The 261727-nt window shown below is 43.0% G+C and overlaps 6 protein-coding genes and 1 long non-coding RNA gene across 16 annotated transcripts; 4 read left to right on the top strand and 3 right to left on the bottom strand.

Moving 5' to 3' along the window:
• Positions 1 to 43314: 43314 nt before the first annotated feature.
• LOC148219652 (uncharacterized) lies at positions 43315 to 51230 on the top strand. Its single transcript, XM_088157382.1, has 8 exons — positions 43315 to 43837; positions 44523 to 44831; positions 45757 to 46311; positions 47107 to 47294; positions 48236 to 48356; positions 48995 to 49601; positions 49951 to 50065; positions 50443 to 51230. Exons 1-6 carry the CDS (start codon positions 43324 to 43326, stop codon positions 49063 to 49065), a joined length of 1758 nt encoding a protein of 585 aa, XP_088013508.1. The 5' UTR covers positions 43315 to 43323; the 3' UTR covers positions 49066 to 49601; positions 49951 to 50065; positions 50443 to 51230.
• A 2640-nt stretch (positions 51231 to 53870) lies between these two features.
• RNF20 (ring finger protein 20) lies at positions 53871 to 73741 on the bottom strand. Of its 2 annotated transcripts, none has more exons than XM_088157378.1 (21): positions 73641 to 73741; positions 70899 to 70950; positions 70213 to 70383; positions 69914 to 70081; positions 69647 to 69794; positions 69299 to 69481; positions 67195 to 67313; positions 66232 to 66378; positions 65971 to 66048; positions 65535 to 65654; positions 64148 to 64327; positions 63822 to 63957; positions 63046 to 63167; positions 62338 to 62741; positions 61632 to 61749; positions 60195 to 60344; positions 59082 to 59294; positions 57138 to 57263; positions 55416 to 55556; positions 55000 to 55101; positions 53871 to 54775 (listed from the first exon to the last, which is right to left on the bottom strand). In XM_088157378.1, the coding sequence occupies exons 3-21, from the start codon at positions 70339 to 70341 to the stop codon at positions 54599 to 54601; spliced, it is 2961 nt and encodes a 986-aa protein (XP_088013504.1). In that variant the 5' UTR covers positions 70342 to 70383; positions 70899 to 70950; positions 73641 to 73741; the 3' UTR covers positions 53871 to 54598. The 2 variants fall into 2 exon arrangements, with proteins under 2 accessions (XP_088013504.1, XP_014749308.2); XM_014893822.2 differs by lacking the exon at positions 73641 to 73741 and adding an exon at positions 73526 to 73624.
• Positions 73742 to 76255: 2514 nt separating this feature from the next.
• Positions 76256 to 110353, bottom strand: LOC148219651 (uncharacterized). Of its 3 annotated transcripts, XR_015799696.1 has the most exons (6): positions 110130 to 110353; positions 100549 to 100739; positions 93639 to 93785; positions 79100 to 79180; positions 78237 to 78378; positions 76256 to 76819 (listed from the first exon to the last, which is right to left on the bottom strand). It is a non-coding gene; the product is annotated as an uncharacterized LOC148219651 (long non-coding RNA). The 3 variants fall into 3 exon arrangements; XR_015799697.1 differs by lacking the exon at positions 79100 to 79180; XR_015799695.1 differs by lacking the exons at positions 78237 to 78378; positions 79100 to 79180.
• LOC106857650 (GPI-N-acetylgalactosamine transferase PGAP4-like) lies at positions 82450 to 96293 on the top strand. 3 transcript variants are annotated; one of them, XM_088157379.1, is made up of 2 exons: positions 82450 to 82565; positions 91471 to 96293. In XM_088157379.1, exon 2 carries the CDS (start codon positions 91601 to 91603, stop codon positions 92786 to 92788), a length of 1188 nt encoding a protein of 395 aa, XP_088013505.1. In that variant the 5' UTR covers positions 82450 to 82565; positions 91471 to 91600; the 3' UTR covers positions 92789 to 96293. The 3 variants fall into 3 exon arrangements, with proteins under 3 accessions (XP_088013505.1, XP_088013506.1, XP_088013507.1); XM_088157380.1 differs by lacking the exon at positions 82450 to 82565 and adding an exon at positions 88002 to 88472; XM_088157381.1 differs by lacking the exon at positions 82450 to 82565 and adding an exon at positions 90396 to 91027.
• On the top strand, positions 101635 to 111607 carry LOC106857637 (fructose-bisphosphate aldolase B). Its single transcript, XM_014883863.2, has 9 exons — positions 101635 to 101691; positions 108064 to 108185; positions 108468 to 108679; positions 109203 to 109257; positions 109407 to 109567; positions 109791 to 109874; positions 110349 to 110523; positions 110664 to 110863; positions 111096 to 111607. Exons 2-9 carry the CDS (start codon positions 108074 to 108076, stop codon positions 111189 to 111191), a joined length of 1095 nt encoding a protein of 364 aa, XP_014739349.1. The 5' UTR covers positions 101635 to 101691; positions 108064 to 108073; the 3' UTR covers positions 111192 to 111607.
• Positions 111608 to 113717: 2110 nt separating this feature from the next.
• LOC106857653 (large ribosomal subunit protein mL50-like) lies at positions 113718 to 116730 on the top strand. Of its 2 annotated transcripts, none has more exons than XM_014883886.2 (2): positions 113718 to 113831; positions 114212 to 116730. In XM_014883886.2, the coding sequence occupies exons 1-2, from the start codon at positions 113743 to 113745 to the stop codon at positions 114603 to 114605; spliced, it is 483 nt and encodes a 160-aa protein (XP_014739372.2). In that variant the 5' UTR covers positions 113718 to 113742; the 3' UTR covers positions 114606 to 116730. The 2 variants fall into 2 exon arrangements, with proteins under 2 accessions (XP_014739372.2, XP_088013503.1); XM_088157377.1 differs by having other exon boundaries at positions 113719 to 113831; positions 114215 to 116730.
• On the bottom strand, positions 116346 to 239042 carry PLPPR1 (phospholipid phosphatase related 1). 4 transcript variants are annotated; one of them, XM_088157374.1, is made up of 8 exons: positions 238951 to 239042; positions 181541 to 181648; positions 147333 to 147521; positions 136037 to 136169; positions 127106 to 127356; positions 121357 to 121533; positions 119319 to 119450; positions 116346 to 118032 (listed from the first exon to the last, which is right to left on the bottom strand). In XM_088157374.1, exons 2-8 carry the CDS (start codon positions 181601 to 181603, stop codon positions 118000 to 118002), a joined length of 978 nt encoding a protein of 325 aa, XP_088013500.1. In that variant the 5' UTR covers positions 181604 to 181648; positions 238951 to 239042; the 3' UTR covers positions 116346 to 117999. The 4 variants fall into 4 exon arrangements, with proteins under 4 accessions (XP_088013500.1, XP_014739371.1, XP_088013501.1 ...); XM_014883885.2 differs by lacking the exon at positions 238951 to 239042 and adding an exon at positions 238778 to 238820; XM_088157375.1 differs by lacking the exon at positions 238951 to 239042 and adding an exon at positions 238185 to 238204.
• Between the last annotated feature and the right edge of the window lie 22685 nt (positions 239043 to 261727).

Raw genomic sequence — 261727 nt, 5'->3', positions numbered from 1 at the left:
TTCTTCAAATGGAATGAAGAAAAAAGCACTCCTTAACAGAAGGTGCTGTATCATGAACTCAGAAGGGTCACAAATCTTCTTCTATTAAAATTAAGCATTTTTTCCATCAATCAAATGCAACTCTCCCATTCCTTTCCACAGAAGATAATCCATTGCTTGCACACAGAGGATAAAAATAATAATAATTTCCAGTTTGCTGGAATCCATAGGGAGTATAAGAGAGGCCAGTGTACCAGCCACCATCTATGCTCAAACACAGGGACAATTCACCCATTTGTTATTTCTCAAGGAAAGTGAATGAATACCTTGTTTGTATCAGGTTAGGGTAAATTAGTGAAAGACTCTGCTATTTATCAGTAATCAGAGGGAAGAGATTTGTACACAGGCTGTATTATATTATACTCTGCTGTATTATAGCAGAGTTAGTACTAAGATGGTGTCACCAGACATATCAAGAGGAGTTTGAAAACAAAAGACGAAAAAAACTGCACAAGAGCTCAAGTTAATGAAAGCAAGAGTAGTTTAGTTTAGTAGAGGGGGTTTCTTGTGAGGTTTTTTTCCCCGCTCCTTTGTCATTATTGTTTTACTGTCATTTGGTGTTTTTGTGGTAGACTTTCACAGTACAAATGTAAAACACTGCATTTATCAAACTAAGTAGTTCTCATGATTCATTGACAGGGCTATACTGTCTTTCACAACACAGTAAATATGAGAACAACCAAAGAGGAAATTTTAATCGGTCTTCTACTACAGGACAAGAATTAATTTTGTTTCTGAGTCAGATTGCTGTTTGTCTGCAATCTGATATTTTTTCTATGGCAAGTTAAGAAATAAAAATAAAAATACAGAATACTGTCAGAGGCTCCAATTCCAAACTACATTGTGGGACCATGGTCCCTCCTCCTTTTGAGAAATAGTGAAGCATTTGTACATTTAATTTTAAGAAAGAGGGTAAGCCCTTTATAACCCATGGATCTCTTTCAAAAGTATTTTACTATTATGTTACATTATGGTTTATGCTTTCCTGCAAAATGCATGGAAATCTGCAAAACCTCTATGGTGTAAAAACTTTTTGATTTATCCATCACTTTAATGCTAATTTCTTTCTCAACAGTAATGTGTGCTGGAATAGAATTATGGGCAGCTAATGCTTCATTATCTAATCGAGATTTAATTGTCTTATTATCTAATGACCTAATCATTGCATGCACAATTGCAATAATCAGTAAGCAGTTCCAAAAAATTCATTACCATCTGCAGAATCTCATCCAAGTGCCTACATTTCAGAAGTCTTCTTAGTGCAAATTACCAAAGAATAAGCCCAAGAATCCTACATGAGTTTGCTTGTTATACTTTTTTTGTAGGTGACCATGACACTAGAAGACACTGATTTGGTCGTGCCCAAGGAAATTAATTTTACAAGTCTCATGAGGATTTAAAGAAATAGCATCACTTAGCTACGTACTTTAAAAGTGCTGCAAACAACTAAATTTGGGGTTGATGGGAATGGTTACTGTTATGGCCTATGATCGTGGGTTGCAATTCAGATCTCTTTCTTAAAAATTGGTGATGAGGTTACCAATAGCATTTTTGGCTTCTTGTCTAAACTCCTCAGGTGTATTCAGGACAGAAATAAATAATATATAATGAAGTAAGGCTCAGAAAGAATATGTCAGCTTTTTTATTTTTTCAGACCCCAAACTGTAGGAATAGGAAACAAAAGCATACAGCAATTGTTATGGAAAGTGGACATTGTTTATAAAATGTGTTGGTCTTGTTAGACAGGTTCTCTGAATCAGGCCTTAACTTGACAGTCTAACACAAAATCATCAGCAGAAGTTCCTGTGGAAGTAGCACTTTAGCCTAGGAATTCAGAAGCTGCTAAACAGTCTGAGATTTATCACAGATAAAAAAAACTTCTGCATTCTGCAGTGCTGCAGCCCGGTTCAACAACTTAGAGTCCCTCTTTCCTTTATTTCCCTGCTCCTTGCTCAGCACTGTTTGCTTGTCCTCAGAGAAGGCTCATCTGTACTTGGTCCCCGCAGGTCTCTGCTTTCCTAAATAAAAAGCAGCCTTGTCCCTTCATGCTCAGTTATGCTTGGCTGTAGAGATCATGAAATTTGGTAAGAAAATAATATTGGAATTTCTAGATCACTGAGTTCTTATGCTCGAAATGTCATGGGATTTGAAATCATGACAATTGCAGTGATGAACCACAAATGCTCTCACCAAGCTGAAGGAAATAAAGAGGATTGGTGTGTATTAATCAATAGATAAAAGAGTTCAGAGTTAAATTTTGGTCTGTTTAAGCATGCTAAATCAGCTATGTTAGGGAATAATGTATGGATTTCACTCCTCTTAATTAAAGGAATTCATCAGACTGCAAAGTCTGGATTCCTCTCAATCAGGCAGCTGTGTTGTCTTCTGGGCAACAATCTCCAGAATTTTGCTTAGATAAAGAGCAAGGTCATGACAACAAGACATCCATAATAATTATGGAAAACTGAACTTGTAAAAATTAATGCAGTGCATAATGGGATTTTTTCAGGTTATGTGGTGCAATAAAATAAAATGTTGAAAAGATGCAAACAGAGATTTGACTAGAATTGAAAATGTACCCATACAAACCTTACTGGCATCAAAGAGATTTTCTCTAAAAAATTTCATATGTCAAAAAAAATGCCTCAAGAACAGGTTGATGACTAGTTTTTAGCTACTTATTTAATCCTTGCTTAAAAATTGTATCATGCCTACAAAAAAAAAAATCTGATTTCTGGCTGCAGATAGTAAACTATTTTTTAAACTGGAACTGAGTTGTGCCTAAATTTCTATGAATAAAATTTTTTGCTATTTTATTACCATCAGTGAATTTCTGAGCACTGTGGATGAAAGCCCTTTAAATCTTCAGGTAATTTAAGACATTTTTTCTATCTTCATTTTCTGTCCTGTACACTGCATTAGATCTCCTACAGTGGTTGATTGACCTTAGCAAATTGTGTAAACACAACTGAATTACTGCCTAATTAGCAGAGGAACTGTTAAAACTGTTGGCTTTGGAGTAATTGTAGGGGGTTTTGGTTTTTTGCTTTGTTAATGAAGGGTAAAGTGTTTGTAAAGCCGAGTTTAAACCAAGAAATAATGAACAGCTCATTTTAGGGAAGTTTAAAGTGAAGTACTCTGAAGGATTTCTTTTAAATTCTTTTTAAATTAAACCAAATGTCAGCTCCAGCTTTTCAGCTATTCAAATTATTTTCACTTAAAAATGTTCAATTGGAAATTTATTTTCATTTAGCTAATGTTTCCATGAGAAATTCAATGAAATTATGACTCATGTTTGCCATCAATATGAAGCTGCACTGAAGGCCCTGGCTAATACAGGTAATTTCAGTCAGCCAATGGCTGGTGAAATATCAGTGAAAGCAGGAGCATCAACATCAGCTATGAAGTCCCTTCTCCCTCATTCAGAGCATGTTAGAAAAAGGGTTTCACTGAAAGACAAGTGTCATCAACTGAAAATTAAAAACATCCCTTTGAAAAACATATTGTTAGGCCACAGAACTTTTTTTGATTTAGATTGTTAGGTTGACAAAGGTTGAATCATTTATATTTAGGTTTCTGGAAATTCGACATTTGTTGCAACTCTCTGGGAGATCAGGAAAAAAAAAATTTGAAAACTTGACTCTGTTATGGATAATATCACATATCAGAAGTCCTGATGAGGTCTAGGCAAAGTGAATAATCATGACTTCCTGTAACATAGCCCAGACATAAATTCTGATCAGATTGGCTGGAAAACAATTTATGGTTACACACATGGATACACAAATGCATTTCACCTGGTTCAAGGTGAAAAAAAAAATCCACTCTTCATTTCCTAATAATGTCTGAAGCTCTCATATCTCATTTAGTATTGTCTGCTCTGCTACATTTCCACTCAGCTCTGAGGATATGCCATATGTTTCACCCACTGTTCTCATTGCACTTGAAAAGCTCAGAAGTCCTTTTTCTGAAAAGTGCATAGGCTTTTTTGCTCTTTTTTTTTCCTTTGTTTTTCCCCCCCTTTAGGCAACAGAGAACAGCCACTCTCAGAAAACACAAAACTATTGGCAATATGGCTACAAGAGCCGGTGCAGCACTTGGAAAAAAATCTCTTGAATAGAAGAAGAACCCAGATTCTGTAAATATTTTAAAATACTTTTTATCTTGTTTCTTTTCTTCTCTCTCTTCTTCTCTCTCTCTTACTTTTTCTCTTTCCTTTCATGAGTCCTGCAGATGGCAACTATGATTGCCAAGGTGAGGCTAAATACATGAAATTACAGTTCTTCTCCAAAAGAAGGGGACATCAAACATTTTACTGAAACTGAACCCTTTTGTTGGAAAGGCAAGCCTCAGATTTATGTCCCAATGGCAGTTCTGCCAACACTTCCTAGAGCACATCAGCCTCCAGATGAAGGGCCTGGAGGGGGCCTCTATTGCCTGGGCAGCTCTGACTGGGCTACTGATCCCTTGGCAGCAGTTGCAGCGCTGGGCTGTGAGAGGAGAAAGGGTTTCCCTGCTCTTGAGCACCTCTAGAGCTTTTCTGAACACAGACCTGAGGGTTTTGTTTGTTTCATTACTGAAAATGCTGTCTTCATCTGGGCTGTGAGCTGAAAGGGAAGACTGAGTATGGTATATGCAAAATCATTTTTCCTTATGTCTCTTTCCCTAGCATTAGTGTTAAAACACATTTCCTCCTCTTGGATGTGCAGCCTTATGTTTTCTTGTCTCAGAGCTGTTATACACTGACAGCAAGAAATACGTATTTACTAAACTTGATTTTGAAATCTTCCACAAGTCTCTTAAATGACATGTCCCATATCACTTAAAAATATTTTGCTTCACTTTGAAAAGTTACTCCTCCCCTTTTGGAATCTTAAACTGTAGTCTGCAAAGTAAAAGACAGGTGTGCTTGTTTCGCCTGAGGAAGGACAAACTCATAGGTTTTTCTCTATGAGAAAAGCCTCCTGTGAGTCTGATGGGACCAATTGGAGGCTGGCTTGGTTATTGACAGCCTGAAAATCCAATTAAAGGAGTTAGTTCGCTCCGTGCACACGCATTTTGAAGAAGATAACCGGAGAAATAACTCTTTTATATTTCTGGTGGCTGAGCAGGTAACACCGACCCGAGCTCCCTCCCATGCTGGGGTGCCAGGAGGCCGCTGGGCCCCGTTTGCAAAGCAGGGGCCGCGATGGCCGGGGGGAGGAAAAGCTCATTGATAAATCCTTAGCCCGGCTTCCTCCCCCACGGGCCCGCGGCTCTGAGGGGGGCCCGGCTCCTGCTGCTGGCTCGGAGCAGTTTCTGAAGGGCCAGGCCTGCCCAGCCCCGCACGGCCTGGGGGAGGCAGCCGGGCCTGTCTGGGAGCAGGGGTGGCCATGGGCAGGGTGGGGCTGCAGCCCAGCCCCAAAAGGCTGAGTGACACCTCAGCCACCCTCACCCAGCACGGCCTGGGCCTGGCCCGACTCTTGGAGTTGTGTGAAACTTTAACTCTTTACTGCTCAGATAAGATTTGCAAAACCTCCGGCCTTCCTTTGAATATAAGAGAGGAAAAAAGAGATTCGTCAGTGAAGCAAGAGCTAAATTTTTGAAACGGAAGGAGAATGAGAAGATGCTGTGAAAGTTGGCTGAAGAACCCTTTTGCGAGCTTGTAGGGATGGACTGATATCACACTGAAAATTCCTATAAATCATGGAGAAAAAAAGACATGGGGGGTTGGAGATGTTCCATTTGATGGATGATTTGACCAAAGAGTACCTGTGTTGAGAATCTTTTGCCCCGAGGAAAGAAGGGGATCTTGGTTTTCTGAGGATGAAGCATGAAGAGAGAAAAAAGAGATGAAGAGAAGTTTTGCTTTGGAACAGATCAGTCTTAAAAGTAATACCCCATAAGTTTAACATGGCCCATAGTCTCAGCTTTGGGAAAGCTGTGAGGATGGGAGGAGCTTCACGACTTTGCAAGTTTTTCCCCAGGTGGATGCAAATCGTGAAAATGAAACCACAAGAGGACTGGTTTCCTCCTTCTTGTGGAGAAATCCCTATAGCCTAACAAGAGGAAACTTCTCTCTCCGAAATGAACTGAAAAAAAAGACTATTTAAGTTGGGAACTGACTGAAGTAGTTTTTTGTATGTTTTGTTATTATGAAGGTTGGGAGAGAGAAGAAAGGAGTAGTCTGAAAAATATTATTCTGAATTTGCTTTTTTTTCCTCCTTTGTGTAGTTAATAAATTTCTTTTTATACTCTTTTAAGTTTTAGGCCTGCCTTGCTTCTGCTCCTGGTTCTGTCTCACAACAGAAAATGAGTATATTTAAATTGGCAAATCAAAACCATGACATTTATTTGGTGCGTTGGCCAGGAAAAGAAAATTAAACCAAGACATTTTTGGGGGAAATTAAATTAAACCAAGACAAAAGGTTTTCATCAGCCAGAATATTCAAGGTGTTTATAGTTCTACTATAGTTTTCTTCCACAAAAACGAGGGGCTGGGACTTCTTTCCATTTCCTACATAACTCATTTCCTACATAAAGTCTGCCTGGCTGCATTACAGTCTTGGAAGAGGTTCCTTGTCCTAAATTATGTCTGTGCACCCTGCTATGTGTGCTGGGAGATCAGGCACCAGGCAGCCAAGCCTCCCACCTTACAATTTTGTAAATATTTTCCCCGATCCTCAAAGCCCCACATGCCTGACAGTGCCTGTCCTCTGCTACAGGGAAAGGCTGTCCTGATGCCCTTTCCCAGACATTCCAATGAGATTTTGAGACAGCTACAACGTGAAAATAGTGGGTTTGTTTCCCTGAACTCCAAAAAGAAAGTGGCCCAATCCCTATCTCCTATCTCTCCAGAGATGCATGGCTGTGTGGATGAGGTGACATCCCACCTGTGTCCCAAAAGCACACTCAGCATCTTAACTCATGCAGGAGCACCCACAGTTCAAGCTCTGTGTACTTAGGCCTGGATCTTTAACTGAGTTACCAGCATGATGATTTAATCACTAAATACAGCTTACCATGCCTACAGTGCTTTATAATATTCTATATTATTGCTATTGCTGACTTGCTAGAAAGACATCAAAAGGCAAGGAATCATCCCAAGTGAATCTGGTCCTTCAAAAACCTCTTTAAATGGAGATGCTCAGAGGCTTCTGCTAAGTCCAGTTAATTGTGTCTGTTTACTTCCATTTCCAACTTTTAATCTGCTCCTTTCAGCAAAATAGCCTCCAAAGTTTCATGTGTGCTGTGGTTCCCTGTTGATTTGAATGAATACCTAATTAAAGTTAAATTAATACTTTATTTAAGAGGCATGATGGCTTTGTTAATGGGATCACTCCAGGTGCACGGCTAATTTAGGAAATGAAAATTACTTTTATGCTGTTGGCTGTATCAGGGTTTTTGAATTTTCTCAAGACTGAAAAAAACACACCCCGTATTTTGTTTAGCTACGTAGACATATTTTTTGTGTATGAATATAGGCATATTGAATATATTCATATTTTAGGTGTGTATAGATATATATACACACACTCATCCACATTTATTCCCCTAAGAAAGTTTCTGCTGGATCAGGCATTGCACAACACTTTCAAGGGGAGGAGGAAGAATCTGTGTGTGCACATGTGCCAGAAATAAATGAATTTATAGTTTGGGGTTAAAAGTGTCACTTAGAGGACTTAAGAGAATGAAACACTTCAGTCTACATGAAATCTCTGGCACAGTTTGGACCTGTACCAAATGTACAGTTACAGATAGAAATTTCATATGGGGTAAAGAAAAAAAAACAAACAACCCTGAAAAGTATTTTTGCATGTGTATCATGAACAGTATGAACAATCATGAATTGGGAAAGCAATTGCTATCTCCATTTACTTAATCCACAAAAAAAATTACTATCTTTTAATGACAGTTACATTTGCTGAAATAAAATATTGCACTGCATAGTGCTTATTTGCTTTATTTTTTCATTGGGAGCCAGATTTCATAACAATAAATAAATAAATAAATAAATAAAAGGACAAGAGTATTTACCCCAGTAAATTATTTCATTTTAGTGGTTTAGCAATGACACCACCATGATAAGTTCAGTATACATTTACAGAGCACAAGTGCACCTGTGCTTTTAAATTACATTTTCCAGGAGTTCAGACAAGCTATCAGGGCAATTGTAGCATTCATAATAATCCCCTATGTTAAATAATTTCAGAAAAAAATTTTAGTCAGATATTTTTAAAACCTATTCCCAAAGTGCAGTGTGACAAGGTAGTTTCCAAAATAATTAAGATTATTACCTGCCAACATCTTTATGTAGATTTTGTAGCTGCCTAATGTTCATTTTTCCTGGTGACACATTTCCTCCAATTTTAAAGATGCTTTAAGGCTTTTGAGCCCTTTTTCATAGTCATAATCTAATCCTCTCATGAGTGTAGGAAAACAAATGAGAGATGGAACAAAGAGCACAGCAGAACAAGATATAAGGGCCTAGAACAGGAACTCATAGATACAAAAAAGTACAGAACATTCAACTAGAGAGGGTTTTAAAGCCTTGCAGTTTTGACAGGCTACCAAGAAATGCAAACAATGGGCTGATTCTGTACTAGTGAGAAAAATTCTGCTTAGAGCTATGATTGCTTAGAGCTGTAACTGCTTAGAACTGTAATAGTATATAAGGCTAAACTGTGAGAACAATAATGACTTCAATAACTTCAATAAACTACTTTTGCTCAGACTTCATAACTTCATAACTTCAGACTTCAATGCCCTATACGTCTCTGCTTGGATGCTTTGCCTTCAATAAATGACTCAGACTTCTTTTTCTCAAGCTTTAGCTGTTTACTTGAATTGCTTCTACACCAGTTCCACTATTAAAGTCCCATCTCTCCGTCCCAGCACAGGAGATTCATCTCTCATTCATTTATCTTTGCAGGAGAGTTGGACAATACCTGGGCCTAATTTTATACTTATGTGTTTCACGACACATTAAATCATTCAGATTGTTTCAAGGTAATTTTGACTAAAGCTATTCAAGATCAGAATGGCTCTAGTTTTGCCTCTCATGCCTTGATATGGAGGCAATATTAGAATCTATACTCTTTGATAATCAGGTTCTGTAACATGGACAAAATTCTGTTCAATCGAAACATCAATTTATGTTTCCATTTTATTACCTGAAAATGTATTTCTTAAGCTGTAAATGACCAAGTTGTGACTTCATTGCTTGTATAACTTCTTGTAAGTATCACAGGTTTTTGAGTATTGGGTGACTTTTAGCAATACATGACAGTGGAGTGCTGCAGCACTTGCTATATTTCTATCCATGTGTTTGTGTATTTTGCCTACACAGACGCGGGGGATAATGAATCTTCAACTGATTTTAATTTTCCTCACAGACTTTTGGTGGGAAGGGGATTGCAGAGGTGAGAATAAAGACCCAACAGACCAATTATCTTTAAAGATTTATCTTTAAAGGCATTATCTTTACACACTCTGAAGCCACAATACCTTGCATTGCTGCAAGGCTGTAAAGGAAGAGCAGTCAAAACCATTTGGTTGACTAAAGAGAAACAAGTTGGCATTTTACCATGTAAAGGGTGCTTCTTGTCCTTCTTATTCTTGCTTCTTTCTATTGAGAGATTATGTGCAGGAATAATTTCTGTTTGTGATCTAGTTTTCCAGTTTTGCAGACGCAGCACCTTTGCCAGTGCCACGTTGACTCCTTCCTCTCATTTGGAAATTGCATTACATCACACACTGGCCATTGTAGTGAGCTTTAAATGCCTCACTCTTCAGCCTCCCATGCAGTGTCTGATGGCAGAAATTCTCCACTATCAGTGCTTTCAAACACTTCACTGACAGTCTGCCAGAGCACTGCAAAGCTTTAAAGCCCAGGGTGACAATGTCTTCTTGAACTAAGAGCAAAGAAACCACTTGGTTAGAAAATCTGATCCAGGCAATATTAATCTTGCATTTCAGCTAAAGGCTTCATTCTTACTTTTCACTTTTGAGGCCACTGAGGAAACAGTACAAAAATATATACATTCAAGAAAAAGATGAGGCCAGTGAGACAAAGTAGGTGAGAAAAAATAGCAGGGAAAGGAGCAGAAGCAAATTAAAGAATCTGTTACGGCTAGCTACGTAAGGACACCAAGAAATGTATTTGCTCTGTCACTGGTACAGCACATGTTCATCTATCAGCCTCTATTTCAGGATGGTCTTGGTCTAGATGACACATTAAAATTCTGCTAGAATTATTTTTTTCCTTTATTTCTTTTTTCAATTCAGAGAAAATTTAGCTCTAATGCCTAGAGGTATTGGGCAAGACAGCACAGGAAAAATAACTGCCTGAAATAAACTTAGAGAGTCTGAATAGCTTTTTTAAGAAAACGTGTCCTATGTGAAATGCTGTCCATATCACAGAGAGAATATTGATGTATAAGTGTCAGAAGACACCCATTTTTTAAGAAGAATTGGAAAGGGTATAGATATAAGGGGAAGAGTACTGTGGACTTCACCAAGTTCACAAATTACTACAATATATTTGACAGATTTCTAACCCCTGAATTGAGTAATTCCTATCCATCTCCGAATCATGTTCATTTCAAACTGATTTGGTGCCTGAGGCTTCACACTGCTGGTTTAATGCTCAACAAAATTCACTGGAAGATCTGAGAGCTATTAGCAACTCACAGTTTAATTGCTACCTCTCATTCTGACTTGTTAAAAAACAGCTGCAGTGACTACAGTTAAAAACAAAACAAAAACAAAACAAACAAACAAACAAACAAAAAGGAGAAACGACAACAAATCAAAGGGAAAAAAAAAAGTAAACTCCAATCCAACAGTAACATGGGCTAGTAACTGCAAATATCAAATGCTGCAGTGACACCAAGAGGTGAAACACAAGTTTTCACTCTGAGAGTACATGGCTGAGTCTCATTTTTAACAATTCTCATTTCTTCCCTGTTAAAACTTTCCTTCCTCTACCACAATACCCAGTGCCAGTATCAACGTTCAAACATTTTCAGTAGAAACATTGACTAGGTTTGAAAGAACGATGTCTGCCAAGAAAGGCAGGAGCCTCTTTCTTTTGGAATGAAGGTAAACTGTTACGGCTTTTTCCCGGCCTATAACAGAGTCTTTCACCTTCCACCGGTCTAGCTCAGGTGTTGGGATGATATTCCTCTGGGCCTTAGCCACAAAGACGTAGATAAGATATCAAAAGAGGCTCTTTCCCCTGATAAAGTTACAGGTTTATTTCTCGTGGGTAGTGAGTGAAAAGGGAAGGGAAAAGAGCGGGGGAAGAGAGAAGAAAGAATGCGGGAAAGAGAGCGAGGTCAGCGGGCCCCGACCCTTTCCAGGGTCTGGAAAGGGGGGGCGGGGAGAAACTGGATCCCAGCCAGCCCCGCGCGGCCAGGAGGGGAGAGGGACCAAGACACAGGGCACAGCAGGGGCCACGGGATGCACCACCCACAATGTATCTAGGGAACGCAACATCTCCCCATTTTTTGTTTAACAAAGTTGAAAGAAGGATATTGGTATCATTCAAATTACGATTTTACCCACCACTTGTAGCTGGCGGGAGGGTTAGATTGTTTCAAGTCTTTCATTTCTATGTGATTGACTACTGAGGTAGAGGGAATGAGACTATGAATAGCCTTGAAAACCAAGTGACGTAGGATCCCAAATGCCATTATTACAAGGAAAAGAATAACAAAAATTAACACAATTGTTTTGACTATAGATGTCCACCACCCTGTGAGTCCCCAGCCTTTGAACAGTCCATTGAACCAATCTTCAGATTTTTGCTTCACTTGTCCGATTAAGTTGTTCATGTTTCGGAGGGCAGCATGGATGTTAGGAGCTTTCGAGGTCAGGTCCATACAGCCAAGTCCTTCAAATTCCTGGCACTCATGTCCGTGTAGTAGCAAGAGAAAATCTATTTTCTTGTTGGAGCGTCTGTGCCAGGGTCACCCAGACGTTCTGACGTGGCTGAGGGACGATCCATGCAGCTGCTAGACTGTTCAGTGTTAGCAGGAAGACAGCTTGGATGGGGTTCATCACGGGACTGAGAGAAGAGAAGGTTTTTTCTAGAAGGAAAGACAAACATTATAAAACCTATTAAAAGTCTCTATTTGCCGGAATGCCACCTTCTATGAGGATTTCTTTTCCCTTTTTTCTGCGGCGTCTTCTTTTTGAAGCCACTGCTACTTGTTCTTCGTTCTCCTCAGTTGGAGCAGGATGTTTGGGAACAAACGGTTTCACCCACTTTTGGGGAATCCACCGAGGGCCTGAGGGAGTGGATACACATGCATAGCCACGCCCCCAGGTAACAAGCTCATAGGGACCTTTGATTTCCCAGGTTTCTGGGTCCCTAATCAAAACTGGAGGATGCTGGGATAACTTGAATTGTTTGCTACTGTTAAAGTGACGTACCACAGGTGGACTCATGTTTTCAAATGAACAATTTAGGAAATTGATAGTAAACATGGCTTTGCAGAGCTTCTGCTGTGGAGACATCCACACAGTTGAACTGCTTTGTTTAGCCAAAACCTGCTTGAGCGTCTGATTGGCTCTCTCCACTATACCTTGGCCTGTGGGGGAGTGGGAGGTGCCAGTTTTATGTTCCACTCCCCACTGCTGGACGAATTCCAGGAACTCCTTGGACTTATATGCTGCGCCCTGATCAGTTTTGATTTCCTTAGGGATCCCCAACACTGAAAAGGCTTGCACTAGGTGTTGTTTGGCATGCATAGCCCTTTCTCCTGCATGGGCAGAGGCATAGACTGCACCTGAATATGTGTCGATGCTTACATGAACATATTTGAGGCGACCAAAACTAGGAATGTGTGTGATGTCTGTTTGCCATACCTCACAACTGCCAAGACCTCGGGGGTTTACCCCCATGCCTATTGAGGGCATGGTGTGCAGCTGACAGTTGGGACAGGTGGCCACAATGGCTCGAGCCTGACTCCGTGTTAGCTGGAACTGACGCATTAGACCTGGTGTATTCTGGTGGTACTGCTGGTGGCTCAGCTTTGCCTGTTGGAAGATGTCAGGAAGGCGTGCTGGTTCTGCTGGGGTGGCTTGTTCTGCTGGGGTTGCAAGGCAGTCTGCCTGACGGTTCCCTTCTGCAATTTCGCCTGGCAAATCTGTGTGTGATCTCACATGCATCACATAGAACGGATGTTCTCTATGAGAAATCAAATAAATTAGTTTGGAAAGCAACCTGAAAAGCTGCTCATTTTCGATGTTTCTGAGCACTGCCTGCTCTGCCCTGGACACTATCCCCGCTACATAGGCTGAGTCTGTTACCAAGTTTATTGGCTCTGAGAACTTTTCAAAGGCTCTCACGACTGCTGCCAGTTCAGCTACCTGGGGTGACCCTTCCACAAACTCAACATCAGCTTCCCAATGCTGAGTCTGAGGATCTCTCCAAGTCATCACCGACTTGTGGGATGCCCCAGATGCATCTGTGAACACTGTGAGAGCTTTGAGTGGTCTCCTACTCCTCTTCTCACGAGGAATGAGGTGGAATTCCTCATTAAACAGCTTGTGAGACGGGGCATGGACTGATATTTGTCCTCTGTAGCTGTCCAGGGCTAATTGGAGACTGGCATTGCTCTGGAGCAAATGCTCAAACATCTCTTTAGTCAATTTTTCAGGAGAGTTCTTTCCCTCCTCAGACAGTTTAACAGGGAGGTGAATACATGTGAAGTCACAGCCAGCTAATTCATGCAGTCTGATCCTTGCTTTCCGAATCAGCTGTGCTATTAACTCTTGTGGCCTTGTGATAGTTTTGGATCTCTGGTGGGAGAGGAAGACCCACTCTATGATTAAGAGTGACTCTCTCTGCTCCTTGATCCATTGGAATATTAACCCGTGTAAGTGTGGCAGTTTTCCTAGGATAATGAATTTGAAGGGCAGCTCGGGCTGGTAACGGTGAGCTTGCCTCTCTCCTAAGGTCTTTTGTACCTTTTCAATTGCAGTCTTTGCCTCTGGGGTCAGTTCCCTGGGAGAAAGCAGCTCTCTGTCCCCTTTCAATAAATTGAAGAGAGGTTCTAGGTCCTCATTAGTGAGGCCTAGCCAGGGCCTAACCCAATTCAATGACCCACACAGGGAATGGAGATCTGCTAAGGTTTTTGGATTACAATTAATTTCCAATTTCTGCGGAACAATGGTCCGTGCAGTGATTTCCAGGCCCAGGTACTTCCAAGGTGGCATCCTTTGGACTTTGTCCTCCTGCAATTCAAATCCAGCAGAGGTTAAAACTTTAACCACTAGGTCAAGTGTGTCCTGGAGTAGAGAGTTATCGGGTGCACACACTAGCACATCATCCATGTAATGAAGGATGATGGCCTCCCCTCTCTGGGCACGCACCTGGGACAGCAATGAAGCCACATGCCACTGGCAGATGGAGGGACTACATTTCATCCCCTGTGGAAGAACTCTCCAGTGGTAACGCTTCATTGGGGCCTCTCGATTGATGGTAGGAACCGAGAAGGCAAACCGTGGGGCATCCTCTGGGTGTAGGGGAATATGAAAGAAACAATCCTTGATGTCTAGAACAGCCAATTGCCAATCTCTGGGAAGCATTGTTGGAGAAGGCATTCCAGGTTGGAGAGACCCCATGTCTTCAATTACTTTGTTTATTTCCCGGAGGTCGTGGAGCAGCCTCCACTTGTCTTTCCCTGGTTTCTTTACTACAAAAATCGGGAAATTCCATGCACTTGTGGTCTCTTCTATGTGGCCTTTAGCCAATTGTTCCTCCACAAGCTCCTCAAGCGCCCTGAGCTTTTCCTTACTCATGGGCCACTGTGCTACCCACTTTGGGGTATCATCTAGCCATTTTAACTTTTGGGTAGGGCGCCCCACAGTGGCCGCTTCTAAAAATCCCGAGGAGTTTTAGGGATAATTAATTTTACCCCCCACTGTGACATGGTGTCTCTCCCCCATAGAGGGCATTTATAATCTGTAACAAATGGACGGATGCTAGCCAATTTTCCATCCGGCCCCTCAATTTGTACGATGCTTTTTGATATTTTTGCCAATTTTACTCCTCCTACACCCTGGATTCTGCCTGCCACAGGCTGAAGTTCCCAATGTGACGGCCACATCCTTTCAGGTATGATAGTCACATCAGCACCCGTGTCCAATACCCCCTCCACATGGAGGTGATCTGATCCACGGGTTAGGTTACATGCCAGAGAGGGCTTGTCCTCACCCACCACTTCTGCCCAGTAGACTTCAGGTGATTTTCCATCTACTGGGACCTCCTGTGGAACAGGAATGGCCTGGGCAAGGATTTGTCCCTCAGCCAGGTAATATGGTGGTAGAGGACATCGTGCCAGGAGAATGAGGCTAGTTATGCTTCCCTTGATGGTCATGGGAACCACCTCAATCTCTAGGGGTGTGTGTGCTGTGTCACCGACAACAAAGTACTCACTGTCCAGTTTCATGTGGTTTAACGTCACGTCCTGTGTACTGTTAGGTAAGTCCACTGTTATGACTGTCCAATCAGGTGACCTGAAATGAAAACCTCTGGTAGTCACAAGCCTAAAACGGCCTAGTGGCTTCCAAACCTTGTTAACTGAACATTTGATATTTTCATTGACATACATCCCCACACCCTCTATCCCATCCTCCCCCTTTTTGTTTATGAAGAGAGAGTCTTTTGCTAGTGTGGAGCCCGCAGTATTTATAGCCGAGCGCGCTATGGTGTTAATGGCGGGTACGCGCTGTAAAATTAGTTTTTTTGTTTGTTGGTTTTCTTCTGTTTCTGGTTGTGTGGACAGTCCCTGGCGAAGTGTCCTGGCTGCTTGCACTGGAAGCAGATGATGTGCTGCAGTTGCTCTGGTGTCACTGGTTGTTTCTTGGCTTCTGGTGTTACAGCTGCCATGGTTCTTGGGTGTGCCAGTCCTGGATTTCTTTCGTGTCCACTGAACAGTTCTGCTTTCCTGGCGCAGGCTTCAATCATCTGTGCTAAGCTAGGTGCTGGCTCCAGGGAAAGGCCAAGGATAACCCTACGGCAGGTTTCATTAGCATTCCTCTGAGCCATTTCTTTAATTAATTCAGCTTGTAATACTGGATCAGACACTTGTCTTTCTACTTGCATACGAAGGCGGTCCACAAACTGTAAGAAACTCTCAGAGGTAAACTGTTTAATGTTAATATAACTGCCTTTAGTATCTATTGTTGGTAATTGATTAAAGGCTTTTTCTGCAGCATTGCATATTTTATCTAGGACAGACTTAGATAGTACTCTAGTTTGGTTTTCAGGGCAATGCCAATCTTTTTCCCCACATAGGTGTTCATATGTGATATTATTATTATCAGCATCCTTTGCATTATCTGAGCTTTTTAAAAGCTCTTGTAAAAGCACTTTTAAAGATCTTTTCCATAGACTTTCCCATAGATCATATTCGGAAGGAGTTAACAGACACCGGAAAAGCTCTTTGATATCATATGGAACCATTTCGTTTGAATTAAAAGTGGCTCTCATTATGCCTTTAAAGATTTCACTATTCCTACCAAATTCTCTTTGCACTTTACAAATTTCTTTTTTATCTTGGTAGGACAAAGGTTGATAACTTCTTTTTCCGTTTCTCTTACCAAGATAAACTACAGGAGCAACTGATGGTACATACTCTTTCTCCTGGTGCTGACTTTCAGGTTTGGGCATCCCCCCCCCACCGGGCCCGGGAGGCTCCCCACCCCCCCCCCACTACGGGAGCACCATCTGTCCCCCAGGGGCTGTGGGCTGATCCCTCCCAACCCCCACCCTCACGGGCACTGAGACTAGCAGGGGCTACATTGCCCTCCCCCACCCCGCAGCAGCTTGGAGGGAAGGAATGTGAAACCGGAGCGGGGGAGGGGTGGTGGAATTCAGGATTGCAACACCTGTGGGCGGGGTCACCAGGTACCAGGCAGGGCAGGGTCTTGGAGGGGGGAGGGGGCGGTGGAGCCGAGGGCAGGGAGGAGTTATGGGAGGGGACAGGCTTAGGGGCTGGGACCAGAGGGTAAAGGGGGTTGGGGAATGAAGGAGGAGACACGTGGCTGTCACCATATCGGCCCTCCCCCACTCCCTGAACCGCATGTCCAATGTTATCTGGGACCCCAATCCTGACCTGTCCAGATACGGCCACGTGTCCGTGGCCAGCGGGGGAAGGGAACAAGGAAGGAGAGCTGATAATTTTAGAAAAATCGTCAGAACCGGGATACTGGGGGGGATTTGGGGTTTCAGCACAGTTACAGCCGTGTTGAGCATGCTGCATTTCCAAGGGAGACCCTGGGGTGCTTTCCAGGTTATGGTTATAGGGATTTTTGGAGAGGGAAGGTGAGCTTGAATCATTTTGCTGCTGCTGTCTGTTGTTTTCTGTCTGAATTAAAACTTTCCGAATTTGTAAGAATATCGGAAGGAATACAGAGGCAGTTTTATCTCCATTTTCTACTTTTGAAGTTAATAAATTCCCTATTTCATCCCAAAATGAAATCGAATTTACATTTTGCAATTCAAGGTCCGATATTTCAACAGACAGCCAGCTGGCAAAACGGGCTAGTTTTTTATTAGATATTAAAACATTTCCTGAACTTAGTATTTCTTTGAGTTGTTTTGTTATACTCTTTTGTAAAGCAGATTGCTGTATCCCCATAGTGTTAGCAATTTGCACTATATCTACTCCACTACCGTTAAAACACAGGAAAGGAGTTAGTTGTTAAGACGTACACCACGGTTTTCAGGCTTTACTAGATGCGGAACCGATGTTAATTTCGCCGTTTTTTGTCAGCAAAACCTACGTGTGGCGCCCGCGCCGCTGTAGGGACCGCCCCCGCGCCGCAACAACCCGTAAAAACCGCAAAAAAAACCGCAAAAAAACCTCCCTGTGCCGCATCTTTGAAACCGATCAAAGCTGCCTGCCTGCTGTGCCGCGCCTGGGGTGGCCGCGTCCAGCCCCCCCCAGCCCCCGCGCCGCACCACGTGGCCGAGGGCTTCCAAGCCGCGCGCGCTGCAAACACGCCCGTGCCGCCTGTCCTTCCGAGGACGGCTCCGGGCCGGCAAAATGCCACCGGTGAAACGTCCCCCGCGGAGCTCCGGGAACCCCCCCGCCGGAAAGGGACGCTTAACTCACCTTTTCTCTTGCAGGCAGACACGTCTGTGTACACGGTAGTGGATCTACGTCGTGAACCGACCTGTCTGGGACAGACAGGCTGCCGGTTCGTGCTGAAAAGTCTTCGAACTGCACAAAATGCAGCTTAAAGAAATTTTAGCTAGTTGATCAGCTCCTATGCTGGTCGAATCCCGAAATTAGGGATCACAGCGAAACGTGGGTGCTTTAAAGAAACACGCACGTGGGGCGCCAACTGTTACGGCTTTTTCCCGGCCTATAACAGAGTCTTTCACCTTCCACCGGTCTAGCTCAGGTGTTGGGATGATATTCCTCTGGGCCTTAGCCACAAAGACGTAGATAAGATATCAAAAGAGGCTCTTTCCCCTGATAAAGTTACAGGTTTATTTCTCGTGGGTAGTGAGTGAAAAGGGAAGGGAAAAGAGCGGGGGAAGAGAGAAGAAAGAATGCGGGAAAGAGAGCGAGGTCAGCGGGCCCCGACCCTTTCCAGGGTCTGGAAAGGGGGGGCGGGGAGAAACTGGATCCCAGCCAGCCCCGCGCGGCCAGGAGGGGAGAGGGACCAAGACACAGGGCACAGCAGGGGCCACGGGATGCACCACCCACAATGTATCTAGGGAACGCAACAGTAAACCCCCTCCCTCCAAATTATTATAATTTTGAAATTAAGGCGCTCTCAGGCAAAGATATGGGAATAGGAATAGCAGATCTTTACTAGGAAAATTAAAATAGAAATACAGTATTACAGAGAACAAACCCAAAAACACTGACAGAGTCAGAATACAACTGACACCCTGTCAGTCAGGGTGTTGGTAGCAGTCCCATTAAATGGTGGCTGCAGTCCTCCTGGAGTGACAGATGTGGTTCAGTTGAAGCAGTGCTCCTCTAGAAGGGTGCAGTTTTCCTCCAAAGGTCCAGCGATGATGTGGAGAGTTCCAGTTTTGCTCTGGAATCCAGTGGAAAAAAGCCTGCCCTGATGTTCCAAATCTCAGTTTTTCTCTAGGTAGGAAATGCCTGGCTCCTCCCCTGCCTGGAGCATCTCCCAGTAGGATGATGTGATTTTATCAGTCATTCACTGGGACTCAATGGCCTATTAACAGACGGTATCTTCCTGGAGGAAGGATGGGTTGTGAAAAGATAAAGATGACTGTCCCACCTGATTTTATCAGATGGTCCAACAGCAGAGGATATCTCCCACAGAGATAAGGATCACTGGCCCAGCTGGTTTTAACAGATGGTGATAGAATACATACTTTTGGTCACATCCTGTATTGCAACCTAGGACAAACATATAGCTTTCTCTACACAAACCATTAAGAAAAATCTACCAATCTTCAAAAAACGAAAACAAAAAACAAACAAACAAACAAAAATCAAAATTTTGAAAAGAAAAAGGAAAAAATATGTGTATTTTCTAACAGGTGCATCTGTTCCTGCTTATACCACACGTCAGAAAATGGTGAGAGAATTCATTGAAAGCAATTCTCTAAATTAAACTGCTTGACATGTTAAAAAATATGTATGTTATAGAACCATATAATATTTTTAATTGGAAGGGACCTAGTGCAACCCCCCTGCAATGAGCAGGGAATACAATTTAGAAGTGTCTCCTTCTCCTCCCTCAATTTAAAGGCATTCATCCTTTTGTGACCAAAAAGGCTGCAAGACATTTTATAATTAGCTACATTAATTTTATTAAGAGGTTTTCTTCACAGAGACATTATTTTGGGCAGACACTTGGCAATGTTTAAAAACAATACACGTGCACACAACACAGTTTCCCAGCTCTGTAATAATGCTCTAGTGCTCTTCAAATTTTCATTTACTCTAAGTTCTTCCAAAATTCAGCTCATCTCAAGGCATGTTTTTTTTGTCTCTGTATTCAATAAAATATTGTCTTTATAGCAATTATGTCATGTCTGACGTAGTCTAATGAAAAATCATTCTTATGACTAGGCTTTCCACTGGACTGATCCAGAGATGTATTGCCAAGTCAGAACAAAACTCTGCTATATACTTTATAAATCCACTGGAGGTACAGACTTGATATTACTCAGATGTTAACTCCAAAATAGAACAAGAACTCAGTAATTTGGAAATAAGCAGAATTAAACAAATACTTTATAAGTCTTGTTACTGTAAAAACAAATACAAAACCAACCCAGAATTATTATTTATAAACACAGTGACATATTAATTCACTTGAATATCTAGAAAATAATAGAAGAAATGCATGTTTTAATGCACAGGAAATGCAAGACTACTGACATTGAATTATTAGTCCAAAGGTTCTAATTAATTAAATAAAGTACTAGGAGATATTGGTATGTATGTAAATTAACTGCCATCAGAAGTTTTGATTTCTTTTCTTGATAAGGGAAATTATTCAGGACGCAAATAAAAGCTTCTGAAAGAATTGTCTTCTGGGCAATAGCCAGTCATTCCACATAGGCTGACAATAAAATATAGTGCACAGATCCTTTCATTTCCTTATATATTTATTGGGAAAACTGAGTTGTAGTTTTGTAAAGTTCCCCTTTATGGAAATGAGTTCATATAGGGCAAATGAAGAAGAACCTAAGTGATAAAAAGCCCAGTATCTTCAGCAAAACTAGGCGGCTTTCTTAATGCTATCTCTCTTTAACCTTCACTTCCCTTGCCTGGGTAGCCATCCCATATTTATTCTACAAGTTAAGAAGGAGACAGACAACATAACAAAGGTCTGGGCAGGCGCTCATGACACTGATTTAAGAGGTAGCAAAGGTCCAGAAAGAGTAATTTCATAATCCTGAATAATGGATAATTTCTATCCTGGCCCAAACATTAAAGGTGTTAGAGTACAGTCTTGGCAGTTTCAGGATGCATATTTCATCTTCTTTTTTTTTTTTTTCTTCCAGTTAAGAAGTTTATTTCTTATGTAGCAGATCTCAATTTCAGAAGCTAGAATTCAGGTGAGAAATATCCAGAGCAGATTTTTAAAGGATTCTTTAAAAAACTTATGAATATCTATATATACATATACATATACATAAAAATATTCATATACATAAAGATATACATAAAGATATACATATACACATACATATACACATATGTATATACACGTGTATATACACACACAACCTAAAGCACTGACTGTATTTCTGACTATGCAAGGGCTACAAAATATAACAGCCTGAAATCATCATGAAATTGCAGCTTCCAGTTGATTTCTTGAACTGTTTCCAAACACTGGGGAAAAAAAAATCTACTACAGTTGCAAAGCTCCTATAGGACATTTCTCAGCCAGGCAGTGTTGCGTTGTGTTATTTAATGTTAATCTTTTTCATATGTTAATGACTTGTCCCTGGTTTGTTCCCCTAAGTTATGTATATAATGACTTAGCTCTTACCCGCCTATCCCCTTGTCTTTCAGCCCTAAACCAATCCCCCCTTCCAGATTCTTCCCTGTCCCTCACCTTAATCCCTGCCCCTAGCGCTATCAATCCTCCCCGGACCCTGCCCCAAGTTCTGGAAAGTTCTCCCTACTCTGTTGGACAGTTGGTTGCTGTGCCTCAGTTGACGCCCACATATTCCCCTATTGGCTTGGTGTATTCCTTTCCCCGCCTTCGGCAACTCCCCTTATTCACCGCGATTGGCCAAAGTTATTACCCTGCCCTTGCACCTCCCCCGTATTTAAGTTTGTGCAAAGTGTGTTGAGGGGCTTTTTGTGGTTCCCTCTCCTCTGCCGTGGTCGTCGTTCCACCTCCCTAATAAAATCTCCTCATCGGAACCGTGAAAGGTCTCTCAGGGAGCCTTTTGTCTCACCCTGACAGACCGCCCCTGCTGCAGCGTGAGCGCTGCGCCTCTCCTGCGGCTCCCAGAGTGGTGCTGGGGAGAGGCCACGCCTTGACGTGGTTCCCTGGAGCAGGCAGGAGCCCAGAAGGAGTGGGCGTACTGGGAAGGAACCTCGTCACGGCAGGAGAAATGGAGCAGAACTGCACTGGAAAGCTCATGAGGTCCAAGCTCGAGATGCTCTTGCTGGACAGTGCGTGGTGATGATAATAGTGATTTATAGCAGCTCTTCCAGCCTGAAAGTTGTCCTTACCTTCTCCAACCCCCAGGAATTTGAAGAAATCATCAATTTTCTAATTGGAAAAATGATCATGTTTCAGGGCAAGTCCCTGAGTAGGTTTGTATGTTTCACTGTAGATAAAGAAGCTTTGATTAGAGTCAGAGGTTAACAAGAAGATTTAACGAGACTTAACAAAAAGAGGTTAACAAAAGGGTGTTCACTCTCCCATGTGCCCAGGCAAACTTCTATACTGCATTAAAGGAACTTCTAAAAGTTGCTTTGGGTACTGCCTTGTCGACTTTTAAACCCATTTCCTGATCTTTTCTTGGAAATGATTAAATATGTTTTATTCTGTTTCTTAAAACTCCTAATTTTTAAGTGAAAATTTGGGATTTTGTTACCTCATATGTCATCACAGAATAAGGCAAGGGATTTTGCTTTAAAATCCTTGTAGGGAAGATAAAGTCATAGAAGACATTGCAAATCTTAGTTTTTGCTACAAATGTAGGACACCTTTCAGTGAGTGTTAGTGAGATAACAGAACTGAATAAATGGGAAGACCTTACATAAAATATAGGGAAAGGGTTCCACCTTTGCATGTGTACACCTCTGTATGTTTGTATTTTAGCCTTTGCAGAGGTAGTTGCACAAGATACAGAGTTAAACTGTGAAGAAGCTCATGGCCTGTCTCTGAAATGGGTAAAACAAAAGAGAACAGCTCAGTGCATACACTGAACACAGCTTTGGAAAATCCAAGTAATAATGCAATGTGTCTCAATTTGAAAGACAGGTATTTGCTAAGGAAAGGCAAGAATCCCTTCCCTGAGATGGAGAATGCAAACCCCTCCCTTCTAATTATTATAGTTTGAAATCGGAGGCTTTCAGGCAGAAGATATGGGGATAGGAATAACAGTTATTTGCTGATATATCTAACAAGGCAAACAGCAGAAACAACACCAGCTATAAAATTGACACCAGAACAGAGCAGTGTACTCAGTTCCAGTCCCTTTTGGCCACAGGCTCCCTCTCCCTGCGCTCAGTTCCCGGTGCTGGGGGCAGGGCAGGGCCCGCGCAGTCGCAGAGGGCTGGAGTGATGGCGGCGGCCCAGGGCTGAGAGGGATGGAGGAGAGACTCCCCCCTCACGGTGTCGGTCGTGGGGCTCGGCAGAGTGCCCGGGGGTAGCAGGGTGAGGTGGGAGAGCAGCAGAGCGATGTCTGACAGCAGGTAATGTGGCTCCTGGTGTTGGGATGGCGGGGAGGACGCTGTGTAGGAACCCTGGCCGTCTTCATCCAACTCCACGAGTGAGCAAAAGACCAAGAATGAGAGCCCAGGCCCCTGTCCCACCTTTCGTTTTCCAGTATTCCCCCTGTCCCCACCCCACTGTGAGAGAAACTGTTACTAGCTAAGGTGTAGCCATAAATACTTAGCATAACAATGGGAAAAATTCCATAGAAAGAAAAAGGAACAATTCAGCCCCCAATACAATGTCATTTCAGGTCATCCACTGAAGTGAGGAGGACTAAAGGAAAAATCAGAATGAAAGACTGATTTTCCAGATAGAATAGGCAGTAATGCCTGTTTATTTGTTCCCTGGCAAACCACCACCAGTTTCCAGTCCTTTGAAATCGTCTTGTCTGGATTTTCCAGGGGTGACTGAACTCAAAACAAGACTAACTGCACTGATGGAGTTACACAGATACATCTGACAAAGATTTGTCCAAGCAGCACATCCATCACGATCTGCAAGGGGAAGGGGAAGGAATCTAATTTGTCCCTGGCAGCAAAATGAAACTTGGGTGTCTGTATTAAGCTCTCTGGGTAGGTTAGTGGTCAATCTAGTGGTAGAGAGCTCACAGCAGCCACTTTGAAAGGGCCAGATGTCCAGAGAAATTTAGGTGCAGGCAGCAGAGCACAGAAATCATAAGGTGTAAGATGTGGATGAGCCTTAAGAGTTCCCAGAAGGAAGTACAGGTCCAGTAAATGAATTTAATTTGACAGAAGAAGGACTTGGTTTATCAGTCAGTACTAAAGGTTCTTCTGCAAAGGCCTGGTCTAAGCAGGCAGATGCCGAAGGAGTAATCTAACAAAAGCCCATTCTGGTATTTATTTTTAGGCAGTGCTTAGGGGTCAAGTATGGAGCAGCTCTTGCACATCCCAAGACACATAACTGGTCTGAAGAAGACGATCTTTGCCTGTACAAATTATGATCAAGCCACCTTACTTTGGTTTGAGCAGCACATTTGGGAGAGACAGTAAAAAATAGCACTCTGTAAACAGAACTGCTGCTTGAACCAAATACACTGAGAAAGAACCTGCTAGCCTTCCCATCCCAGTGCAAGGGAAAGCATCAGACCTTTCACATGACAGAGGAGGAATTTTCACAGCTGTCTTAGGTTGCAATACAGGATGTGACCAAAAGTATGTATTCTGTCACCATCTGATAAAATCAGGTGGGACAGTCATCTTTATCTTTTCACAACCCATCCCTCCTCCAGGAAGATACCGTCTGTTAATGGGCCATTGAGTCTCACTGCATGACTGATAAAATCACATTATCCTACTGGGAGATGCTCCAGGCAGGGCAGGGGGAGGAGCCAGGCATTTCCTACCTAGAGAAAAACTGAGATTTGGAACATCAGGGCAGGCTTTTTTCCACTGGATTCCAGAGCAAAACTGGAACTCTCCACATCATCACTGGACCTTTGGAGGAAAACTGCACCCTTCTAGAGGAGCACTGCTTCAACTGAACCACATCTGTCACTCCAGGAGGACTGCAGCCACCATTTAATGGGACTGCTACCAACACCCTGACTGACAGGCTTGTATTCTGACTCTGTCAGTGTTTTTGGGTTTGTTCTTTGTAATACTGTATTTCTATTTTAATTTTCCTAGTAAAGATCTGCTATTCCTATTCCCATATCTTTGCCTGAGAGCGCCTTAATTTCAAAATTATAATAATTTGGAGGGAAGGAGTTTACATTCTCCATTTTAAAGAGAGTCTCCTGCCCTTTCTTCGCAGACACCTGTCTTCCAAATCAAGACAACAGCAGACTGGAGAAAACAGTTTATTGGAAGGTTTTCATGTTTATAAACTGAAGAGGGTTCTGCAATGCAGGTTTTAAAGCCGGCACTCCCAAGGGAGAAATTAGTCTACAGAAATGTGTGTCTTGTCAGAATGTTATGCAATAAAGGCTCTTCAAGGGGAAAAAATATGAATGTTTGAGTTCTCTTTGACAGAAAACATTAGAAAAAGGCATAGAGGCACTTTGGAATTTTCCAGAATTGTTGGGAAGGACGAGAATTTAATGGAGGATTTTTGCAGATATACAGAGTGTTCTATAGGAATGAGGTTAAGTTTTGACATATAAAAGATGCTTTTAGAGCCAGTTGTTGCTGAAACAGCTGAGAGAACAAGGTTTTAGTCGAGCTGGAATGAGTTTTATGACTAAAGTCCAAAGACTAAGTTGCCTTCGAACAAAAATGTAAGTCTTCGTCAAATGAGGCATGTTTTCTACAAAGCAAAAAAGCATAGGCAGACAGAAAGATGTTTTCTACCAAAGCTAGAGGAAATTTCCACTGCAGAACAAATCCCAAAGTTCAACATGTAACTACTAACTCAGATGATTGGCTAGTCATTAACATAATATGGTAATTTTAACAGTTTTGATAGGTTATATATAAATGTAAAAGGTATTGTGTATGATGGTGATTGGTTGTTATGTAATAAGATGCACAGCAGAAAAAGAGAAATAATGCATTGTAACATGAATAGAAATGGGCTTCAGGACACACAGCTTGCCTATAGCCAGCAGTTATAGGCTCACCCACGACCCTCAACTGCTGCTACTTCATCTATGCAATAAATAGCATTTTAAGAGCCGGCTGAAAGCCTTTGTCTCTCTGTCAGGCTCTTACACAGAATATTCTCAGATAATAACTCATGCAGCTTCAGTTTGAAAGTGGGACTATTATAGATATTCAGATTTATGAGAAATAGTCATAGCATTTGACATCATCACATAGAAACATATCGAAGCAGCTAGAAAGTATTATTGCAACCACATAGTTTGGCTGTAAAACCTCATAAAAAATATCTGAGTAGCATGAATGTACTCTCTTTTTGATGAATAATAGTTTTTATGCTGTCTCTAAGGGAAGAATATAAATGGAATCTCTAGGACCTAAATTTAGAATCAATTTTCACTAATAATACTTGTTTTGTACCATGTCTCAGTACTCTGTCCAGTATCCACTAAGAAATATCAATAAAGCTCGTTAGAGGTGCAAAGGGTTAAAATCAAGCTTTAATATAAGGAATAATGCTTAAGTCCCAAAACCAGATACTACTATAGCTGTGTAAAAATTTCTATATACCAGATTTTTTTGTTAAAAATAGAAAAATATGTATCACACAGAGCACTATATGTTAGTCCTTATGTGTCAAAGTAATAAAAACCCCATCATGTGAAAATCCAAGGTATGAGATGTCCTTGTAAGAAGAGCACAGAAGAGTGAAGGGTTCTTGTTTAATTTCAAGTGAAAGGCACTGCTGAAAATACAGATATCCTCTGTTCAGTTTTGAATTCAGCAGTGTCTTCTCTTGCCCAATATCTACAGAAATTAGAATACACACATGGACCTTTGCAAGATTTTTCATGCTTTCTTTCTAATTTTGGAAGGTGTATTGGGCAGGGGATAAATTGTTTGGTTGGGGGTTTTTTGGTTTTTTGTTTGTTTGTTTTGGGGTTTGGGGGTTTTTTTGGTTGTTTTTTATGGGATTGTTTGTTTCTTTTGTTTTGTTTCTTTGTTGTTTTGTTTTGTTTTTTAATTTTTATTGGTTTTGTTTTCAGGGCATAACCTGCAAGGAAGGGATATCAGGTGGCCTGGAATTTTGTGCAAATTTTTTCTCAACTTGGACTACAATGGATGATGTTACCAAATCTTAAAATAATTGTAGCAAGCACTCATGCCATGCATATATCCCTAAAAACAAAACAACAACAACAACAAAAACTTTAAAAAACCCCAATGAGAAACAAGAATCAGCAAAGAAATTGATAGAAAATTACTGTCAACAGAAATCAGGCTGAGCCACCTACCTCCCTGTGCAAATATCACATCTCCAAGCACCATGCCTAATGGAAATAGCAAATAAATACAAACATGGTGCTGAGAAAATAGATTTAGTAGGATAGCAGATTTAAGAAGCAGTTTCCACAGTACTGGTGCCTAAAGTAATTAAACAATCAGAGAATGACTAGATGAGGAGAACCAAAACCATTTCATACTTGTAACAGGCTGAAGTTCACAGAGATGTTTCTGCTCTGTGGAGGCAGAGAAGAAAAGATTACATACAGAAATGATGCCCCAGGAGTGCAGCTCTACTTTTTACCTCTGTCTTTGCTGAGCTGTCCTCACCACCTTGTGATGGGTTGACTTGGGAAGAAGAAACTCAGAGGGAAGTTCTTTCTAAGGGAGCTTCCTCTGTGGGGGTTGGGACAACTTCAACAACCAATGGGAGAAAGTTAGTTTGCTCTGTGAACACACATTTTGAAGGAGGTAATCTGGAACTGAGTCTTTTTGTCTTTCTGGTGGCTGAGCAGGTGACATCAGCCTGAGCTTCCCCCCCACCCATGCACGGGGGAGGCTCAGGGGGCCGCTGGGCCCCGTTTGCAAATGAGGGGCCCCGATGGCCGGGGGGAGGAAAGGCTCCTTGGTAAGACCTTCATGGCTTCCTCCTCCACGGGCCTGTGGCTCTGGGGTGGGGGCCCGGTTCCCGCTGCTGTCGGAAGGGCCAGGCCTGGCCGGCCTGGGGGAGGCAGCCGGGCCTGTCTGGGAGCAGGGGTGGCCATGGGCAGGGTGGGGCTGCAGCCCAGCCCCAAAAGGCTGAGTGACACCTCAGCCACCCTCACCCAGCACGGCCTGGGCCTGGCCCAACTCTTGTAGTTGTGTGAAACTTTAACTCTTTAGTGCTCAGATAAGATTTGCAAAACCTCCGGCCTTCCTTTGAATATGAAAGGGAATAAGAAGATTTCTGAAGTCAGTGAAACAAGAGCTAAGTTTTTTAGATGGAAAGAGAATGAGGAGATGCTGAGATGGCTGAAAATCCTTTTGTAAGATTGTAGGAATGAACTGATGTACTGAATATTCCTATAAATCATGGAGAAAAAAAGACATGGGGGGTTGGAGATGTTCCATTTGATGGATGATTTGACCAAAGAGCACCTGTGTTGAGAATTTTTTGCCCCAAGGAAAGAAGGGGATCTCGGTTTTCTGAGGATGAAGCATGAACAGAGAGAAAGGAGATGAAGAGAACCTTTGCTGTGGAACATTTCATTCTTAAATGTAATACCCCATGAGACAGACATGGCCCACATCTACAGCTCTGGGAAGGCTGTGGAGTTGGGAGGAGCGTCACGACTGCAGGTCAGGGCGGATGCAAATCGTGAAAATGAAACCACGAGAGGACTGTTTTCTTCCTTCTTGTGGAAAAAATCCTTAGAGCTTTAACAAGAGGAGGCTTCTCTCTCCGGAAGTAAACTGACAAAGACTAAATTGGGAACTGACCAAAGTATTTGTTGTATGTTTGTTTTGTTGTTATGAAGGTTAGGAGAGGGAAGGAAGGAATGGTCTGAAAAAAAAATCTTATTCTGAATTTGGTTTTTTTTTTCCCCCTCTTTGGTTGTGTAGTTAATAATTTTTTTTATACTCTCTTAAGTTTTAGGCCTGCCTTGCTCTTTTGCTTCTATCTCACAACAGAAAAATGAGTTTATTTAAATTGGCACATCAAAACAAAGACATAATTTGGTGCACTGGCCAGGAAACAAAATTAAGCCAAGACACACCTGAATCCTGAAGAAGGGGAAGGGCAGTGTGCCAGCAAGTGTGACTGCAAGTGTGACTGCAAGCTGCAGTCTGACACTTTACTGCTGACCAAGCAAAAGCCCCTTCTTATTGTTCAAGTTACAGAACTACAGGAATAAATAAAAATGTGTCCAAATCACTGCAACCAGGCCCCCAGCAGAGAGTTAGGTGTCTCTCTCCATTATTGTGGGACAGTTCATTGAAAGTGACCAAGTGAGCAACCAGTAGAAGCCTGGCTGGAGGACAAGGTTGGGTTTTTTCAAAGATTGGGATGCTGCAGTTAATGCCCAGTTTCAGCGCTGCTGCTGATACCAAAATGGGAAGTATTATTGAAGGACTAGAGAGGCCATGCAGAGAGATCCAGAGTGGAGCATTCCTAAATCAATCTATGTCAAGACCAGCTATCCCTGCTGCTCACTCTGCCTTTGGCATCTGCTGCCCTGCAGGTGTTCAGCTGCAGCAGATTTCCTGTGGGAAAAGGTGCTGCCTGCATGGCCCTGGGCCTATGGCAGTGCCCCTCAGGACATGGGTGCCAGCCATGGTGGGGCACAAGGGCAAGGGCAAAGGTGCCAGAAGGCTGAGGAAGCAGTGCTCAGGGACTGCGTGAGGGAAATAACTATTTATTTATTTATTCCTAAATCAAGGGTTGCAAGGACCCTTTAGTTCTGCCTGCAGGGGACCTCTTGCAGGTGGGGGGGAGTCCTGGGCCTAAGGGGCCCTTTTCTTTGGGGGATGCTGAAGACCAGGAGATCTGGGCCTGCTGCTCTGGGCAGATGATCCTGCCAACATCATCACCTCCTGCTCTGGCTCCTGCTGGGGTCAGTTCTGCCCTGCCGACATGGCGAGCCTTGGGGGATGGCTGTGATCCCTGGGCTGAGCAGGGTCTGCTGTGGCGGCTTCCTCCTCCTCCATGGAGACTGCAGGGCTGCTGCTGCTGGCTGCAGTCCCTATCCCTGGAGAGCTGGAAGAGCTGGAGCTCAGGTTGTTGGGGCTGGAGGAGCTGGAGCTGCTGCTGGATTCTGGGCTGTCATCCTCATCCACAGCAGCATGGGAGCGCAGCAGCCTCTGGGCCCCTGAGCTGCAGTGTCTCACAATGATGTCGATGGTGTCCTGGATCAGTGGCACTGTGTGTTCCTCCAGGACGCTCTGCAAACCCTCGATCATGATCTCCCGGTGTGGCCCATACACACGGAGCATGTACAGGACGCAGCTCTCTGCCAGCCACCACAGCTCCCCATACATTGTCTCTGTCCTTTGGCGCAGCCAAGTCCGCACAGGGTCCAGAAGTTCCCGTCGCTGACGGAAAAGCTGTGCCCAGACCTCGGGCAGGACACCGCCGACAGCTCGGGCTGGTGTCTCTTGAGGAAGAGAGGGATGGGGCGGCACAGGGTGATGGGGGCTGTTCTCATCCTGGCCGCCGGGAGCTCTCCCTGCCTGGCTCGTGGCTGCTGGCAGCTGCTCAGGGGCTGTGATGACAATCTCCAGAGACTCGTCTGCATTGTCAGACAACCTGAGAGTCTCTATTGCTCTTCTGCAGAGTGGGCACACGGGATTTATCTGTGCCCACTGCAGGATGCAGCCCTGGCAGAAAAGGTGGCCACAGGGCAGAGCAGAAACCACATCATCCCAGATGTCCTGGCAGATGGCACAGTTGCCACCCACCTCTGTGCCCATATTTGGCCTCTGCAGCACATGGGGAGAGCTAAGGATCAGGAGTCACTCTCCTTTGCTGGTGTCACACCCTGCAGGAGAGAGGAGGAAGGAATAGCCAGGCTGCTGGAGAAGGACACTCCCCAGCCCCCTGAGCCCATGGCCACCCTGGGGGGATGTTTTCCTGCACAGCTTACCCTCAGTGCTGCAAGCACCCGCAGTGCCTGGCTGCCTCAAGCAGGCAGGGCTGGGGAAACCCTGCTGGTAGCTCTGGGCCTGGCACTGGGACCTGCCAAGAACAGGCACCACTCAGCACCAGAGAAATCTGGCTCGATCCTCCATATCTCACAGTCATGCTCAGTAGGAGTTCAGGCCAGATCCACACTGGGCCCAGCTCTGCCCATGTCTGTATTTAAATAGTGAGGGGTGAGATGTCACAATCCTGCACTTGGTGATGTCACAATCTGCCTCTCGCTGATGTCACCCTCCATCAGCAGGTGACCAGTGCATGTTCCTACCAGTGCATGTTGTCAGGAGAAACAAGAAAATGCTTTTTCTTGTTTTCAATTTCTACATTTCCATGTTGCTCTCCCTTGGTCATTTCCATCATGTGTCCACAGCCCTGTGTCTCATCTCTGCCCCTGACAGCTTTCCAAGGTTTTCTGTGAGGAGAGGAGTGGTGGGACCAGTCAGCATGGACTGCTGTGGCTGGATGATGCCTCCTCCTGTCCTTTTCCTGGGCACTGCTGGGAATTGAAGAACCTGGGTGCTGGTGGCCAGCCCTGGATGGGAGTCTCCCATCTCTGTGAGTTGTTTCCCCACTTCAAGGAGAAGCAGAAAGGAATGTTTTGCTCCAGCCCCATCCACTCCCACTGGGACTTGCCCACAGTGCAAGGTCCCTCTCCACTTCCCAAGTCTCTTGTTTCCAGAAGCCATTGCCTTTGTACTGCTCCCCACAGCCTCAGGAAGGAGCTGGAGTTGCTGTCCCAGCAGAGTGGGGTACATGGGCAAGAGGAACCCTGTGACAACTCAGGAGAGCCCAGGACCCATAACAATGTGGGCCTTGCTGTGCCATCCTCCCTTCTCGCCTCTGGCTATTGTCATCCCTGAGGGTCATCTGCCCAAGCAGTTCTTTCTTCACTTGGCACTAATTTCTCCTAGCTTGAGGGTTGGCTGGTGTGAGTCAAGGACGCTGTGTGCAACCACCACGTGGCTCTGCCTCCGGGTGCAGAGATCTCTCCTCAAACCTGTGCAAATGGAGGATGTCCATTGCCAGACTTTGGTGCTTAACAACCCACATGGAAAAAGATGGAAGTTTGTTCATCAGGACTTCTTTGTGTTGTTATTGGGAGGGGTGCTTCTCCTTGCTTCAGTAAGTGCCTCTTAAAGTATGCATTTCTATTCCTTTTCATTTGGAATTGGACTTTTAAAGGTGTAAATATGCAGGCAGCAGCTGAACTTTCAGAGTGCCAAGATATTCCCTCTTTTCTGTGGAAACTAAGGCCACAGATACTCCAGGAGATGCATTTCCTGCTTTAAGAGGACTCTTCCCCAAGGTGCTGATTTCATCTTGAGTTCTTTGCACATCTGTGCCTCAGAACATCCCCCCATTAACTTGCTGCCATGATCACATTTAATTTCTTTTTCCCTCCTGTCTCATGTACACTGAAATGATGAAATGATAGAAAGGGTGGGGATGGAAGGGACCTTCAGTGATCATCTAGCCCAAGCCCCCTGCCATGGTCAGGGACACTTTCCACTAGACCACGTTCCTCAGACCCTCATCCAACCTGAACCTGAGCACTGCCAATGATGGGACATCCACAACATCCATGGGCAACCTGTTCCTGGCTTTCACTTGAGCAGAGGGGCAGAATTCACTCCCTTGACCTGCTGGACATCCCTCTTTAGACTCAGGTACAGAGGGGATTCATGGCTCCAAGTACACAGTGCCAGCTCATATCCAATGTCTCCTTTCCCAGTATCATCCAGTCCTTCTCCACAGGGCTGATCTCAATCCATTCATCACCTCTATTGTTTTGCTAGGCTCTGGAATATCCCTTTATATAGAGGAGGCATTTCACACACTGGGGAAAAAAGTTGTACATCTAAGGAAAGGAGGCTGAGCCAAGTGGTGACAGAATTAGCCTAAGAGTGAGTGGAGAGAATTTAGCCTAAGAATGAGGCATTTCTATTAATTATTTTTATTTGAGAATTGACTTTTTGTTTGACTTTGGTGTTTTTATGTTGGTTTTGTGTGCATTTTTATCTCAGTCTTTTTTTATTATTATTTTTTTATTTAGGAGATGAACTAAATGGGCCAGGAGCCCAGCTCCCTTTGAAAGGCCTTTATTAAGGAATCAGCTCTTTGTTTGTGGGTGGGGGTACTCGTGGGGTGCGCACACACCACCGCTGCTCCCAGATGATGACGCCGAGGAGGAGGTTCAGTGCAGCTTTGTCCACGAAGGGCAGAGCTGGGGCTTCCATCCTCACAGGAGTCCCCTAGGAAGACAATCTTTGGCTCAATGTCTAGGGTCCCATTTCCGAACGGGCACTGTTCTTGTCAGGGTAAGGATCCTGGGTGTCATGCATGTGCAGTTCCAGGAGACAGTTCCTGATACAGATAAACCATCTTGGCTCGTTGGAACTTCAGCTGGCTCGTTTTATAGGGGATTTATTTACCCAAATGGTACCCAAAATTCCTTAGTTCTGCACTTTGCATATAAGTCCTATGATGTCACCTCCTCTGCTCCCATGCTGGAACAGCAGCAGCAATACCCGATGGACAAAAGGGAGGTACACAATCAAGGGATTGAGGGATAGGGGAACCAACATTACAGCTGAACTGGGGCACTTCAATTAACAACATTAACTCAATTAACAATTTATCAATTAACAAACAATAACTTTTTGGTGGAACTGAGCTAACTTGTAAATTTATTTACAACAGATTCCCCCCTCTATTTCTTTGATCGGGCTGTGGCCCGCATCAACCCGCTGTTTCTGGCTCTTGGGAGTAGAATGTTCTTATTTTTTGGTATTGATTATATGCTTCTTTGGCTGTTTTGTGTTCTTTTTCTTGGCTTTCCATTATCATTAATTTAGCTTGGGTTTGGGCAGTGATTCCAGGAATGTGGGTACTAGCTTGGATGGTGGAGGATATAACTTTTATTAGACATGGGAGTAGACAAGGTAGAAACAATAAATTTGTCAAGGCTACTACTGCCATAAAGGCTACTTTCTTCCACCACTTGCTTTTTAAGGACCAGAAATCATCCCACCAGCTGGTATCTATTATGGGGGTCCACTCTTCATTACCAACATAGGCTATTTTTCTTATTTCACTGGAGATGTTTCTTATTACTTCACTTTTGTCATCAATTTCCAGGCAGCACTCCGATGAGTTGAATTTTCCAGATATGTCTCCTTCATCAGCCAATAGGTAATCTACTGCTAGCCGAATCTGATATATGACTGTTTTAGTTTGTGCCAATTGATTACTAATGTGATTGAGGGCGAGTGCTGTTTTGTTGGATACTATTTCTAGTACTGCCTGGAGTCGAATGATCCTGTTAAGCATATAAATTGGAGTGTGATACCCCCAAGACCCATCCTGTGCCCAAGTTGCAGGTCCATGAGTCTTAATTATCTCCTCTGGGGTCCAGATCTTTCCCTTCCATTTTTGGTTACCTCCTATGTCCATTATATTTCTCTTTTTCCGGTTGGTCTTCCTTAAATTATCATATACCGGGACTCCTAGGCTTGATCCTGATTCCTTTGGCAGTAAAAGAAAGCAGGTTTAATAATGCCTACTGTACAGCTCCCTGTCCAGTCCCCTGGGAGATTGGTGTAGGCTGTATTTCTGCAAATCCAGAATAGGTAATTGGGGGCCTCCCAAAATATGTCTTGAGTTTCCCAAGGGTATTCCAAATATTTTGAGATCTGTCTCACTCCCCAGAAGGGGTTTATCCCCTTTTCCACACATTTGTGTAGTTTGTACCCCTCATGGTGGATACAACCCTTTTCCTTTTTTCCAATAGACCAATAGTGATTTGGCTTTTGTGGAATCCATTTGGTGGTTAGGTCTTTAATTACTAAATACCTCTTGCAAGCCATTCTTCCCACTGGGGTGTTGTACCTCTTTCCTCTTCTCATTATACATTCCTCCCCAATCACCTTGGATTTTAAGTCCCACTGTTCTTTCCTTCTTTGTCCCATAATCTGGGGTTTCTGCTCTGATAATTCCCATCTCAGAATTTCCAATGGTCCCAGACTGGTTCCTTCCCAAGGCCAAACTTCTGTCATTTTGGTGTTTCCACAAACCCAGCAGTTGGTGAGATTTAATTCCTTGCTGATCTTTTCCACTAAATCTATGAATAAATTTTTCCCCACCAGTATTTCTGGTTCATCTCCTTCAGTGGCAGTTATCAATTGCTTTTCTTTAACTAGGTCTCCCATTCCCTCTCGATGATCATTGCACTCAAAACAGAGTCAGGCATCTCCCATGGGACATTCCCCAAGCAGGCATTGCCTATAAGAGGTGGTATTTCTGACAAGCCAATAAATTTTCCCGTCCTCCTGACAGGTGACCAACTTGGAGTGATTATAACAGCCAGGGTTCAAGTGTGTATGGACTCTTAACAAAGACCTGGGGTCCTCTCCTTCATATATTGGATAGTAACACCTAGTACAGGCATTTGTCTCACTACTGATGGTGTTACTGACCAACAGTATTAACACCAGCCCTCCTAAGAGTCCGGTATGGGCCATCCCTTTCAGATCCTGCTCACCCGGTCTTGCCTCTTAGGGAAGAGAGGTTTTTCAGGGGTCTTAATTGAGTCCTTTTCTCTGTCTGGCAAGCTCACTCCCTTTCCCTACTGTTTTAGTTGCCTTTTGAGGAATGCTCCGTGGGAGATTTGTACTGACTTCTGGGGAGGGTATCCTCTTACTTAACACAACGCAACACTTGTTAACCCTAGAACTTGTAAACAAACACAACTATTATAATAACTTATTAACTTAATATTCACCAGAAAGTTTTCAGTCCTTCTATCAGTTCATAAAGTCTTTTTAAAAGTCTGCTTTCAGTTCAATCCAACCTTTGGCTTTCTTTTCAAAGTTAGTTTTAAGTCTCCTGGTCCTTGGGTCACCATCCACCCTGATGGTTTTGTAGACGTGGTCTCCTTTGTTGACCTCGCAGATGGTTGGGGCGAATCTTGTGTACTATTTGGTGGTGATCCTGGGCCTTTGACTCGGGTGATATGAGTCCATCCCTTTCCTTGGGTCCTCATGGCAGTGTGTGTTGTGAGTAGCACCTGGAAGGGACCTTCAAATTTGGGGGTTAATGGGGTGTCACTCCATGACTTGATCAATACCCAATCTCCTGGGCTTATCCCATGTACATCAGAATCTAGAGGAGAAGTTTGGGGGAGCCAAACTGAGCCCTTCTGGGGTCTTTCCAATGGCTTCAAGATATTTTTGGGTAGCTTCTTCTCCTTCTAAATAGCTCCCCGTGCTATAGGGAGTTATTAGGAAGGGGAGTCCAAACATCATTTCATAAGAGGAGACTCCTATGTCTGATCGTGGTCTTGTCCTGATTCGTAAAAGAGCAAGGGGTAAATATCTAAGCCAATTCATTTGTGTTTCTTCAATTAATTTAGTTAACACATTCTTTAAAGTTTTGTTCATTCTTTCCACTCTTCCAGAGCTCTGGGGATGCCATGGAGTATGTAGCCTCCATTTCATCCCCAGTGCTTCAATCACTCTGTGCAAAATTTGGGAAGTAAAATGTGGACCCCTGTCTGAATCAATGTTATTAACTAGACCACACCTGGGAATAATTTGTTGTAAAATTATTTTTATGACCACATCTTGCTGTTTCTCTTACAGTTGGGAAAGCCTCTACCCAATGAGTTAGATGGTCCACAATGACTAGCAAATGTTTGTATTTTTGCACTGGGGGCATTTCAGTAACGTCTATTTGGATATTTTGGAATGGTCTTAGGGCTAGCTCCCTTCCCCCAGGTTCGGTCTTTCTCATTACTTTCTGGTTTAATTTTTGACAAATTAAACATCCTCTTGTTACTGCTTTTGCTAAGTTATATATTCCTATACAGAAGTTTTCCCTTAGAAAGTGGTCACACAGTCCTTGAATTCCCCAATGGGTCAGCTCATGTATTTCTGCTAGCATCTTGCGGGCTAAGCCTTATTTAAAAATTTGCGCCCATCAGGTGTTACCTGTCCCCCTTGCCCTCCTGGCTGCATTTTCAGTTCTTTTATTATTTTCAGTTCTTTTTCACTAAATATTGGTCTCCCTCCTTCTTCTTTTTCTGGTATTTCATTAAATTTGAGAACTTTCACTGGCTCTCCTGGATCTAATGCTGCAGCTTTGGCTACCTGGTCAGCCAATCGATTACCCTTTACCTGGATGGTGTCCCCCTTCTGATGTCCTTTAACATGTACTACTGCTATTTCTATGGGCTTAGGCAGGGACTCTAAGATTGACTTTATTAACTCTGTGTGAATCAAGCTCTTTCCTTTTGAATTTAAATATCCCCATTCTTCCCAAATCCTCCTGAAGGTATGAACAATCCCAAAGGCATACTGCGAGTCAGTGTAGATGGTTCCTTGGTCTCCTTCTAATACATCAAGTCCCCTTTTTAAGGTGTAAATCTCACAGCATTGAGCTGACCAGTTGGATGGTAATTTGCCCTTTTCTACTATTTTCATGTTCTTCCCCTCAGTGATTTCAATTATAGCATATCCATACATTCTCTTTCCTTCTACTACCCTTGATGACCCATCTGTAAACAACTCTCTTCCGTAAGGCAAAGGGATATCCTCTAGATCTTCCCTCACTTTTGTTTGTAGATTCATTAGCTCTAAACAATTATGTTCTAGTTTAGATACAGGTTCCCCAGAGAGAAACTGCGCAGGGTTTAGACATTTGGAGGTAATTAATTCCAAATTAGTTGTAGCCATAGGATAACTTCATACCTCAAAATCCTGGAATCAGTTAGCCATTGTTGAGCTTTTTGGCTTAGAACTGTTCTTAAATCATGGGGTGCATGTATTTTAATCTTCCCTTGCAGGGTTAATTTTTGGGCCTCCTCTGTTAAGACAGCTGCAGCAGCAATTGCCTGCAAACAAGTTGGCCACCCCCTTGCCACTGGGTCTAATAGTTTGGAAAGGTAGGCTACTGGCTTTTTACATCCTCCCCATTCCTGAGTTAGCACACCATACGCCACTCCTTCTTCAGAATTCACAAACAGATCAAATCCTTTCTTAAGGTTGGGCAGGCTTAGGACCGGAGCTGAAGATAGTTTATTCTTTAGATCCTGTAGCTGTTTGTCATCCTCCTTTGTCCATTCTACTGGATCCTGGTCTGCTAATTTATTGAAGAGGAATTTTACACTCTGTGTTTACTGATCTATCCACAATTTGCAGTACCCGAATAGACCAAGAAGTTTTCTCACATCGCCTCGATGGGTACAAAGCAGGTTTACCTTGTTCGGCTCCTACGCTTTCTCTAGCCATAGCTACCATAATCCTAGCCTTATTCTTTGCTTTTTCCTCTTCCCTCCTTAGGTAGACCTTCAGAGCCTCTTTCAGCAACTCATTGATTCCCTTTTCTTGCCAATCCTCGATTTTTTTCCAACTTTCTCCTTATATCCGGCCAAGATTTGGTGACAAAATTTACCTTGAGAAGTACTTGGCCTTCGGGACTATCCGGATCAATGTTAGAATATAGCTGGATATTCCTCCTTAGCCTACTAAGCCAGTTTGCCGGTGTCTCATCTTTTTCCTGGATACCATCACAGGCCAACTTTGTATTAGCTCCTCGGGGGACAGATTCTTTTATGCCTTTTACTATTAGGGACCGATAGTTCCTCATGTTCTGCCTGCCCTCCTCTTCATTGGGATCCCAGCCAGGGTCTGCCATGGGCATTTTGTGATCCCCAGGAGGCCCCGATCTGTTTTCTCTGTCCCAGATTCTCATACCTGCGGTCCTAATCATCCTGACTTCCTCGGGACTGAACAATATACTGAGTATAGAATTTAGTTCCCCCAGGTGTGATCTACCTGATTAGATATCCCTACCGGGTCTTCTACAAGGTTTCCTAGATCCTTTTTGAAGGTTCTCATCTCGGAGGCTGTCAATGGGGCATTCACAAACCCAACACCTCCCAAGATTCCACCCATGGGGACCTCTCTCAGGGGAAATAACTTCTCTGCTTTGTTAGCCCGTGACCTAGTGTTGCAGTAGGGACCTTCAGAAGGATGATTAGCTTGTAAAGCTATTTGGGGTAGAGATTTCTGTACAGGGGTAGAGAGAGAGTTGGAAGACATGTTAGAATTCGTAGGGGATAAGCTCAACTCCCAATTGGGAGGAAGCAAGGGGATCGATGCAGGTGAGGGAGAAGAAACTGAACCTGAGGCCAGGGAAACCGGGGATGGAATTGGTGATGGTGATTGAGAAGTTAGTGGTATAGTGGGATTAGAGGGAGGTGGAAGAATGTTGGTCAGGACAGGTGAGGGATTTGGGTTTGAAACTGGGATATTGGGAAGAGGTGGTGATGTGGTTACTGGTGGAAGGGAAAGGGAAGTTGGGGAAGGAACTGGGAATGCCGGTTGGGGCACAATAGAAGGGGTAGGAGGAGAAATTGAAGAAGTTACTAGGGGAGCTGGGAGAGGGGGTTGGGGTACTTCTGGATAAACTGGAGGAGGAGGTAGATAGTTCAGGGGATCCCAATCCTTTCTATCTTTCCTTACTGCTTCGCTTTCCTCACTCTTTTCTTTATCTTTTAGCTTACAGATTTTTATACTTCCCTCACCTGTAGCTCTCTCTTGCCAACAGGCAGCATATAAAAGTTGCTCAGCATCGGGACTTTCTTGGGTCTTTAGGTGATAATTTAACTGGGAACACATCCATGAATCATGTGTTCCATACCATGGCCACTCCCCTTGAAGACATAACCTTGGCCAGACTTCCATACAGTATTGGATCATTTTGATTCTATCCAAACTCTTTGTGGCCTCCCAAACGTCCCATTGATTTAACATTTGCCCTAGGGGGCTATCAGGGGGAATATTCTTTACCTTATGGTCCTGATCCTTCCCAGATCTCTTCCTTTTACTTACGCACCCTCCCATGATGGTTCCTTATCTTCCAGAGTCCCTTGTTCAATCGAGAAAGTAACTTAGTCTCAAATCTCTAACAACTCAATAAGGGGGCTCTCTCTTAACTGAAAACTTAAGGTGCCCCTACCCGAACAAAAGACTACAGACAGGCAACACAAATTCTCAAAACAACTAAGACCTCTCTTTTGTTCCTTTTCACTCACACTACCTTTCACACCTACTCTTTGGACATTCACTCACTCCTGGCCGGCCAATCACGCCACTCACACCCAGGGATCGGACTCCCTACCGACCCCCTTGGGGGTGACTTTGGCTATCACCCACCCCGTACCCCCGCGCCTCGCCCCCGGTGGGACTCCTGAGCACAGTTTTCGGCGCACGACGGAGTCCCTAGCACCAGAGGCCTCTCCCTAGACAACGGAGCCTTCCCTGACCAGCCTCCTGCCGAGCCGGACCCACTAGTCTGCACCCTGGACTGCAACCGCCCCGCTCTGGTGCCGTACCCTCACTGAATTTTTAATGTGGAGGTAGGAGGGTGAGGAGACTCCACAGGGGTTACCCGGGGATATCCCTTCCCTGCTCCTATGGACACCTAGGGATAGGTCCTTACCACAAACAAATTTCCTTAAACAGACAAAAATCTTGACACAAACTAGAGATACCTTAACCCCCAAAACAAACTAAGCCCTAACGCTAATAAGAAATAAACCCTAAAACAACAAAAGCCCCAAAGCTATTTAGAAATACAACAATACAACAATACAACAGAATATAATACCTTATAATTCTACTGAAAGAAAAAGGACCCACCCCTAGTCAGCGTCACCACTGGGATCAATCCAACGGGGCCCGACCCCTCTGCCTTCCACCAATTTCTTGATTTGGCTACCTCTCCCCTAACGAAATAGCCTCAGCAGTAGGGATGCATGTGTGTGTGTGCGTAGTGTCCGCCTTGCCCCCCTCCTCGGGGACTCCCCACCCCGGTGCTCACGGGCCGTGGGTTTACCTGCCCTTTCCCTAGGGCCGCGACTCCCAACACTACCTACGACACTTCTGGCCCGACCCTGGGAAGTTAGGGCCTTTGTGAGCGCTTGGTGTCGGCGGTACCTAGGGGGTACCCTGCCTGCGCGTGACTCACACTACGCTTGGGCCCCCATGCCCAGGGCCACCCAAGCCGTGTAGCCCAGGGAGGTGGGCCTACCCCTGGGAAGCGTCTCACTCACTCAGTATTTCTTACGCTTCCCCCTGTTCCCAGCTGGCCCCCTCGCGGGAGTCCGGAAACGCGGTACTTAGGGGTCCACACTCGCCTCGCAGGTCGAGCTGCTGGCCCCCCTCACATTCACTCTCCACTCACTCGCTTCCCACTCCCACCGCCGCAGGTACTTACCCTTTCCAGCGCTCCTCTACGTCGTCTGTTGTCTGACTCCAAGTCTTGACTCCAAGTCCTGGATAGCCAACGTCCCCCAGAGGCTGAGTAGAACAGGTGGCGCCTTCCTGTCCTGGTCCTCTTCAGGGGTGTGGCTATCCCGGACAAGCCCCCAAAATGAAGTAAATGGGCCAGGAGACCAGCTCCCTTTGAAAGGCCTTTATTAAGGAATCAGCTCTTTGTTTGTGGGTGGGGGTACTCATGGGGTGCGCACACACCACCACTGCTCCCAGATGATGACACCGAGGAGGAGGTTCAGTGCAGCTTTGTCCACGAAGGGCAGAGCTGGGACTTCCGTCCTCACAGGAGTCCCCTAGGAAGACAATCTTTGGCTCACTGTCTAGGGTCCCATTTCCGAACGGGCACTGTTCTTATCAGGGTAAGGATCCTGGGTGTCATGTGTGTGCAGTTCCAGGAGACAGTTCCTGATACAGATAAACCATCTTGGCTCGTTGGAACTTCAGCTGGCTCATTTTATAGGGGATTTATTTACCTGAATGGTACCCAAAATTCCTTAGTTCTGCACTTTGCATATAAGTCCTATGATGTCACCTCCTCTGGTGCCATGCCGGAACAGCAGCAGCAATACCCGATGGACAAAAGGGAGGTACACAACCAAGGGATTGAGGGATAGGGGAACCAACATTACAGCTGAACTGGGGCACTTCAATTAACAACATTAACTCAATTAACAATTTATCAATTAACAAACAATAACTTTTTGGTGGAACTGGGCTAACTTGTAAATTTATTTACAACAGGAGAGAGGACGAAGTGTTTGTAAGTATAATTTTGGGCAGTGAAAGAGTTTATATCTTGCCTGGGTCTGTAGATGATGACCTGATTTCTGCCAGGTGCCGGCTGAAGCTGTTTACTATGGATTATTTTTTGGCAGTTATGCTGGGGAAAAGCCAGGATTTTAGCAGTGGCCTCGTTTAAAATGGTGCTGCGTTGCTCTGACTGCATTCCGTTCCAAGGGGGGGAAGCCCGGCTCAGCCCCCCAGGCTGCAGGGATCGGGGCGGGCAGGGGGGACGGGGGTCGGCTGGGATTTTAGCAGCCGAGAGGGCCTCCCCTCTCCCTTTCTATCAAACGCCAGGGCCGCGGCATTGACAGAGCCCGCCCGGCCCTGCCCAGGCCAGCGCTCTACCTCTTAACCAGGCAGAAGGAATAAGGATCAGTTTCAGGCCTTGTTTGTTTTAAAATGCATGTCCACACAAGCGTGTCCAGTTTTCTCAGTGCTTTAATAACTTGACAATTCTCAAAATTGGACACTGATTTTTTTTTTTTTTTGTCAGACATAGAGGAAGCTGCAAAGGTCCAGAGAGAACTACTACAGAAAATTAAAACAATCCACTACAAAGTTGATTTGTGTGTGTTTGTACATTAGTAGTGTGGCTGTAGCAATCTGCAAAAAAACCCAATGTTTCAACTGAAAGAAAAGTAGATTTCTGCTATCCAAAGCAATGAGCCAGATGTAAAGGTGATGATGCTGAAGGATTTTGGCCATGAAAATCTCCAGCCATGCCCAGCACATGCCCCACGTGCACTCAGGCTGGCTGAGGAAAGTGCAGATTTGGGACGGCAGCAGAGCCACACATTTGCTAAGAACTCCCTGCAAAGCCTGCTGAGAAAACTCTGGGACTCCATTGAGCGTAGAGGAGGCCAAAGGAACGTTTTCTAATCTGCCCTCTTCATCCCTTTTCCAGCAAACACAGAGCAATGTCCTTTCCCTCTATCACCGATGGTGCCCCAGGCACGGGATGCAGCCAGGGGACAGAGCTGGCCAGCGCTCCCAGTGCCCTCGCCAGGCGCTGCCCCTGCCCTGCGGTGCCGTGCGGTGCCGTGCGGTGCCCGGCCAGCCCCGGGAGCCGCCCCGCCCGCGCTGGGCCCGCAGCCCCGGCTCTGCCGCGCTCGGCCCCGCCAAGTCCGGCCCGCGCGGGGCCGCGAGCGGGGCCGAGCGCAGCGCCCCCCTCAGGCCGCGCGCCGCCGGCGCAGCCGTGGCCGTTGAGCCGCGGCCGTTGTGGCGACACTCGGCGATCGGCGCGATGGCGGAGCGGTCGCTGCCCGCCGGCCTCAACGCCAGCACCTTCCCCGCCAAGCTCTGGCGCCTGGTGAACAACCCCCGCGTCCGCTCCGTGCGCTGGGACAGCGGGGGCCAGGGGCTGCTCATCGACCGCTCCCTCTTCGAGCGGGAGCTGCTCAGCCCGGGCAGTGCCCACGTGGATGGAGGCGACGGGGCGGGGCCGGTCCCGGAGTCCTTCAGGGCCGCGCACTTCGGCAGCTTCGTGCGCCAGCTCAACCGCTACGGCTTCCGAAAGGTGCCGGACTTCGTTGGCTCAGCTGTGCCGGGCGATTGCGGGTCATGGCTCCACTTCAGGAACCCCAACTTTCGCCGCGACCGTCCCGACCTCCTGCTCCGCATCCAGCGCCTGACCAGGGCCAACAGGCAGCGGCTGGCGGCGGGGCTGGAGGTGCGCGGCCGCCAGCCCAGCCGCTTCCAGCAGCTCCCCACGGAGCGGCCACTGCCCGCCTTCTCTGCCGGGCAGCCGCCCAGAGCCGGTGAGACGGGCTGGGAGCTGCGGGCGCGAAGGGTGCCGTGGGCTGTGGCCGTGGGCACTGCCCGGCGGGGCAGGAGCGGGCCCTGCCCGTGCTGGGGCTGCTCAGAGCAGCAGCCCCGGCCGGCACAGGGGCTGTCCTTGGGCAAGGCAGCTGTGCTGGCAGGGCCCGGAGCTGTGCTGCCTGTGCCGGGGGCTGCGGGACGGTCCCGCCGCGGCTGCGCTCACCACACGCTGGCCCGCTCGGCCTGCAGCTGGCCCAGCCCTGCGCCGTGGCTGGTGCTGCTCCTTGCCCGGCCCTGGGATGCTTGGGGAGCTCTCCGTGACTGCGGCTGAGCCGAGCGCTCGGTCTGGTCAGGCCCAGCAGGAAGGAGCCTCCCCTGGGGCAGAGGGGAAGAGACCTGGCAGTTGGGATACTGGCAGTTGCCTCCTGCCAAGGAATGGCAGCAGGACAGTGTTCGCAGACAGTTGAACGAATAGGGGAGAGCTCAGTAGACGAGGAATTGGTTGTTGAATAGCCCCACAACATGTTTTGAGGTTTTTTTCTTCTTTTTCACCCTGCTTGAGAGGATGGGAGCTTTTGTCTTCCCTGGTGGAAACACACTTGCTGCCAAGGCAAACACAAGCCAAGACCAATAGTGACCCAGACTTCCCTTTGCTTCCTTTTTTCTTCTCTCACTGCTGCACAGCTCCCTCATGCCAGAACCTTGCTGCTGCCTCACCTGAGGATTCAGAGCTGCCTCCAGGCCCTTCCAGGAGGCGTGCAGGTGCTCAGGAGTCTGAGGCTTCCCCACCACCTGCCAAGAAAGTCTGTGCCTCCTCTGGACTTTTTGGGGCTTCACCAGTGGAACCATCGTGGGAGCTCATCCGCAGATTTAATCTCCGCAAGCTCACCATTCCGCTGGTTCGCATCGACCCTGAAGCTGCCTGCAGGGCCCTTCGAGAGAGCAGCCAGTGCAAATCTTCAGAGCAGCACACCCCAGCCACATACTCATCAGGTAGGGAAAGAGTTTCTACCCTTGCTTTTCAAACAGGTCCTGCTTAGTGACCCTTTGAAATATTTTCCTGCAAGTGCTCTGTCAGGGGTAGATGTTAAGTGAGAATCAGGTAGAAAGTGTCAAGTCACCTAGGAAGAGGGACCTTGAAAACAGAAAGATTCTCTGTCTGCTTTTCCTATCCTTGCTGCAGATTTGGAGGGCGTTGTGGGCATTTTCCAGCAGCCTCTCTGTAGGGGTGCAAGGGCAAAGTGAAAAGTATTTCCTAACAAGTGGTCAGTGTTAGGTGAATTCCCCTCTTTCTTTGAATGAAGCCAAACTAGGACAGTGATAGGATATTGCAGATGTTTAAGACTGACTGCCCTGCAAATGAAGCCGTGCCATGGAATGAGTTCTCTCTGTCCCCAGAACAGCTGCACCTGCAGAGTATGGCCTCACCCACAAGGTTGCTTTTTAGAATAAACTCAGAGTTTAATTTCAACGTGTGTGCCTGATGATTTGGGCACTTCCTCGTTGAATCCACTTGCTGTGGTCTTTTGTGATGAGAAACTCATGCAGGCAAATCCAAAAGCTGATGGGGAGACAGGAATGGCTGTGATTATAAAGTTTTTGTGTCCCTTTGGAGTGGAGGAGATAAGACCTGGCAGTTGGGTTTCTGGCAGTCGCCTCCTACCAAGGAATGGCAGCAGGAGAGTTTTCCAGGATGGATGAACATGTAGGAGGGAGCTCAGTAGACAAGGAACTGGGTGTTTAATAGCCCCACAACATGTTTTGAGGTTTTTTTCTTCTTTTTCATCCTGCTTGAGAGGATGGGAGCTTTTGTCTTCCCTGGTGGAAACACACTTGCTGCCAAGGCAAACACAGGCAAAGACCAATAGTGACCCAGACTTCCCTTTGCTTCCTTTTTTCTTCTCTCACTGCTGCACAGCTCCCTCATGCCAGAACCTTGCTGCTGCCTCACCTGAGGATTCAGAGCTGCCTCCAGGCCCTTCCAGGAGGCGTGCAGGTGCTCAGGAGTCTGAGGCTTCCCCACCACCTGCCAAGAAAGTCTGTGCCTCCTCTGGACTTTTTGGGGCTTCACCAGTGGAACCATCGTGGGAGCTCATCCGCAGATTTAATCTCCGCAAGCTCACCATTCCGCTGGTTCGCATCGACCCTGAAGCTGCCTGCAGGGCCCTTCGAGAGAGCAGCCAGTGCAAATCTTCAGAGCAGCACACCCCAGCCAACAGTGCTGCCTCACCTGAGGATTCAGAGCTGCCTCCAGGCCCTTCCAGGACAAGCGCAGGTGCTCAAGAGCGTGAGGCTTCCCCAGCACCTCCCGAGAAAGTGTTGGTCACCTCTGGACTTCTTGGGGCTTCATCAGAGGAGCCAGGCACATACAAATTTCAGCTGCAGCCTGAGCGTATCATTCCATCAGTTCCTGTTCCAGAGAGCAGCAGCTGCACATCTCCAGAGCAGCACTCGCCAGCCTACTGCCCATCAGGTAGGGAAAGAGTTTCTGCCCTTGCTTTTCAGAACAATCATGAAAATTGACCGTTTGAACTATTTCCCTGCAGTGCTCTGTCATGGGTAGATCTGAAGTGAAAATCAGGTAGAAAGTGTCAAGTGTGCTAGGAAGCAGAACTGTGAAAACAAAAGCAAACTCCGTCTGCTTTTCCTATCCGTGCTGCAGATTTGGAGGGTGTTCTGGGCATTTTCCAGACAGTCTCCCTTTAGGGGTGCAAGGGCGAGGCAAATAACCTTTGTCTACAACTGGTCAGTGTCAGGTAAACTCCCATCTTTCTTGATGGAGAAAACTAGGACCCTGTTAGGATATTGCAGAGTTTGCAGCTTGTCTCTCCTTCAAGTAATGATATTAAATTTCAATGAACTCTGTGTGTCCCCAGAATAGCTGCAGCTGCAGAATAGGGCCTTACCCACAAGGTTATTTTTAGAAGAAACTCACAGTTTTAAGTTTTGCATGTGTGTCTGCAGATCTGGGCTCTTCCTGGGTGAATCTGCTTTCTATGATCTCTTGTGATGAGAAACTGTGAAGCCACCAAGTCCAAAAGCTGATGGGGAGATAGAAAAGGCAGGGATTAGCAAGTGTGTTTGTATATGTGTAGATCAATTTTAGAATCCATCCTTTAATGTACATAGACATCGTTTGGAAGAAAGACTTTGTAAGAGGAAGAACTCACTCTTCCAATTTCCTGGGATGTTTGATCCAAGGCAGCATAGAGCTCTGTGTCCCAAAGCCACATTCTGGAGCCTGACTTATGTGTTTGAATTCTTGCAGCCACTCTAGGCACTTCAGCTGCCAGTGCTCCAGCTGGCTGGGCTGGTTATGCACCATGGACAGCCCCCAGGTGGCTCTGGAATACTCCTGGGGAAGAGGAATTGCCACCGCTGGATCTGGACCTGGTGCTTGAGACACTGGAGGAGATGCTTTCATCCTCCCCGCCTAAAAGGTCTCCCTCTGCTCAGGTAACTCCACTGAACAGGGATGAAAGGGGCTGGACTGAGAGCTTTTGAATGTTGTCACTTGGCTGAGAAGCAAAAGCTTCTTGAATTCAGTTGTTTAATGGACAGGGAAGGATTTGCTTGGTAAAGTAAAGTTTCTAAAAAAAGAGGGATGAAAGTTCACCCCTTGGTGAGGATGAGAGGTGTGAGCCTGTGCTGGCCAAGTTTGGTTGCTCCCTTTCCTGGGAAGAATGCCTCCTGCAGGGGCATTTGTGGGAAAGAAGTGGAAGTTTGGAGAATGCCACTGAAAGTGTCCTGACAGGGAGGGGCATGTGAGAAGTGCCCCTGTTCCAGCAGCAGATGTGGGCTCTGCCTACTTTGTGTTGCAAGGCCAAGGCAAAGCAAAGTCTGGGCTGCAGCTGCTGCTGCTGTGTGAGCCCTGCCGTGCTCCCAGAGCTGTGTTTGGGGATGGGCTGGAGCTGCAGCTTTCTTGTGCTCTCAGTAACCTGGTGCCTGCAGTCCAGTTTCTATCTGGGAAATCCTCAGCTGAGCAAACTGGTCGGTCTTGCTCTCCATGTTCCAGAGCTCAGTCACCTTGCTGGTGGGCATCTGTGTGGGAAAAGATGCATGTTCCCATGCAGTCCCTACAAAGCTGCAGCCTGGATGAGACTGTTCTGCACAGGGCTGTGGAGGGAGGAGCACATCCCTGTGCCGGGAGCTGTCGGGACTCCTTCCTTAGCAGCCATTCCATGTGTTCAGTGTCCCCGCCACATTCAACACTCTCAGCTTTGACAGCTTTTGGACCATGTTGGAGAAGTCAAATCCTTTTTACTTTTGAAGGCTTTTGGGGCCCAGACTTCTTATTAGGAGCAAGGGATTAAATATGTGAGCCACAGAGTTGTTGGACCAGATATTTTGTGTAACTGGTGAGAAGGGTTTATTTCTTTCTGTTTTTCTCTTTCAAGGAGAATGTTAATGTGGCCCCTGAGTCCTCAGGAGGGGAGCCTGTGAACAAGGCTGCAGCAGAGGGAGCTTTGCCTGGCACCGAGAGCTGTGGGAACAGTTCCCAGGAACCCGAGGAGCTTGGTAAGGACAGAGCCCACATTGGTTTAGAGAGGTGTGAGATGGCTGCTCTGAGCCTGCCTCTGACAGGAAGGGAGATCAGAGGAAGTTGAGTTCTTGTCTGCAGGGTTGGTGCTTCCCGGTGCCTTTAGTTCAAGTCCTGCACAGACACAACCTCCCAGAGCCCTGCCCTCCACGCTTCTCCAGAGGCTCTGACACGGAGTCCTCTGCTGTGGCAAGAGAGCAGGGAATAAACCTGACCTTGTGGGAGTTGTGTCACCAAGCCGGGTGTCCCAATTTGGTTTCACAACTCAGCTCACAGCACCCTTCAGCTTCAGCCATTTCAGTGGGGACTGAGGTCTCTGTCAGCACAGAGAAAGAACAAGGCTGGGCTTCTTTGTGGGAGCTGGGACTGTCTGTGTTTCGAGCTCTCGTTGGTGCTATTTGCACTGTGAGTGCTGAGACTTTATCGCGGTATTTCAGTGCTTTACACAGTTTTGAACATTTGTAAGGATCCGTGTTCCTTAAAGAGCAGGCTTCAAATTGCCAAGTGAGAGTCTGCTTTTCAGACCATCTTTTACAGTGTTTGATAGAAGGACAGTTACTTCCAAAGGGAAAAATGCACGGAGGCCAATATTGACTCTGTTCCCTTTGCTTCCCAGATATCCATCTGATCTACCTTGCCAGGAGGGCTGCCCTGCGTGCAAAGGGAAACCCGAAGGAGAGCCTGTGACCATCGGGCAGGTTGAATCCTTCTGTTTATAGATACATTTAAAGATGTCCATAGTTCTATTTATATATGCATATAGTTACATTTATAGATTTATGGAGTTGTGTTTATACATCTATATATTGATATTTACAGATCTTTATAGTTAAATATATATATAGTTATAAATCTGATAGGATTATATTTCATTATATGCAGTTATAGATTTGCCGAGTATATTTATAGATGTGTAGAGTAATACTTATACATACATAAAATTATATTTATAAATCTGCATAGTTTGTAGTTAAGAGTTAGATGGATGTGTAGATGGAGAGATTGATGTTTGTGTAGGCCTAGGCTGCATTTTTACCTCTTCCACCCCTCGGATGCCTTTTTCATCTCTTGTTTTTCCCCTGTGCCCCCTCTGTCCCCTCTCCCTGTGCTGTGTCCGAGCTGGCGGCCGGAGCGGAGCAGCAGTTCCAGCCCCGGGTGTCCCTGGAGCGCTGGGAGCTGCCGGTGGCCCCAGGCACTGTCCCCTGAGGAGCTGCTGAGGGCCGGTGAGACTGAGGGGGCTGAGGAGGTGGTGACACTGAAGGGACGGTGACCTTGAGGTGCTGGTGGGGCTGGGGGTGTGGGGCAGCACAGGGCGATGGTGGCACTGAGGTGACAGGGAAGTGGCACAGGCTGAGGGGGGTGGCGGGGTCTAAGGGGATGGGATGGGTCAGAAGGGACAGAGGGAGGTGAGAGGACTGCGGGACTCTGAAGAAACTGAAGGGGACTCGGGGTTTGCCGAGAGCATGGCGGGGCTGAGGGGATGGAGGGAGCCAGCAGGGAGCACAGAGGGGTACGGGACTGCAGCTCTGCCAGACCTTGGAACCAATTCCTGAGCGTCCATTTTTGCCACAGCTGCAGAGAAGAACTTGAAGACAGCAGGAGAACTGACAGGAGCCAGCAGGAAGAAGCTGAAGGGCACGAGCAAGAGCAGTGAGCAGGGAGCTGCTGCTGGCAGGCGAGAGCCGGGGTGAGGCCACAGGGCCGGTGAGGCAGGCTGGGGGTGAGGGTGCCGTGGGCTGTGGCCGTGGGCACTGCCCGGCGGGGCAGGAGCGGGCCCTGCCCGTGCTGGGGCTGCTCAGCGCAGCTGCCCCGGCCGGCACAGGGGCTGTCCTTGGGCAAGGCAGCTGTGCCGGCAGGGCCCGGGAGCTGTGCCGGCTGTGCCGGGCTGCCGGGGGCTGCGGGACGGTCCCGCCGCGGCTGCGCTCACCACACCCTGGCCCGCTCGGCCGCTTTTCCTTTGCAGCCCTCCTGGGGAGGCACTGAGATTTTCTCTTCCCTGATGCAAGTGCAGGTGCTGCCAAGGGAAAGGTCCTGATCCTGACTCCGTGTTCCCTTTTTTCCCAGATGTCCCGTCTGCTGTCCCTGTCCAGGAGAGCTGCTGTGCGTGGAAGAGACCGAGGGAGAGACTTTGAAGATGGCGCTGCTGGAATCCCCCTGCTCAGCGTTCATTTGAAAGATACATGGACTTGCACAGGGAGAGGGATAATTACATCTGTGCATTGCTATTTATATAGCAGTGTTTTGATGTGTCTGTTGTTATGGATTTATGCTATGTATATATGTATGCATATAGATACATATGTTTTCAACTACATATATGTGTATATATGTATCTAAATGTACATGTATATTCGGTTTTTAGTTCTAGTTCCTATGTACGCAGTTGTGTTGGTTTCTATTTCTGTTGAGGCAGTTATACATATATGGCTCTTTAAATAGGCATATTGGTATTTGCATAGGTATATGTGTTCTAGTTTTATATGTATATTAATCTATTTCTAGATGTCATTAGATTTCCATATGTATCCAATTGTATAGCTGTCTACTTGTATTGATGCAGTTATATGGATATTTAGCTTGGCAGAGTGATACTTTTATATTTATAGATAGGTTTGTTTTATAGATGTTTATATTGTATATAATATGTAATATTTAATCGATATTAACATCTGTATATCATTATAGTTTTATATGTGTTTATGTATCTGTATGTTCTTTAGTTCTGTTTAAAAGTGTATGGAGTTGTATAGTTGTATAATTCTATGTATTTAGAGAGGAATGCATATTTTGTATTTCTGTATGTGCTGTATGTTTGTAGTAATATGTAATAAATTAAGTTGTTAAATACCTAATTTATCTTTGTGTATAGTGAATTGTTGTAGAGGTCGGCAATAAATTAAGTTTTTATTAACAGAAGTTTGTATCTGTATATATTTACATACCCTTGTTGTACTAATGGAATAAATTCCTTTTTTTAACCTTAACTGAGATTTGTGCAGTTCTGTATTGGCAGCACAGTGTAGCAATTTGTAATAAATGACATTTTCCAATTGAAATCGATTCTTGTGTATTTGTCGATCAACAGTGCAGCTGTAGCAATCTGCAAAAATTACATTTGTCAGCTGAGATGGGTGTTGTGTGATTTGTGGTATTTAAAGCAATGAGCAGATGTACAGGTGATGATGCTGGAGGATTTTGGCCATGAAAATCTCCAGCCATGCCCAGCACATGCCCCACGTGCACTCAGGCTGGCTGAGGAAAGTGCAGATTGGGGATGGCAGCAGAGCCACACATTTGCTAAGAACTCCCTGCAAAGCCTGCTGAGAAAACTCTGGGACTCCACTGAGTGTAGAATTCCAACCACGAGCCACCCAGGGAGGACAAATGCACCCCCCATCCCACTGGCAACTCTTCAGGAAGTGCTCCAAGTGTCCCTCTGAAGATCATCCAGGACACCAGGAGCCAACGGGGATCCTGAGCCAGCCCTGCTGCCTTTGGCAGCACTTTGGCAAACGAGCCAGAGCAAGGGGGAGACAACAATGACTGAAACTGCTGCAGGCTGGGGATGAAGGAAGGGCCAGTGACACAAGTGCTGAGATGTCTCAAAATCCAGGAGAACTGGGAATCACCAATGTCACAAGCACGGAAATGATGGATGCCCTTTATGTAAAGTTCCCTGGAGGAGCTTCCAGGGCAGTTGCTGCTAGGAGCAGCAGTAGCCAAAGACAGCAGGAGCTGCACATTTTCCTGGGTCTGTGTCCAGGCCCCAGGCTCTAAGAGCCCTTGCTCCCACAAAGCCCTTGCCCACGGAGGCTGCAGGGTAAAAGCAATCCCATTGCCAAGACAGGCTTTGCAGCTGAAGTCCACTGCCCTTGCGTTTAGGGAATTAATGATGCCATGTAAAGCACAGCAGCTGCGCTGCAGGGCCCTCACAGCTGAGCGTGCTGCTGGCCCACCTGATGTGCCTGTAACACACAAAAAAGGACGAAGTTATCTGATTCTAATTTTAGTACAGCTCCTCCTGGATCTGATGGCACACTTCCTGACCAGGAGGGCAAGGCCTTGGCCAGAGCCCAGGCCTGGGCTTGGAGGGTTTTCTCCTAAAATACCCTACAAAGATGCCTCTCTTCATGTCAGTTGGGAAAGCTTCCTGAAGTGATACATTTCTTCCAGGTAACTACACAAGGCTCTACAGAGCTAGCATAAGCATCTTGGTAGTCTACTTTTAGCTAAGTACTGATGGTGCTAACGACACTATCCAGGATTAATCAGGTAAATCAGCTCTGGCTCAGGCCTGCTGCTCAGGTCTCCACACATCAGATACTGAATACAGAGAAACTTTTGATAAAGGTTGTCACCCCTTTACTTCTTTAGCCCAGTACTTCTAGTCCTGGTAAATTCAAATGCTTTCCATACATTCTTGAAAAACACACCATCTAAAATTTTCCCTCTTTCTCAGTGTTTGAATTCTACTATCCACAGAGAGAAAATCAGTCACTTCCAAAATGAGCTTGAAATAAGCTATTATTTTAAAATAAAACCAAGACTTTTTTTCTCGCTGAGGGAGGAGTTTCCAAAACTCCTGTGAAACTAATGCAGATTGTTTGAAGTATCCATTTCCTGCCAACCTGAGCAGCGTGCATCCAAAGCTCAGTTTCAGTAGAAGAGTGATACAAGAGTGACCAGGGAAGGACAGAGGGGCTTTGCAGCTCTGTTGGGGCTGTTCATTCCAGACTGCTGTTCACAGCTGTAAAAGCAACTCTTGCTGCTGTAGCAAAGCTGTTTGAAGATGCAGTTTGTTCATGAGCCTGATCCTGCTTGTGATGAAGAAGAATTTGTACCCTAAAATCTACCAGCAGCATTACCAGACCATTCTTTAGCCAACTTGCTGCCAGAACCTGTAATCCCAGGGGCAACTTCCAGTGAAAGGGGAGCAGGTTCTACTTTCATTCCTTCCAACAGCTCTTACATCATGGCAGAAACTCTCAGCATCCCAGGTTCCCCTTGGAAAGGTAGGATGCCTTCCAAGCGCTCCTTCTCACTTTTCAGGATTCTTCATTCATATATTCTGAACGTTTTCACCAAGATAATAATGAATAGTGTAAGGGCCTGTGATGAACTCCTTTCTTATTATCTGGTATTTCCTGCAGGGAGGGGATGGAGGAAGGCAGGAGATTCCATGCTTCAGGGAAGGGACACCCAGGAGACAAACCTCTGACAGGGGCACCTTCCATGCAAATTAAGTTTATGGGAAAACACTACACCCTAGGAAGCAAAGTTGCAAATCAACAATTTCCCATTTTGATTTTAGGAGCAGATTTTAAAAGCAGCCTTCAAGCACAGGGAGCACTGAGACTCTAAGCCACACCACATCCCTGCCAAAATTCCCAGCAGCCATGACAAAATTACTACAGAAATAATACAGCATCCTGGCCCTCCTGTTGTATGGGAGGACAGATAGTTACCAGAGACAAGAGAACCTTGAAAATAAAGAAAAATAAACCAAACAACAGCTTTAATAAGAACTTCTGCATAACAAGATTAATCTTTGTGGAGAAGTTGCAGCAAAGGAACTGCTCGAAGTCCTTTTCTGAGAAGGACAATGACAGCAATGCCTCAGCCTAGGGGAAGGTGAGCACATCAACCAGGGCTCATCAGTGGAACGCTCTTTTCTAAGGGTCTCCAAGACCTCTCCTTTCTCCTCTTTCGGATATTTAGATGTATTTGTTTGGGGAAGGGAGGATGTTTCCTAGTGCACCAGCCCTCAGGGGCTCTTGCCCTAACTCAGGAAGATACACAAGGAGTCTACAGATTCAATTCCTTGGCCTCTATTTGGCCTGCTAATTGGAAAACTCTTCCCTCCCAGGAGCAATGCCATCCCTTGATGGGATTTAATTAGCACCCAAAGCAGAGCCCTCAGATAAAGCTCTCATTGATCTCTGCTGCAGCTCAGCTTCCATCCCAAGGCAGCACTTCAGATGCACGTTCCCACCTTGGCAGAGTGAAAGCGAGGGATGGGAAATTTCCTCTCGGGCACAAAGAGCACACAAAAACTGAGGGCAAGACCAAAGGGACAGGGCCAGGAAAGGAAGCAAGATCCAGAGCGCGTTTCTCTCAAGACCCTGAACGCACCCTCCCAGAGAACACTGCAGCTCAGGCGGCAGAAGCTGCCAGAGAGGGAGGGAGGCTGGCTCAGCACAGCAGAGGCTCTGGGAGCGCCTCAGCCGATGTAGATCCTGTGGAAGTCGTTGGCCCCGAAGGCCGCGTTGCACTTGGGGCACTTGCGCTGCCGGGTGTCGTAGCGCGTCTTCACGCACTCGAAGCAGAAGACGTGGAAGCACTTGGTGAGCACCGCGTCCTTCTTGCGCATGTTGCAGCACGGGCACGTCAGGCGGGCCTGCAACACACACACACACACACACACACACAGAGCTGTGAGGGGTCCTGCAGCCCAGCTGCTGTGCTCAGAGATGTCTCAAGATGAAGGTCCTTCCATTCCTCAGAGAGACAATGTGGTTTCTTCAGTGCCAGAGTACACACAAGAAATGTCAGATACTGAAAGTGTGCCTACACACCTTCTGACTAAAGTAAAAAAAGAAGCTAATGGACACAGATACTCACCTTGTAATCCTTGATTTCCTCCATGAGAATCTCATCACAGTTGGGAACCATGTCAGGCTTCTTTGTGGTCTCCAGCTTCCTGCGCAACCTAGAAATATCTTCCTGCATAAAAACAAGAGATCAAGGAGCAGTACATTCTCTGTCAGCTTCTTCAGGGACCAAAGAGAACATGCACCTGGCTAAGTCATGCCACCCACAGTTTCATCCCCTATAATCGAAGGGACAACATGATCATCTGATGCCAAAAGTATTGTCAGTTACCAGTGGACAAAATCTCAAAGAGCCAAGACCTGATGAAGCCAAAATCTAAGTGAAACTGGATACCAAGGGCAGTTTAGCTGAAATCCTCTGCAAGCTCGATGCACAAGAAGTACACTAAAGCATACAGATCTTGAAGGACTGCATAGGATATATACCTCAGCCCTTTTGAAGTTGAACATCTCTTTCTCTCTGGTTACTCTGTTTTCCACAATCTCTTCCTGAAAATCATGTAATTTCTTCTGAGCCAGCTCTAGCTGCGCCTTCAGATCATCTGCAAGCTGGGCTGCATCCATGGCCTGAGAAAGAAAACAAGGATATTGTCCTAGGGTGATGTTATGGTGTTTCTATCTCCAATCGTGTGTCCTGATTATGTTTGGTATTATGGCCTGTGCTTCCAGGACTGAGTCTGAGAGTGAAGCTTTGTTTTGTCTTGTTATCAGCCGGCTCACCTCCCCCATGGTCTATGTTTAGGAGAGGTTTTAGCTCGGCTTGCTTGCTTGCTTGCTTGCTTGCTTGCTTGCCTGCTTGCTCGCTTCTGCCTTTTTCTTTCCTTCGCTTTGCCCTTGCTTTCTGCTTATTAGTTAGTTCAGCTAGGCAGTCCAACTTTTTCCCTGGACTGTTTTCTCTTCCACCCCGTCCCCTCCCTCTCCTGGATACCATCTGAACGGACGGGGACCTGGGAACCCCAAGAAACACCGGGAGGCTACACTTTGTCACCTGCAGCAGTCATCCCCAGCGCCAGAGACTGATAACTGAGCGACCACTCGCCAGAGAGACTGAGTTTGTCATCCCTTCAGAACGGTGAAAGAGTTTTTTTGTCAGCTGGTGTTGTCTTTTTTCCCTGTGCTGGGGAGTGTCTTGCTTGTTAAATAAACAGGTTTTTTCTCCCACTCTTCTCCAAGGAAATTCTTCCCGAACCCGGTGGGGTGGGGGGGGAGGAGTCGTGGGGTTTGCTGTCTGGGGGCTCCTTCTGGAGGTTTTCCCCCAAATTTGCCCAAAACCAGGACAGATATAAAGACCAAACACAGAAGAACAGCTCTGGTGATTTCTAGTCCCTTGTTATTGCCTTATTATCATCACCAAGTTCATCATTTAGCTTCAAGATTCCTTTGGGCAAACCTTGGCACACTGCAAAGCGCATCACCTAGAAAAACCCTAAGGATCATCCATTTCTCTTCTTAATGCATTTTTAGCCTTTCAGCTTCCACGTTTTCTCTGTTGTTTAGAGGCAGTTCTATTGCTGAGCTAGAGAGAACTTCAAGATACCTAACAATCTTCTCTTCACCATTCTCTTCTAACTTTATAACCAAATGCCCTTAATACCACTAATTGTATTAATAACACTGATTGTACTAAGCACAGGTGACATTGCTGAATTCTCCCCAGCTCCTCTTCACAGTGGTATTCCTGCTTTCCTTTCTGCCTGTTTTAATGTAATTTCTGCATTTCTACTAAAACTTAACAACAAAGGCAGCATCAGCTATAAGACTTAGTCTTATTTTACGGTATCACACCTACTTAATTGATCTTGGGCATTTTTTAAAAGTGTTCACATTCTCCAGCTGTATTTTCCTTTTGCTTATCATCCCATCTTTCCTCCAAAAGTTTTGACCCCAATTAACTTCATCTTGCTGCTGTCTCTTCACCATACGTTTCACAGAAACCCGTATGATCTGCTTCTCCTTATCCAAGGAAAACATTAGTATCTAGTAGTTTAATCATAATTCTTTCCAGGACTCCTCAGCCTTCTGATATACTTTTCCAAAACCAGGGAATACCAGGTTCTGTAATGCCAATGAGAGCTCAGAGCCTTCTATGCCTCCCACAAGCCAGCAGCTCCACCTCACAACACAAGAGGAAACAAATGCATCACTCACCTTGCGTTTGTTCATTTCCAGGGCCTGTGTTCGCAGACCCAGCTCCTTCTCTCCTGTTCCAATACTGCTCTGCAGTAAGTGTTCCTTCTCCTCCAGCTTACGTACAACCTGCAGCTGGGCATCCACCTTAGAAAGGGAGATAGGAGGTACTGAAGGAATGAATGCATGCTCTGTGGTTCTTCAGAGCTGTCATTCAAGCTGCAGACTAAAACTATCCTGCTTCCCCATCACCAGGAAGCACATCTTCAGCTTGCCTTTTTGTCCCTGAACAGCTGTGCCTCTATCCAGAGAGCCCTACCCAGACCTCTCTGGGCAACACTTTAAAACGTAGCAGTCAAATTATTTGCAATAAAGATGTCTTAATTCTTCAACAGTGGCTTAAAGACTTGCTGCAAGGGAGTGAACAGTCCCACAGTGGTTCCAAGGATGACAGGATACAGAGTCATAGAATGGCCTGGATTGGCAGAGATCTTAAAGATCATCAAGTCCCAGCCTCCCTAACTTCCACTAGGGCACATTTGTCAAAGCCCCATCCAAGCCTGGCATTGAACACTTCAAGGCATGGAGCATCCACAACTTCTTTGGGCAACTCTAGCAGTGCCTTACCACCTTCTGAGTAAAGAATTTCTTCCTAATATCTTATCTAAGCTTGCCCTCTTTCAGTTTAAAACCACTGCCTCTTGTCCTGTCACTATATGCTCGTATAAGAAGTTCCTCTCCCTCTTTCTTCTAAGCTCCCTTCAGGTACTGGAAGGCTGCAATGACGTCTCCCCAGTAGCAGAGGTGCTCATTTCTTCTCATAATCTTTACAGGCTCCTCTGTACTTCCTCAAACGGGTCCATGTGTCTTTCCCGTGCTGAAGAACCCAGAGCTGGATGCAGCACTGCAGCTGGGGTCTCAGGAGGGCAGAGTAGAGGGGCAGAATCCCGTCCCTCAGCCTGCTGCCCATGCTGCTTTGGATGCAGCCCAGGATGCAGTTCGCTTTCTGGGCTCTCAGCATGCGCTGCTGGGTCATGTCCAGCCTCTAATCTGCCAGAATCCACAAGTCTTTCTCTGTTCCAGTGTTCTCAGTGACCTCTTCTCCCAGTCTGTGCCCATGTCTGAGACAGTTCAGACTGAACCGCGGTTTCCAACTCCTCCTGCTTGTTACTAATATATACAGGTATAGGTAGAATATACAGGTAGAAGTATCATTCCAACAGGACAAACACCCATCTGCTCTCCATAGCAGTGAACCCATAGGACATTTTAATGCTCATACAGCAGTCTCTTTCTTACAAAGATGGGCCCCTTTGAAGCCTGATGCATTCCTAGGATGGCGAGAGGAACATTCCGTCCTGGACTGATTTTGGTGAGGATAGTTAACTCTCTTCAGAGCAGCTCACATGCTGCTATGTTTTGCATTTCGGAGGAAAACAGTCAGTAGCACAGCACTGTTTCAGCTGTTGCTGAGCAGTACTTACAGAGCGCCAAGACCTTCTGTGTCTCATGCTGCCCACCAGCAAGTAGGCTGAGGGTGTGCAAGAAGCTGGGACGCCACACAGCCAGGACAGCTGATCCAGCTGGATCAGGGGGTGTTCCATACCCTACAATGCTGTGCTCAGCAATAACAGCAGGCGGAAAGGAGCAAGTGGGAAGATGTTCAGAGCTGCAGCATTTATTAAGTAACAAAAAGATATGATGAAGCCCTGCCTTCCTGGAGATGACCAAACTCCTGCCTGCCCCAGGAAATAATGAATTAATTAATTTATTGTTTCACTTGTATGGACATCTTTGCTTTAACTGTTAAACTGCCTTTATTTCATCTCACCTATTTTCTCACTTTGTCCATTCTGATTCTTTTCCCTTCCCCTCAAGCGGGGGAGCGAGCAAAGAGTTGTGTACAGCTGCCTAAGACAGATAACCCACCAGCTCTCTTGTCCTCTCTCCTTTTTCCATTATTACCTGTGTTTTCAGTGTCAAAACTTGGTCTGCCAGCTCCTCCTTTTCCTCCTTCAGCAGCTTATGGATCTGGTTAGACTTGATACGTTCTGACATCAGCTTGAAGTTGGCATCATCCTTCTCCCGCAGCTGCTGCATCAGGCGGATGTTCTGCTCTTGCATGTCTTCGAAGGCTTGGCCTGTGACATCCATTTCTGAAAGCAGGGCCTCTTCCTCCTGCAAAAGAATCACAGGCTCTGGCCAAACCGGATCCCCCACAGTGAGCCTAAACATCTTATTCAGAGACACCAAACCTAGTGAAGATGGAGGAAGATTCTTGGTGCCAGGGAACATTATTATCTGAACAACCAGAAAAACATATTCCCTACAAATCTCCACTACAGCAGAGATACTCTCAATGGGTCGCCTATCTCTTGTCTGGCAGGATCAGCTATGACACAGCCATCGCCAGAGCTGGGGCAGAAATCAGCACCCAATTCCCAGAAACTGAACAGCTGCCAGATACACCAGGCCAAAAATTCTACACGTGGACAGCTTAGCAGCTTCCAACTAACACGTTGCCAAGCTCCTTAAACTCACTTTGGCCACTTCAGCATTGACAAGGTAGAGCAGCTCTGCTAAAAAGAATCTGAATTCCAAAAAAGTACATGAAAATTCAAAGGCTTGCCTCCACCCTGCTGAGGTCCTGCTCTCTTATTAGATGGAGCCTTTTTTTAGCAGAAGGTATGTACCAGTTCTATGCAAACATATTTACTAGATGAATCGAGGAGGTAACTCCTAAAAAGAAATTGTAATCTCTTCCCCTAATGGCTGATAAAGCCATTTCTCCTCTGTGTGCTTCACCAAGGCCACATGTTTAATTGTATATTTAATGTTTAATTGTTATTAAACATTTCCCACCATGGACTGCCTGTGGTACCCCGGAGCTGAGGGTAGAGGGGGTTATTTTGTTGGTGGGTATTTTGCTTGTTTTCTTTCCTTTTGGTAAACAATAATCAAACTCCCATCTCTGGCCGATACAGATATAAATTCCTTCTCCCTCCCTGGACATAACTTGAAAGCAGTTCCTTAACAGTTGCTGCAGCCAAGAAAGAGAACTCATCAGAAACTTCTCACCTGCTTAGCCATGGCAAGTTTCTTCTGTAAATATTCAATCTGTTCCTCCACTGCTCGGATCTTGCGGAGGGCGTCCTCATCAGCCATCTTTTTACTCTCCTTTTTTTCCTTGTCTTCCAATTCTTTCACCCTCTGCCTCAGTTCTTCAAGCTACAAGAACCAACCAGAAAAGACACTAAACACAAGGATGTGCCCTGAACATTGTTAAGAGCCTGTTTACTCCAAAATTCTTTAAAACACTCAGGACTGCCCTGAAAGCATGGCAAAAAACTCCCATATAATTTTGGCAGAGTATTACAGGCAGATGTACCACTGAGATGGGCTGTAAGCCCAAGATTTTGACTTCCACACCTTTGAAAATTTCACAGCATCTTTTATCAGAATAGGAGCATCAGTCTCTTGCAATTGTACATGTATGGGTATATGGAAAAAGAGCATCTGCTCCTTTAAGGGCATCTGGTCAAGGACCTTTTTCCACACAAGGAGAAGATAATAAGAAAAGGATGAGGTAAGATAAAACATACAGAGACACAAACTTGGCGGACAAATTATAAGAGAGGAAGTGATGAGAATGAAACCTAGTCAGTCACACTAACTGATGAGAACACATGCGAGTGTGAAAATGTTTATTTTCATCAAGGTTATCTGAGTGTGGGAGGAGAAAACCCAAAACAAAATATACAGAGACACAAACCTGACAAAACAAACATACAGACAAAGAGGAAGCAAATGTCTCCAGTCATAACACCTAAGAGGCTTCCAAGAAACTATAGGAACTACTTCCAGGAAGATCAACTCGGACTTTGTAACTGATGACACTGTAAACCAGGAACGGCTCCTGAACTAGGAGAGCTCCTGAGCTGTTCAAACCCAGAAGCAATGTGCAGGGAAATGGAGATCAAGGATGAATGAATTCGAGTTGGACAGAGAAGGGTATATAAGGAGCCAGGCCCATGGAAAATATGGCCAGTCAGTACATATTTGTCTTGCTCAGCCTTGCACAAGACCATCACATCCTGTCCTGTCCTATCTTCTTGTTTCTTTTTATTACACATTTTCTTAAGCATTGGTGTGTAATCTAACTCTTTACTCCATATATACGTGTGCAGAGTAAATGCTGCCTATAGGTGAGACGTGCTTGTGAAGAAGGTAAGAGGGGCTTGGAACCACAGGGGTCTCAAAGAAAGGGACGTGCTGTAACTTAAGGGATGTGCAAAAGGGTCTGCACTAAGGAACCCAGAGATTGTTGTGTGTGTGTGTCCCTGTACTTGCAACTAGTCCCTGTTTATCTCCAGACCATTCTAATCTCTAAGTGACCAAGATGAAAAGGCTAACAATCCTCAGTTCTGAGGAAACAACACAGTTCTGCTGCAGAGTATCTGAAAAGAAGTTTAAGTAATACAGTAAAAAGAAATATAGAAGAGAAATTAGAAATACCTCAGCTTTTGCCTTCTTCTCAGCTGCCATCAGCTGCACTTTGTCCCTCTGCTCTTTGGGGGCAGAGCGGTACATGTCTAGTAACAGCTTCATCTCCTTCTGGCTCTCTTGGGCCTTCCTGGAGAAAGGAAGACAGATCACGGTGACAACATAGCAGCAAAGCCACACTGTTACACAGCCAGCACAAGAATCTGGCAATATTCTCTCAATCTCCCACATGGATATGGAGTTGGTGGCTCATTTTATTCTGGTAACATAAAACAGCAGCTGGAAAAATACAGGCTGGAAAAGAAACATGTTCAGGCATACAGGCTGAAAGGCAAGAAGAGAGGTGGAGATGAAATATGTATCCTAATAATAAGCTACAAACTATCCAGCTCTGCTTTGGGAACCATCCAGGAGTGGGAACACTGCTGTGTTCTCTATTAATAACCTGCTACTGTGAATTTTTATGCTATTGTTATGACACCAACAAATCAACAGTACTGGAACCACAAGATGAAGTATATGGTCTGGTAATTCTAGCTTTAGGCTATTGTAGCAAAAAGACTCCTACACTGACCACATCACAATCAGAAACAGAGGCTGTCAAGAAACTCTCTTGGCTCCAAACTTCAGTGATGCTGATCCCATGAAAGAAAGAACATGCGAATACCCCAGGCTTGGGCTCTGTTCCCACAGGAAAGGGAGGAACAACAACTCTTACTTGAGCTCAGCCTTCAGCTGCTTGATCACCTCAGCCTCCTTCTTTCTTCCATCTTCATGCTTCCCTTTCTCCTTCTCTTTGGACTCTCTCTCTTTCTCAGATTCCTTCTGCTTCTGCTTTTCTCGCTCTCGTTCCTTTTCCTTCTCTTTCTCTTTTTCTCGTTCTCTCTCTTTCTCCTTCTCCTTTTCCTTCTCTCGCTCCCTCTCCCTTTCCCGTCTCTCCCGCTCCCGTTCCTCTTCATCTCGCCTGGCCTTCATTTCATTAACATCTTCAGAAGCAGCCTTGGCAACAGACACTTGGGCAGAAGGATCATCAGGCTCCTGCTTGATCTCTGCAGGTTCTTCCTTTGAGTCTTCGGTGCTGGACTGGGACTGGAGGAGGGCACTGCCACTGCGAGAGCGGATCTGGCGTGGAACAGCAAAAGAGATGACCAAGAAAACAAACGTTTCACTTCTGAGACAGGAGTCTTCCTTACCCCCTTCTCCCTTGTCTTCCCAGATCCATGCTCCCATGCCCCCTTTTCACGGAGCACTACGCAGCTACAAAGGAAGAGCATTCATTCGGTCAAAGGAAGCAGCAGAGTTGCAGAGAAAATTGCACTGCATCCTGCACAGCATCTCAGAAAGGTTGATATTGCTGGCAAGGGCGACAGCATTACCCCTCCTCCTAAGCCTTTCCCCTCTTTTCTGGCACTTCCTGCTGTATTACCTTGCTCAGGTCAGACTGGGCCTCTCTCAGTTTGCGCTTGTATCTCAACACCTCTCCCTTCAGCTGGTGGTTGTGATTCTGGAGGCTGCTGATGAGGTGACGCATCTCCCGATTAATTGGGCCTGCAAAACAGAAACACCTCTGTAACAAACCACACTTGTGTCAACCTTCCTGAGGACTTTCATGGAACTAGAGAACAAGCTAAGTGACAATGACAAAGAACAAAATAAGACTGCTACCATTCTGCCACACAACAGAGCAACACGAAGCACTTGCAGAAAGAAAGTCATGCCAGTTTTACATGCAACTGTAAGTCCCTGCAAATTCAAAGTCTTAAGTTCCCACTTAACATTATTTTTATACCCTAAGGGAAATGTGTCATGTTGCAAAAGAAATCTGATTTACATGCTACTTCAGAAGTAATTTATTTCCTCTGATGAAATTTAAGACTTACTGCTTTGCTATAGAGGTTATCTTTACAGACTTGGAAATGAATCCTCCCCCCACAAATAATTTTTAATAATGAAAAATATCCTGCATAAACTAAATTGTTAGCAAAATGTATTTATTATGCAGCATCTAGAAAGAAGTTAGATAACATGGAACTGGCAGCCCAATAAAACAAGTGAAGAGCTTTGCTTTTTGAGGAGACCTGCCAGAACAAGTATTTAACAGTAACAAAGAATCAACTCAGGTGTTCTAGTGCAGTTTAGCCCCTAATGGGCATTGGTGGGTAGGTGGTGTTTATTTTTAGGCACAGCAGAACACCACCATACCTGCTTGCTCATTGGCAGCAAGTGTCTGTTCAAACTCTATCCTCAACATCTCATATTCTTTGCGGACTTGTGCCAGGGTGTCCTCCAGCTGAATCACTTCAGTGCGTAGCTTCTTGTGAAGGCTGACCTCATCCCTCTGAGAAACAAGAAGGAAACAGAACTTGATGCTTTGAACCTGGAGTATCTTTTATCAAGACAAGGTACCACAACAGCCTGAATTATTGCCAGAAATGTAAATTTTCTGAGCATTTGCAGAGGCACACAGACCCAGCAGTGATGGTCAGTGGCAAGATAAGATCCCTAGGCTGATGGAGCAGAGGTGTTACCTCAATCAGCTCCACCTGGCGCTGGTGTGTGGCGCGGGTGCCATGGAGCAGCGTGCGGGCCTCGTCAAGGTGTGCCTTCAGCTGGAGACTCTCGTTATACAAAACAGAGAACTGGGACTGCATGCAGCGATATTCCGGAGTCTCCTTCACAGCCTCTTCCACTGCTCGTCGCAGCTCAACCTAGTTAGGACATAAGACAACGCCACAAAAATTACCCCCTTACATTTGGTCTCTCAAGACAGAAGAACAGTGAATCAAGCTGCCACAAACAAAGACAAAACCAGAACTTCAATAGTATTGAAGTAGGTCCAAGTGATATGCTTCAGTACCAGTTTTAAAAACTCTGTGTTCTCTGCACGAACAAGGCTGCTTCTCTTGCACAACCACATGATGGAAGTTCTTGATTCCTGGGTCCTGAAATAGTTTCTTTCAAAGATATAAGCTTGGAAAACATAACAAAGCGTAATCATCCAGATCAATAAAGATGGACACATAGAACAGCACGAGAGAACAGAGAAAATGCATGTGCAAGTAGGCATTATGTTAGTCTTCTCCCAGTAAGACATAATGACTGATAGAAAGAGAAATGGAAAAAAAACTCCAGAGGCACAGAACTGAATTCCCAGAAAAAAGTTAGCAAATGATTGTGACTAAATGACTGCAGTGAAACAGACACATAAATACATGCATTCAGCTTAAAAGTAATTAGGGGGGAAAAAAAATATTGTAAGCTTGCAGATAAACAGAATTCAGAGGTGCCTCAAGACAGTTCCCAGTATCAGATCTCTGGATTTAGCCTATCAAGACTGACATTTCTTATAACTTGCACTGACCCCAAGATGACAATTTGATTATTCTCCCCACCATATGCTTATCTACCACAGAGTCACATCTTCTTGTGTTAGCACCTTTAAAACATCACAAATACACACGCTGTTTCCTATCTATCCATTCCCCATACTGGGAAAGACATTAAATTCATTGACTCTTTCAAGAGCTTCTCTCCCCACACAAGTTCCCTGATTGTTTCTGTTCTCTGGTTCCACATGCACAGGGCGAGGGGAAGGTGGAAGAGGGATCACTTCGTGTAAAGAGGTGAAAACGGTTCTGGCCAGACATGGTTAAAATGGACTCAAAGATCAGAAGGGGACACGGGCAGGAAACCATTACAGTTTCCAGCTACGGCCACACGGTGTCACCAACGCACTGAACTGCAAGTGGAGCCGCAGAGCGGCTGAATTGTACCTCCAGCAAAGCGCACCACAGCTGAAGAGCAGGCTCAGAACAGACACTGCTCATGAGGTTTTCTGTAGACACAGCACTGCAAAGCTGAGGGCAGCCCATCATGCAGAACACCTTCATCCTCACATAGCTACAGATGTCTCACCTTGAGCTTTTCATTCTGTGTTGTTACTTCCTCAAGATCCTGACGTAGTTCCTCCAATTCATTAAGGCGATTCCCAGCAAGCTCTTTATTCTCTTCCAGCTCTGCATTCATCTCCTCAAACTGTTGGGATAAACTGCTTGTAAATCCTACTGTTAATGTGTTTCCTGAGAGTACTAATGAACTATCTGTTCATGCAGTAACAGCAATTACAGACTGAGCAGTCAGGTAACTCGACTAAGCGAGACAGAGTCTAACTCCACCAGGCGTTTCTTAAGTACGAAACTCGTACACAGGCAAAATGGCTTGCCCGGGCCCAGAGTCACCCAGATTTGTGGCACAGGATTTAAAAAAAGTATCTAAATTCTGTTCAAATTGTGACCCTTGTTCTCCCCAACTTTATTCTTCCCCTTGCCCACAGCCAAGCTCCTGACCTTACCTTGCGGGCATTAATGGTAATTGTTCCCCCATAGAGGCTGCTACCAGCTCCATACACCTTGTAGCCTTTGGAATTTACCTGCAAAAAAATGCAAGCGATTTCCTCAAGACCCAGCGAAACACTGGCAGGAGTGATACAGCAGATCCAAGACCCACTGCAGGTTCTCAGCTCTCACAGTCCCACAGAGTCCCAGAGGATGTCCCACTCCCATCCAACACCACCCCACTTCCCAGGTGTCCTGGCCAGCAGGGCAGCCCTTACTCGCTCCAGGACGTCGGCCAGGTGCCGGTTGAGCCTCTGCTCCCTCTTGCGGATCTTGTCAATGTCCCACTGAAGGTCATCAATCATGGTCTCCAGGACAGACACCCGGGATTCTGCTGTCTCCACTCTCTCTTGCAGCTTGGAGAACTGCAATCAAAGAAGTGCTTCAGCCAGCACATTGCATAGAATCAGCTTTTCCTGAGGCTGCTCAGGAGTCATTTTTCTCTTATTCATCATGTGCTTTTTTGCTGTGATGACAGGCTATTCTATGAACTGTCCTGAATTTTACACTGGCCAAATCCCAAGACAGCAACAAAAATAAGACAAAACTAAAAATCGAGAAAGAGTGGGAAGCTGGTAATATCTGGCAGAATAGAGGCAGCCACCTCAGCTTATTCAAAGCCTTTTTTGATTTTAATATTTTCAATCCCTATGTCCATCTACAGACCACTTAAATGCTCAGAGGTCTAACACTGAGCAAGACCAGCATTAACACAATTTTTAAATGAACTGAAATCTCTCACACAAATGCTGTTAATAATGTGAATCCTTTAATAACTGGGATCATCTTGTAACTGGTATTATTCCACTGTTAAACGACACAGAGAAACCAAGGAATTCAGAATGACAGGGATGTCACCTCAACCATTCCAGGTGTCTACACAGCCACCTCAGCACCACGTGCCCCCAGCTCCTCTGCTCTTCCTTTGCTTTAGAAGTTAAATCCATTCAAATCACTAACTTGTTTATATCCTTTCCTTTAGTGATGTAACAAGCAAATCAATCTGATTTATACAGAAAATCTATGTACAGCTCTCTACAACAACAATCCTTTTTTGTAACATTCAAACCACATTTCTCTTGTGTCTCTCCAAGGAAATAAGCTGCTTTCCAACCTATGATAACCATAACTTATGCTAAGCAGGATCCCAAAGCAGATTTCTTTCTCCTTCCTTTTTGTACCTCTTGAGACATGACTCTGTGCTTCTCCTGAAGAACATCAGCCAGTTCCTGCAGCCGTCCATTCTCATGTGACAGGTAGGAGTTCAGCTCCACTACTGCTTCTTCCATCAGTGAAATATCTGAAAGGTACACAAAGAAAAGGAAATTAATGAAAATCAAGGAACACTGGTTTTAATTCCTGAACAGCAAATAGAGAAAAAAGAAAATAGAAAAGGAAATTTCTGAAATTAACTTCAGTTTACTGTACCACTCCCACAGGTGCTTCCTGAGGGCCTGACCTCCATCCACAGAGATCTTTGACTTGCACTCCATAAGCAAAAGGCTCTGCCGTTTAACAGTGCTGCACATTTCTGACCTGAGGGCCATTCCCTCACACCAGAAAGCACTTCAGCTGTGTCAGCACCAGCAAGCCAGAGCATGCCCTTGGAACCCAGGGACACCCAAATGCTGCCCAAATTAATCCAAAAACCTGCTACAACAGGTGGCCTGAGATGACACACCAGGCCAACAAACCAGGACATCCTGTGACAACCACAGCACCCGGGTGACAGGTGAAACTAGAGTACCTGAGGGCAGGCTCACATGGCACCAATGTCAAAGCTACTACAGTTTATGACTGCCAGCCAAGGACAGCAACACTTCCTGTTGGAGTCAGTAAGTCAGGAGTTTCTCTGAATCCTTCAGGGAGAGATCAGAATGCAGGGATTGAGTTGAAACCTTTAGATGGATTGAAGTATATTAGGCCTCTCACTTAAAAGGCAGAGGTGAAGACTTAGGTTGTAACATAAGAGAGAGAAAATAAGTAAGTAAATGGAATAAGTTTTAAGTGCTTTTAGTAAGCAAAAGGTCTTAAATGCCTGAGAAATAGTACATGTTCTAGTGAAGGTTGAAAAACATGCTCGTGTTTTCTTAGAGGCTCCAAGAACCTCGCTTCAGACATAACAGAGTTAAGAATATTGCTTACATTTTTCAGTTAGAACAAGACAGGCCATGAACGTAGTCTATACGTAGTCTGGCGTGCTAAGAAACCGGAATTCTAATAGGTTAAGAAGTAGTGGTCCGAGTTTGTGTCTTAGCTGGTTGGAAAGTTTCTATAAAAGAACATGCATCAGGGAGAGCTGGTGCTCTATGCCATGGCTTTATGCCATTGCATTTTGCCGTTGCATTTTGCCACTGCAGCTTTGCCATCGCTCTGCCTTGCTTTGTATTTGCTTTTGAGACTGATGTGCTTCTGCAATAAGTAACTTTACAGCAACTATTAAACAATAGAAGAACTAGCCCGACAGTGTGGGTGCACAGGAGGCACCCGGAGGTTCCCAGAAACCTCAGATTTGGTGCCCCGTGTGAGAAGTTATTACCCTCCTGGAGGTCCCCCTGAAACCTCACACTTCCCTACACCAATGCCAACTTGGTCTGAGTACACAGAAAGCACACCACGCATGACCCGATATTCCACCCAAGGTTTCATTCAAAAGATTGAAAATTCATACTTTAAGCTAATTAAGTTTTTTGAGCAGTCATCTGAGTGTGAATTGAATCTGCTACATTAATTTTTAGAAGCTGGTCTTTTGGCTTTCTCTGCAGAACTCTGCTCCATTCAAAACTGACAGCTACACGAAGCACATAACGCCATTAGATGGGTACAATTTTGCTCAGAACTCAGTGGAAACTGAGCACTTGGTTATTCCTATACCTTCTACTAAACTGCAACGGAGGAGTCCATCATCAGTTTGGAATGCTGATTTCACTTCTTTACTTGTAAGTATAAAGCCTTTTATGTGGTGGCTGAGGACAGCTGGCTGATAAGGTTCAACTGTGCTCTGACTTCTCAGGCACATGAACACAGTACTGGCAGAAACAAGTTGCTTCTTAGCCCAACATGCTGGGCAGAGCCTTCCGCATTCAAGTACAGAGGTAGCGACAATGCATTTCTGGCACATGGTCCTTTAGTGCAGGTTTTGACAACAAGAGTTTAGAAAGCCAAAAGAATTCATTTTACAAAATAAATGCAGGAGAAGGACTACACCTCAATTTTTACAATGCAGGATCAGGTTTAAGGTGGCAGCAGATAAGCACTCTTGAATACCTGCCACCTTGGCCATACCTCCACTGTTCAGCTTGTGAGACAGCACATCCACCTTCTCCTGCAGCTTGTCATACATTGTCACTATTTGGGCAACAGCACGGCGGGAGGACTCCACACGCTCCTGCAGCTGAGATTCTATCTCCTCACTGGTACTGCTGGCTAGAGTGGCCAGGAAGGAGAATGCTGGCTCCAGTCCTTCCCCTGGGAACATAAAGAGGTGAAAAAAAGTAAATGTGTTCTACAAGGTAGCATATCATTGATCTTAACAAGCACAAAAAATAGTCTCTGTCAGACTTTAGAAATGGACATCAGCATTGTCCACGGCTGAAATCCATCTTTCCCACTGTCCCCAGACTGGTGCCTCACCTCGTTCCCTCTCATCTTTGCGCTCCTGATTACTGTCAGAGTCTGGTTCAGGTTCTGGCACCACCAGTGCTTTTCTTTCAGACAAAAGGTCTCCAAGGCCTTGGTCCAGGTCAAAGCGTTTAAGGATGATGCGGATATTTTCATCAAACTGAATGATTGTACAGACAAGGCAAGACAAGATAAAGAAAGGATGTGAACAAGAGGAGTGGAGTTACTCATGAAAGACAAGACAACAGTGCATACGAAGTAACAAAAGCTGTTACCAACCTGATTCCAGTATCGATTGATGATCAGCAGAGAGGCATCGTCGGTGGCCTGCCGACGCTCCAGCTTCTCAATGTGCTCCCGCAGCTCATCTTCAATGGCCTGCCGCTGGTCAAGCATCTCTGCCAGCTTCCGGTTCTTGGTCTGCAGGGTCCGGATGTCCAGCTCCTCCTGGGCACAGGCACATAGCACATAGGGCAGGTCACAGAAGGGCTCCTACTGACCCCAGAGACATTCTTGCCTCCAGATGAAAAAAAAACAAAAAACAAAAGATGGAGTGCAGGTATGCAAGGAACACATACCGTTGAAGAAACGCCACCAAGTTTAATGGTCTCCACAGTGGTGCCTGAATCTTCAACCCCTGCCTTCTTCTCTGGAGGTGCAGAAGGGCCAGGCTCTCCAGCTGTTCGTTTATTGCCAATTCCAGACATGGTGGCCAAAGCATACAGATTCCCACCTTCTCCAAACTCTTCCTGAACATTAAAGAACACTATTAAAAAACACCAAATATACATCCACGTGCCCAATTTGATTTTGGGTTCTTAACCTGCTGACCCATCATGGTAACAAGATGCCCAAAACAGAGTAGATCATGGAACTCAAAAGATTTTGAAAAATATTTGTTGGGAGGAATGGATTAAAAGTCGAAGACTGGTAGGGAGGACTGTAAATCACTCAAGTGATTTGCAGCTGGGAATAATCCTTGATAAGCCAGTGATCCTCTGGCACAGCCTGGGTTTAAGGGTGCCCACATCTCTGTTACTGCACCTCTGCCCAGGTGCTGCTTTGGGGATCCCATAAGTAGTAAGGTAATGGAAACAAATCTACTCCTTGTGTTCTGACTGGGAATTTGTGCCAGCCTGCACTGACTCACACATTCTGGTCCAACATAAAGCTGTAAAAGACACCAGCAGGATCAGCACTGCAAGCAAAAAGTTGATGGGGAAAATAACCACTGCCTTTTAACATTAAAATGGAAGCACTGTACCTTATCACACTCTTCACAAAAAAACCTTCATCCAGGTTCACTCTCTGCTTTTCTGCATTAACAAAAATGAAGCAGGTTAGACTTTAGCAAACAACTGAGACAGTATGTGGCACCAGTTCACTGCACAACAACCAAACTATTCCTACTGAATCTACACACAAAGCCAGTTGAAGCTGAGGGCAGCAACACCCTGGAAATAAATGAGCCCTGTACTTAGAGAGCTCACAAATCCTACGGAACTGAAAAGCAACTTGGAGCAAAGGCCTGAAAAGACCCATTCCAAAAGCTTTCCTGTGTACCAGGAGAGATGCAGACATGTTTCAAGAGAACCCATTCCTAGCTCAGTGCAGTCTGAAAAGATCTGGACTAATAGAAAACCACAGACCAGCTGAGGCTGGAAGGGAGGACTGGAGGTCACCTGCCTTGTGCTCCTGCCAGAAGCATGCTCAGCCAAAACAGATTGCCAAGGGCCCTGTCCAGGCAGCCTGAGCATCTCCAGGCACAGAAAATAAGCCATGGCTCTGGGCAGCCTCTCCAGCACTTGATCACCCTCAACATTAAAACAGGCTTTTCTCACGTCTGAACAGTATTTCCTGTAGCTCCCTAAAATATTATTGAGCAAAATTACAAGTGTATCCTCCAAGGATACACAAATGGAGCAGCTGGAGATGAAAAATAGAACCAATTAAATCTTCACTAGTCGTGAGCAGCATTCTTCTGCCAGTCACTGATGCTGCGCCAGCCTCTACACTGAATGAAACCAGAAGTGAATGAAGTGTAGACCATACCAGTAAAACCTGACTTGTTCCATTTAAGCCTATAATGGCATTTATAGTCAAACTAGGGGGTACGAACTGAACTGTCCATTTCTTATCTGCTTTAATTAAGCAGTTCTACTGAAAGCAAGAAGGCCATTGCATTTTGAAGATGAAGCTTTGCCAAATCTCAGCATTTCACAAGCATCTCAGCTTGGCATTGCCCCTCATCATATGCAAAATAGTATAAAGATTATTTCTAAGTGAGTTATTGAAACAGTACATATGGGGATCCTGTAAGGTATCTTTTTCCAGGAAGCCACCACTGTCCACTGCCTTTCACACTTCTTGTCTACGGACAAAATACCCTTCCAAAATACCCCTCCCACTGCCTCCTGGCACCACTCACTTCAGCTCCAGCTGCCCTCTCACCACCTCCTCATACACTGTACACCAGACCCCAACCCGTTCGTTCTTTATGGCCACAGACCCTCTCTTTCACAGAATCATAGAACCATTTAGAACAGGAAAAACCTCTGAGATCGAGACCAACTTATGAAGCAACACCACTTTGTCAGCCACACCACAGCACTGAGTGCCACATCCAGTCAGGGACAGGGACTCCACCACCTCCCGGTGCTCTCACACAGAAGAGGTAAAGAACCCTAAGCATGAATGTACAGTTCTCTGAATGTCAGATTTATTTCCGTTTTGACACAAAACAGCTGATCTACTCTGCTAATGAACATCGTTTTACTTACTCTGTATTTGCTTAAAAAAAAAAAAAGGATTTCTGATGACAAGCTCTATAGACTGAACTTGAATTAGATTTTCTCTTCTCACTTACTACCATTTTACAACTAAATCCAAAGCCTTTATTACATCTGCCTCCACCAGATGTTCCTGCTACAGTACAGAAACTACACTACACACATACAAACCTGTATTTATGTACAGACATAGAACAACAGAAATAAAAATCCTGGGCAGGTTTAAAAGCTCTGTTTTAGTTTATACTCCCCAGCAGGAACTCCAGTCAAACTGTGCTCCATCCACAAGCCTAATGTGGATTTTTCCATGGCTTCAGGTCAAGTCTAGCAGGAATATCTTAAGCCTGGAAAGAGAAAGGGGAAAACTGGCAACCCTCTGCTCTGCCTGGCCCTAGCGTGGCATGGCTGGGGTGCTGTGTCCAGTACTGGACTCCTCAGCAAAAAGACAAGGTGCTGCTGGAGAGGGTCCAGCGACATCCACTAATATGATGATGGCCCTGGAACACCTCTTTTATAAGGAGAGACTGTGACATCTGGGCCTGTTTAGTCTGGAGAAGACTGAGAGATCTCATTAATACATACAAATATCTCTAAGGTGAGTGCCAAGAGGGTGGTCCAGACTCTCTTCAGTGCTACTCAGCAACAGGATGAGAAGCAGCAGCCATAAACCAAAACGCAAGAAGTTCCACCTCAACATGAAGGAGAACTCCTTTCAACTGAGAATGGCAGAGCACTGGAACAGCTGCTCACGGATGTCGCCGAGTCTCTCCTTCTGAAAACATCCCAAACCCACCTGGATGTGTTCCTCTGTCACCTGCTCCAGCTGACTCTGCTTTGGCAGGGGGGTTGCGCTGGGGGATCTCAACCCGAAGGATTCTGTGATTCAGTTTCCCACACACACCAGCCGCTCCCACACCTCCTCCACTCTCCCACATCCCGGGGGGTCCTGGCCCTGTCCCCGGCATCTTCCACAGCGCCACCCAGACACGCCGCGAGCCCGTCCCTCCCTCCGCGACTGTACACTGCCTCCAGCCCCCAGCGACCCCCCCTTCCCCGCACGGCCACCTCCCGGCTCTCCCCGGCCCCGGCCGGCCCCACAAACCCGCCGCGTCCGCCTCGTCGCCGCCGCCGTTGCCTCCTCCTCCGCCGCGCCCCGACCCGTCCGGCTAACAATGGCCGCCGCCGACCGCCCCTTCCGGCCGCCATTTCGCCCTCACCCGTCATGGAGGCGCCGCTTTGCCCTGGCCCGACATGGCGGCGCTGCCGCGGCACTAGACGCCGGGGCCGCACCCACACCAAAGATGGCGGCGCGGACGGGGCCGTCCCCGCCCACACGCGTCCCCGGCGGAGCGGCCGCCTCCCTGCCCGCCCCTGGGGCCGTGTCCCGGCCGGGCGGGGCGGGAAGGGAAGGGAAGGGCGGCGGAGCTGCTGAATGTGGGTAAAAGGTGCTGAGTCCCCCCCCATGGTGTGGCAGGAGGTGTGGGCGGAGATGCTTCCCCTGCATTTGCCACTGGGCAGGCCACACACTTGGTCCCCTCCAGTAGCGAGAATGTTCTGCTTTCCTCAGTGTTGTTTGTAGATTAACTGAATTGTTGTGCGGAGACGACACAGCAGATGAGGGAAAAAATACAAGAAAAAAAATCTGAGCGGTAAGGAGAGAAAGAGGGGTATTAATAGTACTTGTATTAATACTTGAGATACTTCGGTGAAAAAGAGAGCCTAGCAATCCCATGCCAGTGCAGAGGAACTGCAGAGAAAGACCTGCAGCAATTTGCAATTAGAGTCTACTAGCAGTGTGACAAGTAGGGCTGCTTTTTCCTGAACTTCACAAGTTCAACCAGTCATTCACTTGCAATTGCTACAGGAGGGAGTTGGGCACGTTACAAAAGTACAGTTGGTTAAGAAACTGAGTGACTGAAGCAGAGTGTTTCTTGGAAAGGATGTGCGTTTGTTTTTAGCATAAGCAGAGGGGAGACTGATATGAAGCAAACTACCAAAGACCTAGAGATGAGCTGAATAAAAAACGTTATGTAAGGAACAGACTAGAGGGGAGACAATTTTGAGCTTGCAGTGTTGGTGTGTCTTGGGCTGTGGCCACAAAAGGACTCTTGGATGGACTGAATCTCCTTCTGTAAACAAGAAATGCACAGCCTTGTGACCAGGATCGTGCTGAGTATCACCCATTACCTGTTCCAAACCTCCATTCCAAATCAAAAGGGCGTACAAAACCTCAATATTGTCTCTCCCTCAAGCTTTAAGAGTTGTAGCATCCATCAATTTGCTATGAAAGCTGAACATACGGGTGTGAAATGTATCCTCTCTGGTAAGGTAGGAGGTGGAGACACAGCACTGTGAACTATTCACATATTACCCAGATGTGTCTGCAGATATACAAGTAAATTTAGAGCTTGGCACTCCCAGGACAGTACCTAAAGTGATCTCTGAACTGTGCTGCTTCCAAGAGGGAAGGCCCTTTGGGAGAAGGTGTGAGAGCTGGTCTCTGTCACACCTGTTGGTGAACCTGAGATTGTGGTGAGCAGAAGGCTCTGCCCTGAAGGGCAGAGGGAAATCCTCTCTTTTGCAAGAACATTTGTGTACCTGGAGTCTGCTGAGTAAATAGCAGAGCACAGATTCCTCCCAAAGGTGAGAACAGAAGAACTTTGGCCAGTCAGCTCCAGGTGCTGTCAGTGGCAGATGAAGAAAGGAATTGCAGGTTGCGCATTCTCAAGGAAAGAGGTTGGACAAATGCACCCAAGGACACAAGAAGCAGCCAGCCTTAAAGAATAAGGTGGAAAAGTGACATCTTCAGGCAACCAGTGACTGGGCAAAGCAAAATAGTACCCAAAACACTCACAGCAGACTAACTGCCCTAAAAGAGATAACTAGATTCCAAATTCAATGGAGCAAAGCCCTGTCCATTAATATTTCTGTAGTAAAAGTGTATTTTTGTGTCAGCACACAAATCAGCCTTTCATTTTCTACATTAACTGGAATCACAGCAGTTACTTTGTGATAACGCAGTGCCAGGCACCACAGGAGATGAGATATGAAACACAGCCCTCAGTGTGTTCTGTGGCAGCTGGCACATCTGTTTAGTATCTACTGATCCGATCATAGAGGTGAAGTAAAGCAACGTAAAGTCTCAGAAAGAAAAAAAAAAGAAAGAAAAATCAGGAAATTCATATTAGTGGAACATACTTCCAAATAAAAGTACTAGATCTGTCATATGTGTGTACAGGTCTTTGAGTTCAAAGCAAATGTAGCTCTCTTCCTAAAAACAATTACAATAGATGAATAAATAGGATGAAGGGCTTGTACTGAGCTTCCTAACGCCCTTAATTTCCTCATTCACTGGCTACAGGAAGGATGATTCTATCTCACTCTGCCATTTTGCTCAATGGTGCTTTGAAGCAAAAATAGAAACACCAGTGTCTTAAAAGACATCCCTTTCTTAATGGCTGATTTGTGCAAGAGGCACTTTCATGCTACCGAAGTGTGATAAGCAGTAAAAAGATTAATTTTAAAAGCTGAACTTTGAAGAACAAAGTTTCAGTCCTTGCTCAGAATTTTGTCTTTTAGGTTTGTTTTGGTGTCCCCTCCTTACGGCATGACTTTATCCTTACATCATTGTAGCTAAGGATGTGCTGTAAAAATAGAATAATTTTTGGGTTTTCTCTCAAATATTGTGAATTAGCCTATGTTGTTGCTGCAGGCATTAAATGGAATGAAAGTTGATGCTGCAGGGTGCTGTGCTAGGTACACATTAATTAGGGACAACAGTGGAACTGTATTTGATAATATCGGGTATTTTACCTAATGATACCCACCCAGTGCAGTGTACATCAGAGCACACAGAAATGTATCACTCCACAGCATCCTTGATCTAGCCAACAATTGTTTATGTTATTTAGGATGTTATATTTCTCTTGACAGACAAGCTGACTAAAGAAAATGAACTTACATAAAGCTGTAGCCAATACATTTGAATTGAGTTCTTGCTTTTCCATTTAAAGAAAATGCACTGCTTTTTTCTATTATCATGATGATAATGATGATTATCATTATTATTATTATTATTAAAATTATATAGTTATTCTTATCTAAGTGGCATAGTAGGATAATTACAACACACATCTGGGAAGAGAGACACAGATCATATTTTGCCCAGGTATAGGAAAGAAATTCCATTGTCACCTGACCGAAACAGACTTGGATAGAAATGTTTCAGTTGCTTATATATGCTTTACAAAATTTCTCATTTTCTTTTGCTTTGTTATGTTCCTTCCCTAGTTGTCTTCCTCCTGTAGAGAAACACTTGATGCTAAATGGAGAATATATGTGTGAATTGAAGAAGCTGTCTCATTCCACTGACACCCAGAACATCCTGGCAGGCAATCTAAAAAAGACAGAATGAAAGATTCCAGTCAGTGAGAACCTCAGGCTAGGAAGTGTCAGCAGGGATTATTAACGATTGTCTCACTGCCCAGCTGCTGTAGTGATCAGGAGAAATAAAAAACCCAGGAAATTAAGCACAGGCTTTACTGTTTTCTTTCCTTTCTCTCGGTCTTTTTTTTCTTGTTTATTAGTTTTTGTTTGTTTCATTATGATTTTTGTTTTGTTTTGTTTTGTTTTTGTTTTCTGGCACTAGACCACCTTAATTTGCTGTCTGTGCACAGAGGATACCTGTGTGCAAATGGTCTTGGAAATAGTGCTATGAAGAGTTACCTGAAAAGGAGCTTATGACCACTATCCATACTTATTTAATTGCAGTAGATGCATTTGAATTTTAAAGACCTTCATAATCCTGGTAAGCTTTTTACTTGTACATTTAGAGACCAGAGAAAGAAAACAAGCTATGTTCAAAAATATTAATTACTCAGCAGTGAAAATTACAGAATTCACAAAATCAGTTCTAAAAACTCTAATCAACTCTTGCACCTTTATACTAGCCAATGTAGCCCTTGTCATTATAGTAGGTTTTCCTTCTAGATCGTGGACTAGTCACAGACTTTTATATCTTGCTTAAGTCTAATCTTACTTTCAAACACAAAAATTACCTGAATAAATTAAAAATAAGAACTAAGAGTGAAATACTTGAGTCTCCATGTGACATCCATTATTAGGTGGAATAAAAAAGGTTAACAAAACACCATTCAGCTAGATGGAATTAAAACCTCTTAAATTTCAAATAGCGCTGCCCCTTAGAGATTTGAAGCAGTTTTAAAATAATCATAATTTGATACAATTTTCCTGAGAGTCTTTGTGTAGTTAAAACCTTGTACGAGTAGCTCTCAGACTTTCCAGCTAGACAGGCCATTTCTCTCATTCCAGCATCTGACCCTTAGTTCTAGAAGTGCTCACCTAAAATTTGCACTGAGAGAGAACAGAGAACTTACTAACACTCTGTGCTTCTCACACAGGTGCAGAATTTGTTAGTGAAAAGTGCTCAGTGAGCATACAAAATAACTCCATTTTGCAAGAGAAAGTAAAAGTTTTCCAGCAGTCCCTGGGGGATAATTCTTCCTGATTCTCAGTTTGGAAATCTTCTGGTTTGCCTTTTCACCTCATTCTTTTTTTAGCATCAGCATCTTTCTTTAGCAAAAAGTACACTGTTCCAGGCCACTCTTTTATGTTGCAACACAGAGCAAGTAACTGAGAGCCAATGTATTTTAACACATATTTTGAAGAGACACTAGTCTTTATGTCTAAATTGAAATGTTTGTCCCTTTCTTAGAAACACTGTGGTCTGCAAGAGTCAGAACGTTGGAGCAAGACAGGAAGGAGGTTGGATGACCAGAGCATATGCCACTAACCTGGCCAAGGTACATCCATTTCTCTGAGTGTCACCAGGCTTGCAGTATTTCTGCAGTTCCGTCATCATTCAACACATTTCTGTGTTGGCTCACTCTGGTGTTCTTCTAGCTATGAGCAGCCTTTTCGGTTTGATTGGAAAAGCTAAAGAAGCAGAGAAAAAGGGTTTCTGTGGTAGGGAGGGATGCCCAATACTCTCTAAAGTGAACTGGACTACACTGAATGTGTTTCTGTTATCTTCAGATGTGTGCAGCTTGGGTAGAAGAGATTACAGGAACAATATTTAATAATTCATCTGCAAGATGAATTAGTTATTGGCAAGAGCCTGAAAAGTCTGGCTGTGGTTGTATATAGGAGACTCTATAGAGGGAGGACTTGGGAAATGTATGAAGGGTGGTTAGTAAAGAACCAAAACCATATACACAGACCAGGAAGAAAATGAGATTAAAATATTTTAGCCTTTTTAGAGAATACTAATGTACCCTAGACAGCTTAGCCAGCATTAATCCATCCCTGATGGAGTTGTGTTTCCTCTGAGTATTGCTGTCATAAGTTCAACACAGTGGCCCTGATATATAAGCTCATTATGCCTCCAGTAAACAGCAAAGGACTTTGAACACTTCTTGTCCCCAGTGATCAATATTGAGTCTAAAAGAAAAAAAAAGAAAGCCACTGCCATTCTATGTAATTTGCTTGTCCTCAATATTGTATTTCTATTCAAAATAGCCATCAGAAATGTCTGCTGCTTCTAACAAAAGCAGAATGTAAGCAAGAAATATTGATTGAGGTTTCCCCCTATAAATAATTAGCAGAGAAAGAAAATAATTTTAAGAGTTTGCATTTGAAGTGAACAGCATATACCTACAGAGAGAATGTATCCATGGTGCAGCTGGCAGTACAGGAATAACCAGGCAGTTGTTATCATCTGGTATCTGTATTCCTTCATCTGTGAAGGAATGATACTGTCACTACAGAACTTCTCAGAGCGTTTGTGAAAGAGGTACAGCCTTTGTGCTTTACGTACATACTGGTATGACATGTTATGCTAAACACATTATTCATTGCTCCTGCTGGAATGCAATGGCTTTGGATTACTTCCTAAGGAGACCAGCCTTACAAAACTTTTTTTCCTATGTGTCTCTTTTTTTTTTTTTTTTTTTTTCCTGGCTTTTCACGGCTTCCTCCTTGTCCCTAGTAAGTTGAACACACTTCTCAAATTCTATTGCAACTGAAGGAGGTAAGCCCCAAACATGTTTGCTGCTGTGTACTTCAGGCAGTGCCTTGCAGAAAAGCTGAGTGTGTCCATCCGGCTGAGCAGAACCTTAGGACACCCCGAACAGGAAGCTCTTTATTAGATTTGATGGCTGAATAATCAACACAAGCAGCTTAAAATCAACTGGGGTGTGCATACCCTCATGCCCTTGCCTTCTGGTAAAAAACATGAGGCTGTAGGAGGAAAGCCAAGGAATCTGGAGGGGAGCACAAGGAACACAAGCCACGAGTAAGGATAATTTGACAGTGATGCATAGGGCACACATAACACAACTTGGAAGACACCAGGCTTCTCAGTTCAGCTCCCCCAAGACCATGAATTTCTGCCTTGCCTGCACGTTGTGCAAGTATCTAAACACCACTGGCTAGGTTTGTCCTGCCTCTGACACTCATGCTCATGAAAAGCAGGAGCTGTACCTGATCTCAGGCAAAGCAAAAGAAAATATTATTCCCATTCCCCTGCACAACTGCTCAGTGCCATCAAAGCTGTTACAGTGGATGGCAGAGAGGAAAGGTGTTTTGGCAATGGAAAATACTGGGATCTAAATGGTTGGGCTGAACCTTTGCTACCCACATAAATTCTTATCCCAAGATGTTTTTCTGATCATAGTTTTAAAGTCTTGTCCTGTTGTTATAGAGAGTGAATAATTTCATAAGTAACTATTTCTTCTGAGCATTTCAGGTTGCAGTTCGGTTACTACAGGACCAGTTGTGTCCCCAAATGCTCATCTCTGATTTCCAAAGCCCTCCCAGCTGTGCTGACAATGCTATTTGGTGTGGGGAACTTGAAGGGACAAAGTGACCCAACTAAGACATAACCCACCAGAAGAAAAAGTTTATTTTTTTTAGCTACATCAGTGTCCCTAATGGTTGTGCACAGCAGGACACAGCACCATGATAAGAATGGATGAATAGTCAGGAATGACAGATTTCCACTGTCACTCTGTGCCACTGCCCCAAAATCCCTTGAGACTTTTCTCCATCAGTCTTTTGGGTCTAACAGAAGCTGTTTGAAAGAAAGAATTGTTTAAGGATGAAAGTCAAGTGTATCCTGAAAAGCGTGCAAGTGAGCAAAGAGGGAGCTGGGAAGATTGCACAGAAATCACACAAAATTAAAATGACCTAAATATTTATTCCCAAAGAAAAGGCCTTCAAGCCTTTTTTTAAATTATTATTTATTTATTTATTTATTTTAATTTAGTACCCCTGGTAATAAATTCTGCTGGCTGAAACATCATTCAAAATGTAATCCTGGTTGCAGTGGTGTTTCTGCTGATGCTGCTCAGCAGTTTCTCTCCCACATGAAGTGGTAAAAACCATTTTTTGTTTTTAAAAATTCTGCAACTCTTATCCTGGAAAGAACATAATAACAGAACTCTTAGCAATGTATTATCTTTTTCCCACCTCCAGTACTGTCTTTTTTTCTTGGCTCTGTTCCAGGATCTGCTGTGTTTCCAGTGCATGAACTTTTGAAGGCACAAGAGCATTTAAGTGAAAGGTAGAGTATAAGTCACTGTCATTAAAAACAGAAAGAGAGGCAGAGGTGGTCAGCAAAGAGGGATTTGAGAAAGTAAATCACAGGAGAAACTATTATTTCTTTAGTATTTTGAGAGAGTAATATGCATCTTAGTAAACTGGTGGTCCTTCCAACATGCCTAACCTGTTTCTAGGAAGCTACTACAGGAGCCCAACTGTGGTACTTGATTGTGCTGTTTATTTTGGGCATTACTGTTCATCTGGCTTTCCCCTCTTCTTCCATATTGTCTCTGCAATAAAAAGCCCTAGGTGTGGGACAGCTTTTTCCAGGGGGAAGAATAAGGATCACAAGCATGCAAAGCTAATTTCCTTGGTTCATCATGCTTATAAGAGGGAATGATAGAAACTGCTATGTTAAAATTAAAAACATACATCATGCTAGAACCTTCTGATTACAGGACTGGATGCTAGCAAAATTCTAGCTGCGCTCAACAGAACATGTTGTTTTACTGAAAGGGCTTAAGAAATTTTTTTCTTGGTAGAATTTTTTATTTCCTCCACATTCTTCTGAGACATAAGAGAGACTTGAGCCTGAAAATAGTTTAACCCAAATATATGAACTTGCATTTTCTGGAGCTGCAGGCACAAACCCAATGACAGACAGAAAACTTTCCCTGAAGCATCTTTCAGGTAACGAGTTAATTGGTATTGCGGTCACAGGGCTGAAGGGTGTGTGCGTGTGTGTATAAGAACCAGGAAGCAGGACACAGAGAAAAGCACTGGGGGATGGAGGGAGGAGGAGTGAATCGGTCAGAAGCAGTTTGATAAAATGTTTGAATCTTGAACAGCCTGGTACAAATCTCTCTGTTGCTGATCAGCCTCTCCAGCCAATACACCTGTGAAGACTTCGCTGCAGACTGAGACAGCGAAAGCTTTTACTTGTCATGGGTGACATGGTGGTGACTCTTGACACTTTCTGCTCGAGTTTGCGGGGCCCCGGTGATCCTCCCCTCCCGGGAGTGAGCGAGGGGTCCGGGGCATCCAGCAGGTCCCAGCGGGGAAGGGCAGTGCCCCAGAGGCGCGGGAGCTAGCGAAGACACCCGGCAGAAGTGACGCCCAATAGAGGTGACACTCAACAGAGGTAACACCCAATAGAGGTGACACCCTGGCTGGGAAGGGCTGGGGGAAATGCGCTGCCCCTGCGGTTGTCCCGCCGCTCCTGATAGAGCGTTCGGGCACCGCAGAGCAGGAATGAGGAGCTCGGGCTGCGCAGCCGCCTCCGCCCCGGGCGTCCTCCTGGGGCTCGGGATTTACTCCTGAATCTGCTTCCAGGGACCGTTGCCCTGCCTGGTATGCGGTGATGACCTCCGGCCATCTCCCCTTCCCCTCCTTCCTTGAGCATCCCTGTGCTGACGGAGTCACATGCTTGGTCTTTGATGCCTTTAATCCCACCCTTAGCGCCCGAGAGGGAGGGGAGAAATTCGCGGAAGAGAAGTGAGGAACACGCCGAGAGCAGGATCCCGGCGGGAGCTGCGGGAGGGAGGGAGACGGGAGCGGCCGTGCGGGGCTGCCCAGCGGATCGGGTAACTCTGCCGCTCGGGTCGGGGAAATCGCCCGCTGGGATCGGGCTGTCCCGGGGGGATGCTTCCCCTTCCCCTGCGGGGGATAAAGGGGAAGTGCACCGAGGCTGGGGGAGCAGGGAAAGGGGGGCCACGAAGTTATGGCTGATGAGAAGCCACAACTGCTCAACAGGGCTGGCCGTGGCTGCTGTGGCTGCGGCACCCGAGCAGGCAGGGAAGTGGAAACCCTGCAGGGATCGAGGAGATGTTTCTGTGCTTTCTCCGGGGATGTGCCTGTACATGATAATGAGCAGGAGGAAAAGTGGCCAGACCCTGGCCGGGCCTCAAGAAACGGCCCTTCCCTTAGGGAAGGTGAGTGGAACTTTTAAGGGAACGGGGAAAAGCCAGCCAGCTTCTGCCCTTTGCTTGGTGCCACCCAGAGGAGCCCTCGCCCGAGGTAGAAGCGTGGCCAGAATCTCTCTGGTCTGAAATCCGGGCAAGGAGCTGAAGACTGGGCACACTGAAATGCCCTCTGTGTCTGCTGTCCTGCAAGGAGGGCAGAGAGTGGAGGTGGGATCAGCTTTTCTTATCTAACGCCCTCTCCTCTTTGACCATCACCACTGAGGTAACTGCTATTAATCCCGGTGCTTTACGGGTCACCTTGTGCTACCTGGCAGCTCTCCTGAAGGGAAACCCAATGGCCGAAGTTGCTGACATTTAGAATCAAAGGCTGCTGAGGAAAACTGCAGTTGTGCTGTGATGCAGCAAAACATGAAACTAGGCAGATGTACACTACAGGTTCCTGGGCTGGCTTCTCTTCTGCAGTCACTGCGAAAATAATTTATGTATAACCATTAGGGCACATCAGGTTCAGCAAGCATTTGCAAGCACAAAAACCAGGAGAAGCACCTTCCTGCACATGTGAAATCTGCTGCTTTCTTGTCTGTCCAACAAGGGACAGTATTATAATTATACCACAGATTATTTTTCAGCTCCTGCATTTACCTCATTTTCTCCCCTTGGGGCTCAAGCAGATCACCAGGATCCCCCAGAACCAGGGCATTCCTTTCACCACGCCTTCCTATGCAGAATAAACACTCTGGCTCGTACGTTGTGGGGGGAGGGGAGGAAAAGGGTGTATATTGCTCAGGCACAAGTGGTGAATACAGAGAAGTCAGTAGTTTAACAATAGCAGAGTCTCTTCAAAGAGGAATGCTTTTTATCAATATGACTAAACATTTTTCTTTCAAACAGAGGTTTGAATCATAATACTCTGGTTGTTACCTTGTACAATTTTACATTTTGATTGTTATATAGACCTGTCCCACTGGAAATTTGCAGCTTTGTCATGAAAAGCCTTTGTTCACTACTATTCTCTTTCCTTTTTCCTGTACTTTATTCTTCACAGTCATAAACAACAGTAAAGCTACAACATCTGCAGTGTTAGCAGCCATCACCTGTTTCCTTTTCTCTCTCTCTCCCCCCATTCATACACCCACAACTCTACTGGCACAGGTGAATTTTTAAGAGAATTAATCATTGTGGGGATAACAAAAAGGTTTTATTAATTATTAGATGATGATCAAATGATATTTAATGATAAATAAATTGCAAGTGGTGATTAAGGAATAATTGAATTATAATTTAACAGTGATTCAACAATGATTTAACAATAATTAAGCTGCAATGAAATAGTAATTGAACATTTTTCAGTTTCTGATTTTAGCAATGATTTAAACCATGATTAGACTCTGCTAGTTATTATACTTCTACACCTAAAGCTATAGCTGGATATATAAATGTCATGAACATACAACATACATTTAGGCTTAATGCAAAATGTGTTACCTCACTATAGGCATCAGGTGCTGGGTAAGGGGGTCTCAGCCTCCAGGACTGTCCTTGAGCAGTGTCCCAGCTCACAGGGGGATCTCCACCAGGCCACACAGGAGGGCTCTCTGGGCTTGCAGGGGCCACAGGAATCCACAGCCTACAGTGACTGAGATAGCCAACACCTCTTTGGTGTAGGTGCAGAGGTGCAGCTGTAGCAGCTCCAGTTTTGTCTAATCCCAGCTCAGGCTGGTACCTTTAGCTCTTGCAAAACATGGCCTAGACACCTGAATTCCTGGGAAGACAGGCCTGGCACAGTCCTAGAATAGGGCAGCTTGGAAGGGAGCACAGTGGGTCATCTGGTCCCACCTCCCTGCTGCAGCAGGGTCATTCCAGCCCATTGCACATGATTGTGTCCAGGTTCTGGAACACGTCCAGTGAGGGAGACTCCACAGCCTCTCTGGGCAATGTGCTCAGTGCTCAGTCACTGCACAGGGAAGTTCTCCCTCATGTTCAGGTGGAGTTTCCCAGACATCAGTTCCTGCCTGTCCCACTGCTGGGCCCACATGGCTCCATCCCCTGCAGACACTGACAGATAGGGATCAGGTCCCCTCTCAGCCATCTCTTCTCAAAGCTGAGCAGCCCCAGCTCCCTCAGCCTTTCCTCATAGGAGAGATGCTCCAGTCCCTCCATCATCTTCTGGAGCACAGGTAGCTTTTTCTCCATCCTCTGCAGTTAAAGGGAAGGGGTTTTGAACCAGTAAATGGTCACAGGACTGGTGCCACAGCCAGGGGTCCAGCTTGGACCACAGGAGAGCTTGGAGAAACCTGTTGGGACTGCTGGGGTCCTTTTGACATAGGGAGGGAATTTTGGTGACAGGCTTGCCAAGTTGGTGAGGGCCTTAATTTAAAGCTGCTGTGGGAGGGGAACTCCAAGCCTTTCAGTTTAAAGCCAGGGCTAGCAAGAGATGCCCAGAACGTGGGAAGGGATCACAGATCAGCAGGGGGCATGGCAGTACAAAGGAATTCCAGCCACTACTTTACCTTTATCAGAGTCCAACTTATCTGCCTCTGTGCAAAGGCTTGGGGAATGAACATGGGGAGCTGGAGTCATGGGCACACCTGCAGGGCTGCCAACTCCTGGGCACCATGGCAATGTGCTGGGGTGACTCTTGGGACTGGAGTGGTGGAATGGCAAGGGCAGGTGTGGGAGTTGAGGAGGGGTCACCCTCTAGGTCAGTGACCAGCTGGAGTGAATGGACCTCTGCCCAGGGATGGATGAGGAGCTGTCCAAGAGATGACAAATCAGGATTAAGGGAGGACAGGACAGGTGATTTTATTGTGGGGGTTTGCTCCAGGCCACCCCACCAGACGACTGAGTGGATGAGTTGCTCTTTGGACAGATAGGAGCAACCTTGTGATGACAAGCCCTGGTTCTCTTGGGGCACCTCAACCACCTGTCACACCTACCAAAATCACAGACAGCTCCTCCAAAGCCATTGCCTTAAATCCCTGTGTTTAGCTGTTACCTTGCAGAACTCTTCTCAGGCTGCTCTCCACTCCCATTTCATCTGATCTACCTGACTCTTGGTAGCAACAGAGGGAGCATTGCTTTCCCATGGGATTGCCCTGCAGGGAGACAGCCAGGTGAAATGGGCTCTGCTGAGGTTTATGTGACAGAGGAAAATTAATATACATGAGAAAAAGACAGTAGTTGGGAAAATAACTGTAATTAATATCTATTGAGTTCACAGCCTCTTTCACTTGTGGCATAGTCTTAGCCTCTTAGTTCAAATAAAATGGGGAAGTGTCATTCACCTGCCACAGCTATGTCCCTCCTTTCTTAGTTCAGTAGCTTTCAAACTGTGCATCATAGATTTCTAGGGATTTATGAACAATCTGTAAAAGTTAACTACAGTCTAATGAGAATAGCAAGCCAGTCTATGGTGAAATTTACATTCAAGTTTTAATTCTGCAGTTTTTAGTGTTACCTAGCTGGACATAATTACAACCTGCATATTTGTGCATTTTTACTGTTCCAATAGTGTTTAAATTCCATCTCCTTGGACAGAAGATGTCTGTACGTTCACTGACAGGCCCTGAGGAATGGCAGATCAAAACAGACAACAGTGCCTTCAATTTCTTTCTCATGCATCACATAATTTTTGCAAAGGCATAAGTCCTAGAGAGGGGAATAAGTGGCCCCTCTCTAGCCACTTCTCTTACACTTCAAGTTGTCATTAATCTGTTAACTGTGACGGTGTTACACCTTTAGTACACCTTTAGTGCACAGACCATAAGAAACAAAAGTTCTAAGGGAGCTGAGAGATTAAGTGCAGCAGCCTTGACCTTTGCCTGGCTTATCTGATGATAACAGGATAGATGAGACTCATCATCTACGACCAACATAAGAACAATTGCTTTCAGCAGTGCTCGAGGAGGTGAGGTATATTTGGTACCTGCCAGTAAAATACAATCAAGGAACAACTACTGGTCTCTTACCATTAAGGTTCCTCTGAATGTTTTTAGCAGCACAGCTCTTGCTGGGATGGTTTGAATTTTCTAGGGAGTCCCATCTCCCAGTTTGGCATGGAAGTGCAGTGATCAGTTCTGTGGATGCTTGGCTTCTACTGGACACTGCTGTTGTCAAGGGAGGCCAGACACATTGCAGAAATATTATATGGCACCTGACCTACTAAAAGCTGTCTGAAAACAAGAGGAATTGCAGATAAGAAAAGCTGGCCATCTGGCCCAGTAATAAGGATCAGCTCATGGCAGGGACCTCAGGTTCCAGAACTTGAGGATATCTGTATATTCCCTGTCAGCATGCCTGTATGCCGCCTTGGGAAGCCTCCATGGGCTTCCTCAGATTTGAGCAGGATGTTTGTCACAGCACCCAAAGGCCCTGTCTGTGCCAGAGAGGGTTCATCAGCAGAGGAGCTGGTCCTGAGCCGGCAGCTCATCTGCAGGATGTTAGGCTGGGGCACAGAAAAGCTTTTCACACAAAGGTTTGAGCTTGGGTGCTGCTGTAGGATCAACACACAAATGTAAGGTACCACGTGTGTGAGCACCATTACTCCCACCACTGCTATGGCCCAGCTGGGACTGTGACTGCCCATAACATTTCCATGACATTTTCCAAGAGCCTGTCTTTGTTTCCCTCTTTCATCCCTTTGTAGACAGGTGACTCTATAGCTCTGACCACAAGACTTCCTCCAGCTGTTTTTATGTTAGGAAAGGAATGGCTTTACCCACTGACACTGAGAAGAAGTGTAGATAGGCCAAAGGAGTCATTTAATATTGTAACTGTGCAGGAATTAGTTGTGTCCTTGTCTCATGATGCAGGAAGTAGAATGCAGATGGTCTCTCTTACATCAGCTATCCTGGAACCTAAAAATTTGCAGCTTTGAAACATACAGAAAACTTTGTTCAGGAACACGTCTTTGTGGAGAGGAGTTTGGAGCAGACAGAAAATCAGATTTTTCTTTTAAAGCACAAGCACAGCACACAGTGCTGTGCACCCCAAAGAGTACATTACTTATTTTTCTACTCTCCTCAGTGTGCAAATAGATGAGTTTTCCTGAACAGTGTAATTCAGCCTAGTAATTAGAGGACTAATGAAGATATGATATAGATTTGGAATTAGGTGTTTCTGGAAGGAATTTTCATCATGAGAATCTAAGAAAACAAACAAGCCAAATCTACAGCTCTTTAACACCACAACCTCTAGTTGTGTTTAAGCAATGGCTCAGTTCTACACAGAACGTGTAAATCTGGCTTCCACTGCAAGTACTTACATGGTTGCAAAGTAGTTATTTTTCAGGTTTAATAAAGTGGGATTTTTAAGGCAGTATAAAATCCAAATCTGTTTCTCACTTTTCTCCTCAGACTTTTCTTTTTTCTGTCTGAAATAATACTTGCATGAAAAACAAACAAGATGTTTTTCCCCCTAGAAAGGGAAAAAAATGAAAATGACAGTACAAAGAGCTCCTGACAACAGTGTCTCCTCTGAAATCAGAACCATCCTGATGGCCAGAAAAAGCCTGAGCAGAAACTCTGGATTCAAATACTGCAGATAAGAGCAAACGTCACTTCTGCAGAAGTAAGAATTTTTAAATCTATACTTTGAATTCTCAGATTCCCAGTGTTACAGACAGAAGGTGAGAAGGAGGTCAGTCTCCTCCCTCTTCTAGGTTCTTCAGCTTGTTTTTCACATTAATTGCAGTATTTGACCTGCTTTAATACACTCCTGACTATTTTTAGGCTCTGTGATTATTTCACTGCCCAGTGAAAACAGCCTTTTCCTCAGCAGACAGAGTGACAAAGAGTGTGATTTCAGTGTGAGTGTGAACAGCTCAAGCAGAAGATGTGAAGAGTAGCAGTAGGTTTGTGTGTGATTGCTGTTTTCTTGAGGCTCCTTGAGTTGCAGAGCCAGAATAAGAGCTCTAAGACCTTGAACTCTCTTACTTGTGAAGTGAAGCCAGGGTTAAGTCATAACGCTTGGAATTACAACACAGTGACCTGCATGGGTGGCTTCCAGTCCTTCGTGCTTTTCCAGGGGAAGCTGGAGGCAGGAGATACGTCCAGAGAGGGTGGTGCTCACCTGCACCACCTCACCGACCCTGCCCTGAGCTGGGAGCTGGGACACCAGCAGGTGGAGTCCCCACACCACTTTCCCAGTGCTGTTGGGCTTTGGACTCAGTGTGAGTCTACCAGCAGGGACCTGGGACATGATCCTTGAACAACATGGGTTGCAGAAGAGCAAGATGTCAAGTGAGATTTGTTTGATTCATCTCATGAGGCTGCAGCCCCCCCAGTCTGCTGGCCACTAGAGAAGACAGGACAACCATTTTTCCTCTTCAGAAAATAGAGTGAGGGAAGGAGCCTCCTTGGGTGAGCATTATCATCACAGAATCATAGGATAGTTTGAATTGGAAGGGACCTTAAAGAATAGCTAGTTCCAGCCTCCCTGCTAGATGCCACTTACTAGACCAAGTTGCTCAAAGGATTATTAATGAAGAAATTCTCAAAGAATTATTACTAGTGCTTCAATATATATCCCAAGATCTCATTGCCAGCTCATAGGTTTTGTAGCTCAGAGCTTCAGCATAGTTAGAAGATGGAAAGTAAACTTCATTCCCTGAGAATTAAACTACCTTCTAGTTTTCCTTCATCTCCTTTTCCCACTGTGGTCCTCATGTTTAAGTTTGGAGGCTGGCTCAGAGACAGTGCCTACAATGATGCTTGTATCAAAACAAGGCTCAACAGCGTGAACTGGAATATGATTCTGCATGTTTGTGTTCTTTTCATGCTTGTGTCAGATTAGCGGGATTGCCTAGGATTTTGGATGAATAAATACATTTAAATGCCAGATCATTCCATCTGATGGATTTCAGGTCTTCACATCCTGAATCCTGATCCAAGGACTTGGATCTAGCAGCTGAAGTACAGCCATCACCTTTAGAGCCTTTAAAAGGTTCACTGATGCAATTCAATGCAGCATTTGTGCAACAGGATTGTGTAACCAAACAGGAAAAGAAAGCAATAATGGAAGAAACTGCAGATTCTCGTGCATCAGCATGCAAATCTGTTCTCAATTTAATTATTCTAAATTTTGTTTTGAGCCCTAAGAGCACAACACTAATGCCACAGTCTATCTAAGGATGGTTTGATATCTCACAGCATGAACTACCTGTTCTCGAAGAAATATTTGGAATAACTCTTGTATATTTTGCATTAGTCTTGTTAAAAGGCCTTTCATAGATGGTTGTCACATTCGCATATGACAAAAGGAAAAGGTTCTCCTAATGGTAAAAATAGCAAACCTGTGACCTCTGTAAAGAAGGCAGTTCTGAAGTATCCGCAGGGACAGACCCTGCTTTATATCCTCCAAGTCTTTTCTTATACAAGACACATTTATCTGAGACAGAGGAGAAAAGCCACGATTTTTTCCATTCACCCAACTTTGCTTAGGCTGCTTCAGATGACAGTGCAGAAAAGGACAAAGAAAAACATTTTGGTCTGGAACCACCATCTGATCATCAGAACTTGCTGAAGGCAGAAGGTTAAAAATTGGAAAAACTCTGCACTGAACATCCAGTGCACATTCAGTCACCTCAGTGAGGGGAACATGAGTAACTCAGGGAGAGGGAATAGGAAATTAAAGGGAGAATGAATTAAAAGTGAGACTACTGACATGACAGAATTCATCTGAGCAGACTAACTGCCCTGATTTTGAGTAAGCTTCTCTCAGCCAGGCTGTGAGGTGTTCCGGGCAGCCAGAGAAGCAGATATGGTAAAATATGACTTCTATGAAGGTGGATATTTGCTTAAAGTGAATGTGGCTACAAAAATTACGTATTTATGTGAATACTTCAGTTTAAAATTAAAGGCATGTACTTCTAAATTGCATTCTTTTAAATAAGGAGTCAATGGCTCAATTACGACATGTTCATGTTGCTGTGCTCATGTATTTCACAGGGTCTAGAGAGGAGGAGACGTAACAGACAGACACACGCCTTTAGCATACACAGGCCCTCAGTGAAGTAAATTGGTGTCTTTGTTGCATGGCTTCACACTCTGGGGAGGAGACTGAGAAAACCCACATTTGGAAGTGTGTGAGCAGCAGGAGGGAAGCATGATTTTACCTCCAAAGAGGTAAAAGTTTGTCTCTCCAGTATGTGCTAGACTAAGATACAAGAGATATGACTTTGCTTCATGGCTGTGATCTAAACATTACTATGCCACAGTCACCAGACAGGGGTACCTGAGTTCCATGCCTTTAACAGAAAGGGATTTCCACACATCCTGCATCCAACTTGGCTGTAGTTACGTTTGAAGCACAGTAGCAAACACAAAAAGTCCTTTTGAGCCTGGTTAGATCAGAGCTCCTATGTGCTAAAAAGGCCTTAGGGGTCCTTTGCTGGAAACCTAAGTTTGACTCATCTGTCCTCAACCTCCCTGGACTGTTCTGTGATGCCTCGATCTCAAGGGATTCCAGAGGGGCCTTGTATTTTGGCTTACTCAGAGACTAGTACCCTGCTTTCTGTTTTCTCTGCCAGTTCCTATTTCAGTAACCATCCTTTTTTCTTCCTTTCTAGGCTTGGACAACCTGTGCAAGTTTGGCAGCAATGGCACCAGTGGCATCCTGCAGTCCAGAGAGAAAGATGCATTGGGAGTGAAGGATTGAGGGCATGAGCAGTGCAGGAGTGCCCTCCTTCTGCAGCAGTTATGTTACACCGAGCCAGGCAGCTCTGGGGGAAGTGGTGCCGTTGGTCCAGCCCTTTCATCCATCTCCTCACCCTGACTGTGGTGACTTTTGGTGTGCTGGCACCTTTGATCTGCCACCGGCTCCTCCACTCTTACTTCTACCTGCGGCGCTGGCACCTGAACCCCATGAGCCAGGAGTTCCTGGAGCAGAACCAGCAGGAGGGCCGGGATGCCCTCCATTACTTTGAGAAGATGCAGACGCCAAACGCCTCCGAGGCCTCTGGCAGTGACGCCTTCCAGCCCTTGCTGCTGATCACCATTGTCACTGTGCAGAGGCGGAATGATTTCCACTACGTCTTGCAAGTGGCCTCCCACTTCCACCGCCTCCTCCAGAAGTGTGGGGCGCGTTGCCAGAGGCACCGCATGCTCCTCTGTAACGTGGAGTCAGACCCCAGCAGCCATCAGGACGTCAGGCTGCTGAGCAGCCTCTTTCCTGTGGTCAGTCGTGACAGAACTGGGGAGAATCCTGACCCCAGCCTGAACCAGTTCGAGAAGGAGAAGCAGGACTATGTCTTCTGCCTCGAGCAGTCACTGTTGGTGTACAGCCCAGAGTACATCCTCCTCGTGGAGGATGATGCCGTGCCAGAGGAGGAGATATTTTCTGTCATGCATCACCTGTTCTCGGCCCGGTTCTCCAAGCCCTACCTCAGAGACGCTCTCTACTTCAAGCTGTACCATCCCGAGAGGCTCCAGCGCTACTTCAACCCCGAGCCCATGAGGATCCTGGAGTGGCTGGGGCTGGGCATGTTCCTGGGGCCGGTGCTGGCCGCCGCGTACTGCCGGGCCGTGGGGCAGGCGGGCCCTGGCTGGTGCCTGGTGGCGTTCTTCGCCCTGTACAGCATGGCCCTGGCAGAGCTGGTGGGGCGGCACTATGGGCTGGAGCTGCGCCGCCTGCACCCCGCGCTCTACAACGTGGTGCCGGCCAGCGAGTGCTGCACGCCTGCCATGCTGTTCCCCGCCGCCTCCGCCCGCCGGGCCTCGGGATACCTGCGGGGGCTGCGCTGCCGCCAGGGCTTCGCCAAGGACACCGCCCTCTACTCGCTGCTGCGGGCCAAGGGCGAGAACGCCTTCGTGCTGGAGCCCAACCTGGTGCGGCACGTGGGCATGTACTCCAGCCTCCGACTGAGGAGCAACCCGAAACTGCTGTGAGCTGCTGCTGCCTTGCCTCACAGACAGCACCCAGGGCACTTGCCATGGGCAGGGGGACAGTGTGCACGCACAGATTCTGTGCTGCTTGCACTGGGCATCCCGTGTCTCCATGAGGACAAAGAATAACTCTAAAAGTGTAAGTTTTCTTAGAATCAGCTTATGTACACAGAGATCCTATTTAATAGGAACTTGGAACTAATCACCATGCACCACCTGGGAGGGGAGTGGAGGATAACAGCTCGTTCTCCTTACCAATTCCCAAAGAAAAGCTCTCACACCAACATGCACAGCTTTCCTACCTACTCTCCTGAACACAGGTTACAAAAATCTTCGCCTTAGGGCAACAGGAGTGTTGGACAAAGAGAATGTTTCAAATTCAAGCTAATGAGGCAGGGAAGGCCTTATTTCCCCATTCTTACAAACGTCTGATCTCTGACCTGGCTCTGTTCCAAAGCTGTGGTTTTGAGCAGACCCTTCAAAAGCAGAAGTGGTTTGCAGGAACTTTCCCACAAATTCTGCCCAGATACTTCAAATTTATGAAGTCTCTTTAGTTATTGTCTCCCTGTCTGCACCTCCACCATTCCCAATTCTTGTTCTTCAACCAGAGGCTCTTCAAAACAAAACCTCTGCTGCTTCATTAGAGGTCACCTCTGAGAGTAGGGATAGGAAAACAGAATCACAACCACTGATGTTCCACAGATAGGTCACAAATGCACATTTTCATTGATACATGAGACACATTGTACACAATGATTGCTGTGTTGATTGGGATCATCACTCATTGTACTGGATCCATTACAAGAGGTTTTATCAGCCACTGAGTGAACTTAGACATTCGACATGAATTTACCTTGACTTTCCCTCAGCACAGGGGTAAAGGAAAGATTAGATCAGGTGCTGTTGTTGTGCAGGATCCTGCACAGGATTCATTCTGGGCCTGTAATTCACAGCTCTGCTGGAGTGGTTCATTCGCTGCTCCTGGCAGAAAGCAAAATACCTGTGGGAAACAAAAATAGCTGTTCACGAGAGCAAGCAACAATAGCACAGCACATCAAAGGGCCACTCTGACAGTGACAATGTGTCCTGGTTGTTAGTCATCTGGCATAGGTACTTTGCACCAGGGCTGTGGACACAGTTAAGTATAAATCTATGGAGTTAAATATAAAACCTTGCAGATTACAAGAGACCTCATACTGAATGAAAACAGGCAAAACTTGGGTATGCCTTTAGTGAGCTTTGAATCAAATTCACTTAGAGGTGGCATTTGGTCGAACTGTTTTTAAAACCTTATTCCTTGCTTTGGAATGAACCAAGTACATCTTTTTTGTTGAGTTTAATCAGTGGGAGTTGTTTGGGGTTTTCTTTTTGGTAATGGAAGGGCTCTGCTTTGAATTTTCTTCTGCCAGCTCTCTCCCAGGTGACCTATGCCTTAAGCTCTTAACAAGTGTGATTATAGGTGAGAAATACCTAAAACTCCTGAGAGATGAAACCAAAGAAAATGGCAACCATCCCTCTGTCGTAGCAGTAGGTATCAGCTACACAGCACAAAGGCACAGTGCAGGTTAGCTGAGACACAGCATCACAGCAGTGCTTTGCTCTCCAGTAATCAGCTTTTAGAACATCTTTGGAAATTAGAGTGAGTAAAAACTGCTTGTGGGTTCCACGCCATTCCAAAGGCAAACCATTTAGGCCTCCTGGAATAGGACACCAGAAAAATGGCACAGGCAAAACCATATTTTGTTCCCAGCTGCTGAAAGCCCTGGAGATGCCAGGGTAGTCACACAGTGACAGGTGGGCAGATCTCTCCTCTGGCTTCACTGCAGGGGGGTTTGGGTGTCAGGATTTGGTGTCACTGTATATTTATTCCACCAAGTGCCTGCACATACAACTGGTTTCTGCATCTTCAGCTGTGAATGTTTCAGTGCAGTGGGCTTGCTCTTCTCTCTTTTATATCTTTGTACTGTACAATTCCAGGACAGTTCCCTGTTCTTTTCATGATGTTTCATTCTTGCAAAGAAAATCTCTCAGCCATGTGCAATAAATGGGACAGGGAATGGAAAAAGGAAGAGGGGAAAAGAAAGAAAGAAACCTTAGAAAAGAAACAAACTAACTATATCTAGTTAATAAATGTTTTGATGTGGGAAATCATTTATCCATTTGTCTCGAAGTTATTCTCCTGTTTGTCCAGTAGTACTTTATTTGTCATACCAAAAGTCCAGGGGAGATCAGTAATTTCACTAAGCCTCATAGCTGGAAATTAAGAATATGAATTTGAGGCATCTTTTAAACTAGAAGACAATTTTCATGGCATAAGAAGTGACAGAATTTGACTGTGAGACCAAACAAAGTGCAGAGAGCTCATGGCTTGAATTTGCCAATGTGAGAGTTTCAGATAAACCAGCTGAGAACAAACTCCTTTGTGCAAGAAGCAGGTTAATAAATTCTTCATGTCCTTCTGTGACAATTCTCTGAAGTGCCCATCTCACCTTCACAACAGAGGTGCTGCTTTGCTGAGCCTGCAGGGAGCTGTTCTAAGATACTCAGATACTTGCACAGTGCCCACCCTGCCAATGGATCACCCCAGGAAAGGGCTCCTGCCTTCCAGTTTTCCAGAAGCAGATGGAATCTTGCTTCTCTTTTCTGTGCTGCATGTTTTACTAGAAATTAGAATTCAGAGAAGTGCACATCGCCCTCGGAATAGAGAATGGGAGGCTACCGTGAATTCTTAATTCCTGTTGGATTTTGTTCTGCAGTTCAGGCTAAAAATGCAGTTTCAAACACCCAAAAGCCTCTTCCCTCTCTTTTCTCTGAGGGGAGTGGAGCTGAGTTGCTCCCAGACTACTCAGAGGTTCAAAGCACGGTATTAGCTCCCTGAAATGTGGCCTTAAGAGCTTGGTTTCTTTGACTTTAAGACAAATTTAGTGGCTATTTTTGAAACAAACAGTATGGATTTGCTTGGGTGCTGGTGTGTTCCCAATAGTTTGGAGACTATTCTTAAATGCAGCAGCTGCTGCTTGCACAAGAGGAGTCTTTTTTGATGGGCCATTAGCAGGACCCAAGGATTTATTGTCTAAGACAGTTCAGGGGGAGTTATTAACTTAAACAAAAACTACATTTCTTTCCAAAGCATGTCCAACACAAGCATGATGCCAGCAGAACACAGGGGATAAACTGACAGGTCTCTACTAGATTAGAAATCCAAGAGGCTTTTTCTAACTCCAGTAGGCATCAAAGTCTTAGTGAGAAGGCGCTCCATTTGAAGAGAGAAGGGAAAAGCCTTCCTTCCTCTGCTGAGGAGCTGTGAATCACCAGATTGGGTATTTAAGCAGCAATTTGTCTGGATACAGGCTGAATTGTTTTGGTGGTTTGTTGGGGTTTTTTAGGTTGTTTTGGTTTTTTGTTGTTTATTTGTTTGGTTCTGGTTTTTTTTTTGTTTGTTTTAGTAAAGTTATTTACAAGCAAACTTTCTACAAAATAAACAACCTTTCTATAAAAACTCTGCTAATAGTCTCTTCTTTCTATGTCTCACTGTTTGTTTTCCTGATTGGCAGATCCAGCTTTCCTTGCCATATTTGACAAAGAAAGATACTCTCATGTTCATGCATTGGGACAGATGTTATCATTTTGATCCAATCCCCGCTCAAAGCAAGTCTTACTCGACCAAGTTTCTCAGGCCATTTTCCAATCAAAATTGAGGGATTTTAACAGGGACCTGAGGTAAAATCAAGCTCTGAGTAGTGGAATTTAACTTTGGCTTACTTTTGTATAAAGAAGGTACATATTTCACAAAATAAGAAAGGTAATCTTCTGTGAGGGAGAGTTGTAGTTATAAAGGCACTGGCAGTTTCTCTCCCGAAGTCAGAGTTTCATTTTGTGTATTTTCACACCAGTTTTACAGACATCCTATCCAAATTCAGCAGATGGCAGGGCCCAACATGTGGCTCTGAATAATCTTCAGTAAAACACACACCTGCCAAAAATGCATAGAGAATTAGGTACTCCATGGTCTGTGCTTCTTCACTGCATGTCTCCATTCTGGAGTAACTTCATTTCCACTGATTACTTGTCCTGACAGCACTGGGAGAATCCACCCCATCAGCCAATTTATCCATGTACATATAGGCAACAACATCAATGTCACTTCCCATGACTTTGTTCTCTGTGGCAAGCTAGGATTGCCACTTTCCCAGCTGTAGAATGACAGTGATTTTTAAATATTGAAGAAGAGTTAGATTTATTGTTCTGTTTGTAAGCCCCTGGGCAGCTGTGCCTACTTTATCTTAGAATTTCTGCCTTGGTGTCCAGTCTTCCTGGACAGAAACCACATCTACAAATGGTCCTGTCAGCAAGCTGGTCCAGTTCAGACATCTTGTGGTTTGTACTTTGCAAACTTGATGCAAATATTAACAGGCAGCACCTAACTCTGCCTTTTTGGGGGACCATGTAATGCTCAGACAAACAGATAATAAAGAGTTAAATGTCTCCCTTTATAGAAGCCAAGTGTTTGCCTTCTTGCTTTATTTAAAAACAAAATGTCAACAGAAAGCCACAGAGACCAGTGTCATTACAGCATTTACCCTCATGTCCTGTTACAGCTGTTTCTCACAGCCCAGGAAAGTTGCCACAGGCAGCTCGATTTAAAGTTGTATCCTTGTTTGCTATACCCAGTATTGAAATTAGTGCAAAGATCTTTGTTTAGATAACAGGAGTGTTGCGTGCTTGCCTGTTTTTCATTCCAAGTCATGATGTTTGTGGCAGCCCAGCTTTAAGTTGCACAGAATGCAGAACAAAGCAAACCCTTCCTTGTGCAATCTCTTGGTGGTCTGAGCCTGTTCTGCCTAACAGCTCCCAGCCCCCATGATGTACTTGTCTGCAGACTCTGCTGTGGAGCCAAAAATACAGGGGCGTTTCTTCCAGTGCGGTTAAACAGCCAAGATCTTCACATTGGGGCTGAGGCTGTAGGTGACTGGGGAAAACAAACCACTTAATAAACAATACCTCTGATTAGATAGGGATGAACAAGCTGGACTTTGAGATGGTTAAGCAAGACTGCAGAGTACAGAAAACAGGAAACATCCAGCACGGTGTGGAGAGGTGGGTTAAGAGGCAGACTCCACTCTGCTCGAGCCTGCTCAGATTAGACTTCAACCCCGTCACGCAGGCAGCAGCTCATGGAGCAACAGAACCAGGTGTTTTTCATGTGGATGCATATTATTCTTGGAAATCCTTCCAACTCCCAGTGTTTTTTTCCATTCCATTTCAATCCATTTTACAGGTCTGACCACATCCAAAAGTAGTATTTAATTTACTTAAGTGTGGAGAGAAGCTGTACATTTGTAATTTTTCTTGACATGACTATATAAACTCTGAAGTTGCTTCATCTGCTTCTTTTTCATCTTTCTTTCTGAGGTGTACTACAATCTATCTCTCTTCCCACTTACCTATTTTTTATTTAAAATGCTAGTACATTCAAGTAGTTAAAGGCAAAAAATCATCAGAATTTTACTGCTAGAAACAGGCAATAAAAAGCACAATCTGAAAAATCATAGGAAATTAAAATATTTTTATCTGTTGTCTTTAAAACAGGCTTTCTGTTGATTTTAATATATTTTGTCCAGCAAGACTTCACCTAAAACCTTTGGATCCTTTCACAGCAAGGCTGGGTATAACAAGGACAGCAATTAAATTAACTTCTACTACAAAAATTCAGTACTTGCACTGTCAAATTCCAAATTAAGATCTAAGTAATAACCCATGCCACACACGAATAGTTTTCAATGGTCCTTAATATTTTTAAATGCATACTTCTGTCAACTTTTGTATGGGAATTTCAGATGAAAAAGTTGACATCAGAAAAATCTCCAAGCCATTCAAGCAGAAAATTCACTTTTGTTGACACATTTCTTGTGTTTTAACCTAAGCAATCTCTTTTATAGCTAACTACCATTTTCTGTTTCTATGCTATGAAAGGCACAACAATGAACATTTAAGCTCTGTAACTAGTTATGCATCTTGTTTGCAGTGATGTTTCAAACACAAGTGTAAAGTTTTTTATATTGCAAGACTATTTATATCAGCTCTCTCATGAACACATAAAAAGCCATAATCTATGCAGAAAACCTCTGGTCACTGTATTTAGTTAGATATGTATTTAAACAATCAATTCTCAGACATCCAAACTCAAAACCAGCTAGTAAATACTTTCTTAGTAAATGATTATACTCTTCACTAAAAAAGTGTATCAGTAATCACTGCAACAGCCTGTATAACCATTTTTAAGAATACAAAAAACTGAGAGTAGTTGTTCTTTAATGCAACTGACCTCCCTTCTTGTTCACCCTATCTTTATCCTTGTCTGGCATCTTTGTCCAATGTCCTCCTTCCCATGTCAGACGCAGAGAGGGGATGAGGAACCCTGAGAATGCAGAGGAAGAATGGTTCTGCCTCTGAAACTGAATGCTCACTGGGAGCCCTGCCTTCATTGCCACTAGAAAGGTGTGAGTTCAAACGCTACCTTCGTGAGACAGAATTACAGCTTGGAAAATACACCAAATTTGCCATGGAATAGTTAGTGCAGGCAGTGATTTAGTACTTTTTATGGGCCAAGTTAGTTGTTTGGTAAATGCAAGTACACTGCATACTACTCATGATGCAAGCTTTTTCCTCTTACTATTATTTAAGAAACAATACTACTATAACCTCTTTTTAAGAGGCACAAGTACACCCAAAGTATGATTATGTGTGATGGAAGTACATACTCTTTTTCAGTGTCATTTTAATATCAGTGTAATTTCTGCACAGTGTGGTCAGTGCAGGTATTGGTCTGCATACTAACACCTTACAGTAACATCATCTACTATGACTGCTCATTCCATACTCTTTCCTGAAAAGACTCTAGTTCCTAAATTAAGTGAAAAAAATTAAGCATCTTGTCCATTCACCTTTTTATCTCCTCTGTCCTCAAAATCTCTGAGAGGACTTGTAATCCTATCCTTGGAGTGCTGGATTGAAGGGTTAGAAGGCCTGGAAAGGCACACACCAGCAATAATCCATCTGGAAATACTTTTATCTACTTCTGAAAGAGTTAAAAATGTAAGGTGGGCTGCAGGGGATTATTTAAAGTGTATCTAAATATCTGACACTGCTTTTTTTCAAGAAGACTCCTGCAGATTTTCTCTAATAGCCTGTGAGACCATATTACGGATGGCACTGGAAATAAAACACTTCCAAGAACTTCCCTCCTGTGTCAGCTTCTAGATAAACCGGGAACAACAGGACTCAAACTCTGATTTTGAAGAAGAAGACCACCATTATGACACGTTCTTGGTCTCAAGAGGGTCTTAGATAAGATATTTAATTAAAAGTATTTGTAATCTCTATTAGATGCCTCTGTTGTGGTGGAGAAACTTTAATACACCATAGGGTTTGTCTCTCTGCTAGGATGGGAGAAATGGAATGTAAAGCAAACACTGTAAATCAGGTTAGGCTTTATAGCAGTGTTATTTGCCACAGCTTCCTTCAGCAAAAAAAGAATGGATCAGGAAGAACAACATGGAAGAAAACAAAGGAACACAAGCACAAGGCTTTCAACTGGACTGCATTGTCAGCTCCTTCAGAGGTTTCTCTGCTGACTGTGTGCCTGGCAGGTTCCTGATGTTTCCTGCAAGCACTGACCTTGGCATGCAGCTGCACAAGAGAGGCTCAAGGAGGAAGTGGCCTAAGGAAGACACTGCTGTGGAGAGAGAAATCAGGTGTCTCACCTGTCCATGTAAAGGCCAAAGGGGTCACTGCAGGAGCCAAACAAATGGAGAAACTACGTCATTCTGCAGGCAAACACTGGGTCTCTGTGGTAAAAATGTGCCAATGTCCAAGGTTGCAGAGGGTGTTGTTCCTGAGGGTATGATGTTTGTCCAACAGTCCTTGTGCTCTACTTTCCTTCAGGAATACTGGACTGCAGGATGGGGAGAATGAAAATAAAGCAAATAAACAAATTTATAGGCCTAGAGTTGGTGTATAGTTGTAGTGTGGACTCATATAAACTGCATTATACCATAAACCATTTATACAGCATCAGTATTTTTCACTGAAAGCACCAGAGAAGTTTGCATGTCACTGCAATATGGGTGGGCATCTCAGTGGGACTTGGGAGGAAATTCTGGCTTGCAGCTGTAACTTCAATGTGGGCATATGTGGTCTGACAGCCATTAATTTCACAGGTACATTGTGTTACAGGACATCAGAACTTGCTCTTTCATTAAACCTGACAGGGTAGCATCACATTTTGCCTTTCCATATACTAACTGGAAAAGGAAAATATGCTTCCATGCTAGACTTTCCAGTGAGGAAAAGCAGTGTAACGCTTAGGAAGCCACTGGAATGATATCAACTCATGCCAGTTAGGGATCTGTTGCATTGTTTCTGCATTTTGTTTTCTGCTTTTTCTTCCTGCAGTTTCCTACGTATAAGCTTTCAGAAGATCTAACCCTAAATGATAAAGTTGTGCCCAAGATACGTGTAAGCAATTTCCACGGTTTCTCTTGTAGTTCTTTTTGGTCTGGTTTAGAAAGAGGAGGAATAATTTGAAATAACTGGAAAACATCTCAGTTTTACTGCATGAATGCCTTATATACACAGGGGAGGGGAAAGGGGAGGAACAGCAGGAGCACGATCAGGTCCCATTGGAGGTGTTTGGTGGTGGTCTGATAGCCAGAGACCGACCTTGATCAGTGACACCTCCCTGGACAGCTTGCAGGGGAGGAGGGACAATGAAGGAGTGGAGGGGGAGAAAAAAAAAAAGCCCCACCAAGAATTTTATAAAAGTTAGTGATTAGAAGGACTCGGTCTCTTTGCCTGCAAACGCCTCAGCAGAAGCTTGTAGCAGCAGAGACACTGCCCACAAACAAGTAAGTATAATAATTTCATTTCTAAATCGTAAAGCTGGTACTTATATCAGAAGCTGAGACCTGGTATGTTTATCTACAGTGGGCTTGGAAAGTTGTTTTAGGTTTTAATTTTTTTTTGTTTCAGGAAGAGCTTGTGAGAAATAAAAACTCAGCCATTCTGCAGGAGTTATCCATTTGCTACTAACACTGGCTTTCTAACTTAACTTAGTCACTCGGAACACCTGGAGTGAGTGAGTGAGTGAATCCTCTGCCTAAAGGGACTAGAGCAATAATATACCTGCATTGCTTTCTGTTGCTTTGTTTCGTGTTTGTTTTTGCTTGTGGTGCACATAAATTTCTGTTTATGAAATAAACAGGAGAACAGAGAATGACTGGAGAAGGCAGCTAGTCCTGATAAACATCAGTGCTGACAGAAGTGCAATTATGTGTGTTTGTTGTGCAGCTTCTTCTGAAGCATTAGTGTAGTGGTAGTGTAGATTATTTGGAAAAGGAGTATAAGGTCTGCAGTGCAGGAAAACAAAGCCCTGTTCTTGCATCTGTAGGCTGTAACCTTTCAAGCTGTGAATAGCCAGCTTCAGGAAATTGCTTGACCAACTCAAATCCTCACTGAGTCTGTGATCCTCCAGCACTTACTCAACTATCCCATGTGTTTACCAAAAACTCTTTAGTCCACCTGAGACTCTCACCACTGCTTCCTTCAGCCTCCCCTGCTGGCAATACAAGACTTCAATTCTTATGCAAACCTATCAGCAATTTTTTACCTTCTCTGAGAAAAGTCTAGCCCTGAAAGAGAAGTAGCTTCTCCCTAATAACACTTGCTTCCAAGCAACCATCTTCTTGCCACCTCAGCCAAATCTAACCATTCTGAGTGCTCTGCACTGATTGCAGAGGACAGGTCTCTGAGCATAACCTCCTTTCACAGTTGCTAGGGAAATGAAACAGGGATACATTTGCTCAGGGCTTGAGTACAGCTCTGAGGTTAACATGGGAATCAGCACAAGGAACCTTAGATCTGCAGTTTCTGGGACAGGATGTTGAATCAAGGTCTCTAGACAAGAACATGAGGATGGTAAAAAAGCTCAGAGAGCAAAAAACAACCAAGCCATTTACAATCGTATATGCCCCAAAGGATCTATGGAGATGGTGACATTAGCATGTCAATCAAAAACATCTACTGCTTTTTCTAGGTGACAGAAGAGTCTCTTTTTGTCCCATACTCTTGAGAATTTTTAGAATCCAGAAATGAAAAATTTTCCTAACCCAAAACCTTCATCTCAGTGCAAAGATGATGGGAGAAACGTTCTGCTCTTTCCTGAGAGCTCCTTCATATCTACCAGAGGCACCACCTTGACTCCTTAAAACAGGTGCTCACAAAGAGTCACGGGGTAATTCAGGCTGAAAGGGACACAGGAGGTTTGAAGTCCAACCACCCCTTGCCCAAAGCAGGGTTAGACATGAGATCAGACCAAGGTGCTCAGGGTTTATTCAGGTGGATCTTGGCAACCTCAAAGGATGGAGACACTGCAGCCTTTGTTGTCAATCTGTTACATTGTTTGGCTGTCCTAACAGTGAAAAAAAATTCTTCACATCCAGTCTGAATCTCCTTAGTTTCAGCTTGTGCCTGTTGTATCTCACTGTCCCATCACAGCGGCTGTGAAAAGCCCAGCTCTGCGTGTTTGATCACCTCTGTAGGTACTGAGGACTGCTGAGAGGAGCCCCTGAAGCCATCATTGCTTAAGGCTGAACTAGACCCAGCTCTTCAGACTTCTTGCAAAGCAAGTGCTGCAGTCACTGATCTTCTTGGTGGCATCTGTTGAAATAGCTCACTACAGTCTGTGTTTTCCTGTACTGCAGGGGCCCAACACTGGATGCAGTACCCAGATGTTAAATGCAAAGTGCTTAGCAAAGGGGGATAACCCATCTCTTCCCTGGCTCTCCGGCCTGGATCCTGCTCACACACGATGCTTGGGCCCTTGCTGCTGGCCCCTGTTCAGCCCCTGTTCAGCTCACTGCCTGACAGTGTCTTAGCCATCCCCAAAGAGCTGTTTCTTCATCCCACCAGTCCTGGGGGAATGGTTGCCAGGGCTCTGTACCCCAGGCAATGTCTGGGCATCTGTCTTGGCCGGACTGCATGGAGCTCCCTTTGGCCTCTTCCCCTCCCTGTCCAGGCTCCTCTGGACGGCTGCCCACCAATCAGGCATATTAAGTAGTCCTGCCAGCTGTATGTCTTCTGCCACCTAGGTAGGAATGTGCTCTGTCAGCAGGATGGGTCCAGAATTGCCCAGCCGTTCATACCCATCTGTTTTCCCCACGCCCAAGGAGCCAGACTTATTTAGAAACAGCCTTTTAACAGAGCTTCACAGAGAAGTCAGTAACAGATATCCACTGCAGTAAGAATATAAGGTACCTAAGTCATTATGTGTCTGCCTCCTCTAAGCATAAAAGTGTAAAAGAGAAGTAAATTCAGTCAGGCCAACTGTGCCTACATGCTATAGGTTAAATTCTGGAATACTTTTCATTGTCCTTGCCATCGTATTCATCTGCTTATATATTCAGCTGCTTCTTCTTCAAACCCTGATCTTTGGAAGCACATCTCTTGTGTGTGCAGTTTGTATTGCTGACTGTCAGAGATGGTGCTGAAGGGCTGTGTTTACTAGTAATTGAATAGGAAAAAGCCATATGTGTGGGATACAAACTGTATTTTAAAACTTTGTCCTGCACTTTTGCAACAATTTTACAAAAGAAGGCAGTAAAGCGATCCAAGAGAAAAACTTGGAAATTCTGATCCAGTCTTTTCCCATCTGCAAACCGGGACTCAGGTGAGATTTTTTGTAAGATTAGAAGATGCCAGTCATATGAGGTTCTTGTATAGAAAAGATGTATTCGATGATGTATTGAAGTTTCTAAGATGATTGGAAGCGAAATGTAACATTGTTCCTTTTGCTCTTCATCTTGATTCTGCTTTTTGGTTCTCACTAATAATAGTAAAAGGATCAAACGATTGTGCTGCCATCATGCATTTCTCCTCAGCCCTTCTTTTTTTATGGAAGGTGAGAAAAACCCAAGATTTCAGCATTACAGTATTTACTTTTACAACTGTGCTGTCCCCTGTTCCCACATCCTCACCTCCTGCTGGCCACAGGGTGGGGCCTGAACAAAGAAGTTTACTTGCTTAAGGAGCTGTTGAAGCCTGATAAGCACTCCAGGTAGCCACAATGCTACTTGTGCAGTTTTATTCGAGTTTTTTTAAATTCTACTTAAAAAAAAAGAAAAAAAAAGTAAGCAGATACTACAAAGAGAATGCATTGTACTCATACAATGTAAAATCAATGTGAAATCGCTTGAGCTTATGGCACTTAGCCCACAACCTAAAATGGGTAAACAAAAATAAAGCCTCTTGAAACACCTTTGTGGTGTGACAACTCCCAGTTACTGTTGCTGAGCTCACAATTCATTGGAACTTTTTTCTTCCTGGAAAAGTTGTCAATTTAAACAGATAAATCAGATTAAGACAAGTAGGCTTTGTTCTTGGAAAACTGAAATGAGGTATGCAGCTCTGGCAGCCTGGGCACAACTGTTTTTTCTCAGGACCTGTGAGGTGACATATCCAGCTCTTTTAGAGGGGGCATTAACGCTTCTATGGATGTGCTGAGAGCTTATTCTTTACAAGGTGTCTGTATGAAATGTTACTGAAGTACAAGGCTTCTCCAGTCCTCTTCTGCCTGCTCCCCTGCTCAGAGCACGACTTTGCAGAGACACTCTTTCTGAATGCAGACGTGAAGATTGTCAGAAATTATTATTCTCACGAAAGGATCACAGAAAAACGAAATCCTAAATCAAGGGTCCTAGAATATTCTGCACCTTTGAGCTACTATAAGGTTTACAATTGTTCTTTTGCCCTCATTTCTTCACTATTTCGGCTAGAAACACTGTGCCTTTTATTCATCCCTGTAGCTCAGCAGAGTAGCTGGGAACCACTCACCATGGCTTAAAGATCATTTTGAGGAGATTTTGGGCAAATCTCCACTTGCTCCCTCACTCAATGAGATACTTGCATAGAAAATAGAGTTTGCTGTCTTCCAATTAATTACTTTGAAACTACACTTTGTTGCTTCAGTCTCTCAGAGTACTCACTTGGAACAGCATTATTCACTGAGAACTCATATTTCTATATTCTGAAAATTTGCCTTGCAGGCTGAGTTTGAGTGATAACTATCTCCTTGTTATCTTTAGGCAAACACTGGGAACAAGTAAGATAGAGCAGACATTAGTGTCATTGTTTATTGCACTGCTGGAAAGGAAGTGTACCCATCATAACATCACTGGAGCAACTGGTCATCTTGCAGTCCAGCCAGCTGGATTCAAGGTTACCTGGATACACCTCCTGGTGCTGTAACACGGCTCCAAACTGCAACTCTAAAATCCCACTCCTGATTTAGCAATTCATTAGCTTTGACCTTGGACAAGATCATATTTTTACCAGAGTCTTCTCTACAGAGATTCTGAACTACTGGAGTGATTCCTTACCATTTTGCATAACAACTTATTTAATAGTAGTGTGGCTTTAACTGAGGTGCTCATCACCAAACTATTATTACAATAATCTTAATAACAAGCCAATTTCCTCCTTTTAGGACATATCCAACACAGAAAGCAGGTGAGGGATAAGGAGAGTTGTTGGTGAACTTAAGTATCTATGCAGCATAAACCATAGATTTTCAAATTCTTCTGAGTGAGCTGAAAAGGCCAAGAGCTGGGAGTGATGGAGCTGTGATCACCACAGTAGAACGACGGTTCCCAGAGTTCTGGTCACAGGCTGGCATACTGAGAGAGGGGGTCAGCTAAGCCTATTTCATCAGGACCACAGCAAGAAGGCATTTCAGCCCTTTGAAAAGCATGGAACTCTCCCTAATTTGACTAAGTCTTCATCCTGCACTCTTCATCTTCCCTCTAAATGTAAAATGACTCACTCTGTGATAAGCTGCATGTAAAAAATTCCAGGCTTGGCTCACAAAGAGGTAAAGCAGACATCTGGACACTGCATCTGACTAGTCTGTACTGTCAGACAATGACATTTGAATCTTGCAGGATAACATTACCAGTACCAAAGTACCTTCAGCTATAAATCAGGGACATGAATTTACAGCTGTTACCATACTCTGATGGCATTGTTGCCAGAAAATTTTGGCACCATTTGACATGCTATACAGAACTCTGTACCTTATCATGAGTAGCAGACAGATTTCATTGTTTCTCCCCATTATGTCCTTCAGAAGGAAAGATAAGGATTCCCTGGCAACACAGCATCTGTGTGCAGGGAAATAAGAAGTTGGACTTGGCTGCCTACATGCTTATACAGGGAAAAATATTTTCTTGCCATCTCTGATGAAATGGGAAATGGCATGTTCGCACTCCTCTCTCAGACAGAGTTTGGGAATAAAAAATGCAAACACTATACAGAGGCCTGCCCTTTTGGAGGAAAATGTGATATTTGAGATCTTTTATGTTGTTTTTAATCAATTACCTTCTGGATTTACCACCCACTGATAAAAACACAGGTGTTGCCTTAGCTATCACATATGATAAACTGAAGGAATAGAGTTCTTATGTTTCAGACTTACAGGTCTATACACTCAGAGAAGTAACTTGGACTGTTCAGATGATCAGAGAAACTGTAATTTAAGGACATATAACCAAAACTTTAATAAGACCAAGAATTTTGTCGCATCAAGACAGAACCCAGATTTCTGGTGCTCAGTAATTGCAGCAGGTAACCCTCTACCACAGCTAAAAAGATAGAAATGAGCAGTGAATTCTCCTAAGGCCCCGTATCTTCTGTAGAGGAAGCAATGCACTGCAGCTCTGAAAGCAGCCATAGAGAGAAGAATTACAAACCCAGGCAAAAAGCTGAGGATGGAAAGTCAACCAGACACAGCAGCAAATATTGCCAGCAGAGGCAGGAAATAGAAGAGGAGCAGTGTTAGGAAACGTGTAAAGGTAAGCAATGGAATAACTGGCATTTTACTGACAGGAACCAAGAACTCTGCAGAGTCAGCAATTTGCTTACTTGTTACTTGGTGCATGTTTTTACGACAGACTGACCTTCCTTTATTTTTTAAGCAAATCCAGGTAAAATGCAGAGTCTTTCCCACTTTGGTTCTAGAAGGATGTGTCAGGATGTGCCTTCTGCATTTCTTTCTAGTTTTTCCAGACACACCAAGCCTAGAAGAACTCAAATGGATTTCTGGTCATGGTGCCTATGATAACATGGACCAGACAAGCACCAAGAGCCCTGCAGAGGAAACACCTGTTTGGTGTCAGTGGTTCACAGTCTCCCCCAGAATTACTTGTAACAGCAATTCTCTTCCACAGATAAGTCAACATGACCCACCAGTTCCCAGCACTGTCTGCAGAGCAGAAGAAAGCTCTTGCAGACATAGCTCAGCGGATTGTGGCTTCAGGAAAGGGGATCCTAGCTGCAGATGAATCAGTGGGTAAGTTCTGGACATCAATCAGTTAGCAGTATGCAAAATGTTTTTTCCTTTTAGTTTTGCTTCATATTTGAAATCAGTAGCGTAGATGAAAAACACTTAGAAACTGTTGTTTGAGCAGAAACAATTCAGCCAGGCAGGGCTGCAGCTACAACAACAAAAGCTTACAAACTACGGTTGAGAAGGGGAGCTCTGAACTGAAGTCCCAGTTCATTACTACTTATTGTGACTAGAAGGCCAGCCAAGCCTAGAACTTCTTTGTCTGGCCTTTGTCCACCTCACTAGGTACCATGGGGAACAGGCTGCAGCGGATCAATGTAGAGAACACGGAGGAGAACCGCCGAGCTTTTAGAGAGATACTCTTCTCTTCGGACAATTCCATCAACCAGAGCATTGGGGGAGTGATCCTTTTCCATGAGACCTTCTATCAGAAAGACAGCAGCGGAAAGCCATTCCCAGCAGTCATCAAGGAAAAAGGCATTGTGGTGGGAATTAAGGTGGGTATTTGTATGTGCCAGGCTGGCACCATAATCCAAACCACATTCCAGAGGGAATTATATTTGGGGCTTCATTCTCTCCTGAAAAACACTGCCCCCACCCCTTCCCCTCCTCCCCCCCCCCCCCGTTCTTGTCCTCAGTTTTAAAATTCTCTGCATTGCTTTTGTGCAACTAACTAGAGGCACATTTGCACTAGATAATGAACATACACCAACTACCATCTACTCACCATCACTACAAGTAAGTCTCTCCAAGCAGAAACCTAAATCTAATTCTTTCCACATCTGACAGAGTTCTTGAGCCATTCCCGGCAGCCGTCTATATACACTCTTCCCCTCCTCTTACCCAGTTCACTCCTTTTTCTTCCCCTTTGCTCCAACATTTCCTTCCTTTGCACCCCGAGCATGTTAAGGTCCACACATTACTAATAGTCAGCCTTCAAAGGCAGACCAGACATAGGTAAGAAGGTAAGAATTAGACCAATTCCCACCTTTCTGTAACCCTTCCTGTTTTTTTCCACAGCTGGATAAAGGCACAGCACCTCTGGCAGGAACAAATGGAGAAACCACCATCCAAGGTAGGAGAGATCTAAGGAGCCTAAGCTCTAGCCCTTGCAGCAAAAGCCATAGGGTGACTCAGAGACACAGCCTTGTCTGGAGTCACAATACTTTCCAGAGCTCTGTGCTGAAGAGCAGCTCTCAGTGAAGCATTGTTCTCTCTCTGCAGGGCTGGATGGGCTGGCTGAACGCTGTGCCCAGTACAAGAAAGATGGTGCTGACTTTGGCAAGTGGCGTGCAGTGCTGAAGATCACCAGCACAACACCTTCTCAGCTTGCCATCCAGGAGAATGCCAACACATTGGCACGCTATGCCAGCATCTGCCAGCAGGTACTTCTCCTCCTGCAAGCTTTCCTGAGATGCTGCTGCCCCTTCTCCCAGTTCCCTGTGATAACACACTAGATAGCTCGAAAAGAGAATCCCTGCAAAGGTTTTGGGAAAGACAAGGAGGAAGGGCAGCACAGCACGAAGGAATACCACCAAAGCCAGGGCAAACAAGAAGAATAGTTTTACTTTCATAGCCCTAAAGAATCCCCTGTGTCTCTTTCCCTAGAATGGCTTGGTGCCCATCGTGGAGCCAGAAATCCTGCCTGATGGAGACCATGATCTCCAGCGCTGTCAGTATGTCACAGAGAAGGTAAGAAGAGATTCCTTCGTCTGTGCTCCCCCTCAAAATCAGCAGCTAAACTTTGTGCAGTTTGTGCTCACAGATCCCAAAGGCAGTTGGCCAAAAATATCCTTCATAACTGCATCACAAAAACGAGCTGCTCCTAGGCACATAACCAACTAATAAGAAATCCAAGAGTATTTTCCATGCTTTTGGATTTTCAGTTCAATGATAATAGAAGCATTCGCAATCTCAAAAAGATGTATCAGGACCAAACCAAATTACCTCAATCTCATCAGGGACAAATCCCTTAAATATGAAGAGTTGTATCCTTGTCATCTCAAAAGCAGTTGGATCTCCACAGCTGCAACCGTGGAGATAAATTTCATGAGAAAGCAAAATTCAATTTGATCTTGCTACAGTACCAAAGAATAAGTTGTCTTTCCACACCAGGCTGAGATGAAGATCTGAGCAGACGTCTGTATTCAATCCTCCTGTTTTCAGGTTCTGGCTGCTGTCTACAAGGCTTTGAATGATCATCACGTGTACCTGGAGGGAACACTGCTGAAACCCAACATGGTGACAGCTGGGCATTCCTGCTCCAAGAAATACACCCCTCAGGATGTAGCCATAGCAACAGTCACTACTCTCCTCCGCACCGTTCCTGCTGCTGTTCCTGGTGATTCCTGATTCATTCCTATCTCTTCATTCCTACTCTCTCTCTTACCTCTGACATTCCTGCTCCTCTGGCAAGTGAAGGTCAGGGATTGAGGTGGCCAGAACGCTCTATTTCTAAGCCTCAAAACCTCTTTCTTGCAGGAATCTGCTTCCTGTCTGGAGGTCAGAGTGAGGAGGAGGCTTCTCTCAACCTGAATGCCATGAATCAGTCTCCTCTGCCTAAGCCTTGGAAACTGACCTTTTCCTATGGGAGAGCCCTGCAAGCCTCTGCCCTGGCTGCATGGTTGGGCAAAAATGAGAACAAGAAGGCTGCTCAAGAGGCCTTCCGCAAGCGGGCACAGGTATGAGGCTTCCCCCAGCACAGAGAAGAGCTGCTCTCCACGAAGGGACACACGGTGTCACCTTCCTAAGGCTGCTCTTGATCCACCCTCCTGGCACTTCATGTTCACCAGAGGTGTTACTCTTATTTCTGCCTCGCTTGGTTACTCCTGCTGGTTGCTCTTTACACATCTGCCTTTCTTACTCCATGCTGATTGTTTCCTCCTCTTTTTTTTTTTTTCTTTTCTTTTTCAGATTAACAGTTTGGCTTGCAAGGGACAGTATGTCCTGTCTGGGAAGACTGATGGAGCTGCCACGCAGTCACTGTTCACTGCCAGCTACACCTACTGAAATTGCAGGAACCCTCCTTCCTCCTGTCTCTTCTATCACAGTGGAAGATATTCAGAAATGAAAGAAAAACATATAAATCTAATTTCCCTTACCCTACACCAAACTGGAGATAGAATGGCTTAGCTTCCTCTCCACCCTTCACTCCCACAATTTACCAAGGGGATATTCTTTTTTTCATTTGCACATTCCAAGGAAAGGGAATTCTTTCTAAACAGCAAACAACAGCTGCTAATGAATCATGAACCCACCTTCCTTCAGTCTGAAACTCAGCCCCTGGAATAGCAGGCATATTCAGTAGTTTCCTAGCAATTCAAATAGCTACCCCTTCCCATTACTACATTTTGCGGCCAAAATCCTGAATTATAAAACCTGAATGTGTATTCAATCATGTCAATAAAACAGTAATTGAAAAAATATCTCTACCTCACAATTATTTTTGTTTTGTGTAAACTTTACAATATCTTTCACTCATCTTTAATTTTCAGTAGTCCTTGCAAAGACTGAGTCACAAAATATTACAGCTGGTGAGCTCAGGAAACTCTGAGGGTATCAAAGGGAAATAACCAAATAGTGACATACCTGGAGAGGTTAATCCTGCTGACAGAAGTCTGGCAGACACTGAAACACTTTGTATACAGCAAGCAGTGCTTGGGAATCAGGCCACGGAAACACTAGCACCTTCAGAAGCATCTCATGTCTCAGGAGAACCATCATTGGTGAGATGAGGCTGCTACACAGTGTTCGGATTGCACACCTTGAGTCAGGGCTGTGCAAAGACTGTCCTTACAAATCACCTCTACAGTGGTATTTTCCACAATAATTAACACAAAGCATGCATGAAGGCATCTTGATCTATCTGTTGTGTGGCTTGAATAATGAGGCTGATGCTGCAGACCAATGGTTTGACCTTTGGCAAAGTTACTGTGACCTTGTTAAAGGCATAAGATTTGTTAGTTGAAGTCAGATGATTGTCATGAAAAAAAGGCACAAATGGCAAAAGCATCAAGCCTAAGATTATGTAAGAATATTTGCCTGGTTACATGTTACACCAATCAACTCAGGAGGCCTTGGAGCAGTCCCCAAAACACCCTGGGCCAGGCATTTTTTCCGGGTCACCTCTATCTGCTGGCTGCTTCTCCTGGCCACTGGCACTTGCTGCTCCTGCCAACAAATACAGGGAAAACAGGGAAAATCACCTCCTCATGGCCTCTGTGTTAGTAACCAGTGTGTCACAGTGGTAATAAATAAACAGCCAAAATCCTTCATGTGGATCCAGTCACTGCATAATTAAGGCTTGCATGTAGTCTCTCCTGACAATGAATGAAGAGAAGCAATTTGCCAAAAAACACTCCAGAGGCTGATTATCAGGAATAATACTTCTTTCCCGCTTCACCTGTAGTCCTCTGGGCCTCCACACACCTGAGTTCAGTGAAACCTCTGCTCCTGATGAGCAGCATCCTACTGATACGCTAATCAAAGATCAACCTCAGACTCATTTGCATTAGAAATGACCTTAAACCATCCAGTTCCAACCTCCCTGCCATGGGCAGGGACAGCTTCCACTAGACCCGGTTGCTCTGAGCCCTGTCCAAACCTGGCCTTGAACATCTCCAGGAATGGGGCATTCCCAGCTTGTCTGGGCAACCTGTGTTAAGGTTTCACTGCCCTCACAGTAAAGAATTCATTCCAAATATTTACTCTTCCCTTTTTTAGTTCAAAACTGTCACCCCTTGTCCTGTCACTATCTGTGTTGAAAGTCCCTCTCCCTCTTATTTATAAACCACCATCAGCACCAAGATTACCAAGTGTTCTCCTCTTATTTAGTTATTTTAGTAAACGAAAGAATTAATATTCATTGACTACAAGTTACCTAGGTTTTCATAATAGTTAGTACTCTGTCTGCTATTGGTTAATAATCCTCTCGCTTCTCATGCTAATTAGTCTGCATGCTCAGTCCGTCTCTTCAGTCAGTGGAATCTTGAATTTTTGCCTGGGAGTTGATGGCCTTGATCTCCCCCTGCTGGAATGACCTTTTACCCAGCCAGAGCTGATTCAGCAGCTGTGTTGGCTTTATTAGCACGAATCACATTTATCACGTTAGTTTGTGCCTTGTCTTGGGAGTTCTGCCAAATGTTCTGGTGCCCATCAATTCTGCATTCTTTGTGTCCATCATCGGAGGTGCATTCATCTTCCCAAGCCTTGCTAACCTCGCCGAGGTCTGAGGCCACTGAAGCCTATCAAGACCTCAACCTTAATAAGGCAATTCAGCCAACAAGTAATTTGCCTTTCCAACACCTGGATATCACTTAGAGCTTGTTGGCTACTTTCTGTTACACGGACAAAATCTCCCTTCCTGTCCAGAAGGCCTGAAAGCACACAAAGACCAAACATTAAAAAACGCCTTTTCCTAAGGTAATTTTCACGCATTCCATTTCCCAGCGAGGGGGGCGACTTGAGGGCGAGGACTACATTTCCCATGAGGCTTTGCGGGGCGTGGCAGGAAATACGTCATCCGCAGCGACCGAGCGTAGGCGCCCGGCGCGCCCCCGGCATGGCGGCGGTGCTGGCGCTGCGGGTGGCGGCGCGGCGGGGGCCGGGGCTCGGCCCCGCGGGGCTCAGGGCGTTCTGGGGCGGCCGCAGGTACCTGCAGGGCACGGGGTGGGTCGGGAGTGGCTTCTGGCCTTCTCGGCATGCTGGGGCTTAACCGGAGGAAGGTGAAGGCCCTCTGGAGGTCACTTAGCTCGGCACCCCCTGAGCAAGTCCTTCAGGATTTGTCTTGTTAAAATGCTATTTTTATTCAGGTCAGTGAAATAAGGTGGGTGGGTGATTGCTCTGCAGAGGAAGCCTATATGGGGAGCAGACTTGGGGAAAGCCTGTGCACTTGTGGATAGCAGCCCTGATGAGTCCATAGGATGTGTGAAGTGTCTGGATTGAGTGGTTTAAAACACCACGAATACAAAAATGCTCTGAGTCTGTCTTGGGTAGCCCAGAGGCTGACAGTGTTTCTGTTGTGGTGCCAGCAGGCAGGAGGACAGAGAAGTGGAAGCAGACCGAGCAGTTCTGGAGGAGAGGAGTGAGCCCAGCCTGATCTGCCCCCCGCCACGCAGCCGGAGTTACCTCCCTCCTGAGGACCTGCAGAGCTGCCTCGAGTCCCACGTCAGGGAGGTCTTCGGGCCCTCTCTTCCTGAGGACTGGCAGCAGACTCCCCTGCAGGAGAACAGGCTGAAACATCGCCTGCTGGTCCGGCTGGCGGCAGAGCTGGGACACGCTGTCCCCAACTCCCAGCTGCACCGGATGCGCCGCGCCGGGGACGTGCTGGCTTTCTATCGGATCCCCGTGAAAGACGAGACCAAGATCGATGAACTTGCAGCTGCAGAACTGCCCCCGAACCTGAAAATCATCTGGCAGAAGTGAGTCCCCCCACGGAGCATCCCCATGGTGACTGGCTTGTGCTGCAGGGCAGCAGCAGAGTCCTCTCGTTGGTGTGAAATCTGTGAATTTCAGTAATAAAGGTTCACTGAAATATCTTCACTCAGTAATGGTGAAGTTTCCAACGGACCTATAAAATCAGCTGCTATCAAGGCATCTTGTTGAATTCTCCTGTTAAGGGTCCCATTTTTTAAGTTCTTAATTTAAGGGTGTTAGTTTTTCTTCCTGTCTAACTGATGATACAGATCTGCTTTTAATCAGAGGAGGTAAGCAGTGAAGTCACGAGGACAAGAAAATTAACAATCTGAGAAATGCATGATACTTTATGAGTGTTTTTTATGAAACAAGTTGTTTCCAGTGAGAGTCTGTGTGATTTTTTTCTGGGAATAATCCAGAAATGCACTGGTTATACCACTCCACGCCCTTCCGGTTTCTTTCAGTGTGCAGATGTGTGAGGCATACTCAGGCACTGCTGCTTTTGTGTGTTACAGTGTGCTCAGTTTCTTAACTGAGCAGACTTCTCAAGTGCTGCTTTCTTCTCAAAAGCTCTGAAGAAATTTAAGAAATACTTTCTTTTCTCCTTTAGTGTCTTGGAGAATTACAGAATAATAATAGTGTAAATGTACACCTGGATGTTCCACTGTGGGGTGAACTGGGATGAGTAAAATGGGAATGTTTCACTGATCACCGTGGAAGGCTGAATGTTCACAAATCCGCCCCCTGTAGTTTATGGGAAACCACAATGTGACAAATGGCTAACTGTCACCTTGTTGGCTTCAAAGGCTGTTTGGGGAGCAATGAATTGGAAGTTACTTTTTCATGAAATTACGTCCTTCCATCAAAACCAGAGATACCTGCACCTCCGTTTCCTCTTTAACACTCACTAGCTAAGAAAACACTTAGAGTTGTAGTTGTACTTTGTGCTCATTCCCCTTTCTGTCTCTCTCCCAGGATGTAACTTTGATAGCTCATGTAACGTGATCAGAACAGAGTGAAAAACTGGACTGGGAATTGGGACAGGCAGGAAAGGAGCTCAACAGCAGCTTGTCTTGTGTTTTGCTGTGTCTGAGTTGAGTCAAGCTGCCATTTCCCTGATCTCAGACATTCTAGTCCCTTGAAGGTGCAGACTGCATGCTTCCAACAGCAGAGGAAGCTGCCAGGACTGGAGTACAAGGGAAGAGGATCACACATGGCTGTTTGAGATGCAAAACATTTAACTGCTTGTAACAAGCTGAAAAAGCAGAAGTAAGAAATGACATCAAAGTCTTGCACACAACACTTGTGACGTGGAAGGGCAAGACTTCTAGGTGCTTAATCACTTTATCCCTGGGTTTTCAAATTTGTTGCTTCAGTTGAATTGAATTATAAATAAATAAATAAATAAATAAATAAATAAAAGTTCTGCCCATACATCTTTCTTTTTTTTAGGCCAAAGCAGTAGAGAAGCTCAGAAGAAAGTGTGAAAAAGCCAGCTTGGGAGGTTATTTCTTAACAAAATTATTCAGAATAGATTTTTCCCTTTGGAATTTTGATTACAGCTGTAGTGAGGGACCCAGAACACTTAGCAAAGGCTCGTCATGGCCACAAAAAAGCATGGCCCAAGTCTGAACCTTATATTTCTAAGCCAGAAGTAGACATCAGTAGAGCAAGAAGAAACACAACAAGACCAGACACAGACATTCCAGATTTTCTTTGTGTCATAGGCAAATAAAAGACTGGCTCGTGTTCGGTTTCTTGATAATTTTTTTTGATTCTGTTTTGGAAAAAATATACAAAAAAAAAGCCAAGAAGAACCAACATGGAAATGTGAGGTAAACATTCCAGTAAAAGTACAGAGGCTTCATTCTTTAAAGGACACACACAGCAGTTATCACCATGCTAGAAGAATGAGATGCAGGAAAATCCTAGAAACAGTGAAAAATCATTTAATGAAGCCTTTGCCCCAGCTCTAACCACTGCAAATGGGCTTTTTTTTGGTTGTTCTTCCCATCTCCAACCCATACTTAGTTGTCTTTATAATGCTTACACAGAGTTGTTAAAATGTAAAACAGCAGTTTTGATATAAATTCTGTATAGCAGAATTTACAAAAAAATGCAGACTGCTATTGCAGACTCAGCCTTTCTTTCTTTTCTTTCTTTCTTTCTTTCTTTCTTTCTTTCTTTCTTTCTTTCTTTCTTTCTTTCTTTCTTTCTTTCTTTCTTTCTTTCTGTCTTTCTGTCTTTCTGTCTTTCTTTCTTTCTTTCTGTCTTTCTTTCTTTGTCTTTCTTTCTGTCTTTCTGTTTTTCTTTCTGTCTTTCTGTTTTTCTTTCTGTCTTTCTTTCCTTGTCTTTTTTTTTTCCCTTTACTTGTCAAAGCCCCTCAGGAAAAAGTACATTTTGGGCAGCAAAACTGGCTTCTTGGCTATGCCAATCTGAGTTCCAAGGAATGCTGCCCTGCTGAAGGAGTGGTGTCGCTTTTCCTTCGCACCAGTTACCCCACAAATCTATGATGAAGTGATGAAAACTTAAAGTGCAGCCTCAGCCCCGCAGTGGTGGCTGTATATCCCCATAGTCAATTCCTGAAGCCAGGTTTCACTGGGAGCTTTAGCTGGGCCTCGGGGAGGAATGAGAATCTAGGGAGATGTTATAGTCAGCTCGCATGCTATCAGCTACTACTGTAAATTTTGACGTCCCGTCTGTCTATACTGCAGAACAAGGATGTTGTTTTAGTTATTCTTCAATAACTGGCACAATCACCCACACCAGAACAATCAGGCTTTGATTCAGTGAGGTGCTTAAGGACATCCTTCTAGTCTGGAAACTGGGTGGTAACTGAAATCCATTAACTCCTAGGAACACTTAAGCAGCTCACTGAATCAAGGATGGATTTTTCTTGTCGATAGTATCATTCAGGTTAGATGCCCAATCGCTGTTATTTTAATATGAATTAAATATATGCAATTACTTCAGATCCATGCTGAGTTTACTCAGATGAGAATCTGACTCAGCACTTCTTATGGTAAGAAAAGGTAAAAGTGAATTTTTTTCCCCAAGATATATAAATTCAAAACTGAGAAGAAAAAAAAAATTGTGTACAAATATCACATAACAACATCAACAATTCCATAGATGTAGTTTCTCAGTGCACACTTTAAACAAGAAAAGGGTTTTTTTTGTTCTTTTTCTGTTTTGCTTTTAAAGTCTGGCATAATAATATTAAAGCTGACAAAAAATCAGGGCAAGCTACATCACTTCCTCATACAAAAAAAGTACAAAACATTAGCCTCTAACTAGACATAACATAATACTGGTCATCACAGTTAGACATTTAGTAACTGTGTGTCTTGGAGTATTTTACTGGAGGGTAGTAAAAAATAGCTTCAACTGCCGATCTCCCATCTCAGGTTACTTCAGTCATAGAGGCAGAGTGATTCTGCAAAGAGGAAAAGGCAAACACATGAATGTTTGTATACAACAGTCTGGCCCTGGCATACCCTACTAGTGTGCAGAAGCACTGGGAAAAACCCTTGCTCATAAAACCTGCATTGTAGATGTATGGTCAATAATGATAATTTTTAAAAAGGATCTTGTTGATTTCTGGTGGACATCAACTGCTAAAGTCCAGTCCTTACCTGCATTTCACAGTCCAATAGCTATGAACATCTGACTGGACTAAATTTTTCTCATAGCTCATGAATATTTTCACCTGCTCAGCCCTTCTGTCTACACAACACCATGTGGATATATAAGTAGCACTTAGTTTCTGGAATATAAACTCATCAAGAGAACACCTAATGCACACAATTCTGCAGATTTAGTGGAAAGTCTTCCAGTAAATCTTTGCCTAATCAAAATGGACTTTTCAATTAAGCAAAGTATTTCTGGAATTAAGCAAAGTATTTTAGAGACAATATTTTCCCTATTTTTTTTAACTCCTCTTTTCAGTGTATTTCCTAAAGAGTTCAACAGAAGTTGCTATTGATCTTGCCACACATCTTATGTGACAGGCCATCAATAACGGAAGTGCAATTTAAAGACCAAATAAATTATACCAATGTATTTCAGATAACTAGCAAACTACAGTTTCTCCTTGCTCCCAGAATTTCTTGGCAGGTTGCATTTACTTGACAGTTTTGAAAGGAGTGGGTATAATGCAGTTTTACCAATACAAGCCATTTAAAGTTAGTAGTTTTAACGGAAACACTGTCAATATTGATGTTCCCACTAGCTATTTTTTTGCAGGCTTGAAAGAGTGCTAATATGATGACTTAGAGATAGAAAAAAAGTATATTATTTCTTCTTATTATAGAAGATATTGAACAGTAATAAGGATAAAAAACCAAATCTCTCTAATATTTTTGAAGACACACTAGTTTATCCTCAGGAAAGAGTAAATCCTTCATACATCCCAGAGGTTATCTGGAATGTAATTAGGCAGAATCATTTTTATCTTTCTCTCAGTTTTCTATTCTTCTAAGCAAAAATTTGTGAGGTATGTGAAATCCTACTTGTTTAGCTGTGGATATGTGTGGGGCAGATGATCTACAATATTTGGTAGTTTCAGGGATAAATGCCTTAAAACAAACTCTGCCATGATGCAGATTCACTCTGTACAATGGGCTTGAAATGAGGCATGTGTAGTCAGGTACAAAACTACTTTTTACTCTGATGCAACAGAAAATATGGTGGGTGATGGTCTGGGTAAGAGATTTACAGTACCTGTGCACTCAGTGTCTCCAGAGGACTTTCCACCCTGGGAAAAGCCATTAGAGGCATTCCTCGTGGGTCTTCAGGCTTCGGTTTAGAAGGAGCTGCATGACTGCCCTTAAAGTTATGGACAACACATATCCCCTGTGCAATGTAGAAAAAAGCCCAGAGTGAGGTCAGTGTGTTCTGTCCTCAGGAAGAACCTGGAGGGAGAATTACCACGTGGGGCACAACTGAAAGAATTTAATCTGGGTTTGGGTTCAAAGCATCCTCTGTCTCAGCCTTGGGCTGCAGTGTGTTTACTGACACAGCTGGGCATGATGGATTGCCTTGGTGATGAACCATTCTCAGCCTTTTTACATCCCACACTGCACACAGCAGAGACCCCATGTATGCCTTATCATCCGAGAACCACAGAGTACCCAAACGGTGCCCTTTACTGGCCAAATACTCCCTTCAGCTCTGACTTTGTCACTTTCCAAACGATGAACACAGCTCTGTGGATGGCTGCATGTCCCTCACATCTGGATGACACCATTTAGCACCACTGCTGCATGCTTCCAGCACCACCACTGTAGTGTTTTCCCCACAAATCCCTCCCTTTTGCATGACCAGACTCACAGCACCCACATGGTAATGGTGACACCTGTAAGAGCAACCATGCATGGCAGCAGGAAGCTTGAGGACATGGAAAAAGAAAGTACACAGGAGCTGACACGTTTGCTGGTGGAGTGATTCCTGCAGCCAGCTCATTGCTGGCTGTTCCCCTTCACTGCCACAGACCCGAGCAAGAAGCAGAGTGGGTCCTGTGCCAGCAGGATCTGTGCCAGGGATCTGACAGTACCCCTTTGGGGCGACCCCTTCCACCACTCTGAAATTCAGCTTGTGACACTTGCAGGGTGCCAGGAGGTCTGCAAGGTCAAAATACAGCTGGAGACAGCTTGTCACTGCCACCAAGAGGTACTGGGAGCACAGACACTTGATAGGCCTGATAGATGGGGCAACTGCCTCTTAAATAGCATGGATGAGATTAAAATTGCCCTTCCCAGCAGGAACCAGACAAACTATTCACATTAAAGTCAAGGAGATTCAGGTCAGAGGCTGTAGACATTTTTTTTATCCGAAATAAACACAGGAATAAATGATGCTTGAAGGTTTGTTGTTGCTTTTCCAAGTACAGAATAGAAAAAAAATCAGTGACAGGACAATCGAGATTTAAGGGATCTTTGAAACCTAATCCCTCCTGATTACAGGGATAAAGTGTCTGTTGCTATGCAGTGGATAGTTTTGAAGCATATTTTGATTAAATGGAACCAGGCACATTTCTTGGTAATAGTGGAATGACCTGGACTGCTTGCTGTGTGAGTAAATCCTCAGCAAGAGACCTGTCACCAAACAAAACATTTAAACCACACAGCCCACAGGAGAGCCAGTTACACTCAGAGTCCGGAGAGTCTCCTCCTAAATTTTGTGGGAAGGCCTTTGATATATTTTATTATGTTTGGTTATCTTGTGATGGGGCAACGATTTAAGCTTGACTCTAAAAGCTGCAAACGGAAGTAGTTTTATCTCCAAGGGAATTTATCCCGACCTTCACTTCTATTACACTTCTTTTATGGTCTGAAACAAAATGCAGAACCAGGATCACAGCACAGAGCCCCAGAAAACACCCTGTACCTCACATTTTTTCCAGATACAAGGCACACAGAAGACTTTTGCAGCACTGAGAAGAGTCTCAAGTACACCTTCCTTTTGATATTGAAATCTACACCACCTTTTGCAGCATTTTCCGGAACAGATCAAGTAAGAACATGTAGAGTAATTGAAATATATAAAATGTACAAATGCTACCCAATTAGACTTATCAGCTAGTATGAATCTGATTACATATTAGGATTTTCTTTGATAATACTTTTAATTAGATGGGGCTAGAATTAGATCTTGCAGGCTACAAGTCGTAACAATTTCTTAGCTTGTTGGTTTGTTTTTGTTTTTTTTTTAATAAGCTGTGGTATTTTTAAAAGGAACAAAGGAGGACTGAGGGACTTACCAGAAACAAGGCTACAGCACTCCCCAGGATGAAGCCTGCGATCACATCCGAACAGTGGTTTCGATACTCAGACACTCGATTTAGCCCGGTGAGGAAGGCAGCACACAGGGTTCCCAGACACAGCACGGGCTTGGCTAGCCTGCTACTCTTTGTTTTAATTGTGCTTGTGATGTACATCTGTAACAAAGAGCAAAACAAAAATAAGAAGAGGTTCCACCAGAAATGCATCCTTCCCACCCGGACAAATCCTAAACAAACCCCGTGATTCATTAAAAATAAAATAAAAAATAAAAAGGAACTGGGAAATGGAGGAAAAGGTTTCAGGTAATTCAGAGAACACTTTTAGGAGTACAAACCCAGTACTGTTAAATGATGTGAAATATCCTCTTGCTTACATACTGGACCTTTTCTGAGCAGCTATGCACAGGCTCAGCTTTACTGATTTTGAGCAAGTACCAGCTTGTATGGTGGCAAACACGCACTCTGAATGTACATGACTAAATGTTTGCAGAGGGACTCAGGAATTCATGCTTATGCTCCTGCAGAACTGTAATGTGCAGAAGATGGAGTGCTTAGAATCTGTATGAACTAACTGCTCCAGTTCCCTAGATAGTGTTAAGTTAAAGGAACAGAGAACACTGAGGGAAAGCATTCCAGTAATTTCCCCGGCAAGATGAAAGGAACACACAGTATGAGAGGTTTCTTTGAAAACAAACTTGATTTTGAGAATGTTAATTCCAGAGCATGAAGTTTCACTGTTCTCCAAATATTTTTTAATGAACCCCACATGTTTCTGGCAGTTTGCTGGGAATTTTTTAAATACGTTCTGACAGAGAGTGTGGGTCACAGTTACCAGCCTGTCATTAGTGCCAGAGCCACCAAATAACAAAGACGAAGCAAACTAAGCCTGGTGTCAAAGCAATTCATTAAAATCCTTTTCAACCAACAAGTATGTAAGCATGATTTCCAAAGCTTTGGTAATTTGGGATGTTCCTGCTTGCTTTGTTCTTCACACCTGAACTCGACTGCAGCAGGTGCCTTATGACAGCTGACAGTGAGCACTAGGCGGCAACCTTGCCCCAGTCTTGGCTGCAGGTTAAGCTGCACCTATCACCGAAACTCACATTAAGGTTCTTTGGAAACAACAGGGGGAAAAAAAATAAAATCACTGACACTGCGTGAATAATTACCACACACCCTTTCTCCCTGTGCACTCCTTCTACTCAATTCAATCGAGCAATAGGGAGCCAGATTGCTTTCCTGTTCCCCACCCAAGCACTACTGCTGTTTGCAGCGTCCACAGGAAAAACCATCACCTCTTCAAAGTAGGAATGCAGTCCTGCTGTGACAGCTGTGGACCCCAGCTGCAGGAAACAACCCACACATGCTTGTTTCCTTACAGGTATGAGATGAAGCTGGATCTTTGGGTTACGCACATGGGAGGGTTCTCTTTGTCACAGATGGGAAGTATCTGTAACTGGAGTTTCACACATCTTGGCAAGAAAATGTAAATTTGTAGTAAAAAGAACATTTTTAGCAAGGAGAGTAATCGACGATGCAAACAGATTGCTGAGGGAAATCTGTTAAACCCTCGTGAGGAGGGTTTTAAACAAGACAAACTGTTTTCCCAGAAGGTGGGCTCCAGTTGATCCCTAAGTCATACACTATGTTCAGAAAACTGGGAGAGCTTCTCCATTCTGATCAGACTTCCCAATCATTGCAGCTTGATCTTTATTGTCCAGGCCCAAAAGCCAGGATTTTTTTTAGGATTCCCACAGTGTCTACCCACATTTAGAGCATGGTTTCAGAAATTTGTGCAAGAGACCAAAATCTCAGTCAAAGCCACTTACATTTGGTTTCCCACACACAGCAAAACGTTTTTGATAATTTCCCACAATGCTATCCAGATAGTAAATTTATTTACAAAATTCTAAACGTTGAAACCAGAGAGGAGGAAAGATGTGAATATAGAAACACGTCTAGAACATACTAAAAATAAACTACCCATGATTTAACTATATAATTTGCCTGTTCAGCTTTTTTGCTCTGATCTTATCAGTACACTCAAGCAATGTATTTAGCAATATGCAGTGTGTGATAGCAGCATTTATCCCATGTGATTGCTCTCCCATCTTTTTCAGAGAGACAATCATAGACGAAGAGGCTTTTTTGTCTGCAAGTTTAAAACAGACACGTATTTTTATTTATATATGCAAATATACGCATGTATTTAGAACAAGTTATATCTATAATGAGAAATATAGAGTGGAAGAAATCTGTCTTGCCCCTTTCAGCAGAAAGTGAGGAGATTTGTGACAGTTTATTTTTCTTAGAAAATTCAAAATTTTATACCAATATTGCAAAAGTCTCTGTCCCAGAAGTTTTATGGACAATCTTTTCTTTTACCATAGATTCCTACAGTAAAAGAGAAACAGAGCATTTGACAACAATGCTCAGTGTAGCTGCTCATGGTGCCAAGGCTTTGAATTAACCAGGATTGCAGCAGGTATTTGCTGTAGTGTGCTTTGCTATTCAGAATTTCCAAATCCTGGAGGATTCATGTCCAGGCGCAGAGACCCAGAGAGGCTAACTTTAGTCATGGGGTGGATTGTGGTGGTGCATCTCCCTCTCCCCCCGGGCTGCACTGTGAGCTGAGAAATGCTCATTAATGCTTGGCCTTGATGAGCTGCACCTGGACTAAGTCTGTACTGAGTGCATCAGAAACACTGTCTGTTCCCAAGATCTAACAGATGTCTAACAGGCACCTGTTTTTCAGTGAACAGCCTTGGAAACTTATTTTTCTTCCTGCCTTAATAACAACCCAAATGGTTGTTGTTGTGAACCTTCAAAGAAAGTTACTAACTGAAATTGTGGCTACGATGGGAAATTACCATAACTAAAACTCGCTATCTTGGGATCCTGTGAACAAGGGTCCAAATTGAGATATTTTTGAGCTCATGACTCCCACAAGATAAGAGGGTAAGAAGATAAGGGTATATGTCTCAAACACAGATAACCAGATGGCCGTGGAACCAACCAAGGACTGTTGGAAATAACAGACAAGAATTGTTGGGAATAACCAAGGATTGTTGTTATTAACATGGCCATGGGAATTATCATGTTTTGGCTGGAGAAGGGGGGCCAGAGATAGGGCATTTTTCTGTAACAAACAACTACAACACAGCACAAGAAATGGGTATGGACTATGGTAGGGTGGGATTAAAACTACTCAAGACCCCTGAAGCCACCCACCAATTTCCAGAAAGACTGGAAGAATGGAGTGCACATGATAATTAATTTACAGAGAAAGTGAGAAACCCATCCTTGGGGTGAGGAAACCTGCCCATGAAAAGGTATCCTCCAAAGCCCAGGCAGTGCCCCCAGGACCCTGGACATCTCATGGGCTGTGACAAAGTAGGTGGATTAATGCTGAAACCAGGAGTGACATCCCATCAGCTGGATTCATGCTGGAACCAGGAATGGTGACCTCCTTTTCTAACCATTTCTTTTTCCTTGGAAAAGGAACTTAAATTTGTATGAGTGCACAGCAGCTTGCACTAGGTACACTGACTGCCATCTCTTCCTGTGATCCTTCTGGAAGACTAATAAATTTCTTTAGATGACATTCTTATTTTTTTATAAAGGGCTGCCAGCCCTTTTCTCTTCCCCTTAGTTTTTGCATACAAGATTAATTTCCACCTGCAGACACCACAGAAGTGATGCTTTGGGTTTTCCTCAGCTTCTTTAAAAGGTAACAAAGAAAAGTCTAGTTGATTAAATATAAACCCCAGATTATAAAAAACCGAAAACAAACACCAAAAAAACACAAAGCCAAACCAGTCACAGTGGGAGTGTTTTCAGTAGCAGATTAATGAAAAAGTGAGTACAGAGACACCTACACAGGATACTTGAGGTTCAGTGAAGGGAAGAGACTCCCAGATCTCATAAGACATTTATAAAACGAGAACCATGTCTGTGCTGATTCCATTCTCCAGCCTCCTCATGTTACCTATTTTTCTTGCTCCATGGCTCAATTCTACAGCTTTATGCAAAACACATCTATTACTAAGCAAATAACCTGTGTTTTATGTTCAGTAGGCCACGTTATAATGCATATTAGAATCAGCAAGAGACTTCTCAAAAAATTGTGCACAGCACAGTTATTAAGCAAAGCTGGATATGAACAATCCATTTCTTGTGTAATGCTCATGTTATTCCCAGCTGACAGACAAAGAAAAGAGGAGTGACAACTTTTTTAGTTCTAGAAGGTGATGTCAGGCAGAGAACTGGTCTGAAATTGGACTGTGGACTGAAATGATTTAAGGGGAAACTTTTATGACCTTGTAGCTCAGAACGAGTTCCATGTCCTGGCTCCATCTGACATCTTCCTATGTGAGAAGTGCAGGCCCATAGCAGATACTCCTGGAAAACAAGAGCTCAGAAACACTGAACTACTTGGGGCTTAGGCTCAGGAAGGAAAAACCTTTCAGCTGTAGAAGCCTGTTGTAGAAAATTTGCTTTCCTAGGAAACAAGGGAGGCTGGGAAGAGAAAGTCCATGAAAGGATGTAATTAGCTTAGGACAGAACCACGACTAAGCCTGACCCTGGAACTTCCACCTAAAAGTTTATCATGGTGCAAACAGCTGCTACAGCCATGTTGAGTATATTGTCAGCCGTATTTCACACATGGCTGCACATTGTTCAGAAGCAATGTGCACAAAATGTTACAGGCTTTCCAAAGAGTTCCCAACAAATCCTGATCGAAAGAGTTACAGTTTATTTCTCCATCATTATTCACACAACATTTAGTGCAAACAGATGGATATTGAAACAGAAGTGGGTGGACTCTTCATTTTAAAAGTAAAAATATGGTGTTTCATTCCTCTGCTATCAAGAGCACAGGGCAAAATACGCACTAAATACCCTGTCTTTGATAACTTTAAGGCTTTTCTTCTTGCTTCTGATGACCAACAGACACTACTCTGAATCAAGCTATAGGAAGAAGAAAGACCTAGGTTAATGCACTTTGAGATCAGAAACAGGTTAAGTCCTTGGATCTTTATGGCAAAACCACCAAGGTTTTCTGCTTCGTTAGTAAGATTCTTGGATCAATTTTCAAGAATCACAGAAACTTTAGCCAGAGAACATAAAGGAGACGTTGATCTGTTTCATCAGACTTCATAATTTCCTTCCTGACTGCATGGCAATGTCGCCCTGTCAATGTGTCAGCTGGGGTACATTTCTCTGTGATAACAAAAAATTATTTGTGATAAAATTCTGGCACTGAGTTTTATTAGAACCCTCCTTGCAATGTGAGTTCAGGTACTAAACAAGGGAAGCAAAATTCATCCTAAGTTCAAACCCCCATTGAATTTTAAATGTTCAACAACACATGGCATGTGAACAAATGTAGCAATCCAGAAGCTGTTTAAGGATCAGCTTCATTTTAATGCTCAAGACACAGGGTCAGGGAGAAGAGAAGACTGAATGGGAAAATCAGCAGCAAAGACAGGCTTAGGACCTCATGCCTCCACATGCACTGCCTCAAAAGAAAAGCAATGAGCATTTAATTTGCTTACATCAGTATTGGTAAAATGGAGAAAGAAGGGGATCTTCCCTACTGATAAAGAAAAAAGCTCCCCTCAAAGCAACCCTCTTTTTCTCCAAAAATACACTGTAAGAAAAACACCACATCTAGCTGCACGTGAGAAACCTCTTACACAAGTCAGCAGTCGTGACTGGCACCCACCGTGGCATATAAAGCTGAGTAGATGCTCAAAGCAGCATGTTTGGATGGAAAGGATCTCCTGGCCTTCTCAATCACCTCCACATCCCCCGTGCAGATGTTGCCATTGTTTATGAACTGGTGGTGGGCTCGACAGTCGTTTCCAGTGTAGTTGGGCTTGCACACAGTTAGGAAGTAGGGAGCCAAGTTCCCAGTCACAACCTGGCCAGCGTTTACAAAGATGTCAGTGGCAAAAAGTCCAAACGCAAACACGCCTGTGAGGAAAGGTTAAAAACAGTGATTATTCAAACAGGTTTAGAAAATACCACTATACCTGGGAGGGAGAGACATAATGAGAGTAGTATCATGTACTTAAAACAAATCTGTGACAAAAAAATGGGATCTCTGAACCTGAAAGAGTACTGTAGTGCTGAGACACTTATCCCACACAACCATCTAGGATTAAATGCCTTTTGGATTTTCCACCTTGATGTCGAAGATTTACAATCCTGACCTAGCAATATTCAGCATGTACTTTTGGAAGCAACCCAATGCTTTGCTCTGGAAGACAGTTGCAAGTCAGCTCACGTCACTAGGAGCACATAACCACATCCTGTAAGATGAAGTATATTCACTTGAATGCAGGAACTTTTCCAGGGCTGTGAAGCATCTCCTGATCAATACTGCAGTTGTCACATCCTTCACTGAAACCCCCTGAGTTTTATGAGTATCTACTACAGCTGCTATGAACACAGGAGGATTTTTCAGATGCATGTAATGCCTACATTCCAAAGGTACAGAACAGCAGGTTTGCAAAATTACCAAACCCAAATGTTCTAAAAGATTAAATCAGCTCTCCTCTTCCCCTTCTCATCACTAAGGTTGATTAAAGCATCACAAAAACATGGAACAAATAAATACTGACTTCTGATGTAGGAATATTGAGGGTCATGCAGTTTTGCTTTCTCCCTTCTGTAGCTCTGTAAGCAAAACTCATTATAAATTATGTATTTAAATACGACCAAGAGCTGGAGCTCCAGGGAAATAATCTTAGGAAAGCTGTGATAAAATCTTAAGAGCTGGCACCACCATGATCATAACATCTTCACTGCTTATCTATACTGAGTTAAAAAAAAGATTCAAAGGCTGCTCTAGTCTGAGACACGAAATATATGAGGGACTCAAAATAATGCAGCATATACTGACAGTAACATAAAATAAAACTATAACTAAAATGGATTTGTGGTACAAGTGAGAACAAGTTGAGTGGGGCTTGCCTGTGCCAGTCAGGCAGAGACATATTTGGTGCCACTGTGGCACAGATCCCTCGCTGGAGTACTGATGGGAAGAGCCCTTCCCTTGGGAAACAGCCTGGAGGGGCTGCAGGACTGCAGAGCTGTTCCTCCTCACCATCCTTCCCCAATGCCAGCGAGGGACATCACACAGTAAGGTGATTCTGGAGGTTGATTGCATTACTGTTCTTCATGTATGTTTATTTTTATTTATTATTAAAGAACTGGTAAGTGATCATGGATTTAAAAAGCTAGTGGTGGTCAAAGAAGGAGGCTGCCTTCCTCTGGTTTTAGGCTGCAGGACTGGCCCCTGTCTTTTCAATGGTGTGACAATTTTCCTCCTGTTTATCTTGCTAAGTTGTTTAAAAGGAGAGAGTACAGAGACTGCTCCTTTATCCCTCTGGTAAAATTTCAAATCCATGGATTTCTACAGCCATTTTAGGAACTTCTCAGCAACGCTAGTTAGTGCACAAGCAAGTTCAAAGGAAAAAGGCAGAAGGGTATCTTTTCAGCCTGGTGAAATAGCTGAAGTTATGACAGAGATGAATCTAGTTTTATATACAGCACTCTGTCAAAATTTTAATTTTTTTTTGCACAGCTTGCTTTAAATAGCAGCTTTCTGATGTGCTGTGCAAATTACAGGGAGTGCAGCGAGGATTATAACCCAGCCTTTACAATAATTAGAGGAAATGCAAGTGTCAGGCAGTCTGGCTCATGGTCTTTATTCTGTAAGTACAAGCCAAGAACCAAGACATTTCAGGAAAAGCTCACGAGCTACATAAAACTCTTTTGATCTCTAGGAAGTGCATATATACAAAGGTACTTCTGTCCATTAAGGAAAGAAGTTTTAACACCTGCATTTTCTTAATATCTGGTAGCACATAAAGTGCTGGCCCAAACACAGCTGCCGAGGCCTGAAGTAATCTGGAGAAGAGCAGAGCAAACCACAGCTGAAACCTTTATCACATTCTGATTGTGATGCATTTTGGCTGCTGCAGTTCCTCTCTCACAGTTCTGCCAAGCTGTGCTCTGTGAAAATCACAGCAGTGAGTCGGGCTGGCAGGGGTGTGACCCTCGCAGGCTGATTAAACCTCACGTTTCTGGAGACATGGAGCAAGGGTTGGCTGTAATTGATTTAAAGGCTGTAATGCCAGTGTGCCTGGGCAGTGCTGGACAGTCCCCTGGTGGTTTTTGTACCTCAGGAATCCATCTGTTCAATGGATTTCTTCAATGACCCACAGCAGCTAAACTAACTGACCAGAGCACAAAAATGCAGTGATTTGATTGCCAGCTTTTTAGAGGCAGACAAATTGCTCTGAAAGACTTAATGTGAAGGGCAACTAGCCCCAGCTTTTCAGGGTCATATAGCTCACATCCATGATACAATGTCAGAGAGAAAGAAATGGGAGAAGATGTGCCTCTTCCAGACTTTGATACTCAGGTGTAATGGGAAGTGGTGTCATTCTGCTCAGCAGCATGTGCTTTTTTTGCTTTATTTCAGTGTGCTCATTCTGGGCCAGAAAACATGAGAATGAACTCTAGTGCAGAACTTGGCATACGCTGAGAAAAGATGGGAAGCAGACCTACAGCTGCTCACTAGCAGAAAGGATGAAGGTTAATTGCAATTACATAAAGCCAATCTTTCCCCTCAGCCACTCATGTCACATAGCCTGGCTGCAAAAAGAGGCCTTAAAGAAGCAGCAGAAACTATGTCTGGAGAGGCCTCCTGACTTCTTCTCACTGACTTCTTCGCACTGACTACTCTCAGCTGTGTTTGTGTCTCAGGAGCAGCCAGAAAGAGGTGCCTAGAAGACAAAACAATAAGCAGAATGTAACTGGGAGAGATACTAGCTTAGACCAGATATAAGAGGGCAGGCTGTACTCCCTGCTATTCTCTCAGCTGCTCTAGAGAGATCACATTTTAACATATCTTTACCTCCACTGAGAAAGACCTTAGACAAATCAAATCTTCAAGCCAAAAAAACAACAAACAAGAAAAGTCCTGTTGAAAAATGCTGATGATAAACAAAGTGAAGCTTGACTTTCCAGTGTCATCCCACTGAAATAATACTTGCCTTGACAGAAATGTCTGAGTATTTAGCAGTTTCAATTTTGAATACTTAGTTTTTAATTTCTCCACTTACACTCCCTCTGAATGACTGTCAAAAAGTCCTTCAAGAACCCCTGCCTTCTGGGCTCTCACCCACATCCTATTCTCATGTTCTATCTCCTATCAAGCTCCTTGTGTGGCTGTTCATCATTTTGCCACCTGCAACTCTACTGCTTTTTCTAACAGAGGCATCTGCTCTGAAGAAGAATCCAGCTCTTCTCACTTGCTGTAGCCTCAGTACAACCCTCTGCCCACCCTACAATTCATGTTCAAGCTTTCTTCTTCCACCCTGAACCCATGTAGCATAAGTCACAGCAGCCACTTGTTGACTCTGTGGAAACTCTCACTATCAGATGCATTTAAAATGCCACGGATTTGGAAAAAACCGACCAAATCACCACCACAACAAAAATCAACAAAACTCCCCTTGGGACTTGTAGAAGAGCAGCTGAAAAGACATTGGGAAGAGACAAGTGAGAAGCCAGTGGGTGGAAATAAGAATCAGGAAGTAGAAGGTTTTATAAAGGAAAATGATGAAACCCTTAAGTAAAGTGACAGAAGAAACAATGCACTGAAGGGTTCATAAAACATCAGAAGCTGGGCTCTTCAGTAACATATCATCATGTTTCCTGCTAAGGATATTTATTTAGGTACTCCTCTCTGTCCCAGTAAATTCTCTGATTTGTCACTCTCAACTTAACTTGCTTGGAAAATGTTCGTATTTCACATGTACACTCATACTCACCTAACCCCTTTCCCACCCTTCAGTTTTTTTAAGGAAGATTAGAATTTCATGAGAGAGTGTCCCTGGAAGGACTCAGGACTCTATGGGAATGATGATCCTCAGTCTATCTCTGAATGTTTTGCTGTAAGAATACTGTGCATCCAATAAAGCCATACATTTATAGTCCTGTGACTCAGACTTTGCTAAACTACCCTTCATCCTTACATCTTAGAGGGTCTGCTAAAAGAGACCTGTATCATTAATCCATTTTACAACAGGAGAGATGGAGGTTGTAGGGGGAATTTATTGTCCTGTTGCCATGGCATCAGGAACAGGCTCAACATCCTGCTTCTGAGCACTTACAACCTCATCCTAAGATTGGCTTTGATCTTCCACTGAAGACCCCACAAAACTCACTACTCCAGGGATCTACTACCTCCTGAGTCCGCCTGCTTCATCTGTGGGTGTCCTGCCTGGATACTGTTCTCCCTGGACATAAGAAGCAAGACACATGGTCTGACCATGCCAGAAGAAATTCAGTTCCCGGTGCAAAAGCCTCCTCAGTTCTGGAGGCTCAAGAGTCCTCCTGGCAGATGCACTGGGTATCTTCCTTCCTCACTGCTTTCACAACCACCAGTTTTCATGGAGACTGCTGCCAGCTCAGAGCCTGGCATCAAAGAGAACTGTAAGGGCTGATTTGTCCCCAGCAGTGACCAATTCTTCACTGTGGAGGTTCTTCAGTGATAACAGCTGCAGTAGCTCGAGCTGCTGCAGCAGTTTAGGTTCTGGGCAACATCCCAAATATAGCTTGAGCCCTATGGAAAGGCAGCCAGCCAACAACAGAACATTCACTGTTCACAGTGAACTTCAGATGCAAGGCAGACAGAAGGACAAGGTCAGGTAAGCTGTCTGTGCAGCTGCTCAGGGAATTGACATCAGAGTTCTGGGGCTTCTCTCTCCTATTGCAATAAACTCAATGTGTGGATAAATCTTGTAAACCTTTATTTGCCGAACTGAAGTCTTAATTTGCTGAAAAAAAAGCCCTAATTTAATTATTTAGCTGCCCACTGTGAAGTGTCACCATGCTTTAGATTAAGTTGTCAACAGAAGATGATCTGCACCATTTGTTAATGGCAAATTATGCACATCCGAAGTCAGAGCCACTGGTAACAAGATGATGAAGCATGCTGAATTTCTAGATATCTGAACTAAAAAGGGGCTACTTGCACGTTATCAGAGCTTTGCAGGTAGACAACTTAATCACATGGATTAGAAACCTAATATAATGAAATGCAACACAATACATACCACAGTCACCCTGTCAGACTGGGTCAGGGAGGTCTGAATCCCTGATCCTGGGGGCATGATAGCAGCTGTACATAAAAAGACTAAAACCTTGACTGAAACCATTCACTAAAATATTTTATAACCTCTATTTGCACTCCAAATGATTAAGTAGAACACAGAAGCAAATGCAAGGTGGAATTATGTTAACAAAGTGCTGAATGTGAAATTACAAGACACAATGAATAAATATACAAAAAGCTGTGTATGCTTGAGATTCAGGGAGAAGAGGCTGAGACCCAGGAAACAGCCACCCTTACCAATTAGTTTCTCAAAGGTTCACCACATAAACAACAAATTTTGGCACAAGAAAATGATGACAGAACTGCTAGGAAGGGTAGGGAGAGGAGAGAGGATGTGCTTAAAGTAAAGCAGTGCAGCAGCAATATATTAGAAAAAACTCTTCTGAAGAAATTGCACACCACTAGTTTGACCTCAAAATCTTTTAAAAAAGAAATCTGTAAAAGCAACTGTAAAAGATAAAGAGGAAGATGGAACAAATTGAAGCATACATCAAAGTCTGATGTTTCCAAGCTAAGCCCACTTTTTTCACTGATAAAGAAAGTGATTTTCTAAATATAGGGAACATAGCAGGTTTCACCAATCTAAGCTGAGATACAGGACTTGATATACAGTGCAGCAAGGTGAGAGGCAGTCTTTTGCCACAAAAGCAAATGTCTGTCAGCATAAAGGATTCATGTCTGGGCCAGGAAGCAAGAAGAAATTGTGGTTCTGCTTCACGTAGAAAAAGAATCAGGGAGAGATGTAATACAAAGCTCAACATTCAGAGTCACAACTAAATTCAGGGGGAGGCTCTTAGAAACAGATGTGTGCTGAGACCTTGAGGAAAACAAGAATCAACAGAGAGTACAGTAAACAAGATAGGAAAAAAACAGAAAAGAAACATGGGACTTTGTTAGCATTCCAGAAAAGCTGTAGGTTTTTTGTTTTGCTCCACTTTCATGGTGCAAAAAAGTCCTTAATTCTGCATATATGAAGGAAAAGTAAGAGCAGAAAAGCTCAAATCTAGCAACCAAACTTTTTGCGTCTCTTTCTTTGCAAAATATAAATGAACGTTCAATGAAGTATGTACAGCTTTCTGCTTGTCTTGTGGAAAGCACATTTAGGCTACAATTCTTAAAATCCTGTCTCTTCCCAGTAATTTCCATTACAGAGTTGGGGGGAGAAAATGCCTCTTTGTCCTCCTAAAATTTGGGACCAGCAACTCTCAAAAGTTCTCCGTTATGTCCCTTGCAGGGTCAGACAGCAGTGTTCATTTTTCCTGACACATGAGAACCCAGACACACATTGCAGGATTTTTCTCATCCTTTTGAATAGTATCAACTGTAATGCCTTTTAAGGCAGTTTTCCAAGGAGTTAAGTAACTGCTTTTTGCAGGTACTTATTAAGACTTGCTCAAATATCTGGGTACCAAAACTAAACTGGCAGCAAACCTTTTTGCAACAAGCCAGACTGATTGCTAGGGAAGAGAACTCACTGGCAAGAGAACTTAGATAATCAGCTCTGTGACTTTTGGCCCTAAAGTTTATCAAGAGAAGGCACAGACAGAGAAATCCATGTACTAGCAACCTGGTTGTCTTTGCAGAACCAAGCACTTGGGAAGCTGCATTTTGGAGTAGGCAGCTGTATGGAACTAACTTCTCTGGATCATCCAGGCACACACACGATACAGCTACTCAGTCCATGCCATATTTTCAAAACCCAGGTGAAATGCAAAAGGAAAAACATGTAGTTATCTTCAGTTCCTTTCACTAATTATTTAATATAACAAATTCTACTTCTCTCGTTTCACTGCAGAGGCAGGGAAAAGGTTTCCAAAGAAAACAAACACGTAGTGTAGTTTATGACAAGGCAAAGACTTTAAGCCTTTTGTAATAATATTAACTTCATTTTTCTCAGGAAAATAAACACAGATGCAAAGCCAAGATTCATTTCCCTAGTATGGTTTATGTCCTACTACTCTCTGAGAGTCCACTGTATCATTGCTACCCCCTTCTCTTCCACCAGAAGAGAAACAACAGCATGAATTTTTAAGAATAAAGCTAACTGTAAGAAAACATACTGAGCAAATACTTAGCCTCCATGATCTAAGGACTTCTAGTGCTGACCTCGCAGACAAGAGTGTTTGATTGGGACTTTGCAACCTGCTGAATGTGCTGAAACAGTCAAAAACCCCTGAGTGGCCCAGTGAGCACTGGTACCCTGCTTCTCTCTTAATGGCAGTTTGCTGTCCATCAATATATCCTGGAGGTTATGTGAGTGCAAGGGTGTTTTACTTCCAACTGCATTTCTGTGTCTTTTTGTTCCCACCACCAGACGCACAGAACAAAGCACATGTGGTTTGCTTCCACCTCCATGGTGGCAGGAGGGACCTTCCACTCCTACCTTACATGCATAAAGCAGGAAGAACAGAGAGAGCTGAAGGAGAAGGAAAACCATAGTTTTTCCTCCTTTGCAGCATGTATTTGCTGATGACAAATATGCTAGTGCAGGGTAAGGCCTTCAGCTCTGTGCTCTGAGGAAGAATCCCTGCCTGCAGCCAGGAATGTGCACCATGGAAGCAACACAACACTTGCCACAGCCACAGCAGACATTCTCATTCCAGATAAAGCTCAGAAATTCAGCAGTGACAGGGAACAAGTGCCCTGATACTTTCAGCTTTTCTCCCCCCACTGCTGGTTCTAAGTCAGACTGTGAATTGGGATCTGCTCTCTGTCAGAGGCAGAGTGTGAGGGTGCTTCACTTCTGAGACTGCACAAGGAGGGCAGTGCTGTGATGCTCTGTGGGCAAAGCCCCTCTTGGCCAGTGGGGAGCCATCTGAGGAGCCACTGGCCCATGCCATCAGCCAGACATCCCATCCCACGCATGGACTTGGGACTCATCAACAGTGTGAAGAAGGTAAAGCGTTTTGCAAGCACCACATAAAGCAATCTCCAAATGGTTTAATGACAGAACTACATTTCTCAGCAATTAATTCAACGAAAGCTCTAAGAAAAAGCAAATACAATGAAAATAATAATATTATTGTTAAGTGAGCTCTGGGCTTTTTTATGCTGTGCTCAGCTGAACATTATGTGGCAGAGCTATGGATGTTAGAATTAGAGCTGAAAAGAAAAATGCCAGATAGATGAGCTGGTGAGGATAAATTTGTAACTAAAATGGGTAGCTCACATAAACTAGCAATGATGGATTTATTCATATAAGGATTTGACTGGTGTAACCTTTCTTCAAGGGCCTCAAAAAAGCATTAAGCTCAGCAGAATATGATCTAAACCAGCTCCAGCCAGCATGATATGGCAAATTTTGAAAGTTACCTTGGAAATCCTGAGGGGACTATCCCTCTAAGGTGGAAGATGCCTGCAAAGATTTCACAGCTTAATTAATTTTGTGATGTTCTTTGTCAGGGTGTTTTGTCCTGGTTTGGTGCAAGCAGGGTCAAAGCTTGTATTGCACAGGGTGCTTACCTATAAAACGTATAATTCTTCGAAGCAGTGGGTTCAGGTAACAGCACTCTCCAGTCAAAATAGTTTTCTCTTGAATAATGAGGGTTTCTCGGGTTGACTTTATGAAATACATGGATATCTCACCAATAAAAATCTGCCAAGGAAAGGGAAAGGAACAGAAGGTTAGAAATTCCATGAGCAAACATTGAAACATGGGTGACTACTTCCAGCCTACAGACAGTGCCACACAGCTGCGTGTTTTGGGGACACTGCACTTGGGGCTCAGCATTACTGACACAGCCCCAGCTCCCACCCTGGAGAGGGATCATTCCTGCACTCAGTGCTGAGGAGACACAGAGAAGCTGACTTCACTCATGGGGTGGATTGTGGTGGTGCATCTCTCCCCCTGCCCCGGGCTGCACTGTGAGCTGAGAAATGCTCATTAATGCTCGGCCTTGATGAGCTGCACCTGGACTAAGCCTCTGTTGAGAATATCAGAAACACTGTCTGTTCCCCGGAACTCTGCACCTGCTCTATCATAAATAGCCCTGGGAACTTATTTTTGTTGTCTGAATAATAACCCAAGTGTAATAACATTTTTGTTGTTGAACTTTCAAAAAAAGCTACCAACTTGAATTGTGCTCAGGGCAGAAGATTACCATAACTAAAGCACACTCTCATGTGACCCTCTAAACAATGGTTCGAAGTGAGACCTTTTTTGATCTCTCAATTCCCAGAAGATAAAGAGGTAATGTGTATGTCTCAAACATTGATAGCTGGATGGCCATGGAGCCAACCAAGGCCTACTGGCAATAACAGACTAGGAACGTTGATAATAACCAAGGATTGTTGGTAAAATGCTGTGAGAAAGAACAATATTTAACTAAATGTTCTATTATCAAAAATGAGGTCTCCGCAGAGCCACTGGTCATGATGTTAGCTGTGCTTATGTATTACATGTTTTTATATTATCTGAACATTCATGCTTTCTGTAAATGTAATAGCTGCTTCCCACAGGAGTAGTATCATTATTTCTTAAGCACTTAGAACTAATTTAGTTCTGTTGCATTGAGGCCTATCTACCCTCACCAAAGCTGGGCAGAATTTAATCACAGGCTTTAGAGGCAATGACCGTCCACACACAGCAGGAAATTCTGAAAATATGACCTATCATGTTCTGTCAGCAGGCTTTAGAAAGGGAAACTGGGACCCTTTTACAAAGACAGAGTTTGTAATTAAAATCTTTAATATATTTTAAAAAACCCACCAGAGGTGGAAGAATGAGTTTTTAAAGGGAAGCACTCAAAATTATTAATTTAATACATTATTACAGGACATACACAAGAGAAATCCATAGTATTAGGGAACAGTTAGAGAAATACATAACAGAAGTGTTTGTGTATGCACACACAGGGTGATACAGACACCCAGAGTTAGTATAAATGTCAAGGAAGTCACCTTAGTTCACTCTGACTGCTGGAATGGTGTGTTGTTTCAAGGGCAACAATTTATCCTTATTAAGCCAGATGAGCATCCTTATTGATTATTGACATTCAAGCCAAGTATGCTCAACCTCTTTATAATTCTACCCGCTGATGGCAAGAGATGTGGAGCTGTAAAATGCATGTCGATAATGGCATCTGGAGGGGAGCTGATGCATGGGAGCTGCACTGAAATATAGCCTTTATCCCGTTTCACTCCATCTGCTCTTAACGGAATTGGCAAGCAGTTCAATAAGCTCAGCTCACTAACGACGGGGCTGGGAATTAAGAAAAAGACCATCTGCACTAAAGCAGTTTGAAAGTGACACTCTGTTTCAAACCACTTATTATTTGAATTATTATGATGTTCAGAAGTTTGAATTACTGCTTTGGCTCTCTCTCTGCCCGGGACTGTACATACACACTGAGAGACAATTCACACCCTGAGAGAATTCTACTCTATGAACACAGGGGCTTCTTGACTTTAAAATATCCTAAACTTTTCAAATTCAAGAGACTCAGGTATAAAATATACTAATAGTCCTCCTGTAACAATACATCCATCCTTAAAGCTCCTTTACATCCAAAGTTAACAGAGTATTTTCCCACTTCAATTCCCATTCTTTGCTTCTATAAATCTAGCTGTCTGGCATACTCCTAGCAACTCTCATGTGCATAGATTAGTTCCACTTAGATTTAGGAGTAAATTTTGCCAGGCTGTAAATCTGTTCAGTTCCATTCCACTGATTTAAGCAGAATTATCCCAGACTTCCTACAGCATAACCGTTCAAATTTTGATTTTTTAAAATGAACACTGCCTTCAGTTTAATGCAGAGTTTAGGTATAAGGCAATAAAGCCGTGTTTGTGTGGAGATATAAAGTGATTCAACATAACTGGACCACTCTTGTCATGCCATCTCTGGCACTGAATTCAGTTGCTGAAATTTTTTTTCTTGTATGTTTAATATGAGCACTCTAGAAAGTCAGCCTTGCTGTTTCCTAAAAATTCAGTGGGTAGTTGGACACCTGATTCTGAAAGCTAATCTGTCTGTAAACAGTTGAATGTGGTCTGAATAGCTCTCAAAGAACTTGTTTTTTTGTTTTTCTTTTTTCCCCCAGGCATTTCTGAAATCAAGTAACTCCACTGATTCTCAGGATTTAAACCCTGATGATAGTGCATGAACACGGTCCACATCCAGTCAAGTTCTCCAGCTGGCCTCCCAGAATCAATCACCAGCACTGCTGAGTACCTCAGCTCCTGCCAAAGCAGAATCAGCACTCCAGGAATAGGTACAAATCAGTTCTGTAGCTTTTATCTAAATATAGGCTCTGTGTCTAAATACGGATGGGAAAAAAAAAAAGCAGTAAGTAAACTGCTTTTATTTCTGTTTAGGAAAACAATGCAAGATTAATGAACTCCTGTATCATACTGGCTTAATTAGACACTAGAAATGTGAGGAGAATTGCAGTGGATTGAAAGCACAAGTGATCTGCAGTCTGGCACAGTGCAGGTAATAGGAAGCAAAGGCAGTGCCCTGGATGTGTTTTTGTTCTCAGTTCCCTTAGTGCAATAGTAGCTCATCTACACTCTGAGGACATATTGTGTGAGAACTCTCACTCACATTCCATTTCCTATTACTAACAGGTAAAAATACAAGGATGACCCAAAGCCCCCACTATGAATTAGAAGTACCTACCCAGCAGTCATATTTCATCTGCTGATTTCAACCTCTCCAGTGAGAAAACTTCTTCAATTTTCCCTGCCTTCCCATTACTGGCAGTGTCACCAAATACTTGCCCCTCAAAGCCTTCTGCTGCACACACACTTTACTTATTTCCTGGCTCATCCTGACCCAGCAGATGATAAAATTATCTGTCCATTTTCCTCTTCAACAGTCTTTTATCCATGATAGTCCTTGAGCTGACATTTTCAGACAGTGAAATGTCTCATCTTCCCCTTTCAAGTTCTCAGCACAGCATTAGCACCTGATACTCCCTGCACTCCTGTACAGATTACCGACAGTTCGTAAATTTAATTATCAATTTAATCAACAAGATAATGGAACTATTGCTTTTAAAGGCACATGGAATCTTTTTTTTCCTATAGCACTTTCCGATAAGCTCACAAAAAGGATCATTTACACAACTTTGTTTCAAAATAAAAAAGTAAACATCAAGAAGACCTGTTTCTGTGAGGATAAACTAAAATAAGCTATCCAGGAATGTGCCTGTGGTACAACCAAGAGGAGACTGCAAAACAGTAGCATCCTGTAGCTGCCCTCCTATGGTAATTGTGCAGTGGGGCAAGGGTGGGGAGTCAACTTGAAGAGCTGTATTAAATTTAACGAGAATAATTATTGCTGGTGCTGACAGCCACGGATGGGCCCAGCTTTTAACCCCTCTTCTCCTTTTATCAGTGTTTCTTATTCAGGACATTGGCCTCGTACCTCAGTACAAATGCTGTAGCAAAGCTGAGGACTGCATCCCTTCTTGATCCCCCTGCCATGCTTTTGCTTACTTCTGCAGTAGCCAAAATATTTCTCCTTGGTCATGCTCCTCCAAACTCCTGGCACAATCTCGTTCCTCCTGTGCTCCAGTCACGCAGCCCCAGTCTCACCTCTGTTTTCTTCCCTTTGAAAATCCACTGGAGATTCACTGCAACTCAAGCTGCTCACCTCACTTCTCCAGTGGGATCTGCCCTGACAGCCTCCCACTGCTGCTGGCAGAGGCTGCACCTCATGTTGGTTATATAATTTTTTATATTATTTATATTCTGGATAGTATCATTTCTTTTTTTATTTTATAACTTTAGTCAGTTTTCACAGAATCACAGAATGAACTAGGTTGGAAAAGACCTTTGATATCATCAAGTCCAACTTATGTTCACCTTTGCCCCGGGGAAAGGGAATTTGAGTTTTCAGGGCATTGCTCCACCAAGTGAAGGCCTGATGAGCTTAATACCTCAACAGACTGGGAGCAGCACAGAAGATACACAAAAGGTAACAAAAGGGCCATGAACAGACCATCAACTCCAAACAACACCCCTGGTCTGGGAAAGGAGAGAGAAGAATGAGAACCTAATTAGGATCAGAGATGAAAATATCTTTAAGCAATAGGAAACCAAATATTAAGAACTATGTAACTTGGAACCAATGAACATTAAACCGATTAATATCTAGGGGTTTTGACTGTATAAGATTTGTGAAGAATCTGGTAAAATATGTGTGTCATGGAATGCTTTTCTCTACACATCTGGGCTACGTAAGGATGAAATGATTTCTGGTGCACATCCTGGCCAGAAAGAAAGTAATTCCTTGATTCTCTAACGCTAAAAATGTTGTTGGAGGGTTTTTGTTTTTCCTGCAGTTTTGGTGACCCACACTCCCCCCTCCTGTCTCCTCTACACTCACTCACTCGTGACAAACGTGAAAAAACGATTTTTGCAATTTTTTCACACTTCCAGTGAACACTGGGGTTGTGTGGAAGATCCCATTGTTTTAATTTTGCCTGCAATTCCACACAGATGAAGAAGGAGCACCAGCCAACGTGCATGGGAGAGATGCAGGATGCCCACTGCGCCCAGTTTGGGACTGCCTCATGTCCGTCTCTCTGTCAAAGTTACCTCCTTCTGCTGCTTTTCAAGAAAAAGTGATGTAATTTCCCATAACAGCAAGACATTGGAATTCCTATACTAGGGACAATTATGTGAAGGGCAGACACGACCTGTCTGTCTTTCCTAGATATTAAATTAACGTTATTCTGATTGCTGCAAGCTTTTAAATCTTTCAGCTTGTTTACTCTAACAGCACCCTTGTGACACAGTCAGTCCTTTTCAACACCACTTTCTACAATGAAACCCCACTCGGGGACATGCCATAACACACAAAAATCTCTGCAGCAAACAAAACTGAATTTAGATATTGGGACATTGTTGCCCTCAGTTCTGGGCAGGTTTCAGAAAGCAGTATGACATTTCCCAAATCCTGTGCAAGGATGCATGTGGCTGCATTTTCAATGCCACAAATAGAAAGAGCCAAATTAATCAAGTGTCCAGCATTCAAACAGCAGCCAAGGGGAGGGGCGGATATGAGGACATATGAGACAATCTGCACGCAGAGTGCTCAAAAACAGAGAATAGCAGCAGATGAGGTCGTGGGGCTCTCAACCTCAATCAGCCAGTTTCAGCATGACTCCACACACTCTCCATGGGAGAAGGACTCTTCACCAAAAGGTGACCTTTGCAAAATGTTCCAGAGGGTGTTTTGTCAGCACTGGCTTGAGCTGGGCCGAAAGCAGCTGTGCCCTTTTGCACTGTGGTGTCTCTGAGGTTTGTATCAGAACAGTTGCAGTCAGGACAGGGATGCTCTTCAGGCTCATGTCATGGGAGCAAGGATGAAGATACCACAGCCTCTGCCTAAGTGTTTGCTCACCCTCATCATTAAGGTTTGACTAATTTTTCATCCATTTCATTGTTTGAAGCTGGTGTCTCTTGCAAGACTGCCTCTCATGATCTGAACAGTCTGCTTCCCTCTTCTCCACAGTCCCCACTAAGAACATGGCTTATATTGACTTTCACTTACTGCTGTGAGCTCCTGAATTCCTTACATCTCCCCGACATTTAGCCTTAGCCCGTGAGGAATATGGATCTGCCATTCTATCTGCTACCCTCAGGACCCAGTACTGACACTGTGAAACTGAGACACTCCACAGTCAAACCCAGGCGGCAAACACATTGCAGCATTTTTATGGAGAAAAGTGACCTTAGAGGGAAAGGGGTGGCTGAGGTCTGCCTTGATACCCTCCCCAAGACACAGGATTTCTGCTGTGAAGCACAGACAGGGCCCTGAGGTTTTCCCTGATAAGATCACTATCACTGACATCCCTGAGGAGGAGGGTCCAGCTGAGAGCTCCCTCAGACACCCTCTTGACTTTGCCATCACACCCTGGACAGGTGTTCTCAGCCCCCAGGAATCAATACTGTCTTTTGCAAAACTATACAAGGCAACGAAACAGTGTCTTCGGCTGAATGTTGCGGGCTCAATTTTAATTTTCCAAGGATACAAACTCCATGGTTCAATCTGCATTCAATTAGTCACCTCATTCTGTTTTGGAGTGGGTGGTTGCTGTTGTTGAATGAAAACAATAGCAAAGAACAGTTGTAAGTACTTTTCCAGAACAAGAAAATTGCTGTGTTGTTTTGTTTCTTTTTTCTTTATTTCAAGTCAAAAGGGTTGAAATCTACAATTTATATTCTAGCCTGCTCAAAACCCAAAACTGTCTTAGTGTTGTGCTCAAAAACCTAATACACTGTGGGTAAAACTGTCTAAAATAACTGAAGGTAAGACACAAAAACCCAAATTTTGTTAGAATTTGTTTTGTTAAAATAATGAAGAGAACACATTTTCCACAGCCCTGCATTGTTCCTCACAGACTGGCATGTGGCTGGGACCACCACAAGATCCTGGAGACAACTTTCAACAGAAGTGCCTGAAAGCGTGGCACCAAACCAAGAAAGTGTGTTTTTATTCTTCCAGAGTGGTATGCAAATAGCAGAACATAAACACAGCTTTGCCTCACTCCTTTGTACCCCAGGTCCTGATTCAAGACTCCAAGAAGAGGAAGGCAGGTGACCTCTGGCAGAGGACACAGTGTGTGCCAGCACAGGGGTGAGGCGTGGTGGGCTGGGGCACAGCAGGCTGTGCCTCCTGGCAGCACCATCACCAGCAGAGCCTGGGGATTCCTGCCTCAAGAAGCTGGAAAGGAGCTGCTGTAACAGAGCTCTGAGCTGCGTCAGACATTCTTGGTTTTCCTGGCATCTGCTGCCGAGCAGCCACAGGGGAATCAGCCACAGGGAATCATTCCCTGGCTTCCCTTACAGAAATAAATCAGTGTAGTAACATGGCTGTGCAAAGTCAAAGCCAAGGAATCAAGACAGAATAGAAGAATCATCCAGAAGAATGATGTTTCTGAAGTTTGAGAGGTAAGTACAGAATGTAGAGCTAAGGTGGAACAATTTCCTCCTGCTTCAGATGAACACTGTAATTCAGCTTCTAATTCATAATCAGACTGGTTCAGTTTGACTGATTCCAACATGATCTGAAAATACTCCTTTGCACAAATGAATAGCACTGGACAGTTAACAGATTACATATTGGCCTACTACTTCCAACATGGAAACAGAAGAAAACAAACTGAAGTTTGTGGAAATGGTAGAGGCACTTTCAATTCACTTTAAGGCAACAAAGAACAGTGAGAACAGTGCCCTTGAAACTTTCTGCCACTGTTCAGTATTCATTTCAGTGAGCTGGCTCTATTCCTAAGCCTCTCTGCTTCTCTTGGGTGGGTAGATAAATCACATTGGATGGAGCAGAGCAGGCAGCAGTGCTGAATGCTGGAAGGATTGTTTAGTACCAGCTGGGGAATTGGCTGCTTTGCAGTAACCTTGTAACAGGGAAAGCTAGTCTTCAGGGACACTGTGGAGACATCCTAGAATATTTTTAGGGAAATGTTTCAAAAATAACAAATAAACTGCATAAAATCAGGCCAGTCACATTTATTTTGCCACTAAAATTGCAGGGAAATGCAGATACAGTGGTACCAACCCACAGCAGCACTTCTGCAAAGTGCTCTCAGAAATAAAACACATGCATTCGTTTTCCCCATGCCCACCGTCTTAGCCAAATGACAGAGACACGAAGATATTCCATTAAGTTCACAAAGATGTTCCCTCTTGGCTTGCAAGCACTGTAACACCTGGAAGCTGTGCTGAAATCACGGCTTTGAGTCCTCCCCAGACCTATGCACACAGGACTGCACTTAATGCTGCTTGTGTCTCAGATGAGGGAGCTCGTACAGATCCCTAGGATACCTTCCACAGCCCTTTTAAGGTAGTGTTATGAGCTAGTACCTTGCTCCTGCTGGGCTCCACCAGTAATCACTTCTCTCATGTCATGGTGTCAGGACAGTGGTAATGAGAGATCAGGTTTGCTGCTGCATCAAACCAGCCCTTTGCCAAGCCAACCATTCTGCCATCAGGAAATGAAGCAGTACGTGTTGTGCAGAGGAGAAAGAAGTTATTGCAAGGCGTTACCTTTGACTTAAGTCATGCCCTCGTGGTGGAACTGCAAAATGTTGGTGATTCTTCCTGAGAGCAAAGCGTAGGGAGTGAAGCTACAACCTAATCGACAGTGAAAGCACACAGTGCTCCCTCCCACCGTGCACAACTGCATGGGTTCTTTTGCTTGTGTGCGTGGAAGTTTTTAGAGGGTTGTTTTTGTTTTTTTTTTTCAAAGAGTACAAATCATCACGGTCTAAACAGAAATGGCTGCATTTGCTCCTTGCACTGGAATCCCTGGGACATTCGATTGGATCACATATCTCTTCCCGGGCTGTGGACAGGCTGAGTGAGAGGCACCCCGGTGTGTGTACAGGGTGACAGGTGAGAATACTCACACTCTGGGAGGACTAATGAGCTGCGAACTGCAATACAGAGTTTAGGGAGAATCTGAGCTCACTTTCTGTCTCATTCATGAGCTTTTTATTGAGGACCATTGCCAAAATTCGGTCTGCAGAGTCAGCTACAAACTGGAGCAAAGTGTGAAAATACTGTGCAAAGAGGTGGTCTCTGAAGAAAAGATGGGAATGAGAAACAAAGTGAAGTTACTCCTATAAAGATATTGTGGTGAGCGCCAGTCAGGAGCACAGAAAAACATACCTCTGACATATGCCCTGGTTGAAGATTAGCCTGATATTAAATAATAGGATATTAAATAATTGAACTGTGTATTAATAATACAACACAATGATACAACTGATTAAAAAATTGACTAAACAATGCATTAATAAATACATTAAAAATGGAAATAAAAATGTTTTGCCAGGCAAGTTTGACCTGTTGTCTCCTTGAGCTTGTACCAAGAGATCACTGGTGCTAAGTAGGGTGCCAAAAGCCCTGTGCTGGCTCTGACCATGTCTTCTCTGTGTGTACCATGTACCCAGTCTAACAGGACAGCACAGCACACAAAGCAGAGTTTACCACTTATACCCAGCCCTGGATCCATTCACCCAGGGTGATGACTTGTCCTATGGATGGGTTAGTTCACACAGTCCAGCCCCACACAGCACTAAGATGAAAGTCTCTGCAGCACCCAACAACCTTACCTGACATCCACTAGAGCCTTTCATTCCTTGTGTTTAACATGGGTTATGGAAACTACAAATAAAACACTCTTCATAGAATCACAGAACTGGAAAAGGGCTTTCACATTGGAAAAGGGCTTTAAGATTGTGAAGCCTGACCATGAACCCAACACTGCCAAGTCAATACTCCAAGTCAGCTTTTCATAAAGAATGGTGATGAGGAAAAGCTTCATGGGTTACTAAAAATAAAAAAAAAGTTGAACTGGTGGAGCAAAACTTGAAAGGTAAGCACCAAATTTTAGCAGAGCAAGGATTTAAACAGAAGATCCAAATAAAGAGCAACACTCATTTCCCAATGTTGTATCAGTAATCAAGGGACAAACCTCCCATTAACATCACTGCTTTGGAATCAAGGCATAGTTGTGACCCTCCATCTACCTTTACAAAAAGCAGTAGTGAAAGCTATGTCCCAGAACATGGATACTATGCTGATGGGGGAGTTCCAAAATGTGGGGGTTTGTTCTTTTGTTTTGCTTTTTTTTTTCATTTTCAAAAAACCTACCAAGTAAAACGAAAGCCTTGAAATGCAACAAGATCCGAAACACAAAATAACTATAACTGCAGATGTTTTTTATAAACTCATGATGTAATCAACTTGAAAACACCTGGCTGTTTTCAGAAAGTGTCCTGTACCAAAACCTATAGCCTGTTCTGCAGATCCCTTTCACACTTCTTACCACATTCTGTGACAAGAATGTGATTTGATGCACTAAAACTACTGCAGAACAAAACTTAAAACAGGCTATAGTGAAGCACTCACCATTTAAAAGTAAATATGTCATGTACAGCTTTAATCAACTTTTGAAAGGGATGAAAAACAAAATTATTATAAGAAATAAACACTAACAGGGAAGAAATAAAGAGAAAGAAATGAAACAAAATCCATAAACACAATCTGACAGGAATTTATCAATATAATTATAAATTCAGCAAAGCTGGGGCTGTTGGTGAAATATGCAACTTTCTGTGTGGAAAATATAAAAGGGCTGAAGTTTTGCTAACCAGTGACTGCAATAAATTGTTTGGCATTGTATGGACTCAGCTAGTTGAATATTTTCATCTGCATAGAACAGTTACATTGCAGTTTACTGGCTGAATAGTGAAGAAAATCAGGTTAAAAAAAGTTCAGTGACTGTCGAAAATAAAGAGATTATACATAAAAAGAAAACAGTATTAATATTTGTCTTTGTATTTAGCATCCTTCTCTTCATCTAAGCCCTTTAAGGCCATTCAACAGTCCCTTTAATATAGCAGGAAATAATCCTGGATATACTGCATATCTGACCTGGATTTTACTTCAGCTTTATCCTGTTTTCTTATTTCCAATAATACATAACCTTTGCTTTAGAGCCTCTCTGGAGCCCAGGAAATTCACAACTAATCAGTGAAGCAAGAAAGCTATTGTAAAAGGCTTAACAAGCTCTGACTCTCAGTCTTGCATTGTGATTACCTCAGAATAATTACTTCTGGAGATAACTGATGAAGATCATATTAGGCTGAGGCAAAACAGAGATCTGGCTAAGTGCAAATCAATTACAGCTGAACAGAGAGGCAAGGGGACAAAAATATCACAGGACCATTTATTGTTACTATTTATGAAGCGGTCATGGGGATTTCAAATAATTCCTCATACTCACAATCGCTGTCGGAGTTGAAGCCAGCACACAGTACAGCACAAGTGGTGAAATGAAGCTCTCGTCCTCTGTCCCAGGGTACGGTTTCATCAAATTGCCATCCTGACAGAAGAAACCTTGGATATGCACCTGAAAAGTGTCGGTGTACTCGAAGTAGTAGGCGAGCAGAACAGTCCCAGCCATGATGACGAGCTGAAAATAAAGCATAGTCACAGAGAGGCGTTAGTTGCTTTTTGAACAGATGCAGCTGTGCCTGCAAGCTACTCCAGTCCTGTGGACCATCCTCCCTCCACCGTCACTCTGACAACCCCTGCCATAATGGTGTGCGAGCGTGTGTGTGCGTGTTCCCGTGCCTTTGCTTTGCAACATCTGTTACATAAACCTTTTGGCAGACGACACTAATGAGTGTCTCAGATAGGAGTGGGTGCGCAGGGGGCTCTGACAGCCCCGCGTTACCAAAGGGCATGTGAGTGTCAGCGCAGCACGATCGATGGCAGCGTGGCAGGAGACAGCAGCAGCCACAGCTACAACCTCTGCTCAGCGGCAGGCAGTGCGAAAGGATTATTACAGAGCCGAGAGGAAGCTGAAGCGAAAACCCTTCCCCGCTGCAGCTGCAAGCCCGTGCTAGAGAACGTGCGTGTTGTGCTAATTCAGACGAGCCCTCTGTGTCCCAGATGAAGAAGCATCCAGAGGAAGACTTCTCTCCTGGCACTCACCTGTCCCTGGAGCTCCTTCTTATGAGTAAAGAAGTCTACTCAGAAATTTCCAAGGAACCTGTGGGGATTTCTGTGCACTGCCTGACTTACCCGCTCCACCACAGCCACTTTTGAAAAAAACTGGCTTGAGTCTGAAGCTGTATTTATATCACAGATATGAACTGCAAGGAGCCTTTCTAGTCTCTCTTTTCATATTGTATGGCTCCTAAATGGGTTGGTTGGAAGCTGACCAGTCGACATTTTTCGTATATATCCACAGCATCAGCTTCCCACACTGCTTCAGCAACACATCACAACCTCACCAAAGTTGTCCCTAACCTCACCTCATGAAAACAAGCAGATTTACTAATTCTCGTTCTCCCTCTGCCACACGGCAAAGAAGATCTCATATCACAGTCCTCACCGAAGACAAAAATAGTAATATTGATTTATAACTGTTTTTTTTTTTTAAGGGGTAATGGTTTTAAAACTAAAAGAGGGTCGATTCAGATTAGGTATAAGGATGATGTATTTTACAATGACGGTAGTAAAAAAATGGCACAGATTGCCTAGAGAGATGATGAATACCCTATCTCTGGAAGTGTTCAATGTCAGGTTGGACTGGGCTTTGAGCAATGTGGTCTTTTGAAAGTGTTCCTGCTCACTGCACAGGGGGTGGACTAGCTGGTCTCTGAAAGTTCCTTCCAACCCAAATCCTATGATTCTAAATTGTGACTACATATTCTGACTCAAAATCTTCTTTATAGAGACTAGTGCCACTATTACAGAAGTTGTTATTATACAACTATTTTTGTCATTGTAACTATACAAGTTATCTTGCCACACCACAGAAAAAGGTGGTTTTAGTATTTTGCCTCCAGGATCTCTGCATCAAAACTATATTGCTGCAAGATTACTCTAAGACCTCTGAAAATTAATTCTGGCAATTCCACCTCAAAGATGCACTTGAAGCTATTAAGGCACTCCTCTAGCACATTCCTGCACACACAGCCAACCTTTAAAGCCATTGTATATTTGAGTGAGAGTTGGACTAAAATTAGAAAAAAATAATAAAATCAGATTAGTCGTTAATTAAAGTAGAAGACCAAAGAAACCCTAAGTGGTTAGGTGGGGAGGGACTTTTGGGGATCAGTTGATCCACCCTCCTCTGCCCAAGCAGGGACACCTTGAATTGGTTGCCTGGGACCACGTCAAGATGGTTTCTGAACATCTCCAAGGATGAAGTCTTCACAGCCTCTCTGTGCCACTTTTAAGACTGACTGAAAAGAACATCACAGTGAAGCTGTAGTTGTGACATTCCACTCTCCATTTTTTACCTTTAGAGTTAACCATCTCATTTTGTAGATGTATTATTTTCAACACCCCATACCTGCCCAGAATAAATTTTCTTTTTAACAAACAAAAAGCAAGATGCTGCTGTCTGTATATTCTCGCGACATCTTTACATCAACCTCGAGTACAAACACAGTCCCATAACTAAGGACACAGGAGTTAATTTACATCTGAATTTAACTCCTTGACCAGTTATAGATTTTCTGATCGACCTGGGCAACTCAGCTTTGTTAGATAACACCAGAGAAAGGCAGTGACACTATCACTCCTCTACCTGACATGCCCAGATAAACACTGGAGATTACAAGATGCTTCTATACAGGATATAGAGGTCTTTAAACTTAGTTCCAGCACCTCATATGACCTGGGCTGTCAAAAGCAATCCGACCCACCCTTCCTATCCCAAATAATACTCCCAGAAATTCTTCAGGTTGCCTGCCACAGCTGGCAAACACAGGTAAATGATAAATAATAAATTATACAACAGACAGCTGGTTTTTCTCCTCTTACTGGAAAATGGAGAAAGCAGGTTACTGAGCTTTTCATTTTCTTTGGGTGTCATATAGAAAAAAGAATGCTTTTCAAAGAATAAGGTGTGATACGTGAGGAAAATGTCACTTATCCCAAAGCACTTATCTAGAGAGCAGTTCCACAACTAACCTTGACTTTTCCACTGTCAAATGCTGACTCAGTGCTGCACAAAAACCCCTCCTGCATGTAAAATACAGCTCTTGACTGACTCAACATTGATATTGACTTAGAATATCACACATCACAAGACTACAGAATGATTTGGGTGGGAAGGGACCTTAAAGCTCAACTCATTCCTATCTGCCTGCCATGGCCAGGATTACTTCCAACCTGGTCTTGAGACACCTCAATAATGAACCCAATCTTGTTAACATTCCCTGTGTTTCTATGTTTTGTTCTTCTAAGAAAGAAAGAAAAAAAACAAACATATAATCTGTGAAAAGAGATTTGAATTGTGGACACATTGTATTCTGTAGGTGACATCCACCATCTCAGGGAAACAGCAACCTGAGCAGGCAGTAGAAATTTGACCTCCAGTTAAACAGACCCTATCATATCCCAAGGGATGACATGAGATGAAGAAAGTACAGTCAGCTACTATCAGAAACAGGAGCAAAATTTTTGGGGCTTGTACGGTCAGTGAAGACCTGACTGCTTCTGTGTGGCAACTTCCCGCACCTTGCTTGAATATTCACTTCTCCACAGACAGAAGGAAGGTCCAAGTGCAAGAAGGGGTCAAACTGGCCAGAGGCAGGGATGTCAGAGACAGGAGGGCGCCCTGCAAGGCAGTGAACTTCCCCTGGGTGCTGAGATAAAGAACCCTGCAGCGATGCCTTGCAGACGTCCTGGACTATGAGCACTCCAGGGTCCAAATCAGAGGGCCTGAATTTTGTAGTTTTTTCTCCCTTTTCTCCCTGTTTTCAGGTTTGCAATCATTGAAGGAAGCAGGGAAGAAGAGCAGGCAGGCTGATTCAAACTAAAGATTCAAAATATCCCATAATTCAGAAAACATAATGCAGTTTAATGCCAACATTTTGCAGGGTTTATTTATTAATCCTTATTAACTCATTTCCTTGAGTTTACTTGGGGAAAAATTAAAAATGCTCAATAACTTCAGAAAGGCAGCCCATGAATAGAAGGCTAAGTCTAAGGTGCTTAATGACCTCCATTAGCACAGTGTTTAACCATGTCATAATCCTTGATATTTATCATCACTGCTCCATTGAAAGGTAAGAAAATGCTCTTATCACCATTTTACAGAGAGGGAAAAAGCTGAGGAGATAAAATGACTGCCTGTCACATTGGAGCTAGTCTGAAGCAGCAGCCCTGAACTCAACCAGCCTAGAGGTGGATGGATCCCTGGGTGAGCAATGATAGGATGGATTTGAACACTTACAAAGGATCCCAGCCAATTCCCTGAGCCCTAAATGCAGATGTGTTCTTGGCCAGGGAACTGGGTGGTGTTGGGACCTTGGCCAATCACGTGTGTATACCTGGGACTTCTGAATGCCCTGTGAAAAGAAGTTCTGAACAATAAAACATGCTGTTTATTGAGGACCCTCAAGGAGTCCGTGTTGTCTCTGTCTCCACTAAGGTAACACCTGCCCTCTGGACACAGCAGAGCCTGTGGCAGAGCCAAGATCTGTCTTTCTTCTGGACCAAACTTTTTTGGATTAGTCAATGACCTGCACATGAAAAGTCTCAATCATATCTATGCTTAGGTCCCGATTCTATAGAAGCTCATTCATGACAGTGTTAAGAAAATAAATTGTGTGTCTGATTCAGACCCATTTAAAAATTCCTGCTGAATTTAAATCAATCTTGACAAGCTGGACTTAAGCACCTGGGGTGTGTTTTTTCCTCAGCCATTTAAGTGGATTAATTATGTAGCATTTAACATCCATTCCTTGACGTACCATTAAATTCTGCCATGCTTTAAGAGCTCACACTGGTTCTGCCCTTACAGACCCTCCTGTCACTGCACACCCTTGCTCCTCTTTAACCTGTGGGCATTCTCTGCATTCAAAAAATTACTTTCTTCAATGTTCAAGAAATAGGAAACAAGTCTTGCAATCTCCTTTGGGCAATAGGCAATTATTTGGTGTAGAGTTAATGAGGTATTAAAGAAAGACTGTGTCTTGAGTATAACGAAAGAGAATCTTTGCAGTAAGAAGTACAGTTATTTACACTAACTCTAGTTAGGGTACTGCTGTACATGCAGAAATCCTCTTCCTCAGAGTAACAGCATAGAGTCTCTGACAGCAAAACTCAGAGAGCACTAATATCCAAGTAAAATTATTGCACTTCAAAGTAGTGGGACTGAAGTCCCACACTGTATGCACTCTCATAATTCATAGCAAAGCACTTCCCTATAGCCTCAACAACTGGGAGATTTTTTTTTTTAAATACTATTACTCATAGAAAAGAGGCCCCTGTTCTGCAAGTAAGAAAACAAGAGGGCAACTCCACTTGGGCAATTCCACTTGGGAAAGGGGTATGAAGCTGTAGAAGACAGAGATCAATGTTAGAAGAGGGAAAACACTGTGGGAGACAGAATTTTTTGATCAGCCTAGACTGAAGACTTCCCGTAATTCTTAACAGAGGAGCAAGAAACTTATGGAGAAAAGGAAGATGCTGAGAAAATTTCTTGTGTACTCTTTAGTCATACAACCTCTCTGTCCTGTAAGACAGGCACACAGCCACTGCAAAAATTTCCTTTTGCTGTGTTTTGTCACTCATATAAGTGATATTGCAAGTCCATATGAGTAAACTTGAAACCCCCCTAGTTAGTATTGCTTCAATTTATACATAAATAGGTAAGTTTTTTCTTATCAGCGTTCCCACAGACTACTCATTTTACAGTACCTTTAATGTGCATGACTAAAAACTGAAAAACTGTTCTTCCACAAAAATGGCAACATAAATATAACTTTTTTATTCTTCCTGAAAGAAGTCAAATCAGTATTTTCCATGTGGTGTTCCTTAGTGGATAGTGATTGAGATATCTATCAGTGCCCTTGCTCAGTTTCTTTCCAGTAAATTTCAGTGGTTTTCACTTCTTTAACTGAAACTGCCACAGTTTCATGAGCACCACAAACCTGCACAAGCATTTTCAACCCTTGACACACATGCTGTGGCTCACAGTTCCACCTACTTTGATCGTATTTCGACCTCCCCCTCTCCTTAAACTCTGTTACGAGATCTGTGGGTTGGAGAGAGAGACGACACACACTTTCAGAGATCCATGCAGCAACAACCTGTTTTATTGTTCAGATCCTCCTTACATAGCAGATTCCAAACTCCCCCATGCAGAGAGCTGGTCGGTGGCTTTAACAGTGCCCAGCTCCCTGGCCAGTGGCACATCTGCATTTAGGGCTGACTGAGATTGGCTGAGGGTCCCAGATTTGAACCCAATCTGTTCTTGTTCACCCAGGGATTTGTTTACTTCGAGGCTGGTTGAGTTTAGGGGACAGCTTCAGATCAGCTGCACTGTGACAGAACTCTGGTGACCCACTGTCATGCAAAACCTGGAACAATTTGGTGTGCTTTTTTGAGAGAGGTGATGAGACTCTTGGAATAGACACACTGGAGCATCCAGCAGCCACGGTATATGCGTGTCCTGAAGGAACTCCTAAGTTACTGCTGAAAGGAATTGTTAAGGCGTGCCTTTGCTCTCTAATGGATAATATCAGAAATATTTAACTATGCATCCCAGACTGTTTTGCCAGGGATGGATCCAGGTGTCTCTCTGTGAAGGGAGGCAGTCAATTTTTCCTTGGAGATGGGAACTCCAGTCTTGCAGCTGCAGCAGAGGGATGTTAGAAGCACAGCAAATCAGAACAAATCACATTTATTATTAAATTCATAGACCGACTTTTGCCTTTCTAAAAGCAGCTTTCTATTTAAGAATTACCACATCTGTTTCCTGAAGTCTCCTTATTAGGAGGAGGCCTCAGAAACTCATGTTGATTCAGGGATCAGTATTTTTTATAAGTGTTTGCTGTATTTATTTGTGGCCAGCTGATCTCTACTTAGTAAATCAACCTTCAGCTCACAGTGCTTGTAACTGACATAAAGAAAGAAAACATCTTAGTTGCATTTTGTGTTCCTAAATAATCAAACTTCCTTCTGGCAGAAGAATTGCAGACTCCTAGAAAATACTGGATTTGGATAATTTGACTTGAAACAGTTATTTTGCCAAGCCTTTTTACAGTATTCTCTCTGGGAATTCTTTTCAGGGCTCCTGAAATCATCTATTTTGAAAGACCTACTAAAACTTTTTAAGAAGGATCTACATTTTCACACTGTGGAGTGGTCAAGTGGTAAGGAAATGCTGAGCATGCCTTCAGACAAGCTTATTTACAAATAACAAAGAAGATAAAGACTTCCATTAATTAGAAGCCCATCTGATCCAGATGTGCCAACAGCTGAAATTTACACTGAGGTGTGAGGGTGGCAGGTGCTTGTCTCCCATTAGATGTTAATGGGAATTAGCAGGATGAACCCTTCAGGGATCAACAAAAGCCTCGGTCTACAGCAGTTTGTGAAGCGTCTGTCGAGTGCCATTTTATCACAAGTGATTCTCCTTTAAAGGTTTCACCTTCACACTTGTGCAGCAGACCCAGGTCTGTGGAAAGAGAAGTGTATTGGACAGCAAAGGCTCCTGAAGCCTGTAACTGCAGTAAACTGATGTTTGTAATGGATTATAAGGATCAGGCTGACTGCACAATCTTTATTATTGCCAAGAAACTGCATGCAGCAAATCACACACTTTTTACGAAAATGCTGCAAAACAACAAGGGCAAAAAAAAAATAGACACGGGACTGTTCATTACAGCATTACATTGCATAATGAAAGAGACAGAAAAAAAACCTAACCTCTACTGGAATTCCACGTAATGGCAAAACAAGTACAAGTGAATGCTTTCATTATGCTGAATAACCATTTATTTTACACTCTCAGATTAAATATGAAATCCAATGGTTTTTCTTCATTGCCACTCCTCAAGGTGTTCTCTCTCCCTCACCTTACATAACTGATTCTGAAATCAGTTTTTTTATGCAACTGTGGCACAGAACAACCGTGTCTGCAGCCTGACAGGACATGGCTTTGTTACAGTTCTGAAGTCCATTCGCGTGCAGGCACAAGCTGGGCACTGGAGGCAGAGAGGATTATTAAGGCACACAGGCTTTTGAAGCTGGAGCTGTGTAGAAATCAAAGCAGTCTCTGCAGAGCTTTTTACAAGTCCATTTCATGAACTTATTGTCTTATTTAACCATTTTAGTAATTAAGTATGATTCGGTATAATTTGTAAGGCTGAAGAAGACATAGAAGAAGGCTTAGACATAAAAAAAAGGAGTTCATGTCTTCGGAAGGCACTTATTTCAGCAGAAGTTATTTTGTGAGAGTAGCATGACCTCTAAAAACACTGACATCTGGTTAAAAACTCTTTCAGCTTCTTTTTTATATAATGGTCCTTGAAGAATGGCGAGGTGCTACACTGCAATAGCTTAATGTTACTTAAGAGCTCACCCACATAAAGAATCCAGATTTCTCCAGCTCTAACTGTGCAGTTAAAGCAGTACAAGTCCCTTAATGGCAACAGACATAAAATCATAAAAACGCTCTAACCAGTACAACCTTTTCATATGTAGAAAATAAAAGAAGCAGCAGTATGAAGCACCTTGATTACTGCAATCTGTATAACTCAGATATAACTCAGGGCACTGTATACACTGCTCTAGCTTTCTCAGTTTAAAACAACGTTTTTCAACCTTTTCATGTAAAGACTTTTACTTTTCGCCAGTGATTCTTATGTAATAAATTTAAGCCTACTTTCTTTTGACAGGTAAGTACGATCCACAGATTGATCACAGGCTGAAACTGTCAGCCTGGAGGATGTGGGACATCTACCCACACTGTGTCTTATAAACAGCCTGATCCTGCTCTCATGGTACTCACAAAGAGCTGGGCTGCCTTGACAGAGCCTCTTTACACCAGCTCCGTCTGAGCAAAGCTCAGCCTTTGATTCTAGAGAGGGACAACACAGGTTTTCTCACTCTCTTCAGAGGAAATCACACGCAGGGGTAGATGTCCCTATAAGCTTCAGATGGTCAGCCAACCCTCTGGCCACTTGCACAAGATTTTGTGCACCTTAGAGAGGCAGGGAGATGAATGGACAAAGGAAAGATGCAGCAGCACAGTGATGGAAACTGGAAAAAGCACAGCTGTGTCTTTTTAATCACCAACGACAGAGGAAAAGCATTTCTCCCACAGCTTGAAGAGGGAGGAAATGAATACCCCTTTCCCTCGTGGAATCAAGTAATACCTGTGTTGCTATTAGCAAGAGAGTCTCTGTAAAAATCAATACTAAATGTATCTTTTATTTACCCAGATAATATATCATAAAAGCTATGAAAAGGCTTATCACTTAGGAGCATGGGTTAGGGACATGGGCTAGTGGTGGACTTGGCAGGGCTGGGTTAATTGTTGCACCCAGTGGACTTAGGGGCCTTTACAAACCTCAATGATTTTGTGACTCAGCTTCCTCTAGTACAACCCTGAATATGTGCTCATCCTCTTGCTATCTCTCTATTTTGGCAAGTTACAGGTCATTCTAATAATTTGCTTTCTTCATGAAATAATCATAAAAAGGTTATTTTTTTCCTTTACCATTTAGATTCTATCCAGTTATGCTACATAACTGGACCTTTAACTAAACCAAGAGCAGAAGGGATTCATGTGGAAAAATTCTAAGGAGCTGTCACTGCTTTTGTGACAGCACAGACCTTGTTATGTAGCAGACTTAAAAGAAATTTGATCTGTTTAAGAAGAACCCAGTAATGATAAGATATATGCTAGATTTTTTTTCTTATTATTTAAGGGATGTACTGATGCAGAAGACTATTAAATTCTGAGCTTGATTCGAAGTAGATTTTGAAGGCCTATCAGCAGGGGGCATTAATGCAACATTAAACTGCAAATGCCACACTACCAAACATCCATGCAGAGCCTGCAGTGTTTTATGTTTCTAATGTATTTGGGGATTCCCCTGTATTTTTCACATCATCTCATTTTTTAAAGTATAGCTGGAATTTCAGTCATTTGGTGGTAATAGTAATTTGGTTAATAATCTACTGTGGGCTTCATCCTGACTTTTAAAAGAAGTCTTTGTGCCTGGTTTGTGTAGTTTGAAAGAGGATGATTTTAAGACCAATAAATTTGCAGCCAGCACTTTCAAAGAGGATTATCGAGCAGGAAGAACAGGTAGGTTCATTCCTCTTGGTGAGTATTTGTCCACAAGCATCAGCTGCTCCTCGACATCAGATCATGCACCCAACTTTCCTATGTTTGCACTCTGACCTTGCTACTGACCTGGAGACAGGAGGTGTTTCCAGAAGGCAATTTTAAATAGCAACATTTTCCCTCTCCACTGACTCTGAAATAAAAGCAACCACACTGATAATGTAAATTATTGCTTACAAAGAATGAATCCAGGGGTTCATATCCGTAGGATTTTATCTTGTGTCAATCTTCCAACATTAACAAACAAGAAAAAGAATATTTTTTTCTTTTTTCCCTAAACCTTAGCGAAGGAGGTTCACAAAGGTTCTCTGTCAGAAAGCTGATCTAGCTGTGAGCTGGTGACTGAAGGGTTCAGAAATAAAACAGAAGAGCTTTCCACTGCATTGGCTCTGCTCCTTGGTCTTTTACTCAGGGCTGACTCTCAGATCTTGGCACACTGTGATCTCACTCTCACTTTGTTCACTAATAGCATAAAAGTACTGAACCTGGTCTGACCTTCCTGGATTAAAATCTGTGTAATTTACATCAATCCACAGTCTGTCTGTATGTGTAGTGTAAAGAGACATAAATTTAAAATTTTAAACAGAAATTACATTCATAAATTTCCTTTCCCACAATAAAAAGCTGGAAATTTAGCTAACTCTTTTAAACTGAAGTTGAGATTTTCACATCACCACTTGATTGCAGGAATGGAATTTTTAAGGAAAATTAAGGAAAGTTTTAAATACACTGTAACATTGGACTTTAAGCAACATTTGGAAGACATACACTTTAAAGATGGGGATCAGAAAGCTTGTCTGCTACAGTAGCAAACTACTCTGCAAAATTAGGTAGGTCTTGCTTTCAGGGCCAGACTCTCCAGCTTTGCCTCCTGTATCTGGGACATCATGGTACATCTCACACTTTTTCTGTCCCTCAAATACATATTCTGTATTTCATGTAGTATCTTTCTCTCAGGGACACACAGACGGCTTCCTTTGTTATGGTAAAAATGAATCTGCAAAAAAACAATAGTGAAATGAAATGTGTTCCTCAAACAGCTGCATAAATCCAGACATTCTGAATTTGCTGTGAATTCACTGGCTATCTTCTATGTATGAAAATCAAGACTCCTTTTTTAACAAAAATTGAAACAAAGTTTTCCTTTAAGACCCTAGACACGTGGGGTCTGATGCCCTTTCAGATAAATGTCAGGATGAGATTTATAAAAGGGGGGAATTAAACTTCCACCTGTCAAGAGGGAGAATATATCAGACTTTAAAAATTGTATTTTTATTTAGCACCTGAAGAATGTCATCACTGTTACCAAGCACTGTTAAAACCTCCAAGCCACAAGTATAGCATATTTATCTTCCCTTGAGCAGGTCCCACGAGGTTTTCAGCAGGTGGCATTAATGCTCTACCCAGTTCCCAATGGCACACAGCCAGGAAACTGCTGCTTCCAGCACGTAACACCTTAAAGTGATCTATAAATTCTGGTGGGGACTAAGTAATTTTCTTAACATAAAAGTCTGCATTTAAATGGCATATGTTCAGAATTATTATTTTTTTCTTAGCAACAGAAGCAGAGCAGAGATATATTTTGACTACTCTGGTATTGAATTAAAAGAAACAAAGAGCATTTTTCTTCTCTCCTGTCCTGCCTGGTCTGTCTCCTCATCTCCCCATCAAGACATCTGCAGAATCAGATTTTACAAATGAAGAGACCACCACTGGAACTTCAGTCATATACCAGCACCAGCAATACCTGTACATCACCTTTAATGACAAGAATAGGCACTTTCCTCAATGCAGCACTACACAGCTTCCCCCAGGTTTAAAGACTCGATGTTGAAGCTGAGAGGGAGAGGGAGCTGAGAGATACTGAGGCAGCAAACACCTGTGACCACTTGGGACTGACTGAAAATGAGTTACACTCCCAGGACTGGTTATTGTGCCTATCGAGCATTTGCCTAAAACCAACAGTACAAAATGCTGCAATCATGTCCAGGACTTGTCAAGAGAGCTCTTACTGAACCCATGAAATCCAGCATCTAACACACTAGTAAAAACTTCTGTCCTTCAAGTACCATGATGTGAACAGCCACTGCTGAAAACAGCTGCTTTGGAACAGCTTGTTTGGTTGGACGACTTGGAACATTTTTTACTGCTTCTTCTAAATGCAGGAGAAGTGCTTTGCACCTCATGGAACTGCCTACAAGAAGATCAGAACATAGAAAATAGTCTACCAGGATGTTCTCAAAAAACTGGTGTCCAAATTGTGCTTAAAAGGATTCAGGGTTTGCTCCTCTAAACCATGCTCGAGATCTACCTACTGGTCTGTTCCAGCCTCAGAAACACCCAAATTCATTAAACTTGCTCAAATATTTGCATACAGCAAAGTAATAAAAAGTCCTGAAAACTCAGAGCAACTCCAAAGAGTTTAATGAGAATTTGGTGTTGAATTTGCCCTTCTAACTTTGAATAAGATGTGTTCTCCTGTGAAAGGCTGCTTTCAATTTGATTCCTTCTGACAGTAGTTTTTAACCTGGACTACACTGACATGAGTCAGCTAGTCCACTAGAAGTAATGCAAAGTATTATCATAATTCATTGTCTGCATAATTTCAGCAACCAAAATTGCAGCTTATTTTGCTTTGAAGTACCACAGTCATTCCATAAAAAAACATTCATTTGATGGCATACACAAATTTTATTTCCATGTATCTATGTCCTCCAAAGATGCCCAATACAGGGACTGCTCTGGAAAGTTGAAAAGCTGCCTTTGGCTAAAACAGCTTCAAAGTTGCCCTGCAACCCTGATAATGGTTCACTGACTAATGGGTTTTCACTGTACAAATGGCTTATAAAAGCTGTTAAATCCATCATGAACACTAAAGGCTTTTTAATCTAATGACTATTTTCACTTACATAGTGCTGTCAGGACAATTTATTCTCCAAGTGTCAAGAAGCAACAGATCCTGACAGGACACAGGATTCTGACACAACAGACTTATACATTTTTTCAGTATGCTTTTCATGATTCCTGTCTTCACCTGGTACATAAGCAAAACTGTTCACAGGGAGATGCAGAGGTATATTTTGATTTGCAATGTGTCCTTGTAGGCAGAAAAGCAAGCATCTCTTTGAAAATTGAGGGGACTGACAGTCAGAGAATCAGATGAAAATGAGAACTAGGATAAAGCAAAATACAAAAGGAACAATGATCTGCACAAAGTGAAAAACAAACCACACCAAAACACAACCCTTACTTTCTCCTTTTTCTTGTTCTCAGACTGCAGACTTATGGATCCTAATGATGGATTGGATGACATTTTTAGCAATGTGTTTGGGATGGGTTCAAGGTAAAAGAAGTGGAGGACTTTTTCCCACTCTGACATATAAACAAACACTAAGCAGTGCAACAGCAGTGGAGTGTACATACTCTCATCCCAATGAATGGTTGTTTATTCTTATAATAAACAGCCCCATGCATCTTCCTTGTCCAGAAGATGATTCCCAGATTGTTCCTTGAGAGAAAGGAGCTACCGATTTTCCAGCTGCTCTACAATCCACAAGCCACAGCCTCCTCCACACATCACTAACTGTTCCAGGAAGACCAAAAAAGTGGTAAAAATGCTGTCCGTCAGACAGATCTAAAAGCTGCTGGGATCTTATCTGGCTGAATGAAGAGGAAACTCTTTTCTCAGCATGTCTGCCTTGCAAGTTCAGGGAACATCTCTTCTGGGACAGAAACCTTATAATAAATTCATAGAGTGTGCATGGTTACGAAGAGCAGCTCCTCAGAGAGCTTCTCATTCTCCCACCTTCCTCACACTGAAAGCACTTGGCAAATCTGCTCCTTTCTCAGATATTTTTGGCAGTACTTTCATCTCTTTTGTTCTGGTCATTAGTCTGCCTGTTGGGAAAGAATCTCAGTAAGAAACCAAACCTGTTAGGATCTTAAAAGATGTCACTCTGGGCAATGCAAAAGTGAGAAGAAAGGAAGTCTAATTCCAAAGCAAATCAGTACATAACCCACATTTATTTTTAGTGAACATTGTAGGTAAACTGCAAGTTGGAGAGCTATGAGGTTTAGAAGAACAGCAGTAATTTCTTTTAGTTAGAAAATTCTATTCTTAGACAGAACAGAACTGTTTTTCTACAGTATTTCTCAACCCAGAAAATCCCAGGGCAAACCCAGAGAAGCCCAACTCTGAGATGCTGTACATTCTTTGTCCCCTTTCTTGCTGCTTTTGAAACACATGGTCCTGATTCCACTGATTTTGAGAGGTGTTAACAGTCAGCCTTTTTTCCAAAAGCTTCTTTACTTACGGATATTCTCTAAGCAATTGCTTAGGGTTGGAAATGGGCAAGCAATTTCTCAGCAGTGGATGTGCACGCAGACAAGAGGCTGTGGTCAGACCTTTTGTCACAGCAGTGTTTCTGCAGCAGGGTCTCTCTCTCCACCAGCCATGTGCCAAAAATGAAGACATTTTATTGCTCTTTCTCTGTGACAGAACTACTGTTCTACTATGAGGACTTGGACAGGAATTCATATCTTTTGTGTCCTTGCAATCAGAATGCTTACTGGTGTGCACGGGGACTTTACTTGTGTTCCTTCTCTTCAAAGATGACACTCAGATAGTTCAATCCGTTACAACAAATTGCAATGTTTAATTCTTTGCCCTGCTGCCAAATTCTTTTTTTGTTATTATTAACTAATTCTTGCAGTAGTCTCTGTAATAGTCTACCTCTTCTTAACCCGCCTCTTTTCCCCATATGCATCAAAACCCTTTGTCTGATTTTTAAATGACTAATGCTTCACTGCTACCTGTTGAGGAAAGGAAGAAAAGGAAAGACTGAGCAATTGTGTTTCAAAGCCAGCAGCTTTACAGAAGACTGCAATTATTTATTACTAAGATATATTTTTAAATGTTTTGCTGGTGCAGTGGAGCTATAAGTTGATAAATATTTAGTTTTAGGAGAAAAAAAATCATTTTGCTATGAAAAATTCTGTTGATAGTTCAAGGTCATTAAAGGAAAAGACTTAGAAAGAAAGGAAAAAGTGAGTATTCAAATAGCAGCTACCAACAAGCACTTGGGTATTCTCAGGTAAATCTGAGACAAGTCACGCCTTCAGACTGAAGCAAAAGTCATGATAATAGAGGTCATATGCAGATACTGAGATCCTGACCCTCACCAAAGGAGTAACTGTAGGCAAGTCACCCTGTGCCTCCATTTCCTCACCTGTAAAAATAAAAGTACAGTTCCCCTTATAAACCATGTGCTACAGCAGTTATCTCAGCATCAAGGAGACATGGAAACAAGGGAGCAGTTAAATGGAGCCACCAGCTACAAACGAAGGTGTGAAGAAGATCCCGGACTGACTGAATTGCTCCTGCTGGATGCACTTCTGGAGATCATCTAGACTGACTTCTCGCTGAGGCTGTGTCAGCTGGAGCAGGCAGTCCAAGCCCGTGTCTAGTTGGGTGTTAAACATCTTCAAGGACAGAGGCTCCACAAGTTTTCTACATCATCTGCCCTGGAGTTTCATCACCCTTAAAAGATGACAGGTTTTATTACATTAAATGCCATTTCCTTTTGCAGTTTGTGCCCACTGCCTCTGATCCCTTCCCTGGGTATGACAGGGAGAAGTCTCTCTCATACTGGGAACCCAGCACAGATGCATCTCAGTGGCACGTATCTTACCTGCACTGAGCAGAGGAGAAGATGATCCCTGCTGAAAATGCAATCTCCCTTCTTGCCAACCCAGCCTGCCCTTCTCGAAAATGCCTGTTTATCGAGGACACTCCACTCATGTGAGCCATCTCTCCACATCATTGTGACACCAGCAAAATCACAGCCCTGCAAATACATTCAGACCTCTAATTCCTCTCATTTCCTTCCCACAGTATGTACCTCAGTGTGCACGGAGTGTGACCATGCACTTGTTCCTGCCTTTGAGTATAGTCAAAGGTTGACTGCAGGCCTGGTCCTGTGTGATCACAGAATAAGCTCAGTTGGAAGGCACCCTTAAGGATCATCTAGTCCAACTCCTGGCCCTGCACAGAACCATCCCCAAGCATCACACCCTGTGCCTGAGAGCATTGTCCAAATGCTTCTTGAGCTCTGTCAGGCTAGGGTTGTGACCACTCCCCTGTTCCAGTGCCCAAACACTCTCAGGATGAAAAACTTTTTCCTAATAGCCAACCTAAATCTCCCCTGACACAACAGAGCAGAAATTAGTGTCTGCCCTCCTCTTCTCCTGGTGAGGAAGCTGCAGGCTGCAGTGAGGTCTCCCTTCAGCCTCCTCTTCCCAGGCTGAACAGACCAAGTGACCTCACCCACTCCTCATAGGGCTTCACCTCCTAGTCCTTCACCAACCTCACTGCCCTTCTTCTGACACTCTCTAATGGTTTAATATCATTCTTATACTATATTTGTAGTGCCCCAATCTGCCCCAGGACTTGAGGTGGTGCCATCCCAGTGTAGAGCAGAGCAGGACAATCCCCTCCCTTGCCTGGCTGGCCGTGCTGGGGCTGGTGCCTCCAGGATAGGAATGTCCCTCCTGGCTGCCAGGACACTGCTGACTCCTACCCAGCTTACCATCGACCAGGACCCCCAGGCTCTTCTCCATTCCCCAGTCTGTCTGTACATCCATCCCCAGTGCAGAGTCCAGCATTTCCCCCTCCATGGTTGCTGATTGCCCAGTTCTCTAATTTGCCCACAGTCTCTGTGCAGGGCCTCCCTACTCTGGAGGGAGTGAACAGCTCCTCCTAGTTTTGTATCATCTGTGGTCTTGCTTAGTATCTATCCCTTTCAGTCCTGTGTCCAAATAATTTATGAAGATGTTGAAGAAATGCCCAAACTAAGCAGCCATGAAAGCTGGTCTCAAGCTGAAACACTGAATCCAATAAATAAGCTGCCAATTGCTGGACAAGGAACACCTGCCGTTAAATTAGACAAAGAAAACCTGTTAATGGTATGCCTGCCATGCCAGCTATGAATCTAAATTTACTTGGTGAACCCTCTGTGCTGGGAACAGGTTGCTGACAGGTGGCTCCCATTAACACCAACAAGGCAGGGATTCCTCCCACTGCTTGAAAAATCTGTCCTTTTCTGCAGAAGTGAGAGGATGGTAACTGGGATTAGAGGTTCAAGAACTGGTAAGTACTCAGTATGAAACAAATTTTACTTGCCAATTTGAGACTCTTAATCCTGAATCCTGAGTGTGTGTTTGTGTAATCTGGTTGTCTCATGGTAAGTGAATAGACTGAGTCACAAACAACGTGCCAGAGAAGCTTCTGGTTGTGCTGATTTCCCAAAAGTGAATTGAAAACTTTCCATGGCACTTCCTTACTTATGTGCTTATGCTTGGTGGGATTCCACGTCGTTGTTCTTCTCTTAATTAGTGCTCCTTTTGTTCACACCATGCTGGGTCCTTTGCTCAGTCCTCATCCTTTACTGGTCCTTCCAATCTGTTCCTTCACTTCCTCACTTAATTCTCAGTCACTACTTCCACTCCCAGCCCACCACTCTTAGTTTAAGCTCTCCTCTCCAGGTTGGCCAGGCTGCTGGCAAAGCTGCTTTTGTTCCATTTGGTCAGGCTGACTGCCTTCTTTCTAAGCAGTCCAGATCTTCAAAGAGGGTCCCATGGACACAGACACCAAACCCTGCTACTGACATCAGTGGTAGAGGTCAACACAGGTATGGGTCATTCACTTAAGAGCTGAACTCAGTGATCCTTCTGGGTCCCTTCTAACTCAGGCTATTCTGTGATCTCAACTGTGGACCCATCAGATCCATCCAGTCTTCTTCAGACCCTCGCCCTCCTCCTCCTCACCAGCAATATCAAGGAAAGCACCCGTAGAAGCCTTCACTCTCCATAGGTAAAGAGTATCTCAACACTACCACTCACTGTATTCTCTTGCCACATGGTTCAGTTCCAGCTGGTTCAAGAACTTCCCTGTGCAGAGCTCTCATCCAGTGAGCTGCCTGGGCACTGAACCTCTTCTCATGGCTGCAGATCTGCCACTGGAGCAGGGGGCTGCTCCCCCAGGGCCAGAAGCCACCAACTTCTAACCTTCATCATCATTGGAGTTTCCACTTTCCAACCCTGGTAAACAGAAACTCCATTTGTTCTCCTGCTGCAGTTGAAGGTTCAGGGCTTGGAAGCTGCTGCTCTGGGCAACCTGTGCCAGTGTCTCACTTGACCCTCCTTGTTCAGGACTTAAGATCTGCAAGCTCAGAGGCCCCTTGGATCAGGAGTAGCTGGCAGAGCTCACTAGAGGCTGCTGCTAGTAGACATGGGCTCATCTAGCTGTCCTCACTGGCACCCTAATGTTCCTCTTAGAGTTTCCAGGACTCCCCTGACAACTCATAAGAAATTCCCAGAAGACCAAGAAAGTCTCAGAGGAGAGTGGAGATACTGGCTGTGTCTGGCAAACAGGGAAAGACTGCAGACTTTTCAAGTGCTAGGTGCAGTAGTTTTTACCTTTTCTTTTTTATGTCAACTACCGAAGCTATTGGCTGACATAAACAAAATTACAGATCTCATAAGAAAGCTGTAAAACTCCCTGACATTGGAATTATGGGTGTAATTTATAAGGGCTTTTTCTATTAAAAAAAAAAAACCTTGGGGAAAAAAATCTGTAACAAACTAATAAGCAGACTGACACTCCCTCTGACCAGAGGATGTAGCAACACGATGACAGAGTCATGATACAACAGTCCTGTTTTATACCCTTCTCTAGCTATCTCCTGTTTATGACAGATGTTCAGAGCCCAGCTGCCAAGACAAGGCTCACAACTGCCTTATGTTCTGGTGGTGAAGGATGTCACTCTGCTGGGTGCAAGGGTTGCTTGGGCTGGGGACAATGCAGCTCTTTTTCTTGGTTATACCAGCTCAGTATTCTCTTAATAGCTGTCAAGCACTTTGATGTCTTTAGACAGAAAGATCTCCAGTGGCACTGAAACACAAACAAACCACAGTGTAATTGTCATTGAAAGAGGTGCAGAGAAGGTGACGAGAAAATGGTCAGCACAGGAGCAGCCTTGCTGCATTTTTGATTTTCATATAAGGACAGCAGGAAAATACCCAGGGAACGCACTGCAGGAGCCCTGTGTTGCAGGTCTAGCAGGTACCATAACCCTTCAGTGCAGAGAGAGACACAGCAGATCCCTGTTGTCCTGCCTTTCCCTTACAGAGTCCAAATGCACAAACATGGCACGTGGTTTTGCACTGTGGTGCTGCAGAGTTTCGGAGATCTGCTTGCTGATGCTGCTATGTATCCTGTCCTAAATCCTACTGGAGTGAAGCATGCTGGAACCCAAATTTAATTTGGGGGGAAAAAAAATCACTGGGAGATACCTTTCCAAACTCCAAAGTTTCCAGGCAACTTTCTTCTTCTGAAATGCCATGTTTTTCTCTGATGGTTGGTATCTCCAAGCAGCTGACGTGGGTTAAACCACAAAGCAGACAACCTACAACTCGACCTGCCCAGTTTGCTCTCCCTGTCAGCATCAAGCAATGAAGCCCCTAGACTGGCAGATGGGGCCTCTCCCAGAAGCAAAAGCCATGCTGTACAAACCAGAACTGCAGCTGCCTCACTTTCTTGTTAGTCTGCAACATGTTGCAGAAGCCTTAAAAGTGACAATGCCTTCCAGGCACAGATGTGGTATATTTATGGGGTTTGTATCAACACACAACAATGAATCTTATAAATCCAGCATAGTCTGTTCTTTCCTAAGTGAACTAACTGAACAACATGGGATTTACTACTGGATTTTCAGTAAATATTCTATATCAAAATTTATACTTAAAAAATTCAATTCCAGTGTTTTCCGATGGAAATCCTTGATATGTTTGTATTTAGTTATTTTGTGGTCCAGTATTTTCGTGATGAGCTGCTGTGTCCAGTGAAAGCCACTGGGTCTCTGAGTATTTTGGCACTGCAGAATTCATGTGTAGAAGAGAGAAAATCAAATCTACCTTACTCTAACAACACCGGCCTTATAATAAATATCATTAGATGCTTGTTCTGTTGCCTTGTTTTTCCAGGTATAAAAGCTTTCCATCTGAGCTGACAACCTTGGAGCTGGTTGGAGCTCTGAATCTTAGTCATTCACAGAACAGCATTTATTAAAATTCCTAATACTTGTGTGTGCTTCCAGATCCATGCTTTTTAATAGAGTAGTGCTGTCATTGCAGTCATTAGACATTGGCAAATCACAGAATCACTGGGTTGGAAGAAACCTTCAAGATCATTGAGTCCAACCCCTGCCCTAACACCTCAACTAAACCATGGCACCGAGTGCCATATCCAGTCTTTCTTTAAACACATCTGGGGATGGAGACTCCACCACCTCCCCAGGCACACCATGCCAGTACTTTATCATCCTTTCCATAAAAAACTTTTTCCTAATATCCAGCCTATACTTCCCTTGGCACAGCTTTAGACTGTGTCCTCTCCTCCTGGCAGTTGCTGTCTGGAGAAAGAGACCAACCCCACCGGACTGCAGCCACCTTTCAGGGAGCTGTAGACAGTGATGAGGTCACCCCTGAGTCTCCTTTTCTCCAGGCTGAACAACCCCAGCTCCCTCAGCCGTTCCTCACAGGGTTTGTGTTCCAAGCCCCTCTCCAGCCTCGTTGCGTCCTCTGGATGTGCTCAAGTGTCTCAATGTCCTTCCTGAACTGAGGGGACAGAACTGGACACAGCACTCGAGGTGTGGCCTCACCAGTGCCCAGTGCAGGGGAAGAGTGACCTCCCTGCTCCTGCTGGCCACGCTATTCCTGATACAGGCCAGGAGCCATTGGCCTTCTTGGCCACCAGGGCACACTGGTGGCTCATGTTCAGTCGGCTGTCGACCAGCACCCCTGGGTTCCTTTCTGCCTGGGCACTGTCCAGCCACACTGTCCCCAGCCTCTAATGCTGCAGGGGGTTATTGTGGCCAAAATGCAGGACTCAGCACTTAGACTTATCAAACTTTATCCCATTTGACTCTGCCCATCCATCCAGCCATTCCAAGTCCCTCTGCAGAGGCCTCCTACCTTCCAGTAGGTCCACACGTGCTCCCAGTTTAGTGTCATCTGCAAATTTACTGATGAAAGACTCAGTGCCCTCATCCATGTCATCAATAAAAATACTGAACAGGACAGGTCCCAGCACAGAGCCCTGAGGAACACCACTGGTGACTGATCCCCAGCTGGATGCAGCCCCGTTCACCAGCACTCTCTGGGCCCGGCCATCCAGCCAGTTCTTAACCCAGCACAGAGCTCCTGTCCAAGCCGTGGGCTGCCAGCTTTTCCAGGGAATGCTGTGGGAGACAGTGTCAAAGGCCTTGCTGAAGTCCAACCAGACAACATCCCCAGCCTTTCCTGCACCCACCAGGCTGGTCACCTGGTTATAAAAGAGACCAGGTTGGTGAAACACGACCTTCCCCTCCTGAACCCCTGCTGGCTGGGTCTGATACCCTGGCCATCCTGCAAGTGCTGTGTGATGGCATCAGTATAAACTGTTCCATTACCTTACCTGGTACTGAGGTCAGGTTAACTGGCCTCAAATTACCAGGATCCTCCTTCCCACCCTTTTTGGAGAGCAGTTTCACAAGCTCATCTGCCAGCTCCCTCATCAGCCTGGGATGGATCCCATCTGGTCCCATAAATTTAAGACTACCCAAGGCACTCAGCAGTTCTCTGACTGCCTCCTCCTGGATAGCAGGAGGACCATTCTGCTCCCTGACACCATCAAAGGAGGACAGTTGTCCTGAGGACAAGCCATCTTCCCACTAAACACTGAGGCAAAGAAGGTGTTTAGCACTTCTACCTTCTCCTCATCTGCAGTTACTAAGTTCCCTCCTGCATCCAATAGAGAACAAGGGTTGGTCTTACCCTTCCTTTTGCCCTGCCAAATGCAGCACATATTGCCAAAGAACCCTATCTGTCATACCAAGACTGCAGGACTCTTAGACCAATCATAAAAATAGAGACAATGTTTTAAATTAAACAGAAAACAGTCAAAGATATTTTACTTCACAGTCTTATTAATATGTATAATGCATTATGAAATCCATTTTATTTGTCTTCAACATTTTCCCAGCTGAACAGTAAGCTTTTAAAAAAAACAATTACCACTTTGAGTCTCCTCTGCTGCATGCAAGTCATGTTGTGCCTGAGCCAATCCTTTAGTACAATTCTTTATCACTGGCAGGCAGTCATATTAAAAAATTAATAATGACTGCTTCATTTTTCATCATTTGTAATCACCTTGCTATGTAGTTTTAAATTCAAGGTAAGGAAGAAGAGAAGACTTGGGGTTTGGAAACTTTCAAAAAATCCCACCAGGTTCTGGTGCTCACTTTTTCCCCTTTCACTTAAAGATACCATTCTCTTTTCAATGTTAGCCCTGTCAAAAAAAGAATAATATTCAAAGCTATTTTCTATGGCTATTTGTCATGACCAGGTTTGGATATAATTCAAGAGCAGTCATGCCTGAACATGGATTTAACATTACTAATGTTCCTCTAGATGCTCATTTAACAAGCCTCCACATACACTAAGGGCAGTTTAATCTCCTTCTTACTAAACCAAGTCTTACTAAACCAAGACCCAGCAGCAGGAGTCAGAAAGGTGCACACATGGCTTTTATAAGGAGCTGAATAGTGGATAGTATGGAAAAGAATGCAGTAGAAATCACTTCAGGATGCAGATATTAGGAAAAGGCAGCACAGGAATACAGCTCACTCACAAAACAGAGTGAGGTGACAAGGCTCTGGAATCTTTCTCCAACATGTTGGTTTCTAAAATATTGAATGTGGACAAGGAAATCTACATACTGACTACTGGTAATCAACACACATTTTCATGCTGGGCATGCCAATACCTAGGTGAAGTTTCTGCAAGAAAAAGGGACTGGGAAGACAAAATGGGATTCCAATGGCACACAGTTCTAAAAGTCAAAAAGGAAGATTTTTTACACCATTCATTTCTTTATTGCTTTCTGCTACCCATTCTCTTTTTTTTATTGCATCCTCCCTTCACCTTTTTCTGTCATTGGGCCTAGATTTCTTTTCTTTCACACCAGGTTGCACCACTTTATTAGAAGGAATATCAGGACAAGTGCTTTCCTATGAGGATACTCAAAAAACTAACCAGGTTGCCTGTAAGACAATCTGAAACCTCATCTGGACAAGGCCAGAGGAATTTCACCCAGTTGCTGCTTTTTTGAGCTGCATCATGCCTAGAGACCCACAGAAAACCTTTCCCACCTAAATCATTCTACAAGTCAATGACCTTCCTTTTTAAACCAAAGGAGTAGAGATTTGGGTTTATTATTCACTTGGTTGACCCTGGCTGCTTTTCTTGTCCAAACACATCTAGTTTGAGTTTTTTCCAAGCCCCAAACTGCTTTACTCTTTTCTACAGAAAGATGTTTTCAATAAGAATGAAAAAGCCTGAAACTCAACATGTTAAACCAATGCTGGTATTTTTTCACATGATCCCAGCACTGTATAAAGCACCTCAATTCCCCCAGTTTGATCAGTTTGAGAGTTTCAGTATGCTCCCTGTCACTATAACAGAGCTGAACTGATTTTTTGCTTCGGCTGGTTTAAATAACATTATAAAGATCCCTGATGGCTACTGACCTAGCTAGCTGCAAGTCAAATATTAGCACAACTATAAAACTCATTAAACTACAATCTGCTATCCAATCTATTTGAAAAGTTAATTCACTCCATTATAACTGGAATCTTACATTGGTCAGGCTCTAATAAGAAATTAGACTACATTTATGCAGTACGTTTACATATCTTTTGGTATAATTTTATAAAAAATGCAGTGTTGAGACTAAAGTAAATCAAATGGAAACTCAATCAATAGTTCTACTGCGAAAAAGTAAACTATTTTAAAGCCTCTCTAACCTTATTCTCTCCATGAAGCATGCAAAACTCAAGAGTTTTGAGAAACCAAGCAGTCTGTTATATATGGTGTAAACTAAATAAAGATGGTATCCATTCAATTATGTTGTAGATCTGCACATAATAATCACACACCAAATTTCTGTGCTTTAGTAAAGTATGTAACAAGTATTGATGCAGGATTAGTACTATTATTAGAGCTCCTGCCAGGTATGCAAAGTCTAAACTCCAGAAGTTGTGATGAACAATAGATTATTGATTTTGTGGATAAACATGCAGCATTTAATAGATAGGAGAAGGAATAATTTCGCCATTGTAAGACCAAGTGTAGCTTTCCTTTAAGTTACAGAATGCACTTTACTGAATTCATGAGAAAACTGACAGCAACTCCAGCAATAACTGCATCATTATTTCCAAGTTGCTTTAATCTTATTGCAGCGTATTTTTCATAGGCCTCATCAATAATTACTCTAGAATCATAAAAAGTTAATAATGCCTTAGAACTGTGAAAAGTTAGCAAATTATTCAAATGCATTTTGAACTCATCCTGTTACATGGTTTCTTCCACTCATCTGATCCTGTGCTTAGGTCAAAAAAGAAAATTACAAGAGAAAGATGTGCACAACAGGTTTTGGAGTATGTTTTAATCTTTTCAGCTCTTTGCACCGACCCTCTGAAAAAAGTAGAATCTCTGCTGACAGAGATCTGTGGGACTCCCAGGATGTGAAGTATGGTGTAGATCTTAATCCCAGTGGGAGCTCTGAATATGTCACTCAAAAGTAAGAGTTACACACCATTATGAGCACCCATTTGGTTTCTTGAACTGTGAAACAACTTTAAAAATCAACTATGTTCTCAGTAGAATATTGACCAACCATTCACCTAACAACCATTTCTGAAAGTCTGTCTGCAACAGAAATCTTGACCATTTAATCACTATTTCAAGACAAAGATGCATCTTAACTCCTGATACTTTAACTTAAAATTGGAGTGTTCCAGGAAGACCTAACACAATTTATCACTGTGAATTTATACAGATATCTTAAATCTGACCCTAGCCTGAACTTCTGAACCAGAAATATTATCTTAGGCATGACATCAAGCTGAAAGATAATCCATGAAGACTCATGAACTCTAAAACTGAGGGTCAATCTGTCATCACTGCCGTAAGCAGGCACCATCATGAGCAATAGTTTCACGTGTGTTAAGACCTGAGTGCCCATTTAGCATCATGTGCACGAGATGCAGCAACTCTCAAAGCATCAATTCCTACTGTCTCACTTATTTCCTGCAAATGCATCCGTATTGATCCATTTTCATTCAGTCTCTTCAACAGCTCCAGTGAGCAGGTGCCACAGTTGTGACAAAATGACAAGTGCAAATCTACCTGAAAAGCCTATGCTCTGACTTTAGGAATGGGATCTGCAAACTACTTGCACTACATGCACCACCTCACAGAAATTACTGGTGAAATACACCAGTGAAGGAAACATATCAGAGAAGAATTGTTTATTGTGAAAATGTTGGGATGTGGGAATGGACTGAGAAGAAGCAACAGATGTCCCTTCAGAACACCCCAGGAGTTACAAAACAGATCATGAAGCCTGAGGTGCACTGGCCAAGTGAGTTAGAAATACAGAAACATAAAGTATAATTTCTCCAGAAAGACTTTTTGTTGTTGTTGTCACCACATTCTGCTGCATTTATAATAGATTTATTTATTTCATGTTACTCAGATACCGGCAACTGGATTATCCATTTCTGCTTTGAAGGGAGAAGATCTCACCATTTAGAAGCTACTTGCTACCCACACAAAGGCACTCAAGTGTTGCTGGAAGCCTGGAGTTGATGCAGTACCTTATGTTTGTACAGGATGCACAAGGCTGGCAGACCAATTCCTAAACCTAGTATTAAAACTCAGAATTTCTAGACAGTAGAAAATGCCTATGTTCTTTCAAAGCCAAATCACTGAAACAAGTCTTTTGCCTTAAGGCTGATGTTAATGACTTCATCCTTGAAACACTGCTAAAACAAACTCTTCCTTTTCAATGTCTGGAGCGGCTGGCCTGGAACAAGAAATCAAGTCCTGATGAAACTGGGAATGCTTCTTCAAAATATCTATTCCACTTTTAAAAATTCTCCTGCTGATGCCAAAGCCACTCACAAAAGTTAGGATGGGTTTGTATTTCAAAATATGCTTTAAACATCTTCTTTTGCTGCTGCATTTTTCATGTCTTTCCTACTGATCAGCTCTAGAAAGGCTTGACTGTTGTACTTAGGGTTACTCAGACTGCATTTGTGAGTCCCTATTGATTCCTTTCCACTCTTTTTAGAACCTCATGTAACTTATGCAAATTGTCATGATAAGTAAGTGTAGGGATATTCCTACAGGCCAAAACAAAAAAAAAATTATTCATAGATGCAGACCAGAGGAAATGGTGCAGCTGTATCACAGGAGCAGTCAATAATTTGATAATGCACTGCACCTTCTTGATTTCCAAATTTTCATGTATCTGAGCAAATAAATAGCTCAATGTTTTGTGCTTGCAAAAGAAAACATGAAAATGTCTCAGGTGTTTTAAGTAGGCAAACAAACAAAAGTTAACACATTAAGGGCTTTACAGCAGTATCCATGAAATCAAAACCTAAGGATACTTCTGAAAAGAAAGGAGGGAAAAAGGTGGGCAATTACATATTGTGTCCTGTCCATTTTCACACTGCTATCTATTTTAAGCCTAGTTAAAAAGGCTCAGTCATTACTGGAAATGCCTTCCAACTTAGCAGGCTTCAAATATGGCCTGCAGACTTCTGCACACACAGAACACCTGCATGAACAGTGCCTGGTTCATCACCCCTTTCCTCAAAGATTTACACAAACTTTCTGATTAGTAGCTTTTCTAGCAAAAATCTGCTGAAGCTATGGGGTTTTTTTTAACTAGCAAATGGGAAAAATGCATTTGTACTTCAGAACCAGAGCAAATCAAATCTTCCTAACTGTACAATTCCTTTTTTTAGAAACCTGTTTAAACAGAGCAACATATTATAAATTACAGTAGCTCTCAAAAGTGTTGGCTAGCTTCAAGGCACAATGTAAAAACAGGTAAAGCAATTTGTTCATAGCATTTTTTCTACTACCAAACACATTTCTTTAATCACTCAAAAGAAAAAGAACTTCTGGTTCCTTTAATCCCTTCCTGGAAAACTCTACCAGATTAATTGGTGGAAACTATAAGATGTTATTCAGGTTGTCAAACGGATTACTTGCAACGGGAAGTTTTCAGAAATAAGGGGAAGGATAAAAAAAGACTTCACGTGTCTACAAGCAGGAATACAAGCCTTCTTTCACCTAGGTTTTAAAGAAAAGTTCAGTAAAGCACCTAATCTCTCATGGCAACACCTTAATGTTAATTTTTAAGATGTCCTCAAGAAGGTAAGGAGAATCAAATAATAATCAGATTTATTTCACAGTGCCTATTTTGGCCAAGAGTTTTCCGTGCTCTCTGCCTAACTGTGAAGCACTTTAGAAGGATTCTTTTATAGTCAGGTAATATGAAAGCTGCTTAGCAATTCAACAAAACTAATCCAATGTTCAAGAGATACCTATTCACTGAGATTAAGCCAATTTTACAATATGGAGTTATCCAGTCACCTGGAACAAAGGAGGCATGTGAAGGACATAGAAAGCAAATGCTGAGGAATAACTGGCAAACGAAGAACCTAAAGAGATTTTTAGAAAGAGCAATGCGAACAGACACATACGCTGAGTGAATAAAATCAGAAACAATGAATCCCAAAAAACAGAAGTGACTGAAGCACAGGGATTATGCAAAAACTTCACTCTGCTACAAGAGGACCCTATCCGAATTTGACCAGCATCTCTCAGCACCAGTTCTTGCAGCATAAGTAGGGCTCTAATGACAGGCAGTTTATTCTGCACACCAGCACATGACACAGCTCTGGGGCACTCTGGGGACAGTGTGGCTGGACAGTGCCCAGGCAGAAAGGAACCCAGGGGTGCTGGTCGACAGCCGACTGAACATGAGCCACCAGTGTGCCCTGGTGGCCAAGAAGGCCAATGGCTCCTGGCCTGTATCAGGAATAGCGTGGCCAGCAGGAGCAGGGAGGTCACTCTTCCCCTGCACTGGGCACTGGTGAGGCCACACCTCGAGTGCTGTGTCCAGTTCTGTCCCCTCAGTTCAGGAAGGACATTGAGACACTTGAGCACATCCAGAGGAGGCAACGAGGCTGGGGAGGGGCTTGGAACACAAACCCTGTGAGGAACGGCTGAGGGAGCTGGGGTTGTTCAGCCTGGAGAAAAGGAGACTCAGGGGTGACCTCATCACTGTCTACAGCTCCCTGAAAGGTGGCTGCAGTCAGGTGGGGTTGGTCTCTTTCTCCAGACAGCAACTGACAGAACCAGAGGACACAGTCTAAAGCTGTGCCAAGGGAAGTATAGGCTGGATATTAGGAAAAAGTTTTTTATGGAAAGAGTGATAAAGTATTGGCATGGTGTGCCTGGGGAGGTGGTGGAATCACCATCCTCAGATGTGTTTAAAGAAAGACTGAATATGGCACTTTGTGCCATGGTTTAGTTGAGGTGTTAGGGCAGGGGTTGGACTCAATGATCTTGAAGGCTTCTTCCAACTTTGGGATTCTGTGATTATGTCCTCACAGCATCCCAGTGGGACAGTATAGCACATTTAAGCACGGCATGGATGGAGAAGGAAGGAATAGAGTCACTGAGGGATGAAGCTGTTTGGAAGTTAGTTCACCTTGGGATGCTCTCCCAGCTAAAGGTTTTGTTATATCTGATGAAATTTATTTTGCACTCTTTAGGAGAATTGGACATTATCTTGACAAAAACACTGTATTTTGAATATCCAGAATTGCAATCTTATGTCTGTATGTCCTTTATGCAATTTTAATTATATCATTAAAGTTCGAATGTGAGCAGCAAGCTTTTATGTTGAGAGAAGTGACTCTTTTTTAAAAATAAACAAATAAAAAGTCACTTCCAATACATTCAATGTCTCTTACAAATGTAACTTTGAGGACTGAATACACAGACATAAGAGGTCATTTCACACTCCTCAAATACTGCTAAAAATCAGAGGGCACCAGCCCAAACGTACAAAATTTTCAGAACACCTAATCAAGAAATTATAATAAAACAAGCGCCACATATGTCATGAATGTTCTAAATTTACTTTTTCACAGCTCCCCAAGCCCTGCTGTGATGCTGATGACAAAAAGAAGTTCAAGACGCACTTGTCTCACTTACACAAATGATTTCAGTATTGCAGAAATTCTCCTGCTACTCAGTAGTTCAGCTGTTGGCTTGACTACACGAAATACTGACAGGAAAATGTATGTGGGCAAGGAAAAAGAATGCTTTCCTTCAGTGCTTCTGTAAATTGAAACTTTTTTAAAATTACATTTGAACTGATATTTGAAGATGATTCAATCTGTCCAAACATAAAATAGGAAAAAGTAAAGAAAAATGTATCCCACTGTAGAAGCAGAAATAAAGTGAGGCTACAGCATACCTACAGTTTAAATCCAAGTTTGTACCAAAACAACTGTAAGATTAGAACTTTATATTTTGCATATTATTTTTTATTTTATTCATTTGGGGGAAGGGCAGAAGACATTTTCCATATAAAATCCTCAGCCCTTTGCAATATCCTGTATATCGGGTTGCCAAGAAGAAACACTTTCCACTCTGCCTGCAAAAAGCTTTCCTGAGGGCAGAATAATGGATTTAGTGTGAAAACGTATGATCTTCAGATTACAGAATTTAAGTTTTAATGGTGTTACATATTTGACTCTGCCCCTATTACCTTGTCAAAGTCAGGATTACAATAATCCACAATGAAGCACAATGAAGAATGTGCATCAGTCATATATCAAAGCCTTTTGGTATTCAGTAACTCTTTGATCAATTTAAGACAATTCAATTAAATCTGGTTCCAGAAAATTTTAGTGTTTTTATGTGCAAAGACACACCTCAGATGTGCCCAACTCCTCCAGGAATAACTGCACTTGAAAATAAATCCTTAGATAACTCCCTGAAACACCTCAAGCCTTCAGGCCAGGACTTGCAGTCTGAGGAGGAGGAAAAAGGAAGTAGAAAATGCCAGCAGAAATTCCTGACCAAATTTCTCCTTTTGTTGCCTAGAGAGACATTACAATCCTAAGTCCTGTTGAGAAGAGGGTTTTCTTAGCAGGAAGAAAAAACTACTTCTTCAAAAACCACTATTCAAACAGACAGAATGGCTCTAAAGTTGCTCTCATACCTTCCCCCTGATGTCATGTGCAGTTGTGAGGATGTTGTTTACTCACAGTATGAAACTTTCCTTCCAAATTTATTTGCTAAATGCAATTATCCTATCGCCTTGCACTTCCTGTCACTAATTAAAAGCGTCAAATGGGCTGCAAAAGCAAGGACAACACTTTGACCTAACAACTTCAAAGACATGCTGGATTCTCTCCTACACCCCCCTAGCCTGAGCTTTCTCCTAGAAAGCGACTGCCAAAATGAGATGAACAAAGAGAGGGCAAGAGCACCGAGCACGGAAAACAGTGCTGGATGAAGACCTCAGGGCAGTTTCACCAGTCCACAGGGATTTGCCAGGCATTGCCCTTCTCCCACTTCTATCCCTGGCACTGTCCAGACCTCAGGGAGCTTAGCTGTTCTCATAATTTATTCCTCACCTGCAGAAAACTGGCTGTACTTCCATGTACAAAACATCTGCCAGTTGTGACTGTACCTTTCCCCACCTTCAACCAGCACACACGAGATGGTCCATGGAAGTGTCATGGATGAGTCATTTGATGGTTGGATCTCACAACTAATATTATGTGTATGTTAAAGAAAGTTTTATTGCTGTATAGTTATGCTATTGTGATTTGTTATGTAGATATCCTCTCTTCTCCCCAGAGTCCTCCTTCTCCCCTGTGTGATTAACCTGTGCCCCTTACCTAGGACACTTCAGGAGTGAAGGCTTGTTATTAGGACATGACAACACCAAACCTCCAATCAAGCTGCAAAAAAAAAGCCTCCACCAATAAACAGCAAAGAAAGAGCTGATTGACAAGACTTTAAGAGGGCCAAGGGTATAAAAAGCAGATTATCCATTTTGTAGATGAACACGTGACAGTTTCGTCCTATGCTCCCAGCGCTGTAATTTTTCCTTATTCAGTCATTCGTTGTATTTTGTTAAGGTTTTTAATAAACCTTTGAAATTTTTAAAAGTAAATGCCATTTCTCACAGAAGGACGTAATACAACATTCCCTGGATCAAACGTTGCAAAGTGGGATACCAAAATAATGGCACAGCTATGCTGAAATGTTGTTAAAGATGTTTTTGACAGTGCTCTGTCCCAGGAGGTGAAGAAGGGAGAAGATGCCCCACAAAGAGCTTAGGCAAACAAAGGCCACCATAAGGGAAAAAGGAAGAACGTGAGACTTTTCCTCCTGTCATGCCAGACACTGCATCTCATGCTTTCTCTCATGCTTGGCTGCCATCCATGCGACCTCTATAGTGATCAGTTCTGGCCATCAACAAATCCTCACACAGGCTGCTGTGCACTATTGACATTTGTTGGGACAGATCCAGGGCATATCAAAAGCTGCTCTCCAGCCTTTGCAGCATGCTCTGGGTCAATCATTGACTCCAAAGGGCTCTGGAAGCTATGGAACAGGGCACCTTTACACTATTTAACATCTGCCTAATGCAAACCAAGGTTGGGAGACAGCCTCCTGAAGGTTCCTTTCAGGATGCTGTCTGCAAAGGAGGGCAGGGAAAAGGAGAATCTTAGTCTCCTGTACATCCTAGTAAATTGTTTACGTGTATAACAAAATGTACTGCACCAAATCTTCACAGACATTTAATGACAAATGCCAGACTGTAATGACACCTCTTATAATAAGGAGTCATCCAGAAAGCTGCCTGCATTATTTGGGAGAGGGTCTCGGATTTAATAAGTGGATCAAAATTAGTTTAATGATTCTCTATTTAGTCTTTAAATCCACTCATAATGTGACATTGTATTTCAAATTAGGGAATGAAAATGTTGATTAAACACTTCTGTCATTTTAGAGTAGACATCACATGTTATCTCTTTACCATTAAAACTTTTTAAATTTTGAACATAAAAAGGAATTTGTAGAGTCAGGCACAGGGCTTAAGTTTTTATAATGAGCCACTCATCTTCAGGTCAGGTTCCATAATAACTAACTGCTACAAGTTAGTTCAGCGGGAGGAAAATTAAATGGGGAAAAAAAAAAAGTAAGAGTAAGGGCTAAAACTGTGTCATATTTGTACAGACTGAACCATGCTGGTATTTAAATTGTCCAAACTCCTTGTGACACCTCATTTCTACCTCTGCCACCACAATTTCATGAAGGCACACTGCAGAGTAGGCAGTTAGCAAATACCTACTGGCAGGGCAGCTGACATGGTAATCAAGGCTCAGCATTATTTTCTTAAGCGCAAATATCTCAAAACTTTTAATCAAAGGACAAGATTCCAGTGGCGGAGGCAGCACACTCTGGGGAACATGCCTAGGATAATTTTTACTGACTATCTCTTTTCCTATCATGATCAGCTAGCACGGCTGCTGCTAGATTGCTTTCCCACAGAAAAACATTGTCAGGAAAGCGGGCAACATTATTTTTAGCTATCCTGCTTTTCACAGCAGCAGCAAGGTGGCATACTGCTAATCAGTTCTCATGGTTGCTTCAAAGCAACAAAAATAGGGTCTGTCCTAACCCAGGTAATCCAGCACAGGGCTTGGTGTCTGGGGCAGTTTGTCTGGAAAAAAAAAAAAGCACTTACTTTAGTCTCAAAAGCACAGCAGTGGGGAAAGAACACCTCCAGTGTGCCTTAGGATTTACAGGGACTTTTCAGATGGAATGGCTACTATCAATCATCTCTGCACTCTCAGCAGGAAATTAGATTTCCTGTTGTTTAATGCTACCATGCTTGACACAAGTCTATGAATTTGTAGTCCCAGTAGTACTACATTAAAAATCTGTACTGTGGACAAAGAGGGGAAGAAAGAACGTTTTTATCAAACGTAACAGAGAGAACATCTTTTCAGACACTACCTCTTTGGTTTTGACCGATTTTTAGTTTAATGTTGTGTTTTAATCAGCAAAGCAATATGTGAAAGGACAAGGAATGTATATTTATAGAGCTAAAAATCCTCATATCAGTCTTGTCTGCAGAAGGAACAATTTATGTCATTGTCATAAGTTGCCAACCAGGCCCATCATTCATTTCTTTGAAGGACTAAAAGCCCTCAGAGCTGCTTGTTTAAGCAGTAAATTTGAGACATCTCATTCCTGATTGTTTCTTATCAGGTGTTTTTCTGACCTCATTTCTGCTTTTCACTCATTTTTACCCTTTCTTTCTCTGTTAGTATAGAGCAGCGACCCATTGCCTCCATCAGAACAACAATTAATCCTTTGACAGCTCCTGGCACTTCTCTTATGGAAGAGCTCAAGTTTCCTCAGAACTAAGGCCAAAGAGTGAGCATTCCATCCAAACTACATCAGACAGGTGGCTCTGAAGTTGGTTATTTACAGGCAGTTATCTCCTTTTTACCATCTAAAACTGATGGGAGCTTTCATCCTCCCTGGAAACAGAGTTGCTTCCCTTGCCAGGAAAACTGTCCCAGCCTTATAAGCACCAGCTGAACAATCATAGGTTTCAAAAATCAATGTTGGCCAGTCCATCAGTGTTAGGCTAAGTAAAAGAAGAACCACAAACTTCCATCTGTATGGATTTAAATAATTAAATAATTAAATAGTGTTTAAAAAACCCACCACACCAACTGCCTTTAACAAGGACATGGAGCATTAACTGTAGATTTACTGCTAGACAGTTCTCAGCCCTTGTCCTAGCTAAGCTTCTTCATCACACTTAAAGGTCAGACGTGCCTCATCTACATTTTATGTTCCACCTGAACTGAAATCAGAGCTGAGTGTTGTTTTCCAAGCCCATGAACAGTCAGACTGTGAGATCACAAATTTCCTTGAATGAGTTTTAGTCCCTGTGCAGCACCGATGGAGAGAGGTCTGAGGAAAGACTGGGAAGATGAGCAATCACCTGCTGCTGACCTACACCTGCAGCTACTGCCCATTATGTGCCAAGTACCACTGGACTAGCCAGAAAACCAGACAGAGAAGTCTTGGATACACACTGTCTCTACTTGCTCTTGCAGGCTTGTACCTGAGATCTGGATAACCCACGCAGGACTTTTTTCCAGGGGGATCTGATGGCACTAAGTATGAAGTTGGATATCTATGTGATCAACTAAGACAGCATCCTTTGTTATAAATAAAATGGCTAACAAATTACTTAATTCCTCCAGGGAAGAGCTGCCTTCTGCATAGGCTTGGCAGCTGAATGCTGCACTCACCTCAACAAAGATGAAGCAGGGGATGATGGAATAACTTCTCTGGGTATTGTTTCCTAAAGCCATTTCTCATCACACTTGTTGGGGAGGCGCTGTTCAAAACTTTATATCCTGAAAAAGAAAAGACAGAGGTATTTCAGTATATTTCACATTTTTACAAACCCCAAAATGAAGTTCATAACATAGAGCACTGACTTAACAGACCAAGGATACAGACTACAATGAACATCAAGGTCTAACTGTGTACAAAATATCCTGAAAAAGCTCTCCCTTTGCAACACAAAAGAAGAGACAGACATAGGTTACAAGATACATCATATACAGATTGAAGGGTGATAAGCAATCCAACAGTTGTCCTTAAATACAATACACTCCCAAGCAAGATTCTTCCTCAGAACTGTAAAATCACATTTTCAGCTCACTGAACTGCCCACTGTGTGTTTTAAACCAGGAGATTTTTGTAATTGACTTGTAAACTTGCAATTCAGTAAGAGACATGCTTACATACACTGACTGTACACATACATGATCATAATGTTTATCTGTATAAATCTGCTCAAGATGACAACATGTGCTTTGCACAAAACCTCACAGCCCGTGACAAGCAAATGCAACAAAAACGCAATGAAGACCTGGGCCCTTTCTGCAGAGCCTTTCTGTCCTGATAAAATTTCATACATTAACACACCAAACTCCACCCAGTTAGCATTACTTTGGGCTACTGGCTATTCTAATTAACATAACCTTATAACACTGTCCTAAGACACTCTTTTTGCACGAAAAGTAGAAAAAGCAGAGGAAAGAAGAACTAATACAATGAAATTTTACTGACAGTGTGTGTCTTTTTCTGCATGCATGAGGCAACACATCAAGAAGCTAAGTCTGGTTTAAATGCCTCTACAGGGAGATACAGAGCAGGAGAGAAGGTGGAGCTGGAAAAGCAGTGTGTAGCCCAGACTACCAGATGCAGGATTGCACAAAGCATGAGACAAAGGAGAGAATCAAAATCCTCTGCTATCAATTTTAACCTCAGCACATCAAGCAAGAGCACAGGTTTAGGTGGGTCCAGCCCCAGTTCCAGCACTCACAAAGAAACTCTGCCCTGATGACAAGCACCTCCATGTGTCACGGCCAGGGAGGAGAAAGCTATTTTGCAGAGGATGCTTTGCACAGCATCTTCCCATGACTCTTTGACCTCACTGGCATCTGGATGGCAATTCAGGCCTTGGCATATGGAGCCTGTGAGATTCACAAAGGAGTCACTGCTTTCTCACCAGCTCTCAGCTGGGAGAAATACCATGATCAGCACAAGTGAGTTCATCTGAGGTTAGGATGGAGGAGCTGGATCAGCTGCCAGTGCTTGCCACCTGCACCATGATGTAGGCTCTTGTCTCACCACCTATGAACTACTTAATGTATTCCTTAGCTCTTCACAGTTTGACCCAGAGTTGTAAAATACACTATGTATATGATGGATTTAGGCAGAGCAGACCTACCGTGACTCCAGTGAGGTCACACTCTGTGTCAAGAACAGCTTCTGAATTGCTAACCATTGAGAAATACAGTTTCAGGACAAACCAAATAGTCAGGAACGTCACCTGTGATGTGCTTCAGACACTCACATCTTACACTGCGGCCCATTCTAAAGTACAAATATTCTCAAAACACCTCATTTTCCAAACAGACTTCACTATACTTACTGGGTAAAATGGGGTTTATCTCAGAGGTTAGTGTCATTGCCTAAAAAAAGACAAGGTAATCCAACCTCATTTGGACTATGGAAAAAGATTCAGAAATTCATTTTTAACACCACTTTTAATACCCCCATCTCTTGTGCCACGTGGCTTTGTAACTTGGCAAAGAAACTAGCAATTTAACTGAAGGTTAAATTGCTTGATTTAACATTAGGGGACCCCTGACGTTACAGATGTTTATCACCATGCCTGTTCCTTTAAGTGTATTGTGCACTCTTGGTTTAAAAAGCTGCACTGCCTATGGGAAAGCTTTTACATGCCAACTTCTCTCCTATGTGATCACACATTTGTGTCAGGCTTAAGTAGCAAGAGGTCAAATGGTTCTGTGATCCCCTAATTCCCAGATTGTGGGAAAACTCTCAGCTAGCCAGTGCTTGTCATAGCTGGTCTTTTCATCAGGTTACTCAACAAAAGAGTAGAGGGAAGCAAAGATGTAGTCTTGGAGGGAGCACCATCTTTGGTCTCTCTTCAGCTGGAAATGAATCCTCTAGGGATACTGACAGCAAAACACGGATTACAGCAAACCCCAGATGCTTCAGCCTGCACGGCAGTCAGAAATAACCTAGTTTTGCTCAAAGAATCATAATAAGATGTAAAACAAGTTTTAGTAAAAGTCCTGTTCTCTAATCCATGAAGATCTTGTCACATTGAAGAAATTTTTGGCGTGCAAGGCCTCTGACTAAAGCAGTGGCAAATAAAAGCTAAAATATCAGCAACAGCCTTGTCCATTTATTATTTCTACCAACTTGACTGAATTACTAAGGAACTCATGTGAGCATACCTGTAACAGTCTTTTTAGATCCCAGTAGCTGTGACCTTTTCAGGCCTGGTATGTTATCACAGCACCAGAGTAGAACTGGTCAAACCTATCCTAACTAATTAGGAAACACTGTAGAGGGAATATTAATGATCTGAGGCTTTGGTATTATGAGGTGCTTCCACTCTTAAAACAAATATATATAATTGTATAATGCAACATTTGTGAGTTAATTAAAATTAGTTCTCATCTTGCTCAATCTACCTCACCTGTGCATTTTCAGAAAGCCTCATATCTACAGCATAGGAGGTTATTGTCTGGCATCTCCTGGGAGAACAAATGGGGACAGAGAATATAAATAAGTGAACTGAAAACTGAAAGAAAAGGACAGCAAAGAAAAAGACAATTCAAGCTGAAGAGATTTTCTTGCTGCAGGGATCCATCCAGGAGAATTGCTTTTAGAATGCCCCATTCAGGTATGTTCTAAAGCCTTTCATGTGAGCATGTTGCAGACAGCAAGAAGGACATATCTAGGACAAACTAGCATTCACTGAGCCTTTATGGTGTTAAGTTATTGCAGCAGACACAGTACATTTGACTGTTTTCTGTGTGATCAGTCATCCAACCAGTTAATTTGGGGTCTATTCCTCAGGAGACAAACCTCCGTTTGTCTGTGGTCAAACCTCCGTTTTTGAAGCCATGCTCGGCACAGGTAGGAAGAGAAGATAAACAATGTATTTCACATATGGCCATACCAAAGTGTGTGGCACCTGGCCATCTGTGGGAAATACTCAAATCAACAATCCAGCCAAGCTAACAGGCCCTGTTCATCATAATTTTCAGCTATGTTTCAGTTAATCAGAATCAATGCATATTTCTTTTTCAGCAGCTCAGAAACCACCAGCCTGAAATCCAGGAGCTACTGCATAAACCACAGCAGCAGAGACACCACTGGCACCTGTGGGACACCACCCCACAGCAGAATCCCAAATTTTCTCTGACCAGAGGTGAGGAGGGTAACCACTGGCCATTTGGTACCAGGATGTGATGCAAACACACACAAAAAAAGGATTTCTGTCTCTTAGTTTCATGATCGTTTCAGCAGCACTGTTCCAAAACAAGGTGTAAATATTACATTAGCAGGAACACCAACTGTAACTGTAACAATCTAAAAGATACTTGAAACATCATTATTTCCTTATGTAAATTACTTAAACCTTCTGTTAGCAATTTGCAAACCTCTGTTGGCAATTGGCTTCAAATTATATAGATCTTTACTCTCATTAAAATATGAATTCTGTTTACAAATAAAAAAGTACCACCAGAACCTCTGCACCATAACTATTCGTTTGCCCAACTGAAACACACATTGCATATTTCAAACCCCCATTCAATTAAGGAAACAAATTAAAATTAATGCCGCTGCTAACAGTGATTATCCAAGCTTTGGCAAAGAACTGTATAATCACAATATATTATACTATCTCTTCGAGATCTCACTGTAAAGCAGGGTCCTCTATTTCCTGTGGGAGGAAACAGTGGAAGCAATTTGTCCAACATCACACAATGACTCAATGTATAGGCTGAAGAAAGACACATCATTCTGAGACTCCTGTCAACTGCTCTGTCCACTTGACAACACAGTCTCTGCACTTCAAATGTGCTTGCTAATTCCTACACAAGTCCTCACCATACATTTTAGGAATACAGGTTTCCTGACTGCTTGCTGCTGGAACCAGCAGAACACACACTGCAACCTTAAAGCAGAAGGGCTGATCAAGCATGCCCCAAGATGTGACAACCTCACATTCTCTCTTTGTGACTTCACCTGGCATGTCCAAAGGCACCGCATTATCCCAGTGCAACCTCTGCATCAGCATGCCTGTAATCCTGAACAGGCTGCAACAGGACAAGAGAGGCTTAAAATGTCTTCCCCAGAGGTCTCTTCCAAACTGATGCACAATGAAGGGCTAAAGGAATAAAAGGTACTGCAAAAGACAGTCAGTGTATTCCAAGTACAGATTTCTTTACTGTTTTGGAGTAATTGAAACCTCAGCGGTGGCATGAATCACTCCAAAAGCCAAACCGTGTGACAAAAGGCACAAATGGCTTTGTGGCATCAGAGCTTGCACCCAAACGCAATGCAGACCGCTGGCCTGAAAACAGTAAAACTAAGAAAATAACATCACGGCTGCAACAATTGGAAGGTACCAGACAACTGGCACTCAGTTCACTATCTCAGTGGCCCACAACACACTAATTTTTACCTACAAATGAGAAAGTTATCCTTTGGATCATGTTGCCCTTCAGGAAGTGTGTTCTACACACAGTGGGGTCTGGGAAAGAGGGAAGACACTTGGTTATATCATCAAAGAACCCTTCACCCACTGACTGTGAACTGAGAGGCAGAGAGCCACCAACATGATGGCCACTGGATCAGTAACATGGTGTCAGACTGGAGAAAATGTTTGTCCAAACCTCATCTTCAGCTGTTAACTGGGAAATTGTCTGGTGGCTGATCACAAACAAATGATCACAAACAAATGTGGTGTGCTAAGTTTTGGGCCTTGGCTGGTGGCTGTCTCCTGTGTAAGCAGCCCAATGACCCACTTGGCCAGAACATTTATAAGAGCTGAACTGGTAAAGCAGAAGCTCAAGTTTACTTAATCCAAATCTCACCCCAGAATACAGTTTATTAGAACTTCTCCTGGTTTGTGCTGGGACAATTATAGCATTCAATAGCTACACCATTCAAATAAATTGCCCTGTCAGAGAAAGTGCTTCTCACAGGTGTCTCCACAGACTCCTGAAACAAGAAACTAATTACGTATCACTAATGGCAGCAAGGAAATAAATAAAAACAATACGGAAAATAAACCCAAACATGTTCACCATTACAGAAAAACAATTTTGCAGCATTTTCTCTGATGAGAATTCTGACCTTTTTCTCCTAGCAGAAGTCACATCTTCATATTCAGCATTTGACACAGAAAACCATTCCATGGCAAACAGTGATACTGAAGTAATATAGTCCAGCATATCTAAATATAACTAATAAATACAGCATATCTGAAATGATAACTCTTAGTACGAAACCCACTTTATGGTTGTGAAGAAAAGATACATTAATAACTACCATGATTCCTAAATTCATTCTCTTAAAAATGTGTTGCTGAATCCCTGGTGTCAAAGCAGATACCTAGAAGAAAGTGATGCCTTAGATTTCAAGAATCCTGTTAGTGTTGTTTTCCCTTGCTACCAGCTTCGAGTAGAAAATATCCCATGATTGAGTGATAAGCATCAGTACAAAGTTTATGGACAGGCAGATTGATAAGGGCTCTGCACCATTTACATCTTCAAGAGAGTTCAAGTGTTATGTCAGCACAGCAGAGGCCTTGTAACAACTTCTCACTGTGGGGAGGAAAGTGAAATCTCAACTCCACAGCTTCCATCAACAGAATTTTCATTTACACCACTTGGCCAGAATTTCATAGATTTCAAACAGAACCCAAACATGTCTGTGTGAATAGCAGGTAAATGCATGCAAATATCCAGAAAGCCAAACAAAATGGCCACAAGACCTATTTTGTACTCTCTCAAACTCCTGAATCTCTTCTTGTTCAGCAAGTCTGAAAGCGTCATTGTGGTTGGTCTACTCCATTTGGTGAGCCACTGAATTCCTTCTGAAAAGTTTCACTGTATCACTTACTTTGTGTTGGTTTGAATGCAATACACCTATATGTGGTATCACATCAGCAAAACCATATGAATAAAAGTTTTTACCTGCTGTGGTGGTGTGCTGTAGCTGATAATGCTCCTCTCTTGCAAAAGGATTAGTGGTACATGATAAATGAAGAAGGAATCTGACTATGAGATTCATTAGGGAATTCTTTAAAAAAAATAACAAGCATAACAAGCAGTCTCTGGAAAAAAACCCAAAACCCATTAAATTTATCCAAGCCATTACAAGACAGTCCTGCTATCTCTCCTTTAAGTAAAAAAAGCTAACTGTTCTAGCTCTCATTTTAGCCTGTCAAACTTTAAAGTGAATCTAAATAAAATACCTGTGGGAAAAATAAAGGCTATTTCTTGGCCTCCACCCACCCTACCTGAAGGCACGTCATCTTGATTTAGACTAATTAAACTAATTAATTTGCCTTGTGATCTTTTCTGAACAAATACAAAAGGCATTGGTTGTTTCTTTTACTTCTGATTGGTTAAAACTCTATCTATCTTCAAGGGTATTTATAGCAATAAAATGGCAGGTGTGGTTGCATTAAAGTAACCTTTCCTATACATAAAGGATTCTGAATTACAGAGATTAATTACATGATTAGTCTATTGAAAACCTAGCAGGCTATTGTTCCAAAAGTAACATAGTTGAGATCCAGAACCGCAGCTGATTGACTCAGTTAATCATGGGCTTGATACACAGATACCCTGTTTATGCTAAATCCCCATCTGTAAACTGCTGCACAAGAGTTCTATGTTCCAATGTCCATTTTCATGCCTCACAAAAAAATAACACCATTCCTGATTTACACCTGACAGTCTTCTAAGACTCTGGCTGGAAGCCAGTGATCTTCCCTGGTATTTGGGATACTATCATGAAGGGCTTGTGACCCAATTTCACTCTCTGAAACCAATTCCATTCCACATGGCTTTCCTCATGCAAAGCACCAGCAGGCATTGAGGAAACTGGGTAATTTCAGCAGGAAAAACCAGCAGCCTACACCTCAGGCTCTTAACTAGTTAAAAAAAGGAGGGAGACATAGACGGGAAAGAAGAAAGCATACAGAAAATAACAATGTCATGGTGCAGATGAGAGGAAAATTGGATAAGCTACAGAAAAGCTTCTATGGGATGGAGGGTAGGACAGGAAAACAGACCACAGCTTTTCCCTGTGATGCAAAACCACAATACTGAAAATTTCATCTATCAATACAACAGACCCTGGAAAACACCCCACCCTTACCTTCCCAAAAATATCAGGGTTTTGCAGAAGATATTTTAATATTATTTAAAAATTATTAAAATATTGTATTATAAGAAAAAGTTATTCAAAGACATTTTCCTCATTCAGAAAATTTGTACTTAAGAAAACTCGCTTTGTTTTCTTCTTTACAAAACCTCCCTAGCCAACTGTCCTACTGAAACTTATTGAGCTATTAAAAAAAACAATTGGCTGCTTATGTCTTAGCAAGAATGAGAAATATTTTTATTTGTAATGGAGCTTCACAGCTCTGCATAGAACTAATTTTGGGAATCCCAATATTAAAAACATATTTCAAAAATATATGCTGCACGGTGCTCTTACGTGCCATATCTGCTGAGCATTAAGTCCAAACAAGCTGCTGATCAACACATTTAAGTGCAAGGATGAATCTCGTGCAAAGTGCCAGCTACTCTCAGGCCTCAGATGGATATCTCTGAGTAAATTTCCAAAGCCCTCTCCTCCCACTACCCTTCTGTGACAACTTAGGAAGCCAACACTTTTGGAGGGTCCTCACACAGGTCATAATATAAAGATCAACAGGCAGAAATACTGAGATGAGCACAGGAGGGAACAGAGCACAGCAATGCTTGACAGAGTAAGGGGATGAAAATCAGGTGATCAGCATGCTTCTATTTATTTCTGATGTTTCTTATTTTCCAGGGGATGAATTCTGCATTGGAAATTTCCTCTCAAAATCATGGTAAGCTGTTTCAAAAACTAGTCATGTAATAGGCACAAGCCAGTGGACTCCAGATAGAAAGAAAAAAACCCATTCATTTTTGTCCCCTCAGGGCTCAGCAAACTGTGTGAGTATTGATTGCAAGCTGTAATATTATGAAAGTAAACAAACAACTGCCTCACCACAGTGTAGCCTTTGGCAACGAGGTCCAGGGGCAGGGCCCCTTGCTCCTGTTATATTCTGGTGTTCATGTTGGCATGGAGCTGTCAGGGATACACAAGGAAGGCATAGACTCATGCTCCTGCAAACCTGGCTCAGTCTTAGGTGGATCTTTTGTCAGTTCACTTGGTTTATAAATCTCCACCTTCATCCCTTGCCAAGACAAAGGATTTCCAACATACCTGATCTTTTCCTTCATACAAAACACCTTGGCAGAAGCTCTTTTTAATAGCAGTGAAAAAAATTTTCTTTTGCTTTCCTCTTTCTTTTTTTTAATCTCTGTGTCTATTATGCAGCCAAGGGAAGGCAAGTATAAACCCCACTGCCCCAGTTTGCCCACTTTTAAGGACAGTACTGTAGTACAGCTCATGCAGTTTATGTGGGCCTCACAAACACTACCTGGATGGACAGTCAAGAATTTAAGAATGTATTGTTAAACTACAAGAGTCTAAAAAAAGAACTTATTAGTCCATATCTATTTATTACTATTATAAAATACTGCCGACTGGAACAAAAACATTTCTGAATTTACAGACCTGTAATACCTCTCCCTTCTCTGTACTGTTATGCTATCCACTGACTCCTGCATGAATCCTGCTTAGCCTGGAATAGGAGAGAGGCTTATGGCAAACTGTCCCTGGCCACAGCTTGTCTCCAAGAGAAAGGCTCCAGAGCTGATGGGGAGAGCTCATTCCTCTTTACTCTACTCAGCATCCCCTGGGGGGTGAGGTGCTGGTTGTAGCTTGATTGGCTCTGGTACCATCTTGTGTTCACAGTTTCCAAGCCTCTGCTATTATCCCATGTCTGTTCTTCTCCATGCTGCCATTCAGACAGTTTATTTTTAAAAGAATAGAGACTTGTTAGTTCTACCCATTAGGCAGAGAAACTGATGAAGATTACTATAAAAAGAGGCACTAAATTATACAACCATATAAAAGCAAGCTAAAGCTAAAACTGATTAGGTAACATCTATCACTCTTTCAGACAACTGCTGTAAGAGTTAAAAGAGCAGAACAAAGCTTCAGGCAAGCCCTGACAACTGAGATCTGACAAGCCCTTGTCCTCACAGAATTACTTCAGAATCTGTGTTGCTACTAGAAAAGGCAATAGAATTTGTCTGGCTACAAAGCCACAATGCAGATTTCGATAGACAAGAATGCCCTAGATTTTCACAGACTGAAAAACAAGGTTTTTCACCTATGAATCCAGAAAGGCTGCTGCAAACACTTCTGTGGATTTAAGCTCCTGATTAGCTCCTGGTCTTCTTGGAGGTCTGTGCTCTTCCCTGTGTAATTTTGTCTTGTGACACCTATAGAGGCCTCAGAGAAGCTCACACAGACATTATTTGAGCTATAAGGTATTTGATTTTTAAAGCCAATACAGCCTACACTAACAGCTGAACTATAAAAATTAAAGTGACTCAGAACTCTGAAATTCTTGTAGGTGAGACCTTAATGTTACTTCTAAGAGTATGTTGTTATTGAAATCACATTCTGTACGAGTTTTAATGAGACAAGCACCTATTTCAGGTCAACTGTATGCAGAAATACAGCTTGTAGTATTTTGTGGATGCTTACACACCAGCATGAATGTGTATTCATAAAAATTCACACAAACTCAAATGCAACTGCAGCCTGCAAAGGAGGAACTATGAGCTGAAAATAAAGGGAGCAATTTTGCATGTGATCTTGGTCAGAATATGATTAAATAGCCATTTGAACACTAAAAGCTGACAGAAGCATATACATATGCTATCATGTCCTGTGCTGTTTTCCTCCATCCTTCTAAGTAGACCATCAGAACATCACGTGTTGTTTAATAGTCCTCCACTGCTGATGCACAGCTCTCACCCCTAAAATACCATTATCCTAATTTTCAAAAATTATATGTTTAGCTCTTTAAAAGTGGAAAAATGATTTCCAGCAAATTGGTGTAAGACTGCATATCACACACACCTACAGCATTTTTGCATGGAGGCAACTGGTTTTTACAAAAAACTGCTATTTTCTGCCCATATGAGGGTCACCAATTTATACACTGCCTTTTTAAAATACCCCAAAAGCAGCATTATACAAAGGTGCAGCTACCCCATTCACAACATTGAAGGACTTATGTACTCTATTAAAACCCAGTTTATCACAGAAAGCAGTTCTGGATTTGGCTGCTCTATGTACAGTTGCTGCTTCTAGTGCTCATAACATCACATTTTATAAATGCACTGGAGTTCATTTCTCTAGGTATGTATACATACATGTTTATTTAGATACCATTTAAAAAAATTACATATTGAAACACTGTGTTCCCTAATCTACTAAGCACAATCAATATTAATAATACGAAATATACATATTCTCACAAAGGAAATAGCTTTCTGATTTGGAGATTAATGCAGCCTGAAATTTGATCTTCTTTCTCTGCTTCCCTTAGTTCATATTTTTCTCCTGTCACCTCAGCCATGAGAACTGACACAGAATAAAAAATATTGCATCACTCTGTTAGGATATGTGACAGCACAAACAAAACAGGAACAGGGGAAAAAAAAGCCAAGAAATGCTAAGTCATCAATATCCATAGCACTGGAATGCTTTATATACTGCAGCAAATACAGCACTCTGGGTGCTTCATCTTGTATGCACCTCCCTTCTTTGCTCTGCTATGAGCAAGTCCTTAGCCCCTCATTCTCTTCCACTCCCTGATTCCATGGGGTAGCTGTCCTAAGAGCAGGTGTCACTCTCTGCACCTGCTATCCAGTGGTTTTGGAGGTATCAATAGCCATAGCTGTATGCAGCTGCTCCTGGGAAGCACAGTTTCCCCAGTCTCCACATTTTAATTTAGTGTGAACCCCAGCAAGACAAGAGATGGGCTGTCGGCTGGGACTGAGAGACTGGGGCCACTGGGTTTTATTTGTTTCCTTGTGCTGACCCCTCCAAATGCCCCAGTGATATTTACTGAAGCATTGCCCTGCTGCTTCCACGCCCTCCACAGGTGCTGAGCAAAGGTACCTGCCACAACCTCCTGTCCCCAGGTGTGCTTTTCAAAGGCACAGTTTGCACTACCTCTTTGTCTTTTCCTAGCCCTAGGACTTTAGTTTATAATCATCTGTTTTCCTCCCAAAGACTCCTATTTCTCTTGCCAGGGTTCTGCCACAGGCCATGTAGTTCACAAAATTAGAGGCAAGACCATTCACCACAGCTGCTCTGCGTGCAGCATGCAGATCTTGGCTACATCTAGGGCTCACCACAGTAATCTCCAAACTTTTGCAACTGCAAACAGTACCAGGTGAAAAAAATCTGAGACGACCACCCCACCTTCCCAAAGTACCACCATCCTAACAAATTACGCAACTTGTAAAACATACAAAAAAGTAAAAACTGTAAGCTAGAGATGAAATAAACATAGTTCTAAAAATTTATTAATGGCACAAAGCTATATTTTTCACACCCCAGTGGACTGTTTCAGGCACACCTTGATGTGAATGCACCCTGCTTTGGAGACCACCTCAGCTCCACAATCTCATAGTGGAGTTGCTTACAGGTTTTTTGATTAAACTTATTATTTTGCTGCAAAATACATTTTTAAATTTTACTCTCTCCCAATTCGCATGCTCCATCTCATCTTCCCTCTCTTGTTTTCTATCCTTCAGCTTGCAAGTCTCTTATCCTCTTTACCACTATTCCCCAGCACATCTGGTTTCTTCACAGGACAGTAGCTGTGTTTTTTCTGCCCAGGTTTGCAAATTCTTGGGCAATATCCAGGACAGTCCTGCAAGATTCAATATTCTGTGAGTTGGTACCACTGTATAACCCACATCCCTAGGTGGCCTTTCTTTACCAATGAAAACCAAGGAAGTGACTATTTAGGGAGCTGCATGAACAAGCTTCAACTTCCACTCTGGTACTGTCGTAACACTAAGAGGATGTATACTTATTTTCTGACCTCTCTCTTATAGATGTTCCTGGCTTTTCTATTCTTCATCCAACTTTGCAGAACTGTCTGCTCAAAGTAAAAATTAAAATAAAATTTCGGACCCAACTATACTGAGAGATTGAGATGATGGAATTGTTAAGAACTGCACATTTCTTCTCAGAGCTTCCAGTGGAATCATGAAGTGTTGTATCATCCCATCTGTAAAGCCAGGCAACAGTCCTATAACACAGCTCAGCTTAAAAGCCATTATTATGCACCTGCTTCCCATTTTAAGTGAAGAAGGAACAACCAACACATGTGTGACAGCTGGCATCTTGTCCAACAGAGCAGAGACTGACCCTGACTCCTCCAAACCAAAAAAGTGCTTTAGCCCGTGTCCACTTCTCCACAGGAAACACCACAAAAGACCCAAACTCTGCAGACCAGGTACCTGAGGGGCCCATGAGAAATGTTAATCCCCAGCTGGTCTCAGCTGTTCATCATTTGGAAGTGTCCAAGCACAGACCTGATTGTTGCCCTCCACTTGTCACTACAAGTCCATCCACTGGGAGATGCTTCTGCTCCTCCTGCATTAATGATCCCTGCAGACAGCACAGCTGCCATGAGAATCGTCAAACCTGGATTTTTCAAAGCATCAGTGATCTAACTGTACAGTTACCAAAGGCAGGGATAACATTTCCATAAATAACAAGTTCAGCAACAGCTGAGACTATGTCTCAGTTTTACGAAAAATTCAGCTCTGAGCCTCCCAGTCTCTGGACCAAAGGTTCCAGAGCTGTGTCTCCATACATTGTTCACGCACTAAAAATGGCTTCAATTAAGACCTGTTAAAAGGAAGATCACTGGTTAACTACATTTGCAGGCTACATTCTGAACCACGTGCTGCCTGTCCTCTTACAGCTGCTAAAAAGCCACAGAAAAGCCAGACTGTGCATTCAATGTGTTCAGCAATTACAGACCCACCACCTTACCCAGACAAATTTCCCACTGTTTGGCAATCCACAGTGCACTGATCTGGTATTAATGAGCGTGCAACCACTCTCTCAGTATTGATGAATAGGAATTGGACAAAGAGCACCCTCCCTCTACGCAGTAACTGAACATTTTTACCTGTTCCTACTTACAAAACTGGAGGGTCTCCAAATCCCACCTCCTTGCACATCCTGGCACAAATGAAAAAACCCAGCAGGAAATTGACAGGGAGATGGATGACAGTGGGGAGGAGAAGATCCACTGTATCGAGTTGGGTCCCCTGGAGTAAAGCACACTAACAATGATTGGCACTAAAGAGGCCCCTGATAAGCAATACAGCAGTTATCACAACGGGGGGCACTTGCTCATAAAAAAATGACCGTGACAGCTAAACACAGTCAGCTTCCCCAGATGATGAGGAACATATGATTGTGCTTTCCAAGTATTTGGAAAGCATAAATTTCTTTGCAGCTTTGTCCTGATGAGAGTTACTTCCAAAAGGATCTTTTCATTTCAGGGCTGTTGGCAAAGAGATATTTGAGCGCCAAAACACTGAACAACACATGCAGCTTCTAAAAAAGAAATGGAAGTATTTAGGGTGCTGGTGATAACACGTAGCTGGATGAAATCTAAGAAAGAGAAGTTGTAACAAGCATCAGATTCAATATATCACACATTCCTAGCATGGAAAATTTTGAAAATATTTCAGCACACTTGGAATTGTGATACGTTTTCCAGCCTTAGCAATTGTATGATCTAGTTAAGCATACCAAACATCCCCACAGCCATTTTAAGACATCAGCAAATACACTCTCCCAAGCTAATACCTGACACTGCTTTTTCAAGTTATCTTTGAGTTTCTCTCACTGATGATTTGTGGACATAACAGGACTCACAGAAAATCAGAAAACTTATAGACATAGTCAGAAGCAGTTCCATGATTTTTGCACCAATGGCTGAACAGTCTGGATGCTGCCAATGTCTGCCAGTGACTTCACTTGGGTGAGATTTCCCATTTTCTTTTTATCAAGACATTGCTGCCAGAGGAATAAAATTCACTCCACTGTTAAACTAGCATGTTCCTTATCATCAGGCAAGGTTTTATAACAGGCAGGAAAAGACCATTTGATTTATGTATCTCTCTGTCCAGAATTATTCTCACAGGAAGTCCTAATCTGTACTATCTAGAAAGCAAGAGACAAAAATAAAACATTTTCAATACACAAAACCTTTTTAGAAGGGCTACTCAAAGACCTTAGACAATTTCAGCTCAGCATTCTTATGTGAAAACTTCTCTAAAAATCAACACAAGTGGTACCTGCAGGATGCATTCCTCTGAACAAAACTTCAGTTTCTGAAGTTTGTGCAGTCTGAACCAGTCAGATACCAAAGGTGTGCACAACTTCTGTCTTTGGCATTACCTTCTCTTCTACCTTCCCTAAGGTCACAGCAATGACTGACAGGAAGGTGCCCCAAAAGTCAGACAGGCTTTAAAATAAAGGCCTCTAAATCCCCACTGATGTGTTTGCTTGTTGAGGGTAAGTATGACTGGAATAAATTGATCAAAATAAGTTTGCATTTCTCTGAGTAATGTTGTTTTCCCTGGAATAATCTAGCAGATTGCTGCCAGTCCAGGTAACCCAAAACAATCTGAAGACAAATTAAGTTCGAGAAGCTGTTTTCAAAAATTCATGTGACTGCTAACAGTCAGTCAGCCCTCTTCCATATCACTAACTCAAATCATATTAAGGGCACTCAGGGCACTGCAGGAACCAGCTGCACACATTTACTGGGGACAGAAGCCAAGTCTTGCAGCTAAACCCTGAGTGAGCTCTATGTTAACACACAGACTAATAATGGATCTAACAAAGTTCATCTGAATGCTTGGATCAGTCTGATTCTTCTGACGTGGACACAACCTCTGCATGGATCAAAAGTAAGCAGAGGCCTGTCAGAAGAAAACATTTTCAGGAGGAGTGTTGCAACGAAACTATTAGGATTTGCATGAGGAAAACGTGAATCTAAGTGAGTGGAGGGAAGCAGACAGGGAAAGTGCCAGAAGGAACAGAAGACAAAGGGTTTAAAAGAAAGGCATGACTTAATCACCAGAGCACTGCAAGAAAAGTTCCACTAAAACAGAAAAGATAAGATGCCAGTAGTGAAGAACACATCTGAAAACACAAGATATCACCATAAGGAAAACATTCAATAACTTTGAAAATTCAGTAACTTTGCATAAGACTTAAAATAATGTAGAAAAGGTGAAATGAAATATAATGAAGTGCAAGATCCATGCTAGCACCCACTGACTTACAAGACTACAAAGGAAACATGGGTCTAAACCCCATTCACAACTGCCAGCCAGAGTCCCAGAGATGCAAGAGGGCTCCACCTCGGAAACAGGGCACCAATTCACACCTAAGCCATGCTATTTTAATACACTCATTAACAACAGGGTACAAACATGCCTTAGTCAATGGCCCACTGCAGAGAAAGGGCTCTGCTACTAAACTGAGTGAAATCACGCACAACAAAAACAAAATCTAAAGTCATCTTGGCAAATTTTTAGTAAATCCACAAGCTTGAATGTAATTCAATGAATGCAGGTAACAGCAAGATCAGTGATGAGGTTGACAGGCCTGAAGGGCAGAATGCCATCCAGAGGGACCTGGATAAGATCAGGAAATGGGTCCTTGGGAATCTCATCAAGTTCTACAAGCCAAGTACAGAGTGCTGCTCCTTGGTCAGATCAGTCCCATGGAATGGACTGAGAGCAGCCCAGAGGAGAAAAGACTTGGGGGTGTTGGTGGACAGGAGGCTGGACATGACACAGACACGTGTGCTGGCAGCTCAGTTGTGTCCTGGGCTGCATCCAGAGCCCTGTGGGCAGGGAGGGGATTCTGCCCCTCTGCCCCACTCTGGCGAGACCCCACCTGCAGAGCTGCCTCCAGCCTGGGCTCCTGGCACAGCAAGGACATGAACCTGCCCCAGTGAGTCCAGAGGAGCCCATGAAGATGCTCAGAGGGTTGGAGCACCTCTCCTATGGAGACAGGCTGAGAGAGTTGGGGTTGTTCAGACTGAAGAAGAGTAGCCTCCAGGGAGACCTGATTGTGACTTTGTACAAGGCAGACAGATACAAACATTTTAGTAATGCTGTTGACATAAGTAAAGGGATAGTGGTTTTAAAATTAAGGATTTACATCAGATATTAGAAAGAAGTTCTTTTACAATGAGAGTGGTGAAACATTGCCACAGATTGCTCAGAGAGGTGGTGGATGACCCATCCCTGGACTTAGATTCAAGGTAAGGCTGGACAGGGCTCTGAGCATCTTGATCTACTCTACGATATCTGTGCCCATGGCAGGCGAGTTGAACTAGAGGGCCTTTGGAAGGTCGCTTCCAACTCAAGCCATCTCATGATTCTACAAAGATAACAAGCAGCTTGAAAAATAAATTCAAAGAAGAATTACAGAACTGAGGTGCTGATGGCTAACCACAATCTCTTCTTTTTGATAGACTGAGGCCACTACCCAAAGGACTCAGAGGGTCATCAGAAGGGCCAATATGTAGAAGAAAGGGGCAGGTATTGGCAAGTGTATGTAACAGTTTTACTTGATTAATGAAAGGAAATTACTTGAAAAAAAGCAGGTAACTAGCACTGCTCACAAAATTTCTACCAGAATGGCAGCTGCTGCGTGTTGACTAAAATTTTAAGACACAGGTTAGAAAATAACCTCTTGGCTCTGCATAGAAGGTTGTCTTGGTTTGAAAGATAGGTGCCTGCTCGGGAAGGCAGGAGCCTCCCTTGGACTGGAAAATGTAAACCCCGTCCCTCTGAATTATTATAATTTGAAATTCAGGGGCTGTCAGGCAAAGACACGGGGATAGGAACAGCAGCTCTTTGCTGGTGGGTACAGCAAGGCACCCAGACAGCACCAGCGGTGTCACTGACACCAACCAGAACAGGAGCCCAGCTCAGCCCTCTCGGCCGCGGGCACTTTCCCCTTGCTGCAGTTCCCGTCACCGCCGGCAGGGGGCGCCGCTGGCTCCCGGTGGGCGGGGCAGGTGCGCTGATCCCCGCGCGCCGGCAGGGGGCGCTGTGGCGCGGGCTCGGGGAGCAGGCGGTAATGGCGGCTGGGCCCAGACGGGAAGGGATGGAAAAGAGAGGCTTTGCTTCAGCAGCCCTGCGGCGGGGCCGGCCCCGCTGCTCCAGCAGGACTCACAGAAACAGCGAGCTGGGCTGTCGGGAATGAACAGAGATCCCGGGATGGTGGACGAGATGTGTCAGAATCTGCGTGGCAGTATCTGGAGCTGCGGGACATCCCTGCAGGGCAGGGGGTGCGGGGCCCAGCAGCAGAACAAAGGCAGCTCCTGCCTGGGTTCCTGCAGTGGAAGCGAATTCCTTTCCCCAAGCAGCAGCTTGACCGTCCTCCTCCGAAGCCCAGAGAGAGAGAGTGGGAGAGCAGGTGCCCCCAGCCCCGTCCTTTACCTGCCCAATTCCTGTGGTATCTCCATCCCTCGTCCCTCAGAGAGAAACTCCCAGAGAAAGAGGCGCAGCCAGATGCTACACTCCTCTCTCAACCTTAGCCACTTCTATTTTTTCTTCAGTACCCGTAAGTACCCAATAGCTAGTTTCCTAGCAACTTACGGGAAAAAATTCTATTTAAAAAAAACAAAACCCTCAACAAAGGTATATTTCCTGTATCCTCTACAGGCTGCAGAAGGACAAGAGGAAACAACCATTATCTGATTAATAATAATAAAAAAAATAATCAGTCTGAAATGGTTATTCCTTTCCAGCTTCTCTGAAGTTAGAACTTCCAGAGTTACTAATCATAGAATATTTCACTAATTGGGGTGACAGAGTTTGCACCTTATATTGTTTCCAATCATATTTTAACTTGATTTCACCTCACTAATTTTGTCTTCAATTTGAATGTGTTCTGCTTTCCACTTCGTTTTCCACACCAACTTTTGCTTTGGTTGATGTTGTTACTGATTCTGCTCCTAAGTCATGAAAACGGATTAGAACAACTTTAAAATGGGACTTTGAAGGATCCTTAAGTAAGAAATTACAAACTATTTATATGCAGATCTAAAATCATGACAGAGATAATAACAGTTTACAAAATTTACTTGAAAACTATTCTTTTTAGGATAATACTCCTCGATTGATAACTTCCTGGGTTTTTCTAGGTTTTGGAAGGCATATCCTTCCTATCACAAAGCTTTTCAATGAAAGCACTGTGAGTGGAACTTCAACAAAATGAATTGAACAAAAATGTCTGTATGAGACAGAGATAATGTGGCCACCGGACACTGGGAACAAAGGCTTTAAGATAATAATGAAATATAACTCTACAAACCCATTTTGTACAACCTTATCATCAACACAAGATGCTATACACATGGTCCTTTGGGACCAGAAGAATGGAAATGCTTACATTTCCTTCTGGGTGGTAGCAGATCTCTGCCCATCCTTCAGTGGATGCAATGCAGGAAGGCTTTTTTCTTCTGTTTTTGAAGGCATAATAGTGCCAACAGAAATGCTTTTGTGTGAGCAGGTTTTTTTTACCAGCCTGACACTCAAAGAAAAATGGTGCATGCACAGAAGAATATATGTTAAACACCACTTTCACTTCAATTTCAAAAATGACATTTTCTTTTGAGACACGGCAAGATACGGGCTGACGAGAAGAGGCTGCCTGATTTAAAACCGCTAGAGTGAAACATGATTGTTACTGTTTATCCATGTACAAACACCAAATGCCTTCACTCTCTCATTCACATCTATCAAGACAGTCTGACTAACAAAACCTGCTGTCCTCCAGGATGATGCTCACAAAGGTGAAGGGGAAGGAGAAGCTTATTTGGGAAGAGGTGGGAATGTCAGTCCACTTGCTATTATGATCCTGCAGTAGAACAACAGGTGGAAAGTAAGTCCCTTACCCAGACAATCTTATAAAAGTAGCCTTTATTCATACATAGACCAACAAATCCATGGTATGAAGAGAAAATTACTTTAAATCAGTACAAATTTCAGGGAACAGATGCCTTTGTTTCACCTTCAGTTTGGATAAGCTTAATATAATTTATAAAGGGCTATGCTATAAATTGAAAGAAAGAAAAAGCAAAAAAGCACACAGAAATAAATGACTGTGTCACTATCACAGCCTTCACTGGCCTATGCCACAGAGACTTCTCAGGCTGAAGACCCTGATCTCTGATCTTGGAGGCAACGTGCTAAATGCTGCTGTTCAGCTAGTTGCCACCTACACTGGCAGTGAAAAAAAAAAAAAGGTGACAGCAACCAACTAGCTGTCAATCTTAAAATTGCAGCAGCTACTTTTTCTTTGCTCACTTTATTTTTTTTGGTCTTTTTAGGTGCAAGTACAGAGTATGTGTAAGTGTAGGCTTGCACTGAGACTGTGAAATGTCCTCCCAAGGGCCATGAAGACACTTCACCTAAAATTAGATAATATAAAATAGCAGAGAACATGCTGCAATTACATAGAGCCATTAAAGCTCAGAAGAATTTAACTTTGCAAAGGCATTCTTTTCAAAACCAGAACTTTCTAAGAAAAAGCTGTTTGGAATTTCAAAACCTTTTTCACTATCCTGAGGTGACGGAGTGCATGTTTTGTTTCTACAGAGAAAGAAAGAGAAGAAAGAAGTCAGAAGTAAAAAGAACTCAAACTTCTGGAAGCTGTTGTTTTTGAAAGAGTTAATTTGATTTTCAGTATGAACACTTTTAAATTAGCAATGGGTAAAACCCTTCTTAATAAGCTAGAAATCCCTTAAACAACACAACAAAAAACCTTGAAAGACTAACCATTTCAAAATACAAAATTAAACATATAAGCACAGTTTTTTATCTTCTCCTTTTTCTCACACTTTCCTTTTGAGAGTTTAATGTTCTTGCCTGTGGATATCAGCAGATTCTGATGATGTAAAACAGCAATTTTTCCAAATTTCTCCTTATCTCTTTCAGTTTAAATATTCAGGACTTCACAGGTTCTCAAAACCAAGCACAGGCTCAGTAAACCTTTATATGGGTTGGTGAATGTCCGCCCTGTCTATATTTAGCATTAATATTTGTCTTAGGTTCCAATACAGGATGTAACCAAGAGTATGTATTCTATCACCATCTGTTAAAAACCAGCTGGGGCAGTGTTCATTATCTTTTCCACACCCCATCCTTCCTCCAGGGAGACATCGGCTGTTAATGGGCCATTGAGTCTCACTGATAAAATCACATCATCCCCTTGGGAGAAGCTCCACCCAGGGAGAGGAGCCAAGCATTTCCCACCTAAATAAAATCTGAGATTTGGAACATCAGAGCAGCCTTTTTTCACTGGATTCCAGAGGAAAACCAGACCCTTCTACATCATCACTGGACCTTTGGAGGAAAACTGCACCCTTCTACAGGATCACTGCTTCACCTGAACCACATCTGTCACTCCAGGAGGACTGCAGCCACCACTTAATGGGACTGCTACCAACACCCTGACTGATAGGGTGTCAGGTTGTATTTCTGACTCTGCCAGTGTTTTGTTGTATTACTGTATTTTTATTTTAATTTTCATTAATGAACTCTTATTCATATTCCCATATCTTTGCCTAAGAGCCCCTTAACTTCAAAATTATAGTAATTCAGAGGGAGGGGGGTTTACATTTTCCATTTCATGAGAGGCTCCTGCCTTCCTCAGCAGGTACCTGTCTTTTCAGACCAAGACAATATTTTATGACCCCTTAAGAGTTCCATTCTAGGAAGCAGAGGGAGGACTGCAAAAAAAATCCTCAAATAAATACACCCCAGAATCATTTTCTAAAAGGATAAGTTGTTTTGCAAGGGTAGTTTTTACCAATTGAGAAGTTCTTCTGGCTGGTATTGGTAAACCTCTTGCCTTGCTTCAAAAGTCAAAAAGGCTCCTTCTTTCAGTTGTTGTATATCATGGCAAACACAGAAAACAGCTTACCCTTCCCCAGGCATAGCGTATTCCCCCTTGCTCTTCTGTGATGAGTGAAATCGAGGTTTTATACCTCTGGGACCAGGTTTTAATTCTCTGCTTGTTCTATTCCTCGTACAGTTCTCCTTGGAGAATTTGATTTGCTACTGCAAGTGAAATGCTTTATCAAAAACAAACAAAGCCAAAACAAAAACTCCAAATAGGCCATAAATTCTGGTCTTTCTAAATACTCTTTGCATTAATATAAAGATCTGGTATTTATTCCTAGGAACATTACTCCTGTATCACTTGAAAACAGACTTCCATCCTCTGTTCTAGCTTCTCCTCCCTCTACTCTGTTCCTCCTCTTTCAATCCTCCATCTTTCATCTTTCCTTATTTTATTCAGACTGAACAAGCAAGGTACCCCAGTCTGCCCCACATCAAGGCAGCCCCTAGATTTTGAATGTAAACAAAGAAACAACAAAAGCCCAGTGCCCTTTGCTCACCCACACTCTTTGACAGAGGTATGACCTCAGGTGACTGCCATCCCTGTCTTGTAGACATGGTTATTGATGAGACAAAGCACAAATCACTCCTCCAGAGATGGGGACAATAAGGTAATTTCCCTCATTTTTCACATCCTCAGTTAGTAGTTTCACGCTTGTGGATGAAGGAAACCAATATGACTGTTAGGCTCCCATTTCAGATAAAGCCCTCCAACACTGGAAACCAGGTACTCTTTAAAACAGTTGCTGCCTGTTTCTGATGACAAAATGGCAGGAAATGCAGCCCATGTACTTGATTGCATATCTATACTAGTCCTTTGCTTAGGACTCAAAACTGAACAATATATTAGGGCCTAATTCTACACACAAAACCAAATTACTCTCAGAAACAGTAACAGTCAAGCTTCACATCCTTTTCCAGCTTAAGGGTTTGCAGCAAGATAAAAGGCATAAAAATGCATTTCTCATAAGAATAGCTATTCTCTTAAACATATCCCTGTTTTGGCACTATGCAGGTTTCTAATGCATGAAGTCATGAATCTGTCACCTTGAGGGCACATTCACAGTGGTGGTGAATATAAATTATTCCACATCACAAGGAACTCAGATTCTCATTACTCTGCAGCTGGTAACAACCATTTTAACACCTGCTATGATCTATACTATCAGCAAGAGGGAACTGAACACCTTTTAAAGAATGAGTCCTGTGGGTTTTGTGCATGCACTAACACAAAGCCCCTGCCCCAGAAGAAGAAACAAAATATGGACTTGCCTGTAAATACACCCCCAAGCACAGTATTTTAAAAATCAAAATGTACTAACCTTTAAAGAAAACCTATTTAAAGCAAACATATGATTCCTGTTTCCCGAAGCCACTCTGTAAATCAATCCCAGTGGTTCATTTAACCAAGGTAGCATGAACTAAATGCAGGGCCACATGGTATGAACAGACAGGCACTGAGGACACATCAGGAGAACCTGCAAGAGCTTCAGCTCTGATCCTCAGTACAAAATACAGCCTCCTTCAAGATAAGAACCTTCAATTCAGGACTTTAGGCCAGATTAGACTTGAAATCAAAGGATAATCTTTAAAGTAGAACTTTGAAGTCTTTTTTAAAGAGAAAACTGCAAAACGTTCAGGAAGTGAAACTAGAAACTACCCTTATAACCTACTCATCAGATTTTCTATATCAATATCATTAATTGCTCAAAAGAGAAATATTTACATGCAAAAAAGATGAATTCTTCCCACTCAGTGAACTTGCAACTTATCTGATTTGGTCTCAGAGAGGCACAGTATCTTTCTTCGATGATTTGCCAAAGATGAAGACTGTTTTAGCAAGAATAAAGTGGTAACACTATTTAAGGTAGCAAACCAATTTCAGTTCACTGAGAAACTTACTTTATGTTAGTAATATTTGCTCCACCTCTGGAATATCTGAAAGAGCAAAAAAAATTAGGAAGAAAGGAACTAGAACATTAAGGTGTGTTTCATAGCAGACTTCAAAAAACAGTACAAAGTCTCATCTGTAGCATCAGATACTCCTAGGTAATGGGAATGAGATGAAACTGTTGACAGACTCACAAGGCTTGTTTCGTTTTTAAGAACTGCTAAATACGTACAAGCTTCTATATAACTCTTTGGATAATTTCAACGTTTGTTACTTCTGCTCTCTTTTCCTCCATATCCCTCTGCACAACTTCGGAATCAAAGAGTCCTTCAAGCAACACAAATCCTGACTATAAAAAGTCAGGGTGCTTTCTATAAAGTATTTGCTATCACAATCATGAATTAAAGGACACTAATCGAGGATTCTGTTGTAGTGCCATTTTCTAAGCCTGTTCATTTGCCAGTCATCAGCAATGTGTTTTTTTCCTACTGCTTTCTTTTCATTACCACATAATAATTTTTCAAACTCCAGTCTGTCCATAGTAATGATTTCTGCACCTAAAACACTCACACAGTGCAAATATATTTGCCTGAAGAAAGCAGAAAGCCTGTGAACTCACATAAAATGCAGACGCTGCATTCCCAAGGGCTCCTCACACTCTAGGTACACAAAGTCTAACAATCCTGCCAAGTATAAAGTTTGCCCTCAATTCATAGTATCACCTTTTTTTCATCCATCACATTGTTCACTAAAGACAAAAGCACTCTTTAATCTTTCTTTGTGAACTCCCTATGTAGCCTCTGTCCTGTAGATGTAATTTAGACCTTCATTTCACAGTTGTCAAATGAGTGAGTTGGCATTTGCACTTATTATTATGTGTTTACACCAATGCACTGAAGGAATGGGATGTGGTGTTTTATAAGCAACTACAACAAAAGTAAAAAAAGTCCTACCAAACCAGCAAAACCACACCAAAATGAAAAAAGAAAACAACCAAAAAACTTGATTAAAATCTAACCCAAGACCTTTTCAAGTCAGCATTAAGATTTTACTTTTCAAAAGTATACAATTTATTAAGCAAATGAGAAAACCAGCCCACAAAATCTTGTTTCTAAAATGGAAAAAAAAATCCCCAAAGCAAGTCAAAACCTAAAGCAGAAGTAACTTATATATCCAGGAGAGTCAATCCACAAAATTGTTCTGCCTTATCATATGATTAGAAACTTGGCAAACACCACCATGAAGAAAAAGCCACTTCATAACTTTAAAAATAAAAGGGGGGGCAGGGGGGGAAGAAAAAAAAAGAAGTACTTGAGCAGATGAAGTGCTTTATGGGAAACGTGTCTCTCCAATATTTACAGACTTACAGACTCTTGAAAAAAATGAAATCACAGTAGTAATAAATACAATTCCTAATTTTTGAACAGCAGTATCCATTAAGAGATGAGCAGCATGGGAAATAGGAAGAAAGCTTCCCACATCCCAGCCCAGTGTCCACCACTATAATACCATGGAAATTAGACAATAAAAGAAGCCTATTTCTAAACGTATTCACCTTTTCTGTTATTTGCTGACATAGTCGAAAATGCAGTTTCAGAATCCAGCAAATTAAGGTGTGCGTATTTCAGAAGTGGGAGCTTTAAAATGCTTTCAGAGCTGCAGGCATAGCACTTTGTTAAATTGCCACAATCTGCAAAGGTCTTACTGGGAAAAGATGCAAAGTAAGTGAGAGAGGGGGAACAAACCTAATGAATGCTCTGGCCTAGAAAGGTTTGAGGAGGAGTGCAGAGCTGACTGAATGTATCTGTTTGTGTTACAGAAGTATAAAGGTTGATAAGTTTTCCAAACAAAGAAAAATGCATGACAGAAAGAATTTAGAACAGGCTTTTATGAAATTTCCTTCAAATTTTCACCTGTAATTTGAAAGCCTGACTTTTATTTTTTTTGGTGTGAAAAAAATAAAAGGTTTACATATTGGGCAATTTTTACCAAGCAATCTTGAAAAATTTGTCTTTCACTTGTCAACTTTTTATTGTTTCCACCTTTGTGGTGCTTTTTTTCCCTTAAATTGCAGCTCTCTAGTAAGGTGAAAAGATAACAGTAGAAAAAATATAATACAGTGAGTGGAGGAAAAAAACCTGCCACCAAAAATCAAAACAGACTGAATGCCCTTCCAAATTTGTGCTTATTTCAGGAGAAATTACAAAGATTTCAAGCACACTGATATTTTTGGTACACATTCCTGTAAAAATGAATGCCATTCCCTCCTGTGCCTTCTTATCACCAACTTTTTTCTGCTGGTTTTAACTAAGCAGGTGTTAGTAAAAAATAAATACGTATCTATTGCATTAGAAAAATGAAGATGAAAGATTTTTCACCTCAACAATTAACTTATGATCCTAAGTCACTGCCTGTAATTTCTAAAACTCATCTTCAGATGTGGTTGTTAGGCACCCAAATGACAACCAAAATTACAATTCTTTTAAATAACTGCCTTCATTTATAGCCACACAGTGCCCACTGCCCTCCCCTCCTAATTAGGACACAGAAGGCAAAATGAGCAAGTTTATATTGGTAATGTAAAAGAATTAAAAAGTGGAAAAGGCAAAAAGAAATTCTGACTTCTGGCAGCTATGTTTGGAGTCAGCTCACCATCTTCAGAATCACTGGACACAGTAATTAGATGCACTGGAGCCCAACAATCTTTATTAATGTTGCCTGAAAAAATCAGAGCAGCTTTATAATTACATTCACATGCCTGGTAACAACTTCTGAATACACCAACTTGCTGCCCTTTTAAAAGCCACTTCATTTTGAAAAATCATGTCATTGTTTCCAAGTGGAATTTCTGAAAAACAAACCCATTCTTTTCTATTAGAATTGGGGAAAAAAAGTTTTTATCATGTCTGAAACAGATGTTCACATTTTGAAAAGGATGCCATTGATTGTACAGATCATTACACAAGAGGCATTTCCTGAGTCTGTTGAAATCAGCTGGCAAATTGTTATCAAAACAGGACTATACTCAGTACAACAATGTTCTTTCTTTGTAGAAAATATCTGTTAACTGATGAGATTATACCTGGCCAAGGTATCACCACCATCCAGTGAAGTCTCAGAGAAAGTTCTTCCAGACAGATCTGTGGAGCCTCCCACAAACCCTTCTCGCCAACATTTCAAGAAACCCAGAAGTAAGCATGGAAATGCTGTAATAAACAGTTTTAGAACACAAAATATGGGGTCTCATAGGAAAAAGAGTACACTAAAATTTTGCGACTAATTCTGTGATTGGCTGCAGGATTTTCATATCCTTTGGAGAGATTAGAAAGACTGACATTTTCAAAATTTTAAGCTGAATTGAAAATGTAAGGGCTTGAATATATTATGAGTTACTATTTTGCTTTATATATTAATAATTCCAACTAAGATCCCTCAGTCTGAAATATCTGTGTATATTTGCTCTACCTGTATTGACTTTTGAATTATTCAAGGAAGTTCTTTCATACTTGTGCTGGGTTTGCACATATGACATTTAGTGAGGGAGGAAGAAGACACCAATGATTTGGTTTTCTTAAGCTGCTGAGAGCTTCCTCTATGTCTGACAAAAACCAATCAGTGATTAATTTTTAGAACTGCCAACCTGTTAAGCCAATGAGAAGGCTGAACACACCTCTGTGAACATGCATTTTAGAACAAACAAAGCCTGGGAAGCTCTCTTTCCCTTCTGGTCTGAGTACAGGTAACAGTCTGGTACAGAACCAGCTTGGAGACATCAACGTCAGACAAGAAGAAAGAGTTAAGTCCAAGATGGGAGAAGGATGAGAAGATACCTTGTACTGAAATTCTCCTGTAAGCTATGGAGAAGATACAACTAATAAATTGGATTCTTTTTTTCCCCCCTCTAACTCGTGGAATGCCTATGGGGTGGATGAAGCGTTTACATTGTAGAAATGAACAAAGACATTCGTGTTGAAGTAAGCAGATGCTGAAAGAGCTGCAATCCCAGGAGAAGTTTGAACAGAGAGAGAGAAGAGTGATGTAGATCCCTTGCCCCCAGGGAAGAAGAAAGACCTCTGTTTTCAAATATTAGGAAAGCCCTTACTTGAAGTGCTGATTCTTTCCTTAAAGTGTGCCCCCATAAGTTGGCATGGCCCATAAATTCAGCTGTGGGAAGGCTGAAAAGATGGGAGGGACTTCATGACTGGAGATTTCCTGGGTGGATGCTATTTGTGGAAATTGAAGCCACGAGAGAACAGTTTTCTTGTGGAGAAGTCTCCATAGACTGAAGAGAAAGTCTCCTCTCCCAAGTAAACTGGAGAAAGATTATTTTAGAGAAAGTAAACTGACTGATTTGTTTCTATATGTTGTCAGTGTGAAAGAAAAGAGAATGTAGGGGGGAGGGGAAGGGTTCTGAAAGTTTCATTCTGATTCTTATTTTTTCTTTTAGTTTCTGTTAATAAAGTTCTTCTTTATACCCTTCAAAATCTGAGCCTGCTTTGCCTTCCCTCCTAACCCTATCTCACAGCAGGAAACGAGTAAATAATTCTAGTGGGTGCACTGGTGATTTGGCCAGCACTAGACCCACTACATCAATTGGTGCATTGGCTGGGAAATCTCAAATTGATGAACCGAAACAATTACATGAAATTGTTGTTTCCACTCAATTTCTAACTGAAACCGCCACAATAATGTATTTGCGTACAATGTGTCATAGAATTGTTCCATATTATGATTTCCTATTCTTTCTGTACTAGAAGACTCCCTTATCTCAAATAAGGATTCCCCTCCCCTCTCCACAGCATAACAGAGGTAAAATGGCTATGATTCTCTAATATTCATACATTAGATCTGGAAACAGAACTGCCAAAACTATTTACTGTATCCTGCCAAGCCAGTAAACTTGTATTTTAATTGTGCATTAGAAATTGTGTAACTTTTCAATATATTACTTTCTTAAAATAGCCCATTTGCGGGTCCAGAAGTTTGGATTCATACTTTTACTAACAGACATTTTTCTCCCTTGATCCATAGATAGAAGTGACCAACTATAAAACATATAATGATATAAGATTAACTGGTGCCAAGGTAGATCACGATTTAAAAAAAAATTTCAACAATTCCATAGAAAAACACTTTTGTTCCTACAAGCAGGGAGATAGCATCCTCTCCTCCTGAGAGGTGAGATGTCTTCTTCACACATGAAAGAAAAGCCATTGGAATTTTCTAGATGTCACAGTATTCAGATTTGCATGCTCCCTTGCACTACAATGAAGTGGCTATTTAGAAAAACAGCTCCGCATTTGACAAAGGAAAATGAATAACCCACCAGCTCAACATGTTTGACACTTCACAAAGAAGCCCATGAACATATTTATTTATCACTCCCTCTTGTTACTATACTCTGTTGTCTGATTGTAGAGCATTCCATGGAAACTGGCACATTTTCTGCAACACATTAAAATAAAAAAACCAACCCAGCTAGAGAACAACATAACCAAGTATCTCTAGGCTTACACCTGTTTATGCTGCTCATCCAGCAACAGCAACCTCTGAGAGTTCCTGCCTGCCTCGAATCCTCACTGTGAGGGTTGCCTGCCACTGCTAAGAAAGAAAATACATCAAAAGACTTTCACCTCAGATAGTGGATGTCAGCGCTTTCAAAATCAGTGCTAGGCACTTCTTCTAAATGCCCTTCCCTTCCCCAGCATTTGAGACACCTGACTGGGACCCTGGACAGACAGTGGCTGTTCCTGCTCCTGGCTCTCTGCTGACTTCTGGCAAGTCCCTTCATCTCTCTGCTTCTGGCATTTCATTTTTTGTAATTCAGCATTTGTAATTCCGAAGAGACGTGTCCAAATAATTCTGTGATCTAGCTACTATACTGTTGTCCTTCTCACATAAAGCTGAGTGAGATACAAGCAAGTGGTTGTGTGGGTTTTTGGCAAACTAAAACCTATCAAACTGATTTGCTTCACTACAGATCTCTTAGAGAATTGCAAAATTATTCTCTTCCCAAACTGTGTTGATAGAAAATTTCAGGGTGGTCAACAACATCACTGCAGCACAACACTTCTTGTGACTCATTACTAGGGTTACACTGCTGAAAAAAAAACAGCAGAGAAAGCAAGTCCTTTGCATCCCCACTTACTCCTATCGTCTGACACACTGGAGACAAGTGCCAAAGCTAAAAGGGTAAGTTGTGACAGCATGATGAGAAACTCTCACTCAAGCTGGAAAAAATTCATACTGTATCAAAAAAAAACCCCATGGAGATACAGCTTAAATTCCCTATTGCTCAAGCCTCTAAATAGCAGTCAGATTTTTAGTTCCTTTTCTTTTTTAAAATACCCTGACTCCCTTCCAATGTGCCAGGAAGACTCTGTCAAGTTTAGTTTCTGGGGGAAAAACCCACACGCACCTTCAAAAATACAACCAACTCAAAAGAAAATCCCACCCTACATAGATACTCCCTCTTTCTCTGGTCCAAGTTAAGTCTGTCTCTCTACTCAGGTCAGGAATTTGTCGAGCTCATGGAACAGTACAATTTTCTGCACGTTTTTCCTCAGTTACATGACCAGAACCCTTCTTGCTCCCTTTAGTAGTCCAAACTACTAAACTAAAGGCAAGTGACTGTCCATGACAGGACTGAAACACTAATGTCACTCTATTCCTAAATTCATGTAAATACTCAAATCTAAGCAGGTAATGGCCAGATGGGAAATTTTGTAGAAACCATTTATTGAGAAAGGTACTGCCAAAAGTGACACAGAATAATATTAATTCATTTGCTTAAATCATTTGGGTTTAACTTTCTCACAAACGCTTTCCCATGTATTTGAACAAAACTCAGTTCCTTCATGCTCCATGAAAGTTTTATTTCTGTATTCTCCATCAAATAAAGGAAAACAAATCTTTGCAAAGCATCCAGCAGATATGGACACTGTGTACTAACACTAACCCTTACTTTGCAGTCAGACAAAAGAATTCAGATTAACTGTGACCCATAATTGCAGTACAGAAGCTAGAGAATGCAGCTTCTCACAAAATGCACACAGACCATGCTCTGTGCATGATCAGGTTTGCTTTCAAAAGCCAGCAACTTTCAGCATTGCTCAGTTGAAGTACAGAAGTACAGTACAGCAGCAATGCTGTAATTGGTAAAGAATGTAAACCCCTAGTCTAGATAAAAGCAAACCAAATCATGTTGCCCTTAAGCTGTTGTACTGACAGAGTGAAACTGGTGATTTCTAACCAGTATATTCCACCCTGTCCTGTTCCAGATCATGGCACTATTAATTCACCTGGTAGTTCACTAGTGTGAAATTTAAGGTGTTTTTCTGTCTATGCAACCTCATTAGTAATAAGAAAACTCCCAGTTTTCTTTTTTTTCATTCAGGAATTTCAAAGACTGTCTGCAATATGTTTTTCATACACAAATGATTTTGTACAATTTAATACCACAAACTGTAGTATTATATTCAAATAACAACACATTAAATTTCATTTGGCATGTGGCAAAATAAAATTAAGGATGAGTTTCGATGCACAAACAGGATAAATAGACAGGATTTTGCTTCACTGTATTGAATAATTACATCCTGGCACAGTGCCCACATTATATTCATTATGAAGAGACTACAGTGTACAGCACACTAACTTTCTCAGACAACGGCTAAATCACAGACAAATCAGAAGTCTTACAGATTTGCTTACTATTTCTGCCTTGCATGTTACTGGAAATTTGTTGAATTGCAATTCCTCGTTGTGTTGCATTCATTAACCAAGATGGTAAATAGAAAAGCTTCTTATTACACTTGCATTGTGCAAGTGTAATATGGCAACATGGCACTCTCTGCACTCCTTACACTTCCCAGCTTGCAGTGGGTTCCCCTCCAGGTCTGCTCCTGAGCCTGGTCTAAGGACTGAAGAAGGCTGTCTTCATTGTTTGCACTGTAAGGAAACACAGGGCTGTTCCCATCCTCCTGCTGCTGTGAGGCTGGGCCATCTGTGCAGCTTAAAAAGAATTTACACTTACCAGATCTCTATCTTCTGCTGTGTTTTTGCTTTGGAAATATGCTTCACTTCTGGCATTGTCTAAACTACTTTATTCTGGTCTAAAAGAAGCTTTCTCATTAACCAACATCCTACCTTATTAATTAAAAAAAAAAAAATGGGAAGCATCAGGCACCTAATCCACACACTATAAAAGGGAAGGATTCAGCTCCTGGCCACAAGGCCAGATCCTCAGTCCTGCAGCAGATGCTATTGTTGGCAGCACTTGCTTGCCCAGAAAAGTCCACAGAGAATATGAAGTCAAATTTGCCATTTTAAAAATGCAAAATTTTTTTGCTTTCTCTTAGGAGATTTTCTGCTGCACTGTTTCCTCCTTCCATGACACCATATATCCACTCCCTCATATTCTGCCCAACTGTTAGGTGATTCCCATGGAAATACCATTCACAAGATTCAAATGAAACATAAAGAATTTACAACGTACCCATGGATATTGTTTTAAGATATCCTTCCAACCAAACCAGTGGGATAAGATTCTCACATGAAGGTGACATAACCTTATGAATTTTTTTCTCTTGTTAAAGTGAAACTTGAAAAGACTAAATAAACCATACACAGCTACACAAAATCCTCTTTTGGGATTTTCTGTGGCAGAGGTGAAGACAAATCTCACACGTATGAATGATTAATTCTTTAGCAGACCTTGAGGTTTCTTGTCCAAGGCCTGTCCTGAGAGGGAGCAAGCAGAGGTATTCTGTTTTCCAGTTGTTTCATTTCCAAAGGGAAGATGGAAACCTCTATTTCAGACCAGTACCATTAACCCTCCCTCCTCTTGATCACAAGGCATTTCTCCATCAGAGTGGTCCACAAAGCATTTTCCTTAGTTCCTACTGGTACTCAAGGACTTTTTTACTGATTGTGGAAATATAGCAACATAAGCATTCCTGAAAATTACATGGCCAGCTTGGGGACAAAAGGAAATCTCAAACTCAGTACAGACACAAACAAAGAAGACCAGAACTGTTAATTCATATTACAGAAACTCCAAACAAGAGCATCAGGCCACTGTCAGCTGAAAATTGCATTCTATCTTGGCTAATCTAGTTATTTGTCTGAAAGAATATTTAAACCACAAGTGCCACCTTATGCTACTTGCTCTGCATCTCTTCAATGATAGACAGTAAGGTGATTTTTTTCATAAGAAAACCAGGAAGATGCACAAAAGAGGCCTAGCTGTCTGAAGAGCTAGAACACCTAGCTGTGGATCCTGTAAGAGATTCTCCTCTAATTAAGTTCAGAAGGTTGTCCCCCTTAGTGAATTCTTTATGTCACAAACCTGAACAAGATGAAAACACTCCTGTTTTAAGGCAAGGCAAAAAGTCAAGATTCCACCAGACTAAAACACAGAAGATAAAGGGACATTTCCTTTACCTTTGATGGAATCTGAACTCAAAGCTGAACCAGTAACAGTCAGGCACTGTTCTGACATTTTTTTTTAGACTGATAGGTCTGGTACTGGGCTTTTTACAGGCAGCTTAATACCAGGCAACTCTCTACATCTAGCCACAGCAAGATCACTTCAAAACACCTACTAAAATCAATGAAAGCTTATACAAATAACTGGAATTAAACCTGGATTTCTTAGTACATATACTGAAGGTTAAGAATCTGTTTGGTTCAGTTTAGAACAATCTCCAGTAAAGTCCACTGAAAGAAAAAAAGAAATTATTAAAGGTAACACAGATTTTAAAAATGTTTTCTTTGCAAGGACAGACCGATTTTAAACCGTGTAATGTGTTTTTATGGAGGATTGAAAGTATTGTGAAGGCTTTTTTTTTCTACTAATGCCAGAATGCAATGAGGAGTACTTTGCTTTATACACAATGTTTATGCACTTTTAACTTCCTCAAAGCCAGAAATGGCTCCTTTGCATTGCAATAAAGCTAGCAAGAGAAAGGATATTGTAATATTGTAATGAAGAACATGATGAATATCTATTAATGATCAAAATAAAACCAGTCCTTTACCACCCTGAAAACACTGTAACATTTATTCCTAACCTGGCCTTATACATTATTCCTTTCCATTTGGAAAAAAACCCAAGAACAAAAATCCACTACACGAGTGAATTTTTAACTGTAATAGCAGCTGATTGTAACTATATCTCCTATTGTCACTTATCAATCATGCCAGTTTTAGAAGACATCTTATAGTAATTTCATGGAAACTCTCATTTCCTCTATAGCATTGTTGAAACGACTGAAATATGAATACGAAAGAGATGTTTTAATGTGTTGTGATGATCTCCAACTAAACACCCGTTTGGCATCCTTCTCTGATTGATTCTCAAACAACTGTAAAAGGTTGTCCACAAGCAACTAAGCTTTCTTTTAACAACAGAGGGGTAGGGACAGGTGCCCAACTTGGCATTTGAAGGCAAGCAAAGTCCGGAAATAAAAAGTGACCCACTTAAAGCATGCTCCACTTTATATCTTAGAAGGCATCACCCCAGTCTGACAGCAGGGCATCAGTTTTGAAACTTGAAATTGCTTTACTGTTTGCTCAGCAGAGTAATGAGATGAAAGGGATCAGAGACCTGAGCTACGACTGGGACCAGAATAAGTTATCTTTCAATAGCTTAAGAAGACAGCAATGTCCTACTGTTTTACATCATCACTGCAATTTACAGTAGTTGTGCCCCTTTTTGTCTTTCAGTGACATTTCCATGATCACCGTGTTTGAAGGGGCTTTGCTCAGTGATGTTTAGCAGCACCACTTGAACTCTCTGACTGAAATACCATATTATTGTCATCAGCTGTCAAGCAATTTCGTACTTTTTCTGGAAACTTACACTATTGATGGAGGTTGTTAGCAGATTTGTGTGCACGTGTGGAAGCTGAAGCTTGGTATCTCAAAGGGTTACAAACAAGAGTATGACAGCAGGCCTGGAGGTGACGGCACAATCAGGCGCCTGGCAGAAAACCCCCACCTCTCTCCTGGGTCTCAGACTGCTGCTACATCCACCTGCAAGCCTGGAAACACTGTAATCGACATTGCAGAAGGACAGAGTGCAGCACAGCTGCAGGGTGAATGCGGCAGAGCCTGCATTTAGGCATGCATCACTGCCCGAGTCAGGATCTGTTCACAGCCTCCCGCAGCACCATCGCAGCAGCTCGCCTGCACAGCTAGGAGCACAGCAGCGGCAGGTGCAGGGGGAAAGAAATGTACCAATTGCTCTGAGCCAGTATGTCTTTAAAAAAGTCAGGGCTTGCTTTGTGGCTTTGTGTCATAAAAAGGTAAAATATGTATTCAAAGTCTCTTCTGGTTGGGAGGGAGGGAGGGAGGGAGGTGAAGGAGGCAAAGAGGAAGGGAAGAAGGGAGTGAGGAAGGCAGGAAGGCAGATACATAGATGGATAGATAGATAGACAGACAGACAGACAGACAGACAGATAGACAGATAGATAGATAGATAGATAGATAGATAGATAGATAGATAGATAGATAGATAGATAGATAGATAGATTTCCCTGAGAGTGATACACCTGGTCAACAGGGCCAGCCTGAGCAAGGCTGCATCACCAAAGTAATCTGGGATCTGCCACCTGTGATCAAGAACTGTTTGGGAGAAGGGACCCTATTTTCCCTCTGTAGTCCCAGCATTCACAGAACCCTCCAGCAATTTTGAAGAGTTTCATATAAATCAGCACAGACAAGCCTGAGATGAGTGATTTTCCTCACAGAGCTGAGGAGAAAGCCAGATCCTGCACAGCAATTCAACAGTTTTTTTGCTTGGTTGAGACAATGGTTTCCTAGTGCTAAACAAAATGTGAAATCAGACTTTTGCTGTATCCAAATAGAGCCCCTAAGAATGAAAGAGATGTTTATTCAGAATGTGAAAGGTGCTTCCCTGGCAGAGTTTTGTGGTGGGTTAACAACTCCCTCCCCACACACCCCTCAGAGGGGCTGGAAGTGATCAGGACGTGCTGGCTTCTCTCTGCTCTGGTCCCGGGCTCTTCCTCCAGGCTGAAATACACATCAGGAAAACTGTCCTGGACTGCCACGAGATCGGCCCCGGGGCTGTTTTGTGCTCTTCCCCTCCCGCCCCTCACCTTTTCCCCCTCACACCTCTGCTCCTTCAGCAATTCCAGCTTTTGTTCCGTACTTGGCAGTGTATGGCTGGGGGCTGGGTTGGTCATGACCAGCTCCAGATGGCTACAGGGAGTCACTGCCGAGCTTGGAGCTGGTGGAACCTGTCTGGCAGTGGGCTCAAACCAGCCCTGAGCATCCCCCAGCGGAGACAGAGACACTGATCACCCTCCAGCAGAGATCCTGAAACTGAGCCCAGGCAGATTTATCTGGATATTAAAAAGGATGTGATCGAGGGGGAGAGAGGACGAAAGAAAATCAAGCTGACTGTGACAAGATTTGTATGCTAGGGATGTTGGTGTATCTGTGTCCACTAAACCACACAGCTCTGTGTGTCCAGCTTAAATCCCAGCAGGACTGGAGGAACCAGCATTCCCAATCTACTCATTCCCTGGCTTAGATGCTGTGGGCATTGATTCATGGCTTTCCTCTCTGCCAGGGCTTGCAGGGAGAGGAGAGCTGGCAGCTCCCCCTGCACTGCCATGCAGCACCTGCCTCAGACCCTTCTCACATTCCCTATCTGCTGGTCCTAGGAATTCTCCTTGCTTTTTTCAGCTCAGCAAGATGGAGGAAATCACATTACCTTTGCACAAGGAGAAAAGGGTGACTTGTCTCCAAGACATGGGGACATAGATGATTTTCCTTCCATTGGGGCTGACTGCGTAACACACTAAGTTCCAGCTGTATTCAGCGAACAACTGCAAAGTTATGGAGCTGTAGTCAAAGAAGAGACACGGGGCAACTTCACCTCTGTTAGATTTGACACAGATGATGCCAGTGTGAGCAGGCAGATAAACAGGAGCTGCCCATCTGCAGAAGTAGAACTAGCCAAAAGGCAACTGCTTTGCCTGAGCTGTACCCACAGACTTGTGATGCCCTAATGAGGACTTCATAGGAGCCTCGAAATTGTGCTTTTGACCTCATTCACTGACATCAAGGGAACTGGGGTTTCCTGTTCAGGATTCACATTGCAACAGGCCTCACCTCTTCAACTGAAAAGCCAAGAAATGCATTAACACTGTGGTTTTATTCACAGAAGAGACCCGTGTGGTATAAAAGGGAAGATGCTTTGCAATAGAAGCAGATGGAGCACCTGTTCCAATAGTAAGAATAAACATCAGTAGTGAGTTTGGTTTGACTTCAAGAGCTCTTCATTCAAACCAAATCAAATTTTCAGTTACATGCAACAATATTTAATATAAATAAAATATCTCTCATTATTAAATCTCAAAGAAAAGGCAGTTGAACAGAAGGTGATTGCACTGTCTTTGGTTTTATTAACTTTGCCATTTAGAAAGGTCCTGTTTAAAACAAACCCACATGGTTTTGATGCAACCATTTAAGTTCAGACTGTCAAAACAGTTTTAAGTAAGGATGCGTTCAAGTAGTTTGTTAAAACTTCATGTATCATGAGAACCTCAATATGCCAAAATATTGCCAAAATATGCTCCAAACACAGCAATATTCTATGCTATCACTTAGCAGCGTGTAACTTTTCTCAGATATTTTTCTTTTGACAATACTGTGCTGATTATGACATTTATGATGCAGGGATTTCAGATCTCTCCCTCTGCAATCATTGCTATGATGTCTCAGTGCTTGGGTCAGTCTTCCTTCATAGAATGGCAGTGGCAATAGTTCCCAGTTGTGACAATACTTCTCTGTATAACATTTTCCACAGCACTAGGCTTAGTTTAAACTTAATTTAAACTCTTAATTTATTGGCATCTGTATAAATTGCACCATCAGTTGCTGTGTGAGGAAGGTTAGCCTGGATTAGGCCAAGCCTGGATGTTTCTGAAAACCTTGACCTCAAAGCTGTGTGCCTGCTCAAGTGACACTGTTGTGAATAGCAAAACACACCCCAAAGCACCCTTTGCCACTGTTCAATGAAATAACACCTCAAAGACTACAGGCAAGCTTCTCCACCCTCACACGGCCATGACTCTGCAACAAACAGATTTTCAAAACAGATTTCACCTATCATCATTTCATGTGTTTTAACATGCCTGACTTACAGTCTTTTAGACATGCTGATGTTTGAATAGAGATATTTTTTGTCACCTTGTTGCTATTGCAAACATAACCCAGAAACTGGTTGGAGATAAAACCAGAATAACCAGTGGTCCATTCTGGGGATTTTGTCTTCGTGTTTAAATTGGGCTGGCCCCAAATAATTTTGTATTTCTTTATGAGGAGGTCCCATCAGAAGCCCTGTTGTGAAATAGGGGACAGAGCAAGGAGAGGACAGCAGTTAGACCTGAATTGTAATAGACACACAAAACACCAGAAAACCAAATCACTTTCATATGCACAAACTCATTATTTCTCCAACAAGTCTATCAGAGATCACTGCTCCTAAGAAGGGGTCACCCAGATAGGAAGCCTCATGATCCTTTTTAGGTCTCCCTGCCCTCCTTGGACAGTACTGTCCTGTCTTCCTTCCTTCCCTGCCCTGTGTAGGGGGAAGACCATACCCTTTGACACAAGACCAAAGATGTCCAGCGGGTCCTCCTGTGCAGCCACACAAAACCAGGCTTCTCTCTAACTGATGAATTTGCATGCAAGGTTGCTCCTCTTAACCTAGATCCTAGCTAAAGCACAGACAGGTTCTTTGCCCACGTGTCAGGCCATTTACAAGCTGCCTCTGCTGCCCGTAGAAATACTAGCTGCTGCCTATTTCATGCTTACAACTCCTAAATAGCAAGAAAACATAACCATCTTTTCAGAAGGAGATGCTTGCTTCCTTTCCAGGGCTAAAACCATCTGCTGACAGCCCTCCTTCCCCCTAAGTAGCAAGCAAACCCTCTGAAGAAGGACAAAGCATTAAGTCCATATCCAACACTAGCATTTCTTAACACAGCAGAAAATGTTTCCCACAGAATCTTTTAGCTGTGATTAATGCTGTGAAGACATTGGTAGGCAAAGCATGGCTGGGCAAAAAAAGCACAAAACATTTTTCATGGATGTCACTTCCAATTAATAGATAAATCTGCTTCAGTTATTTCCATCTCTCCCTCTCTCTGCTCATGTAGCTCTCTAGGGAATTAAAGCCTCTAAATACATGCTTGTTTTTCTCTTCTGTACACAGAACTCACATCCAACTTGGGAATTCCTGGGACTGAAGTGGTTGGAGGTGAAAGAATGTTATAAAGAAGCACTGTGTATGTGCCATTCCAAGGCAGCATTATACCCCTTCCTGGAAACCTTGCTGTATTACATGGATGTAATCTGGCTCAGAACCCTGAACCACCAAAAAAAAATAAATGCAGCTCCAGCTGGAAACTGGTTTCAATGGTCACGTTTTAAACAACAGAACAGTGTCTAAGGAAAGCAAAACATTTATCTTCCAAAAAGCCATTGCTCAAAAAATAATTTTTCCACCAGAAAGGTTGGCTTCATACTTCTGAATAGCCCAGAATACTCATTGGCATTATTTTTAAAAAATTCGCATGTAGCACTTTCACTTCAATGACAAAGCAAATGAGTTTTGCATATGCAAAGGCCAGAAGCAGAGGGTCAAGAACGAAGAATAAGACAGAGCAATAGCACCAAAAAAAGGCAAAGCCCTTGGGTAATTAGCCAGCAGAAACAGATTTTACCTATCTTATGTAGGGGATGGACCCCAATTTGATATGACACCAAAAAATCATGAACGGGAGAAAATTCTACTTCCGACCCCCACTTCCAGGCTGTGGATGTATCCATCAAGGACTAATCATACTTTCAACCTCACCTTCTACCACCTGAGATTCAACTGCTGCACAGTTTTATGTACCCTACACTTTCAACAATCCAGCTTGTTTCTAAAGCTTCATCTGTCAAAGGCACGTGTTACTATTAGGAAGGTGAAATTACGTAAATTTCTTTAACTCACAGTTGCATGGACAATGCTCAGTAACACAACATTTAGGGAATATGAAACAAAAAGCCAGAGGAAAACCAGCTGAGAAAAAAAAGGCTGCTCTAATTCTTTAAGCTCCAGTGCAAAACTCAGGAGCTATAAGCTGCAAAATCTGACAGCTAATAAGTCTACCCAGATAAAAACAACAACTGAACCTTCCTTATTGTCCTTAGGGTATGAAGACTTACTCCATTCTGTGTGTCCTAACGACTGCTTGCAAACTAAGGCAGTGGTAGCAGGTACCCTTTTTTGGAGGGCTAGACCTGTGAGGGAGTAGGATACCTACAATTTAGCAAGGACAGAGGCTGAGTTATAGCTGAGCCTATGCTCTTGAAGTTGCAGGGCATTATTTGTATCACCATATTTTGTTCTTTTTCCCCCAAACACAAAGCTTACCATTGCCTGGGATCTCCTTTCTCTTCAACCTAGTCAAGCAGGAGTGAGGGGACAGGGGAAGCACTACAAGGACCAGTCATATACTTAACTGATCTCTGTACAGTAGAACAGATCTTTTGTTGACACAAGTGGAACAAGAAACGTAGCTGAGACTACTTCTACACTGTGCGAGTCACCAGCACTTGTAGCTTCCTCTTTTTATGTGCCTCAATATTCTTGCAATATATTCTTATACTTTCTTAGGTAAGGTTTTAAAAAGATAAATACTGGAAGTTAAAGGAAGTAACAGCAGCTAAAATAGCACCCTACTTTTTCTACATATTTTTATGTTTGGTTTTGATAAATCCATGCAGTCAGGACTCAGAGCATATGTAAGGAGGCCAACAGGAGTTCACTTGTGCTAAGCATCAAGAGATTAACATGCTGGGAACTCTTAAAAAATGTAATATATTTTGCAACAAGCATAATCCAGAATACGTATCTGAGATTAAATCCAGTCCTACTGGGAAAAGGAAACAACTTCAATCCACTCAGTTTAAAATAAGTTGCAGTAGCAGAGCTCTGGAAGGGAGACTAAACAGCTGGACCAGAGAATAAGGCAGCTGGAGTATCTGAGGAGTCTGAGGGATGGTATATGAATAAAGACGACAGCAGAACAGATATAGAATCTCACAAATGGAATCTGTATTGAAACTGAGGAAAGCCAGGGAGTGTAGGACCACTCTTGGGTATCCACCCAAGTGCAGCAGTGCATCAAGTATCAGGCCCCAAAGAGCACTTTATCATCCAGTGCCCTATGTAAATCAGTGGTGTAATCTCCTTCACCTTAAATCTAACTGGATCAGTTCCGTGCTTCCCTCTCCATTTGTTTTTTCTAGTTTATCTTCTTATACAGCAGAAGATTTCATCTGATGTTAATGCCCATATTCTACATTGAACACATGAGATTTTCTTTTACCTCTTGCCAACTGTCTCTAAAAGATGCCAGTCAGCAACAAACCATGCTTCTGATTTAAAACACTCCTTACATCCTGTGGGCTCTAGAAGATAGCTGGACATGGAAGAGCATCTTTTAGAAAAACACTGAATTTCTGACAAGTACACTTCTAAACAATGCTCAAGGGCTTATTATCTATATACTCACTTAAGAGTACTACACTGTCTATCTCTGTCTTGCTCAGTCAACACAGAAACTTCCAAAACAATAAGCCAAATTAACAACCTTGTTCAAGAAATAAAATATTTTTGAAAAATTTTTAAATCAAGCTGACATTTCTTGGAGGCTGACATTTCTTGGAGACTGACAAGAGAAATAACAGAGTAAAAATTAATGTACCATTCACTATAAGCCTTCCTTGAAAACACTCCCATTCCATCTTGGCAAAATGTTACCAAACTCAAATTATTGCTCTACCCCCATATCTTCACCTGAGAGCCCTTTAATTCCAAAATCATAGTAAAGTAAAGGGAGAGGGGTTTATACTCTCCTTTCCAAAAAGAGGCCCCTGTCTCTTTCAGCAAATACCTGTCTTTCAAACCAAGGCAGATTTTGGTGCCCAGTGTGGGGCATTACCTGAGGGCATTGAGAGAGGGGTGAAAAAAGGAATAACAGTTCTTGAGTTACCTATTTTAGCAAATACCTGTCTTTCAAACCAAGACAGTCAGGTACAGCTCTTGTACTCTCCAGGCTCTGCTCTCTTCTAGTTAAACTGGCAGGGCTCCAATGAAGCCAGGGCTTTTTTCCTGGCTGATATTTGCGGGGCTCTATCTATTAAATGAAAAATTTCAGTCCTTGCCAAGGTACATGATTAGCTACATCTTTCAACGATTTTTTTTCCTGGATGCAGCAAACCACCTATTCTTCCACCTGTAGGTTTGTAAAGCAATGCCAATCACAAAGGTTGCCAGAAATTACAAAATACGTATTTTAAAGTTAATCAAGCAAAATGGATTAAACTTCAAAGGTGCAATACAATCTAAGGTATGCTGAATTACAAGCCAAATGTCTCGTGGTGCCATCACTCTCAAACAGGAAAGCTGGCCAGAAAAAAAAATAAAAGAGAAGACAGAGAATTGGGATTGTTCAGCCTGGACAAAGGAAGGTTAGAACTTAAGAGCCCCTTCTGGTACTGAATGGGGCTAGAATAGAGCTGGAGAGGGACTTCTGAGAAGGGCATGGAGTGATAGGACAAGGAGCAATGGTTTTAAACAGAAAGAAGAGAGTTTCGTATCTTGGAAAGGCATTCTTGATTATGAGGGTGGCAAGACTGGGGTGAAAGAGGAGGCTTTTTCTCTCAAGATACTTTGTCTGGATCAGTGGTCACAGAGGACCAGAGCACAGTAATATCAACAAGAAGAGTAAAATTCAGTCCTGTATATTAGTCCGTCTCTTTAATGTGTGCTAAGATAATCAAGCCCATTGAAATTAATTAAAACCTTAACTGAGAAACCTGATTGCTTTGAAAAACTGCATTTCTAAAACTAATCTTCTCTAAGCTTCTGGGTGCCTGTGGGAGTATTTCCTATGAAACATTTTTAGGGGTGACAAGAAGGGTGAAAAAGCACTGCTACTCATCAGAGAGAGGTAGCTACATATCACCAAACAGTTACCACTGCTGCAGCATTCCCTCTTTGGCATTTAGGGAAGGGCACTCAGACTTTGCTTTGCCTCACTCCTACAGACCACTTCACTGTGACTGTGGTGAAATGCAGATGTTTCACAGCACAAGAGAGATGTTGTGGAGGTTAGCTTTGGTATCACTGCAAAAGGCCAATGCAAATAAATGTACACTGTGAAGTGAGAAAGACAGAAGAGGTTAGCTTTGATGCTTTCCCAGAGGGAGTCTAAGTCAGAGGGTAGAAGGTAAGTGCAGAGAGAGGTTTCAAGGGTGAGTTTGTAGCAGAGACAAAAAGAATCCCATGGCACAGGCAAGTGGAGTCCATCAGAGAACCCACAGAGCTCAGTTCTTCACAAGTTTTCACAGAGATGACAGAGATGCAAGTGTCTGCAGAGCCTGGCCTGGCGTCTCCAGCTGGGCTTGTGTGCAGCTGTGGATGCAGAAGGGAGATCAGGACTGGCAGCAGAAAACAGCACTCACAGCTGGTACTGGTGAGACAGCTGCACACAGGTCAAAGAGCAGGTTTTCCAATAAAAAAGGAAAACACATCCTCACAGGGAATGGCAGAGATGATAAAAAACCACTGGAGTGCCAAGATATTCTCCACCTTTTACCCAAAGACTGCAGGCTCTCCAGAGGAGAACGAATTTAAGTGACACTGGTTAATATTCCACTTGAAGTCTGCGCTCATGTGAAGAGAGGGAAGGGCAATCATGTCAAGTCTGTAACAGTCTTCTGGTGAAATGGAAACCCGCTCCTTAGGAACACACCTCCATGTTAAACAAAATCTACAAGAGAAGACTGTATGGCACATGAACTAATTAATATAATTTAATATACTTCCTTATAGTAACAACTTTTCTTCTAAATTTTCAAATTCTTCCAGTTCATCATGCAGAGAGTGGAACTGCCTTTCAGTTTCATGTGCCGGGTTTAAAAACACACTCGTTAGAAGAATAATAAAGTTGGTGTTCTTGAAATATTTTTCATTTTGACCATGATAATTGTTCTTTCCTCAAATCTATTTTCAAAACCATTCCAAAAAGGACTATAGTTTCTTATTAAAAAAGAAAAAAGGCAATTGACCTGAAAAATATTTTTCCCCTACAGTTTTGAGAAAGAAGATTTCTATAATTGGCATATCTTATTTGCAAACTCAGTTATGCTGCAATAGTAATAAGTGGGTAGCAAAGTGAGACTAAAATTTTTAAATGTTTTTGTTTCTAGGCTAATTTTCCTTTTATTATCTGGACACTTGAGGGATACAGCAGCCTGTGCTATGGTCAAAGCCATGACAAAAACACCATTTCTCAGACAAATTCCTCTGTTACATTCCCACTGCTTTTGTCGAAAGCACTGTAATTCTTTTATCCAGTCTCTCCTTTCACATCTGCATCTAGACAACACATATCTCCTCTACAGCCCACCTTAAGCTTCTTCAAGCTCTGAAAAGACAACATTAGGATTGATTTTCTCAGGTATCCTACTCAGGATGATGTTATGAAGCAAGCAGTCATTGGAAATACGAGCAGCTCAGGTGCCTGATCTGTACTCATTCAGCAGCAGATAATCTGCGCTTCCAGCCACCAACATTGGGACTGGTATAAAAGCACCAGAGGAGTCACAAATCTCACTCAATATGCCACCAGACAGCAGCAGCCTCCAGGTGCTCGGTGGGTGGTAGCAAACTGCAGGATAATAAACTTACCTACAGCCTCTTCCTAATCCCTCCACAGGCAGACTCATGACCTAAATGCATCCGAGTACTCACCCCTTCTACTTCTGTCAACCTAATTTATGTCCCCAGCATTGGCTTTCTGGCCAAATCTCCAAGAAGTGAAACTACCTGAAGAAGTCACTTGGTGTTAGCAGCTCTTCAGCGTGATGTCACACATTCCAGAAAGCTTCAGGTCTTTTTTTTTTTGGTTCAGAGAAGTTAATTTGAATTGATTGTCTTTCCATAAGATTGTGAGGACAGGTCAAACCACGACCCTACTGCATCAGTAGAAGCTTTGCCACTAATTTCAAGAGAACCAAAGATGTAGTAAATTGTATGAAAAAACATAGCAACAGTAAGGGGAAAGGTAATCTGAAAGTCTCTTGCAGCATAGCTTCTCTAAATGTGAATGAATTGATGTCAAAAGGTCTATAACGTAACAAAGAAGTGGATAGACATGGACTTTATTTGCCATTTATTTTTGTTCCTATTTCATTTTCAGTTCTGTAACAATGGCCAGGATGGGAGCTGCAGGTTTTACCATCATAATGAAGATTTCTGAAAAATCAGCTTCTTTAAAGAAACACAACCATTAGAAAGAGTTTGAGTGCTTGCATTAATCACTGCTTAACCTGTGCAAACCAGAAATCAGAGAAAACACAATTAATTTTCTATTTGGCCTAATTTCATCCCACTTAACCCACGTAATGCCACGCAGCACATAAAACTCGGGCTGTGTGCATAGGGTTATATTTCACCCTTCATATGAGAGATGAACCACCTTCTGCTATAAACCTTTGTAATTCCACTGCCTGCAATGAACCAGGGCATTCTCAGCAGATCAGTGCCACGAGCTGCATGCTCAGACAGAGAGAGAAAGAGGAAAAGAAACGTGTGCTTCTCTGGACTATACTTTTAAGGCTCAGATACTTTTTTAGAGGATGCTTATGAGACAAGACAAGTATTACTGTGTTTAGAACACCAAAAAAGGAAATTCCCTGCCTGCTTGCATAGGAGGTTAAACCAAGAGCATGTTCTGAGTGCAGAGGCAGAGTAGAGCTCTAAGTGCTGTAGGCACAGCAATAAAGGAGCTGCATGGCCATAATCCTGACAGAACAGCTCAGCAATATAGGGCTGGTTTAGAGATATGACATTCTGTGTTAACATATGCATGAGCTGCTAAATTGTTTGAGCTTGGTCCACTCTGGAAAAGCTTTTTGATTTGATGCTTTTCATTTCGGCAAACAGTTTTATTGCAGCCAGTTTTTCAAATTGTCTAATTATCTTTCTGAGCAAATATAGTACTGCTACAACACATAAGAACGAGTGAGGCAGTAAACATTTGGTTTTTCCATTTCCTGAGATGTTTTGCCTGAAACAGGAAAGCACTTTTCATATGCAATCTTAATGGGGCTAGCAATTGCTCTGGTCAATGGTGAAGGACATCGTTCGTAATGAATACTGGAAATATCAGTATTTCCAGTATATACCCCTAGATGCAAGACTCGAAACGTAATTGTAATTTACTTTATCTATTTATCCTCATGCACCCCAGGACCATTTTGAGGGGACCCCATCTTCTGCTCAGCCTGGAAGGTATAAAGAGAGACCAACTCTCGTTCCTGTAACATTCTGTTATTGCCAAAACAACTGATGCTCACAAAACCACTACCTTTAACACCATTCCATTAGCTTCCTTCCCTACCTCCTCTTTACATCATTATCATTTGCCTTCTGCCCTCCTACTGAAATCTCAGCTCTATCGGAGGCAACTCATACTCATCAAACACAGATATAGTGTGCATACATTAATTGCAGAGCTTTGCACAACTTTCAGACAAAGAGCTATATCCTTCCAGCACCTCAGCAGTTGTTTGCAAGCTGTCACTGCTCAAATGTTCACCCATTATTTACAGCAAACTGATAAAACAGGGCGTGTACTGCTTCTGCTACACTAATGCAGAGGGAGAGAGAAGTCCTGAAAATTAGTTTCCAATTTCCACATGTCACTCACCTGAACTGAAATACTTCCATTACCCACTGTGCTTTACAGCTTATCAACAAAACCTTCCATCAGAAGAGCTGTTTGAAGGCTTAAAAGCAAAATAATTAAAAAAAACCTACCAGCCTTGAATCACTGATGGCTTGAACAAAATGCTGAGTCTCTCACTGAGGCCCTTAGGTCTTAAAAAAACCTCAAAATGTGCAATTGCTACCAAGAATGCCTCAAGTAATATTTCCCAATAATATCAGTTCACTTTTCTGACATGATGCAGTGACTGCAGATGTTTTAACTTCCCCCTTCTGTCATCATCAAAGGCAGAGGAAACCAAAACTGCAAAAGACAAAGGGAAATTAGGATTGAGAAGACCAGTGTATTAAGGAGGGCTGGAAGGCTGAACATCCAAGCAAGATGGTGAGAGAACACCAGGCTCCTCTGGTAGCCAAGCTGGGAAAAAAAACCCAAAAAGGACGTGGTGCTTGGAAGCTAGGCTGTTGAACACTTTGTCACTGAATACCTGTAAGGAAACAAACCCCAAAGAGCTCAACAACTTGGATAGTCACATTGAAGTATTCATTTAAAGCAGAAAAAAACTGGAAGTTCTGGTACATGAACTGTTGTTGAGGAGGATGAAGAAAATGTACATGACTGGTTTGAGTTCTGAAGTGCACACCTCACACATGTGGTTTGAGAGCAAAGGGTGTGGACAGAGGACAGAAAAATGCTTTTTTCTATTACAAGATGACAGAAGAGATGACAAGGGACAAAGCACCACATAAAAAACCCATGTTAGCCTCAAGTCTGGGAGGACTGGTATCCTCTGGGTATCCTGACCTCCTTCACCTTGCTCTGCTCATGAAGCCAGTCAATGTAAATCCAAACCCATACAGGCACTGATACTACCATTTCACTGGGGCATGAATCTCAAAATGTGCCCTCCTGTCCTGTGATGAGCTTTACTTGAAAAAGTGCTCTCACTGTGCTCCTTCTGTTCTGATTAACATACCACTGAATGACCCATTCACCTCTTCTTGCGAAACAGTTTAGATTTTATTCCTGAATTCTATTTCCCTTGTTGAATGCTTTATAATAGATATAAGTAAATAAACTTTCGCCTTTTAATTTATTTTTAAATTACCCGCATCCCTGACTGGCTTCTGCTGAAGATCATAAAACTAAATGGATTTCTACAAGCAATAATAGCCAGAATTTTGCTGAAGATATCCATCCCTACTTTGAATAACAAGGAAGAGAAATGGCAATTTGAAAATTATTGTTTTCTGTTGTTCCACAATACAGTAATATTTTTAAAATATCATTCCACCTCACATCATTGCAAACAGCAAGTGTGCCCTCCATGCACTCACTGGTAAAATTTAGTATGAGACCTATGTAATGGGATTTAAAACTGAACAGCTGTTTTGCTAGCCCTCTATACCAGGGCAAACATTTCAGAACTGGGAATCAGCATGATCTCAGCAGGAATTTTGAAACCACAAAATACATATCAAAAGAATAATGAGAAGTAGCCTCTCATTCAACAAATCATCCTGTTCTTTTGAAAATTGCAGTCTTTTAAAGTATTCCTGTCTTTGGAATTCATTGCTCATATTTAGAAGCCAATTTTCCTGCACTGTAAGAGGAATAACACAACCAAACACCTACTCCCAGGTGAGTGCATTTTAGATCTGTGAAACCATTTCATTGAGTTATTCAGCCAAGAACCCCATGAATAACTTTGGACTAGATTAAAGAATCCTTCATGACTGTGAGATACATCCATCAGACCAAGTCTTTGACAGCAGCAGATATTGTCCTACTGTATAAATGAAGCCAAGGGAGTAATTCCTCTTAAGATAAATGAAGCTTTACCATTAAAGTATGGCAACATTAACAAAGTGTTATGAAGATGTTAGTTTCCCAAAAAGAAATGACTGAAGAAGACAAAGTTGTATGTTAGTCAAGGTGATGTGTGTAAGCAAATGAAAGCAAACCAAAAACCAGTCTGTCCTAAAACACTAGTCAAATAGTTATTTCTAGTATCAGAAATAAAAATTTAAAAATGTTTAGAGGAGAAAAATGAAAATTTTGTCAGAAATGTCCTTGCTGCTAATGCCAAAGTCCATAGTGAAAAAGTCAGTCCCTGTATGTGCATCACCAACATCACCACTGCCACTGCCTTGAGGAAAGTAGAATATTCTCCCTTTGGCAATGCTGCACCAGGAAGCTGAGATGGGGCAGGAAGTGCTGTCCTAGGAGGGCACGGACATTGTGGACATTCACCTGCCTCCAGGAGTGTGGCTACCAGCAACACAAACATTTTAAAGCAAATACCCTTTAGAGTTCAACAGGGTAAGTCAGGGTAATGATGATGTCAGTGTTGATGCCATCCTGGACACAAATCTCAGCCACATGATGAACAAAATTTTCTAATTTTTGACTTATCTCCAGATCACCAGGGACATACTAACATCCATCCCTAACTTAACTTTGTCTACCCCGAGATGGAATACAGTTTATGTCAACTATTACTTAAAACTATCTATAGTAATTATTCTCAAACACCAGTTATCTGATAATTACATTATTTTTGAGCACTGAGAGCAAGCTTATAGTGCTGCTGGGCTGCAAGACATTTTAGAATGAGCTCCTTCTTGAAATGGATTAATTGATGTCATAAGAGATTTGTTTTTCCTTTGAGCACCCCACTGGTGTTGATTCCAAAGACATGAGCAATTGATTGGATAAATGACTGCAGATTAATTGCAGGTCATAATGTACTGGAAAATACAGGCTGCCATGCCAGGAGATGCACAGCTACTGGTATTAAAAAAATGTCAGCAAGTTTCTATACCATTTCCTTGACCCAAATATTCTTAAGAGAACAAAAACAGCAGGATGACAATGAGGTCAATGCTATTTACTAATTTTTTTGCCATGCCAGTCAGGGTCTCTTTCTGTTGCTCTTTGTTCAGACTAACATTAATATTTCTTCATGCAAATAACTTATTAATTACTCCTATGGCGATTAGAAATCAGGTCTGATATCATGCTTAGGCAACAAGATTGTTACGAGTTTTATAAAAAAACTAGAGCGTTTCAATCTTCTCTTTCGACAGCTGTTAGAGTGGCAGGAAAAGCTACCTTTGGTGGTCCTTTTTCTGTAGGGACAAATGCAGTCACTTCCCGAGGCACCACAGGCAATACTGAATAAATGCAATGTGCCCAGCTATAACACTGCTGCTGTTCTGTGGAACCCCAGCTGGGCTTCCCATTCTCTTAAGGGGGCTGCTGAATCCAAAGGAAAGAGCAGCAGAGGGGCTGGGGAACACAATTTTGGTCATCAAATCTAGCAGGTAGTTTCAAAATTTGAACTCTGGGTAAATGAAAGTACTCAAAGAAACTGCAAACCACGAAGAGAGAAAACAGTGATACAAAGCAAATAAAATATTTCAGTATATCTGAAATGACAACCTATTTTTCTCCTGTTAGCAAGAAAAACAGCTTATTGCTTTGGTCAACCCAAAATAAGTTTATTCTCAGCTCCTAGTCATTTCCATCACTGAACCACAAACTCATGAAATTCTCTCTAAAAATCCAAATAACGAGCACAGATATACAGACAAACAGAATTAGCAGACATAGTGGTCCTTCACTAGATCCTTAATTTGTTTTCCTACTTCAAACTCCACATCTCTTCTCTAGATGCCAAAGTCAAAAGTAGACTCTTCTCTGTCACATTCATGGCACTAACACAATACAGAAAAACAGATAAACCCTTGCACTCTCAACTGGAAAGAAACAAAGAAAATAAACAATCCTCACTCCCAATAATGCTATTCAAAGTGGTGTATAATTTTATGTTTGCAATTTTAAGTAAACATAAAACAAGACCTCAAAAAAAAAACAGCCTAGAGAAAAAAAAGAAAAAAATTGTATGCTTAATATTTCTGATCAGTATTTTGAGCCAAAACTTTTCAAATCTGAGTAATTTCTGGCAGAAGCCTGTGTGTTGCAGAATTTTATTTTGCCATAGAAACTGCCTGAATAAGAGAAACAAAGCCACAGACCAATCATTTCTAGTCAAAATTTTCTCCTCTCTCATGCAAATCATACAAGCCCTTGAACAGCTTCTCTTTACAGATCACCTCTTGCAGCTCAGGCACAGCTTTTCTCACTGAACACCTGTGAATTAGTAATATTCTGCAACTGCCTCGCATGACCTGTGAGCTGGCACAAGCGGTGCCCAGGCAGCTGCCCCGGCCCCGAGAGCTGAGCCCGATGGCAGCCCGTGGGCTGTCCAGGTGGACATCTCTTGGATGTGGATTACATCTCCTCTGGGACGGGCAGCTGGGCAGATTAACCTGGCCTTGAGCCACCTCAGCATCGCTTCTCTACAAAGCTCCAGCTGAGTATCACCAAACCCCTCATTTCCTTTCCTTGCACAGCTGCTGCTGTCCTTACCTAACCTCAGGTACCCGAACGTTTCTGAGCTGTTTCTCAGATTTTGTTCGGGTCACTGGCTGCACGCCCTGGGGCACGCAGCAGATGTGCTGTGAGTGACAACCCCACAGAAGCAATGGCCTCTCTCCACTCACTGCTGCAGCGGTGCCTGAAATGATTATATACAAATGATTTGTCTCTTGTGTTTTTGGCAGCCTCACAGTAGTAACGTGGTGGCCACAACCCATGACCCACCTCCAGTTTTCCCGAAACCACAGGCTGTGCCAAAGGGCTGCCCTCTGTCTGATGCTCATCAGCACAGAAAACCAACCTGCAACCATGAAGCCAGGACACCACTTAATGGCTGGAATGCATGACCCTACAGGTCTTTTCCAGCCTCAGAGGCTTTACGATTCTATGTCTGCACTCAGAGTACTCAGCCTGAAAATACGATTTGCTGGCAGCAAATAGTAGGATCTCAGTGAAAGCCTCAGGATGCTGGGTATTTCTTGAATGGCACTTTATTTTTCTGGTATTTGATTTGCTGAAAGACACTACCTGCTTGTGATGGCTTTTGTGACTGGCAAATTGTGTTATATCTTCTCACATCTTAAAAATAACACTCAGTGTATTCTCAAGATAACTGAGAACAATTTGTGTGAGTGATGCAAGGATGTGAAACCTTCATCAGTTTGTGGCTTACATTTGCACTGTGGAGAACTGAAATTCCCTTGACTCAGCCCAGTGTTTGAAGCATAATGCTGGAGACTGGTTTCTTCTGCCTGACCTGGTCCTGTTTTTAAGAAACATACCCACTATCACCATGTATTTTTTAAGGCAGAGCCCATTCTACCAGCAATTCAAATCCCTGAATACTCCAGCTGTTACACTGATCCAGTGACTAATAATTTTTCACACCCAGTTCTTTAAAATCCATTCCACTTTTCACCATCATGGAACACAACCAGTGGTTCTGCAATCTAGCAAAGGTTTGAGCCACTTGACATCTCCCCAAAGTCACACCAAAGTGATGGGCACACACTCCTGTCCAGCAAACGTGTGTTTTCCCTGCTGATTAACAGCATTCCCAGCACAGTGAATGGCAAGACACCTCCTCAGGCTTCTCCATCAAAAGCACGGTTATGCTCAGAGAAACCTGTGGGCATGGTCCTTACAAGGAAACAAAAGACATTTGGGGACACTTTGCTACAAACGGCATTTGGGGGCAGTCTACGGGGCTGTCACCTCACAGCCCTGTATTTTATAGCATGTCCTGCTCTCGCTGACCATGGCATATCCCGAGGATGGAGAGCTTTAGCACAGGAGATCATGAGCTGGTACAGCAGGTTTGCTCTGTGAGAGGCGAGACTCCTTCACAGGACTGTGTAAACTGTGTAAACTCTAAATTGTTCTTCTGGCTTCATTTATCCAAATACAGCATTGCCATCACAACTGTGTTATTCTGACAGGTTAATGAACGTGTTTCATCGGTATTACAAGCAAGCTTTGAGCACAAAAGAGAGTGATTTAGGTGTTCTAGAGAAGAAAAGACATCCTTTTACAACTGCTCTCCATTTTTCCAATACTTTGTCTTTCTCCCATAAATTATTCTTATGGGATACTCCAAAAATCCCAGCTGCATTGCACAAAGTTATATTTTTCAAGTTTCTTGCAAAATATTTCAGTTAATTAAGAACAAACAGCTTAGTTTCTCTTCAGTTCACGTGTTAATAAATGTCGCCTTCCATGCACAAGGAATGGAACAAAGTCCGGAACAAGCAGAAAAACAAGTTACCATAGAGGAGCTACCAGCAATTACTCACCAAATACAATAAATTATTGTATATGTGGAAATTAAATGTACTTCATTTTGTTGTCACTGAGTATTTTACAAGCGTGGGTGATAGAAGCACAGAGCAGAATACAAATGCGATACAACTGCCTCTTGCAGTGTGTGTTTCTATTGAAGTTGGATTTTTTTTCTCCTCCTCTCCTTTTGATAGATTTAAACTGATGGATGGTGAAGTAGGATTCTGAATCAACTGGACCCTCAGTTAAGCAGCAAAAAGCAGCAGAACAAACTGTGGAAATTTCACACTGCAATCTCATGCTCCTGTTTGAGTTACTCAACAGAGCAGCTCTTTTAAGAGGGTCCAACCCTCCCTTTGTGTAGAAACCTGTTAGCTTTGACAATCTCTAAGAGGCATTCAGGTCCACTCACATGAGACTCTGCTAGGGCCAACCAGGCACGACAGTCATATACACCTCTGTATATTTCTAGAGACTTATACATCATCTGTCTTCAGACAGGAATGAAGCTTGATTTTGCAGTTGTGCAGAGTTCAATTTCAAAATCAGTTCCACCTTCTAAGATTGTAATAGAGGACTTCGAAGTATTAATAAGAGAGTTGAGGTCTCATAGGCATTTGCTGTGATTTCTGTAAAACCTCTTTGTTTTCAATGGCAAGAGCCATTAATGATAAATGTTGCTCCCCCACTGGATAACTTTTCTGAGCAAAGGATCAGCCTTCCACTTGCTAGAGCACAGCAGAGAGAAAATAAAGTCAAAGAAGGTGTGTATTGTCAAAGCTATTTAAACAAGTGGCTCAAAGGAACAGAGGACGTTTGGCAGGGTGGCAACACTGTATGGTCATGAATAACGCTGAGTCTCTCAAAACAAGAAAAGCAGAAAGTCTACTTCAAAAGCAAAGGATAACCAAGCCCTGTAGCTAATGTTAAACCTCTGTCTAGCAGACACAATTCTGTTACTTGGCAGTGAGTGGCATGACTCTACAGTTTATGCTGGTCCTCAGATCCCTGGAGGAGATGTTAAATCAGTGATCAACACGTTTCTGCACATGGATCTATCTTGAAGCTAATTCTCATTCTGGTTAAGATACAAGAATAACAGCACAAATCCTTCAGGAAAATGGATCATAACAGTGTTTTATACATATAAGCTCATTCTGTCCCCACTCCTCTATCTGTGGCCACCCCTTTCTGACTAATTATGTCTTTGATCCCTCTCAAACAACTTTCACTATAACCAGAAAGTGTGACACTCCATAACACCTTTCACATGCTCTTATGGGATGTCCTGTACCCTGCACTATTGAAGCTCAACCCTTTTAAAATAAAATACAGAAAATCCACTTGGGTAAGGAAAATTATCTTGTACTTCAAGAGGTTGGACAGACATTGATCCACTCGCTTATTAGGAAAAAAAGCAGTGCAACAAGTCAATTATAATGAATGATTCCATTCCCTAGGACTGTGTGGAACAACACTGTCACATGTGATTCATAGAATCATAGGGTTGAAACACCATCTTTAAACACCATCTACTTGCAACCTCTCTGCCATGAGAAAGGACACCTATCACTAGACCAGATTGTTCAGTGGCCCTGAACACTTCCAAGTATGAGGCATCCACAACTCTGGGCAACCTATTCCAGTGCCTCCCCATCCTCAAGAGTAAAGATTTCTTTTTTTCCAAAATCTAATTAAACCTACCCTGTTGCCGTTTGAAGCCATTCCCCTCTATCCTGTCACTACATGCTTTTGTAAAGACACATGATTGTTTACAACACAGATCAGCTATTCAGCTCTGTTTTGACAGGTACAGGCTACCAATAAAGCAGTTTTCCAAAAAGGGAGAAAGAGGCGAATGCTGAGCCCATATCTAACGACCCAGATAATGATTATTCAGAGTAGACAGTAGAAGTCAGATTCTGTAGCCTTTCCCCAGCCCCATGTCCATCCAACAGACATTGATGGTGGCACAATTTTTACAAAAGCATGAGATTTTTACAAAAGCATGAGATCAGGACATGCATCATGAACAACAATGGCCCTCACAATGGGTCTCTCAGCTGCTGCCAAGCAAGCATTTCTGAAAGGCACCACTGAAAAGCAAGTTTCACTCTGGATATGCAAACAATACCTAAATAGGGAAGAGAGGATATGTGAACAAGCTGCAGCATCAACTTTGCAATAAACATGTTATTATTTCTGTGTTTACGGTCCATCCAAACATCTATCTGTTGAAAACTCCAAGAGCTTTAGGTGTTCTTAAGGAAACAAGTGGGTTTGCAAATTGATGCTGGCACCCAGTCTTTTCAGTGATTAGATAAAAAACAAAACGATACAAAACAAAACAAAACAAAACATTAAAAAATGTCCTGTGAATGGTACAGGGCTAAGTCTGAAGAACTCAACATCAAGCTGGGCTATCTGAAGAGCATGGAATTCCTCCAGAGTTGGAAAATTCAAGCACAGAGCATCACTTCACCCAGGCAGAGCCACACCAGACACTATGCAGCAGGTTCTGGAGAAATAACTTCCCAGCTGCCAAACACAGAGCACAACAGAACTAGTGTAACTCACATGAGAATCTCACCTGAGAAGCAATGGTTTAAAACACAGCAAAGATTTCAAAAGAAGTCATAATCTGGAGTGTCCTCACTTACTCACTTTATAAGAAATAAGCATTCCAGTTTCAGTCACTCAGAACAAGGTGGCACAGCTGATTTCTCCACCCTTGTGTGAAAACTAGTGGAGAATTATGTATCACAGACTTGCTGGGCACAAACCAGGACAGAGTGAAGATAGACACATAAGTCTTCTGACATGAGCACTATAGGATTTGTCTTTGTTCTATCTTTATTTCGAGGAAACAAAGATGGGGGGAAATAATCTTGAAGGAAGATCTTACTCTTGAAGTGTCACCAACTGAAAAAGTTACTTTCACCATAACTTCACCCACTACATAGGACAGCATTAGTGGAGTAAAGAAATGTTTCTTTCAAGCACTGATGATGGGTAGCTACTTTCCATCAGAGAAAGTTTGCATACCTTGACAGTCCAGTGCCACAGTAAGTGAAAATTCCACAGTAAAACCCCAAAGTGATAATTTATGGTTGCAGGAAGTATTAAGGAGAAAAACTAGAGCACACAAAAGTAGGCTAATTAGTTCAACATACTATCTGATGAAAGTAATAATTATAGATATGTCTGTCAATTTAAAAACCCACAAACAACAAAGTACAATGGTAGGTAGACTCTTACCATTGAACAAAGAGGCAGGGAAGAGTGAGCAAAGAAAAAAAAAAAATCAAAGTTTTTCATTATGGCTTTCAAAGAAAATTGAGGTACAGTACTAAACAAAAAATTAACTGAAAATTTGAAAACCTCCTTCTTCTGCTACTGAACTCTCTCAACCCAGACAAAATGTCTCCAGTTACAGACCAAGCAAAAGGTTCAGTAACTGAGCAGATGTGACTACATGACTAAGGAATTAAGGATATGGTTCCCCACTAGTTCATTCTCTCCTCTGATCTCATCAATAGAAAAAAAAAAAAAGCATTTTCTTTATTGTGCACTGAAACAGGTTAATAAGCACCAGCAGCCAGCACAATTCTGACCAGGTTTTTGTAGTAATTCTACATACGCTGAAACACGTTCACATCCACCATATCAAAGGAGAAATGCCACTTGATATCATCCTTGCTGAACATGCTGGTTTAGTTATCTTTTTCAGCATCACTGGTTTTCCACTCAGAGTGGGCAAAAGCCAACATTGAAATATGTCACGTGAGAGCCAGCAATGAAAGTTGGAGGAAAGAAAGGAATACAAATAAATATGGGAAGGTAGTAAGGAACTGTTGTCATAGCTCCTAGTGCTTGATAGTTCCTCAGTTGATGTAAATTTTGTCCTTTTTCCTCCCTTGTGTCAAGTCTTGAAAGACATTCTCTTCCTGTATAGTATATTCAGAGTTACCTGTGGACAAATGCATAAAGGTCTTCCCCTCAGGTCTTACCAGTCTTTATTTTTATAAACAACCCAAAAATCAGACCTAAGAGCAGCAGAGATGATTTAAAAGAGAGGGAGGTCCACAGCAGTGTCCTCAGATTAAACGGGATCCTGAAATTCAAAGACCGGGGGGAACCACACTGAGTAGCCTCAGCCTCAGAGGTAACTCCTGTAGAAATCTTCCTTCCCAAAGCGAGCACAAAACCCCCACTGTACAAGAACGAAGGGTTTTTAAAAAACTCCGTCTTGTGCCCAGGTGGAAACCGGCAGGAATCTGTGCACAAAGCCGTGATGTGTGTTTTTTCTCCACACGCCCACCTCATCTGCAGCAGGGGGATGTCTGCTGGGCCCCTGCTCTGCCCCAGGTGTCTTCACGCCCCACAAAAGACCACACCGCAGGGACGAGCACTGCTACTCCGACACATTCATTCCTCAAGTACTCACCCACAAGGAGCCAGAGAACTACTGTACAACCTGAGAGCTTGGAAATCTTATCCCTCTACCTGCAAGCTGTCATTGACAGCTGATCAAAACGCCTGCATTTCTCCCCTTTTTTCCCTGCCTACGGAGGTTTTGCAGAGATGCAGAAAGACCGAGTGTCAGGGGTCCCTGAAAGCACCCGAACCTGACAAGGACATGGCACACGGTGACATTTCAGCATCTCTGCCCTAAAGCCTCTCTCCCCGCATGCGGCGCGTCCATCACGCCCTGCTGCCGCCGCCGCAGCCTCCTCCCGAACCGCAGCCCACCCGCACGGCTCGGCGGCACCGCCGGCCGAACCCTTCCCGGGAGGGGCTCTCGGGGTGTTCCCCGGAGGAATCCCCCAGGGAAAGGGCGGGAGAAGGGCCACTCAGCACCTGCCACGGGAAAAGCGGCGATGCCCCCGCGCCGCTCCCGCCATCCCCGACACCGACCCCCGCATCCCGCATCCCGGCCCGCTCTGCAGCACGGCGCGGGGAAGCCGCCGCCTCGCCTCGCCTCGCCCCGGCCCCCGCAGCCCCCGCACGGGCATCCCCCGCCGGTCTCGGCCCCCTCACCCCGCGGCGCGGCGGCCCCGCTACGGGCGGCGGTGTCCGGGAGGGCGGGCGGGCAGCTCTGGCCGGCCGGGCATCGTGGTCCGCCCTCCGCCGCGGCGGGGAGGGCCGGCTCCGGGACTCCCTCCCTGCGCCGCTGCTTCTTCGTCCTCGTCGCCCCTTCCCGCCTCGATTACCAGCAACGCTGCCCGGACGAGCACAAGCTCCTCTCCCTCCTTGCCGCTGCTCCTCCTCTGCTTTCCCGGGCACCGGACCCGGCTCCAGCCCCCGCCCGGCGGCGGGGAGGAGGGAGGGGACAGGGGCCGGCCGGGAGGGGCGGGCGGAAGGGAGGGGAGGGGAGGGGGAGCGAGACCCCCAGAGCAGCCGCGATTCCTCGGCTCGGCCACCTCCCCGGGGCTGTTCCCTCCCTGTGGGCTGGAGCAGGGTCCAGCGTCCGGGATTATCGCTACCTGCCCTCGGCGGTGGCCGGCGGCGTTGGAGGTCCCCGGACGCGTCTCCCTGGTGCTCCTGTCCCGGTCCCACCGCAGAGAGCACGATGCCTCGGGGACTTGGCCGGCATCACAACAGCAGGACTGCATCGGGACAGAGGGATGCGGTGGTGACCCGCAGCAGTGCTGGTGCTCCCAAATCCCGGGGGTACTCTGGGTTAGAGGAGCCCTGCAGCCTGGAGCAGTGGGGTGGGATGCAGGTCGTGGTCCAGGCGTTGGCGATGCTGGCGTGCCTCATGCAGGGCACCGCGCCGGACTGGACGCTGCTGCATGGTGTTGTTGTCCTAAACCCTAAAGCTATTCATGGCCCTGTCCATCTGGGAGTTTCTAGGACACTGAATTCATGGTATCCAACAGAACCTTGTCCTCAGCGAACTGCCTTTAGGCACTCAGAACACAAGGAGAGGAGCTTTCTTGTGCTTTCTCTGTTTTAGGCTTAGATTTGCCTCCAACTCACAGATATGTTTCTATAAGTGAGAATGGTACCACCCCAATTCCCTTCAAGCTAAATTCCTAGTTGGCAGGGCAAAGAAAAAAGTGACCCAGGAGTTATGCTACTGCAAATGAGCACAGAGTCCTGGCTTCCCAAGAGTGTGTGGCATGTTCTTGTCAATATGCCTTAAGTGTAAAATTGAAAAAAAACCCAAAAATAGCACCCACGAGCCAGAGTAAATCATGCCAACATAATTTTTATCTGTGGATCAATGAAATATAATTCCTCGGTTACCAAGATATCCTGCAGAAGCATTTTTGGGTATTTATTACCCCACCATTTCATGGACAGGGTGCCCTGTGCAGCGTGGCAGTGAGGTGATTTGCCAGAGACCACCACTAAGCCCAGGCTGTGTCTGACCAGTGTGGACCATGGGTCCCATGGACTGAAGAGCTCAGCCAGATGAGTAGTGCAGAGTTATTCACTGAAGGTTTGAGAAGTGTTAAGTTGTGTCTGCTGCAATGCAGAGGAAAACATTTGCGTATCCAAAGCCTTTTTCCTTTGTAAGACACCGGGAGCATAGGCACAGCCCACTGAAGGATGACAGGTATTTGCTCGTTTAAGCAGGGCAAGAGCATCAGTAGCTTTGGTCTGGTCATAACCAAAGACTGATATTTACCCAAGAGATCAATCAAATTATATTAATTTCAGCAATGACAGCATGGAAACTTGGCATGAGAATGTCTTTTTTGCAGCTTTCCATCCCTGCAGTTTCATTGTTTCTTCCATTGTTTCTCTCCAAAAGAGGCATCTACTGTCCTTGGTGGATGCAGAGCAGGCAGAGGGAAAGCAATGCATTCACATACCTTTCTGCTCTTTCCCCACTTTACACCATCATCAAGCCTAGCAGAAGCAGAGCAGGAAGGCGTGATTTGTCTTCCTCCTGCTTTTTGGTCATACGGATTTCTGACCCACTTGTCATTTCGGGGAAGCTCAGCTGGGCATGAGGTTTTCTTTCCCAGTGTGGTTGTTGTGTGGCTTTGTGGAGCTTCAGCAGTAGCAACAAGAGCTATTTTTAGCCTAAAGTAGGCCAGGCAGTTCCAGAAGATGTATTAATATGAGGAATATTTGAGAACAAAACAAGCAAACAAAAGAGAAAACAAACTGAGAAGTGTAAACACAAATAATCTTTTACCAGAAGCACTTGCTAAATAGTAAATATGAGGAACTGCATCCTGTCTCAGGGGATATGATCCCACCCCACAGCAAACAAACTAAAGCAGTCTCTCGTCAATATGTGTTGCCTCCAGAACAATCAAAGTATCTTGTTTTAGCACTCTGCACCCGGAGCAGAACTTTGCCCAGTTCGTCAGACTGCAGTATGCATTCTTTTCCCAGAAAAACCATGCCTAGCCTGCAAGTTTAAATAGATATTAATCTCCTTCTTAGAGATCATTACACATTTATGTTTTGAATCAGAGTGTAGCTGGTACTCAAAGTGTGTTGCCCAACTTGCTGGGAGAATTCACACCCACGTTTGTAGTGAAATCTCGTGGGCAACGTGCAGCTCTCTGCAGTAGGCAGAAAAGAGCCAAGGATGTGTACTGTAGGAGAAAGATTCATATTTTGCTGCTAAAAGCAACAAATCTTAGTTTTCGATCAATGATAATTCCGTTGGAGTCATAGGTATCTGTCAGCTCCTTTATCCTTGTTGGAGTCTGAAGAGTGGATTGCAACAATTCAGCAGTCTAAATCTTCGTGGAAGAATAAGTGCAGCAACATTCATCACAGACGTGAACTTGCCACATGGACTCACAGGGCTGGTTCTTACCTTAAACTTCTGGTAGTAGTTGGTTATCCTTTTTCCATTAGAAGTTCCAGTAAGACATCTCACATTCTGATTCTTGTTAGAGGCATTCCACTGAAGTCAGTTGCAGAGCAAGCTGAATGCTGTTTGCTTGCCTGAGTGTTTGGGTAGATGCAATCCAGAAATCCAGGACAATCTGTGTCACCACAATCGTATGTTACTCCATTAAGTATTGTAGTAGGATGCTTGTAGTGACAACATAAGTGTTTGCTATATATAGCCCACATTTGCTTGCTGCTAATTTTGTGAGGCAATTTCCTCAAACAGCAGAAAGAATCAGCACTTTTTGCTTTATCTCTCTAATTGACAAGTGCATCTCTGTGTCCCCACCTGACTTTTTCCATAGCTTTTCTCCACTTTCAGATCAAATAACGTCAGAGTTTAGTGCATAAGAATTCAACCTAAGGTCTCACTGTTACTGTCTGTCCATAAAATTGCCCTGATGGTCTTTTCAGTTGCAAAAGTAGAGACTTTTTTGCATAGCTTTTTGAATCCAAAGTGTTCCTCTGTCCAGAACAGCCACATCTAATTCAAGTCCACACTTCTTGATGCACAGAGGAAGAAAATGACAACATACATATGCACAGACCAGACTGCAGCTGTAGGGTTTGTGTACAATCCACAGAGGTGAAAAGTTTGCAACCAATATAATAAAAAATAGTTTTAGGACTAATTAGGGGATGTGGGTTTTTTTTTAGCTGAATACATTCTGTCTAGGAACACTGCACTTACTTAATTATCTTTGCCACATTCTTATCAGGCAGCAGTGATAGGTTATCAATCCTAGCCCTGCCTGAGCAAAATTAGGATACAAGTCTGCAAAGAACCTAAAGCTAAGTGTGTGACCGTGATGGCAGGTCAGGTGTCACTCTGAAGAGCAGGGGCTGACTGCTACAAACGTGGCAATGAATTCATGCTTGGCAGATTGGTTTTCACTATGCTTTATTTTCTCCTGCTATCTTGAAATGACATTACACACACACTGCTAATTGCTAGCCAGAGACTTAACCATAGCACTGTTTTGGAGACAGATGTTCCTGGTTAAGGAAATGCAGTACACTTCATTGTATAAGTCATTGTAATCTCAATAGCAGAGCACATTGCTGTGTTGTAGAATCACGTAATGGTTTGGGTTGTAAGAGACTTTAAAAAACATCTTGTTTCAACCCCACTACCATGGGCAGGAATATCTTTTACTAGACCAGGTTCCTCAACTGTAGTACTAAAGTCTCCTAAAATCGAGATTTACATGTTTACCTTGTATGACAGATAGAAAATCAGTTTCTCTAATATCTGAGGAGGCTACAGTAGGCCACAATCACATCTGGAAAATTCCCAAGGAGCTAGGAAGGAAACAGCATCCCTGACCTGATGTGAAACTCCAAATCAGGCACTGGCCAGGCTGCAGAGGTGCCATAAGAAGTGGTAAATGTCCCATCCTTGGAAATATTCAAGGTCAGGCTGAGCATGGCACTGAGTAAGCTCGTCAGGTAAAGGATGTCCTTGTGCAAGGCAAGGAGGTTGGAAAGAGGTGGTTTTAAAGGTTCATTCTAGTCCAAACCATTCTGAGATTCTGTGAGCCTGTCTTCACAGCAGCCAGGCTGAGAGGCCAAGTCCACCTTCATCAAACAGCAGCCTAAGCAAACCTCTCATGACAAACTATGAGACACCTGTCAAATTCTGAATTCCTGAAGTAGGTCAGGAGCACTTTCTGCTGGATGCTGCCAGACCAGGAGTATCCCAGCCACTACAGTCTGTGGTGGAATGCTGCTCAGCCCCGGGGAGAAGAGATAGTAGCAGAGAAGCATCAAGGATTTCCTCTCACTCTTTGCAGACGAGGCACTGCATAGCTAATTAGTTGCAGGAAAATGCACCATCTGTTATGCCAGTGTAAGATAACAGCACTCCAGCTTCAGGGAAGACCAGCTTCATAAACAACGCCATAACCAAACCTTCCCTCAAATGGACTCTTTGGGCCACAGGGAGGTGTGATGGGAGCTGCTGTTTCTCATTAAGCACTCAGTGGGCTAAATGCAAAGACCAGTTTCTTATCAGACCTCGAAGGATTCAAGCATAATACACAAGTTAAAGCCCACAGAGAGGGAATAGAGTGATTTCTAACATGTCACACTGCTGCTACAGGTAAGAAAATCCTGTATCTGCAGAAAAAGTCTTCACCATGGAGAAGATTAGCAGGGAATGGGAACAAAGAGGGGTGTGTATACAATGAGTAACACACCTTACAATGCAGAGAATAATCCAAAATATTCACTCTTTAAGGAGTGAGGAACCGGCTTTCTACTTTTCAACATCAGATTGATACTTTCTAGCAAAATAAAACCCAAACTACCTCTTTATGTTTACATATACACACACAAACAAGGCTGCTGATAGAGTATGATACACCTAAGTTTAAGAAAACAATCTTATAGCTTTCTGATAGCAAATTACATTTGCATAATGAAGCGTACTGGCAGGCAAGCTCAAGATGAGTGGGTGTAGGCAGGTAGTATGCTTCAGCAGTAACTTAGGAAGCTGTTCCTGTAGCACATTTGAGGAGTTTATGTGCCTCAAATCTTGGGGTGTTTTTTTTAAGTTTTCTTAAAATTTCTGGCATCTTCCTGATAACAAGAAATCCATGTGGATAAGAACAAATTCATAATTACTGCAAAGGAAGAGATGAACAGACCAGAATCTGCATCTAAATGGAGATGCCCTTGTTTTTTTCTGGTATGTGCCTAAACCCAGAGCCCCAAAGAGTCCACAACTGCACCTTAGGCTGAAGCCCAGCAGCATTCATGAGTTGGGTAAATCCTTCTGATAATGTAATCCATCAGCGTATTCCTGGACCTTTTCATCCCGAACTTTTAAGTGCATTTTAGCATGATCTCCAAGGATGAGCAGTCAAGCATCCTTACTCTGCTGTTTAGATCCATGATACACGACCTACACTAAAAATCACTGCTAGATATGCAGGCAAATGATGGGAGCACTGTCTGGGCTCTGGCCAGAGGCTAACCAAGCTAATCAGGATGTGGAAAAATTTTGGACACAGTGTGAGGGAACTGTTGGACATGTAGATACCCCATCCCTGGAAATGTTCAACGTCAGGTTTCATGGGGCCTTGAACAACCTGATTTAGTTGAGAATGCCATTGCTCTTTGCAGGGTGGTCAGACTAGTTGGACTTTAAAGGTCCCTTCCAACACAAATTGTGTGACTCCACAAGAAACAGCAGTGTGAGACTCTGACAGGTGGTGCCACAGAGGATGGATGGACGGATATCATAGGCAGCTGAGGGGGTGTCGTGTGAGACATAGCCAAACTAAGACCTTTGGGGCAAGACAGCCTTGTAAAGCTGCCAGACCCTTGTAACTCTATCAGGTATATCACATCAGGCAGGTAGCAGAATCAGAAATATCAAATTTGGTGTCTGGCAGGAAAAAGTAATTTGAAGTTGTTGATTTGTGAGGAAACTGAGGCGGACATAAGAAGGTACAGGAGTGATGAAATGAAGGGTTGAGAAAGATAAAAAGGGATAATAAGGTCTGCAGATGATGTAAGTGGGGCTGGCTGGGGTTACCTGGCAGTCTGCCCTGCCCTTGGGCATGGCAGCTGGAACAAATGAGTGAAAAAACCCATGGCTCCACTGTCACCATTTGAATGGTGTCTGGTTATGGCCTCAGGATGAGAGCAGTCCACCCCTGTATCCAGAGGGATCAAATGGAGCATCCTTGTAACACCATGCAGATTCCCCTTCCAGGTCTGGTGGCTTTGGGGGCTGAGCTCTGTTGCCTAAGCAAACTCCCAGTTCCAGTCCTTGCTGCTCTCAGGTGCTGCTCCAGGGAAGGGCCAAAAGATGCACACTTGTGCCGTGTCACCATTCACTTATTTGCCTCCCAATCCAATTCCAGTGCCTGTCATCACACAATCACAGGTCCAAGCTATCAGCCTTTCACAGTAGTCATTTCCTACAAAAAGTCCTTGAAAGTCTCAGTTTGCAAAAAGCTTTGAAGGACTAGGAGAAGCTTTGGAAAACCTCACCTGCCAACATTAGGGCACAAACAGTTGTCATGGATATCAGCCAGTGTCTAACACTTTTATTTTTCTCTGGCGTAGGAGTAATTTTTAAAGCTCTTTAGCAAGGAAATCACTTCCCACTAACTGAAAATTAGTTGTCTTTATATCAGCTGAGGACTTGATCACCCCCTGCCCACTCCTTTCTTGCACAGAAACTTCCCCCTCTGTGCTCATCTGCTTACTCATGACTCCACTACAGAGCTCAAAGGCTAGTGTGATGCCTCTAAGCAGTGAGATTTGCATCAGAACAAGTGTCAAGATAAATTTCTCTGTTTCTGTCTGCGCAGCCTAACAAGATCAGCATGCAGGAATACAGTGCCTGAAGTTTAAAATGAATATGAAGTTTGTAGGACAGCTCTCTAGAAAGTAGGTTATTAAGAAGGGATGATATTTTTTACTTTAATTGCACTGTCATTTGTTATTTTTGTTAAGTCCAACAGCATCCTTGTGCAGTAGCTGAGAATTAGGTGCAGAAGTCATAAGGGTGGGTCAGGAATCTGGGACCTGAACTAATCTGGCAGTTGAGTAATCCTGCATCAAAGAGGTCATGTAGTTAGGTGGGAAAATGTGGCATTACACTCACCAGAGCATTCAGGGTAGCTGCTTCATTTTACAGGTTTTGGTATTAACTTGCTTGCTCTTCTGGCAAAGCGGATTTTCCATTAGGCATGAGGAATGGATCTCCAGAAAGGTTCCTTGTGAAGTCTGGGGTTTTAACAACTAGAAATGTCGCTGGAACAATAACTTCTTTAGAATTTTGAGAATAAAATTCTGTTTGAGAATAACCTCATTCTGTCAGTGAGTGCTGATGACAGGACAGCAGGAAAGACAGCCTCAGTGCTTCCCTCCTGCTTCCAGGAATTTTCTGAGTGATGGCTCAACCAGCATAGACTTCTTTTTTTTAAAAAAAAAGAGACACTACAATGGAAGGAGGGGGGCCTGTAGAGGAGTTCCTACAGACCAGATTTACTGCCCATTGCATTGCTATCTGCAGCTCTGATATGTAGATCTGGGAAGGTATTCTCAATCTTGCCCTGGAAACGTGCAAGCCAGCTGCACAACCTCTCTGTCTCTACAGACAGTCTTGTTCAGATTTAGTTCCAGGGCCATGAGTTTTCCCTGGAAGAGCAGAGCAATATATAGGGTCTTCATAGCACAGGAGTTCTCACATTTTTTTGCATATTAAATTTTCCGTGGAAATGAAAGACAACAGAAAGCTTTGTCTAGCAAGAAGGATGGCTGCTTTGGTTAATCAGAGACAAGAAACAAGGAAAGTCAGTGGCTGTTGACTCCAGCATCTCTCATTAAATCAGGAATATGGATTTGACTGTCTCTCCTTTCAGGGAAAAGGAGCATCAGTCCAGATCATCACCAGGCATGTAGATGCCCTGTTCAGGTGCCACCCTGAACAACAGTATGATGATGAATCATAGAATCACGGAATGGTTTGAATTGGAAGAGACCTTAGAGATCATCTCATTCCAAGCCCCTGCCATGGGCCAGAACACCTTCCACTGAACCAGATTGCTCAGAGCTCCATCCAGCTTGGCCTGGAGTATTCCCAAGTATGAGGTATCCATAGTTCCTCTGGGCAACATGTGGCAGTGGTTCACCACCCTCATGAGGAGAAATATCCTTCTTATATCTAAATCTACCTTCTCTTAGTTTAAATCTATTAACCTTTATCCTACATTTACATGCTCTTAAGTCCCTCTCCAGCTGTATTGTATCTCCCTTAGGTACCAGAAAGTGCTTTAAGTTCTCCCTGGAATATTTTCTTCTCCAGGACGTGCAACCCCAACTGTCCCAATGTGTCATCATAGGAGAGGCATAGGAGAGGTGCTCCAGCCCTTTGAGCATCTTCGTGGTCTTCTCCTCTGGACTCATTCCAGCAGGTCCATGTCTTTCCATGAATGGAATCTTTAAAAAAACCAACAACAAACAACACAGGGGTAATTGTACCCTCATTTGTATAGAGCTGGCAAGCCATCACCACCTAAGTCAAAGTGCAGGTAGAGCAAGAGGTGCCATCACAGCTACAGAGCACTTGGGATGGCAACCAACAACCACCCATTGCCCTGTGGAGGTGACTAATGAAGTCTAAGTATGAAGAGGGTAAATTATAAAGTCTTGACAGATCAGTTTAACTATCAGCCAATAGAAAAAAAATGTATTTTATATAGGGCTCAAGATTCAACATGAAGCAGAAAAGACTCTTCTCCTCTAGAAACAGCTTCAAATAGAAGCCCTCTCTAGGCTTTTTGTGATGCATTTGGTCCTACTGTGGCTGGCCAAGGTGTGCATTTAAAGAAGAGGATACACCTTTTTCTAGAGAGACCTCCAGGGGTATTGCCAAAGTGTAAACAGACCTACACTATCCACTCCAGTAATCTCATTGATTTAATAGGGTCATTTATGATGTTTGGAAGGAGAAAAGAGAACAAAGAGAATTTGTCTCCACTGAAATTCAGTTCTTTAGTTGAAGAAATTCTTCCTGTGTGAAATAGAGAGTGATTATGCACTGCCCCAGCCACTTCTTGCTGATGAGTGTTGGGGTACAAGACAGAGAAGGAAGGGTGGAGAAGAACCTACACAGTTTTCATCCCCAACTTATGCTCTGCTATGTTTAAAACAAGACAGAGCCGTATCAAGAAGCAGAGAGTTGGATTTTTGCCAGGTATACTTCTCCTTTGAATTGACTTCATAAGACTCAGAATACCTGGAAGAGTTTAGAACATTTAGGGAAAATGTTCAGTTGATGTAATTGTTATATACATGTGATTCCTTTTTCCATTCTCAAAGGGACCACATTCAGTTCTACAAGCATCATGGTGCTACACATTCATTTTTCACAAGTAGGCAAAACGTGTTCTAACACAAAACACATTCAACATTCAAACATTCAAACATTCAAAACACAACCAGTGTTGTGCTCCTGAATGGGAAAATGCACAGCTTGGCCCAGAGTATCTGTAACCCTGTACATGCACAGATATGTCACAATGGTATGTAGAATCTCCTGAGATAGCTTATCTGCACTTATGAGGCATTTAACACCTACAACCCAACAGTCTGCACAGAGAGCTACTTCTGAACATTTGTTCTTACAATGGTTTGAGGATAAACACAAAAATCTGATACCTAGCACTTGATAATACCTCGAAGTTTTAAAAGGAAGTGTCTTCTTTCAGTCATTGTGATCTGTGAATCTTCCAAAGACCCTGGCCATGAGCAGGTATCTCATGACAGTCGGAATCAGAGATAAAATATTCAGTATAGAAAACTTGAGATTATCAGATCAAAGGAGCAACAAGAACCCTACAGCTACCAGAGAGGTAATAATTTACACAGATATTGTACTCTGCCATCCAAAAACCAGGGTCTGGTCAAGATATGAATCTAGATTTTAAGCCTTAAAAATCCTGAAGGCCTTCAGTAGTTCCTGACTGGGAGAAGAAAGCCAGGGCCTTGGAAGGATTGAAAGGAAATAGCAGCTGGTCAAAGACACACTGGTGTTTCTGGGCAATATCAATGGGAGTAAAGAGTTAAGTGGTTCTGAGTGGTTCATTTCTGTCCTAAAGTGGAATGAACATGAAATGCCAACTTAAAAAAAAATGAAAAAAAGAAAATGAGAGGGGAAAAAAAAGAGAAGGAGAGAAACAGAGTAAAAATAACAGTTAATACACACAGTGTTACCTCAGAATGTCTTCTTAAGGCCCTCAGGTACAGGTTCCCACAAATTCAATCTACATAGCTCCTCTAGGATAAAGGAATGTGTGAGTAATGAGTATAAAGAATATGGATTCCTGGGTTGTTGCACACTATCCTAAACCAAGTACTGACCAGATTTATTCATCTGCTATTTAGAGGTTCTGATTATGGATGAAGGAAGGGTAAAACAACACTCAGGGAATGGGGGAGAAAACGCAAAGCATTAACATTTAAGGAGGCAAGTGGAGTAGGAGAAGGTATTATATTACTCAGCTCCAGTCCTTTTGTCTATTCCACTTTAGTGAAGAGCAAAGTTAAGCTTTTATCGTGACTCAGAAGAGCTTTACATTTGCACAGGCAGCAGGAACACCCTGGACTTCAGGCAGCTCACCAGCACCCAAAAATACTCAGCTGTTCTGCTGCGTAGCTACAAGGTCTCCTAGGAGCACAAAGCTGGGGACAAACACGTGGCTTACTAAAGTGAGAAGATGAGGAAGGAGAAGTGCCACACCACCCGAGCTGCTCTAAGACTGGTGCCACAGGCAGCCTAACTCCTGCCCCTGGGATGTATCCTCAGCACTGTCTTTGCACCGCTCCTTAATTTTGGAAGACAAGATGAGCCAGGGCACAGAGACCTCCATCAGCCCTATACCTCAATTGCAAACTGGCAACTGCTTATCAAATCAGATATTTCTACCATCTAGCTTCTTTGTAATCATGCTCCAATGGGATACCCACCACCTTCAGATGCCAGGAGGGACACAAGCAGGGCAGGAAACTATAGTTTCCTGCTAGCAAAAAGAAAATGAGAAGTGTTAGCATGACTACCCATTAAATTTGTCAAAGAAAATGAAAATTGTGATCATACAACATAAGCCTGTTAGAGGAAGGTAATCATCATTGTAGCTGTATTATTTAATTTCCAAGAATGTGTTGTCTTTTCTTAGAACCATTTCACTTGGAAGGAATAGGAAGGCTCTACCCCTGCACTTAATGACTGCCACTGCAGGGTGAGGTACTGAGCATGGTGAAACCCTTGAGTTACGTCTACTACTGTGGCAGGAATACCAGACACATTTTTGCTATAAAGTGACACTATTATTCAGCAATAAGACCTGCCAGTCATTGTATGTGTTTCTGCATCTCTCCAGAACTCTTAGCAGGCACCACTGCTTACAGGTAGTATCAGCCCTGCATTAACTTTTGAGAGAGAAGCAAAGAATTTAATTTATATCAGTGGTGGAAAATAAGGCAAAGGCATGGATTTGGATTTGGAGTGCCTCCATGTCTGCTTCTCTTCAACCTTTCCAAGTATATATTTATTGATACTCCTCACAAAATAGTGTTATTTGCAAGATTGAGGCTTGGATTTTATTAAAATTGTGGGGATTTGAATATCCCTTCACAAAAATAGGTGTATAAGGACTCAAATTTCAGTAGTTTCAAAAGAAAAAAGCTGCTGCCCAGGTTGGTAGAGGTTTATTAATGCCTACCAGCAGATGATCTTTGTTAACACCCATCTTAACAAAACTGGGATCTGAATCATAGCAAAGGTTTTCTTCATAAACTGTTAAACTGAGACTAGAAAGTGAGGTATTTGTAATTCCTTGGTTTATTTTGGTAATATTTTGGTGTATATTGATGTATTTTAATCTAGATACCTCAAATATTCTCTGAATTTTCTGGGAAAGGTTCTTTGCAGAATGCAGAATTGTTAATATAATATTTGTTTGCACTGTTCATGTAAGTTGAATGATAAAAGCTGATAAAGACTGTAGGTACATTGTTAAAGACTGAAAGAAACCCTATATCTTTGTTCTGAAATCAGTGAAGCCACCCTTCTGGTTTTTATTCTGTTTTGGCTATTTGGGCCAATTATTTACCTGCTTGAAGTGTGACGTGAATGGTAAAATAGTAAGATTGCTCTTTCTGCAACATATACTTGGTTTATTCTTAAATATTTGCCCTGCAAGGTCCCAACAGTTATTACAGCTGTCAGTATTATTCCCATCCTACAAGTGTGGAAGAAAAAGCCATAAACACAAAGAGATGCAGGAACTTGCTCAGTGCCATCCTATACACGTAGCAGAAACATTCCCCTGCCCCAGGCAAGTCTCAGAGCCACCAGAACATGAGAAATATCACTGAACATTTAATTTGCTGTCTCTGAAATACATAGATTTGGGAAAGAATTTATCTTCGGTAATTTATTTCTCTTAAAGGTCTGAACTTGAAGGCACTCAGAAAGCAAAATAATTATTAAATTATGTTTGTGAAGTGATTTGTGGATTCAAAGGACACTGAACACAGCATGTAAACCAGGACCCATCTGTCAAAGGAAAATCAAGTCAAGAGGAGTTCAAAAAAGCCCATGTCTTAATTCTTATTACTTATGGATATGCAAATACATTTGTGTAGGCAACAAAGGTATTGCCATAAACATGTGCTCAAATGACATTCACAGAGAACTCTTTTCTACCTCATCCTTTTTTCCTTTCCCTACCCACCCCCGGCAGGGATTCAGCCTAAATGGGTCATGAATTGACTACCTTTGATGTGAATGGTAAACATTTCATCTCCTGCTCTACAAAGTCTGTCTGTTAATATTTATAGGGATTGAAGAATATTAAGTTATTTGAGAAGGAGCATGTATATATTCCCACAAATTCACAGGACGAATGGAAGGGAAGAGATTGTCAAGGTTTACAAAGACATCAGACAGTGAAGAGTCTTGTGAAGACATCAGATGGTGAAGGAGCTAGTTATTTACAAAAGGAACTGAGTTGTTTTAATGAACACATTCCATGAAAGTTTAATATTGCCTTATGTGTGCGTCTTGAATTCCAGGCTCCTGAAAGAAGGTGATTTCATGTGAATCTTCACTTTCCTTATACATTCAATATTCTTGTTAAAAGCATTAGCTTAACAGCCACAAGGAAAACTAGAGGGCTTTTAGACGGAGACCTTCAAAACTTTTGATTTATGCAAGCTTCTTGATTGTAGAAGGTTTTACTTCATCTTCAGAAGTGCTGATACAAGGCTTCAGTGGAAGCCGTGACTGACATCATAAAGAAATCATAAAGCTCATCAGAGATCTGGGATTTCTTTCTCAGATGAGGCAATGAATGTAGCTTGCAGACAGAGGAGTGTAATTGTTAGGACTCCTTAGTCTGGCAGAGAGCAGAGGTTAGGCAACAGCAGCTCCATTTTCACTAAAGGAGGAAAGCTCTAGTCTTTGCATTTTTCTTCTCACCCTCAGCCCTTTTAGACTCCATGGCATTATGGATCTCAAGACATTCCTTAAATTTCTCATCTGCTGTATGTTGGGGGTTTTGGTTTTGCTCTTCACCTTTCCATTTTACCACACTGTTCATGCATTTGTATTTCCCTTTGAAGAGAAGGAAATACCTAATACCCCACCTGACACATTTTACTGTTTAATGCCCCATCATATCCTAGCTAGAGTAATTTGTGCTACAGCAGCTTAGAAGATCTTCATATGTTTTCCCCAGCTGAATTACTGTTTCCATTTCTCATCAACTTTGGTCTCAGCCCTCAGCTGTGCAGATGAGGATGAGGAAGAGTTGTATATTTAAACACTAAAGTGACAGCATATATCTTTGTCACCTGGTGAGGTGTGCCATGGGCATGTACCTGAGAGCACAGGATGTTCTCAGCAGCAGCTGCTGAGTACAAGACCGAGCCTATCAGTACTACAAACTGCTTTGAAAGATATTGGTAAATATTGAAATGATAGTAAAAGCAATTTGAGATGTAATCCACCTGATGGGTTTAGTTCAATTCCCTGCCTTGCTGGCAGCTCCTGGTGCCTTCTTTACTTGCTTTACTTTACTTGCTGGCTAGCGTGCCTATAACCTGTCTGCCCTCCAGGGCAGTCAGGGTGATGAATTGAAAGGTGTGTACAACCTGTGGTGTACCTAATATCCAAGATAGGGTATAAGGTGGGAAAAGTGGGATTACAGGTACAGCATTGTGCTTTGTTTCAAGAGACAGGTGGTCATATCAGCCCTTTCTCTAAACAAATATTCTGAGTAGGCACCTGGTTAGCTGTGGGAACTTCCTGAATCCTCACATGAATCAAAATCTCACTCAGAGCCAGTAGCTAATAGCTACTATAGCTGGTAGCTCAGGATAGTAATGAAGAACTAGAAGCTTTTCAGGTTGTAGGCACAATTTCTAGTTACAGAATCTCCATCACCAACGAGCCCCAATCCTTTGGAGGGACTGAGATGAGTTCTGATGGTAACTCTATAATCCTAGAAGGTCTGAAAGAATTTAAAATCACATAGGTTACTTGACCTTTTGCTCTGTAGGAGCTGGAAGCAGGCTAAACAATGCAGTCGGCAATAACTCCACGAGAATCTGGCAGAAGTACTGATTTCATCTGCAGAGAGCTCTCATTCCCCAAACATACCTATTTTGACACAATTTAGTTTTAGTTTTTGAATGATGTTGACCTGCAGACCTGCCAAAACTGCCTAAACCTCCAATTACAGTTAATAAGGAATAAACAGACAAGCAGATGGGTACATAGTGCAGGTGGATGTTTCCCCTGCTATAATGCAACTTTAAATGAGAGCAAAATGCAGAGTGAATCTATTTGTGCCGCCCTTGGGAGGAGAGGAATATCTACCTTTAGCTCTCTCGTGCATGAAACACTGGAAGTTTGCAAAAAGTTGCTTCTTTTCTTTCTTTATTCTGTATAAAATGCCCCCAAGGCCTCAAAACAGTTTTGCTACTTGTAAATTTGAAGTATTGATTATTTGCCAGCAATTTGAACAAGATAGAAGTAATATATATTATAATCTAAGTATACGATGATATATATATATAATATGTTTATAATAAAACAATATACCATATATAATGAAATTCTATTTTATACTATATATAATGTATATATATATAATATTAAAATAAAGACCCCAATGTCCTTTGCTTGGAAATATCTGAAACCTTTCCCAGCTGCCTACCTACCTCCTAAGGGTCAGGGAGGAACAGTTATATTCTTCATGAGAAGTACCAGGTAGAAGAAAATAACAATATTATGTGTTGAAAGGCACTCTCCAGCTCAGCCCAAACTCTTCCCTTCGAATATTCAGTAAAATTTCTCCAAGGAAAAGAAATTCACCATACCAAATCCCTTTCATCAGCCCACTCAGTGGAAAGCTGCCTCCTCAACCACATCCTGCTCCACTCCTTGTTTTTCCAAATTGTCTCCCCAAAAGAGCATCCTCACCACTCACTCTCCTCTCTGACAGGAGGACTGGGTGATCTTCCCCCTGTTGTTAGTGGTTCCCCCCATCTAGAAGAGAAGCAGTTATCCTCAGCTGGACCAAACCCAGTGCATCTTCCTGGGCCAGCTGTGATGGCTCTTACCAGCCAACATTGCATGACTTCCCAGCTGTAAGGTGATCTCTGCTCAGAAAGGGGAACTTTGAAAAAGGAAAGTGTGAGCCTTGAACGACAGACTTGAGGCTAAAAGGAATGATCCCCAAGCAGTCATGTAAAAAACAGGAAGTCTCATTAGTACATCTGATCTCTAAGAATAATATTGTGCAATTGAAAGTCAGACAGGAAACAATGCAGATGTTTCCATGTAATCTTCTTCCAGATACAGGTAGAAAATATTTTATCTCATCTTTATCATGTGTCATCAGCCTTGTGGCAACGCTACTTTCTGTTCTTACTTGGATGTTTCTGAATGGATATTGTTTTTTACATTTGCCTTTTTTCGTTTCCATAACTACTTTGTTGCCACAGGCTAGATTGAATAGGGACAGGTTTTGGATGTTTGACACTTAACTTTGATGCAGAAAATTGTCTGAAAATAGTCACCACTTGAGTAGTCCCTCTATATGAGACCTAACATGGCTATAGGCTATAGTGGAACAAAAAATTAATGCCCTTATTGATACTAAGGATATACTTTTTCCAGTCAGTATTGGTTAGTCTATCCTGGAAATCAGGGGATGACATGAATATGAATATTTCCTTCCTTCTATACAGATTAATGCAGAGATTTTTAGAAGTGATTGGAGATTTTGGTGGCAGGACATGAAGCAGTATGAAGGCATGGATTTATTTTTCTTCTAATTGCAGAATAAGACACCAGACTCTGGAATACCATTTCTTTTGAAATCAGAAGACTGACATAATGACTATCCAAAAAAAGTAATCTACTAGCAATGCCAGAGCTGGAATCTCAAGTTGTTTATACCAACATTATTTGGTTTACTCTGCAGTTCACATTCATGAAGTCCATATTAATTGATTCTGTGTGATTTGTTGAATGGGAAGATTTTATAATTCCATACCAGACAAGCAGCTCCCTCGTAAATGTATTTATAAAGTACTTTTATATGCAAACTCTTATTTCTGCAGACAACAGCAAGAAAATGCCATAAAAATTCATCAGCTGCAGAGCTGGTTTAGGAGAGTGGTTCCCAGGCCAGAAGATGCCAGGACTAAATGAGAGCAAGACAAAGAGACATGGCTAGGTGGTGGGCTTGGCAGTGCTGGATTACTGGTTGGACAAAACGACTTTTTTTTCCAGCCTAAATGATTCTACAGTTCACACAATCAAGATTTATTCATGACTGGATAATGCCCCTGGACATTTTCCACCACTTTGACACTGACCTTGAATGTTGTTCTTGTTGATCTCTTATTATCACTGTGTCATTACCCCTGCCAACAGTGAAGAGCAGCTGGGTGGATTCAGCACTGATTTATAGCAGCTAAAGTTTTGCTGTAGGAATTTCAGACACACTGGCACCTTTCTATTGATCACACTTCAAACAAAGGCCCAGGAACTGAAGACAAATCTCTTCTGAGTTGTTGGAAGCAGATTTTCTCACCTTCTCCAATCTCTCATTATAACGCCCTGTTTTTCCTAATGTAGCTGTAACTGCACTGACTAATAAACTGATAGTTTTAATGCTTCCTTATACTTTTGCACTAAAACACACTCCAAGTGTAATAATTTTTCTGGAGTTTCCTCTTTTTTTTTTTTTTTATGCTCTGGAGATAAGCAAGACAGCTCACAGCACTTATTTTTTGTGTAATTTTTCAATTCCAATTTATCTGTGTACATTTTCAGTGTTACCAAGGTACGGAATTACCACTGGCCTATGACATTTTGCATGCTTTTTCTAACCCTTACAATTTTTTGCTAAGAAGTGTTCATAGAGCCACTGCTCTATCTGGTATCAATTGGATATCCTAGATGACCAATTCATTAATGCAGATATATTTGGTTTCTCCTTGCATTTGTTAGGAATAGTTATTTTTGGAAATGAGACAGAGAAGATGTGTTGTAATTTCTGGTGTCTTCGTTTTAATAGATACAGCTTTGTGATATCTTTGTCAGTACAGTGGAAAAGATAAAATGAATTAAGATTTCTGTGTTTGAGGTTTATTACTTGAACTATACCAAAAAGAAAATGTCATTTGTTTTCATTTTTGAAACTTATAAAAAATAAAATGTGTCAGTTGGTCAGTGTCCAACCCTTTTTGTCTGCATTGCATGAGCCAGTTCTTCTCTCCTGTAGCAGCCTGGCATTGTAACTAGAAGGAGCACGTCTCTGTTGCTCAGGGACAAGACCAGAAGTGTGGGAGTAGATGCTGCTTTACCTGTGAAGAATCACTTTTGGATAGAAAGAGTTCATCTTCATTGTGCTGGAGTCACTGAATGGTGAATCCTTAATTTAAAAGCACAAGTAGTAGCAGAAATGCCTGACAAGTGAGCTGCAGTATGTCAAGTGACACCTGAACTCATGCTACCTGTGTTTTTGATGAGGAAATAACTATTTTGCCAAAACTATGCTTACAGCACTGTGTCAATTTTTTCCACACATTTTTCCCCTATTTTGTTTTATGATCATTTATCCGTTCTGCTTGTGCTATTTTCTGTCTGATATCAATTATTTGGAAAGAAGATTGCCCATGCTGATCAACATTCAGCACAATGAGACCCAGTTTGACCTGTGAATTCTCTGTGCATCTTTACACACACCTGACCTTGAAGCCAGATGGGAAAAAGACATTAATAATTCAGCCAGGGATGATATGTGCATTTTCTATTCATTAATGTACAGTTCTGGCTTCCCTTAAGACAACTTAAGAGAGTAGAGAGCTGAAATGTTGAAGAAATTCATCACAGATGTGAATTTTCCTGTGATAAGTGCTCCATAAGATCTCAGTACTAAGATCAAAGCTCCACTGCAGTCTGGTGCCTGTGCTTTATTACTACACACGAGGCCAGATCTAAACTTCTTCCAAAAAGGGACAATGAAAGTGCTAATCTGGGGGCATTTCCTCAGATGAAATTCCATATAGAGAAACATTTTTGACAAAAGATGTGATGTTTTCGTTTGTGACTCTGCAGTTACCAGTGAACAGAGGTTGTAGGAAAGTTGCTAAAACCCTTTGTTTATATTGCTAATGTGATGAGTTTATTATTTTTTAATTTTAGAGGATAAATGCAGGAAAAAACAAAACCATTATTCTTTTCTGAGGAATACACATAGAGTGTGACTGAGAGGTCCTTGAAAGCTTCAGAATGATATTAAGTGACACTAAAGCCAAGAGCCATTTTCTATGATTTAATATTAATTGCATATTCTATAACTGCACACAGTGCATCTTCTGTGCCATGGTTTACAGAGAGAATTAAACCCCTCTAGAATCAATCCTTCACAAAATGAAAAGTCCTTGTGACAAGGACTTTACCACTCTACGAAAATAGCTGTGAAATTTTACTGTATTTTGGTTTTGACACTGTGATCATATTTTTCTAGTACCAAGCAAAGCAAAAGACAAATTCCTCTAGAACAAAGAATAAAATATTTTGCTTATGCATACATGGAAAGAGTCTTCAGTCATGCAAGAAAAACTACAAGTTATCAGGAATTTCAAAGGTTATGCTACAAAGGGAAAATCTAAAAACTGCTTAGTAATCATTGACTTAATGTCTTGTGTGCACTTTAACATCTGTAAATTGAATAGAGGAATAGAATGGATGTTGATGTCTCACATTTATAGAAAAATATTGTTTTGATAATAAATTCTTTTCTAGTACGTGTTCAAAATTAAAACAGAATAGAACAGGATCTCCAAAAAGACTTCATTCCTGTTAAAGTGTCAGAATCCCCAAAAAAGCTGAAAAATTTTTCAAGTATAAATTGCTTTGCAATAGATCCTCTTTAAAAGCATTATGTTTGAAATCTTCACCCAAACATTGCATATGAATTCGCTACACATATTTTTTGAGGAGCACAAATGGACTTTGTAAAGGAGCAAGAAGCAATTAAAAATATCTCTGTGATGTACTTACACTTATCCAAACTAATCTCAAACTAATCTTGAATTTTACACTCCACAAAGTGGCAAAAGCAAGCTATAGAAGGAAATAACAGCTCCAGACCAGAAACTTCTGTTACCTCAAATCTCACATTGTTCCATCTGTGTTTAGGGAGGATGGGAGATATCTATAGCCATTAAAAGCACATTAAATTATCCCATTAGGCTAAAGTGTAGAAACGTGACCTGTTACACTTCTATTTTCATTATGACATCCTTATGCCTGAGAGGTTGATGTGTGTGCTGCAGAAATACCAAGCTGCAAAGAACTATCACAAATAAAGGGGCTGATGCATTTCTGAGAAATCTCTTAATGACAGATTCTATACTGAATAGGATTTAGGCTCCTATTTGGGTGTCAAAAGCATAACTGAGCTACCTGAACAGTGGCTTTTTGGTGTGGACTACACGTGGCATTAGAAATGCCCCAAAATCTCTGTATCAAAGCTGCTATTTTTGTATTATGTTGATTAATAATCATGACTAGCACTCTTCCCTCGTGTGATTTATGAAAACAATTACAGGGGACTACAGTATAGCTACTGCCTCCTGCCAAGATGCAAAGGCACAAAAGTGTGGCAACAGCTGTGTCTGGAAGGATCAATGCCGTCCATCAGTCCCAATGTGAAAGGAAAGGGACTTTCCTGAAACTTTCTAGGCCACCCTCGTGCCCAGGTCCCATTGCTAGTAATTGAATAAAGGGTATTTGAATGTTTTGCTTGGCATTGAAAATCTTTAGAAATAAGCACTCCAACCTTAGAAGACAGGCTGAACACCTAATTATACCATGGCAGTAAGTCTGAGCAACAGGTGTTATTCCATGTGGTTTTCCTTTTTTAAAAAAAAGACAGGTCACAGCTCTTTCATCCTCTTTACTTCTGAAACACAGCTTTCCAAGAATATCGTATTAAAATAAATGGCACTGAAAAACAAAACTTTCCCAAAGCTTTTAATCAATATAATTTATTCCCTCGGTGCTGTAACAGTATCCGTTAGAGTGGTCTAGCTTTTTTTCCTGCTATTACCAAAGTACACATTTATTTGGAAAAGTAAAAGCAGTTGAAGGCAGCTTCTGTTTTACTAGCAGCATGAAAAGAACACCTAAAGGCTCCAAACAGAACTCGTGGCCCTGGGTGGCTTTGATTCCCATCATTCCAAATAGCATAGAAAATAATTTTTCTAGCTTGTGAACATTGCTCAGAGGACAAATACTTTTCCCTGTTCTGCATCAGGTAGTAATTGAGTTATTTGTCATTTCTATTTAAAGATTTTCTATTTTTTCATTTTGAATGGACATAAACTTCCAGAAATTAATTTTTTTACACATTTCTCTGCTATATTAAAGAAAAGATCAGTACATGGAAATAAGTCCTCACAAAAGTACTTTGCAGTCATGTCATAGATCAGACTCCTTTTTGATAAGTGAATCCGGCAGATTCCTGTAAGTGTCTCATCTTAATGCATTTTCTGCAGCCCCTAAATGCTATCTGATATGTTCTTGATGTGCCCTCCCCAGCTTTTCTACAAACTTTTAAATTAAAGCACAAATACTCAGAAAGCACCACTTGAACCTAGTTTCAGAGTCCAGAGAAACATGTGCCCTGTCACATCAAGGAGAACACTCCACAGCTGTCTTCTGGCAGAAAGTGGTGATGTCAGAGCCAGGAAAGAAAGCAGAGGCCAGGAAGATCCATGGTGTCATCTACTCATCCCTGTGGATTGTAACCTGTCCTTAATTTCCACCATTAAAAATAAAGGAAAGGGGAAAAAAATTGCTTTATTGCACAGACACCTTTTTGATGGCATAGATGTGGGTTGCAGCATGCACTTGCTGAAGGAGAAAGGCAAAAAAAGATTGTCTTCTCATGGCCTACCAGCTCCCTAGAAGGATTTGTGTGCACTGCTGCTGGGCTTTGCTGGTTGGTAATTATCAGACTAAATACTCTTTTTTTTTTTAGGTGGAAAGCACAACCTATCAAAAATCAAAAATTTCCAAGAAAAGTGACTTTCATGCATGTCTCAGTCCCTCTGCAGCTGAAAGAGGCTTTGCAGTTTTTAAAGTCTTTTGTGATTATATTCCCATTCCATCAGACTGGACATTTAGAAAAAAAGTGAATTCCTATCAAGGAAAAAAAAAAGAATTCTGGTTTTGTTTGGGTTTTCAAAGGTCAAAAGAAAGTCCAAATTTTCCACTTGCCCTTTAAATTTTATTTATATTCCATCCAGACAATAATTTGCAAAGAAATTCAACTAAACCAGACAGATTCAGACACGTTGTAAGGACCCCAGGTCAGACCCCATAAATGTGGGTGTGAATAAGTAACAAAGATGAGCAGAAAATTCACCACCCCAAAATACAATGGGGAAATACTTTCTTGTTCTGACACCTTGCATGAGTCATATCAAGGATAGACAGAGGCCTTTGTGCAGACCAGGAGTCCTTCCCAACCATGTGGCACATTGCAGTAACATGGGAGTTTATTTATTCCCAACTTCACTTTTAGTGACTTAACTTTAACTTCTTAATTTCTGTGGCCGCACTGGCTTTGAGAGTCCCCCCCATGGAAACACGTTCTGCTAATGAGTGTCTGAAGAGCAGGTGGGAAGAACAGATCTCTGGCTGTAACCTCACATTCAGCCCAATTCTAGGTATTAGAATGAGTTCTTTGAGTAACAGGCTTTTATAAACACAGGGCACACTCAGTTCATGAAGATAAACACTGTTAAATGAGGTTAAATGGGCCCTGGCTCCTCTCCAGTAGCAATGACCAAATCCTGGTGCAGCAGCTCCAGGTGAAGGAAATCTCCCTGTCCCTCAGCTTATCTCAGTGAACAACTGCATCTGTACTCAGGGTGAATGCTTAACACACACTTCCCCACCCTGGCATCCTGAAAACATAAATTCTGAAACTGCAGCATAAGCATTCTTCTGACTTCTGATAATTGGTTTGATGGATACTAAGAGCTGGACAAGAAATATAGCCTGCACAA

The sequence above is a fragment of the Sturnus vulgaris genome, chromosome Z (genome assembly GCF_052056855.1).
Source record: "Sturnus vulgaris isolate bStuVul1 chromosome Z, bStuVul1.hap1, whole genome shotgun sequence".
Classification (NCBI taxonomy): Eukaryota; Metazoa; Chordata; class Aves; order Passeriformes; family Sturnidae; genus Sturnus; species Sturnus vulgaris.
This window is presented reverse-complemented; position numbering and strand designations above follow the sequence as displayed.

Excerpts from the sequence above, each read along its gene's own strand:
- LOC148219652 (XM_088157382.1), top strand. The coding sequence starts at position 43,324 with ATGGCGGAGCGGTCGCTGCCCGCCGGCCTCAACGCCAGCACCTTCCCC. Across the intron at positions 47,295-48,235 it reads AAAGGTCTCCCTCTGCTCAG|GAGAATGTTAATGTGGCCCC; the intron begins GTAACTCCACTG and ends TTCTCTTTCAAG. Across the intron at positions 48,357-48,994 it reads CCAGGAACCCGAGGAGCTTG|ATATCCATCTGATCTACCTT; the intron begins GTAAGGACAGAG and ends TTTGCTTCCCAG.
- RNF20 (XM_088157378.1), bottom strand. The coding sequence starts at position 70,341 with ATGTCTGGAATTGGCAATAAACGAACAGCTGGAGAGCCTGGCCCTTCT. Across the intron at positions 63,168-63,821 it reads TGCTGCCAATGAGCAAGCAG|GCCCAATTAATCGGGAGATG; the intron begins GTATGGTGGTGT and ends TCTGTTTTGCAG. Across the intron at positions 60,345-61,631 it reads AGAAGAAGGCAAAAGCTGAG|CTTGAAGAACTGAGGCAGAG; the intron begins GTATTTCTAATT and ends TGGTTCTTGTAG.
- LOC106857650 (XM_088157379.1), top strand. The coding sequence starts at position 91,601 with ATGTTACACCGAGCCAGGCAGCTCTGGGGGAAGTGGTGCCGTTGGTCC.
- LOC106857637 (XM_014883863.2), top strand. The coding sequence starts at position 108,074 with ATGACCCACCAGTTCCCAGCACTGTCTGCAGAGCAGAAGAAAGCTCTT. Across the intron at positions 108,186-108,467 it reads AGCTGCAGATGAATCAGTGG|GTACCATGGGGAACAGGCTG; the intron begins GTAAGTTCTGGA and ends CCACCTCACTAG. Across the intron at positions 109,875-110,348 it reads GTCAGTATGTCACAGAGAAG|GTTCTGGCTGCTGTCTACAA; the intron begins GTAAGAAGAGAT and ends TCCTGTTTTCAG.
- LOC106857653 (XM_014883886.2), top strand. The coding sequence starts at position 113,743 with ATGGCGGCGGTGCTGGCGCTGCGGGTGGCGGCGCGGCGGGGGCCGGGG. Across the intron at positions 113,832-114,211 it reads GCGTTCTGGGGCGGCCGCAG|CAGGCAGGAGGACAGAGAAG; the intron begins GTACCTGCAGGG and ends TTGTGGTGCCAG.
- PLPPR1 (XM_088157374.1), bottom strand. The coding sequence starts at position 181,603 with ATGGCTTTAGGAAACAATACCCAGAGAAGTTATTCCATCATCCCCTGC. Across the intron at positions 147,522-181,540 it reads CCTGCTTCATCTTTGTTGAG|CTCGTCATCATGGCTGGGAC; the intron begins GTGAGTGCAGCA and ends CTTTATTTTCAG. Across the intron at positions 118,033-119,318 it reads TGGAGACACTGAGTGCACAG|AATCACTCTGCCTCTATGAC; the intron begins GTACTGTAAATC and ends TCCTCTTTGCAG.